Raw genomic sequence first — 257936 nt, forward strand, 5'->3', positions numbered from 1 at the left:
GCATGAAGTTAAACTTAAAATAACTGTTAATATTTTCCATTTCTTATTATGTATGGGGCAGGGTTAGGCAATCTTCCCCACCCACCTTTCACTTCCTTTTGTGGTTAGATAACCTCTTTCCTCTTATCCAGTTCCTTCCACTGCCAGCCATGGTGCAGTAACAGGAACTAGACTTACCCTCTCGCCTTAAATAACTAAAGACCAGACAAAATATATAAAACAATGGTTTTCAGACATTGGACAAGTCAGTGAGGGACACTAATACCTAAAAAGATGAAAACAAGGTAACTGCCCAGCTTACTGCCTGGAGAGAGTTTCTAGGCGACACAGTACAGGTAGGAGAAAACCCAGAGTCTGACTCTCCTTGAGTTGAAGAGACAGAGTTGAAAATTCAGGGAGGCCAAGGTGGCTAGAATTCAGAGGGCAGAGTAACAGAGAGGAAAGAACTGAATAAAGAGCAAGAGAACTCAAGATTTATAGAGGGCTACTATCAAGTCTTCAGCTAACTACTAATGAGCACGTGCGTGTGATTAAACTACCCTAAAGAGGGGAAAGGGGGGGCTCTGTGGCCAAGTGGTTAATTTCACACACTCCACTTTGGCAGCCCAGGGTTCACCGGTTCAGATCCTGGGTGCAGACCTACGCACCACTCATCAAGCCATGCTGTGGCACGCATCCTGCCCAGAGGAACCAGAATGACCTACAAGTAGGATATACAACTATGTACTAGGAAGACTGGCAACAGATGTTAGCTCAGGGCCAATCTTCCTGACCAAGAAGCATAAAAAAAAAAAGGGGGGGGGGGGGAAAGAGTTTTCTTTAAAAAAAAAAAAGAGGGGAAGAACTGCTGTAAAGGAGTAGGTAGAACAATTCTCAAAGCCAACACAAGTGTGTTTGTGTTCCCACTAGCCAGCTGAAAGGCTTCATAACACAGAGGAAGTAAAATAGAGTACTCTGAAGGGTAGTGCCTCAGTAATGGGAAAGAACAGCCCCCAGGCCAAACACTACTTTGGTTCTGCCTTAAAAAAGCTCAAAAGCAAGTATTACAGGGTCAACTATTCTCAAGGAACTTAACTGTGTCCCAGAACAATGATGAAGGACACTTAAAGGAATGAAAAAACCCAGCACCTGACAAGGTAAAAATCACAATGTCTGGGGGCCAGCCTCATGCCCTAGTGGTTAGGTTCAGTACACTCCCCTTGGGTGGCCAGGGTTTAGTTCTACATCACTCATCAGCAGCCATGCTGTGGCAGCAACCTACATACAAAATAGAGGAAGACTGGCACAGAGGTTGTTAGCTCAAGGCGAATCTTCCTCAGCAGGAAAAAAAAAAAATCACAATGTCTGGCATCCAATCAAAAATTACAAGACATAAAAAGAAGGAAAATCTAACCCACAGTGAAAAGGAAAAAAGAGATCCAGAAATGACACAGATGGTACAACAAAGAATACACATATTAAGGAGAGAAACGGAAGAGAGAAAAGAAAACCTGAATCAAGCTTCTAGATATTAAAAAAAAAAAAAATGTCTGAGGTGAAAAATAAGGATGAGACTAACATCAAATTAGACAATGCAAAAGAATAACGAACCTGAAGACACAGAAAAGAAATTACTCAAATTTAAACAAAAAGAGAAGACTGGGAAAATTAAATAGAGATTACCAGCTGACCAGAAGAGTTAAAATCTGACCAAAACTACAAACCTACAAACTGAAGCAACACAATAAACTCAAAGCACATGAACAAATTATACCATGGCACATCAACAACAAGTTGCTTAAAACCAAAATAAAAAGAACATCTTAAAAGCAGCCAAGAAATGGGGCTGGCCCCGTGGTCGAGTGGTTAAGTTCGCGCACTCCACTGCAGGCAGCCCAGTGTTTCGTTGGTTCGAATCCTGGGCGCAGGCATGGCACTGCTAGTCAGACCACACTGAGGCAGCGTCCCACATGCCACAACTAGAGGGACCCACAACGAAGAATATACAACTATGTACCGGGGGGCTTTGGGGAGAAAAAGGAAAAAGAATAAAATCTTTAAAAAAGAAAAAAAAAAAAAGCAGCCAAGAAAGACCATAATGTATACTGAAAGTAATGCATGCCAGAAGACAGAGCAGCAACATCTTCACAGCACTGAAGGAAGACTGTTAATCTAGATTTCATATCTAGGAAAACATCTTTGAAAACTAAAGGCAAAATAAAGACTTCTTTAGACATATAAAAGCTGAAAGAATGTATCATCAGCATACCTGTGCTTTAAAACATGTATGTGTGCTTCAGTCACATACAATTACAGACACAGAGACATATATGGCCTTTTTTGGGTCAATAACACTTACCAGATACCCTCCTATGTCAACTTTTTCACAGATACACCTATGTCATGAGGCACCTATTGCATAAATTATCCAATCAATCCTTCTATCAATGGACATTCACCTTGTCTCCATATTCTGCCATTAAAAACATCCTTGTAAATATAATCTTACATGGGCCAGTTTATAAAAAACAGATTTTGCAAGTCTACTTTCCAGAAATGTTCTAACAATTTACACTAATAATATAAGGAATACCATTTTCTGCACAGCAACACCATTTTCTCTACTTCCAATAGGTATTATTGTTTACTTTTGTCACCCAGTGGGCATATTGCTATTTCACCAGCACTCTACTTTGAATTACTTTGACAGCTAGTGAGTTTGAGAGTCTTTTCAAGAATTTTATGGTCTCCTAGATTTGCTCTTTTATTTACTACTACTTTAACTATTTTGTGTTTGCTTTTTTTTCCCCGGTGAAGAAGACTGTCCCTGAACTAACATCTGTGCCAATTTTCCTCTATTTTGTATGTGGGTCACCACCATAGCATGGCCACTGATGAGTGGTGTAGGTCCATGCCCAGGATCCAAACCTGCAAACTCAGGCTGCCAAAGCAGAGAATGTCGAACTAAACTACCATGCCTCCGGGCTGGCCCCTATTCTGCCCTTCTTAATATTAGTCGATAGTATTTCTTTTAAAATTAATCCTGTCTTCTATACTGCAAATATTTTTTCAAACTTACTGTTTATTAAGTTTTTAATTCTTAATTTTGGTAATATACACATAACAAATTTATCATCTTAACCACTTTTAAGTGTACAGTTCAGAAGCATTAAGTACATTCACACTGTTACACAATCAATTTCCAGGATTCTTTTAATCTTGTAAAACAGAAACCCTGCAGTCATTAAACAGCAACTCTCCATTCTTTCCTCCCACCAGACCCCGGCAACTTTCTGTCTACGAATTTGACTAGTCTGGGCGCCTCATAAGTGGAATTATACGGTATATTTTTTTGTGACTGGCTTATTTTACTCAGCATAATGTTCTTGAGTTTCACCCATTTTGTAGTATGTGTCAGAATTTGCTTCCTTTTCCAGGCTGAGTAAACATTCAATGGTATGTATATACCACATTTTGTTTATCCATTCATCCATCACTGGACACTTACGTTGCTTCCATCCTTTGGCTACTGTGAATAATGCTGCTATGAACACAGCTGTACAAATATCTTTTCAAGTCCTCACTTTCTTTGTGTGTGTGTGTGTGTGTGTACGTGTGTGTGAGGAAGATGGTCCTGAGCTAACATCTGTTGCCAATCTTCCTCTTTTTGCTTGAGGAAGATGGTTGCTGAGCTAACATCTGTGACAATCTGCCTCTATTTTGTATGTGGGATGCTGCCACAGCATGCCTTGATGAGCGGTGTGTAGGTCCATGGCCGGGATCCAAACCTGCGAACCCTGGGCCACCAAAGCAGAGCACACAAACTTAACCACTGTGCCACCAGGCCAGCCCCAAGTCCTCACTTTCAATTCTTTTGGGTATATACCCAGAAGTGACACTGACAGACCATATGGTAATTCTATTTTTAATCTGAGGAATCGTCGTACTATACATATACATATATTCTGTCAGCCATAGCAGCTGCACCATTTTACATTTCCAATTCAGTGCACAAGGGTTCTAATTTCTCCACATCTTCACCAATACTTATTTCTCTCTTATTCTCTGGTTTTCTGATAGGAGCCATCCTATGGGGTGTAAGGTGGTATCTCATTACATTGCCCTAATGATTGGTAATGTTGAACATCTTTTCATGTGCTTGTTAGTCATTTATTTATATACTTTCTTTTGAGAAGTATCTATTCAAGTCCTTTCCCTATTTTATAATCAGGTTGTTTGCTTTTTTGCAGTTGAGTTGAAGGAGTTCTTTACATATTGCTATATATATTTAACTCCTTCTCGGATACATGATTTGCAAATATTTTCTCCCAGTCTGTAGGGTGTCTTTTCGCCCTGTGATTGTACCCTTTGATGCACAGAAGTTTTTCATTTGATGTAGTCCAATTTATCTATACACTTTTGTTGCCTGTGCTTTTGGAGTCACATCCAAGAAATCACTGCCAAATCCAATGCCACAAAATTTTCCCCCTGTTTTATTCTAAGAGTTTCAGTTCTTATGTTTAGGCCTCTGATCCATTTGAGTCAATTTTTCTATGTGGTGTAAGGTAAGAGTCTAACTACCTATTTTTGTGTGTGGATTTAGAGTTTGCCCCATACCCTTTGTTGAAAAGACTCTTTTTTCTCCCCACTGAATGGTCTTAGCACTCTTGTCAAAAAACATTTAAACATACATGTGAAGGTTATTTCTGGGCTCTCTATGCTATTCCATTAGCCTATATGTCTGTCTTACCGCCAAAACTGTTACTAACTTTCTTATGGTATCCTTAATCATTAAAAGTTTCAATTTTTATAAAACCAAACACAGGCCTTATTTTATAACAGCTTCTGAGTTTCTAATCTTAAGGTTTCCTTCACCCTAGTTTATATAGCTAAAGTTGTAGAATAACCATAAATATTTTTTCACAAGGCTTTAATCCATCGAGAGTTTATCTTAAGATAGGAACCCAATTTTATTTTCTCCCAGATGGGCACACAGTTGTACCAGCACCACTTATTACACAATCTACCCATTTCCCACTGAACTGTAATAACCTCTTTACTCTTTATTAAACTCGCACATAATATATTTCTGGATTCTCTATTTTGTTCCACCAATCTCTCTAGGCCAATACCACATTAATCTGATTACAGAGGCTACACAGTTATGTGCCGCATAACAATGTTTCAGTCAATGATGGACTGCATATATGACAGTGGTCCCATAAGATGAGTACCATGTAGCCTAGGTGTGTAGCAGGCTATACCGTCTAGGTTTGTGTAAGTACACTCTATGATGTTCACACAATGACAAAATTGCCTAATGACACATTTCTCAGAACACATCCTCATTGTTAAGCAATGCATGAGTGTATAGAATACTTTGATAATTGTAAGATATCCCTCCTTCACTATTCCTTTTCAGTTTCCTTAGCCATTCTCTGAATGTACTGGGAAATTTAATGGTTTTACCTCTTACTTTCCAATATTAATACCAATTATTTAATTTTACTGTTTAAATCTTAAATACAAAAGTGATCGTGAGCATCCTTGTCGGGGTCCTTATTTTAATGGTCTTACCACTTAGAATATTTGCTATAATTCCCATCTATTCTTCTTTTTTTTTTAAGGATTGGCACCTGGGCTAAGAACTGTTGCCAATCTTTTTTTTTTTTTTTTGCTTTATTTCCCAAACCCCCCCGGTACATAGTTGTATATCTTAGTTGCAGGTCCTTCTAGTTGTGGGATGTGGGACGCCACCTCAACGTGGCCTGACGAGCAGTACCACGTCCACGCCCAGGATCCGAACTCTGGGCCGCTGCAGCAGAGAGCGTGAACTTAACCACTCAGCCACGGAGCCGGCCCCTCCATCTATTCTTAAACTTGCTTAGTTTCTTTTTTATTACAAATGTTTTTTTTTTTTGTTTTTTGGGGGTTTTTTGGCTAAGGAAGATTCGCCCTGAGCTAACATCTGTGCCAATTTTCCTCTATTTTGTATGTGGGTTGCCGCCACAGCATGGCTGACAAGTGGTGTAGGTCCACGCCTGAGATCTGAACCTGTGACCCAAGGCCGCCGAAGTGGGGTGCGCCAAACCCAACCACTACACCACGGGGCCGGTCCCTAGAAATGGTCTTGACGAACTTTATCAAGTGCCTTTTCAGCAGTTACTGATGGCTTACTACATTTCTTGCTTCATGTGTTGATATAATCTATTATATCAACTGATTTGATACTAATGATCCTTGCACTGACATACTCTATTGGGTCAAAATTTACTATTAGTCTGTTTCATATCTAGATTCTATTGTCTAATATTGTATTCAGAAATTTTGCATTTCTAGACATAAGTGAGACTGACCTTTTCTAGTGGAAGTATGTATGCTTCACAGAATGCATTTTGCATCTTCTATACCACAGAACAGGTTTTTTGGGGTTTTTTTATTATATGATCTTTACAAGTTAAATGAAACTCAGCTGTGAAACCATCTGCTATGCTGCCTCTTTCAAGGACAGATCTTCAATCATTTTTTTTTCTTTTTTTTTTTAAGGAAGATTAGCCCTGAGCTATCATCCATGCCCATCTTCCTCTACTTTATATGTGGGACACCTACCACAGCATGCCTTGCCAAGTGGTGCCATGTCCGCACCTGGGATCCGAACTGGAGAACCCCGGGCCACCAAAGCGGAACATGCACACTTAACTGCTGTGCCACTGGGCAAGCCCCTTCAATCATCTTTTCAATCTTTCAGTGGAAATTGATCAATTCAAATTTTTCACTTCTTGGGTCAATTTGACTAACTTATATTTTGCTATAAAATCATCCATTAATCTCTCCTATACCTAGGTGTCTATGTTGTTTCTTTTCTCAGTCTTAATCTTGCATATTTTTAATCCAATTTTTTTCCCTTTTACAAGAGGTTTATCTAGTTCATTGGTCTTTGCAAAAAAAACCAGCTTTGGGTTTTATCCTTTCTACTATTTTTGTTTTGTTGTTTCCAATTCCATTAATTACAGTTTTATCTTTAATCTCCAGGTCCTACTTCATTTTGATTTTATTTTTTTATCCATAAATGTGAGTACTGAATTCTCTCATTTTGATTTACTTAATAACAAAAGCATTTAAACTATACATTCTCCTCTAAATACCAATGTTTGCCAATGAAATGGAAACGTTCTCCTTTCCCCTGCTTTCTAGATAGTCTGTAATCTCACTTTTGATTTTGAAATGTTTTAAGTCCATCATTAGAAGAATGGATATAAAAATGGTGTATTCATGACTGAAAACCACACAACAGTTTAACTGCATGAACTGAATGGATAATTTATCAACATGGATAATCTAAAGACATAATGTTAAATGGAACAAAGGAAGATGCAAAATGACACACACTGTATACTACTCCTGAAGTAAAAATTTTGAACATGCATAACAGTACATTGTATCTGGAGGTCCACAGCCACTGTAAAAGCATAAAAATAAAGTCTTGAAGGTTATATACTCTGAATGGTGTCTCAGAGCAAAAAAGAAATGGATGCTAGGGAGAAAGATTATTAAGTTCTCTCTGTTCTGCTATTAATTTTCAAGCATCTAAACAATTTAATCAGAATTAGTTCATGTAAACAAAAGCTAACAATTTGTACCAAGGCTATTCAGTATCCCCTATAATTAAATACAACACTATCAAAATAGAAAGACCTTAATATTCTAGTTACATAGTTTTACTCAGTTATTTCACTTTGACAACAAAATTATTCTTTTATTCCTTTATTTGATACAGATTGATTAAGAGTAGGAGATTCAGATTTAGAGGGTAAGACAATAGGGGTTCCTAGCTACTTCAATTTCTTCTCCAAGTGTATACCACAAGAAAGAAGGTATGCACACTTTCATGCTAATTTGATAGCTTGTTCAGGGGAGATAGTTACTAGACTTTAGAAAAGCCAGACAACACGAAGGCAGTGAAAGTAATAGTTGTAAATAAAAACGCAATTTGTTCAGTCTACGGATGTATACCCCACAAAACTCTGAGACTCCTCAAGAAGCTTCTGGCTAACAGTTTGGGAATCACTAGGAAGCACAAGAATATTCAAGTTTTGCATGGAAATTAAGGCTTTCCAGAGTTTGACCTCAATTCGTCCTTACCTTTGAAATCTTTTCTCTGGCAACTTTTTCCTCTATCTACCTTAACTGGACTATTTGAAATTTTCTCAGCCATAATGATGGTAACAAGATCAAATAAAAAATTTTCCAGATTGAAATGATTGCGTTCATGCTCAATGACAGACAGCTTTGGGGGCTCATCTGCCCATCTGTAGATTCAAAACTGCTACCGAAGATATTACTTTTACAGAGGAGAATCCAAGCAGTACAATCTCCAAGTTTCAGGCCTGCAATTCTGACCCTGCCATCCTAATAACAGAAGAACAGATATCCAGATTTTAACATTGGAAAAGCAAAGGGACCTGTTATTAATATTTATCACACATTAGGACATAGCTGGCAACCTAATGAGAACCTTTTAAGATTGAGAAACTGCCTGCGTTCCATTGCCTGGTCTATTCCAAAAAGTAACAATTTATAGAGTCAGATTCAAGAGACTGCAAGAAAAAAATTTATGTCACAGGGCAGGCCCGTGGCCGAGTGGTTAAGTTCGCGCGGCTCCACTTCGGCAGCCCAGGGTTTCACTGGTTCGGATCCTGGGCACGGACATGGCATCGATCGCCAGGCCATGCTGATGTGGCATCCCATGTACCCTAACTAGAAGGACTCACAACTAAAATATACAACTATGTACTGGGGGGACTTGGGGAGAAAAAGTAGGGGAAAAAAAAGAAGACTGGCAAAAGTTGCTAGTTCAGGTGCCAATCTTTAAAAAAAAAAAAAAGTATGTCAGGAGAATTGGTAGCTAATTTAATAGTTATGTAGAAGATTAAAATGAATCCAGAAGGAGGTCTGTACTAGCAAGTGGCAGACCTGTTCAATACTTTTAACAAAAATCTGGATAAAGACACAGAAGGGGGGCCAGCCCCATGGCCAAGTGGTTAAGTTGTACGCACTCTGCTCCAGTAGCCCAGGGTTTCGCAGTTCGGATCCTGGGCGCCGACCTGACACCGCTCCTCAGGCCATGCTGAGGCAGCATCCCACATAGCACAACCAGAGGCACTCACAACTAGAATATACAACTAGAATATAGAATGTACTGAGGGGCTTTGGAGAAAATAAGGAAAAATAAAATCTTATTAAAAAAAGACAGAAGGTAGACTAATGAAATCTAATTATAAAATGATACAAATAAATTTTTAAAGAAAAAGTAAACTATTCAGAAAAATGAACTTAAATTAACAAGGACGGATGTAATATTCTATATTGGGGTTCAAAGAATCTACTGTCTAAAGTGAAGCTAAAGAAAGGGTTTCAAGTATTTAGATTCTAGATGCTAGAAGATGCATGAAACAACAGTGCAATTCTTACTCAATTTATCAATAGAACAATAGGTTTCAGAATAAAAAGAGGAGCCAGTCTTATTGTGCTGATAACCTAAATAGATTATTATCTGGAATATTTTAGTATGAAGAATACTGAAAGCTACAGAATAAGAATGCCTTCCACAGACAGCCTGAAAATAAATAATTTGAAAACTGTATCTTATGAAAAAGACGACACTGGCTAAGAGTAAAATTTCTGCAGCAATGCTACCTAGGTACAAATTCAAGCTCCACTTTGTCCGGGTTTGTGACCAGGGTTACTTCTCTGAGCCTCAGTGCCCTCATGTATAAAACTGAGAAAATTACAAATATGTACCTCATGGAGTTTTGGGGGAATTATATACACATATAATTTATATATATATATATATGTTAACATACATAAAGTGCTCAGAACACAGTGACATAAGCACTCAATAAATAAACGTTAACTATTATGAGGAACAACTGAAAGTACGTACGTTTAGACAACAGAAGGCAGAAGTTGGAGGACCTGACACCTGTGTTCCAATTACTTGGACATAATGACCAAAGTAAGAGGGTACCTTTGTTTTTCATGTAACTTGAGAAAATTAGAAACAGCACATTCAATCACTGGTGAAGATTATCAACAGAGCTACAGAAAAACGGAAGGTCAAATCTTGGGAAGTAGGATGTTCCCCATCATGGATACACACAGAGGCTGGATGACCATCTGTTGGAGGTGTTTCAAAGGACAGCATTTTGCACTAAAAAGTCAATTCTAAGATTTGCAGATCATGGAAAAATTCATTTGTCTGTCAGTAGTTTCAATCTAGACTATTATTGTTCCACCATATAGCTAATGTGACTAGTCCAAGTGTACTATTTTAAATATTAGGCTTTAGAATTATTTTAATTGCAAAAATGCAATTATATAATAAGCTTATGGCTAATTTTTCCATATTTATCATAGAATAAAATTGCTACCCAATAAATGCAAGCCAAAAAACCTGATAAATGGAAATATCAGTGAGAAGAGCACAATAACAAGGAGAAAGTTTCCTTCATCCTAAATCAACCCATAGTAAGTGTTCATGTGGACTTTTAACCCATGAATTCTGCTGATGAGCACTTTAAAGAACTGTTTCCGGGCCAGCCCAGTGATGCAGCGGTTAAGTTCCCACGTTCCGCTTCAGTGGCCAGGGGTCAGCCGGTTTGGATCCCAGGTGCGGACCTATGCACTGCTTTTCAAGCCATGCTGTGGCAGGCGTCCCACATATAAAGTAGAGGAAGACGGGCACAGATATTAGCTCAGGGCCAGTCTTCCTCAGCAAAAGGAGGAGGATTGGCAGCAGATGTTAGCTCAGGGCTAATCGTCCTCAAAAAGAAAATAAAAGGAAAAAAAAGAACCGTTTCATATCCTTTCGACAAATATTCTGGCAAACACAAACTCCTTCAAATCTTCACACAGATCTCACAGTCCTATAAATCCCCCCCAATCATTCTTAATTTCCATTCAAACCATAACAAAGAAATTTAGTACTAATCTTCTAATTTCCCTCTTCCTAGAAACTCTGTCTAACTCTTAACAGACAAATTAATGAGAGGCTTATTAAGTCTATTAAGAAAATTACGTAATCTCCTGATTTCTTTACCTGCAATCTATCTGTTCTAGAATCCATTAACACTGCCACAATAAATCATCCAAACGCATAGCTCCAATCTGGCAACCCTCACTCTAAATAAAATTCTTTAATTGGTGGCCAAGTGGTTAAGTTCGCGTGCTCCGCTTCAGCGGCCCAGGGTTTCGCTGGTTTGGATCCTGGGCGCAGACATAGCACCACTCATCAGACCACGCTGAGGTGGTGTCCCACATGACATAACTAGAAGGATCCACAACTAAAATATACAACTATGTACTGGGGGCAATTGGGGAGAAAATGCAGAAAAAAAAGATTGACAACAGTTGTTAGCTCAGGTGCCAATCTTTTAAAAAAAAATCTTTTAATTGAGATTTGTAAACATTAATTAGCATTTCCTATAAAGAAAAAAATCTGTCCAACAGCAGAGTAAAGTCAATTGTGGCCTTATCTAGTTGAAATAATTATGACAAACACCTAAGGGGAGAGATGAGAGGGAAGAAAGGAGGGTAGGGAGGGAGAACAAGAATGAACGACTATGACTGAGTTCTGACCCAGCCTCAAACCAGCTGATGGTAATTTAAGTCATTTCTGAGCAAGATGGAGGGGTATTAAATAACAATACATCAGCCTTATGAGACGGTCATTAAAAATACTTATGTAGACCATGCAGAAACACGGAAAAACACATGCAACAACATTCAAATGAGAACCACTCTAAGAAATGTTGTCAATTCTTTTTTTGTTTACCAGAATATTGGTGATTATCAAAAAGAATCAAAATTTGTTCATCTAAATAATGCCTCTACTAAAAATATTAGAAATTCCTCCTTCAGGATTTTATAAATAGTTAAAAAACTGTAGGAAAGGGTCTTATTTTATGTCACGTTCAGTCCCATATTTTCACCATATTACCATATTTCAGGATTGTGCTAGGCCCTGGGAATACAGAGGCCGACAACTAAGTATGGGCCAGACACTACACATTTAGTGGGCTGGCAGCACTGTTGAAATCTCCATGCTACTTTCCCTTTTGAATGCCTGGTCATCCACACTCTACTTTATCAGCACTCTTCAACACCCTGCAACTCCTTCATTCTCCTGAAGTCACTAATTTGAATGTCGGCAACCTTCTGTCAACCCTCCTCCCTCACACGCTATATAACTTTCAAACCCCAGTGCCATCTTAGATTCCCGCCTCACTTTCCATATTGTGTCACCTAATTCTACTTATTGCTTCCTTTTTCACCACTTCTCAATTCATATTTCTTCCAGGTCTCCACCAAAATGGAGGCTTTCATTTCACATCTGGATTATTTAATGAGAATGCCGGTTAACTGATACAGCTGATATCCGGCCCCCTTTCCCTTCAGCTCACCTCACCGTTCCGTTGCAGCTGTACGGACAGTACCCAGGCACACTGTAAGCTTCCCACCTCAACCACTTCTGTTTCTAAGGTCTCCAGCCCATCAGGAGCATGCCCAGCCCTAGCCCAGGCAACCGGAAGTGCGCCAGGCATTTCAAAGATGATCGCGATCAGTAAGGACTGGTAGTAGGTGGAAAAACCCACCAGTCCCCCTTCATCTGGTAGGACAATTCTAAGGCCATTCTACTAAAATCTCCACAGGATAAGCCCCTCATTAAGGCTATCCATTGGCTTTTCTCCCTTCTCTGACTTTTTACCACTCCCTCACTTGTGCTTCCTGGCATCTCACCTACACCCATGTTCTTATCTCAAGGTCTGCTTTCAAGGTAGCCCTTCAGAGAAACTATAAGGGCCACAAAAGTGATGCCACCAAGGTCTTGCTTACCCTAAAGCTGCCCAAGTGTATTCTCCTGGTCTCAGTCTTCTCCCAATTACAGCATTTCTGTGGATCACAAACCTCTTCGGATCAAACATCTTCAATGAAGTCTTTATAATGTCCCTTTTTCATCTCCTATTACTAACTTATACAAACCATAACTTCTTATCAGCCAAACTGTTCTACTGATCCTTTCTCAAATATAACTTGTACCTTTCAGGAACCCAATAATCTGTTCATTTCAGAAACGTCCTCCAATATTCGCCCGCTGAAAATCTTTCAAAGTTCACTCATCTCAAATGCCATCTCTAGCAAGATCTGATCAAAAGTAAAGTCCCCCCTCACCTACCTTCCTGATTAAAATACTCGTAAGGCACTTTCTGTACTTGTGTGAAAAACTGCCCTACTTGAGTACAAGCTTGACTGTAAGTTCTTTGAGGGCAGAAATCACATTTTATTCTTTCCAATTTCCAAAGGGTTTTCCCTGGTAGACTTACAGATACTGACCAACTTAGCCTTCTAAAGTAACTTTTCAAAGGGACAATTATTTTGATTACACATTGTCTCTTAAATATCAGTTCTCTTAGGGGGCCGGCCCCGTGGCCGAGTGGTTAAGTTTGTGCGCTCCACTTCTGTGGCCCAGGGTTTCGCTGGTTCGGATCCTGGGTGCAGACATGGCACTGCTCGTCAAGCCATGCTGAGGCGGCGCCCCACATACCACAACTAGAAGGACACACAAATAAAAATGCACAACTATGTACCAGGAGGCTTTGGGGACAAAAAGGAAAAAAAAATAAAATCTTAAAAAAAAAAAAAATTTAGTTCTCTTAATATAAATACTATATTGTACGAACTTCATGCTCCTTTATATAGACAATTAAACCAACTATACTCATCTCGAACTCTTTGGAGCTATCCTATTTATCGTAATGCTCCTGTAATCATAGTAGATTAAAATAAAAAGGGTTAAAAACTAAAGAGCTTTACTTGTTTTTTTCAGAAACAACTACATTTCACATTTCTCACCATAAATCTTTCACCATTTATGTACTTCATTTTCTTGCAAAGAGTCCACAGTGTGTCACGTGTGATAGTTCACAGTGCTCCAATATCTGTCTGAATTCCAACTGATGTCAAAGGTTACTTCAGCGAGATTACTTCAGGCTTTAAGGAAATTCTGATCCCTACACAATCTTGAAATGCTTGTCACGGGAAAGGACTTCTTGGCATTACTAACTCAGAACTGGTAGGAGGATCAAGTAAGATTGTATATGTGAAAGGTCACTGAAAATTCTAACAGCAATATAGGTACATAAATGTGAGAATTATCTCAACTGTGAATTTCAAATACTTAAAACAACCTATTTACTACAGTCTAATGCCATAAATCTGCAATGTTATGTTATTTCTTATTGGTAGGTTACAAAAAGATCACAAAAGACAAAAAAGTGAAAGTTGGCAATAAACCAGATCAAAAATAAGAAGCAATCTTAGGTAGACTATCTCTCTTGCATTCAGCAGAACGTCAAATATCTTGTTCCTGGAATATTTTTTGTACTGTCCTTCTTTTTCCAATCCTGCCAAAGTAAATGAAGTAACATAAAGTTGCTGGCATAGGGGAACTATTAATTTTTGTAAATTAGCCCTGTTTTTCAATAAGATTCCTACTTTTCCCCTTATTTATATTAACAGAATGAAACTACTAACAAAATTTAGCCTATCGTCTGATTTGGTCAGAATTTTCCAGATGACAGAATTGTCTCAACTAGAAATGGAACTAGGACGGCCTCGTTATTTTTTGAAACAGGTTCTTCTTAAAAGAAAAATAACCTAACTAAACTAAAAAACTCTATTATTCTATACATCTATTAAGCAAGAAGTCTAGAGATCCGTGTGGTAAAATTCTTCCCCAGTTTAGAGCCTGTGCTCCTGCCAGGATTTCCCCTTCCGGCCCAATTCTCCAGGCCTAATATTGATTCTATGAGAATGTAAACCCTAAAAATACTTAAGTGCAAAGCACCTAGAAGAATCTCATCCAACAGCTCAACTTGCACCCTGTAAATATTCAAACGAAGAGCGTTTTGTAGTCGGTAAATATCTGAGAGTGAAGGTCTGGGAAACAACACACCATGGAAATTTGACCCAAACAAAAGCTGCAGACGGACAGACCGTAAGGGTAACCTCTGAAACAGTCTGGATCAAACACGGGTCGAAGAAAAATTCCAGGGACGATGACACCTAGGTTTTCTCCTCCCTAACAATGAATAACGGGGCCCTGGGGCTGCACGAATGGGTCCGATCACCCCAAATACGCCGCAAAGCGAAACCAGAACCCGGAGCCGTCTGAGCCCCCCGTGAGGGGCTGGCACGCCGGAACCGGGAGACCGAGCAAAGGACGGAGCCCCTCTCGGGGACCAGCCTCCAGGGAGCGCCCCCTGGGGACCCCTCCTCAAATCAACAGCGTCGCGTCCTCCGCCGACCCCCGCCCGGGCGGCCACCAGATGACCCCTGCAACGCAGAGCACTGCTAGGGGCCCAGGCCCGCTTCCCGCCCGCGCGCCCCCGCTGCCCCCGCCCCCGCCCCAGCCAAAGAGGCCGCGGCAGCGTCCGCAGCCCCGGCGCGCGAGCGGAGCTCGGGGACCGGCGCCCGCGGCCGGCGAGGCGCCCCTCGGCTCCGCGCCCCTCCGCAGCGCCGCGCTCACCTCCACGGCCTTCCCCGCGGGCCCCGCCAGCGCGGCCGACGACGGACGGCGGCCTGCGGCCAGCTCCTCTCCGCCTCCCCGGGCCTGGAGAGGGGCGGCGGCGCGACAGGAGCGCCGGAAAGCGGCTCCGCGGCGCTGCCCGCGGGGTCCCCGCCTCCCGCACCCGCCACTTCCCGCAGCAGCCGCGGCTCCTTCCGGTGTCTCCGCCGCCGCCGCAGGCGTCTCGGGCGTCGCGGGAGTGTGGGGAGGGCGGGGCGGCGAGGAGGGACCGCCCCGGCCTTGGGCGTGGCCGCGGCGGCCGCCCAGGTGTGGAACCCCAGACCTGCCCTCCCCGCGGGGACTTCCAAGGTAGCTAGCGGGGCAGGGACCTTGCACTTGCAGAGCAGTTTTAGGCTTTGGGCACTTTTCATTTTTACACGTGTTCTCCCGTCTTCTAGGACCGGGAGCAGGTCTTGTCTCGATGCATTACAGAATCTGCAGGAAAGCCACCCGGGGAAGGGCCTCAAGTTTCTGACCTTGTACAAAGAAATATTAGACAACTCAATTCAATTCTTTGTTTTCCTCCTCCCTTTCTTCTCCCAACATCTTAGGACCTAGATTCTCTGAAAGTAATTATGTTTCCTTTTCCACATTTGAAAAGTAGAAATCCATCTCCCTCGTTTTCCTCTAGGCCAAAATCAGGAACAAATCAAGTATTTATTGAAACCTTAGTATTGGCTTAATGCCTAGAGGAAGAGATCTGCCTTCCAATTTGTGTAACTGCTAAAATTCGTTCAAGTGATTGATACGCAAACAATAAAAAGCAGTTAAATTAATACAATTTATCGTTAAATTTGCCAGTTTCAATGTGTCTGACTGCCTCTTAACTTTTTGGTCTCCAAACAGGAGCACGTACCCAAGTGTTATGCAAGATGCTCAGTCTCCATCAGAAACAAGTAGAGAATATGAGAGCTTCTACTTCTGTTTTTATGGTAAATATGGAAGAAATGAACCTTTGCCAGCATTCTTTGTAGGGATTGACACCAAGGCCTCAGTTTGTCCGACAAATGGTCACTTATCCTGCGTTCACTGAATGAGAATGGAAGTTTCACAATTTGGAGGGTGCTGGTGGTGCTACCATGCCTTCGTTTACAGCATATTTCAAAATCTTGCAGTTTACATGCTACATGATGTCAGCAATATGGTTAATTTTTATTTTAAAAAATCAAATATCAAGGCCAACCTGTGGTTAAGTTCAGCACACTCTACGTCAGCCGCCTGGGTTCAGTTCCCAGGTGCAGACCTACACCACTCACCAGCAGCCATGCTGTAGTGGAGACCCACAAACAAAACAGAGGAAGATTGGCACAGATATTAGCTCAGGGCAAATCTTCCTCAGCAAAAAATAAAATAATAAATAATAAATAAAAAGTCAAATATCTAAGTGTTTTAAATATTTATACTCTTCTGTAAAAAGAGAAGAGAATGGTCATGAAAATCATTTGTCCCCTGATGTCTTGTAGGAAAGTACTGTCTGACTTAAAAAAGAGTGGTATAGGTGAATTTGAAAAAAGACAAGTGTTTTAAATTTTCTGACCTTTGCTGTGATAACAAGTGGCTATCAGCAATATGCTAACTACAAAATTTTTTTTTAGTGTATACATTTCACCTAAGGCCTCAAAGTAAAAGTGAGATTTTAAAAATGAGTGAGAAAGTAACTGCTTTTTAAAAGAAACTTGTGCAACAAAGAAAGCATTTTGAAAAAGTTTGACACTGTTTCCATTGTTAAGTAATTTTGCCGCCAAAAACTATGTCACCTATAAAAACTAATCTCTGCATCAAAAGTCAACATTAAGAGATGAAAAGGCAAGCTAGCAAATAGAGGACATTTGAAATATATATAACGGATAAAGAGTTCATATATACATATACACAGATATATATGTATTTCCATGAATCAATAAGCCAGGCAACCAAATAGACAAAAAGGCAAAAGTCATTGCTCCAGAAATTCCTTCTTTGAAAATGTTATCAGGCATTTTCTGTTATTGCAGGGTTCCAGTAAATTTATTTCCACCCCAAAGTCCTCCCCTAGCAACCTGTTTGGTAACCAAGGCCCTCTTGGCTTAACTGCCCTTCAGGGGGTTCTAGGGCACAGGGAAGACAAATATGTGACTGTTTAAGGCAGGTGTGGCAGCAGGCTAGGGCCTTTCATGTGGGCAACAGGTGAAGTCCTTGCTGTGGACCAGTCACAAAGCAAATGCACTCTGACAATGCAATATCTCTCCCACTTTTACCTTCAATGGATTCCCACCCTCCTTCCTCACCCTTGGATATTTACATTTATCCTTTTATTCCTTAATCCAGGATCCTTAATCCTTACTTTTCTTCAAACAATGTATATATAGTCTATAAAGAAGGATGCTATCATTAGGAAATCAATCTATCGACCACCATCTCAGAGAGGAGAGATTACACATTCTATAGTGTAGATGCCCTGCTGAATCACACTCCTTCTGGAATAGAACTCTAGAGGTGCCATTGGTGTCATATGATGTGAATTGTAGATGCTGGAGTCGTGCATCAGGCCAGGTACTAAAGGCTTTCGTAATACGGGGGGATGGGGGAGAGAAGAAATGAAGATCAGGAAGAAAGGAAGGAGGAGAAAAGAAGTAGGGGTAGGTAGAGGGAAGAAGGAAGACAAATGAATGGTCATATCAAAACAAAAGTACCTTCTCATTTTTGCAACTGAACGGCAAGTAAAAATAGCAACACACAAAACATACATTTTGATGCTCATGTACCTGACACTAAATAAGCCTTTACAAGTGCTGTGCTCTCAGCCAGATACACTTTTACCAGATACATATTCCCAACTTCTTTCCCTCGTTCGTCTGGCTAACTCCTGCCTAGATATTCCTTGTTTAAAGTAGGCTTCTTCGCCCAGTATTCCCGACTTCGGTATCCTGTTTGTTTTCTTCAGAGAATTTATAATAAATTTGTTATTTTAAGATTTTTGTGTGCACTTAATTTTTGCCTGGCTCCTCTGAACTGAAAGCTCTGTGAGAGCAGTATTTCTGTCTTATTCACAATATTTTCAGGGCCTAGCATTGAAGGACTCAAATATTTGTTGGTTTTCAACTGGGGGTGGTTTTGCCCCATGGTGGATATTTGGCAATATCCCTGAGGAGGACTGGAGGAAGGAGTCAGAGTCCTTCCCATTCGTGGAATAGGAGAGTCCAAGGCGTCATTAGTGCCACTGTTGAGATGCTCTGATTTAGACTGGGGTTTTGTAATATGTTTTTGATTATAAGTGACAGAAACCCTTAAACTGTTGTTCCTAATTTGATGAACAAGCTGGATTTGGAAGTGGGCAAGCTGAAACCAATTTTATACTTTCTCATTATAGTCTCTGAGAATTTCTGAGGATTCCTCTCTCCTGCCAGGATAAAACCTTAGGCAGAGCCTTTAGCTTTTCCAGTCACTCTCAGGTAATTAAAAAGTCTTCCAGTCATTTTTTAGTAATAAACAAGTGTTCTTTTTTCCCCGGTATTAAAAAATCCTATCCAGTGCAGTGTCAAAAATCTCAGACTCATCCAGTTCAAAAATTCTCTGTCATGCCTCACCCCCAACCTCCAGACTTGTTCTACCTTTTCCCTGGCTAGTTTTTCATTTGGGGCCCCTCCGGGGTTGAAGAAGAGGCAGAAACGATCTTTCTTGACTGAAACAGTTATAGCCTGGTGTCAGTGCCTTCCGGGTGTAGCTGAGGTTTGAAGCTGACCCTTTCTTTCATGGAATGCCTCTGTAGGTGCTTCACCCACCTGCAGTCTCTTGACCCAGCAAAGTATGTTCTGGTGTTATCTTATGACGTACACCTCAGTCCTCTGATTTCTAGGGATCCATCCCTAGATTGGGATCATCTCGCCCATGCAGGCAATCCTGTTAGACAGCCTCTCAGGATGATTCAGTTGACCCCTCTTACATGGAGTTTTCATTTGGTCCACAAAAAACACATGTATGTCTTGCACAGAAGTGTGAGCTGTTCCCAATCAGCCTTGTTGTGTGCATCTTCTGCTTGGAGGCAGCCTTAGCCTCTTGACTTACGACTTTTTAAACATGAATTAGTTACCAAGTCTCGTCTAAGATGCCAAAGGACATATGTCATCTTTGCCAAACAGTCCTTTTGAAGCCCCTCAGACATGGCTTGAAATGAGAGCGAAGCACCTACCTTCCCATCCCCATGGTGGTACCTTGGTTTGGATGTGGAGGTATTTGGCGCCAGCTTTTGGGGCCCCTGCCGAGGATCTCAGTTATCTTCTGTTCACTCTTGGAGTAAGGGTTCAAGTTACCCTAGCTCAGAGTTTCTGAAAAATGACACTATTGACATCTTGGACTGAATAATTCTTCATTATGGAGTCTGGTTCAGTGCATCATAGGATGTTTAGCAGCATTTGTAGCCTTTATCTACTTGATGCCGGTAGCATCTTCTCCCAGTGGTGACAAACAAAAATGTCTCTATGCATTAATAAATGACCCTCCGGGGGAGGGGCAAAACTGTCCCCAGTAGAGAATCACTGCTGTACCTTACGCTGGTATTTCTCAAACCTTATTCAGATTATCAGATCAGATCATTCAGAAAATGAAATCAATAGACAAGAATGCTTGCAATTAGAGGTTTCCAGCAGAGATCACTCTCTGGGTGTATCTGTAAACCATATCACATCGCATCAGTGAGCTGAGGCATACCAAATTAGAGGCTCTTAGGCAAAAATGGGGATTTATTGGCTCATGGAATCCAATGAAAGAGAGCTAGAACCAGGGACTTAAGCATTACTAGGATTCCCTCACCATCTCTTCCTCACTCAATTCTTGAATTTACCATCTTACAGTTTTCTCCAAGAGCAGAGTTTCTAGTTTAAAAAGTTCCAAATAATGGGTTTATTGTCTTCATCTGGGTTAAGTGTCTTCCAAGGAGCATTCCGCCAGAAGATGGAGGTCACGGAAGAACAGAGCAGTTCCCATGACAATTATGTGGATGAATGGAATGGAAATTTCCAAGAGAGAAAATAGGGGGCCAGGTCAACCCAATATTACTTAAAAACTGATACTGGCTTAAAGGCTGAGTAAAAAGATTTCTGATGGGCCAGGGCAGGAAGGATTTTTTGCAGGCAGAGTGAAAAGCATAGGCAGGAACATCAGCACGAGACAATATGCCACATTTGGGAACTGACAAGGGATCTGTATTTCTAGATGAGAGATTGAAGGCAAGGTGTCAGGGGACAGTCTAGACAGACAAAGCAGATTATGAGTGATCTTGTCTGCTAAGTAAAGTTTTCCCTCTAGAGAACCATGAAGAACTTTGAGAAAGGAAGCAACATGATGAGATTTACATATTGGATTACTTGGGTAACAGTGCCTGGCATAGATTGAAGGCAGACTATTGCACAATCCAGACAAGAGGAAGGTAAGGACCTAGCAGTGGAGAAAGCTATAAGAGTTACTTAGGAAATAAAATCAATAGACATTTAACTGACTACATGAGGGATGGAACCTGGGAAGTTCCCTCTGTACAGATCTTCATTCTTACCTGGATTATTCTGATAGTTCCCTAACATGTTTTTCTGACTCAAGTCTCAGTATCCTCTAATCCAATGCCACACTTCTGAACATAACTCTTTCTTTCCTTTTTTTTTCCTCCCCAAAGCCCCAATACATAGCTGTATATCCTAGTTGTAAGTCATTCTAGTTCTTCTATGTGGGACGCCTCCAGAGAATGGCTTGATGAGCAGTACGTAGGTCCACACCCAAGATCTGAACCAGCGAACCCTAGGGTGCTGAAGTGGAGCGTCCAAATTTAACCACCTAGCCACAGGGCCAGCCCCTGAACACAACTCTTTCTAAAACACAAATCCAGTCATGTAACTCTTCAACGGGCTCCTCGTTGCCCCAGAGTTTTTTTCTCAACAAAGGCCTAGGATGAGACAAGCAAATAGCCTTGGTGGCGATATCTAAGGAACTTGCACTTGCCTGAACCAGAGAGCACCTCTTCAAATTGTGTGCCCTAGGACCTGCTTGCCTCATCCTAGTCTCTCATGGCCTTAATTTGACTCAAATTTACTTCTCCTAATATATCTTTTGTTACACCCAATCAAACACCCTCTCCTGGTGCTATTCTAATCTACATTCCATTCTCCTGAAAGACATTTGCTTGTGCCTCTCCTGTTTAGCCCTGCCTTCCCTAACCCTAAGTATAGAATGCCCTTTTGCCCTTTGCCCTCTCTCTTAAAAGTGAACTCCACTCATTCCTCAAAGGTCACCTCCAAAGTGAAGCCTTCATCAACTTCTCCAGGCCATTAGGGCACTTCCTTGTATTTTATGGCATATCCTCTAGTGATATTCTAGGGCTGAGAATAACTTAGACATTGTAATGTTATTATACATAGCAATAATTTGCTCACTTTTCCATCTCCTGAACCAAACTATGGGCAGGGATTTTTCTTACTCATCCTAGTATTTCCAGCATTCAGTACAGTACATGATACAACATAGGAGATGGACAAATCAATAAATCTGCTTTTAAAAAAGATGAATGAATGTGAAAATATTAAAGAAATATAAGATATATTTTCCAGCTTTGTGAGATAGCAATTTTTTTACTCTTTTCAAAATGTTCATCATTTAAATAGATAGACAGCAGATGCAGCTCTTTCATTTTATTAATTTTAGAAATAGCATATGGTTTTCTAGACTTCCGAGATGTTATAAGATTTCTTTTCTTTTTTCTTTTTTAGAGATTTTATTTTTTTCTCCCCAAAGCCCCCTGGTACATAGTTGTATATTCTTCATTGTGGGTCCTTCTAGTTGTGGTATGTGGGACGCTGCCTCAGCGTGGTTTGATGAGCAGTGCCGTGTCCGCGCCCAGGATTTGAACCAACAAAACACTGGGCCGCCTGCAGCAGAGCCCGTGAACTTAACCACTCGGCCATGGGGCCAGCCCTGTAAGATTTCTAAGTGTGCAAAATAGGAACTTTTGTTTCCATGTGGTTTAATTTTAATTTTATTGTTCTTTATGTTAAAGTAACTTTAGAATAAACTTATTTACCTCAGCTCTCACTAGGAAAATATCTGTGTTGTCTACAATTTATTTCACATTTTGATGTAAATACCTCCCAATAGAGTGCATGCCTCTCACTGGAGCAGCACAGCATTTGACAACTACTGAGGCACTGCAGGGACAGCATGCTCTAGATCATTCTCTGGCCTCAGATCTCTATCTTTTACCATTCTCATAATCTCTTTAAGCTTTGATTTTCTTTTTTTTTTTTTTGTGCTGGGAAAGATTCGCCCTGAGCTAACATCTGTTGCCAATCTTCTTCTCTCTCTTTTTTTTTGTTTCCTCCCCAAAACCCCAGCACATAGTCGTATATTCTAGTTGTAAGTCCTTCTAGTTCTTCCATGTGAGCTGCTGCCACAGCATGGCTACTGACAGACAAGTGGTGTGGTTCCGAGCCCAGGGAACTGAACCCAGCTGCTGAAGCAGAGCGTGATGAACTAGGCCATCAGGAAGCCTTGATTTTTTTGATCTAAGAAATGGCAAGAATAATCTTAGGGGGGCTGGCCCCATAACTGAGTGGTTAAGTTCACGAGCTCCACTTCAGCGGCCCAGGATTTCACAGGTTTGGATCCTGGGCACGGACATGGCACCACTCATCAGGCCATACTGAGGCGGCGTCCCACATAGCACAACCAGAAGGACCTACAACTAGACTATACAACTGTGTGCTGGGGGGCTTTGGGGAGAAGAGGAATGAAAAAAAAGAAGATGTTAGCTCAGGTGCCAATCTTTAAAGAAAAAATCATAATAATTTTAGGGGAGTAACAGTTTTATTGAGATATAATTCACATACTATACAATTCACACAAGGTATTTTTAGTATATTCACAGATTTTTATGACCAGCCTCACAATCTAGGTTTAAAACATTTCACTACCCCCAAAAGAAGTCCCATATGCTTTAGCAGGTCACTTCCATTGTCCCTCAACCTTGCTAGCCCTAGGCAACCACTAACCCATTTTCTGTCTCTTTAGATTTGACTATTCTGGACAGTTCATATAAATGGAATCATAAAATATATAATCTTTTACAACTGGCTTCTTAGCATGTTCTTAAGGTTCACCCATTTTGTAGCATGTATCAGTACTTCATTTCTTTTTATAGCCAAATAATATTGCATTACATGGATATACCACATTTTACTTCTCTATTTATCAGTTGATGGACATTTAGGTTGTTTTTACTTTTCAGTATTATGAACAACGCTGCTATACACATTTATGTCCATATTTTTAGGTGGATGAATGTTCTCATTTCTCTTGGGTATCATCTAGGAGTAGAATTGCTGGGTCATATGTTAACTCTATATTTAATATTTTGAGGAAGTGAATCTGCAATATTTGGATGTGTATGGGATAGATGTTCTGAGTTAGCATCTAGACCCATACTCTGAATTCTAGATGCCTTGGTTGGCTTAGTTCTGACTTGTAGAGGAGTCCCATCAATCACTTGTGGGTAGGTGATGAGAACAAAGATACAAAAGCCAGTATTTACCCTACAGCACTGTGTAGGTTTAAAAAGAGGCCCTGAGTTCTTTCTGGGGACTCTGCCAGGTTTTAGCAGTTAATGGAAAAGGTAATTGGATATATGAATTACCTAAAAGAATTCATCTACTTAGGTGACGTAATTGTTTTTAATTCCTCAAAGTGCTAGACTTTGGTCAGGCTTAAGTTGTCACTTGATAAGTGCTGTTTCCACCAATAATTCATGAAACACATTGGCCATATATTGTCTCAGCTAGAGTGATCCTAAATAGCCTAAATAAAATATCAGATATACCCAATCTGCAATTAAGTCTGACTATGGTGCCTTCTGCATGTGGCCTACTCCTAAACGCTGGCTCTTTTCTTACAAGGTCCTTTTGTGGGTTCCTCAGTGGCTGCCCCCCTTGCTGGGGATCTCTCACTGTTTCACTTCCTAACCCTGGAAAAAACATGTGTGACTGACCATTTAGATGGTCCACTTAGCTCCTGGTTTGAAGATACAGCCTTTTAAGATAATTCAAGCCTCGTTACCTTCTGTGGCGTTCCTGTGGCCCACTGGAAAACTTTACTTGCAAAATTGCAAGTACAGGCCACCTGTGCTGCAGCCGTCTCTCTCTGCTCTGCCATCAAAGTCCTCTTTGAATAGTCTATTCCCTTTACATTTTTCCAGATGACATAAACTACAGGGCACAGAGGTCAAGTTGTCTGAGTTTCTTAAAGGTCCTTCACTTGGCCTGAGATGGGGGCGGGATGGGAAAAGCACTCTCCTCTCTTCACTCTTAGGGGAAGGGAAGGAAAATGCGCAGCACTCCAGAAAACCATCTCCTAGGCATCTTCATTCTCCAGTCTTCTTGGATCCATTCTGCTATATCATTCCCTGGAGGTACGTGAAGACTGAGGATTGCTAAACGGGCTCCGCATTCTCCTAGCATCCCCTGTGTTCATGATCTAGCATTCTTTTTTAGAATGCTCAGGGTACTTGGGCTCTATTTTCTCAGCTTTGGGGCTTCTGCCAAAAGGCATGGAAAAGTTCCACTTAATATGCCATAAATCTTAGAAATGTGTGCCAGGATTGTTCTAAGTTCTTAACCATTTTTTGGTGTCATGGACCCCTTTGAAATTTTGGTAAAGCCCATGGACCCCGCCTTCTCAAAGTGATGTTTTTATGTACATAAAACAAAATATAGAGGATTACAAAGGAAACTAATCATATGGAAATAGAATTTTGTCCTTGGATCCCATGGAGGTAAAGTAACCCAAGTTAAAAACTTACATAAGGATCTTAGTGCTTTACAAGTATTATCTTTTATCTTCCCAACACCCCAGTGAGGAAACTGAGGTATAATGAGGGTAAGTACCTTGCCTAAGACCATACATCTAGGAAATGGCAGAGAAAGGATTCAAACTCTGACAGTCTCACTCCACAGCATTGTTTTGATACTATGCACATAGGATCCCCCAAATTCATTAATGGTTGATGTAGCAGGTACCTCACTATCTGGACAGTAGAAACAACTAATATTACTCCATGGACTCCACTCCCTGGTTTGGTGAGCATTACACAGTGGTTTTGGTTATCTGGGGGAGGGGCAGAGCTTTAGAATTAATCCAAGCCCCATTTTTTTTCTCCTGTTCCAGGATAGCAGAAGACATGAAGTCCAAATATGAGACTGTGTCCACCGGCTGCTGCATCCACGTGAAATACCCTGTCCTATGGTTTAAGCCACTATTTGTTCAGCTTTCTTTTGTTTGTAGCTAACAGCATCCCAACTGATATACCCAATAATGACTAAGACTGAATATTCTGGCAACCCAGGTGAAAGGAGGCTTGGAGCAAATTACACTGATTTAGAATAATAAGTAAAACAGGGCATTTCTTATTCTCCTGTTAAAGAGTAAAATCCACATCTAGTGTGCAATAGCATCTCTCTCATAATGTCTCTTGTGGAAGTAAAGGAGATAATGTTCTTACGAAAGTTGCTTTACGTGGTAATCATTATTGCTGTTCCTGCCGTTAGGCTAAAGCCTTGGAAGTTGTAGGAAACAGGGAGGAGGCAGCAGAGAGGAGATGGAGGAATAAACAAAAACGGAGGCTTACCCATTCCAGGTTCTTGAAGTGTCAAGAGCTTATTTACTTTCTAAGTGCAAAATACTTTCACATACAATTCAGTCTGTGCATTTTTAGTTACTTTTCATCTAGTAACATCACACATTGGTATTGTCATTCTCCCTATTTTTTATTTGACTGAATGGGAATTTTGAAAACTAACAGAAAGGATTGTTCATTCTTGTTCCTTGGGAATACTAACATTCGCTCTCATGTTTTAGCTAACCTTACAAAATTATTTTGGTTTTTCACCACAAATATGCTCAGCAATTGGAATTTTTAAAATCTGCAGTTCTGACAGAATGTTTTGGCTCAGGACTGTACATAGAAATACCATTTTGTTTTGCTGTTCTTCCTCCCACCCCGTTAGTTTACTGTGTATTAGACAGAACCTCAGAGCAGTAAATATTCTGCCCAACTCCTCATAGTTGGCCATATTCATATATATATATATATATATATATATACACATTTTTTTTTTTTTTTTTTTGAGAAAGATTAGCCCTGAGCTAACTACTGCCAATCCTCCTCTTTCTGCTGAGGAAGACTGGCCCTGACCTAACATCCATGCCCATTGTCCTCTACTTTATATGTGGGACACCTACCACAGCATGGATTTTTGCCCAATGGTGCCATGTCCTCACCTGGGGATCCCAACCAGCAAACCCTGGGCCACCGACAAGCGGAATGTGTGAACTTCACCGCTGTGCCACCTGGCCGGCCCCCATATTCATATGTTTTTGGTAGCCTAATTCACTAGGAAACCTGGAGACAAGTTAAAGAGGAATCAAAATCAATAATAACTTAATCATCAATACAGGGTTGGAATGCCTCTTAACATTCATTCATTTAGGGGCTGAGGGTCTGGGGTAGAAGTTCTTAATGTGGGACCCATGGGTTGGTTTCAGGCATCTTAACTTGCATATATATTTTTTTCTTTTAATAAGGTACGAGCGTGTCTATGTTCATTTTTTTAGAGGAAAGGCCCCAGAGTTTTCCTCAGATTCGCAGAATGGTCCTAGATCCTTCAAAAGGTTACGAACCCCAATACCACTCCTTGACAGCCCTGTAAAAAGATGCAATTCCTCTAATTCTTAGTGGGTCCAGCCTGGCGGGAGCCTCTGCCCTGAACAAAAATGGCGGCAGCGGCTTCACACGCAGCCCCTCCCGCAGAAAGGCCCGAAGTCCGCCGCCACTTTCACCCCATCTTCCCCGTGACCCCGGAAGGACTCCGCCCCCGCGGCCAGGCAGCGGCTCCGCGCCGGGCTGCGGTGGGGAAGCGGCCGGGAGCTGCCAGCTGCTGGCCTGGGGCGCCAGGTACGCGGGGTGGGCGGCGGCCTCGGCCCTCTGGACCTGGAGTGCGGGCGGCGAGATGGAGAGAGCCCCGGGAGGGGAATGCTGAATCAGGGGGCTCGCGGCCGCTCGGAGCCAGAGTGAGGGGCGGCCGGCCGAGGGGGGGGCCCCTTTTCTGGTCCTCGTGTAAAAGAACAAGGAAGAGCGGAGAGGAAAGTGCGGGGCGCGGGGAGATCCTGCTGGAGGAGGTGGTCCTGCTGGGGGGGGGGGCCTGCGGCAGGGGGGGGTCCTGTGGGGGGGGGTGCTGCTGGTGGTGAGGGGGTCCTGCCGGAGGGGCCCAGCGGTGTGACCCAAGTTCCGCTTGCACGCCGGTGGTGTAGCGGGGAGTGGTGCCTGGGTGAGGACGAGTCTGCCTAGTTTGAAGGTGCTGTCAGAGAATCATTTAGCCTCGGGAGGATTGTGGCGTCGGAGATCCTCTGTAAATAAAGTTGTTCAGCATTTATTTCTTGGTGGGAGGATTCCAAAACATCTGGCTCTTGCACAGATCTGTATTATTGTTCCTATTTTATCCTTATTGCAGCTAAACGTTTTTGCTGTGTTGAAAGTACCTTCTCAGAGTTCGGTTGTGTAGATTTATGCTTCACGTCAAATTTTGGGAGGTATTTCAGGCTTTGATTCTTTCTTGGATTATAAAGTCCAAGTTGTAGAATAGAGTTTTAGGGTGTTTAAGAATCAAACTCTACTTATGACACTTATTTTTAACTCTCCAATAGTCAGAATGGAGAGAAGCGAGTAATATTACGTAGTACAATATTTTTGGTAATGTTTTAGACTTTCTCTACAAATTGGAATAATTATGCAACTGCCTTCATGTTTATCTTAATTCTTATGAAAGCAACTGAAATGATTAGTTTTTAAAAGTTGTTCAATTATTAATGATTAAGTGTGGAGTCACTTCCTCAGTGATTTGAAATGAAAGACTGAGGTAATTAGAATGCAAAGATAGAGATTTGTCAGAATTCTTTTAAGAAAACCCCTGCAGCACATTGAAGTGTTTGTTTTATTTTCTTTCTCTTCTGCTTAGAAATTTAGAACCCACTATTATGGAGAAAGTCACTTTGGGTGAATTACACTCAGTATTTTTTTTTAATGCAGTATGCAGTATAGATGGCTTAATGATCCAGAATTTATTTAATTACTAAAAATATTTCTCAAGTGGTCAATTCTAGGGGGAGAATAAATGTTTTTGGTTTTTTCCTTTTTAGTGTAGCATTTTTTAGAAGTAATACATGTAAGACCCTAAAAAAAAAATCGAGTATTGTAGAAGGACGTGTAATGAAATGCAGTGGTTCACTGTCCAACCTCCTGACAGTCCTAGTCTCATTCCCCAGAGGACCATTTTTCACTTGTTTAACTGTTTCTTCATGGTTTCCTTTTTATTTCTCAATAACATGTCTTTATCACAATTTGTTCTTTGGAATAAATATGTTTCAGTGAGAACTAATCATGCTGAGCCTAGAAATTGTAATTAGAATATGGAGGAGGGGGAATTAAGTTTACACTTTGTGAGTGGCACTAATAGGGAATAGGGGGTCAGTAGCAGTAACCCACCCTGAGAAGTATTACTGTGTTTGATTTGAAAGGAAACCAGTACTTAATCAGTGGTTTTGTTACTTGTCTGGAAAAAGGGGGGCTGTTAATAGAAGGGGGCAGACTACTGCTGTTTAGAAAAAGGGAGCAGAGAGCTACATGCAGAAATAAAGGACTTAAAGTATAGCAAATAAACTTTAGTAGAGGGATTGTTGGTAATTTTTATTTTCTCTTTGGTAATGTTTACACAGCACTATCCCAGGACAAGAATATTAAATTTGATAGGCATAAAGGCTTTGGTTACTCGAAAAGCCTACTCTCTTGTGCATCAGACAGTTCTCAGGCTTTTTCTTGGCCTGGATGAAATATTCCTCAGGACCCATTAATTTTATTCTCACCTGGCAGCCTTTTTTACTTATCAATTCAGCTCTTTTCAATCTTTTATTTCAGAGGGAGTATGTTTTGATAACATTTATAAGTATTCTTTCACTATATAGTGTATTTTTTTTTTTTAAGATTTTATTTTTTTCCTTTTTCTCCCCAAAGCCCCCTGGTACATAGTTGTATATTCTTCGTTGTGGGTCCTTCTAGTTGTGGCATGTGGGACGCTGCCTCAGCGTGGTTTGATGAGCAGTGCCATGTCTGCGCCCAGGATTCGAACCAACGAAACACTGGGCAGCCTGCAGCGGAGCGCACGAACCTAACCACGTAGCCACGGGGCTAGCCCCATAGTGTATTTTTTTTAATGAATAAATTTGTAGACTAATTTATACATCGGTGCTATGTGAATTTGTTTAGTGTGTGTGCATCTGGGTACACTGATAAAATTGAGTTTCTGGCTCTACAAAGCTTTGACCGAGACCCTGAACCATTATGTTTCTATCAAAGTTCTGCTACCTTTAAACGGCCTCTCTGAGTGATGGCTGCCTCCTCTGTGGATGTCTGACTTTTCTTTCTTTGGTTTCAATAGAAATAGGCCTTAGGGCCAGCCCGATGGTGCCAGGGTTAAGTTCGCATGTTCCACTTCTCAGTAGCCTGGGGTTCGCTGGTTCAGATCCCAGGTGTGGACATGGCACCGCTTGCCAAAAGCCATGCTGTGGTAGGTGTCCCATGTATAAAGTAAAGGAAGATGGGCACGGATGATAGCTCAGGGCCAGTCTTCCTCAGCAAAAAGAGGAGGATTGGCAGCAGATGTTAGCTCAGGGCTAATCTTCCTCAAAATAAATAAATAAATAAATAAATATCTAAAACCTGAAATGTTTATTTAACCAGAGAAGAGAGAATCTAGAACCTGCAGTTTTCTGAGGAAAATTTACTACCTGGACTCAAACTTTAAATCTAGCTCATTTTCTCTTTTGCTGCTGTCGTGATTAATAAATAAACTTTTAGTTCAAGTAAACTTGGCTCAGGTAAGTGTTTTCTTCAGGTAAGTGTAATATCATGAATAATTAGCTGCAAAAAAAGAAAAAACCAGCTGATAGAGTTAAATTTTCAGTTTGTGTCTTTCATTTGGTAGAGTAACCAGAAATCCTTGAAGCTAATATGTTTTTCTGTTTCCTTTAATGAAGATTTCTAGAAGAGGAGTCATGTCAGAAGAAACAGTAAACAAATCACAGTTTTCCTTGAAGACAGCAGCACTAAGAGTGTTTGATCTTCCTCTGTCTTGGTATTATTCTCTCTCCCAGGTAAAAAAAAATGAAACAAACATGATGTTGAATAGTAAGTTTATTGCTCAAAGCATGTTTTGTTTACAGTATGTAAATTTCAATTGAAGCTTTAAATGGTTCAGTCAAGGTGTTTATTATAGTAGTTTAAAAATTGGTTAATATTTATTTCATTTTTTTTGTGTGTATTATTATATGCATAACTCTTGGAAGGGGACCGTATTGCTTTAAAAAAATCTTCCTACTGGGGCTGGCCCCGTGGCCGAGTGGTTAAGTTCGCACGCTCCGCTGCAGGCGGCCCAGTGTTTCGTCGGTTCGAATCCTGGGAGCGGACATGGCACTGCTCGTCAGACCACGCTGAGGCAGCGTCCCACATGCCACAACTAGAGGAACCCACAACGAAGAATACACAACTATGTACCGGGGGGCTTTGGGGAGAAAAAGGAAAAAATTTAAAAAATCTTGAAAAAAAAAAATCTTCCTACCATAAGTGAATTTACACAGTCTATTTCAGTTATTTTCAGTGAATCATGTTATTCAAATAGATCTGTTCTCACTATTATAATTCTTTAATTTTATTTTGTTGTGGTAAAATATCCATAACATAAAATTTACCATTTTAACCATTTTTAAATGTGTAGTTCAGTAGCATTAGGTACATTCACATTGTTGCATGACCAATTTCTAGAACTGTTTTCATCTGGCAAAACTGAAACTCTACAGCCATTAAACAGCAACTCTCCATTCTTCCTCCTACCCGCACCTGTCAGCCCCATTCTACTGTCTGTCTCTATGAATTTGACTAGTCTGGATACCACATAAGTGAAATTACACAGTATGTCTTTTTGTGACTGACTTATTTTACTCCGCATAATGTCCTTGAGTTTCATCTGTTTTGTAGCATGTGTCAGAATTTCCTTCTTTTTCCAGGTTGAATAACATTCGATTGTGTGTATATATCGTGTTTTGTTTATCCATTCATCCATCACTGGGCACTTGGGTTACTTCTACCTTGTGGCTATTGTGAATAATGCTGCCATGAACATGGCTGTACAAATATCGATTCAAGTCCCTGCTTTCAGTTCTTTTGGGTATATACCTAGAAGTGAAATTGCTGGATTATATGGTAATTCTATTTTTAATTTTTTCAGGAACTGCCATACTATTTTCCATAGCGGCTGCAACATTTTTTATTTCTACTAGCAGTGCACAAGTGTTCCAATTTCTCCACATCTTTGCCAACACTTATTTTCTATTTTTTTGATAGCAGCCACCCTAATGGTGTGAGTTGGTATCTCATTGTGGTTTTCATTTGCATTTCCCTAATCATTAGTGATTTTGAGCATCTTTTCATGTGCCTATTATTTATTTCTGTATCTTCTATGGGAACAATCTTTTTAATTTTAATGCTTGCTTCTAATGCATTTCCACTCCATTGTACTAAATAAAAAGTTATGTATGAAAGTAACATTTAGTTCACTAAACTTGCACTGGATTTCATCAAATCCAAGATAATCATTTTTCACATTTCAACATTTCTAAAACCTGCTTGTGTCATAAAATGAATAGTATCTTATATTGATGAAATATAGTGTGATTTTATAGTGTGAAATATAGTGTGATTATAGTGATGGCTGTAGAGTTTCAGTTTTGCAAGATGAAAACAGTTCTAGAAATTGGTCATGCAACAATGTGAATGTACCTAATGCTACTGAACTGCACATTTAAAAATGGTTAAAATGGTAATGAAATATAGTGATGAAATATAGTGTGATTTTATCCAGGAAGGAATGTTGCACAGATAAGATGTATGAGAATAATAGTAATTATTACTTAGTGTTTACTATGTTTAAAACATTATTTAGGTCCTTCATACATATAGTGTCTCTAATTCTCAAAATAACCCTAGGATTTGATATCATCTCCATTTTACAGCTCTGGAGGCTTCACGAGCTTAATTAACTTCTCTAAAATTGCATATATAATAGGGGATTTGAGCTTGCACATCTTTTCCTGAAACCCGTTTTCTCTCTTTTTCTTTCTTTTCCTTTTTCAGGATTACATGCTTAAAAGAAAATTTGAAAAATATGGAAAAGAATTAAAGAGAAAATAAAAATTTTCAACAGTCCCTCTGTAAAAGCTTATTTGCTACACTTTAGGTCTTTTATTTCAGCATATCTGTCTGCCCCCAATCCCCACTCTACCCCCACTGCCCTGTCTCCCCCAATTTGACATGATGAAGTTGTATATTTTGAGCATTTTCTCTGTCATGAAAAATGCTTTATGAATATAGATGTGCTATAGTTTATTGAATATTTCTCTGTTTTTGTGTTTTGGGATTGTTTCAACAGTTCCTTATTTATGTATAAATCTTTCTCCAATTTTTAGATTTTTATTAAGGTAGATTCCTAGAGATGAAAATATGGAGACTCAGTGTTTGGTATTTATTCTTTTATTTGTTTATGTTATCATACCATTTGGATGACATTTAAAAAGACCGGCAACAGGACATAGCAGCACCCACTGTGTGTAAAGCACTGTCCTAGACATTTTATATCAGGTACATTGACAAACTCGTATAATCCTTATAATGATTGGCAAACTCATATAATCCTTATAATGATCCTAAAGTAACATTATTCTTTAAAATTTATTATTCGAATAGCTAATGCATTTACAAGGTCAAAAATCAAAACCTCACACACACACACACACACGTGTGCATACATTACATACATGGAAATGTTTTACTCTATCTCAGTCCCCATCCACTCCCTACAGGTAACCATTTGGATTGCTTGACTATCTTTCAGGGTTTCTTTATTCAGATATCATCAAAAGCAATTATATATTCTTATTTTCTCCTCTTACAGAAGGTAGCGTGCTACCTGTGTTCTTGCTTTTTTGTACTTGAAATATTTCCTGGAGATCTTTCCATATTAATACATGTAGATCTTTTTCTTTTTTTATTCCTGCAGCTACATAATATTTCTATACATGGACATTTAGGTTATTTCTGATCTTACTCCATTAAAAACAATGCTATAGTGAATAAGTTTGATATATCAAGCTTTGAATTTTGATAGATATTGTTAAATTGATCTCTGTAGGAATTGTATTGTTTTATAATCCCCAATTTGGGGGATTTTTGCCAATCTGATAGGTGAGAATGGTATTCCAACATAGTTTTAATTTTTATTTCTCTCTTATATGTTAGGTTGAGTATCTTTTTAGATTTAAGAGCAATTTACATTAAGTATGAACATTTTGAAGTTATTTTTTTTAAACATTTCTAAATTGCTTTTAAGATTGGCCATACCAACCCACAATCTCACCAGTAAGTAATACTTGACAATGCCTATTTTTTTACAGTCTGAACATCAGAGTATTATTTTTTAAAAACTTTACTAACATTGTATATTTCTTCTTTTATGAATTATTTTTGTATCCTTTGTCCATACTGATTGTAGTATACGACCTGTTTTTCTTTTTCTCTTTTTTTTAAAGATTTTATTTTTGCTTTTTCTCCCAAAGCCCCCCAGTACCTCGTTGTGTATTTTTAGTTGTGGGTCCTTCTGGTTGTGGCATGTGGGGTGCCGCCTCAGCATGGCTTGGTGAGTGATGCCATGTCCACGCCCAGGATTCGAACTGGCGAAACCCTGAACTGCCGAAGCAGAGTGTGCGGACTTAACCACTTGGCCACGGGGCTGGCCCCTACAACCTGTTTTTCAATCCTAGGAATAGTTTCCTGAGGCCAGAACTGTTGTTCAACTTGTTCCATAGACTATTTTAAAAATAATATAAAGAGTCATTGCAGGTAAACTTAAGGATATATCCTCTACTCTCAGTCACAGTACTTAGTATCCAAAACTCATTCCATGCTATGGAGTGGACTAAGATGGGTCAGCAAACTGCAGCCTGTGTGCCAAATCAAGGCTACCACCGGTTCTTAGTAAGTAAAGTTTTATTGGAACACAGTCAAGCTCGTTTGTTCAGGTACTATCTGCGACTGCTTTTGCATGCAACAGCAGAGTTATGTGGTTGTAGTAGAGACCATGTTTCCTCAAACCCCAAATATTATCTACCTGGCCTTTACCAAAAATGTTTGTTGACCCCTGTACTAAGAGAGCAGGCTATAGTTTGAATAGCATCAAAAGACCCAAAGAGGACTAGGGAGGGGCTGGCACTGTGGCCTAGTGGATAAGTTTGGTGCACTCTGCTTTGGTGGCCCAGGTTTGGTTCCTGGGTGTGGATCTACGCCACTTGGTGGCAGCTGTGCTGAGGTGGTGACCCACATAGAAAATAGAGGAAGATTGGCACAGGACGAATGTTGGCTCAGGGCAAATCTTCCTCAGCAAAAAAGAAAAAAAGGGACTAGGGAAAAGCTCAGAGTTCTTGTTTGGACAGTTCTGTAGCTTTAGAATTGGATTGATTTTTTTATGAAAAAAGACATATATTAGGTTTTTTGTACATTAGTTCAGCCTCCAAAAATTGGCAATCTGTGTTAGATGCAATTCACTTATGTAATTAATTGCATAGTGAGATATGTCATCAGTATGGCTAAAGTAATTTCAATACGTGGTGCATGCATGGATTTAAACACGTCTTCTATGATGCATTTTGATTCATGTTTCACCAGTGTGGAATTGTGTGATCTTTGACAAGTTACTTAACCTCTTTAAAACCAATTTCTATCATCTATAAAAGGGATGAAAAGCATAGTGTCTGGCACACAGCAAAGATTAGTGAGTACTCCAATAAATATTAGCTCCTATTTCCCAGTGTTATTTATTTAAGGAGTAGTATATTTTCCAAGTATTTTTTCTTGCATTTAATGTGTACATACTCTAAACAAAATGCTCAAGTCTCTTCTTTTGTTTCTGTGGTTTTCTTAAGGATTACTTTGGTATAGTACTATGTATCATGTTAATACAAGCGGACTCTTGTTTTTCAGTTGGAAACCACAACATGAAGTGGTAGGTGATTTAGTTGATTCTCCAAATTCAGAATGTTACAACAAAAAAGACTAAGAATTAACTAAGCACTTAAAAATCTGTCTAAGTGCAGTGTGGTATCCTGAACTGGTCCTGGATAGACAAAGAACAGTAGTGGGAAAATTGGTGAAATCCGAATAAAGTCTAGTTTGGTTAGTAATATGGTACTAATGTTAATTTCTTAGTTATGACAAGAGTACTATGGTTATATAAGATGTTAGTATCAGAGAAAACCTGAGTGATGTGGGAACTTTCTCTATCTTTGCAACTTTCTAAAAATATAAAATTATTCTAAAATAAGATATTTGGTAGAAAAATTTAAATTGAAATAATAACTCACATATTTTGAAGGCCTACTCTGTGTTGATATTACTTTATGTATGTTATCTCCTTTCACAACAACCCTATGAGGAAGAGGTTATTATCCCCATTTGTCCAGGTTTGCAGTTAGCGTGTGACCTGTGTGTGGTGTGTTCCAGTTATTAGAGACATTCATTCAAAATGTGTATATTGAAGAATGCCTGCTACTTTCTGTTAACTCTGCTAATCCAATAAAAAGATTTCCTTCTACAGGCTTAAGAAATCGCCACAGAAGAAAAAACTATATATATAAATATATATATGTATATTAAGTATCTATTGTGTTTCAGTCAAGATATAAAGTGGTGAGCAAGATCTAGACAGATGTAGCTTAGAACCTCAACAAGCCTCTTAGAACGCCCTCTCCACCTCCCAAAAAAAGGTGTGGTAAGTACTGTGTTAGAGGACTATATCAACTTAGTTCTAGTAAGAAGTTTATGGTGAGTAAAGGGAAATAAGGTTATTGGAGCAGGAGACTGTGTGAGACTAAATAACTATCCTGTCTCCAGAGACATTGGATGAGGGGGAAACTTGACAAGAACATTATACAATGGCATCCGGTTACGGAGTGGGGAGGCTTGTGAAATCTGAGCACGAGGAACAGTGTCTTATTCCTTTTTTTGTATTCTCAGTGCCTGGCCCATAATTTAATGCTTATTTCATGTGGAATGAACAGGACACGTGTCTAGTTTTCATTTTGCCTGGGAGTAAGGAAATGGACTATATCACCTCAAAAAGCCCCTCTGAGCTTTGGGATTCTGAGATGCTGTGTTTTCAGTGTTCCAGGCAATGCTATAGGAAGTAATTGACTTTCCTCTGGGGAAAAAGGTAACAAAACGAGAAGTGATAGGCAGGAATAGTATTAGAGATTTTAAAACCTTGTGTTGTCTAGCTTACTTACGATAACCATCTTTCCCTGGCAAATTTGTCTTATTTCTGTCATGGAAAAGTTTTCTTTTTTCATGAGATTAGGATTGCAAACTTCAATGGGTCTTTTATGTAAAGATAATAATGTATAAACAGACCTTGGATCTTTCTTTTTTTTAAGGTGAGTTTTTTTTTCCGCAAAGATTGGCACCTGAGCTAACATCTGTTGCCGATCTTTTCTTTTTTTTCTTCTTCTTCTTTTCCCCAAAGCCCCCCAGTACATAGTTGTATATTCTAGTTATAGGTCCTTCTGGTTCTGCTATGTGGGATGCCACCTCAGCATGGCTTGATGAGTGGTGCTAGGTCTGTGCCCAGGATCCAAACTGGTGAAACTCTGGGCCACCCAAGTGGAGCACACGAACTTAACCACTCGGCCATGGGGCCGACCCCCAGAACTTGGACCTTAATAAAAATGAACTGATTAATATTATATTTGAATTCGGGTTAGTAAAGTACATTATATGTCTGAGGGAGTAGTTTTAATTTTGTATTTATGTCTCCTAATAGTTTTCTTACTTCAGTGCCCTTGGGTATAGTAGAACTGACAGTTTGAGAACATATGATCACTTAGCTGTGATTGGACCTGTGGTAATAGATTCTTTTCTTTTCTTTTCTTTTAAAGATTGGCACCTGAGCTAACAACTGTTGCCAATCTTCTTCTTTTTTTTCTTCCCAAAGCCCCCTAGTACATAGTTGTATATTCCAGTTGTGAGTGCCTCTAGTTGTGCTATGTGGGATGCCACCTCAGCATAGTCTGATGAATGGTGCCATGTCCATGCCCGGGATCCGAACCAGCGAAATCCCGGGCCGCTGAAGCGGAGGTCACGAACTTAACCACTTGGCCGTGGGGCCAGCCCCTATTTTCTTTAACGGAGGTCTTAATTTTATCATCTTGTATTTACTCATGCAGTAAATACTAATCTTTACATTTAATCTATGAAGAATATTTTTTTTGATAATAGGGTCATGGCATTTTATAAAATTTAAAGAAAAGTAAGGTGTTTTCTTCTTTTGGGAAAGATTAGCCCTGGGCTAACATCTACCAATCCTCCTCTTTTTGCTGAGGAAGACTGGCCCTGAGCTAACATCCGTGCCCATCTTCCTCTACTTTATATGTGGGATGCCTGCCGCAGCATGGCTTGCCAAGCGGTGCCATGTCCACACCTGGGATCTGAACCGGGGAACCCCGGGCTGCTGAAGCAGGACGTGCGCACTTAACTGCTGCGCCAACAGGCTGGCCCCAAGGTTTTCTTAATAGTAGTGCTATGTTTAGAATTTATTTTATTATTGGATCTTTAGCATCCAAATTCAAGGAAGTGTTGTGTTTTTTTCCCCCCAAATCTCATTTGGTTGCTATGGACACTGGAGAGAGAAAAACGTAGAAATGGAAAGAAATAAAAATTTGATAATGCCTATAATAGAGACATAAGAGAGTAATTCTTATAGTTTGTAAAGGGAAAAAATCTGAGGGAGTACTGGAATGTTCCAATTTTTCATGATACTTTGAGGGAATTTAAATGTACTTGGAAGAAATGTAGAGTAAGAATAGTTTTAAATTTTTTGTTAGAGCCCAGTCAGTAAGGCCAAATGCTAATGGCAAGTAGAAGTAAATCATTTCTGGTATACCAGAAAGTGAGCAATGCTTTTGGATTCATGTGTAGAACCAAGATGCTGTTTTTAAAAACAGCTCTATAGAGGTATAATTGACACACATTAAACTGTACATAATTGAAGTATATAATTTGAGTTTTGACATATGTGTGTATATACTCGTGAAATCCTTGCCACAATCAGGGTAGTGAACATTCGTGATCTCCTGAAGTTCCTCATTCTCCTTCCCTTTGCACCTCCTTGTCTGACTCCCCTTCTCCACTTTTCCTCGGGCAACCACTGATCTGCTGTTTGTCACTATAGATTAGTTAGAATTTTCTATAAATAGAATCATACAATATGTACTTTATTTTGTCTGGCTTTTTTCACTCAGCTTAATTATTTTGAAATATATATGTGTTGAAATTAAATATATCAATAGTTAATTCTTTTTCGTTACTGAGTAGTATTCCATTGTTTGGATTTATGTCAGCTTGTTCACCTGTTCACCTGTTGATGGACATTTGGGTTTCTTGTTTTTTTTTTTTGTTTTTGTAAAGCTGCTAAGAACATTTCTGTGCAAGTCTTTGTATGGACATGTGCTTTAATTTCTCTTGACTAGATACTTAGGAATGGAATGGTTAGGTATATGGTTAATTTTTTAAGAAAATGCCAGACTTCTTCCAAAGTGGTTGTACCATTGATATGGCCAGTCTTTATAATTTTAGGCATTCTAATATAGGTGTGTAGTGGAATTTCATTGTGGTTTTATTAAGTTAAATTAATTAATTAACCTCCTCTTTTTGCTGAGGATGATTGGCCCTGAGCTAACATCTGTGCCCATCTTCTATTTTATATGTGGGATGCCTGCCACAGGATGACTTGATAAGTGGTGTGTAGGTCTGTGCCCTGGTTGCCAAAGTGGAGTGCACGAACTTTGCTGTGCTACTGAGCTCGCCCCCATTGTGGTTTTAATTTGCATTTCCCTTATGATTAGTAATGTTGAACATGCTTTCATGTGCTTATTTGCCATCTGTATATCTTCTTAGTTGATACGTCTGTTCAAAGGTTTTGCCCATTTTTTAATTGGGCTTTTTGTTTTCTTAAGTTTTGAAAGTTCTTTATATGCCCTGGATACAATTCTTTTATCAGATATATGATTTTCAACTAGTTTCTCTTGTCTGTGGATAGTCTTTTCATTCTCTTAACAGTGACTTTTAAAGAGCAAAAGTTTTAAATTCTGAAGTCTAACTCGTCAATTTTTTTTTTTAATGGATCAGGCTTTTGGTGTCATCTCAAAGAAATATTTGCCTAGCAAAGATGACAAAGATTTTCTCCTATGCTTTTTTCTAGAACTTTTATAGTTTTAGATTTTATGTTTAGATCTATGATCCATGAGTTAATTATCGTGTATGTTGTGAAGCATAGATTGAAGTTCCATTTTATTGCATATGGATGACCACTTTTTCCGGCACCAGTTGTTGGAAAGACTATCCTTTTCTACTCGATTGCCTTTGTAACTTTGCCAAAAATCAATCATCTGTATATGTACGGGTCTATTTCTGTACACTCTCCTGTTCCATTGATCTATTTGTCTCTCTTTATGCCAATACGACACTGTCATGTTTATTGTAGCTTTAAAATAGGTCTTGAAATAAGGTAGTGTTAGTCTTCCAACTTTGTTTTTCTTTTTCAAAATTGTTTTGATTATTCTAGATCCTTTTCATTTCCACATGAATTTTAGAATCAGCTATCCGTTTCTACGCCCCTCCCCCCCCCCCCAAAAAAAAGCTTCCTAGAATTGTCACTTGGATTGCATTGAATCTGTGATCAGTTTGGGGATGACTGACATCTTTATTGAGTCTTTCAACCCATAAATGTATTTCGTCTCTCTATATATTTAGGTTTTCTCTCTTTTCCCTCAACAGTGTTTGCTAGTTTTCAGAGTACGTGTCTTTCACATCTTTTGTCAGATTTATCTTTAAGTATTTCATATTTTATGATGCTATTGTAAATGGTGTTTTAAAAATTTCAATTTCCAAGTATTTCTTACTATTATATGAAAATGCAGATTTGTTTTTTAGCTTGAGGAAGATTAGTCCTGAGCTAATATCCATGCCAGTCTTCCTCCAGTTATATGTGGGTCACTGCCACAGCATGGCTGATAAGTGGTGTAGGTCTGCATCTGGGATTTGAACCCGTGAACCCCCAGCCATCAAAGCAGAGTATGCCAAACTTAACCACTATGCCATGGGCCTGGCCCCCAGGGAACTCTTTAATATAAAATGATAATGTAAAGACAACAAGCTGTGCACCATGGGTCAGTTCAGCTTAAATTGAAGAGTTGTGTGAAGGAAAACAATCCAATCATAAAATTCTTCCAAAAGTTTGTTAGTTTGAATTAATCTAGCTTAGCAGCTGTGCTGATACAGCTTTATTTTCTAAAAACTTTATTTTTAAGTAACTATAGATTAATAGGAAGTTGCAAAAATTGTACAGAGAAGCCTAGTAATTTATTGTAGTATTCTATAGTATATATGGATGTACCACAGTTTGTTAACCATTCACTTATTGAGGGGCATTTTGGTCGTTTCTGATTTTGGGTTATTATAAATAAAGCTGCTGTGAACATTTGTATACAGTTTTTTGTGTAGACATGAGTTTTCATTTTTCTGGGATGAATGCTCAGGAATGTGATTGTTGGGTCATAAGGTAAGTAGATGTTTAATTTTTAAAGAAATTGCCAAATAATTTTTCAGAGTGGCTATCCCATTTTAAATTCCTACCAGCAATGTATGAGAAATCGTCTCCATATCCTCACCAGCATTTGATAGTGTCACTTAAAATTTTCTTTTAGCTCTTCTCATGGTGTAGTGGTGTGTTGCTGCAGACTTAATTTACATTTCTTTATTGGCCGATGATGTTGAACATCTTTTTGCATGTGTGTGTTTGTGTTTGTCATCTGTATATCATTTTCTATGAAATGAAATGTCTCTTCATGTCCTCTGCTTTTTTTTTGTTAAAGATTTTATTTTTCCTTTTTCTCCCCAAAGCTCCCCGGTACATAATTGTATATTTTTAGTTGTGGATCCTTCTAGTTGTGGCATGTGGGATGCTGCCTCAGCATGGCTTGATGAGCAGTGCTATGTCCGCGCCCAGGATTCGAACAGGCGAAACCCTGGGCCACTGAAGCAGAGCGTGTGAACTTAACCACTCAGCCACGGGGCCGGCCCCATCCTCTGCCTTTTTTATAACTGGATTTGGTGTTTTTACTGTTGAATTTGGGGAGTTCTTTACGTATTCTGGATATGAGTTCTTTGTCAGATAGGTGGTTTGCAGATATTTTCTCCCAGTCTGTAGCAGCTTAACAGAGTGAATCAGAGCTTTATCTAAATTTTTTATTTTGAAAAGATTTTATCAAGAGTTGTAAAAATTCTACATAGAATTTCCATATGCCCTTCACGCAGTTTTCCTTAATATATGCATCCATCATAAATCTAGCACAATCTCTAAAACTAAGAAATTAACATTGGCATAATATTCTTAACTACGCTATTGACTTTAATTATTTAGATTTCATTGGTTTTTTCCCCTCATGTCTCTTAGGATCCAGTCTAGGATCCCACATTGCATTTGTCAGGTCTTCTTAGTCTTCTTTGGTCTGTGACAGTTCCTTCAGTCTTTTCTTGGCTTTCATGACTTGACACTTTTCTGAAGAGTACAGGTTAGGTATTTTCTAGAATGTCTCTCAGTTGAATTTGATCTTTTCTCCGGATTAGATTGAGGTTATACATTTTTGACAAGACACCACACTGCATCATATCGGGGGATACATGATGATATCTATGTGTCTTGTTACTAGTGATGTTAACCTTTATTATTTGGTTAAAGTTTTTACTCTTTGTAAATAAATTCAGAGGTAGATACTTTGAGACTATGTAAATACCTTATTTCTCCTTAAACTTTTGTCCACTAATTTTAGCACTTAGCAAATCTTGCCTTCAGCAGTTGTTACTGTAGTGTTTATTGGTGATTTTCTATTTCCCTCATTCCTTCTACACTTATTATTTAGAATTGTTCTGTAAGGAAGAGTTTCTCTTCTTCCCCTTTTATTTATTACTTTCACTATTTGTTTTATATCATTTTTGACATTTATTTTATTCTTTGGGTTATAATCCAATACTATTGTTATTTATTTTGTTACTCAAATTATTCCATTTTTGGCTATTGGAAGCTCTTTCAAGTTGGCTTCTGTGTCCTTTTCACATGCCTTTCATGCCGTCTTTTCCCCCAGTCCTGGCATCACCCATTTCTCCAGGGAGCCTTGGCTCTCTTTAGTCTCCATATTTAGTTTTCTTTAGTCTCTGGCATTTAGAAACTGGGTGCGAGGTGTGTGTGTTGCTACTGAAGTGTCGCTGTTTCTAGGCCCTCTTAGGAGACAGAGCTAGGAAATATGTGAATGCATACTAATCCAAGTGTTCACACACAACTACATTTCTAAATTTGTCTATCTGTATATATATTAAAAAGAAAAAACAAAAGAGTTCATATCAATGCTTCTGACTTCAGTCAGGTTTCGTTCTATCATTCCTACTGTGCTCATGTGTAACTTCTTTCTCCAGCAGCAAGACACCTGGCTCTCATTATCTATAATATGCTAGCTACAGTGTACTTACTTACTACAGTATCTAGTATACACATAAAGTAGTTTCAGAATTGCTACCCTAAGACCCCTTTGAGAAACATGTTTACCAGCTAGATTACAGTGTTTGTGTATCACTCTTGTTGTCAGCCCTGCAGTCTCTAGTCCAAGCACTGTTACGTAGGTCAGCCCTTGTCTTTACCATCCTCTTCAAGGTGCTTATATCCTTCATTTGTAGCATTCTGATTTATTTTTCACAGTCTGCAGTCCATTTTAGATTTCCCCCACATACTCACTGATTTTTAAAAATTTAGGTATAATCTGTACTTTGTCGTGCACAGTTCTGTGGGTTTTGACAAGCATACAGTGTCATGAATCCATCACCACCGCAGTACCAAACAGAATAGTTCCATCACCCCCAAAATTCTCTTGTGCTGCCCCTTTGTAGTCATCTCCTTGTCTCCCAGCAACTGGCTACAATTGATCTGTTTTCTGTCCCTGTAATTTTTCCTTTACCAGAAAGTCATATAAATGGAATTATACAGTATATAATCTTTTGGAATTGGCTTCTTTCACTTAGCATAATACATTTGAGATTCACTCACATCACTGTGCGTCTGAATAGTTTGTCCCTTTTGATTGCTGAGTAGTATTCCGTTGTATGGATGTACCACAGTTTGTTTATCCATTCATCTGTTAAAGGACAGCCAAATTGTTCCTGTTTTTTGGTGATTGTAAGGTTATGTAGATTTTCTCCTATGTTATGTTCTAGAAATTTCTCCTTGAATTTCCTTTTTACCTTTGACAAAAATAGGTTGACTATATTTGTGCAGGTTTATTTCTGAACTGTCTCTTCTGTTGCATTAATCTATATGTCTATTCTGTCATCAAGCCTACACTGTCTTAATTATTGTAGCTTTATAGTTACGTCTTGAAATTGGCTAGTGTGAGTTCTCCAGCTTTGTTCTTTTTCAAAGTTATTTTGGCTACTCTAAGTTCCTTTGCCATTCCTTAAATTTTTTTAGAATAAGCTGTCAATATCTACAAAAAATTTTCTGAGATTTTGATTAGGATTATGTCATTTCCATAGATCAAATTGGAGACAGATGACATTTTGCAATCCACAAACATGATGTATAATTTCTTTTATCTTTGTTGATTTCCTTCATCACTGTTTTGTTGTTAACTAGCACAGATTTTGTTAGGTTTATCTGTAGGTAATTATTTTCTTTTTCTTTATGCTGTTATAGTGTTGCTTTTTAAATTTTGAATTCCAGTTGCTTATTGCTGTCATTGACTTTATAACCTATTTACCTACTAGATCTAGGAGGTTTTTTGGTAGATTCTTTGGGATTTCCTCTGTAGACAATCATGTCAGTTGCAAATAGAGGCAGTTTTACTTTTTCCTTTCTAATATGTATTCCTTTTATTCTTTTTTCTTGCCCTTTTGCCCTGGCTAGTGCTTCCAATATGATGTTGGTGAAAAGATAGTTTTGCCTTATTCCTGATTGTATAGGGAAAGGTATATTTTTTATTCTTCATTAGGTAGGATATTAGCTCTATGTTTTTTATCAATGCCAGAGGAATTTACCATTTGTCTTAGTTTCCTAGAGTTGCCATAACAAATTGCCACAAACTTGGTGGCTTAAAACAGCAGAAATTTACTCTTTTACAGTTACGGAGGCTGAAATTAAGGTGCAGCAGAGCCACATTCCTCTGAAGCTTCTTGAGGACAGTCTTTCCTTGCCTCTTCCGGCTTCTGGTGGCTCCCACCTTCTTGGCTGTGGCAACATAACTTTAATCTCTGTCTCCCTCTTTATGTGGCCTTCTCCTTTGGGTCTCTGTGTGTCCTTTTCTGTCCCTTATAAGAACTCTCTCATTGGATTTAGGGCCCACCCTAATGCAGTATGATCTCATCTTGATTCTTACTTTAATTACATTGGCAAAGACCTTATTTCCAAATAAGGTCACATTCTGATGTTCGAGGTAGGCGTGAATTTTGGGGAGGACGCTGTTTAACCCACTACAGTTCTATTCCTAATTTGCTGAGAGTTTTTTTTTTTTTTATCATAAGTGGATGTTGAATATTTACAAATGTTCTTTTTGAGTCTATTGAGATTATATTATGGCTTTTCTTGTTTAGTTTGTTGTTAGGGTAAATTACATTGATATTTGCATGTTGAACCTGGAGTTACATTCCTAGGATACCCACCACTTGGTCATATATGTTATTCTTTTTATATATTGCTGAGAATTCTATTTGCTAACATTTTGTGAGGATTTCTGTATCTATCAATGAAAGATATTAATCTGTAGTGATTTTTTTGTAATGTCTTTGGTCTTGGTATTAATAGTAATGCTAGCTTTATAAAATGATTGGGAAGTGTTCCCTCTTTGTATGGAATTGATGTTTCTTCCTTAAATATTTGGTAGAATTTGACCTGTAGTTTTCTCTGTTAGGTTTTAACTACATATTCAGTTCCTTTGTTATTCTCTGTTAGGTTTTAACTACATATTCAGTTCCTTTGTTAGATATGTAACTATTCATGCCAGCTATTTCTTCCTGAGTGAATTTTGATAGTTTCTGTCTTTCAAGGAATTGGTCCATTTCATCTAAGTTCTTGAATTTATGGGCATAGAGTTGTTCGTAGTTAATTCTTTTTTATCCTTTTCCTGTCTGTGAGGTCTGTAGTGCTGACCCCTCTTTCATTTCTTATTTTGGTAATATGTATCTTTTCTCTCTCTCTTTTTTAATTAGATTGGCTAGAGGTTTGTCAGTTTTATTGATTTTTTTTTTTAAACCAGCTCTTGATTTTATGGATCCAGTTTTCCATTTGATTGAGTTCTCTTTAGTCTTTATTCTGCTTGCTTTGGATTGGTTTTGCCCTTTTTTCTCTAGTTTCTTAAGATAAAAGCTAAGATTATGGATTTGATACCTTTCTTCTTTTCTTACTCTAATCATTTAATATATAGATCTCTCTCTGAATTTAAAGCTGCATCCCACAGTCTAAGGCGTTTGTTCCTTTGTGGGAATCCAAGAGGAACGTACTGATGCAGTTCATGCCCCTCCAGGCACTGCTGTATCCCTGCCCCTGTTGAGCACCGTTAGAGAGACTTTCTTAGGACTCTCGCTGTCTTTTCTGTGAATGCCTGGTGGAATTTGTGAAGACAAAACCTGCAAAAAGTGTGGACTACCCCTATATTAGCAGCACACCTGCCCCCCCAGGGGGTGCTTCACCCTCTCTCACCATACACAGTCTTTACCAGTTTACCAGCCACACCAGCTGAGTTCTTCTTACCAGTGTGCTGCTGTGTCTTGTCCCTGTGTGCCAGTATTCATGTCTCGTCTCTCCCTGCAAATACCTCAACTTGCTTAGTTTCGGAGCCAGTTGATGACCCTTCTACCTTAGCATTCTGATGGGTTCAGGACAAATTGAGAGCCTGCCATTTGTCAGCTTTTTGTTGTTGTGAGATTCGAAATGATACTCTTTCCAGCTCTCTACATCCCCAAGCCTGTAGCTTTGTTTTAGAGCTCTTCTGCATTTTAGGTGATGAATAGTGTCTGTCCCCCAAGACAAACTGATTACCTCTTGCTCTGATGGTAGTACTTAGTACATGCTTATGTTACTGAATTTATTACACTCTACTGTCATTATTTGTGAATCTGTCTCTGCTATTAGCATGCTACTTGAAGGAAGCAAGAGCTGCATCTTCTCTATACCCGGTGCTCCCTGATCAGTGGAGGGCATTCCATATATGCTTATGGAATAGAATTACAGAAGATTTTTTATGTATTTTATTTTTTGTTTTTTTATTGTGGTGACTTTGGTTTATAACATTATATAAATTTCAGGTGTACATTGTTATATTTTGATTTCTGTGTAGCTTACATCATGTTCACCACCCAAAGACTAATTGCAGTCCGTCACCACACACATGTGCCTAATCACCCCTTTTGCCCTCCTTCCCGCTTCCCTTCTGGTGACCACCAATCTAATCTCTGTTTCTGTGTGTTTGTTTATCATTGTTTTTATCTTCTACATATGAGTGAGATCCAAATTACAATAAGATTTTAATTTTAATGTTCATAGCATAGTCCTGGTACATTTTAAGATGCTGAATAAATATTTGTTAGTTATTTCACAAATAAAAGGGCTTATTCAGAAGTTACTTAGAAATTGAGTTAGTTTACGTTTGCCCAAATTTCCACAGTTAAAAAAATTCGTTCATTTTAAAAGTCTGATTTAGTCATTCCTGTCATTAAAAATCTTGCTACCCTTTAGACAGAAGATTTAGTTGCATGAATTAATTAGTTGTTCAACAAATATTAATGGGGTTGAATTATTTTGTGCTCCCATTGGCTTTTTGGATAATATTGTTTACCTGAGAACTTCAGAGCAGTGGGTAGTAAATTACTACTTTTTTTGTTTTTAAAATTCAAATAGGACTAGCCATAATTGAAAGAGTGAAATAATATTATCTTGGTAGTGTTTATGACTAGGTCAGCTTAAGAATAATTTTAGTTCTATGTCTTGAAGTGAACGAAGAAAAGACATTTTTTTCAATTTAACTGCATCTTTTCCAGATCAAATTTTCGCCGGTAGTTAAAAAGTTGTTTGTGGTAACTGCGGTGAGTGCTGTATCTGTAATTTTTCTGGCCCATCACTTTAAAAGAAGACGTGGAAAGAAGAAAGGAAAAACATTACCATGGGAACCAGAGCACCTCATACTTGAATACACTAAAAGAGCAGCATCAGACAAAGGTATGTAGAAATGGCTGAATTACGTCTGCAAAGGAGATTTCATATGCAAATCATAACTGAACTGCAGTGATTTCATGTGTTTTAGTTTCCAAAATTTCCTTCCTTAATATTTAACTCACTCGTAATACCAATTAATTTTAGAGAGATTAGAAAATACACATCAGCAAAGAGAAAAAAATCGCTTGAAATTCTGCCACCCAGAAATAACTACTAACACTATTTATATTTGCATTTAAAGATCACATTGAGGGATAAAATTTTATATTATATACAAATAAATTTATATATATTAATTAAAATTCTGATTATACCTTTTGTAACCTGCTTTTAAAATATTTAGCAATATGTAAGAATGTCTCTCCAGGTCAGTAAATATGCCTTGATGCTGTCATTTTTAATATGTACTTAGTGTTAAACTTAGTGTACACGTGTACCCTAGTTTATTTAACCACTTCCCTATTGTTCCCTTTAGGATGTTTTTCCTGCTTTGCTTATACTTGTCTGATTATTTTCTTGGTATATAAAGTTCCTGAAGTAGAATTCTTGGCCTTTAAAGGATCTATAGTTTTTGTTAGGGATATGGTACATTTTGCCAAATTGTATCAATAAAAATAATTTCTTGAGTATGCTGGATTTCTTAGTTTTTAAATTTTTAATTATTTTTTAATGTTTAGTCTATCATAAGCTTTTGTGATTCATTTGTCCAGCAAATAATTAATGAATGACAATTTTGTGCCAAGTACAGTGAACATTACAGTAGTGATGATGGCTTTGACTTACTGAGATTTTCTTAGCTGTCAGGTGCAGTACTACATGCTGTGCATTCACTGTGTCGTTTAACCTTTATAGCAATTCTATGAATTAGGACTATAATCTTATGTTGTTGTTCCCATTTTATATATAAGAAAATTGAGATATGGGAAAGTTAAGTGACTTGCTCCAGTTTGTATAACTAATAAGTGCCAGGATTTGGATTGGGGAGTGTCTTAACTGCTGCATGAAGATAAACTAAGACAGCATGTCTACCCGAGATGAGTGGATAGATGGTTAGGGGAGACAGACGTATAGAAAACTAATTGCAGTGTAACGCGATATGGGTAAGTTTAGATGTGACTCAGGAAAAGAAGTGCTTATGTTTTGTTAAATTTAGAATTTGAAGGATCATAGTTGCAAGTATTTTTATACTAATTACAATAGACCATTCGAATACTGCCCTGATTAATTAGATGAATATTTTATTCTTCGTTTCAGAAGCAGATTTTAGCAGTGTTAACAACATTATATAGAGATGTAGATTTTAATAATGTATCTACCTTTAATAATTTACACAATTGAGTGAAATGTGTTTTAAAATCAGCTTCCTGAGTGAATATGACAGAAACTGAAATTTTACCGGAAATTCATCATTGCAGTTATTGATACTTTTAATGTTAATATGTTTGATAGGTTCAAGTTGTTCCAGTAGTAGACAGAATTTGACATTATCTTTAAGTTCTGCCAAAGACAAAGGCCCTCAGTCTTGTAACTATGCTAATGGAGGACTTTTCAGTAAACACTCAGGTTCTGCACAGAGTTTGGCCTCTGTAAGTAAAGAAAAAATTTTGTTATTTTTCTTACGTTTGTTTATATATCCATTGTTATCTATTGTTTTAAATGTCATACAGTTATAGATCCTCTTAGTATGGAAAGAACCTTCCATTCTTTCAGGCATCTGGTTGTGCCTGTTTTCTTCAGGCAGATGAAAATGTGGGCTTAGGTTTCTCAAAAGAGGAAGAACCGGAGTTAGAGACTTGGGAGGCGTTGCATAGAGATGAATGAAATAATTGGCTCGGTGGATCTTGTTAGAGAAGGGAAAATGCTAAAGCCTTTTCAATTTTAGTTATCATTTAGCAGAGCCTCAGTACTGTAATAAATTTTAAAAGGAAAATAAGTTAGTTATCTCAAATCAAAGTAGGTGTGGGTAAAATGTAAAAGTAAATACTTAATAACAACAGTATAAAAATAACCGCTTTATTTTATAGTGGAAATAACTGATTTATGTTCAAAATCTTATTCTACTTTTGTATTTTTGAGCAAACAAAGCCTCAGAATATTTAAGGTCTTTTGACTCCTAAGTTTGTTTGAATATAATCAGATTTTTTTGTTCAGGTAGAGATTACATGGTTTGTTTTACCAGGAATAGGATTTATATAAATAATTTGTAAATATGAAAGATCACAAAAGAGATTTAAAAGTAACTTCTGTCAATCTTATTTTAGGTCCAGAGTGTCAATTCTTGTCATAGCTGTGCTTGTGGCAATTCTAATTCCTGGGACAAAGCAGATGAAGATGATGTTAAACTTGTTAATATTCCTGTGACCACTCCTGAGAATTTATACTTGATGGGTAGGAATAACACAATAAAGTTTTAAGATATTGTGCTCATATTTAATGTGAAAAATAAAGGATGATGATTTGTTTTAAGGGAAGTAACTGTAGTTTAAAAACGTTCTTATATGGGGCCGCCCCAGTGGCACAGCGGTTAAGTGCGCACGTTCCGCTTTGGTGGCCCTGGGTTTGCCGGTTCGGCTCCCGGGTGCAGACATGGCACTGCTTGGCAAGCCATGCTGTGGTAGGTGTCCCACATATAAAGTAGAGGAGGGTGGGCACGGATGTTAGCTCAGGGCCAGTCTTCCTCAGCAAAAGTGGAGGATTGGCAGCAGTTAGCTCAGGGCTAATCTTCCTCAAAAACAACAACAAAAAAGTTCTTATATTTTTTGAATCTAGTCTACATAACGTAACCTATTGTATTAGTTTCCTGAGGTGCCATACCAAATCACCACAAACTTGGTGGCTTTAAACAACAGAAATTTATTCTCTCAGCGTTCTAGCGGCCAGAAGTCTGAAATCATCATCACCGGGCTGAAATCAAGGTGTCCTTAGCGCCATGCCCCCTCTGGAGGCTTAGAGGAGAATCCATTCCTGGCCTCTTCCAGCTTCTGGTGGCTTCTGGATAACTCCAGTCTCTGCCTTCCTCTTCGTATCACCTTTTCTGTGTGTCTCAAATCTCTCTCTGCCTCTCTCTTATAAGGAAGCTTGTGTCTGTATAAGGATTTAGGGCCTGTCAGATAATCTAGGATAATCTCCCCATGTTAAGATCCTTAATTTAATCACATCTGCAAATCTAAGGTGAGGCAAGTTCTGGAGACTAGGGTCTGATATCTTTGGCCATTATTCTGTTACATTCACGTAACCTAATCTGTTGACTGTTGTCTAATGAATCTTATCAGAATCTACCTAATCTGTTTTATTTAGCTGTCACTTGTGTTCTTATATCTGGAAAAGATTTTAAATAGAAGGAAGGCCTGTGTTTTACATCTCAGCCTTCCTCTTGGCTTGACCACGACCTGTCTAGAAAGTCTCACTGGAGCCCAGGAAGACAAGCAAAGAACTTAACATCAAATCAGATTCAAATACTTTTTCAAATGCTTTTTCCTGTTCTTCTCTACTCTATTTATGGCTGTATTCCTTTTATTGGAAATGCATACTAATTAAAAAACAAAACCAAAAAACCTTGATATAGTCCTGGCCAATGAGCAGTGAAGGGGATGATGGCTTGGCAGAAGGACTGTGTGTCTCTGAATGCATTCCCACACTCTAGAATGTTAAAGACCGTGTCATCTCCAGTGGTGTCACCATAGCTACTCCTGCCTGTGGGCAAAGACGTGAGAGTCATTTTGCCACCTTTTCCAAAGGTATCCGGAGAGTTAAGGTCATTATGCTTCTAGATTATTCTAACTGAGGCTACTAAATCTACACTCACGGCTTCTGTTGGAATATTGAGAGTTAGAATTAAAGAGAAAGAGAGCGATAGAACTAGTATAGAATTCAGAAAGAACTAGAGAGGCTGCTGGGAGTCTCAGCGTCGTAGAGTTAGGATTGGTAGGACCCTGTGGATCACCTGATCACCCTCCAGGTGTTTCAGTTCCCTTTACAAGATTGGTGACATAAAAAAAAAGATTGGTGACATATGTTTGAATTCCTGTTACAGAACTGAAGACATGTGATAGTTCGGGCCGTGTTCTGCAGTGAGGTGAGAGACAGTACTTCCTGAGAGGCAACTTTTATCTTTGGACAACTCTGCTGTTAGATAATTCTTCCTTATGTTTAGCCAAGATAATCAGATGGACAGAAAATAGGTGGCATGAGAAAAGGATGAAGGAATTAGAATTGTAGAGCTTAGAGAAAAGAGAGTAGACAGTGATGTAATTGTCTTTTAAGTGCATACATTTTTTAGAAGTTAGATCCTGGCAGCAATTCTGTGAAACAAGAAATGAAACAAGAAAATGAAACAAGGAGGAAAGTCCTAAATTGCATTTAAAGAAGGTTTTATTTGTCTAGAGTTGTAGGTTCTCCAGGTAATTGAAGCAATGATTTTAGAGGAGAGAGATTCTTTACTATATCTTAAAAACATCTTGAGAATAACTTGTCTAGATCCTTAAGCATCTTTTAAAGATCTTTTCCTAAAAGGAAAAGAATGTTTGTATAGAAAAATTGAAGTTTTGAAATACTTTGGTTTTGTTTGAAGTACATAGTTATTTTGGTTAAGTCTTTTTTTTATTTGGAGAAGAAGAGAGACATACTCACCTATTTTCCCACAAAAGCTTTCTATCAGCAGGGATATGAAATTCCTAATTAGATGGTAGCCCTTTATGGATTCTTCCAGTAGTCTTGTAGATTTTTAACTCTGTCTTAGCAATTTATCTGTTCATATCAGAAGTTGGTATCATGGTGGTTTTAGATACCTTTTGGTGGGAAAAAAGATAGAAAAGACTTTATTCTAGACTTGTATGCTATTGTCTTTCCTTTCAGCTTTACTCTCTCCTTCTGAGAGTCTCTTATGAACCTCATAGCTTCTTATCAACTAGTTTCTTCTATTTATTAGTTTTCTTTTTAATTTGGCGAGATATTTTGAAAGATAGTTGTGTGACTGAAAATTAGCCATGATTGTTGGACTTTCGATGAGTTCACGATATTGTTCTAGAAAAATTGCAAGCACTATATACATTTGAGTTACATTTTTTAAAAAATGAAAATATATTGGTCATTTCTCTCTGATTTTTGGTTGACTAGAACTGTGGGCCTGGAATATATTGGGAAATTAAGATTCTACTCTGAAATGATGTGAGCATAAAATTATACTTTAGTGCCAAAATTACAGTCAGACTGTGCTTTTGATGATAACTGGATGAAAAACTCCTCAGACTCAAAATGATTTTATTTGGCGTTGGTTTTGCTTATTTACAATTGTGCTGTTCTTAATTTTTAGGTATGGAGTTGTTTGAAGAGGCCTTGCGTCGATGGGAACAAGCGCTCACCTTTCGAAATAGACAGGCTGAAGATGAAGCCTGTGGTTCCATTAAATTGGGTGCAGGAGATGCTATTGCTGAAGAAAGTGTAGATGTAAGGGTGGTTTATTTGAGAGGGGTCTTCATAATGTTGGAAAAATTAATCAGTGTACTTGCTTTCTGTGGCATTTAATAGAATTGGTTTTTCTTTCTCCCTCAAGATTATATGGGGGTGTTTCTTATTGGGCTTTTTCTGTTCAGTTAGTTGTTAAATCCCAAATTTGCAACTCATCATCAAGTTTCCTGATTTTCCAAGAATGTATAGAATTAAGCAGATGTGTGAGTTCTAAAGGAATTTTTAAAAGTCTGTTTCGTGCTTTGGATTTAATTAAGTACCGTTATATTCATAAAAATCACACAGAATTAGCATTGGACTGGTACTTCTTGGTCGTCTAGCCTGATAATTCTCAAACTTGAGCATGCATCAGAATCTCTGAAAGGCTCGTTAAGACAGTTTTGGGGGCCCCACCCCCAGAATTTCTAATTCAGGGGGGCTGGGGTAGGTCCTGAGAATTTGCGTTTCTAACAAGTTCCCAGATGGTATTGATGCGGTCCAGGGACCTTACTTTGAGAACCCCTGATCTAGTCCAACTCCTTACTGATAAAGAAACGGAATCCCTGAGAACTGATGATTTTGCCGAAGGCACAGCTGGAACCCAGGCCTCCTGACTTCTATCGCAGTACTTGCACCACCCAACAGTAGTTTTTTGTATCCCTCACTTTCTCTGCCTTTCATTTAAAAGTGGAAAATGTTTAGACTTTTAACATTAGAATCTAACATTTCTGTGTGTACTTTTTCTCTCCCTGTAGGATATTATTAGTACTGAATTTATCCATAAGCTTGAGGCTCTGCTGCAAAGAGCATATCGTCTGCAAGAGGAGTTTGAAGCTACCCTTGGGGCATCTGATCCTAATTCTCTTGGTAATGATATTGGTAAGATGGATATTTTATATGGTTTTTATGAAATGTGTGATTTTCTTCTTTTGTACTTTTGGAATCATTTGCTCAAGTGTATTTATATGGTTCCATATCTTTTAGAAAATAACCAGGAGAAAAAAAGTTCTATCATATTTAGTGGGTTTTTTTCTTAGTTTTATTTTTCAAGTGAACTTAATGCCCTTAAGATAAAAATTCAATTACTTACATAAGTAGGATTGTGACGTTGTTTTAAAATTATCTTCTAAGTGAAAAAAATCCCAAAGTGTTGGAGGGAGGTAAAAAAAACAAAAAACAGCAATATGAAAATGAGACAAAGACACACCACATCAGAAATGTGCATGTAGCTCATGGCATGCATTTAAAATACTGAAGTCATTTTATTTCCTGGACTCCATTTAATTGCAGGCTAGATTTTGATGTAAGTAGTCAATACATATATTATTATATACCTTTGTTTCCTGTTTTAAAGAGGAAAGAACTTTGAACAGACTTCTTAAGTGAAGTCTTCCAAGGAAAAATTGATTAAAATTGCTTCCTCGACTTCTGTAAATGCTACAAAGAATGAAATAAGACAAAATTATATTACGTCTCTTTGTTAAAAATAATTTGTCTTTTTATTTGGGGAGCATTGTTGTTTTCCAATAAAGAAAAAAATGTTTAAGAAGTGTTAAGTTTTTCCACATTTATTTCTGAACATAAAGTACTGAAAGTGGCTTACATTTTGAGATGTTTGCATATCTATGTATTTTGAATTTAGACAAAGGATTTCATTTCTATTAGAATTATGAATTACTGTCCATATGTCATGGTGAGGGCTATATGAATCCTCTTTGTAGGATTCAAATATTATTCATTAGACTTGAGTATTTTTTAATAGTTTCTCAGCTCTTAGACTAGGTATAATGTTTTGACATGGAGATTACAGGCCAGGAAAAAAGTAGACAATATTCATGTCAACAAATAGAATTTTTCAAAGCCTTCTTTTTATATTTGTTTCTTTCTACATAGTTTCTTTTGTAACTTGTTAGAATGGCAATTATGATAGTAAGTAGGAGAAAGAACAGAGAGAAGGAATTTTAAAAGAATTCAAATGTAAAAATGGCAATGGAACAACTAGAAAAGATAGGAAAGTGGTTAAGTGGAAAGGAAAGCCACAGAGAAGAAGTAGGAAAAAATGATAAATATAAGGAGAGCCAAGGAAAAGGGCCCAAGATTTTTAATGTATTGTTCACAGAGTGGAGGCTGTGCCCTCCCTGTTCTAGACTGGGACCCATAATCAATCCATGTATTGGGTTAGTGTAGGTTTGGAATAAATTCCTGACCCCACCCGTGTCTTAACCTTGGCTGTCATGGGCTAGTAGGCTGGCTGTTTTTCCCTGCAGCCTAGCAGTGCTGTGGCCTGTTATTGCCCTGGAGATTGCAGTTGCCATGAAGCTGTTATAGTTTGTTCCTTCTTGGGAATTGTTTGGATATTGTTCTGTTATTCCAAGTTCCATTTTTGAACTTCTGGATTGAAAGAGCTGAATCTAGGGCCAAGACTCTAGTAGGGGAATAGCTTTGTTATATCTATTAGTTGATATTAATCAAACTTGGTTAGAAGTCAGTTAACTCTCCTCATTCTCTAAATCAAAATTCATTTTACACATTTAATTTATATTACTGAGAGGCAATTTATAATTAATAGTCATAAATAAAGAAAGGCTAACAAATGCCTTCAGGGGCTCCTGTTGATCTGACTTCAGTGAATACTTTATTGTTTTGGAATTTGCTGTGTCTTATTCCATAAAATAAATTTTTTTTCTCCTAAGAATTTGAAAGGTTTTCAAAGTTGGAAGATTTCTTAGCAGTCATCTAATTTGTCTCCTTTTCCCCCGTTCTTAATATCTAACACCACCACTGTTCGCATGTTACCGTGTACCAGGCCCTTTGCTAAGGCCCTTTGTTTTTTCTTTGCTGGGTCAGGCACTATTTTGAGTGAAAATTATCTCACTTAATACTCACAGCAGCTTTTATGAGATATATATATAAATAAATATAGTTATCCTCCTCATTTTTCAAATGGGGAAAGAGAGGTACAGAGGTATTAAGTAACTTCCCCGGAGTTACAGAGCTATTGAGTGACAGAACCCAGGTTTGGACCCAGGCAGGCCAGCTTGAGTCCATATTCTTAGCTGCTGAGCTATATTGCCTCACCACTTATAAGAAAGACATCTTCTTTGAATGGAAGGGGTGGCTGAACTCTCTGTGACAAAGTTCCCTGTAGAAATTGTCGTCTTGGAGCAGGCAGCCTGGAATCCCCACAGCTGCCCATGTAAGGAAACTTATTTCTAGTGGTGGTATAATTTATTTAGTCTGGCTCTTCCTTTTCTTTAAAAATTTGTCCTTCCTCCGTAGCCATGTGGGAATCTGCAGTTAGCTCGTGTGTCTTTCCTCCGCTCTGAGGCCCTTTAGGCATCCTGGACAGATTTCACTCACTTTGTAGAAGGGAGTTATCAAGGTTTAATCCAAGAACAAAAAAAATGAACTGTTCTGTTTACCCGAGGGGACTAGAGGAGAGGGCCCAGCATGCCCCCTGAGTTTCGTGGATAGCGCGTTAGTGACTTACCCTGATAGATTATGCTTTGGCCTGTATCTGCATGATAACTAAAGTACAGACTCAAGATTCAGACTTCAAACCCTGGCTTCACCATTTATTAGGTGTGTGATTATATAACTTGTCTAAGCCTCAGCTTCCTCATCCAAAAAATGGGCGTATGTAGCTATTTTATAAAGTAATTATAAAGATTAAATGAAATAATACATATAAAGTGTAGGAACAGAGTAATAAAGTTTATTGGCTTGGCATTTGGAGCTTGTCTGGGACACTCTCGGGAAGAGCATCATTTAACCTCTAGGATATTAGGCTATGGGCTTCTTTTTGTTCTTATTCTCCCTGCCTCAGCCTATATTTGCTCATTTCAAGGTAGTCTAAAATTTCTGGTTCACTGCTTTTCATGTTTTCCAGTGATGTTATAATTTTCTTCATTAAAATTTTTTTCTGTCATTTTTAATGGGCCTGTGGGAAGAAGTAGATGCCTGTGCTCTGTCTACTGTCTTGAAATAGAAATTCTGGACATTATGATAGCGGAGTCTAAGGACCATGTTAACTTTCGTAATGTTGCTAATACTGAGCTGATGGTTAACTAAAACTTCTAAACTCTTCTTTGTTATTGTAGATTTGTTATTGTTAAGCCACATCTTCCCTCATTTGTTCTTTGCAGATGTGTTGTGGACCCAAGGTTTAGATGTTATATTTATTATTCTTACTAAATTGTCATTTCTGAATGACGATTTTAAATTGTTAAAATAGTTTTAGACTTTGATTTGACATTCCTCTAAGCTTTCTTGCACTTTCTAGTTTGGTCATTTGGTCTAGTTGGTCATCAGTGCTCTCACTGAAACCATTAACAAAAAGTGTTTAAAGGAAAATTTGTTTTCCTCTACTCAGCTCTTCTGACACCAAATGTTTGGGTTTTGCACACCAAGCAACTCTCTAGTTCTCTGTGAACACCAACTGGGTGTCCTACAATTTAATCAGTTCTGACTACAGCTACCCAGAGTTAGCACAGAGCCCACAGGTTAAGGGCTCAGTCCCACAAGACTGCCCCCCACTCCCGTACCAATCACAAATGCAGGCCTCCTGTACTGCTGACAAACTGTCTATGAGTTGAGGATTCCTACAGCTCACTCCTCGGGCTCAAAGCTTGGTAATTTGCTAGAAGTGCTCACAGAACTCAGGGAAGCACTTTACTTACTATTACTGGTTATTATAAAATATATAACTCAGCAATAGTCACATGGAAGAGATGCACAGGCCAAGGTATGGTGAATGGGCATAGCTTTCATGCCTCTCCAGATGTACTGCCCTCCCAGCACCTCCATGTGTTCACCACACTGAGAGCTCTCTGAACCGTGTAGGTTAGCATTCTTATGGAGGCTCCATTATGTGGACACAATTGATTGTCATTGACCATTGGTGATTAACTTAATCCCCAGCCCCTCTCTCCTCAGGGGTGAGGGTTGGAGGTGAGAGTTCCCACCTTCTAATCACATGATTGGTTCCCTTGGCAACCACCCCCAACCTCCAGCGTTACCTCATTAGCATAAACTCCACTATGGTTGAAAAGGGGGTCATTATGTGAATAAAAGATGCACCTCTCACCCCCATCACTCAGGAAATTCCAAGCGTTTTAGTAGCTCTGTGCCAGGAACTGTGATAAATATATATTACGTATTACATCACAGTATCTCATCTTAAAGTGGACAGGGCCAGAGTCAGAGATCTGAGTTGTCACTTTCCAGTTGCCTTAGGTCACTAAGAATTGTTAAGACACCTTGATGTCCAACTGGCTATAAACTCAACTGATTCTACTTTCGCACTTCTTTTTTATCTTGATGATAAAAAGATCACAGGATACTTTATTATATAGCATATTAAAACATATTTGTAATTTATCTACTTTAATAATTTAGGAAAATGTAAAAATTGTTTTGGAAAAGAGGCTAATATCAGTTCACATTATTTGGAAATATTGCTCATGCTGCGCTTTTTTGCAGGTAGGTATTTGCCTTTGAATATTCATAGCTGGTTTTACACTCAGTTGCAAATCATCTTAGTTTTGGAAGGCACATGTGTCAGGTTTTATTGGCAATAGTAGAGCCTCAGCAAAACTTATTTCACTAATTTGGAATTCAAAATATACACAGTACTTAATTTTACACTTGTACCGTCTATAGTAGAGTAGTTTGCTGAGTTAACATTTTGGACAAGATCATAGGAAGTCAGTTTAAATCTTCCTCAGCACAGTTCTTTTACTATGGTTAAAATAGTCTTAGCAATTTTTTTTATATAACAGTGTGTTTATTAAAAGTAAATTATATCCTCTTTTTAAAAAACAGCAGATCCTTTAAAAAACTTTTGAGTTGTCAATATTACAGGTTATTTGGTTACTTTAGGTAGGTGAAGTTAATAAAAGTTTAACAAACGTATAGTATGATTCTAACACTGGATTATGGTGATGGTTGTACAACTTTATACATTTACTAAAACTTACTAAATTGTACAGTTAAAAATGGAGAATTTTACAGTATGTAAATTATACATCAGTAAAGCTGTTAAAAATACAGTATGGTTGTGTTAAACTAATTTTAAGTAAGTAAATTTTCATGAATTTGAAATAGAGCAAAATAGCACCTTATACTAAAAGTTTTAAATAATACAAATCCCAAAAATTTTTATAAAATTCATCAAAAATCACTAGTTTCAAAGCTAGTGGGCCTGGTGAATTATAAACTGCGTTTACTCTAGGTGGTGCCACTTCAGCTGGTAACCAGAAATCCTGAGTGTCCTTTGTCAGGATCCTGTGAACCATGCTGTTGTTTACATGCAGGGGAACTTCTGCAAGTGATTATTGTGTTGTTATTTTTACTTTTATTGTTAAATTTAGAATCTTTTTTATATTCTGTAATGTTGTTACCCAAGTGGACATTAAATTAAATGAGATAAATACTGAAAAGAAGATCAAATAACTGCTGATGCCCCTGCTATTATTTTAGTACAGAGCATGTTGGAAATATTGGAACTAATGCTGAGAAAATCAAACAGCAGAATTAATGCAGGGGCATTTCTATTTTAAAAATGAGAAACTTCTGGCAATCTGGCTCTAAAATCACAACCACTCTAATGTACAACTAAGCCAGGCTATCATGTGTGTTAAAAGAGGAAGTATTTTTGGATAGTTGGGAAGGAAGTGATAGTGATACGAAAAAACTTTACTACAAATACTTTATGTTTTTAAAGCATTCTTAAAAATAGATTTTATTATAGATATTTGTTATGCTTTGAAACTATGCTTGAACGGGCCGGCCCCATGGCAAGTGGTGAAGTTCGGCGTGCTGTGCTTTGGCGGCCCAGGGTTTTGAGGGTTCAGATCCTGGGCGCGGACGTGGCACTGCTGGTCAAGCCGTGCTGAGGTGGTGTCCCACATGCCACAACTAGAAGGACCCACAACTAAAAATATGCAACTATGTACCGGGAGGCTTGGGGGAGAAAAAAGGAAAATAATATCTTAAAAAAAAAAAAAATGAAACTATGCTTGGAAAAGAAATACAGCCCAATAGTTGTAATTTACTCCAACCTCTCTTTACACTTACTCCTGTAGGAAAATGGGTTTGAGTTATGTTTTATGGCACGAATTCCTGACATAAAATGTAATCACCATGTATTCTCCATTTCCTCTTGCCGTTCTGTACTGGTATTTCTTTAACCATTCTGAATGAGTGCATCGTTATTGGATATTATGTTTGCTCTTACACGCCACAAGTTTACTCCTGGCTTAAACAATAGTTATATGTCTGTTCCTCTTATTATAAAGTTATAAAATGAAATGAAGATTCGAATTAGTTCTCTAAGAATAAAATGAGTTTTCTTTCTTCACTTATGAGACTCGTTAGTGTTACATGCGAGGTGTTGACATCACTAGAGGGCAGCACGTTTTATGTGCGCTTCGAATGTCTGTGACTCATCACTGCTGTGCTGCGCTGCTCATAGCACTGGCAGTTACATTTAGGTCACATTCTTTTTCTGGTGTGTTTTGTATACACCTGCTGCTGTAACTCAGGGCAAGACGGAGTGTGGACGTTATGCACAGAAACTTGAAATAACGTTAACGTAAATTTCCGTTAGTGCACAAGTGCTTCTAGCTAACAGCATCTAAAAGTGTTATGTTTATTTGTAGTTTCTGTTTTTCAGAGAATTAAGTTACAATTTTTAAATTATAATTGTGAAGCTTAAATGAGATAATGTGCACATGGTAAACACTTATCTATTCGTATAGTAGTTATATTCCAGCATTTTTATGAGGCCTGTTTTAAGATTATTTAAAAAATGCGTGGTTACAAGTAGATGGATTTCACATGTTCATGACTTGTTTTACAATGATATTGTTCAGTCATATTCTCCAGACAACATTCTCTTTTTCTGAGAATTAATTTGATTTTTCTCATATTGTAGTACCATAAATTTGCATTTTTCTGGAACAAGATATTTAAGCCTTATTTAAAGTTATTTATTTGAGAAAATAAAAAAAATGCTTTTTATAAATCTACTTCTCTGTGTTAGAAAAGAAACTGTCATATGAAGGACAATACTTTGCAAAAGTATTTCTTCTCGATGTAGCTAAGATCATTGGCTTTCCTTGATCCCTGGTCTTGCCATATGCATCGGAGGAAAACAAAAAATGGTAATGGATATATACTCCTTGCCAGCACATCCAATATTTAGCAAATTCTGTCGATTCTGCCTCGTAATACAGTCCTCATTCATTCTCTTTTCTCTGTCCCCTCACTATATTTTGCTTGGATTTAATAATCTCCTACTTGGGTTCCTGCCTCCAGGCTCTCTCCCTACTGGTACATCTGTATCTTGTTTCTGGAATTCTCTTCTTGGTGCAGAACTCTCACCTTGTCACTCCCAGGTTTTCAGACCACTTTTCTGACCTATTTGTTTTACTGTTTCTCGTATACTCCAGCCAAACTGAACAAAGTCTCTTCCAGAACTGAACTGCAATTCATGTCTAAGATTTTAGTTGTATAATCAACTCCAGATTTTTAGTAAATTTTCCATGTTTTTCTTTTTTCCATTCTTTTGCTGATGCTGTTCTTTGCATAATTTAACGTGCTCTGAATCACTTTTTTCTGCCTATGGAACATGACTCTGCTCAAAGCTACTTCCTCTGTGCATTCTTCTCTGCTTTTCAAGCCATAGGAAATCTCTCATGCCTTTCTCTGTTCCGTAATGATGGCATTTCTTAATCTTAGGCTTACCATTTAAAGACTCATCTGTCTCTCTGGGTTCTGAATAAATTGAGAACACAAAAAGAGCCGGATATCGGTTATAAAATAGTATTAACTTTATTTTGAACTTTTTTTGCTAGTGGCTGTATTGGACAATTTGGTACGGCTTCCTACGCTTTCCTCTTTTCCCCTCGAAAAGTTCTCTGGAGAAGATCTGGGAATGCAGAGCAAATTCCTAGCACGCTTACCCAGCCAGCTGTGTAAGGATTCCCTGCCTGCCTTGCAATCCCTACCATCACTCTGTCCAGCTCAGAAGAGTGAGATCCAGCACTAAAGTGATGGGTTTGCAGACCTAGACCTTTCTCTAGAAGACTTGAGAGAGAAAGAGAGCAAACACCGGTGCACACCGGGAGCCATGCAGTGAACGATGACTCATCTCATTTTCTTCTGTCCGTAAATGGTACTCAGGTTCTCTGCATTAGCTAAGTTACACTTCTCATAAGGAGGACCAAATGAAGAGGTGAAGGGAGCAACATAAATTGTTGTATCAGTATAGCTTCTTCCTGGAGGATGGAGTGGAAGTCTCATTTAAAATATGAATTTGTGGGAGGTTTAATGGTTTCCTCAATGGCATTGGTTACTTTCGACAGGACATTATAATTATTTATGTATATACCCAGTCTCTTATATTAGACCTTACGCTCCTTGTGGGCGGATGGAGTGTTTAATTCTGTTCCTTTCACTGCCTGATATTGTGGCTTTTCTGTAGTTAGACTCTCAGTAGGTCTGTGGGACTTAACAAGATCTTTATCAGACTCACCTTTGTAGCTTTTCAGCAACGTGGATTCCTAGGCTTTGCTCCAGATCTGCTGAGTTTGAAATGGAAACTTGGGGGGTGGGCCTGTGAAATACATATGTATTTCTTAGTTCAAGAGGTGATTCTCAGTGCATTTCTGTTTAAGAGGCCTTTCAAGTAATATATAGATACATGGATGGTTAGGTGGAGAGAGACAATGGATGACATTAAGATTTTCTGCAATAATTTTAAGTAAATTGGTATTATAATTTCAGTTTATTGTTAAATATAGAACTTGAGTTTATTTTCAGTTAAGTGGAAATTTAACCAAAACTAATTTCTTTAAAGGATGTGAGGGAAATACAATGTATGGTTCATGGCTGTTTTCATTTAAACCTTCAATATATGGTTACAGTGCTGCTACCAGTAAGTTTATTTCTCTATATAAAAGTTGCAAAAACTATTGGTGCTTTTATTCCTTTTTCCTTTCCTTTCTGTGGAGGATTCTCAGGTCTCTATGGCTGTAAGGTTCGTCGTTGTTGTTTTTAAGTTCCCGTGCCTTTTTCTTCTCTACAAAGTGAAAGCCCAAGCATAAAGAAATGTATAGAGAATATTAAAAGTTTTATCAAATACTAACATTTTGCCACATATGCTTCAGATTTTAAACTAATGAACTATATTATTGCAGGTATAGTTACAGTAACCTATGAATCTTTTCCTGATTCTATTTCTCTCTTGTTTATCATAAACCTGTACTTACAGTTAATATACATCATGTTCCAATGAACGTGATCACCTGTGATTCTTTGTGCATATTTATAGGTGTTTCTGTAGGACAGTTTTTTAAACTGGAGGTTATAACCTATTAGTGGTCATGAAATCAGTTTAGTGGATTGCAGCCAGCATTAGAAATATATCTCAGTGAGTGCATTATATATATATCTGTATATGCATACATACATATACATACAACATGTATGTACAGTACACACACACATATATACACACATACATATATATTAGTTTTATGAAACTTCTGTTTCCTTTATGTATTCATGTAAATTTGTCTACTGGGTTTCAGAATGTATTTCTTACTTTGGATCATGGATAAACAAGAATGACAGCCACTATTATGGATGTGGAATTGAGAGGTTATCAATTATGCGGGTCTTCAGCTTTAGTAGATAGCACCAAATCACTTTCTAGAGTCTTTGTCCCCATTGAAACTTCCACTGGCAGTACATATGAGAGTTCCTCCTCATAACCTCATTTTGTTTAAGGTCTCTCTGGTTGTACCGAGATTTTTAATTTTAGTGTTACCACATTTATCAATCTTTCCTTTATGAATTTATGGTTTCTGTGTATTGTTTAGAAGATGTAAAGAGAAATCTTTTGTATTTTATTTGGAAAGTTTTAAAGTTTTGCTTTTCATGTTCAGGTTTTTAATCTGCCAAGAGCTGACTTTTTAAATGTAATGTGTGTCCTTACTATTTTTTTATCAATATTTGGTTAAGTAGTTGCCTCAGCACCATTCACTGGAAAATGTGTTCTCTTCTCACTGATTTAAGTGCCTCTCTGATCTGTCGAGTTGTCTTATATGTGTGTCTTTTCTGGAGGCTCCATTTTGCTCTGTTTACAGTCTGTCCCTTCAGGTTTCAAAGTGTTGCTGTAGCTTTGTATGGTTTTACAGTGAGTCTTGACACCTGGCAGACTGAGTCCATTCACTGTGTTCCTCTCTAAGAATTGCTGTGGCTGTTCTTAGCTTTGCTTTTCCATGTGAAGTTTGGACAGCGTGTCAAGTTGGATGAAAACCCCGCTGAGGATTTTGATTATTACATTGTGTTTATAGGTCAGCTTGTGGGAGAATTTGCATTTTGATAATATTAATGTTTCCATCCACAAACACGGTATGGTTCTTCATTTAAGTTGTTTATGTCTTTCATAATTTTTTATAATTTTCTCCATAGAGGTCTTTATATCTTTATTCCTAGGTCCCTTATAGTTTTGCTATCATTGTACATGGCATCTTTTTAAAATTTTTGTTTTCTAATTTTTTCTTGCTGGTATCTAAAATGTTGATATTTGCATTTGAATATTATCAGCAATCCTTGTGAACTCTTATTAGTTCTACCACCAGTAATTTGTCTGTAGGTTCTTTTGGAACTTTTATCTAGACCACATATCTGTGGGAGATGACATGTTTATTTTTATTTCTTTGTTTCCAATTGTTATGCTTTCTCCCCTCCCCTCCCCCCACCCTTTACTGCTCTGGGTAGATTCTTAGAGTCTTTTTGCCTCTGAAGAGAGCTCTGTAGAAAGGAGGACCATGACTTAGCTGGCCCACCACACACAATCGAAGACTGTGCCCCTGGGGCTGGCCCCGTGGGTGAGTGGTTAAGTTCGCACCCTCTGCTTCGGGCTGCCCAGGATTTTGCCGGTTTGGATCCTGGGCACGGACATGGTTGCCACTCATCAGGCCACATTGAGGCGGCGTCCCACATGCCACAACTAGAAGGACCTACAACTAAAAATATACAACTATGTACTGGGGGCATTTGGGAGAGAAAAAGCAGAAAAAAGAAAAAGAAGATTGGCAACAGCTGTTAGCTCAGGGGGCCAATCTTTAAAAAAAAAAAAAAGACTGTGCCCCTGTTGCTATAGCCTCCTAGTAAGATACAGGAGAGTTGATGGCGGGGACTTGTGAAGACTACTAAGACAAATGATAGCTTAAAAAATCAACTGTGACTGTTTATTTAACTGTTTACTGTGTGCCTTATATGTGATAAAATTCGGATGAAATAAGGGCTAAACTCCCTGTCTTCAGGTTGCTTCTGGTCTGATTGGCTTACTCATATGAAGCCGCTAGAAAGTGATGTAGGTGATTATATACCTCAATACTGAGCTATTTCGTGAGACTCAGCCTAAGCTCCCTCCACAAAGTAGAAGATTCTTCTTTTAACTTGTCCTTCCCACCTCCATTCTTTCCCATACTTCCCAACTGAAGGGCCCTCAGCCTGTTTAAGAGCCTAAGATAAGAACTTGAAAGTAAACAGGTCTGGTTGGGGACATGCGGTGTCTTTGGTTATCTGCTGCTGCTTTTGCTGAAATATCTGATCGTCTGTGAAATTCATTTGGAGACCCATATATCCTGAGTATCAGGTAAGAAGAAGATGTGTACGGTCCTGTTTGCTGCATGATTATATTATTTTTCCTTAATAAGTAAATAATTCTTTGAAAAGTGGCTGTAAATGGGTAGTAGATTCATAAATGTTTTAGTATTTTGATTCAAAATACACATTTATGCTGTATATATTTAATTTTTGTACATACCAAATATTATACAATAAAAGTATTTTATCTTTCATATTAAATAGAAATTTGTATTATTATCTGAATTATTTTGGTAAAAATTAGACTTTAGTTGATCACAAGAACTAGTAAGAGATTGATGGGATTAAAACCTAATACCGTGGGGCCAGCCTGGTGGCGTAGTGGTCAAAAGGTTAAGCGTGCTCTGCTTCAGTGGCCCAGGGTTCATGGGTTTGGATCCCAGGCATGGACCTACACACCACTCATCAGCCATGCTGTGGCAGTGTCCCACATACAAAATAGAGGAAGATTGGCACAGATGTTAGCTCAGGGACAATCTTCCTCAAGCAAAAAAGAGGAAGATCGCAACAGATGTTAGCTCAGGGACGGTCTTCCTCACCAAAACCTAAAAAAACCCCTAATACCAAGGGAATGATTTATACTTTAGGAAACTTCTGTTATCATCATATCATGCAGGGTATGCATCATTACATGGTTTGGTAGTTTATTTCAGTGATGATACATTCAGGAATCAACATTATTCTTTACTCACTTTGGTTAGGCTGTTAGGGCAGGGCCAAAATGCTGAATTTAATACCAGTGTAAAAATAAACCTGATTAACAACAAATGAAGCTTGCTCAGAGTCTCTTGGGGACATTATTTTGTTGATACTGGTTTACACAAATAAAGTTCAAGCTTATTAATCTACACTTTATATTTCCTCTAAAATTAATTGGGCTTCATAGTTTGTATGCTTACATTTTCTATAAAGGGTAGTGTGTATTTGCAACAGCAGTGTTAGCAGGCAACCCTGAAGCCATAAGTTTGATAAATGTTGTTTTTTTGGCTGAAGCAAAAGGACTTTGAGATTCTTTTATACTGATGTGCAGGAACAAATTTAGCACTTAAAAACAAGCCAGGAATTTTCGTAGCTTAACAGTATTGCTTTGCATATTTCAGATATGTATTTAGGCTGCTTTATAACAGAATGAACTCATAGAATCTTAGGTCTGGAATATTTATTTAGCAAACGTTTGATTGCCTCATATATGTCAAACATGGTATAAAGCAGTGGAGAGACAAGGATGAAGATTTTATCCTTGCTTTTAGGCAACACAGTCTAGTTTTGGCGATAGGCATTAAAAAATTATAGAGAACAGTGCAGTAAGTGCTGTAATAATGTGTTTAGAAAGTGGTATGAAAACACCAAAGAAAAGGATGTGATTATTCACGGGGGAGCTCAAGGAAGGCTTCACGGGAGAGACTTGGAGAAGGATGGTCTGCCAGGAAGACTCTTGAGAAAAGGCATTCCAAGCGGAGGGAACAGCATGGCTCAAGGCATAGAGTGGAGCCTGTTTAGGGAGCTGTGAGTCGTTTGGTATGTCTTGGGAACACAATATACGTAGGGGAGTGGTGGGAAGTGAAGCTGGAAAGGTGGGTAGGAGACAAATCATGAAGGTCCTTGTGTTGTACCTTTAGGTGAAAGGGAGCCACTGAGAATTATGAGAAGTCATAATCAAGCTTATATGTTTGCAGGAGATTATGGCAGGGTTGACTGGTACAGTTTAAATATTTTATCTATCTTTCTTTCTGCTCTCATGCAGAGGATTTCATTGAGACAGTGAGACATCCTCTGAGGGAAAATTAGAGATTTTTCCAGCCTAGTACTGACTGCACAAATTCTCTGGCAGAGAATAGGAAAAGCTGTAAAGTGGGACCTCCTGACCGCTAGAGAGACTTTCTTCTTTTTTTGGTAAGCAGCCAGATAGAACATTTAGCAGTGTGTTAAAGCTTGGGATCAAGAAGAAATACCTCAACCTATCATCTTGAGTCAAATGTCAGACTGCCAGAGTTGACGCTCTAAGACCTTGCCCTTTTCCTTTCCTGCAGAATCACTGTGGTTGGAAGATAAACTCCCTGAGCGTTTATTTCTGGGGAGAGACAGGAATTACAGGCTTAATTTTTAAACTCAGACCTCTAAATATACAGAGTGCAAGTTGCAGAATATATGAGAAATTTGGCCAAGTAATTTCCTCCCATGCATTAAGGCTCCTAATCTTAATTTCAAAGTGTTTAATAATACTACAAAATGAAGCCTAAGTCAAAACAGGTTCAGAAATGGAAGCAATATAAAGAAAACTGCTGGGGCGCCAGAAGCAAGGGACGTTCCTGCTGCTTGCCGTTATCTCTTGTATTCAAGTTACCTCTTACTGGCTTGGATTCTAAGTCCAGGACCTTCACTAGCCCAGACAGGGCCTGTATGCGATGTGGAAAAAGGTCTGTAACTCGTCGGGAAGGGCACCTTTGTGAGAAGAAAAAGGTTCACCTTCCTCCAGGAAGATGCAGGCCCAGGATATGGACTGGATTTCTGCCCCCACTTCTCTCTTTGGCCAGAGCCCTTTGTGGAGTGTACAGAGTGACCACCTGTTCCTAGTGGCCCTGCTAAAGTCTCCGTAACTGCAGACCTAATCTTAATCTCTTTTTGCTCCACTTTAGGTTATCTAGTCACTTGTTTCTTTTCCTAAAAAGAGGTAGAGATGCAGGTGTATTGGCAGCTGTGTTTCCCAGTTGGGAATCACAGTTGTTGCATTGGCCAATCAAGGCCAAGTTTTCGATAAACCGGAAGCCAGAGCCAGCTGTTACAGAAAGCTCCTCGCGGGCAGTGCCGCAGGAGCGGGCGCGTTTGTATGCACGTTCCTTCACGTTGGCAAAGCCGTCTAAGTCATGACACGTCAAGAGCTGATCCATTCTCCTTTCTTTTGTTTCAGCGGATTTCTTTGTCACTCTTTTCAATATTAAGGTACATTGAGAGAAAAATCGAAAAAATACCCTATCTTAGCTTTCTTAGTTCTTGCACTTTCTGAAATTACATTGGTTTTGATTTTTGTACTCAACTTTTTTTTCTCTCAAGCTGTGCTATAGCATTTTAAAACAATTCAGAATAAAAACTTGCCCACAGTATGGATGGAGCAGATAGTCATACAATATACACAAAGAGCAGCAATGGTCTTCCAGACTTCTTAATTATTTTAACAGATTATAGCAGACTCTTTGGAAAATAGCTTGTCTTGTCGGCAGCAGGAACTTTTCCATTTTTAATAAAACCGTAGAAGGACAAGGTTCCAAATCACATTTAAACTGCTAAAAATCATCTGGAGAATAGCTGCTGACATAGAAGTCAGATGACATTGAGACATTTGGCAGGCTTCCTCTTCTTGCTGGTGTCATAAAATCCACAGTGGACAGCCTGGATTTTAAAAGAAGAGTGGCATCTTTGGAATCTCCACTAGGCTATGCTGAGGTTAAAATAGACCTGATGCCTTCTGAGCAACAGAAAATAGAATGTGCCTAGGGATGGCTAAAGTGAGACACGCAGAAAACCCACTTGGACTGGTTTAAAGGGATCGATCCAGGCCTGAAGTTCCAAGTTCCAGGGCTGAAGTGTCTTCTAGTTTTTTCCTTTTCTTTTTTTAACTTTCAAGCAAATTCTGCTTTGGAAAAAAACTGAAGTAATATGTGAATTATGAGATTGTGAAAGAAGGAAGAAGGCTTGAATCCAGTCAGATTTTTGGCCTAAAATATTTGACTGCTTAGTTAAAAGTAAACATTGTACTTACAGGGTTCTTCCAAAGAACAACAGAGTTTATGTCTCTGCATGAATGTTTTAAAAGTTCTGGGTGATTGAGACAGGTAAAAAAAAGTATTAACAAATTTTAGATTTACTGTTTTAAAAGGATAGGGAAAAAAAGAGCTACTCCACCGAGAGCCGGTGAGGTAACTTGTGGCACATTTTTTATAATCACCCAGTTATGTGGAAAGCTTTCTTTTAGGCACTCCTAAGGTTAATGATGAGTCATTAAAGGGCTGAAGCTGCATATTTCAGGTTTACAAAATAGTATCATAAGTTTAATTAATTTAAGGCTGGGTTTTAAGAGTTTTAACAGGGCTCTGAAAACAAGTTAAAGCTGTATGACAGGCAAAATGATCTGGAGAAACACTAGAGGCTTTTTAAAATTGGGATTTTCATGTCTTGGGGATGGTCAATTTGTAATAAGTTTCAATGAGTTTATATGAACAAATATCTGTGTTCAGTGCTCTATTGAGAACTGTAGGAACCATCAGAAAAAACATGAAAGAAAAAGAAAAGGGAAGAGAGAAAAGACAAGAAAGTCTATCCGTTCAAGATGTTCCAGTCCAGCTGGACAGACAGGCTATATATTCAGGCAATAGTTAAATAAAAATTCACATAGCAGATTAAATGGTACATATTTATCTTTTGCACAACAATATGAGTAGTTAACATTTATTGAGTGCTTCCTTTACATGTATTAACTCATTTAATCCTCTCTCAGCTCGGTGACGTAGATTTCATTCCCATTTTACAAATGAGAACATAGAGGAAAGGAGAGGATAAGAGCCTTACCCAAGGTTACACAGCTAATAAGTAGCAGAGTCAGAATTTGAATCCAAGCTGCCTGCCTCCAGAACCCATGGTTTTAATACTTTTGCTGTACTGCCTTACATAGAAGCAAAAAATTAGGAACTTTCGGAGGTTACTTGCAGGGGATAGTACTTAAGCTGCATTATAAAACAATGTATGTTCCTGGGTAGCAGGGGCAAGGGAGCAGAAGGAGAGAAATTTATATGTTGGAGGAGATGCAGGAGGAACCAAAGGCTTAAGTAAAGCATGCATATGGCAATTATAATAACAGGGAAAAATTATTTAGCACTTACTGTGTACCAAGTATTATGCCTCCGTAAAATCTCTCACTGAGTCTTTGTGGCAACTCTGAAATCAATATTGTTATCCCCAGTTTACCTAGATAGTAAGTGGCATGGCTGGGATTGGGACCGGAGCCACATGCTAACTGGCTGACTCCAAAGCGCAAGCTGTTGCCCACTGCGCTTCTCCGTGGCAAGTGATGGTAGAGTGAATATACTCAGCCAAAGCTGAGGGGTCTTTTAGTAATTAATAGAAAACAAGATTAGAGAGGTAGGGTGAACAGACATTAAGGAAAGCTTTGAAAACCAGACGAGGAGCCATTGAAGATTTTGATAGGAAAATGGCTTTTTTTGTTCTAGTTACAATAAAGCATTCTTGTACATAATTAGGCTGTTCTTATCTAACAGTTGCATATATTAAATGAAATAAATAGTCTATGAAAGCACTTAGCAGAATGCCTTGGGCTCGTAGTAGTCACTCAAAAAATGTGAGTTGAATCTGAATCCTGTAAAGAACTGGTTAAGCTCTTTGCACTGTAGATAAGGTATGAGACAGGAATCCGTAACAGCTCTGTACAGTAGAAGTATAGTGTGAACCACAAATGAAACTTAATTTCCTAGTAGCCACATGAAAAAGTAAAACGAAAGAGGTGAAATTAATTTTAATAATATATTTTCTTAAGCCCACTTAATAAGATATTTTATGTATTTTAGTACAAAGTTTTCAAAATGCATTGTGTATTTTACACTTACAGCACACCTCAATTCTGACTAGCCACATTTCATGTGCTCAGTAGACTCGTGTGGCTAGCGGCTGCCCAATTGGACACCTGAGCTCCATAGTTTGATAGCATGGAATCTGGTGTCAGATGACCTGGGTTTGAATCCTGCCATTCCATTTCTTAACTGTGTGAGTATGGGCCGGTTACTTAACCTTTCTGTACCCTAGCTTCTTGAAACATAAAATGAAAAAAGTAATAGTACCTAACTCAAAGAATTATGAGATAATATATGTAAAGCATATAACTTGGTTTCTGGCAAGTCATAAGTGCAAAATAAATGTTTATTAATTTCATCACACTTTTATTTTTGTCATGAAATAGCAAGCATCTCTAAGTTTCTCTCTTCTTACCGCCAATAATTGATTATCCTCACCTAAACATTCTACTTTAGATTCTAAACCAATAGCTAAATAGCAAAGGACAATTGATGAACCAGAAGAAAAAAGGTTGTGAGTGTTATATATGTGGCATTCGTCTCTGCTGCTACTACTACTGGTGTTTCCCTGTAGGATGCAGATAAATTATTTTCAGCTTGCTATTATACTTAGCGGACTCATCAGATCTTTTGACTTTTTAAACCTAGAGTCATTATTGATGCTGCTTTTACCAGGGAATAAAATTCATGTCTAATGATAAATTACAACTTCACCGCCAACGTTGAAATGTTTCATTGTCTTTTCTACTCTCAGCCATTTAGGGCCAAGATATATAGATACATTGCTTTCTTTCCTTCTATTTAGACCTTTAGAGGAAAGTGCACAAAACTGAAAAGTACAGCGATTTATCACACCCTCTTGTGTAACTATCATGTAGATCAAAAAATAAAACATTGTTGGACTGGCCCGTTGGCTGAGTGGTTAAGTTTCACATGCTGTGCTTCAATGGCCTGGGTTTGCGGGTTTGGATCCCAGGTGTGGACCTACCCCACTTGTCAACCATGCTGTGTCGGTGGCCCATATATAAAGTGGAGGAAGACTGGCACAGATGTTAGCTCAGGGCTAATCTTCCTCAGTAAAATATAAAATAAAATAAAATAAAACATTGTCAGTTCTCTGGAAGGTCCCCTTGTATCCCTAGCATTCAGTACCCCTCCCACCTACCTCCAAAACTAATCACTGTCTTGATGCTCGTGCTAATTACTTCCTGCCTTTTCTTTATAATTTTACCAACTAAGTATGTAGTCCTGATCATTGTAGTTTAGTTTTGCCTGTTTTTGAATTTTATGTGAATGAAATTATACATAGAATTCTTCACTCAACATATTGTGAGTTTCACCCACATTCTTGCATGTAGCAGGAATTCATTCACTTTGATTGTTGTATAGTATTTCATTGTAGGAATGTACCAGTTTGTTTGTGCATTCTATGATAGATAGATGGTTGGTTTTTTCCAGTTTGGAGCTATTATAAACAGTGCTGTTATGAACATTCTTATGCATATAAGCATGTATTTCTGTAAAACACAGTCCAGGATAGAATTGCTAGGTCATAGAGAATGCAGTCTTGAGCTTTTATAGATAATGCCACACTTTCCAAAGTGGTTCTACCAATTGTCATTTCCACCAGTGGTGTGTGAGAGTTTCCATTGTTGTACATCCTTAACAAAGAAAATTGTCATTTTTTCCAATTTAATCATTCTGGTAGGTATTTAATGATATTTCATTGTGTTTTTAGCATTTTTTTCTGCTAAGAAAAATTCAGTTAGAAGTTTCTGAAAATATTGACTAAGATGAAGCTCTTGGTTTTCCATTTTCCATGCTGTCCCTGTCTTTCAATACCACAATCAAGAGTTGATACTTGTTGGAAAGAGCATTTTAAGTTTTAATTGGATGCATGAAAGCAGTTAGTTTGAGATATTGCCCAATATTCTTTCTTTATACTTTTTACTGGCTTATCTAAAAAACAGATGTATTATTTCTCTTCATAATTATTAAGCTGCCATTCCAGGAATCATAACAATTACTGAAATGAGACGTATGGTCTGTGGTTTATGAAGTTGGATGGAATGAGTAAATCTTTCCAGTTCCTCTGAGCCATTTTTCTGTGTTAGATTTTTTTTTTTAATAAATCACAGCCATGGTCACTGATCTGGATGACATTGAATGGCTGGTTCCTGCTGAGTGAAGTAAAACAGACGTGTAACAGCTCACGGGTAATGTCTGAGAGGCAAAGTGGCATACGATAAATGTCTGTGTTTTGCTCTGAAAATAGCAAAAGGCTTATGGAACTAAGATTTAACTTAATTGACTTGTAATTTAATCCTGCTTTAAAAGTGCTTTGGCATAATGAAAATTGCACTGTGATTTCTTTTTGCACAATTAATAGTAACAATGGAAAATAATTAAGAAGATAAAGGTTTGAAAATTGTACATGCCTATTCAATTTTATAAATAATCTCAAAGTTTGTGCAATTTTTTAAATCATATATGCACTGAAAAGAGAATAATGGGATTTTTTTCTGGATAATTGAATGTCCAGAAATATCAGTTTTATAGCTATTTATAAGTGTAAAGCAGTTATGTTGTTTTGTTCTCAAGTTTGATGAAAAAATTTAAATTTCTAAAAAAACATGTGTTTTTGAAAATAGAATAATTTAACTTCAAATTTTGTTCCATTAATAGCCTTTTAGTAGCAAAAGAATTTTAAGATGACAAGTTAGATACTTTAAAAGGATTGATGTAGGGGCCAGCCCCATGGCTGAGTGGTTAAGTTTGTGTGCTCTGCTTCGGTGGCCCAGGATTTCACTGGTTCAAATCCTGGGGCATGGACATGGCACCACTCATCAAGCCATGCTGAGGTGGCGTCCCACATGCCACAACTGGAAGGACCCACAACTAAGAAAATACACAACTGTGTACCAGGGGGCTTTGGGGAGAAAAAGGAAAAATAAAATCTTTAAAAAAAATAAATAAAAGGATTGATGTAAACTTCATCTGAAAACAATTATAGTTTAAACTTGGAAGATGAATGGTTAAAATGTCAAATATGGTCCCACCAAATATAACCTAGGAAAAAAATATGCTCCATGTATGGTTATTTTTGATACTTAATAGGAGTGAAGCTTGTACCAATTACAGCTTATTAGCTCTCTGCTTGGCTTAGAGATTGGAATATAAATTGGTTGCAAAACTTTTGAATTTAAACTAAATTAACGGTTTGGATTAAAAATTCTACACTTCCTGTATAGAGTCACAAAATGTCTGTGTTTTCTGGTGGTTTGGGGGTTTTAAATAGGACTTGGAAAATTTCTGGTAAAGGCAATGAACTTTATTTTGGGGAAAATGATGGACTAGAAATTTGAATGAATGAAAGCCAAAGAGATTTCTGGTTTCTTTTTAAAGAAGATAAAGTATCTGACAAATTTAGCAGATTGAGGATCAAAATAAGAAAAATCTGTATATATTTTGTTCTTTGCTTTTCACACTTGTGATGAATTTTGAAGCATATCTGTCCGTTGTTTGCTACGATGCAGTCACATCTGTAAGCAAGTAAACGTTTATTTGAAACTTGAAGGTTAATAGATTCCTGATGACAGTGTGTGAACATGCTGCCCCCCGCGTTCAGAGAGCTGTGTGTTAGTAGGTAGGCTGTCTTGGTTTGGCCAGATTAACCATTTTCACATGTATTTAAACTTTTTTCAGCCCTTTAAAGTCATTGGGGCAAGTATATATGACCCTCAAGTAAGCAAAGTAAACGTCGGGGACCAGATCTGATCATTTTTGGCCTTTCAGTGTTTTAAAGTAGGCCTTTAAAGACTGAAGAACTCGGATGTATCTTCTTGAATTGTTTTAATTGATCCACTCATACAAGTCTACTGGCTAGACAAGATTTTATGTTAGTAGTTCATTTAACTTGAATGGAACCTACCAGTTCACCCAATTTGGGCAACGCCACTTGCAACTAAATTGCTTTGTTTCAAACTATCTGTGGTATATGCTGATTTTACCATGTATGGTAGATAATCCAACTCAGTTGTTATATACCAATTTAAGTTATTATCTACTCAAAAGCTTTTTAAATCTGAAATTAAGTTTAATCCCTTTTACAGTAAAAATGTAAGCACTTTCTCCTCTGTATGGCGGTGTTTCAGAATCAGCTAAACAGTGAATACAGATTTGAGAGTCTTGTCAGATTATATGCCGTTGATTTGTGTTGTTTTCCTTTTAGATTCCAGTAGTCTAAAGAAAGACTGAAGCAAAACAAAAACAAAATCAAAACCAGCTAAAGAGTATGAAATATGGCGGTGATAAAGCATATCAATTTCTCAAATTTTCATCTTTTATTTTTCAGATAAAGATACAGATATCACCATGAAGGGGAATGTAGATGACTTTTGCCTGCGAGACACTTTGAGCATCGCATCAACCGACTCCTTTGCTTCAGCAGCAGAGGTAGGACATGTATGCCCTACCTAATGGCGATTTCTCATTCTTTTTCAGCTGGAGAAGTACAGTTGTGACATTGTGCTGTAATTCAGTTCAGTAGCCATTTATTTAGCATCTACTATGTGGCAGATACCAGGATACAAATATGAGTATAACACAAATATATGTTCCCACGGGAGCTTGTAGTCTCTTTAGAAAGATAGACGTGTAAACATGTACTTTAGGTGGGCGTTTTCATATCCTGTGCATTATGAGTGAAGCAAGTAAGTATCTTAATGGAAAGCATTTCACCTTATATCAAGAGTCTTAAAAACGTTCAGATTCTCTAGTTTAGAAATTGTACTTCTAGATATTTTTTTCCAAGGAGGTGCTCAAATTCAAAGATTTATATATAAAAATATTCACTGTGGCGTTTTAATGTTAAAGAAAAACTGGAGGGGGCTGGCCCCGTGACCGAGTGGTTAAGTTCGTGCGCTCTGCTGCAGGCGGCCCAGTGTTTCGTTGGTTCGAATCCTGGGCGCGGACGTGGCACTGCTCATCAAACCACGCTGAGGCAGCGTCCCACATGCCACAACTAGAAGAATCCACAACGAAGAATGTACAACTATGTACCGGGGGGCTTTGGGAAGAAAAAGGAAAAAAATAAAATCTTTAAAAAAAAAAAGAAAAGAAAAACTGGAAACAGTCTAATGCCAAATTATGGTACATCCATAATTTGAAATATTGTAATGCCATAAACATGTTTCCAGTCATTTTTAATGACATGGGAATATGTATTAAGTGCAAAGAGGGGTATGTAAAGCTTTATAGAGGGCATGATTGTAATTTTGTAGTAAGAAAAGAAACGTGTGTGGTATATAAGTAGGCAGAGAAGGCTAACTATAAATACTCTAATGTGTAAACAGTGGTTTTATAATTACTGAATTATAAATTTATGTGTAATTTGCTTACAACTGAGATTTAAATTTTATATTAAAAGAATACTTGCAAAGTGGTCATCTTTTTATAATTCTTCCTACTTAAAACAGTTTTAAAAATCACATATGGCCAATTTTATCTTAGCATAATTTCATTTTTATGGTCGATTTTGGAGATTAGTGCTATCTTTTTTTCATGGAAATGGTATCACACATCTGTAATTGATGTGGGAATTCATGCTTTGTGTGGAAAACTTTAGATATTCCAATACCCTGTACCTAAGCCTTGAGTCTGCTTTTTTTTTTTTTATGGCTGAGGAAGGTTTGCCCTGAGCTAATATCTGTTGCCAGTCTTCCTCTTCTTTTGGCTTGAGGAAGATTAGCTATAAACTAACATCTCTGCCAGTCTTCCTCCACTTTATATGTGGGTCGCTGCCACAGCATGGCTGACGAGTGGTGTAGCTCCCCATCCAGGATCCAAACCCATGAACCCAGGCCACCAAAGTGGAACATGCTGAACTTTACCTGTATGCCATGGGGCCAGCCCCTTGATTCTGCTTTTTTTAAAGCTGTGCTGACCATAATCTTTCATTCTCTCAAGATTTTTCTAAATATGTATATTTTGGCTGTTGCTTACAGTATCATCTCCTAAACTGTTTGTTTTTCCTTATATTTTTATACTTGTAAGTTTGCAATACACAGAATATATTTATGTTTTTTATGGAACAGCTATTTCCTCTTACTTTTACTATTTGATATAGACAGGCTTATCTTTCTGTCCCTTTTTCTTGATGTTTTATTTTTTCCAGCTTTATTGAGATGTAATTGACATATAACATTGTGTAAGTTAAAGGTGTACGATGTAATGATTTTTGATACACATATATACTGAAATAATTACCACAATGTTAGTTAACACCTCCATCTCTCCCATAATTGCCATTCTTTCTTGTGTGTGTGGTGAGAACTTTAAGATTTACTCTCTTAGCAACTTTGAAGTATATACTACAGTATTGTTAAGTATAGTTGTCCTGCTGTACATTAGATCCCCAGAACTCATTCGTCTTCTAATGGAAGTTTGTACCCTTTGACTGACATCTCCCCCATTTCCCCCAACCCCCAGCCCCTGTCAGCCACCATGCTACTCTCAGTTTCTATGGGTTTGGCTTTTTCAGATTCCACATGTAAGTGAAATCACACAGTATTTGTCCTTCTCCGTCTGACTTATCTCACTTAGCATAATGCTTTCCCTTCAGGGTTCGTCCATATTGTCACAAATGGCAAGATTTCTTCTTATGGGTGAATTATATTCCATTGTATATATATATAAATATGTGTGTGTGTATATATATATATGGTCTCTCTCTCTCTCTCTCTCTCTCTCTCTCTATATATATATATATATACACACACACACACACACATCACGTCTTCTTTATCCATTCACCTGTCAATGGATACTTGGGTTGTTTCCATATCTTGGCTATTGTGAATAATGCTGCAGTGAACGTGGGAGTGCTGGTATCTCAAGATAGTTATTTCATTTCCTTTGGATATATACCCAGAAGTGGAATTGCAGGATCATATGGTAGTTCTGTTTTTAATTTTTTGAGGAACCTCCATGTTGTTTTCCATAGTTGCAGTACCAAATTACATTCCCAACAACAATGCACCAGGGTTCCCTTTTCTCCACATCCTCACCAGCACTTATCTCTTGTATTTTTGATAATAGCCATTCTAACAGATGTGAGGTGATACCTCGTTGTGGTTTTGATTTGCATTTCCTTCGTGGTGGGTGCTGTTGAATACTTTTTCATATACCTGTTGGCCATTTGCGTTTTCTTCTTTTTTTTTTTTTGGTGAGGAAGATTGGCCCTGAGCTAACATCTATTGCCAATCTTCTTCTTCTTGCTTGAGGATGATCGTTCCTGAGCTAACATTGGTGTCCATCTTCCTCTATTTTGTATGTGGGATACCGACACAGTATGGCTCGAAGAGTGGTGCATTGGTCCGCACCCAGGATCTGAACCTGCAAACCCTGGGCCACCAAAGTGGAGCACATGAACCTAACCACTACGCCACAAGGCTGGCGCCTAGGGAAAACTATTTTAATGAAGAAAGTTATTGAGAAAATAAGATCAGAACTAGTTGGGGAAGTTAAACAGTTTGTGATCATTTGAAAGCTTTTTTCAGAATTACCAGAAAGATTTCTTGCTTATTTAGATTAAAACAAGCCCTGGCGTAGGCTTTCCTCTAAGCTCGGCCAGTCATTTGTACAAGTGATTCACAAGACTTTCCTGTGTAAGCTTTGCCAAACATTGATTTGGAACCACAGCCTTTTTTCTATGAAAAGCCTTTTTTAAATAATAGTTTTATTGAGATATAACTCACATCCTATAAAATTCACTTTTTTAAAGTGTACAATTTAGTTGTTTTTAGTATATTCAAGGAGTTGTACAACAGGAAATTTTTATCACCCCAAAAAGAAACTGCCGCCTAGTAGTGATCACTCCCTTCTCTCCTCCCCCAGCCCTCGGCAACTGCTCGTCTGCCGTCTGCCTCCATGGACGTGCCTATTCGGGACATTTCCTACAAGTGGAGTTATACAGTGTATGATCTTTCCCGTTTGACAGTCTTTCACTTAGCATAACGTTTTCAGGTTCTGAAGTCTTTTTCACATTAGGATACCACTGCACTGAGCGCTCCCGAACTCTGCCATCTGTTAAAGAGATTGTCATTTAATAGGTGGAAACTAATATTGCAGAGAGCAATCTTAAGCTGTAGATTCCGATTTCTTAGATATACCACTATGCTATGTGTGTTTGTGTGTTTAATATATAAATTGTAAAGTGCTCTTTAAAGGGAAAATTTTATTTCTTATAATTCAGATACCTCTACTCATTCTCTAAATGGGAGCTTGGAAAGCTTTTGCTATCCCCACCTCTCTGGCTTGATAGCATTCGTTTACAGCAATCCACAGTCATACACTAATAATAATATACAAAGTGACAAGGATAAACATTGAGAATAATCGTAATCTGAAAAGGGAGGGCTATCTCTACCATTTGCAATTTCTCTTCTGTTTCTTGAATTGTCTTACTTTCTGTGTTCTCTGGGGCTTTCGTTCCTGTGCTGACGGTTTCCTCTCAATGTGGAGGCTTCGTTGGTGACTAGGTTGATTTTCGTAGGTGGAGAGTACGGGTTTGCAGAGTTGTTTTCTGTTTGTCTCTCCCATGAGTGCGTGACCAGGAGGGCTAACTGGGTCAGTTTACTTCTTTGAGGTTGATGATTGGCAGGCTTTTCCTTAGGATCAGTGGTCTGGAGACAGAGTAGGCAGGGTGCCCCTGGATACAGAGTGAAGAGGGCCTCGCTCTGGGAGGCCCATCACTCACCCTGAAAGACTTACTCTCCCAAGGTAGTTCAAATAATTTTTAAAGAGGAATGTTCTCTGCTTGAAAATTTGCAAGCCGTCGCCCTGTTCAGAGATGGAGAGAAAGGAGCAGGGAGTAGAATGAGGTGTGGGGCGACTGCAGTTGTTTGGACTCAGAATTTCATTGAATCTCCTGTTTTTAACCCCTCTTCTTCACTCCTGCCCTCGAACCTGCCGACTCGAGGCCTGGAGCTCTTTGAGGCGCTCCTTAGCAGTGTCTCCCCTTGACCGTATCCCCTCTTGATCTTATTCTGGACTGTTGCTTCCTCTTCTTTCTCATCTGTCCACACACTCCCATTTGCTTTCTAGTTTTTAGAAATTTGTCTGTCTTTATTTTGCTGTTAGTGTTGTTTCCACGATTATATTAGTTATCTTGTAATAAATTACCTAAAACTTAGTGTCTTAAAACACGTAAAAACTCAGATGTGGGCTCAGGGCCAAGGCTCTGGGGCCTGCCCTGGGCTTCAGGGGCACATTCTGGAAAGTGGTACCCCGTGCCCCAGTTTGGGGGTTAATTCCAGGGGTCCTCAATTTCCTATGGATTAAGTCAGGCAGGGAGCATATGTTTGTGTGTTAATCTAGGTTGAGCCTTTTAAATCCTGGGGTTTCCGTACTTGGGGCTTAATGGAGGCTTAGGTGTTTTAGAAGTTATCTTCTTAAAATTCGAGGTTTATGGGGTGGTTTTCTGGAGGTCTTGGGCCTTAGGGCTAGTCCTGTGAGAACTGAGCCCTAAAGGCTAATCCAGGGAGCCTGTTGTGGTATGTAATTCCAAAGCCACATGTTTTAGGTAAGGAGTGACTCCTGGACTGAGCATGCCTGCCAAAGCAGCCAACCATCTTTCAAAATAGGAGGAGGGTCCTGCTGGGAGAAACTGGCAAGAAGCTCCTGCAGTACTACAGGAACAGCGGTCTGGGCTTCGCGACACCTAAAGAGGCCAGTGAGGGCACCTACATTGACAAGAAGTGGCCTGTACTGGTAATGTCTCCATCCGAGGGCAGATCCTGTCTGGCACGGTGACCAAGGTGAAGATGCAGAGAACCATTGTCATCTTCAGGGACTACCTTTACTACATCCAAAAGTCCAGCTGCTTCGAGAAATGCCGTAAGAACATGTCCATGCACCTGTCCCTCTGTTTCAGGGACATCTAGATCAGTGACATTGTGGGTGAGTGCCAGCCCCTGAGCAAGACCATGTGCTACGATGTGCTCAAGGTCACCAAGGCTGCTAGCACCATGAAGCAATTCCAGAAGTTCTGAGACTGGACACCTGCCCTTTCTCCCAAACAAAACCAAGTTATTTTCTCGTTCAAAAACAGCAACAGTAAACGTTTATTATCTCATTATTTCTGAGGGTCAAGAATTCAAAAGTGGCTCATCTGGGTGGGTCTGGCTTGAGGTCTTCTGTGAAGCTGTAGTTGAGTACGTTGGCTAGGGCTGCGGTCATCTGAAGGCTTGACTGGAGCTGGAGAATGTGTGCTCAATACAGCTCACTTACATGAGTGGGGTGTTGGTGCTACCTGTTGACAGAAAACTGAAGCTGCTTACCATATGGACTTTTCTATAGGACTGCTTGAGTATCTTCACAGCACCTGGCTTCCCCCAGAGGAAGTGATCCAAGAGAAAGGAAGATGGAAGCAGTGACTATTATGTTCTAGCCTCAGAAATCACACTCTATCATTCCTACAATATGCTGTTGGTTACATAGGTTAGCCCTGTTCAGTGAATCATTGAGGGCCATTTTGAAGGGTGTTGTGTGTTTATTTCCTTTTTTATTTCTTTTCTGTTAGTGAGATAGGGGATAATATCAGCCTGCTTTCTTTAACTTTAAGTCCTATTTGTAATTTTCAGTGATTGATTGAAAGGAAAATGTAAATGTAAAAAATAGTCCATAGTAAAATGGATCTTAGCCTGTTTCATGAACCAACTTACAATAGTTTTGGGATGGTAGACATTTCTCTCATGGTTGTTCAGAGCCTTTAGAAAATATTAAGACTTTGGGCCAGCCCCAGTGGCCTAGTGGTTAAGTTCGGTGTGCTCCACTTTGGCAGCTTGGGTTTGGTTCCCGGGTGCAGACCTACACCACTCATCAGTAGTCATGTTGTGGCAGTGGCTCACATACAAAAAGAGGAAGATTGGCAACAGATGTTAGCTCAGGGTGAATCTTCCTCAGCAAAAAGAGGAAGATTGGCAACTGCTGTTAGCTCAGGGCGAATCTTCCTCACCAAAAAAGTAATAATAATAAATAAAAAATATTGAGACTTTAAAAAGTAGTACTTCACATTCAGCAGTAATTGCTTGCTGAGGAAGATAAGGCCCAGTCTCTCTTGCACCTCATGGAGGGCAAGGAAAGAGTAATTAAGAATGTTTGAGGGGCTGGCCCCATGGCCGAGTGGTTCACTTTGCATGCTCGGCTTTGGCAGCACAGGGTTTCGCTGGTTTGGATCCTGTGTGTGGACATAGCACCACTCATCAGGCCATGCTGCACATGCGTCCCACATAGCACAACAAGAGGCGCTCGCAACTAGAATCTACAACTATGTACTGGGGGGCTTTGGGGAGAAGGAGAAACAGCAGAAGGAAAAAAAAAAAGATTGGCAACAGATGAAAAAAAAAGTTTGAAATCTTCAGCTAATCCTAAAACATTGCTTTCACTGGTTGCTTCATTGATGGGTTTTATCTGTTTGGTCTATTTTTGGTGTTGCTGTTGTCATTGTTGACTGACTTCATGTCTGACCTGGCCATTGTGGTGCTTGTGAGCTACGGGAGGTAACTGATAAGGCGAGGTGGTGCTTTGGTGTAAACCAGTGTAGTATTACTTTTCTTTTTGAAAATATTAAAATGAGTTTTTGAAATGTGCCCTTTTGAGGGAAGAATAATTTAGAAATAAAAGACATTTCAAGTTTCAGCTAGAAAAAAAAAAGTGCTTTTTCATGGTAAATTGCACGTTTCCATATACTGGGATTAAACTGTGTTACTGACCTCTGCTTCTGAACTAACATCTTGGCTCCAAGAAAGTGTTAATCTTTTTCTGAAACCTTTTAAAGATTTTATTTTTCCTTTTTTATCCCCAAAGCCCCCAAGTACGTAGTTGTATATATATATTTTTTAGTTGTGGGTCCTTCCAGTTGTGGCATGTGGGATGCTGCCTCAGCGTGGCTTGATGAGCGGCGCCATGTCCACGCCCAGGATCGGAACTGGTGAAACCCTGGGCCGCAGAAGCGTAGCGCACGAACCCAACCACTCAGCCATGGGACTAGCCCCTGAAACCTTTTAAAAAGTTTTTGGGAATTTTGTCAAAAAATTCTTCCTATTGGATATATTCTAAAATGAGAATTTAAGCCATCATTTTAGTGATTTCATTTTTGCTTAAAAAATTTTAAGGTTCATGATTTAAATAAATGTTTCTGAGTTGCCATTGTCTCGAGGAGTTGATGATGATGTTAGCTAGTATCAAATCTTCAATATGATGTATTTTCACACCTGCAAGCCTATTTTAAGAGACTTATTTAAACGATCACTTTGGCTAAACCAACAAAGAAGCAAGGTAGACCAATAAATCAAGACTTGAGTCTGGAATCTCTCATTGTTGATTTGTTCATTCTTATTAGTGTAAATTATTTTACGTAGAGAGTTTAATTGGAGCCCCAGTTTCCTCCTTCGATTTTTCTCTACTGGTAGGTGTGTATAGGTCCTATTTGTCTTGACAGTAGTACAGAACTTTAAACTATTTAATATCTAAAGAATTTTGAAGTTATTTTTAAACCTGTTAGGTTTTTTATTTTACCTCAAAACCACTTTGCCTTTAAAATACTATATTTTCCTTAAAATATGAGGAGAAATATTACTTAACAGAGAATTTATAGTGTCAGATATTGTCATTTCTGTTTACTTTTTTCTTCTTTTTTTTTTTTTTTGCCTCTTCCAACAGACATATTTATACTATCCTAAGTATTGCTGATGCTTAAACTGCTTCCCCTTGGCTTTTGGAGAAGGCTGACAGGGATGTATATAGTTTGATATTTAAGAGTATAAGCTCTGGAATAAATGCCTGGGTTTAAATTCTACCATTTAGTTGTGCTACTTGGTGCAAGTTCCTGCTGATCTAAATCTCTGTTTCTTTATCTATAAAATGTGGATTATAATAGTACTGACTATATGAGTTGCTGTAAAGATTAAATGAGATAATCAAGTGAAAGTATTTAGCGCAGCTCTGGGTGCATGTGAAGTGCATGGAGAAATACTTCCAGAAGAGTAGATTAAGAATCTCCTCCACAAAAGCAATGAAAACATTGTTAAAAAAATTGTCAAAATCAAAAATTTCAGAACTCTGAAAATTAATGAAAGACTCACAAAAATTCAGGGAGCATTTACTCAAGAAAATGGCTGACTCTCCGTAAGAACAGTGAACTTTGTGGATTTTTAACTTGCTCTATTCCCATCCTTGTCTCCACAGTAGGCTTGAAAACCTACAACTTCACAACTGTGATAACTGTGAAAACCAGGGGCGCAACAGCCACCGGAAGAAATTCAGTGGCTTTAGAGCTTCTCCCAAAGCCCCGTCCCTAGAGACTCCTCCCCCTTTGACCCGTGTGGCAGCTCCCGGCAGAGCTCCATTCTCAGGCCTTGTCTGCACTTGACTGGACTTAGAGCTTCCTCTGTGCGAGAAGTTTTACCCCTTGGGCCTGTATTGACAACCCTCAGTGACAGTTGTTTATCGTCACAGCTGCCTGAGCTGGTGATACCAGTTAGGGCTAATAAGAGGCTGACCAAAAAACTTAAAAGGAAAAATAGGGCAGTGAGATGTTAACAGGGGGCTTTGAAAAGCTCCAGCATGTTCCTGGGAATCGAGAAGGCCACGAGCACGTGCGGGGCTGTGCATCCGTCCAGGAAACTCTTTGGAAGGCCCTAACCCCTCATCTCTGGCCGACCTTGATGTTCTGCACAAGCAAGAGGTAAATGTTAAGGCAGACAAAAGAAAAAAATGATTAATTGGAATTTACCAAAAGTAAAAGCTTTTGCGCTTCAAAGAATACCAGCAAGAAAGTGAAAAGACAGTAGAATGGGAGAAAATATTTATAAATCATATATCTGATGAAGGGCTTATATCCAGAATATGTAAAGGACTTTTACAACTCAATGATAAATGGAAAAATAACCCAATTTAAAAATAGGCAAACCCAATTTTGAATAGATGTTTCTCCAAAGAAGACAAACAAGGGCCAGTAGGACATGAAAGATGCTCGACATCATGAGTCATTAGGGAAATTAAACCACTTTACACCCACTAGGGTGGCTATAATAAAAAAAGATGGACAACAGCAGTTGTTGGCAAGGATGTGGAAAAATTTGAATCATCATACGTCACTAGTGGGAATGAAATATGGTGGGGCCACTTTACAAAACAGTTTGGCAGTTCCTCAGAAAGTTAAACATTAGAGTTACCATCTGACCGTTTCATTCTTAGGTATATACTCAAGAGAAGTGAAACCGTAAGAAATGTGTACACAAATGTTCAGACCAGCCTTATTCGTGATAGCCAAAAAGTAGAAACAACCCAAATGTCTGTCAGTTGAGGAATGGATAAACAAAATGTGCTCTATCCATACAAGTCAGCCATAAAAAAGAAGGAAGTACTGATACTTGCTACATCATAGAAGAACCTTAAAAACATCACGCTAAGTAAAAGGAGCCCAACACAGAAGGCCACATATTGTTTGATTCCATTTATACGAAGTTTCCGGAGTAGGAAACTCCAGAGAGATGAAAGTAGATGAGTGGTTTCCAGGGGCTGGAGAGAAGGGGGATGAGAAGCGACTGCTGATGGGCAGGGGTTTCTTGTTAGGTGGTAAAAATATTCTGGAATTAGAAGGTGGTGCTAATTGCACAACCCAGTCAATATACTAAAAACCGCTGAATTCTATACTTAAAAGGGTGAAGTTTATGTTATGTGAATTACATCTCAATAAAGCTATTACTAAAAAACAAAAACCCCTACAGCATGCCATGTAAATGGATCACCTGGTATTGGGAAGTAAAATTAAAGGTTTCTTGCTTAGCTTAGTGTTTGCAGTTGTTTTTTAATGAACTGTCAGAAGACTGGAATTTCATTTGTAGAGTTAAGTTATGCTAGCCGGAGGGGCATGACTATTTTTCAGTTACACAAAGGTTAAACAAAGCCACATATAAGAAAAATTTCCTTAGAATTAGCCAAATTGAGATTATTTCAGTGTTTTTGTAGAAAGTTTTACTTCATTTTCAATGTTGAATCATAATACTTTAACCATTCTTTGGATATTGATAAAATCCTTCTTTCTCTTTCAATGCTTCGTATTCAGTTATTCTTGGTGGTGAACTGTAAGATACCGCTTTTCTGTGCACTCTGTGGATTTAAGTAGTTGGCTTAGAAATGATCTAAACTGGTAGAAAGTTTTACTCTATTTTACAACTGAGTTTTGATCTTACTAGCTGAATTCAGATCTCAGGAGCTGTAAAATCTTATTGCATGATTTTTATGGTTTAATCAAATTGAGTGTATTTTGATGTTAGCAAGATCCTATTTTCTATGTATCGTAGCTTTCCTTCTCCTATCGGTGTAGTCTGCTTTAACACACTGTATCCTTAGCTTGCAGAACACAGAGAAGTGCGGCATACCTACAGTCTGGAGTCTCTCTGCCACTGCCCTTTTTATGAAGAAGCCATGCATTTAGTCGAAGAAGGAAAAATTTACTCAAGAGTGCTTAGGTACCATTTCAGTTTTGCTTATGTTTATGAAAAATATTAAGGTGCAGTTGCTATGCTTGTGTGATATTTATTAAAAATGTTTATGAGAATAGAGGAAAATATATTTTTAGGCTCAAAAATAATTTTTTTTACATGTTTTGTCAGTATTTAAAAGACATGTGTTTTGTATTAAGGTCCTGAGGTTAAGCCCTGTTTGAGTCCAGATTTGTAGTCAGCTTGACCTTGAATGCAGTTTAACAGTTGTCTCCCTGTTTATTACGTAGAACTGAAATGTTGGAGTGCCTAGGAGACAGTGATTTTCTTGCCAAACTTCACTGTATTCGACAGGCTTTTCAGGTATTTTTTTTAACATTAAGTGACTTCACCCAGCCACTCACCCCCCCCTCATGCTGTAGAGTCCAGCTGCATAAAAACAGGACAGCTCTTTGCTCTTTATTATCCTTCTTCCTAATGGCAAATATCAAGTCTGCTAAGTTTATTCTGCCTGCCTGCTGTTTCCCCTCATTTTTCTTCATTTATCATTGTCCTCTCCCACAGCTTCCCAGTCCCACCATACTTTGTCAAAACAGGACATTTTGATGATGCAGATGTGTACAAATGGCTGCTTAAAAGAAAAATCCTCTTTCTTATTATCAATTAGTGTGTATTCTAGATTGTTTTTTATTTGAATCACTTGTAAAATCATTGATTTCCTAAAATGAAATAAGGTCATTTAACAACAAAATTATCTTTATTTTCCTGTATATTAGGGCTATGCAGTGTTTATTTTGGACTTTCTAATATTGAACAGAATTTAAATTCAGATTTATCTCCCTTTAATCTTTTTTGATTATAAGTTTTAAGAGCTCTTTTTATTTAAGTAAATTAGGACTTTCTCTGTGGTCTGCCTGCTGAAATAGTGCGCATACAGTGCCTTGACTATATTAGGGTTATTTATGTGCAGATGGACTGTAAAGTTAAATGTCCATTCAAATTAATTATCAGTCTCTTTTTTCTTTGTTTGGGGATGGGTATTTTTTCAGGTAATTCTTTCAGTAACAGCCAACAGGATATTTCTTGCTGAGAGTGGAAGGAAAATTTTATCAGCGTTAATTGTGAAAGCTCGAAAGGTAAACTTGTTTTGTTGGCAAGTTCTTTATTATTGTTGTTTTAGTTGAACTGAAGATTAAAATCCATTAAATTTTTCACAGAACAAAAAGTTTTGTTTTCTTTTTTGAGGAAGATTAGCCCTGAGCTAATATCCACCGCCAATCCTCCTCTTTTTGCTCAGGAAGATTGTCCCTGAGCTAACATCCATGCCCATCTTCTTCTATTTAATAGGTGGGACGCCTGCCACAGCGTGGCTTAATAAGCAGTGTGTAGGTCCGCTCCCAGGATCCAAACCAGTGAACCCTGGGCTGCTGAAGTGGAACGCATGAACATAACTGCTATGCTACTGGGCTGGCCCCAAGAAAAAGTTTTTTTAGATAGTTCCAAAGGTTCACATATTAAAACAGATAACCCAAAGAGCGTTGATTTAACTTGTGTTGATTTATTTTCTATGTATAAAGTCCACACTATTTTTATCAAGTTGTTTCTCATAAATTGCTCCCAATTTGCCATGAAGTCTGAACGTCATGGTGAGAATCATCATTAGATCTGCTGCCACAACCAGCGCTATTGTTCTCTCTAATTCCTCTTCTCTTGCCTCCCTCAATCCTTTTCAGTAAGAAGGTTTCAGGAAATAGTGTAGACCTCAGGAATCTTGAAACACAAATTGAGCTGCCTCTTACCCACCTTCATGGGACTGAAGGAGGCGGAAGCAATGACAAGAAGTTAACGAAGACTGTAAGGATCCACTTTCCTTTATGCCAAGTGTGTCCAGAGGATGAGAAAAAAAAAAATAAAACGGGCCTTCCTTGAGCCATTAGAACACCGGGTTTTCAGACCCAGTCCCTTTGAACCTCAATTCCCTCATTTGTGTGACAGAATTACAGTCATGTGCTGCCTAACAATGTTTTGGTCAATGATGGGTCACATATATGATGGAGGTCTCATAAGATTAATACCATGTAGCCCAGATGTGTAGGAGGCTGTACCCTCTAGGTATGTGTAAGCGCACTCTGTGATGTTCACACAATTATGAAATCACCTACTGATGCATTTCTCAGAATGTATCCCTATTAAGCAAAACATAACTGTACATTTATGGTACCCTATTTCAGAGGGTTCTTAGGATAAATAAAATGATAAAAAAGCTAATTCTTTTAAAAGTGTGAGATAAATGTAAGGTGATATTAACTACTTGCAATTCCCACTGTAAATCTTATGTTGCTGTCTTGGCCTTCCTGTGGCAGATAAATGCAGTGATTTGGACTAGAGTTCCTCCCAAAGGGGAGGCACTGCGTCAGAAGCATCACATGGTGTCTGCTCTAACCAGGTTTTCATCCTAAGGACTGACCTAAACAGGCATACACATCTGAGTAGTAGGCAGTTTGCTTATGACATTTTACTAATGTTCTTAGTCTTGACTTCTGCAGAATGTTGGAACAGCAAAATATTAAACCAGATGAATGTGGCATACCTTGAAAATGTATTTGAACCCAGTTGTCTAACAGAATGAAGATCTAACAAACGTATTTGAAGAGTAACTCATTTACTTTGTAGGCTTGAGCCTTGTTATAGAGTTGAGTTTAGAATTAAAGTGTGTTTTCTTTTGCAGAATCCAAAGAAGTTTGAAGATGTTTTTGATGAAATGATCTATTTTTTAGAGCAGACTGATCACTGGGATAGTACTGAAATGGAACTTGCTGCTAGAGGAGTAAGTTCAGATTTTTATGTTTATTCACCTTCGTTATTTACGCATAATATTTACATAATTTGAGGCCACTGTTTCCTTGTCCTTGTTAAGTAACAGTGAAACCAGTTGTGTGGTGGTAGTTATGACAGATTCTTAAACAATGGCAACCACAGTCTTTATACATTAGAGCAACAGTTGAAAAGAATTTTTTTTAAAAAGCCTTTCTGTCCTTCCTTCTTTTCTTTCTCCCTTCTTCCCTCCCTCCTTCCCTCTCTCTCCCTCTCTCCCATCCTTCCTTCCTTCCAGGAACAAGGCCCTAGCAGGTGGCTTGGGTAGGAATGGTAGCCTGGGCAAGGACAGTTTTGGATGGGACAATGGGCAGCTCAGTGGGGCCAAGGGATCCTCACAGGATCAAAAGGATAATTAAATAGATTGAGAATTATCAGAGCTAGATTTCTCTCTGTTAGGGAAAGGAGGTATAAAAAACTAGGCTTGGATAAAAAAGGACAAAGTTGTCCCATTCACAACAACATGGATAGACCTTGAGAGTATTATATTGAGTGAAATAAGCCAGACAGAGAAAGACGAACTCGGTATGACTCCACTCATAGGTGGTAGTTAACGTATGGACAAAGAGAACTGATCGGTGGTTGCCAGGGGAAAAGGGGGTGGGGGGAGGGCACTAGGGGTGAAGCGGTGTACCTACAACATGACTAATAATGATGTACAACTGTAATTTCACAAAGATGTTAACTTTTATAACCTTAATAAAACAAACAAACAAACAAAAAACTAGGCTTAGAATTGGAGCTGACAGTGTGAATTCAGTTTACAATATATATAGACATAGAAATAAATATAAAGGTTTGCATATACATAAACATGCATATACTTCCTAGCTCTGTTCACTGAGGGCGTCTGGGAGCAGCAAGACCTCAAAAGAAATTCCTCCTGACACACAGATCTTGGCTTCTAAGTACCACCCTCCGGTAAAAGAAACTAGGACTTCTTGAAAATGACGGACTTCAGCACTGGGATAGGGAAAGTACATGCTGAGCCTGGAACATTTTGTTGGAACAGAAGGTTAAAGAAGGAGTTTGCAAGGGGCTGAAAGGCTTTCTAGGCAGAGAAAACAGAAGGTCCAGAGACATCGAGGCATTCATTAACTTTGCTTCTCTGGGTTCCCTCGCTCGGTGAAGGAACCGGCATCCCTTCCGTTGTGCAGACCAGAAACATGGACTCGTCCTTTACACTCCCTGGTCCTGGCCTCCTTTGTCATGGTCATCTCTAAGTTTTGTCAATTTTAACTCCTAAATATCTTCCAGTTTCTTCAGCTTTCCTCTCTTCCTGCCAGCCCCTCATAGTCTGAGTAGCTGCTGTCTTTCCCTGGACTACTTCAGAGTCCTCGCATTCCCTGGTTCCTTGCCTCCTCTTCCCCTCCCACAGTCACTTTCTCCTCTCCACACTGCTGCCAAAATGGCCTTTAAGAAATACAGATCTGATCATCCATCTCCCCTACACCTGTGCCCCCTACAAAATACCATGAGGATAAATCCAAAGTCGTTCACACGAGCCGTAAACTGCAGGAGCTGGCCCTTCCTCCTCGTCTCTAGCCGCATGCCCGTGTCTCTGCCATGGAGAGCTACAGCACCCTCTCAGCGATTTGCCTCGACTCATCATGACTGTTCCTTCTTACCTTAAAGTGTTGACAGGTATTTCCTGTATGTGAGCTACCTCACTCCCTGCAGAGAGCCCTCTCTACACCCTGTCTAGATTAGGATCTCCATCATAAGCTGTCAGAATACCGTGTGCTTTTTCATTTACTGGGCTTATCACAGTTTGTACTTGTGTATTTGTGGGATTATTTGTTTCTGTCTGTTTTCCCCACTGAACTCGAAGCATCTAGTTTACTTACTGCAGAAGTCTGAGCACCTGGTGCAGGATGTAATACAACACAGTCTGCATGAATGGATGAGAGAGCAAGAGGGTCAAGATGTGGGGAAGACAGGCAGACGTACCAGTAACTAATGACACAGCAGAGCGAGCGCTGTGGGTACCATGATGAAAGCCTGAGCCAGGAGTCCTGGGATAGAGTGGAGGGAGAGGAGTTTCACCTGAGGGGTCTAGGAGGGAGCGGCTGTCACGGGACTGGGAACTTTGGGGGTGGGCTGTTTTTATCTTTGTCTCTTCTCTTCCTCTTTCTTTGTCAGAGATAGAATCTGATTCAGCTGAAGACACCCTGCTGTTATAAAGGAGGACACCCTGGCTCAGACTTTATTTCAGCTCTGTGGAAGAATAATTTCTGTTTTATCTCATAATTTAATGCAGGTGAAAAATCTCAATTTTTATGATGTTGTTCTGGATTTTATATTAATGGATTCCTTTGAAGATTTGGAAAACCCACCCACATCCATACAGAATGTAGTGAATAATCGCTGGCTAAACTCCTCCTTCAAAGAAACTGTAAGTGGCAATTTACTTGGCTCAACCATGTAGATTTGAGGAAAGTGGTCAGACCAGGGAAGATTAATGAGATGTACGTACATAGCTGCCTGTAGAATGACTAGTGTGGAAATTGAGCTCAGTCTTGGTGTTGGGACGAGATGTCTGTGTGTGATGATCTGCAGCAAATTCAGATGAAATTCCCCTTTTGGCTCTTCCATCAGTCCAGCCTTGCCCTGGAGGACCCAGTATTTCTTCAGATCTCAGAAAAACCTCAGGCTTCAGACTGGTGTAGGCCTCACAAAAAATTGTCAGTAACTGCAATGGCTCTATGACTGAACTGAAATAAAGCAGTTGCAGTAAAAGGCAACATATGTCTTTTTAGAGGAAAATATGGAGATTTATGTTTCCAAATAGTATCCAAAGTTAGGGGAGGAAAAATAGGCATGTGCAAAAATGAAACATGTTTAAACTATATTCTGTACTTGGAGTGTTTCCACTTTGTTGTTTTTTGTGCTCAAATCTCTATTTGACAGTGTTTTTTTGTTGGGCTGTTGGGCTTTAAGTGTGTACCTGGAAGCAAATGGGATAGATATTCATGGTGAAGTTTGAATGCCTTTAAAAAAATATTCCAAGTGGCGAGTTCACAATTATTTTGGAAATTCCTGACATTAAATTTTGAGGCATTTTTAATAAATCCGCTTTCCCTCAAAGTATGTTTTAACCATAAGAGGTGCATGTTCTCCATTTCTGTAACTGCTTTGGTTAAGTGATCTTGATCAAAATTGGGTCATGCCAGAGTCAGGTCAGATTCCTTTATGGTCCACCCTGTCATTATGGTTGTATTTCTTAGTTCTTTATTTGAATAAAACTGTTAGCTCTACCCATAACTATTTCTAGCACTACTGTTCTAGAATAAAAAAATGTTACTTTGTCTTCATTATTACACATAAAATGTTTATTGTATATGTGCATCTATATGCACATATTTTCATTCTTTTCCTGTAGGAATAGAATTTAAGAATTCTGAGAACTGAATTATAATTACCGAGTTCCTTGGTACCCGAGGTCACCCTTTTTCCTTTAGTGGCTTTATTTTTAATTTTAAAATTTATAAAAACAAAACACTTTTTCATTAATGTTTACAAACAAGAGAAGGAACCTGGAGTAGTTCTTATTAGTAGTTAATGTTTTGAGCATTTTAGACCCATAAACTTTGAATTTCTAATAAAAATCACTTTTTTCTAAATGGAAAGTTTATAGTTATAAACTTAAATCTTGCCTTTTCTCCTCTGCATATGTCTAGGCTGTGGCTTCAAGTTGTTGGTCGGTGCTGAAACAGAAAAGGCAGCAGATGAAGGTAAAGTTCGTTGCGCCTTGGGCTTCTTTGTTAAGTAATTTGAGGCTCCTGTCAGTTCTCAGTTGGGGGTGGCAGCTCATAAGGACTGTCCCTCAAGCTAGATGAGTGACTTACTGGTACTGTGTTGGCTTCCTTTTTGAATTCCTTCTCCCCCTTCCTTAAGATCCTGTATAGTTCACTATGGCAAGTATTGAGGCATGCATGGGATTTCTACTAAGTGGGAGAGGGTGTAGGGTTGGAAACAGCTCTGATAGAATTTTGTTTTTTCAATTAATGATATTTTAAGATTTTTAAAAAATTGTTTAATATAGTAGATTCCACTTCATGTAATCCAATTGAGAAGTAATGATTTGATTCTAATTGCTGCTTTATTCAACTGAAAGCCCCTGCCAAAGAAACTCTCAAAGTTTATATCCTGCCTCCGTGCTGTACACCCTCCAGCCCAACTCACCTGCTATACGTGCTCTCACCATACCCTCCTGTGGTGGAGGGCGTGGACTCAGGAGAGAGACTGCCTGCTTTCAAGTGCCACTCACTAGCCGTGACCTTGGGCAAGTTGCTTAACCTGTCTGTGCCTTACTTTCCTCATCTCTAAAAAACCACCTTGGGGCAGACCCGGTGGCACAGTGGTTAAGTACACATGTTCCACTTCGGCAGCCCGGGGTTCACCGGTTCAGATCCCGGGTGCAGACATGGCACCGCTTGGCACACCATGCTGTGGTAGGCGTCCCACATATAAAGTAGAGGAAGATGGGCATAGATGTTAGCTCACGGCCAGTCTTCCTCAGCAAAAAGAGGAGGATTGGCAGCAGTTAGCTCAGGGCTAATCTTCCTAAAAAAAAAAAAAAGGCACCTCGCAGGGGCAAGTCAGGTGGTGTAAAGGTTAAGTTCTCACACTCTGTTTTGGCGGCCCAGGGTTGACGGGTTTGGATTCTGGGCACAGACCTACACACCGTTCATCAAGCCATACTGTGGTGACATCCCACATACAAAATAGAGGAAGATTGGCATAGTTGTTAGCTCAGGGACAGTCTTCCTCAAGCAAAAAGAGGAAGATTGGTGACCAATCTTCCTCACCAAAAAAAAAACCCCAAAAAACAAAAAAAAGACACCTTATATCTACCTTCTGGGGTTTTTTGAGGATTAGATGTAAAGTGCTTAGAACAGTGCATTATGCAAGTGTTGGTTATTATTGTATTATTATTTGCCTATCAACCTATAGCATTTTATCATGTCCATATTTCTCAGTCTGATCTTTGTAACTTTGAGATAGTATTGCCAAGTGCATGTTTCCAAAACGTAACCCTCATAGCTCTTCAGAAGGTGCTTGTTAAAAATAATTCCGAACCCACAGCCAACATCATACTCAATGGTGAAAAACTGAAAATTCCTCTGAGAACAGGAACAAGACAGGAACAAGGTGCCCACTCTCACCACTCTTATTCAACATAGTACTGGAGGTTTTGGCCAGAGCAATTAGGCAAGAGAAAGAAATCAAAGGAATCCAAATAGGCAACGAAGAAGTGAAACTCTCACTGTTTGCAGGTGACATGATTCTACATATAGAAAACGCTAAAGAATCCATCAGAAAACTATTAGAAATAATCAACAACTACAGCAAAGTTGCAGGGTACAAAATCAACTTACAAAAATCAGTTGCATTTCTATACTCTAATAATGAACTAACAGAAAGAGAACTCAAGAACACAATCCCATTTACATTCATAACAAAAAGAATAAAATATCTAGGAATAAGTTTAACCAAGGAGGTGAAAGACCTATACAATGAAAACTATAAGGTATTATTGAAAGAAATTGATGATGATGTAAAGAAATGGAAAGAGATTCCATGCACATGGAATGGAAGAATAAACATAGTTAAAATGTCTGTAGTACCTAAAGCAATCTACAGATTCAACGCGTTCCCAATCAGAATCCCAATGACGTCTTCACAGAAATAGAACAAAGAATCCTAAAATTCATACGAGGCAACAAAAGACCCCAAATAGCTAAAGCAATCCTAAGAAGAAAGAACAAAGCCGGAGGCATCACAATCACTGACTTCAAAATATATTACAAAGCTATAGTAATCAAAAGACCATGTTGGTGGTACAAAAACAGACACACAGATCCATGGAACAGAATTGAAAGGCCAGAAATAAAACCACACATCTGTGGACAGCTGATCTTCGACAGAGGAACCAAGAGCATGCAATGGATAAAGGAAAGTCTCTTCAATAAATGGTGTTGGGAAAGTTGGATAGCCACGTACAAAAGAATAAAAGTAGACTATCATCTAACGCCATACACAAAAATTGATTCAAAATGGATTAAAGACTTGAATATAAGACCTGAAATCATAAACTTCCTAGAAGAAAAGATAGTACATTCTTTCACATTGGTCTTAGCAGCATCTTTTCAAATACCGTGTCTACTCAGGCAAGGGGAACAAAAGAAAAAATAAACACATCGGACTACACCAGACTAAAAAGCATCTGCAGGGCAAACGAAACCATGAACAAAACAAAAAGAAAACACACCAACTGGGAGAAAATATTTGCAAATCATATATCTGATCAAAAGATGGGCAGAGGATACGAACAGACATTTTTCTCTTTTTTTTTTTTAAGATTTTATTTTTTTCCTTTTTCTCCCCAAAGCCCCCCAGTACATAGTTGTACATTCTTAGTTGTGGGTCCTTCTAGTTGTGGCATGTGGGACGCCGCCTCAGCATGGCTTGATGAGCAGTGCCATGTCCGCACCCAGGATTCGAACTGACAAAACACTGGGCTGCCTGCAGTGGAGTGCACGGACTTAACCACTCGGCCACAGGGCCGGCCCCCGAACAGACATTTTTCTAAAGAAGATATACAGATGGCCAACAGGCACATGAAAAGATGTTCAACATCACTAATTATTAGGGAAATGCAAATCAAAACTACAATGAGATATCACCTTACACCTGTCAGAATGGCTGTAATTACCAAGACAAAAAATAGCAAATGTTGGAGAGGATATGGAGAAAAGGGAACCCTCATACACTGCTGATGGGAAGGCAAACTGGTGCAGCCACTATGGAAAACAGTATGGAGATTTCTCAAAAAATTAAAAATAGAAATGCCATATGACCCAGCTATCCCTCTACTGTATATTTATCCAAAGAACTTGAAATCAACAATTCAAAGAGACTTATGCACCCCTATGTCCATTGTGGCGTTATTCACAATAGCCAAGACTTGAAAGCAGCCCAATTGCCCATCGATGGATGATTGGATAAAGATGATGTGGTATGTATATACAATGGAATACTACTTAGCAATAAAAAAGACAAAATTGTCCCATTTGCAACAACATGGATGGATCTTGAGGGTATTATGTTAAGTGAAATAAGCCAGACAGAGAAAGACAAACACGACATGATTTCACTCATATGTGGAAGATAAACAAACATATGGACAAAGAGAACAGATTAGTGGTTACCAGAGGGGAAAGGGGGTTACGTGGTGGGCATAAGGGGTAAAGGGGCACATATATATTTGATGACTGACAAATAATAATGTACGGCTGAAATTTCACAGTTATAAACTATTATGACTTCAATAAAATAATAAAAATTTTAAAAGCCACCCCCCAAAAAAAATAATTCTAGAAAACCATATATTTGAATAATTCTTGTTTAAAATGATTCCAGAGTCCCTGTGCTTTAAAGATGCTTTTTTTTAAAAAAAGATTTTATTTTCCATTTTTCTCCCCAAAGCCCCCTGGTACATAGTTGTATAATTTTTAGTTGTGGGTCCTTCTAGTTGTGGCATGTGGGATGCTGCCTCAGCATGGCCTGATGAGCAGTGCCATGTCCACACCCAGGATCTGAACCGGCAAAACCCTGGGCCACCGAAGCGGAGCCTTGAACCTACCCACTTGACACTTGGCCGGCCCCAGAGCCCCTGTGCTTTAAACAAGCTCCCCAGATGATGACTATGGCTCTAATGTTCGAAACCACTGGTTTAGGGCTTGCACACACTTGTAGACGTCGGTGTGATTCTCACACTAGCTAGGATGATCACGGGCAAGTTACTGACTGTCAGCTGACTTTGCAGTTTTGCTGTTTGCAGAATGGAGTTGACATCTTCCTCATAAGGCTGCTGTAAGAAATGAGACAATATCAACAAGCTTAATTTAAATACAAAATTAAGATTAAATATAGGAAAGCTTAATAAGTGGTAGTTTCCGTAATAATAATGTTAACATTATTATCATTATATCAGCTTTATTTCTTACTTCTTAACATAAATCTTGTGCCTTAGACTACTAGTCTGCTTTCAGTAGCCACAGATACTTATGTATTTCACCTCTTGGTGAACTGCTCCCTGAGCCTGGAATGCCACGCTCCATCCTCTGTACTTTAAGTCTGACCTACTGGTGAGTGCAGCTCTCAAGATTCCTTGGTGAAGCTTGTGTCTTCTACTTCAGCCCATGCTGACTTCCTGCCTCTCCGAACTCCCAATACAGTTACCGTCTGTGTGGGACTGAGGATTGCAGTCTATGCAGAACATCTCTTAGACTACAGTGATAACTGCAGTGCGGCCCTGAGGACTTTGTGGCCTTAGCTAACTAACTGTGCGTGATTGAGGACAGGTGGTTTCCCCCTCTGAAGTACTACTTTTTACATGTTAAAATGATGTTAACACGACCAACTTTTTCAGGAATGTTTTATCACATTAGTAGAACCTAGCACATTATCTGGAATATAATAGATACTCATTAATGGTAGCTGATGCTAGAATATATTTTTTAAATTAAGGTTTAGAAGATGTCTTGGAGCCTATAAAACAGATAATAACCCCTCCAAGAGCCAGAATCTGAAGGCATAGTTATCCCCAGTTGATGCTATATGAAATCCCACAGGATGTTATTTAACAAGGGAAATTCAGAAAGTTATTAATAAACTGGGAGAGTTTCCTAAATCACAACTATATGTATTACTGTTTCAGAAAAAGAGGCAATTACGAAATTAAATGTTTCAGTAATATCTGGCTCCTTAACTGAAAGTTAGGATTCTAGTAAGCGTATTTTCGTGCTTAATCATTTTAAATCATTTTAATCTTTTCCAGATAATCTAATTAAGTGATTGACTAGAACTTTTTAATCGCTGAAACCCTGGTAGTCCCATTAATCCTAAAAATTATGCTGCTAAGAAACACCGTAGCATTCTTACTGTTGCTTGGTTACAACACTGCTTTGATTGCGTTTTTATGAAGTATTTTTATGAGATGAAAATGCCTTTAAGAAATAATGTTTTCAGCACATTTGAAACTATTGGCTAGGATATAAAATCTACATAAAACATTTTGTGACTCTAAAAGTTACTTGTAAGTTTATTAACTTTCTTACTAGTCTGGCTCATCATTGACCCTTGGTTTACCCTCAGAAAGAGCTGGTCATATGGTGGACGTCAGTTTCAGTTTCTCTACTAGAGAAAGAAAATGCAAGAAGGTAAAAAATGACACGATTCTTCTTTACTTCCAACAGATCCCAGATGGATTTTTTGCCCATTTTTATGCCATTTGTGAGCATATCAGCCCTGTCCTAGCCTGGGGCTTTTTGGGTCCTAGAAATTCTCTCTATGATTTATGTTGCTTCTTTAAGGTATGTTCAGTCATTGAATCATTTCTTTTTTCTAAATCAAAGCAAATAAGGTTGTATTCTGTTTCGTTTTTGCTTTTGTAGAAGAAAGAATGTTATTTAAAGATAAAGTTATGAAAATCACCTAAATGCAGTGTTTAAGTGCCAGTGGAACAGCATTATGTGGGTTTGGTGCTTTATCCTGGGTAGATTCAACCAGTACTTTCACTTTATCAACTCCTCCTGTGATGGGTACATGTTCTTGTGTGTTGTCACAGTGTCCCAATCAAATTGCTGTAGACAGTTTGTTCTTTATGCCTGGACACTTTTGAAATTTATAAAACAAGTAATATTTGTCCTTATTGCGCATGTGGCAATTCAGAAATAAATTCTGCTTCAAGGTAATCTGAATGGTAAAATCCCAGCTGTGGGAGTTTAAAGTTGTATCCTAATGGCAGCCATTTAAATTTGCCCAAACAGGAATTACTGCTTGTCACCAGGTTCTCTGCCTTGGCACAGTGCCAAGCAAAATCTCACTTTTTAATAGCTTGCATTTTGGCTGAATTTCAAGAAGGAAATAAAAGGAAACATAATCAAGTATGAATCTGAAAGTTTTTGATGTTTGAAAGTTTGGATGTTTCACTATATCCTTCATTAAAACATTACTACGTTTATGTGCTGATAATGTAGCATTCATGTAATTGGTTTAGGAAATGTTTATTTTACTGTCATTCAAAACTCATTAATTTTTGACTAGTTTACTTGACCTCCCAATGTAAGTTGTGTTTAGTGGGAAAAATTTGGAGTGGGAATTAAGTCTGTTATTAATGAGCAGTCTGACTAGGCAAATCGTGCTCTGTCCTTCTTTTCTTCATCTGTGAAATGAGGGCACTCGACAAGTTATCTGCTAACAACCCTTCCAGATATAAAATCTAGTGAACCGGTGAAGTGTGCCATCTTAGTACTTCTTAACGTTTGATTTCTGTAGGATCGAAATTAAATATGCCTATCTTTTGCTCTTTGGCATGGCTTTTCTTTGCCATCATAGCATAACAGCCTGCAGCTTAATACTTAGTGGTATACAACTCGCTTAATAAGCCTCAACTAACTGAAATAAAATACCCTTCATGATCTCCCACTGGTTTGAGCCTTGAAATTATTTTAAGTTTAGTGGAAATAGTTTATTCTCTGTCTTAAAATAGTACCAGTGCTCAGATGTAACAGAAAGCTTCAATTATTGAGAAAGGGCTAATAAATAATAGCCCTTATACAGTGCTTTAGGGTTTACAGGCATTTCCCAGAGATCATTTTTTTATCATCACATGAGCCCTAAAGAGGAAAAAGAACAAGTGGTATTATCCCTTATTTTAAAAAGAAAATGAGACCCAAAAAAGGTTTAATCCCTTGTTCACGGTCCTATTTCCAGTGAGATATGAAGTAGCGCTGGAACTCAGGCCCCCTGACTCCTAATTCAGTATTTGCTACAATGTTATTAACTACTTGGATTTATATAATTTTGATCTAATAAATGCCAATTTGTTGTGTGTTCATTTTCCAGAATCAAGTTCTTTTCTTTCTCAAAGATATTTTTGACTTCGAGAAGGTGCGCTATTCCAGTATAGAGACTCTGACTGAGGACCTCATGCAGTTGCTCATTCGCCGCACTGAACTCCTGCTGGCCTATCTTGGCGCGGATGCCCTGAGGCACACGAGTGGCTGTATAAGTAGTCATGGCCATGTTGTGTCCAGTAGCCTGTTGGAAGCCAAAGTACAATAAGTACCATGAGAATCATACACTTTGAGTGTGCTATGAAATATTTTAAGGTAACTATTGATTTTGTAACATAGATTACACAGAATTGGTGGATATGGACTCAGGGAGGAAGCAAATCTAGTAAAGAGTGAGTACTTTACTTACATGGGCCGTGCTGTACTTACACGGAAGTTCTGTCATTGACTCCCTGTGTAGCGTATCCAAAGCGGCTATTTAGAATCTTTAGGTAATAATTTAAGTCGTGAAATGTATATTTTACAGAAATATTGCTTGAATTGAAGCCAGTGCTTGGGAGTTCGTCTTGAAGCTGTCTGAAATGTCCAGTATCATTCTCCAAAAAGCTCTGTTTTAATGCTTTGCACCTTGAAAATGTCCACTTTAGCCAAGACCTTTGTGGCCACACGTGCAAGAGTGTATTACTCCTAGTGTCAACGAACTTAGCTGTGCTTGAAATTGTATTTTTGACTGTAAAGTCATTCATTTGTTTAGTCAAGTTTAGGCAGTAGTGATGTTTACTACGTACTGCTTACATTATGGCTTGTGCATCTGCTTGTGTAATTAAATCAAATTGTAATGGCTAGGTATCGTCATAAAACATTTAAATGAATTGACACTGAGAAGATTACAAGCTACAAATTCATATTAGATTCACTGCAGTTTCCAAATATATTACAGTTGGTCCTGTAAGTTACAATAGAGAGACTGAAGAAATTTCTTGTATCTTTCTATGGATTAGAGCATTTTTCCTTTGAATGAATATTGATTTAAAAGATAATGTTTCTAACTGTGACAGCCAATTAAAATTTTTCCTATGTAGTTTTGAGTCTGTCTCCCATCATGCGAAGATATTAATCTTGGTACCGTAAAATAATTTCTTCTTTCTCCTACAAAACTGGCTTCTAGTTATTCCCACAGAGAACTTAACATATTGGCAATTTGTCATATTATCCCCGTAGCTTTAAAATATTCATACTTTAACTGTTAGTGAGGTTTTAAAGAAGGTTTTTTTCCTCTCTGAATATAGAAAAAAATATTTTTTAATAGTATGGAAGTATATTTCATGTCCTTTATGATAAATGTATGAACAAATGGGTTGTTCATATGAGTAAGGTTCTTCAGAGTATATTAGCTATTTTCAGAGTTGTATTAGTTTTGTGTCTAAATTATATACCACTTATTTGGAGTGGCTGACTCACTGTATCAATGGATTGGATTTGTTGATTTTGCTCCTAAAATGGGCTTTATTCATTTTAGGAATGAGTTACCCAGAAGGATCTAAAATATATTTTTTAAAAATGCATTTTTAAAGTGCCTAGTTTCTGATTAATGAATAGAAAATGAAAAGTGGGAAAAAATCATAATCTTTTAAGGTTTTAAATTTATGTATATGCCACATTTATGTACTGTTGGCTATAAAATATGAGATTCAGAATCTTTATGCTGTTTGTGCATGTACTGTGTTCCATAATGTGTTTATTACAGCATTAAACAATATGAAATATGCTCTAATATTTTTTGAGTATATAGCTCCTTGACTTTTCTTACATATATTCTTAACTTAGGAATTGGCTATTCATAATTCTTATTATTGATGGAAGGGTATCATTGGATATCACAGCTAAAAATTCCATTATGCAATGTTTCACTTTTTATTATCTTGTATTTTTAGCTTCTTTTTGAGGCACCACTGGCCTTGAATGATTCACACACATACACACATATACATTCCCATTATCTCATAGGCAAGACAGTTAGTGCCTATATTAATTTTTCCCTTGGGGGTCTAAATGTTATAAGCTATGGTTTTATAAACTAAGCTGTAAGTAAACTTAATTTTTTATTTGAGGAAGATGTTGTTGGAAATCTATTTTGAAGAATTGCACTATTTAATAATGCTGCTACTACACTGGATAACTCTGGGGAATTTATTTTATCAGATCAGATGAATGGCTTCCCAGAAGGTGTTTTTTTTCTCTTTTACATTTTACCTTTAAAAAACTTGCCCATATTCAAGAGGTTGGTTTGTCAAATTTAGTGCTTGAGTTTGATTAGTTTCTGGTGAGTTCAGTAGCTACTACTTGAGTAAGATGCTTTCTTTGTGGCCTTTGACAAGAGACATGAGTGACCAAATGGAATTTCAGGGTAGTAAGAATAGAAAAAACCTCTCTATTGTAAGGGAAGAAACTTGACCTTTTTAAAAGAAACAGCTCTTAAAATTGTTTCTGACCACAGAAGAGTACTAAGACATATGTTCCAATTTCAGTTTGTCTTGAAATTGGGTTAAACAGCTAAAGCAATATTTTAAAAAACAAAAAATGATTAAACTAGTCTAGAGCCTTTTAGGATAAAACCTTATTTAACACCTTCTCTTGATAGTAGTATCAGAAAATTGCCCTTGTCACCATGAGTCCTGCCAGCCACTTCCCTATATCAATTAGAAGAGGACCTGGAATTAGTCCTGAGAAAATGGATTTTTGTCCTCCTGTTTTCTGGAGGAAAAGAGAGAAGTGTTCAGGTGATTTATATTTGGTAATTTTTTTTCTATTTTAGTTTCTCTACATTTTTGTTCAACTAAAAGGCTAGTTATTTCTTCTTGAAGGCTTACAGTATGTTTATTAAGAGTCAAAATGAGATGGTCTTTTTTAAAAGAAGACAAGTTTTTCCTACTGTTATAGTCAGCTCCAAAGAGCTTCATCTCTCAGAAAGCAGTCTTTCTTTGCACTTTTACTATTAATTTGTTGAATTAATGACTTTGTAAAAAATATTTGCAAATGTTTTCTTGCCTTAAGATGTAACGTTTTCTCCTTAAATGATTAAGGAGTGATTATTTGCATTACAAAAGAATTCTTTAGTTTATCATTCCTTTAAACTCATGAAATAGGAATGCCAAAGTAACATTTACTATACTTCTCTGTGACCGTTCAGAATCAGAAATTTTAAATTATGTTGATAACATAATTTGCTTTTATTATAATGTAAACACATATTAGGACATTATTTGGAATATACATTTCAAAGGGGTTATGAGAGTTAGGCTGAATTCAAATCTTTCGTTTTCTTGCCTGGATTCATCAAATTTAGAATCTCTGTATGTGAGACTTAAGAATTTGTATAATCTGTGATTAATGGAAATAAGGACATCCTTTCTTTGTTCCTAACAATTATATTATGTTATTGTTTTGCTTCGTTGGAGAACAACCACGTATTAGCTTTACTTGGCTGCTAACAGTAAATGTGTCTATTTCCTAAATGTAAGGACTGCGCTTATTAATTTATGGAAAAGTGAGACAATACAGTAGCAGAAAAAATAGCACCGGCTCTTTAGCCAAACTCAGCACTGTAACAGGGGTATATTTCTACTACTGCCAAATAAAACATTGATGGTACAGCCTGCTGATGTATTGAGTATTTTCTGCGATGCTTGTATGTATCTGCAAGGTCATACTTGTCTCCTCCGCCCCTACCCTCTGGGAGCTTCCAGCCTCCACGGGGCCACGTGCAGGCACGGAGAGCACACAACTGCAGCAGCATTGAAATCAAGTGTAAAAGTGTATGTTTTCATCATGTCCTAAGTGGGAGGAAAGACAGTTTTGTGATGAATAACGTCAGAGTACTTGCATTTTAATTAATAATTTAAAGTGTTTTGGTTAATAATGCTACTGAACACAATATAAGTGTATCATATTGCTGTCCGTGCCTCCGGCCCTGTGCAGACGCCCCTTCCCCACCACTTCTTGGCCAGGTTTCAGATACAGTCAGTCAAGGGGAGGGTGCTGCCTGGACGCCGCTGGAGATACCACATGGCAAGAAGGGTCTACCTGGGTATAAAAGCAGTATTTTTGATTTGGGACTTGTAATAAAGAGGTTTATGTCAGAATGATTAAATATGTACAGTATAGATAAATATATATACTTTTTAAACTATTAAGCATAAACTGAAGTACATTACTTAACAAGCAAACCATACAAATAGGAGTCGAATCTTTTCCAGCTTGCGTCTAGGCCTGGCGCTGCAGCGGGAAACGGGGTCAGCAGCTCAGTCTCATCCTCCGTGTTCTTTGTCGTCTGCCAGCCTCCTGGATCCCACTGCCTGAACTGAATGTTTGGCACTTTAAACCTCTCTCTGCATTTTTCTGTATGTTTGAAATTCCTTTCTACAAGCCTCTCAGTGTCCTCTTACACCCTTTGGAGGCTTTGCTGGAAATCTCGATCACCTCGCTTGGTTAATCCATGGTCTTCTGTTCTTATGCCGCTTTTGACTTCTGTTTTTCATGTGGTGTTTCTTCCTATGCCCTGTATTCTGCCATCTTTTACCTGCCACTTCTCTTCCTTTAATCTCTCTCTCCTTGTGCTACTGACATCTTTGATCAGGCTGAGCTTCTTTTTTTGTTTTTTTCCTGCCTCTGAACAGTGAAAAGTAACCATCGTTTGGGTAGGGAAGGACTGAATTCCAGTAGAGGAAAAAAAGGAAAGCTTCCTTCTATGACACTTTTTATTCTTTACTTAGAAGCCACAGCAAAGCAACTGGTACATCAAATACCACCTCAAGTTTGCTTTTAACTGGTTCTTATGTGTCACAAAAGCCTTTCACAAAGTACATTTATATATAGGAAATTCCAGAACTTTTATAATTTGCTGTGTTTGAAATAATACCACAATATTGAATATAGAGAAGCACTTTGACATTTGAAAGCCCTGGAAATATAGGACTTTCAGAACTTTGCTAATTCTTGTATTTAATAACGCTCCGTGAGAGAATAGGCCCTGGGACTTCAAAAAGGACTGGCTGCTTCATGTGGTAGAAGATGGATAATAAAAAAAGTAGGTTAAAGCAGGTGTATTTGTTATCTTTTGTTGTGTAACAAGTCATCCCAAAATTTAGCAACTTGAAACAACAAACACTATTGGACACTGTTTCTGAGGGTTGAGAACCCAGGAATGGCTGGTTCTAGGGGTTCTGGCTTCGGGTCTGTCCCAAGATCGCAGTCATCTGAAGGCTGGGCTAAGGGAGCAAGATTTACCCAAGATTTGCGCACTCACGTGGCTGTCAGGGGGCTTTCGGTCTTTGCCACGTGGGCCTCTTAACAGAGCTGCCTGAGTATCTTTAAAACATGGCAACTGGCTTCTCCCAGAGTGAGTAATCCAAGAGAAATCAAGGCAAAAGACACAGTATCTTTTATAACCTAGACTTGGAAGTGACATACCATCCCTGTGCCACATTCTGTTGGTCACACAGACCAACCCTGACACAACATGGGAGGAGGTTACGCGAGGGTGTGAATACCAGGAGGAAGGATCATTTGGGGTCATCTTGGTGGATGGACACCACAGCAGAGAATAGTAATAAATTATATGTAGATCAGGTAGACGTTTTAATTTTAAATGAATAAGTGCACGTTCTTTGGCCAATCTTTTGGTGTAATCAAGGCCTTTTCTTGGAGTATGGATCCACTTGGTATTCCAAATATCTTTGTTGCATAAATTACACCTCTAAATCATCATCTGGGATTTCCAGCTTCCTTTACTTAAAGAAAAAAAGTTTACATGAAAAGCAGTGTGTGCTGACTCCCTTTAGATTTTTATAATTTTGAGCCCAATCTTTTACAGTTGTCTTCCCCACACCTAGCTTGATGGTAATTTTGTAGCCTTTATCGAGTCTTCAAAGCATTCAATTTGACTTTTATAAAAACTATAACTTTCTTTTTGCCTTTATATTTCTTCCTTTTTGTAATGTTTATGTAATTTCAGTAACATGCAACTGATATACTCAAGTTTGAGAACAAACCCAACTGATTCATGATACTTATACAAGGGTTGTTTATGCAAATTGGCAAACCTTGGGTTTCTAATACTCTTCCTGAACGTAGCATGTCCAACGCTGATCTGACCACACCAGCCCGACCCTCCTCCTGGTCCTTCTCATCCCAGTAAAGGACAACTCCCTTCTTCCAGTTCCTCAGGCCAAAAACTTCTCCTCACACCTCACATTCAATCTGTTACCAAAATCCTACCAGTTGTACTTAGAAAATGTACCAAGAAAACAAAATGTGCCAAGCGTTTCCTACCACCTTCTCAGCTCTCGCCTCGGTCCAGGCTCACACGACCTGCCCTCCTGGTTATTTTGGACGCCTCCTGATTGATCTCACTCTTCAGTTAGTTTATTTGCAGCACATCAGCCAGAATGAACATGTTCACAGTATGTCAGATCATGTCACTACTTTGTTCAAAGTCCACCCATGCCTGCCCTTCTAACTCAGAGTAAACGCCACAGCCCTCGCAGTGCTGGGCAGGCCTCCGCTGTGTCCCCTGCCCCATCCACTTCCTGTTATTCCAGCTTTGCCCACTCAGCTTCACCCACACAAGCCTCCTTGCTCTTCTAGAACATGGCAGACAGGATCCTTTTTGGGGCCTTTGGACCCCTCCCTGGACCACACTTCCCCCAGATGTCTCCAGGTGTTTACACGGCTTGTATTTACAGGCATCTCCAGGCATTTACTAGCTCACTGCCTCACTATCCTCAAGACTTACTCACATGAGCCTTTCCCTAGCCATTGCATCTAAAAGTACAATATCCACCCACCCCAGGCCCAGCAGTCCTGCTTCCCTGCTCTGCCTTATCCGTACTGCCTGTCACTAAGTACTACACAGTTTATTTGCTTACTGTCTGCCCTCTTCCACTAGAATCTATGTTCCCTGATGGCAGAGCTTTTTATTTCTTTTGTCACTCTGTATCCTCAGTATCTAGAACTGAATATTTATTGAATGAATGATGAATGAATGTTGAATGGGTGGGAGAAGAAGTAGGCCTTTCATGCTGTGGGTAGCTATCAGAGTTTTATAGGAAGAATGGAGAACTTTGTTCAATCTGGTGAATCCGTTGAGTGGATATCAGCTAAGAGAGCTTGTACGCACTTCTTTAAATTGTAAAAATAAATGTATAATTATAATTGATAAGTGTAGGGAGGAAAAGGGTGGAATGAGAATTTATAATAGGGGGGACTGACATAGACTGGGGTGAAAGGAAAGCTTCTCTGAGAAAGCAACATTTTTTTTTTTTTGAGGAAGATTAGCCCTGAGCTAACATCTGCCAATCCTCCTCTTTTTTTTTGCTGAGGAAGATTGGCCCTGAGCTAACATCTGTGCCCATTTTCCCCTATTTTTATATGTGGGAAGCCTGCCACAGCATGGCTTGGTAAGTGGTGTGTAGGTCTGTGCCTGGGATCCAAAGTGGAGTGTGTGAACTTAACCCCTACGCCACAGGGCTGGCCCTAAGAAAGCAACATTTAAGCAGACAGCAAAGGCATACGTGGAAGTTAGGTTGGTGAAGAGTGGGGGAAAGGATTTCATGCAGCGTGAACAGCTTGTGCAAAGGCCCTGCAGCCAGAATGACCATGGGAATTTCCATGAACTGAAGAAGGTCAAGGTGATAGTATTGAAGGAAGCAGGGGCAAGCTAGATCATCCAGGCCACCTATCACTATCTTGTATTAGAATAAGTTTAAATAGCTGTTTCAATGACCAATCTAGAACTTTTCTCTAATTGAAAAATGAATGGCTTACACTTATTTATTTATTTTTTTGCTGGGAAAGATTCGCCCTGAGCTAACATCTGTTGCCAATCTTCCTCTTATTTTTTTTTTCTCTCCCTAAAGCCCCAGCACATAGTCGTATATTCTAGTTGTGAGTCCTTCTAGTTCTTCTATGTGCCCTACCACCACAGCATGGCTACTGACAGACAGGTGGCAGTTGCGAGCCCAGGTGTGGAGCCTGGCCAGGGCACTGAACTTTAACCACTAGGCCATCAGGGCTGGCTTGGCTTACACGTCTTAGAAGAATTTCCATCCTGAGTAAACGGTGTATGGCGATGGGGTGGAGAAGAAAAGTTATAGTTAAGAGCAGAAGGCCTTTTCAACATCCCTGAAAATATGATCTGAGTACCACTGTCCAGGGCTGCAAGCGGGAAGTGGTTGACACTGGTGTATCTGTGTGGATGCTAGTTCAACTTTTAATTAATTTCATTTTCTGCACGCAGTGAAGAATCGAAGATCTCCCCCACTGGAAAAATGCCCCCTCTGGGTGAGCGTTTCAGGTTTTAACGTGGATTGTCTGATGGGTTCAGTTGACAGGCTGGTGGGCCAGGTGGAAAAGGTCGTGGCGGCTAATCTCCGGAGATATTTTATGTAGTTTTAGGAAGACCAGAGATGATTTGCCTTCAATTAAGGAAAGGTGGAAGATTATATAAATATCATTTTCTTTTATTCCTCCTCCTTCCTGTCCTTCTTCCACTTTTCTCTATCAACCACTCTTTTTTTTTTTAATCTTTTTTTTTATTGAGTTATTGATAGGTTACAATCTTGTGAAATTTCAGTTGTACATTAATGTTTGTCAGTCGTGTTGTAGGTGCACCACTTCACCCTTTGTGCCCACCCCCCACCCCACCTTTCCCCTGGTATCCACTAAACTGTTCTTGGTCCATAGTTTTAAATTCCTCATATGAGTGGAGTCATACACAGATTATCTTTCTCTCGCTGGCTTATTTCACTTAACATAATTCTCTCAAGGTCCATCCATGTTATTGCAAATGGAATGATTTTGTTCTGTTTTGCAGCTGAGTAGTATTCCATTGTATATATGCACCACATCTTCTTTATCCATTCGTCTGTTGATGGGCACTTAGGTTGCTTCCACGTCTTGGCTATTGTAAATAATGCTGCAATAAACATTGGGGTGCACAGGACTTTTGGGATTGCTGACTTCAGGCTCTTTGGATAAATACCCAGTAGTGGGATGGCTGGATCGTATGGTAGTTCTATTTTTAGTTTTTTGAGGAATCTCCATACTGTTTTCCATAGTGGCTGCACCAGTTTGCATTCCCACCAGCAGTGTATGAGGGTTCCTTTTTCTCCGCAACCTCTCCAACATTTGTTGCTATTAGTTTTAGATATTTTTGTCATTCTAACGGGTGTAAGGTGATATCTTAGTGTAGTTTTGATTTGCATTTCCCTGATGATCAGCGATGATGAGCATCTTTTCATGTGCCTATTGACCATCAGTATATCTTCTTTGGAGAAATGTCTGTTCATGTCTCCAGCCCATTTTTTGATTGGGTTGTTTGATGTTTTGTGGTTGAGTTGCAAGAGTTCTTTATATATTAAGGATATTAAGCCTTTGTCAGATATATGACTTGCAAATATTTTTTCCCAGTTAGTGGGTTGTTTTTTTGTTTCAATCCTGTTTTCATTTGCCTTGAAGAAGCTCTTTAATCTGATGAAGTCCCATTTGTTTATTCTTTCTATTGTTTCCCTTCTCTGAGAAGGCACGGTGTCCGAAAAGATCCTTTTAATACTGATGTCAAAGAGTGTACTGCCTACGTTTTCTTCCAGAAGCCTTATCGTTTCAGGTCTCACCTTTAGGTCTTTAACCCATTTTGAGTTTATTTTGGCGAATGGTGAAAAAGAATGGTCAATTTTCATTCTTTTACATGTCTATCAACCACTCTTTGGAGTTAAAAGCAGAGCCAAGAAAAGGAGAGCAACAGAGAGATGAAGTGGTACCCTGACTGCTGCCCTCGCTCTCAGCAAGAAAAGAGAAGTAGGCCCAAGTAGGCCCAAGGGGAAAATAAGGTAGTGGCTTGGCCTCTTGGTTAGAAACCAGAACTGGTAGAGTAGCCGAGAAATGAGCCCCAGGGCAAACCGAAATGGGCCCCAGGGCAAACCAGCCGTAGGTCGCGGGGAGCCAGCTCAAGCCTGTTTATGAATCCCATTTCTGTATCACTCCTTCCCCGTCCCTGGCCCCTGCCGGGAGGTGGAGGCAGACTTAGGGGAGGGGGTCAGCGACCCAGAGCCGGGCAACAGGCGGGTCCCGGCGGAAAGTTGGCAGCCACCGCCCCCTCGGCCGCCCTGCTCCTCGACTCTCCACCCTCCCCGGGCGATACGGCGGAGGTGGGGGTTGGGGAACTGGCCTTGTGTTTTGGAACAGCTGCAGCCGGCGCTGGGCCCGCCTGGAATGCGGGAACAGGCTGCGCACCAGGACTTTTATGGAAACTTGCTGTCGGAGACGGCGGCGGCGGCGGCGGCAGCCAGAGAGCTCCCGGCGGCGGCGGCCGGAGCGCGCAGACCCCTGCCCACCGCCAGGCGCAGCACGCGCGCAGCCTCTCCGCGCAACCAGGACGCTCGCGGGTCGCGGGCCGCTGGCGGGTGAGAGGAGTCGGGGGAACGCGGGGCGGGGGCGGCGGAGACGGAGGTGTCGGGTCCCCGCGGGCGGGGCGGGGCTGCAGGGCGACGCTCCCGATCGCCGGCTGCGGGCCGGGCTCTGCCGCAGCCCCGGAGCGCGCCAGGCTCCGTCCCGCTGGGGCCCCGCGCTGCTCCCGCGCCCGAGCGAACCGGCCCTCGGAGCCCGTCCTGCGGGCTCGGCGGGGTGCGGACCGGGTCTGCCTCGCTGTCTCTGCATTCACCGGCCTCCGGCTTCGGGGTGGCTTCCCTGCCCCGGTCCCCTTTCTGCTCCGCTTGCGCCCTGTCTGTTGAGTTTCGGGTGCTTCCTCGACTCCTGCAGGGGAAGAGCCCTCCGTGAGCGGAGCGGGTGCCGGGCCCTTTGCTCTACCCTTGGGGTCTGGGTAAAGTTCAAGGTGGTCCCACCACGTGCCCCGGCGCCGTCGCCGTCTCCGCCGGGCTGCCTGTGATTTTCAATCATTCTTGATCTGTCCCTGTGGAGGCTGGGGAGTGAAATGTGACAACAGCCTATCATCTACCCTCTCCCTCCAAACGGTTTTTTCGCGATTCTGTCTGAGGTGGGATGTTGGGGGTTGTGCAACTTCAGCTGGAAGTTGGAGTGAATAATGTAGTCACCTCTTGAGACCTCCCTTGTGTATATTTTTGAAAACGCCAAGCCATTCCAACTGTGTTTGTAGACGGTGAAACGGTCTGCAAATGCTAAACACCTATTATTGGCATTTGTAAAGAAAATAACCAGTTGGAGAGGTTAGCTGATTATTGCAATAGCTTCGAGGTCTTCATTTTATATTTATTTAAGGTCCGTAACATGAACAAAGAGAGTTGGAAGGGGGCGGGGAGGGGGGAGGGAGGGGGGACAGGCCAACAAGGTAAAAATAGCATAAGGATATGTCCTAACAAAATGTCTGTCCTTGGGAAAGAAGCAGGTGCAGAAAAGAAGCAGCCATAATAAGAAAGAAATTAGTTCCATGAGCGAAGCAATGGGAGCATCATTCATCAGCTAAATTTTGTTAATGAATTCATGTAACGGGCCCATTGGCCGGCGAGTCACAACATAACTATGTGTTGGGTAGTATGATTAAATAAACTTAAGTATTTATACCATCTTAGTCACACGTCACTGAGTGAACCACGTTATTTGCCCCCCAATCCTTTTACAGGTTAAATCGCTGCCATAAGAAAACTCCGAATACACGTAAGTCTGTGACATTCTTTTGAGTTTTGAGCAATGGTAAGGTGGAAAAATGCATAATTAATCAAACTGAGGGACAGGGTTTTGGGGAGGCCTATTTAGTATAAATGGACTTTGATATTTAATGTACTTAGTTAAGATTCCTCTTGACAGCCAGTAGCCCCTTATTTTTGAAGATATTTTGTATTTTGACTGGAATAATTTTTTTTAATGTAAGCAATTCTGTATTTTATAGGCAACAACTCCTGTAAAGAGCTCTAAGGGAAAACCACAACAAAATTCTTTTAAATCCAGTTTCCCTCAATACGGTATTGATGTAATTCAGTTTTAATAGAAGATTCACACTTTTAAATCCATTTTAAGCTGAAATGTAGTGAATAGCAGTTTTTCCTGCCCACCTTACATTGGTATCTGTGCTATTTTTGAAAATTTGATATGTAAGACTGATCATTGTCAAAATGTATGTCATCTTGAGATGCCTATATTTAGCATCAACCAAGGAAGGCATTATCTAGGTTTTTGAACAGTATTTTTCCCCTGAAATTACACTTGAAGTATTTAGGTTAGGGTTTCATTTGTGAAGAGAATGAAAACTGAATACGCATATTTGGAAGAGATTAATTGGGGATTTAGATTGCTTAGAACTCGACTGGCCTGAAATGACATACTTCATTTAGGAAAATAAATAAAACCTACTATCTTTGAAACACCCTAAAGGCAAATTAAAGCATTGTTTAAATAAAGACTCATGCCTAAAAGGCAACAAACAATGCAGTAAACGTAGAAAAGTATATCGCAGATGGCAGATGTCTCCAAGCTTTTACAGAAGAGAGGCCTTAGTATGTTTTACAGTGTGTAGGCCACGCACACACAGAAAACGTCTTGGTAGTCTGCTTTATAATTTAGAGGGGAAATGACCTACAACATTCTTAACTTTCTGTTCTTATTTGATTACTCTGTGGTCATTTCTTTCTTTCATGTTCTCTTTCTTCTGGTTTTATAATTGCAAAATTAGGTATTATTTACAAACCTGGAATTGGGATTGTTATATTTTCTTTTTCTATTTAAATATTCAGAGCATAGTTTGGCTTGAATTATGGTAGTATACTTTCTACACTCTGGAGGGGTGGATTTATACCCAGAAATCCAACTTATTTAACTCTTAGTCAAATTTGTTTTTTATTATAAAGTTAATACCACCATATTATATATATGGTTAAAAATTACAGAGAATGGGGGACAGGCCCAGTCGCTCAGCAGTTAAGTGCACAGGTTATGCTTTGGTGGCCCTGAGTTTGCCGGTTCGGATCCCAGGTGCGGACATGGCACTGCTCATCAAACCATGCTGTGGTAGGCATCCTGCATATAAAGTAGAGGAAGATGGGCACGGATGTTAGCTCATGGCCAGTCTTCCTCAGCAAAAAGAGGAGGATTGGCGGCAGATGTTAGCTCAGGGCTAATCTTCCTCAAAAGAAAGAAAAGTTATAGAGAATGGAAAAGGGGCTCTCAAAATCCGACACATCTGTTAATATTCTGATAGATTTCCTTCTTTTCCTGATGCATAGGATTTTTTTTTTGAGTTGCCAGATCTCAGCGAGGCTACCTGTGTGAAAGCATCTGATACATCTGCCATCCATTAAGTGTTCAATAGCTGGTTCTTTTTCTGCCCTCTCCTCCTTTTTTTCCGTCTTGTCATCTCTTCCTTTTTGATCTCCGATTAGAAGACAGGGAGGTTGGGGCTCCCTCGGCTGGGTTTTGAAGTTAGTGAAATTTGACTTCCACCTTCTTTCTGTGCCTCTTTCCCGTCCTTTCCTCCCCTTTGACTCTGCCTCCCTCTTTCTGGCCAAAATAGGCCTCCCCTTTGTCTTTTTCCATTTTCTCAGTGCTGTGTGTTCATTTAGATCAAGGGCCACAAATTGGCAGCCAAAAAGCCACTTTCAGCCGCAGACATACGTAAAAACTTGTACATTTTATATTAAAATATGGATTTCTAGCCTTTCTTGAAAAATTGAAAGATCTTGATAAAACTGGATCCACATTTCTGCATAGCAACAATACCCTGGATCTAAGTAGTGGCTCCCCCCTCAGACGGGGCACACACTCTCATTTTGACACAGTCTCCAACGTTCCCTATTGTTTTACAACTAGTCATCACTCATTTCCCTTACCTGTCAATTCTGCTATGTAACATTAACTTACATTACATTTGCAGTACCTGAGCCCGCACACTTGAGTATGCACTTGAGTCCCTGATCTAAGTGTTACGGCAAATCTGAAGTCGGGATATGATGGGAAGTCCGCTGGACTTGGCATCAGGAACCTGGACTTCCAGTGTCTTACATACCTCTTGGTTAGCAATCCTTCTCTTAAATGATGTGATCATGGGAATGGGAAGAGGAGGTTAACATTCCTGGACACTAATTGCTAGTGTCAATTTGAGCTGGAAGGGACCATGTATTTCTAACTAAGACAAATAAAATATTTTAACTGTTGAGATTTTAAAAAGCACAGGGGAGATAGTTCTGGGAAAAAAATCTTTCCTAGGAACCCTTAAATAATCCTCCTCCCTTGCCGTCTTAGAAGCATTCAGGAGAGTTTTTGCGACACCTAGAGATTGGTCCTAAAGAAGAGCTAACCGCTGACCTTCCTCTGCCTCCTCACCCCACCCGCTTGTTTGGAGCCAGAGGCCTGGGGCTTCCCAGTCCCAGCTGTGTCCTTCATCGCAAAGCTGTCTTCCACTTGCAGAGGGTGAGGAGACCAGCTCCTCCATGGACGACCACGTCCATTAGCTTGGGAAGCCAACTTCCTAAAGCCCGGAATGTCTGGTTTTTCGTGATATCTAGTTTAATGTAAACCTGCTCCATTTTATTTTATTTTCTATTATTCATTCATTCATGCATCCTCATCATCAGCCCTTGTTTTGGAGATTTCAATCATAAGCTTTACTTGGGCTGATTTTGGATTAGTTTTCTTGTTGCCTCTTTGTCATTCATCCACTCTATCAAATATGAATTGAGCTTGTACTGTGTCCTAGTTGTTGTGTGAGACAGTAAAGATAAAGAATGGAGTAGAACACAGTGCTTACCTTTCAGAGGCTCATGGTATGGTGAATCCTCTTTGAAAAATAGTCACATGAATGCAAAATATTATAGATTATTAATACAGAAGAATGTCAAGGAAGCTTGAAAATAACGTTCTTGGTTATCAGGGAAGAATTGTGTATTGGCAGGAGAAAACAAATCTTACTATTTCTGATGGGTAAAATTGGATGTAATTTCATGTTTTTGAATTGTGATCAGATTTTGTAATATAAATTTTAAAGTATAAGGTTAAAACCCTCATTAATTAAATGTAATAGTTACATTATATTTAAATTTACATTTCTTGTACAAGTGAAAAATGATAAAAATTTAGGCTATTTTATGAAGTTCAAAACAATGTTGTTTGTTCCAACGACTGTAAGGAGGTAGGTTTTAACACTTACTTGTAGTATACGGTTAAGTGTTCTGTCTAAAACCTTCTTAAAATTTGAGACAAAGAATTTACTTGAGTTTAATGAAATGCAGATTTAAAGCTGTCACTGTCTTGAGAATTCTGTTCTCCTTGAAAAAGGAGATAATACATTAACACAATAAGACAGTTCATTATAAAGGATAGAAAGGTAGGATTTAAAATTCTTTTCTTGTTCCTGAGTTATTTGCTGTCTTGAAATATTTGAATTGCAAATCTAAAAAAGTCAAGGAAAATTAATTAAATTTAGAAAATTTAGAGGTCAAACAGGTTCAATGAAATTCTAGAACAGAAACATTAGCATGCATATTTTAAGATAGATCTGTTGTACTTAATATTATATTCTACTGTGAGACTTACATCTTGTCTCACAGCCTGAGCTTCATACCTTAATATTCACCCTGGAAATTATTTTATAACAGCCCAAAAGTATATCCTGTTCTTGAAACATATTTTATCAGGCCATTAAGTCATTTTCAAAAACTTCTGGAAGTCTGTCTCACTAATTGCTATGCCAGTTGTTACCAATGCTAGTATTACCATTGGGCATATTTTATATATATACATATATATATATATATATATGTATATATATAAAATGTTTCGTATTCTTAAATTAGGTAAAAAATGGAGAATGCTAGAGGGAAATGAGTAGTTAATTAAAAGTCAAGAAACCTGGAGTCTACTTCCTTCTTCTGCTACTGAACAACTTGCAGCCTCGGATAAGTCAGCGAATCTCTCTGTGCTTCTCATTTTTTCATGTGATGAATGAAGCTGGTTGGACTAAGTGATCTTTTAGTCCTTAGATGATGAGTCCTAAAAATCCATGATTCTTCATCATGTATGACCAGACCCCACATGTAACTCTGACAGGTAGTAAAACCTGTTCAAAACTGAACTCATTTTCTGACCCCTCAAACATGCTTTTAAATTTAATCTCAATAAATGGTAACCCTGTCCACCCATTTGCTCAAACTAGAAACCTGGAGTTAATTTTTTTTTTAAATATTGGCACCTAAGCTAACAACTATTGCCGATCTTCTTTTCTTTTTTTTCTGCTTTTTCTCCCCAAATCCCCCGGTACATAGTTGTATATTTCAGTTGTGGGTCCTTCTGGTTGTGGCATGTGGGATGCCATCTCAGCGTGGCCTGACGAGGGTGCCATGTCTGCGCCCAGGATCTGATCCAGCGAAACCCCAGGCCGTCGAAGTGGAGCAGGTGAATTCAACCACTTGGCCACTGGGCCGGCCCCTGGAGTTAATTCTTGACAGTATTCCTTTCTTCACCTCTCCCCTCCAAATCTAACTGGCCAAAGTTCTTACGATATTGCCTCCACTACAATGTCAGTTCCCTAGAGGCCGAGACTTTGTCTTTTTGTTCATGGTGATCTCTCCACAGCCTAGGATAGGGCCTGGCATAGAGTAGGAGCTTAATAAATACTTGTTAAATAAATGGATGAATGGGTCACCATTCCTGTCAATTCCACTTCTAAGGTGTCTCCTCCAACTTTTCATTCCTAATGCCACTCTTACTTCAGGCACTCATCTTCCCTCTGTATTTGTCCTCCTCCTTGTAGTCTTTCCCCATTTCACTCCAATTTTCTGCACTGCTATCGGAGTCTCTTTTTTCTTTCTAGAATGCATACCAGATTAAGTCACATTCCTGCTTAAAAATCCTTTGCTGGCTCCCCCTTGCCTATAGGATCAAGTCTAAACTTTTTCTTAATGTGGCGTTTAGGAATCTTCCCAGTCTGTGCCCAGCCTGTCTTTCTAGTTTTACCGTCGATTCGCTGGACAACTTACAGCTCCCCAAATTTGCAGTGGATCGTCAGACATTGGTGTTTTTGCTCATGTTGCTTTGTTTCCCTGGATGCCCTTACCCGCTTTTCTACTTTATGAAATCCTGCTTATCCTTCAAGGTCTAAATCAAATGTCACCATCTCTGTGTAACCTTCCTTAACCCCAGCTTCCTGCTTAACTCTTCCATAGTCTTTTCCATGACTTTTCCATGTTTCTTTAACCGTGTGTATATGCTGCTATTATAGCACCTACTACTTTGTATTATAATTACTTGTGGTCCCATCTGTTTCTCCCTAGAAAGCAACTTGATTTCAAAGGCTATCTCATACATTGTATATCCCATCACCAGTCATAATGTCTGGCATACGGTAGGTTCTCCTTCTCACAAAAATGCTATATTATAAATACAGACCTAATCTGTCAAATGTGAAAAAAAATACAAGCTTTTTGATAAATCATGGGCAGCCTATAGCAATATTGCAATATTCCCTCTGAAACCTGTGATAGATACTTAGTTGTCTTCATTTAACATGGATCTGAATGTGCTAGAATGGCCTTGTTTCATCTCTTCATTGTCCCAGCTTTCTATATTATGACCAAACTCTTGTTGATCAGCCACATGTTCAAGCTGACCCTTTGGTCAGTGTTTTCTCTCTACTAGTCTTGATGATAATTCAGCTGGCTTGCCTGAGATCTCAGACACTTAGAAAAGTGCAGTGGGGCTGAATTGTTGTGTTGCTGCTGCCCCTTTAGGGTGGCCAAGGACATTGCATCTGTCTGCTCGGACAGAAGAAAAGTCACTTAATACTAGATTAAGAAAAGTCTATGAGATTCCGGATATAAAATCCTTTAAAATTCAGGTTACTAAGTATAGGAATTGAGTCGTTAAACTAATCTTCATTTAGCGTTCTAAAATGCAGTGAGGGACTGCTCACCCTTTTTACAATGGGACCTGACATGACTTGATAGACTGTTCTTTCCTATAATTCAGTAAGTCTCAGAATGTGGTCTTAGAGTCCCTGGGAGTCCCCATGACCTTTTATGGGCCCATGAAGTCCTTCGTTTTCCAATCACATATCTGTGTGAAGCCATATTTTCTTTATAAACTTCAGTCAAAACAACGTGTCACAACAGTTTGAATGAGATATGAGAGTACCTGTCTTTTATTAAGCTAGATAGTAAAGAGATGTGCAAAAATGTAAAACAGCGCCGCTCTTCTTACTAATTATTTTTATTTTGGAAAATATAGTTATTTTTCATAAAATGTGTTTATATTGACATATAATGGGTTTGTTATTATTAGTTTAAATAACTTAATAAGTATATATTTGAAAATCCTGTTTTAATTTTCAATACATTAAATATCTATAGATATAATCTATATAAACAAAAACTCTCTAGGGTCCTCAGTAATAGGCCCTGAGCCCAAAAAGTTTTGAGACCCACTCTTCTAATTCACAGCCTTTCTTCCAGTGGGGGCATTTTCTTTAACATCACTGAGCTTATTTTTATTACCCACTTTCAGATGTTACTTAAATAAGTTAGTTTCTAACTAAAAATTTAAGCCTTATTATATTTTCTTGGTAATTATCTTTTATCCCATCTAGACTATAGCTCCATGAAAAGAGATATTTTATGCTCTTCATCTTTCCATATATAGGGCCTTATGCTCTGTCTAGAGCATTGTAGAAAGATCTTCAATAAATGCTTCTTGAATGAATAAACATTTATTCATTTTAGCTCATTCATCTTTTCCAGTTTATTCTTAGTTCTTCATACTCATCACCACTAAATTTATGAAGTAACGTGGAAACCACGTAGTGTGTGGCACGTAAGAGAGATTCAGTTGTTAGTTTCCACCCTTCTCCTTTATTCAGTATAGAGACTGCAGGTCTTTCCTCTAATATATTGTAGCTTGAAAAAAATCCTTACATTTCATTTATATATGTAACTTAATTTTATTAATGACTTCATTAAATGAGGACTTACCCATTTTCTTTTAGTGGTTACTTTAAAGTCTTCCCGAGAGAGAATAAAAGGCAAGAGTGAGGAGGTTTGCTTCGAGGCATATTACTGAGGGGGTAGGAGGACGTACTGCATAGTGCTTAGGATTTAAAGCATCTATAAAATATTTGTGTCTTATCCTGCAGTAGATGTTGCACAAAATAAATGAAACAGACTTTGTAATTATTGAAAACAATGGAAAAAGTGGATAATTGTTGAAGCTTTGTGATGAGTATATGGGGGTTCATTATATTAGTCTCTCTAATTTTGTATATGTCTGAAATTTTCCATAATGAAAATTAAATAGAGATAGATAAGACTGATATGTCTACGATGTTTAACAATATAAAAATTTTTTAAGTTTATGCCGGATACACCTAGAAACCTAAACACATTTAGAGGTGTCAGGGACTGAAGGGGAAAAACATCCATGCTCAGGGTGAAGTGGAGAAAATCGCCATTTCTATTATAATTAGTTTTGGAAAATACTTCATTGGTAAGGAAGCGGCTAAAAAATCATCTTGGAGGTGGAAACAGGCTATTGAATACATTTGTCCAGATGGGTGGTTGAAGGAATGGGAGGAGACAAGGGAAACCAGAAGGACCGAGGGAACCTGCAGAAGGCCTGACAAGGCAGATGAGAGTTCTGATGCGCTGCAGTTGACATCCTCTGAGCTGGAGGCATAGACGAGAGAGAGAGGGAGAGAGAAGGCAGTGGTTGAGCAGACAGCCTGCTAGGCCTGGATGAAGGCACAAAGAATGGCGAGCTGTGACTGTTAGAAATCAAAAGAATCATGGCTAGAAGTTACTCTGGAACTTTATAAACCTCATTTTACTAATTATGTATACTTAAAATCATGAAGAGCTCTGAAGAAATGGTTAATTTAGCTTCCCAGTAGCAACTGAGGTAACTTTGTGTCCCTGCCACATTTGGATTCTGGTGCCTACTGAAAAGATTTGATAATTTGAAAGTGTTAGTCAGGATTCTGAAGGAGAGAAAACTTTTAAAGTGAGTATTTTGAATTTTATAGTTTCTCATTTTTTAAGTCTGTTAATCAAAATGATAGTGATACATATGAATACTGAATATATACATAGTATTTCTGGTAAGCATAAGTCAATAGTATTTGTATGATACTAAATATATAATAGTATTTCTGGTAAGCATAACTGTATAAAATAGAAGGAAGGCCTGGGGCCTCTGTGCTAAATAAAGCAGCGAATTCCACATGAGTTTATAGCCTAGTAAGTGAAACGTTGACTAATAATACGTGTAAAAAGCATGAAAGTGGGAGGAGATGATAAAATGAGTCAAAGGTTGAATGGATATTTGGAATTTAAGAATATGTTTCCAAGAGAGTAATTTAAAAGTCCTCTGTAAGTGTGGGGGCCGGCCCGGTGGCACAGCAGTTAAGTTCGCATGTTCTGCTTCGGTGGCCTGGGGTTCGCCAGTTTGGTTCTCAGGTGTGGACCTACACACCGCTTCTCAAGCCATGCTGTGGCAGGCGTCCCACATAAAACAGAGGAAGATGGGCACGGATGTTAGCTCAGGGCCAGTATTCCTCAGGAAAAAGAGGAGGATTGGTGGCAGATGTTAGCTCAGGGCTAATCTTCCTCAAAAAAAAAAAAAATCCTCTGTAAATGTCCAACAGCAGATTTAAAAATACAGTACAGACAGTTTATTAAGGGAGTAAACATTGAGTCAAAGGAATGAGATCTTTTAGACTTCTTAGTTTTTATGATTAATACATGGATATTGAAAATCCTTCCATGATGACTTTTGGGGTTTATTTTAAACTATAATTTATCATTTAACAGGCCTGAGCTGGGCACCTCAGAGGAACTAATCCTCTGTAATCTGCGAAAGGAGCATAAAGTCTAGCAGATGTACAGATGAAAGTGTGGGTGGAAGTAAGAGAAGTACAAAATGAGGACTGAGAGTGGAAGTTGTTGATCTTAGGCGTCTAACTGGAAGGTTGGGGTATGGTGTATGCTGCCTCTCAATTCCGTACCAACTGTCGATGTTAGAACCCTACCTGTGTCTGCAGATGGCAAAGCAGACTGGACCACTAAAATCCTGTTCCAAGGCTTCTGTTGAGAGTTTTGGCCCAGATTCTGTTAACAACATGAGAATAGGGGGAGTGTCTGTCTCTTCAGTGCTGTATTTCTCAATGTCTAGCAGAGTGCATGGCACACAGTAGATACTTAATAAATATTTGTGTAATGAATGGTGTATTCTATTTGTATCGTATTCTTGCATAATGATAATCATACATTACATCCAGACAATCCTTAACTATTTATAAAATGCTTCACCTTGAAGTTGGCAGGATTTACTTAGTCGGTAAACAGTTATTATATATGTCTTCTATAAGCCAGGCACACGCTAAGTGCTATGGATACAATGGTGTGTAAAATACAGTCTCTACTCTCAAAAGAGTTCACATTCTGACAGAGGAGGTGGTGAAGAAAGTGGATCAGTGCCGTACATTCTGGTAAATGCTACAATCGGGGTAAACATGGGGATGCTAGGGCCACACACAGGAGGAGCACTTAACCCAGTCTTTTGGGGTCAAGGAAGGTTTCCTGGAGAAAAGAGACAATTAACCTAAAAACTAAAGGATGAGTAGGAGGTAGCTAAGAGAATAAGGGAATGGTAGAACGTTAAGCTGAGGGAGCCAGCTGTGCAAAGGCTTGAGATGTGCCAGTGTGTCAGTATGGGTGACAGAGCGGGAGAGTGGTGTGGAGAGAGATGAGGCTACAGAAGTAATTTAAACTCCCAAAGTGTATTCAATCGCTGAAGAAAAGGTGTAATGTGAGAAGAAAAGGGCAAAGATGGAAATGTGGGGGCAAACAACATCCAAGAAGTGGAGAGAGGCAAAGCAGGAACGGTCAGAGACGTGAAAGAACAGGGAGAGAATGGCGTCCTGGAGCTGAGTGAGGAGGAGTTCAAGAAGGAAGGAGTGACGGAGTGTCAGATGTAGCAGTGACGTTCAGAAGAAGGGAACTGTCCGTTTTATTTGGTAATATAATGAGAAAAGCATTATTATGCCTATTTTACATATAAAACTGAAGATCACAAAAGTTAACTGGTTTGTCCGAGACCATACCTCTAAGAAATGACCTAAACAGAAACTCTAATGCAAGTTTTCTGGCTCTAACTCCAGTGCTTTTTCCACTGTCACTGTTTTCTTAATGTGTTTGAAAAATCAACAATTAACTGAGAAATTATCATTAGGATATACTTATAATTCTGAATTTTTTTTTTTTTTTTAAAGATTTTATTTTTTTCCTTTTTCTCCCCAACGCCCCCCGGTACATAGTTGTGTATTCTTCGTTGTGGGTCCTTCTAGCTGTGGCATGTGGGACGCTGCCTCAGCGTGGTCTGACGAGCAGTGCCATGTCCGCGCCCAGGATTCGAACCAACAAAACACTGGGCCGCCTGCAGCGGAGCGTATGAACCCAACCACTCGGCCACGGGGCCAGCCCCTATAATTCTGAATATTTTGCTACAAAGGTCCTTAAGCAACAAAAGTTATGGTAGAATATTTTGGAAGATTTCAATTTACATATTTGTATTAATCTTTTATCAAATGTAAAAATACATGGGTTTGTAAATTTTTGTATGACAGAGGGCTTATGAAAAGTTATGACAAGATTGAACTTGTATATGCCATTTGTTCTGAATTTGTAAATTTCATAATACACGTTGCACCACATAAAATTATGGTCATTTAGATATTGAGGAGTTATTCTTTAGTCCAAGGCATGGTCCCTAGTGGCTGATATAAGAGAGGAAGGCAGTTTTGGCAGAGTTGAAGGTGATTGTGCCCTTCTGGGAGAGAGGGCATGAGTATTTAGGACATTGTGGAGGGAGGATGGAGAGAGGGTAGTAGGAGAGAGAAAGGAGAGGATTTAAGGAAACTGGAAAATTTCAGCTGCAGTTTAGAGAGCATTATGGCTCCCTTCCTTGGCTGAAGGTCACTGTCTGTGACTCCCTTCCAAAGGAACTTCCTTGATGAGTTTAGTGTTGAGATTGAGTAAGATGTGTGACATTCAACAAATTTTTGAACATTTCACAGAACCCATGTCATGACTTTGTTGGAATCAGTTAATACTTTAAAAAGCCTCTTCATAAAACCAAAATTCTCGCTGTCATTGTACAACTAAAAGTGAATTTGGCTACTTTAGGAGTCCATTGTTCAGTAATGTTCTGTTAGATAAGAAATTCAGAAACCTTCTGTACTCTTGGCAATTTAGCAAAATGATGAGATGGATCAGTATGTTTGTTAATCAAGAGAATGACATACATGTGAATATTGTTACTTGATTCTTCACAATCACTAATTCCAACAATAGGTGTGCTACTTGCATGTCGCTGACTTGGGCACTTCAAAAATCACAGACTAAAACAGTCCCTGATTTATCACACATGAATGAGTTCACTAAATAAATTCTAAACCACAACCAGCTGAGATAGAGCTGCGTTTCATTCAGTACCTGAGAATCATTTAATAACCTAACTCTGTGTTCTGCTTAACTCCAAGTAATTCCAAGAGTAACTGCTAGCATGTCATCAATTTAAAAGGAAATATACTTCCTTAAATAAAACTCTGTGCTGCTCACATGGGCAAAATACGTGTTTCTCACCAGCACCATGTTCTACTGCCAGTTGCCAGCTAAAGATTACAAATTCACTAAATGTAGAGAGTACTATCAATCATGCCTTTTTGGCCTCCAACATACTTCTGTTGCTCAGAATTGTGGTTCTGAAATAATTGGATTAAAGTTTCTGTTGATTACACCAGGAGGTAAAACCTTATGAGCTGATTGGTATTCCCCTTTCCCACACACACAGTTGTACTGTTTTCTTGGTATCAGCATAATACAATGGGTAAGAATGCAGACTCTGGAGTCAGACAGCCTGTTTTCATCCTATGTCCACCACTCGTTAGTTGTGTGGTCTTGGGCAAGTAATACTTGCCTTAGTTCTAAGTCTCAGTTTTCCCATCTGTAACAATTTACAGAAGACTTCAAATCCTATTAGATAAACTCTGAGACATTATTCTCATGTTAATATTTTAAGAATTTTAAATTACTGGGTTTGGAAATTTTTTTGAGAGAGTGTTAATAGTATTTACCTTAAAGGATTATTGTGGGGAGTAAATGAAATAATGCTTGTTAACCACTTGGCACATTACCTGGCACACAGTAAAGGCTCAATAAGTGTTAGCTTGGATTATTATCATCATAATTTTATTCATATTGTGATCAAAGGATGTATTACAGAGACAGTGGGTTTAGATCAGACAATACAAACAATGACTCTGGAACAGAGTTCTTTCCTGTGAAGTTAATAAACCAAACGTTGACATTGGTTTAGCACAGAAAGACAACTGCGTTAGCAACTGAAATACACTTTTGTTCTACCAGACAGAGTCACACTTTTTTTTTTTAAAGATTGGCACCTGAGCTAACATCTGCTGCCAACCCTTTTTTTTCTTCTTCTTCTTCTCCCCAAAGCCCCCCAGTATATAGTTGCACATTCCAGCTGTGAGTTCCTCTGGCCGTGCTATGTGGGACGCCGCCTCAGCATGGCCAGATGAGCGGTGCCATGTCTGTGCCCAGGATCCAAACCGGCAAAACAAACCAGCAAAACAAACCGGCAAAACAAACCGGCCACCAAAGCAGAGCGCGCAAACTTAACCACTTGGCCACCGGGCTGGCCCCAGAGTCACACTTATTTAAATTATCTGTAAAGGAATCCTATAAATATTTATCTGCTTGATTTTGAATTTTTTTTCTCTAACATAAAACTATTTAAGAGATATGAGTCCTATTGGTTTTTAATCTACACCTTAAAAAACAATTCCCTAAAACAAAAAGCTAATAAACTTATTTTGCTACAGCTTTTTTATCCTCAAAATGCAGAACAGAGAAAACTATCAGCAAGGGATCACTTGCTTATATTTTAACCAAAAAAGTTAAGGTTAGTACTGTTTGAATTTTCACAAACTTTCAAATTGAGAGCTCAGAATACTGAAACAACATTTAAAAAACTATTTTAAGTATTTTTTTCTCATACTAAATTTAAAAAGTCAATATTATTTTATTCTGAAAATATAAATAAGTCAAGATATAACCTGAGGATTTTAAAAAAATTAGACAAAGAGGGCTGCCTAATTCATTTATTCTCCAGGACTACTCTTGACAGGCTAATTCTTCACTGTCACCAAGCCACTCAATTTGCTTTCATTTCACCAGGAAAAAAAGGCATCTTGAAGTTCTCTCTGGCCAATTAATTCAGCTAAAATTTATCAATCCTTATAATCTCATGTGAGATTGCTCAAATTTTCCTCATACCCTTTGGCATCACTCTTTCAAATTACACAAACACTATGCTAATATATGCTCACTAGCAGAGAAGTATAGTTTTTTACTGAAGATGGTAAATTGTAGTGATGAAGACCATGAGTGATGAAATTATCTAACTAATGTTAGGTGTTATTCTAGAGTTTTTCACATAGGTTTTCTCATCTAATCCTAACTAGGAAGCAGTAGGGTTGGAATTTGGATTTAGGGCTGATTATCAAATTCTGGCAATCAAAGCATGAGGTGATGAAGGCCTGTATTAGTATGGGGGCAGTGGAAATAGTGAAGTAATATATAAGAACAAGTCTGAAAAAAACATTCACAAATCTTGACAAATTTAGGAGATATAGAAGAATGAACCAGAAATAACGCTAAGGTTTGAGAAGCTATGAGAACACAGGGTAGGTTTTGTTGGTTATACAAGAAATATCTATTGGTAACTCTAGATTTGATACAATAGCTCAGGGAAAAGAACAGGACTGGAGCTCTTTGTTATTTTCATCTCAGGCACATAGAATTAGATGACTCATAAACCTAGTTAATGATGCTCTCATCCATGCATGGCCTGTTTTATTAGGTAATTATTGTTAATGAAGTAATAAACACCCACAGACCCACTAAACAACAAAAGTTAGGACCTTGTTAATAATTACGTGGAATAATGTCCCACCCACCTCATCATATTGTCTCCTCCCACAAAGAAAACTTTAGCTCCAGATGGTTCCACTGGGAACTTCTTACAAACATTTAAGGAAAAAATAATACCTGTTCTCCGTGAACTCTTACAGAAAATTAACGAAGGGGAAATACTTCCCAACTCATTCTGTGAGAGAAGTATTACTCTGTTAGCAAAAGCAGACATTACAGGAAAATAAAACTGTATAAATAAATAAAAATAAATAAAAAACTGTATAAATAAAACTGTATAAAAATAAAAAGGACATTGAGATCAATGTCCCTCATACACATGGATGCAATATTTCTTAGCAAAATTTTATCAAATTGAATTTATTTGTATGTTAAAAGGATAATGCAACATGATCAAATGAAGCTTATCCTAGGAATGTAAAGTTGATTTAACATTTGAAAATAAATTAATGTAATTCACCATAGTAAAAATAGAAGCCATATGATTATCTCAATAGACACAGAAAGAAATTAGATTAAATCCAACATCCATTCCTGACATCGCTCCAGCACCGTAAAAGTAGACAGCAACGTAATCGGATATAGGGCATCTAAGAAAAATCTGTAGCTAAAATTATACTTAATGGTGAAAGACTGAACATTTCCCCCCTAAGATCAGGAAGAAGGCAAAGATGTCTGCTCTCTCTAATTCTATTTAACATTGTACTGAAGGTTCTAGCTAGTACAATCAGGCCAGAAAAAGAAACAAAACACATCCAGATTGGAAAGGAAAAAGTAGAATTGTGTTCACAGATGATATAATTGTCTATGTAGAAAATCTGATGGAATCTCCAAAAAACCCGATGGAACTAAGAAGTTACTTTAGCAGGGTAGCAGGATATAAGGTCAGAATACAAAAATATATATCTATATGCTAGCAACAAACAATCATCAATTGAAATCTAAAAAACACCACCAATTATAGTAGCATCAAAAATTTGAAATTAGTTAGGGATAAATCTCACAAAAGATGTGAAAGATCTGCACACTGAAAATGATGAAACATTTCTGAGAAAAAATATAGGAGAAGTAAATAAATGGAGAGGTATACTGTGTTCATAGATCAGAAGACTCAATATTATTAAGATGTCAGTTCTCCCCAAATCCATCTACAGATCCAATGCAATCCCAGTCAAAATCTCAGCAGGCATTTTCACAGAAAATGACAATCTGATTCTAAAATTTCTGTGTGAATACAAAGGACCTAGAATAGCCAAAACAACTGTGAAAAAGAACACAGTCAGAGTTACGCTACCTTTCTCAAGCCCCATTATTAAGTATACTAGTCCAGACTGTGGCATGGTGACTATAGTTAAAAAAAAAAAAAGAAAAACAATGTGGTATTGGCATCAAGGGAGACAAATCGATTGATGGAACAGGATGGGGGGTCCAGAAGTAGACCCACACATGTATGGTCAATTGATTTTTGACAAAGGTACAAAAGCATTTTACTGGAGAAAGGATACATTTTTTCAATAAATGATCCTAGAAAAATTGTTATCCATATGCAAAAAAATGAATTTGCACCATATACAAAAATTAACTCAAAATGGATCAAAGACCTAAATGCAAAACCTAAAACTATAAAACTTCTAGAAGAAAATGTAGGATAAGTTCTTCTTGATTGTGACTTAGGCCAGTACAACACCGAGAGCACAAACCATAAAAGAAAAAATTGATAAAATGGACTTTGTCAAAATAAAGAACTTCTGCTCTTCAAAAGATACTGCTAAGAAAATGAAAAGACAAGTGAAAGACTGGGAGAAAATCTTTGCAAATTATACATCTGATATAGGCCTTCTATCCAGAATATATAAAGTACTCTCAAAATTTAATAATGGGCAAATAAACAACCCAGTAATAAAATGGGCAAAAGATATGAATAGATACTTACACCAAAGAATATTTACAGGTAGAAAAGAAACATGAGAAGATGTTTAATATCATCAGTTATTATGGAAATGTAAATTAAAACCATAATGTGATGTCACTATATACCTTTAGAATGTCTAAAATTAAGAAGACTATACCAAGTGTTGGTGAGGATATAGAAAAAGTGTCACTCTCATGCACTATTGGTGGGAAGATAAAATGGTACAACCACTTCGAAAACAGTTTGGTAGTTTCTTACCAAGTTAAACATAAATCTACCATAAGGCCTAGTCATTATACTTTATTTATCCCAGAGAAATAAAAAAAATATGTCCACACAAAGACTTGTACATGAGTATTCATAGCAGCTTTATTTATAATAGTAACTGGAAACAACCCAAATGTCCATCAATAGATGAATGGTTAACAAATTGTGGTATGTTCATACAATGGAATAATATTCAGTAATAAAAAGGGATGAACTGTTGATATTTGCAATAACCTGGATGAATCTCAGAATAGTCATGCTGGGTGAAAGAGACCAGACATTAGAGTGCATACTATATGATTCCATATGCAGAAAATTTAAACTAATCTACAGTGACAGAAAGCATATCTGCCAGGGGTTGGGGGTGGGAGAGGCAAGAAGAAGAGGAAGGTAAAGAGTCTGAGAAAACTTTTGGGGGTAATGTATATATTCATTATCTTGATTGTGGTGATGGTGTCATGGGTACAATACATATGTCAGAACTTATCAAATTGTACAGTTTTAAAAAGTGTAGTTTAGGGGCCAGCCTAGATCCTGGGCACGAACCTACACACCACTCATCAAGCCATGCTGTGGCAGGTGTCCCACATATAAAATAGAGGAAGATGGGCATGGATGTTAGCTCAGGGCCAGTCTTCCTCAGCAAAAAGAGGAGGACTGGCAGCAGATGTTAGCTCAGGGTTAATCTTCCTCAAAAAAAGAAAAAAAAAATGTAGTTTATTGTACATCAATTATACCTTAGTAAAGCTGGTAGAATTTTTTTTAAAGTCATAAATAAAATTCTAAAAAGTATTCAATTAATCTAGAAATAGAAAGGAAAAGAATAATAGAGGAACAAAAGAAGAGAGGGCAAACAAGAAACAATCAGTAAAATGTTAGGCTTAAGTCCATGCCTATAAATAATTACATTAAATAATTACATTAATTTGGTAACCACTGCAACTAAAAGACAGATATTATCAGAACTGATTTTTAATTTTATTTTAATTTATTTTTTTGAGGAAGATTAGCCCTGAGCTAACTACTGCCAATCCTCCTCTTTTTGCTGAGGAAGACTGGCCCTGAGCTAACATCCATGCCCATCTTCCTCTACTTTATACGTGGGATGCCTACCACAGCATGGCTTCCCAAGCAGTGCCATGTCCGCACCCGGGATCCGAACCAGCGAACCCCAGGCCGCCGAGAAGCCGAACGTGTGAACTTAACCACTGCACCACCAGGCCCGCCCCAGAACTGATTTTTTAAAAAGCAAGCACCAATTATATGCTGTGTCCAAGAGATATACTTTACATATAAAGATATAGATAGGTTGAAAGTAAATGGGTAGAAAATTATATACCATGCAAAGTAAACTTAAGAAAGTTATGTCTATTTTAATATCAGAAGAATTTAAAACAGTGAAGTAAGAGGAGGGAAATTTCATACTGATGGAAGGGTCAATTCAAAAAGAACATATTACAGTCATAATGTAAATGCACTTAAAAGAGCTTGAAATTACGTGAAACAAAAATCACAGAATTAAAAGAAGAAATAGTTCCATTTAGTTGAAAACTGATAGAAGAACTAGGCGCCCCCCCAAAATATTTAGTAATGACATAAAACATCCAAATAACAGGATCAACCACCTCGACCTAGTTGATATTTATAGAATAATACACCCAATAACTGCAGAATACACTTTCTTTGCAAGTGCACTTGATATGTTCACCAAGCTATTCTGGCCCATAATCTTACAAGGATCTTGTAACACCATGAGCCTCGTACCTTCAATACCCTGTATCTTGGAAAAAGGAGCTAAGGGTTATCACAATTTGTTACTTGCCTAGATTATATCAGTATGTTTCGAGGAGCAATTAACATGCTATTTCTGTTCACAATAATACATAGCATATTAAAAAACTGTCATTAAAAATTCTTATTCAAGACTAATACATTTTTTCAGGTGCAAAGATATACAAAGCTTCATAATCACCCCAAGACCACACCCAAGAGCAAACATGAATGATATTTCCCAAAAAGCTGAGGTAAGTCTCAAAAGTTAAAAAAAAAAATGGAGGAAATGTGAGATTGACTGCAGAATTGGTGAAAAGGCAGTTGTTTGGTGGAAAGGTCATATTCAGAAGTTCATGATAACAGTGTGAAGATGTAAAACATAAGAAAAGATAAAATTCACAGGCTGGTCTTGAATGCGGTATTTTCATTTCATTTCACTGGATTCTAATCTAGGAAGCATGATTATTTGTGAATGATAGTGAAATGGCTACCATCTTTAGAATTTAATATCTTGATAAGTCTTAGGAGTTTTTTTTTTTAGTATTAAAAAACCAGATTTGATGCATACTCTTAGGAGAAAGTGATAATTCACTCTCAGGCCAGGATCCTTCTTCCGGCAGCTGCAATTCTCTTGGCCTTTTTCTGGTTCTTGACTGTAGTTACTGAGAGTTGTAGTAAGGGGACCTCAGTTTCTGACACCCCAAAATTATAAACTTTAAAAAACCTTAAATGAACAATGACACCATAAGTAGAAAATAAGATAGAGGCTGGGTATGCCACAAATTAATTTAAAAATTTGTCTTTATCACTAGGGGAGAATGTTTGGTGTTCTGAGGCACTGAAGTTTTACTTATTGAAACTTCTTTTAGAGATCAGCTTAATTTTCAAAAGATGAAAATAATATGCTTTCCTGGTTTTAGACTAGAGGAAAATCTTTTCTCCAGTCTTTTACCAGAGCCTTCCTTCTTTGGGAAGCTCTATTGCCATTTGGGAATTTTCCTCGTAGAGCTCATCCTACTTGGAATGATACAGCCATCTTACGCATTCAAAATGTTGGTTTAAAGAAGCTCTAGATGGGCAGGATAGAAGGAGCAACAGCATAAATCGCTGCTTGTGCACGAAGACCCTGGCGCACTTCAGCCACAAATGAGACGTAAAGGTCTGGCCTCCACTTTGGCTCATGTTAGATGTGGAAGCAAGCAAGAATGTTAATGTGTGAATTAGCCTTTAAATTTTAAAGCCTAAACTTTTGCTTTGTTTTCTACTTCATCAAATTTATTGAAATTAGTCTCCGTGTCCTTTAAGCAAGTGATGTAAACTCTGAATCTTTAATAGTGGAGTAGGTCACTAAAATACAGGTTGTTTTAAATTAGAATCCAGTATTCAATTTTTATATTTTACTAGTCTTAAGCTTCAGTAAAACACATCTACAAAATGGGACTTCTTTACTATTTATTAATAAAATTTTTACTCTCATGTTTTCCGTAATTTCATTTTTCATACTTGGATTTAGAATGTATCTAATCAGATTCTGATGGTACAAATAAAGGTTTCGAATTCATTTCTATTTTCTGTTTCAATAAGTATTTCTTATATTGCTTATTCTGCTCTGTCTTTACCTAATTTCCTCTTATCTTATTTTTTTTAACTTTCTTTTCTTTATTTTCTTCTAACGAAGATTCTGCTTTCTTCATCTAAACCTATCCAAAAATCCTATGTGCCAAAACTTGGCAAGGGTGATATAAAGGATAAGTTTGAAGCCATGCAGAGAGCCAGGGAAGAAAGAAATCAAAGGAGATCTAGAGACGAAAAGCAAAGAAGAAAAGAACAATATATTAGAGAGAGAGAATGGAACAGGAGAAAGCAGGAGGTTATTTTATTTTACTTTATTGTTATGCAAATACTCATTTTCATCTTTTTAATTTACATTTTATTATTCACATTAATCACATTTCATATTAACTATAAAATAATTTTCTGTAGTTATAAACTAATTTCAAACTCTGCATATAATATGACTTAGTCTAAACTTTGGACATGTTCATATTAATTTATGTAACCATCTAGATTAAAGAAATGCTTGCTTCTGATGATGAAGAGGTATCTTCTAAAGTAGAAAAGGCCTATGTCCCAAAGCTAACAGGTAAGAAACCTGAGGGGTAAGTTGTAAATTAAATTGCAAAAAAGGAAACATAGCAAAATATCAGACATGTTTCATACATTCTTAGGAACCGTGAAAGGTAAATTTGCTGAAATGGAGAAGCAAAGACAAGAGGAACAAAGGAAGAGAACGGAGGAGGAGCGAAAACGCAGAATTGAACAGGATATGTTAGAAAAGAGGAAGATACAACGTGAATTAGCAAAAAGGGCTGAGCAGGTACACACTAAATGTTAAATTGTTATTTGCTTCAGAAACTAATTTTACAGAGTAAAACTAATCAGTATGTTGCCTAATGAAAATATTTTAATATAACATAGACCTATTAAATAGCTGCTATCTCGAAAACAAGATCTTAAGCACAAATATTTAATGTCAAATGCCTAGAAGGATAAGGGCAGAATGTGCCTATTTTAAGGTTGAATACTGAGATGACTTTTCTTCTTTACCATCTTACCATTCTGTCCACGTTCCTTACAGTGTCCACACTCCTTATTTTTCCTGACATGTTAGAGGATTTTACAAAGAAGTAGGGCAATTTCATACATAAACTATCCACAAGCATCTAACAAGATGCTGGTCTTTTAATAGCAATCAGTAAATACTTTTTGGTTATTATAAAGCACCAAGGTGTAATTAGGATATCTTCCTAATCAAGAATTTGAAACAAATTAAATCATTTTATTTAATAATGGTATTATTAGCTAGCTTGTTAACTTTTTTTAAAGTTGGGGACAGGAGTAGGAGAGGGGAGAAATGTGTGACAGTCATTTCCTTCATATAGCTATAACTTGTCCATAGCCACAGAGGACAAATTAGAAGAGAGAAAAGTAGTAGTATGATTTTACATAGTATCTTAATGAACTGAGAATTCCCATATATTTTTAGATCAGAGCATGAGTACTAAGAGGCTGGTAAGTATTTTTAAAATACTCAAGAATCTGATCTAATTTCCAGAAAACATTAATCTCTCAAAATTATTAGTCATTATAATGACGTAGAAACTTGAAGTTCTAATAGTCATAATTGCATTTTATTGAGAACTGATCAATTCACAAAATTTCTTTAATATATTGATACTTATGTTATAAATTATCTGTAGTATACAGTTGAAAACATGACAGAAGACAGTTATCCTGTTTATGTACTTCAATCTGGTATACACTGTAAGATCAAAAAGATGATCAATGTATTGAGCTTAATGAGATGATAATGGTATTTATCTCCCGGAATTATTAATAAGATTATATGAGTTAATAAATGCAAAGCACTTAGAAAAGTGCCTGGTACAAAGTAAGCGGGCTATAAATACTTAATGTTTTACCTAGATAATATTATATATAGATAAAATGTCATGAAACCATTTTAGTTTCTCCTTCTCTCATCAATATTTTAACAAATATCCTAACATAGTCTTCACAGTATGTTGTCTCTTTAAAAAACATTTTAATTGTGAATTGTACTTGACTTTTTTTGCCTCCTCTTTAAGTGCCTTAAATCTATTTGCTATGCTCCTTTCAGTTTCCACTACGTTTATAAAAAGAAAAGTGACAAAGAAGGCAAAGCATATGCTATACTTGCATGTCAAAGAAATTTATTTACCCCAGACTTTGCAAATAACCACTTCCAAGACATGAATAGCCACTTGTATGCTGGCAAATAATGACATGCCAGATGAATTATAGAAAAGAATTGGAATTTCCTATATTGTATTACTTTGTACCTCTTTATCTGAGGAAAGGATGGTATATATTTTACCTCTGCCACCTCCAGTCATCAAAGATTAGTATTCATTTTGCAATGAAATTTCACAAGGGAATACAATTATAATAAATAAGTATTATAAATTATATATTATAAATATAAAATATATCACTATGTAACTATATAAATTATGCAATAAGGTAATACAATATAATAAAATATGTAATTAAAATATATGGTGTTTGGCAGCAAATAATGGGTATGCACACGGGGTTAATCTCCTTCTTTTAAATCTTGTGTCCTTTTTCAAAAAGCACTGATTGCTCAGTAGACTTTAAGACCCATTACAACCCGGGGGACTGAATATGTACGTAGTGGTTTCTCAAAGAAAAACTATGTGTGTGTTGAAGAGGTGAGTTTGAATATGATGAAGACGTAGGATACTCAGAGAGAGATGGAAACAAAATATAACCATGAAAAAGAACCACTTGGTTACTAACTCTTGATACTACATGGCAGGATGCCATATAATCCTGGTTAATGAAACTTTTGGCCTATTAAATTGTTTGAGAATGTGTAGGTACAGCAAAATAAACTTTTAATAGTAATTTCATCTTGCAACTATAGAAAGTTTAATTTTAAAATTAATTTGCTTTAATCCAATTAAGTATGTTTTCTGCTCAAATCTGATAAAATTTAATGTATCTTTGAATATAATAGGTAAAGTATGACATAGGTAGTCAAGAAAATTCTTAATGTTTGAAAAATCCACTTGTACAAGTGCATATTCAAGAATGCTATAGAAGGGATTCCTGAGTCAGGAAAGTAGCTGAGTGACCTTCAAGGTAATTACCAGTTCTGAGATTCTAGGATCACATGATGAATTAAAAATGGGGGTACTTTGTATACTAGATGTTAGAACCAAAGACCAATAAAATTTGGGGGAGAATCTTAATTTAGTATAATCTGGTTATCTTTGAGGATACTCTGATGGGCAAGGTTAACATCTATCAATTTAGAAAAGAGAACATATTGGTGGGGGATTGGGGTGTTGAAAAAAAGGGAGGAAAAGGAAGTTGATTTGGGAAGGAGTTTTCTTTCCATAAATCACAAGATATAGTTGAGAAGCAGCTCTTCAGTGGTAGCTTCTGAAAGCCAACGCTATGCCTAAACTGAATATCTCAGTTCTCTGTGGATATACTGACACCATAGTCACTTAAATGAACTCATCTTTTTCCTTGTTTGTTGAAACCCAATGAAAAAAATTCTATCTTTTGTTGTTTTGGTAATAATTTAAAATAAGCAAAGAAGAAAGCAAAAAAAAAAAAAACAAAAAAAAACCTCTCCAGGTACAGGGTACTGTCTTACCATAAGCTAATCAAAATCTGAGAAAGCTGTAGCAGCAAGAAAAAGAAATTTGAGATTAAGAAATTTAGAATTTCTCTTCCCTATACTCTCAATGTCTGGCTTCTCATCATATAACCTAGAACCTTTTATTGAGAGATTAATGTGATTTGTAGAGGAATTGTTAGCATGCTTTTGAAAGGACATAATTTTGTAATTATTTTATTATAGATCCATTAAAGTTTTTCTTAGTATAATGCATCATTCAATAAAACCTTCACCATTTACACAGCAAATCAGTGTAATAAATAATTCTGTAACAAAGCAAATTATTCTGAACAAAACTACTAAAAACAAACTATTAAAATATTAAGTAGAGGCCAGCCCTGGTGGCCTAGTGGTTGAGTTGGTGTGCTCCGCTTCAGTGGCCCGGGGTTTCTTTCCCAGGCACGGACCTACAGCACTTGTCTGTCAGTGCCCATGCTGTGGCAGTGGCTCACATACAAAAAATAGAGGAAGATTGGCAACAGATGTTAGCTCAGGGCCAATCTTCCTCAACAACAACAATTAAGTAGATTATTTTTAATGAATGATTTGTTCAGAATAATTTATTTTTCAAGAAATTTGGTATCTTAATAAAATGTATTATTTCTTCCTTGACAGAGAATATAGAAAAGTGGGGTGATGAAAGAATAGGAACTGACCCAGTCCAGTTCCTAGTATAAGCCAAGGTGCAACACAATTTCCTTAGACAGTGTGAGGAACAAACTACTCCCAGACTCTTTCGTTGGTGTTAAAAATCAAATTAAAACAATAAACAATCTGAATTTTTACTTCCTAACTTTTCCCATTTTCCTATTGCTTATGTTCCCTCTTTCTGAACTCTCAAACATTGCATTATTTAAATCACTTATCTTCTCTCATTTCTCAGTTTGTTACGTACATTAATTAGCCTGCCCCTCAAATTAATCTAATGATATTTCTTATGAGAAATGGCCAAAAGCTCCCTCCTTTTGAATGAGGCCCTTTCCTACCTAGATCTAGTCAAAATATAGGGTACACAATTTTGAATGTCAGAATTATTTTCCCTTCTAAACGAGCCATGTGAAAGCCTACTCCTTTGACCACACTTTATTATTGTCAGTTATATTTTTGCCATGTATTTATATTGTAAAATATAGTCATGATGATGATTTGATTACTAATGACAGGTTTTCCTTTTGTTAGGCAGAGACAGAGAATGGAGAAATGTTTCTGTATCTCAGTTTATATTACTAATTTAATTAACAATTGCTGCTTTCGTAAGCTTACAGCCAGGTCATAAGAGTTTGGTCCATTATTCAAATTCCAGAATTACAAAGGTAGGCTTTATTTTAATTTTTTCTTAATATGTTGTTCCCTAGATATTGATGTTGATATCAAAATGCAAAAACTAATATAAGGTTTAATCTCCATTTAAAAGGACATAATTGGCTAATTTGGAGGAATATTAAAATATTTCAAAAATTATAAATTTGAAAATTTACCATAAGCACAACTAAACTACTTTTCAGTTGTATGTTTAAAAACAAAAAGCAGAAATCCAATGTAATGTAATGATATGAAATTCTCATTCAATAGATTGAGGACATAAACAATACGGGAACTGAATCAGCATCAGAGGTAAATGGACATTTCCTTTAATGAAACGTTCACCTAAAACTATCTGATTCACAAATAATCTATTAAAAAATTAAAAGTTTTTATTCTTTTTATTATAAATATAGCAACAACAAAAAGGATGAAAATATTTTGCAAAAGCAAGATCATACTTTTGCTCTTTCAAACACTATAGCTTAGTGTTTTTAAAGAAAAGTATGTTTTTGCTTTCATGGTTAAATTAGAGACGCAAATCTGAGTTTGAGATTCTCTGCCAAGACTATATAGTTCTTGAACTTTTACTAATAGTTGAGATTGTTGAAAGCTAACATTTTAAAAGGGCAGTTTTCTTTTCATCATTTGTCTTCTTTCCTCAGAGTTCCTGGTGGTTTGTTTCGGTTATTACATACTGTTAGAGAGTGCAGTATCTGTTACCGTGAAGGAATGTTCAACAACCACAAAAATTTTAGTTTTCCCTTTTTAACTAACAGAGAAAGTTATAAATCAATCAATTTGATGGTGTGCCTAAAATTTCAGCCACATAAATTGGAAGCAATTTTATTTTAGGAGCATGTGTTACAAATTATAGCTTCTCTTTATTTTTGAAAAAAGTTCAGAGGCAACAATGGATTATGTAATGGAACTAATTAAAATGCACTTTAAAAACAACAAATTTAAGACTATTTTAATAGGCTCAAATGCCAAATCATTTTATAATATAAATGTTTTATAAGTCACTTGAAAATACTGTTTTTTCCCCTCTCACTAAATACTAATTTTATTAAGTATTTAAAAACTCGCATGGAGAGAAAAATCATATGGAGACACTGTTTTGTGTGTTTAAACTGAATCCAGTCACCATCAAATTGGTTTAGAGTACACTCACATGCACATTACCTTTTGTGGGATTAGTGCACGGATAGCTAAATTCAGATAATATCATGCAGTTTTATCCAAACAGCTGTATTAACGTCATCTTCTAGGAACGAAGAGGCTCCTTGAACCTTGTCAGCAATGGATTTCAATAAGATTAACTCATAATGTAGAGGGAACTCAGAGAAAGAGCTATTTAATAGAAATCTGTAAAAAAATATAAATTTTTCTTCTTCATAACACTGATGGCAATGTAATGAAATTCACCAATGATGGAGGTAAAGTCTTGTGAAACCTGAATTTTAATTAGGGGGAAATATGCTAATTATCTATTTTGTAAATTAGGAAGGAGATGAGTCACTGCTTGTAACAGTGGTACCTAGCAAATCACACAAAGCATCTGGAAAAATAAAAAAGAATTTCGAGGATCTAGAAAAAGAACGAGAAGAAAAAGAAAGGGTCAGATATGAAGAGGATAAAAGAATAAGATATGAAGAACAACGACGATCTCTCAAGGAAGCAAAGTGTCTTTCGTTGGTCATGGTAATTTTTTTTTTTGTCAGGGAGCAAATCAAAGCAGTTAAGTTGGTTAGCAGCATTTCCCTTTATGATTAACAGATGGGTTTTCATAATGTTTTCTTAGGATGATGAACTGGAAAGTGAGGCTAAAAAAGAATCACTTTCTCCTGGAAAATTGAAACTAACTTTTGAAGAATTGGAAAGACAAAGACAAGAAAACCGGAGGAAGCAAGCTGAAGAGGAAGCAAGACAACGTTTAGAAGAAGAGAAGCGTGCTTTTGAAGAAGCAAGGCGGCAAATGGTAAAACAATCATGTATATATAATGTTTATCTATATAATGACATAATTTATAATTTAATAAATGATATATATATATATACTTTATATAATAGTATATAAATGTCATATATAAAACATTTAATATTAGGGAAGGTAGCTGGCTTTAGATAAGGTTCAATCCTATAAATTCAAGGAGATTTTCTATATAAAAGGGTCTGATTTTGAAACTGTATACATATTGAACATATAAGATTCATTTATATTATTTTCTAGTTTCCATCTGGGGACATTTATCTAATATGCTTTAAATTTTTATAAATTGTTGTAAATATGCAAAATAATTACTCAATGAACTTGGTTTCTCTTCCTCTGTTAGTTCAGACTGCAGTGTATTTAAACACAGGGTGCAGCACATTGTCAAGTCTAATCATAAGTGTACACTCAGTTTCAGTCCAGTTTTGCAAATGTTTGAACATATCAAAGTTAGTTTGCTATGGAATATGCAGTTTGCCATACAAAGTATGTATGTATGTGTGTGTCTGTATATATTATATGTGTATATATGTATATAGCGTAGTGTATATAGTGTAGTGGTTAAGAGTATGGATTTTGGAACCACACTGCCTGGATTCAGATATCTACCACTTGGTAAGTGTGTCACCATGAACAAATTATTTAACCTATATCTTAGTTTCTTCATTTGTAAAATGGTGAAAATAATTGTGCCTACTTCTTAAATTGTTAAATGAGTTAATACAGAAAGCAGTTGAAGTAGTGTCTGGCATATAATAAGTGCTTTAAAGTTTTTACTATTATTATTAATAAATTTATCAATAAAAATAAAATTTAAATAACAGATTCCAAATCTCATTATAAGAAGTTAAAAATGGAACATCTATAATTTTTTAAAGCTCTCAGAATTTCTTGACCAACTTTTATTAATGATGTTCTAAAAACTATATCTTCAAAATTTCAACTTTCTAGATATTTGTTTGAAAATGTTATTAGTTTTGGGTAATTACAGTTGCATAATACCTACACATTTTAGATATCACTGGTGGTTAATTTAATGAAAAGATAAAGAAAAATCATTAGTTAATCTAATCATTTCAATGAATAATATTAAATTAGAATTTTAACTATAAAACCATAAAATTTGAATTTTATATAAAAGACTTCCAGATAATCTTTTATCTGATTAGTATAAGGAAAAGTACCATAGTTCATAGTAAAAAATCCATGAAAATTACAAAAGGAGAACTTTATTTTATTACCAAAGAGATTCTGTTTAGGTATACTTGAACCTCAATTTAAGTATACACACACACACACGTGTTTTATGTTTGTTCTGGGAGAGTTAATATTTAATAGAACTCTTAAATGATGCCTTAAAAAATTTTAAACACTCTATCTTATCTATTTAAAAATTTGACTTGCTTGAAAAATTTTATTTAACTTGAGTACATCTTTATTTGGAATTTCTCCAAATTTGAGTATTTTATCATATAAGACATTATAAAGGAAGGTGATTTTGGTCAAGTATATTAAGGGCAAAGAAACATTCCTGTATGAGGTGGCTGATTGGTGCTTTTTGATTGATAATTCATTCCTGTCTTTGATGAATCTCAATTCTTAGTAATGAGTTGTTTCTTGGTTAGGTAAATGAGGAGGGGGAAAACCAAGAGACAGAAAAAATTTTTAAAGGGTACCGCCCTGGTAAACTCAAACTCAGTTTTGAAGAAATAGAAAGACAAAGGAGAGAAGATGAAAAAAGGAAAGCAGAAGAAGAAGCCAGAAGAAGAATAGAGGAAGAAAAGAAGGCATTTGCTGAAGCAAGGAGAAGCATGGTAAGACAGAACGTACCTGAAAAATGCCATTAGGATTCAACATTTTAGAATATGTTAAGAGAAATCATTAAACTTTGGGGAATACTCTATTATTTCTGGAATTTGAGCCAAGAGTAGGGATGGCAGGTAAGTTTTAAAGCCTCCTATGGTATGCGCCCAGTCAGTTAAAGGTGTTCACTTCAGTGTAGTGTTGAGAAGGTTCTGATTAAATTGCTGTGCCTGGCATAGGGGATTGAATATTCTCTTCCTTCTCTGGGAAGGCATGTTTCCCAGAACTAAGTACCTAAGCAGGGAGTTTCCTACGCCCACCTTTCCTTCCCTCCTCTCCCTTCACACATTTCCTCCTGCCTTCCCTCATTCCTTCCTTTCCTTCCTTCTTTCTTTCTTTTCAATTTCCATCCCATCTGGTATATATTAAATGGCCAAAGCCATTTAATCACAATTATTTAACTCTCCAAAATGGTCACCCATCACTTCTGGATATTATTACCCAACTTCTCTCTGCCACAAATTTTTATTTCTTATACTATTTTAATGTTTGTAAAATGTACCGCTATCTGACAAACTTTATTTTCAAGCAAGTTGACATATGAATGCTGCATCCCCTTCTTGACACATTCTAATTGGCTTCAGTGATGTGACCTGGCTTTCTTCCTAAGTCTGGGTGAGTTTCAGACACATTTATCCACGTGTTTATTTGGCTTCATCACTCACCCAGATGCTTAAATCACAAACTTGGGAGCCTTCAACACTTCCACCTTCTCATTCATGCCTCACATCAAATCATTCACTAAGTCTGATTTGTTCTACCTCCTAAATCACTCTAAAAATCTGTCAGTTTTTCCCCATTTCCCACTGCCACTATTAATCAAGGTCACTGTTATCCCTTGTCTCAGGCCAACTCCTAATTAACTTGCTTTCTTGTCTATAATCCATTCTTCTCTGTAAAGCCAGGAGTGATCTTTCTTTCTTTCTTTTTAAAGTAAATCTGATTACTTTACTATTTTGCTTAAAAATTTTCTACTTCCCTTAAGCAAAAAATCCAAAAACATGTTTTTTGTTTTGGTGAGGAATATTTGCCCTGAGCATCTATGCCAATCTTCCTCTATTTTCTATGTGGGTCACAGCCACAGCATGGCCACTGATGAGTGGTGTAGGCCCATGCCTGAGAACTGAACCTGGGCCACTGAAGCAGAGTGTGCTGAACTTAACCACTAGGCACCAGGGATGGCCCCAAAAATTACAAAAACTTTTTTTTTGGTGAGGAAGATTGGCCCTGAGCTAACTTATGTTTATTGTCAATCTTCCTCTTTTTGCTTGAGGAAAGCCAACCCTGAGCTAACATCTGTGCCAGTCTTCCTCCATTTTGTATGTGGGATAGCTCAACAGCATGACTAGTGAGTGGGGTAGGTCCACGCCCGGGATCCAAACCTGCGAACCCAAGCCACTGAAGCAGAGCTTGAAGAACTTTAACTACGTGGCTGTACTAGAAATGCATTCTAGTATAACAAACTTCCTATAAATGTGTGTTGAATAAGTAATATTAAAACTATCCTATGTGTAATATGAGGTAATCCTTGATTACAAATGGCTTCTAGAAACCCTACAAACATTGTGAAAACACTTAATTTTTGGAGAATAAACAAGGTTCAGAAGTGGTAGACAAGAAGTAGCTGTGAAGATCAGGAGGTCTAATTCTGGGGGCCGATTTTTAGACCCAAACTGCCTTTTTACCATGATTCACTAATGGAAAAAGTGCAGGGCAGGAAAACTGCATTAAACCACAACGCTAGTTTCCTAGAGACATTTCTGTATCAGGAAAGAGAAACTTCTTTTTTCATTTATGTTGTTTTCTTGTCCAGGGCCAAGTATTGTAACTTCATATTATAGCTCAGTAACTCATATATTAATAAAAAGAATTTTTTTGGTACTTTTTGGATTGTAAGACCATATAAACATTGTTTCTGAGTTGAACTGGTTCTGTGGTAGAGCTTTCATATATAAAACTTGGAGTGAATAAATGATAACCCTGTGCCTCTCTCTTTCTCCTATGTCTATTTCAGCCACAGGGTCACAATTCAGGCCAGAAGTTTATGTATATACTTTCAGGGGATAGAAAAACAGAATTAGGTAATTGATTTTTGTGGTAAAATATATTCCAAGTCAACGGTTTAAAAGCAAAGTTTCTATTTGTAATCTAGAGATTGCCTGTATGTATAGAGGGAATGATAATGTAATAATAAAACTGCCATCTGGTAGCATACTGTAGTGTCAGGCACACTACTAAGTACTCCCAAACTTTATTTAATTCTCATGACAACTCTATGAAAGTTGTCGCAGACAAAGAAACTCAGACTTGGAGAAGCTAGCTAACTTGTCCACAGTCACAACTAATTGGCAGCTAGACATGTAATTCATGAAATTACAAAAAGTAGGCTAAATCATTATCTATAATTTTATTAGACTTTTCAAGTTTTGACTCCCCCCTTTGCCATTAGCATTTGTGTTGACTTTGGACAAGTTACTTTTCAGTGCTTCATTTCCCTCATCTATAAAATGGGGATATTAATAATAGTATTACAGGATTAAATAAGTTAATACATATAAAGTGCTTAGAATGGTACCTGGAAGCTCTAAGTAAGTATTAACTATTATTATTTATTTTTAATTAGCCTGACAATAAATAAATCAGTATAATAAAATCATAGCATCAAGAGTGATATTTTTTGCCTGATTATGAAGGGATCATGATGGGTTATCTAATTCATTCAGACAAAACCATGATTTAACAGAAATGGTTGATTTTAATTGCCAGAATGGGGATTCATTTTAATCTAAAAAGTGTTCTCGATATTAGGAAATCTTACTGTCTAATTCAAATTACTGATAGTATAAAGTCAGTATTTCTTTGTGTTCATTGGAATGGAGAAAAGATGGTCAGCATTTCTCTGTAACTAGAAAATACCTTAATCTTATATATATATATATTTTTTTTTTCCTGAGGAAGATTAGCCCTGAGCTAACATCTGTGCCAATCTTCCTCTATTTTTTATGTGGGTCACCACCACAACATGGCTGACGAGTGGTCTAGGTCCATGCCTGGGATCTGAACCTGTGAACCTAGGCTACCAAAGTGGAGTGTGCCAAACTTAATCTTATATTTTCTAATAATTCTTACCTTGTTTATTGTTTTATACTTTAGAAGAGAATTTAGGTCTCCTGGTTTTAGTTCAATGCAAAACTTTTCTATCTAAGTAATCACAGTTTCTACAAGTGATATCCCTTTTTAGTATGGATAATTCTGGCAAGAGTGGTAAAAGAATTATTTTAAATAGGTAGTAGATGATGACTCCCCAGAGATGTATAAAACAATCTCTCAAGAATCTCTTACACCTGGAAAACTGGAAATTAACTTTGAAGAATTATTAAAACAAAAAATGGAAGAAGAAAAACGACGAACAGAGGAGGTACGGAAGCATAAGCTAGAGATGGAAAAACAGGAGTTTGAACAACTGAGACAAGAAATGGGACAGGTAAAATCTTAATATCCATTTATATTCCACAAGTATTTATTAATCTAAGTATTTTACATGTATTACCTTACAATCACTTTCTAAGTATTTTTATTCACATAAAGTATACTCAATGAGGCACTTGGTACAAGTTTCAGCATAGTTAGTTGTACTTTCTAGGCTGTGTAACTCTACTCCTTCCTTGCTAGTTTAAAAAATATGTAAGATTGCAAGTGACTGAGATATTACTATAATACCTTAAGTAGGTATTTCTTCTATATACCTCACATTTGTGTTTACACTATGTTTACGTTATGATTGAGAACTGTTGTTCTAAAGTACTCAATATACTCATTTATACTTATTTTCCTTGAAACAAACAGAATTAAATTGATAAATTTAACCAAAATAAGATAAAACTATAGTACTATGGATACTAATAGGAACATCAGTTTGGCAAGTCTTTGAATCAATTTATTTTACTAAATTATTCTGAGATACAACTTTGATGCTGTTAAATATTTTAGTATGATTTCTCTAGTACTGAAATGAATTACACACACACACATACACCACACACAAATATAGACTGTCTGTACAGGGCCAGCTTCAGGAACATCAACTTGTGCCCTCACAGGATCCTATGTTCAGAAAGGCTGCACTTAGGGTTTAATGCTCTGAGGCTGCCATTTTGAAATTTTTAATAATTTTATCTTTGAATTTGTGTGTTGTAAGTGAAAGCTGACTGGACAATGGAGCATACACTAGAGTCTTGGAGCCTTGGCTCACCTTCTGCTATGTCCTTGCTTCCCCACGGTGGGTTCTCAGCAACCCTCTTCCACCTTCTGATGTGCCAAGGCCTGTCTAACCTTCTCTTTCCCGCCCCTGGACGCTGCTGCCCTCTATCTGGATGGCCAACTAGTTGTGTAGGTGGGAGAGGGAGTGGGCCAGCGTCAGCATCCTACCCTAACCCTCAGCCTCTGGCGCAGGGGCCTGGCAGGGTCGGGCATCAGTGCACAGCCCTGTGACTTGGGGCCAAGTGAGCAGTGGCTGTCCCAGCCTTGGACTGGCAGTGACATGGCATTTTTGGCAGGCGACTTGGTGGGGCTCCCTTGCCAACTCCTTATCTAGGAACTGAGTGGGTTTCTATGCAGAGGTTACAGTCTCTTAGAAGTTGTCTCTTTTTCAAGAGTTGGGGCAGTGGGCCTGTGGGGATATTTACTTCCTTGCCCTAGGCGACCAAGAGACTATAAATGCTGTATAAGTATATAGGTAATAATAAAATATCATGAATATGCTGTAGGAAAATAATTCAAAGACTAGCCTCAAAATTTAAAAAAATGTAATAGAGTTTATTTTATAAAGGAAGCTGAAAATGAATTATCTGTCTAGAAAAACTAACTTCTAAATTAGAATATATTTTAGTATGCTACTGAGATGTAATCTAACTAATATACCGCAGTGTGTAACTGTCAGACATTCTGGTGCTATTGAGTGACTTACCTCACTATGTCTGGGCGTTTTCAAGCAAGTAGCAAGCCAATCCCAAGATCACCTAGACTGTAGTCAATTAGTTCGATCATTGATTTTCATCACAGTGATTTGGGAACCACTGTAACACAATGTATATCATAAATTTGTTACTTTCTGGTATTTTAGGAATTGCCACATAGACCAAAAATTGGAGGTAGTATAAAGGAATGTTTTCTTTTCTTCCCCTTCGTGGAACCAAGAAATTAAGCCTCATGTCACATCATCCACTGTGATTCCCCCTTACCCCAATTTTTTCTCCCTCTGCCTAGAACTCTAGGTCTTCTCCAGTATACCAGGAATAATTGCAATATTTTACACTCCATATAGTGCGATTAGGGTTTGGTGTAAGAAGTATACAAAGAACTAGTAATGACAGATTGTGAAAAGGCAAGGGAAAAGGAACCTGAATAAAAAGTATTCAAGAAAAAATAGTATAAAGAATGGGAGCCCAGTTTTGGTTGACTCCTTTCCTATCTTTCTTGGCAGAATATAAAATTGACATTACAAGTGATATGTAGCGAAATGACTGTATCTGTAGAAATGCTTAATTCAGTTAATTTGAGTAGTAAGAGTTGTATTTAACTTTATTAGACTATCATCAAAGACAGGAGGAATTTTAGAAATACTCTGGCTATATATAGAGATGAAAAAATTACATCCAGCATTAAGTGACCAGGCAAAAGGCCACACATTGTCAGTCAAAACTAGAACTTGTATCTGCCTCCTAGCCCAGTGTTCTTTCAATTACATTTCTTCACCTTCCCCTAAACAAAGATCTTCCTACAACTCCTAGTAAAAGCTAATCTTGACATTGATATTTTAGTTTGAGCAGGTTATAATGGAACGTTCAGTGAGGTTTTGAGCCACATTCTCTATGAAATGATATTTTAAATGAAATGTTATCTAAGTCTTAAATTTGTAGCACTACTTTTAATTAGTAAATTAAGGTATTGTGTTTAGGGAGATTTTTTTAACCTTAATTTTTGGCTTCAAATAAGAAATGGTGAACACTTTTTGGATGGGTTACTGTGCAAACTGATTCTTGGTATTTAATATATAAAAATCTTAAATTTTTTGAAGGAAGAGGAAGAAAATGAAACCTTTGAGCTGAGCAGGGAATATGAAGAATTAATCAAATTGAAAAGAAGTGGCTCTATTCAAGCTAAAAATCTAAAAAGCAAGTTTGAAAAAATTGGACAATTGTCTGAAAAAGAAATACAGAAAAAGATAGAAGAAGAACGAGCAAGAAGAAGAGCGATTGACCTTGAAATTAAAGAGCGGGAAGCAGAAAACTTTCATGAGGTATACTATATTTAACTTAGTTGTGGTGTACAGTAATGATAATGAACTCAGAAATAACATTGACTTATTTTAAAGTTTTGGTACTTACAGTTAACCCTAGGTATATATTATAATCTGGAAACTAAATAGCAAAAGCACATTAAAATCTTAAGTGACTTTAAAAGATTTCCCCACTCTAGCATTATTTCAAAATGACTTTTATCAGAATTAAAGCCTATAGTGAACATCAAATGGTTCACTCTAGAAAAATAGTTCAAAAGTATTTATTGGCATTAGTTTCAGTTTGAATCAGTAGAACCAGTGTATATTCGAGGTAAACTCGAGATTATTCTTTGTATAATTCAGATTATTATACTTTCTTATTTAAAGATGAGGCCAACAAAGCCTATATGATCTGCTCAAAGTCATGCCAATAATTCAATGGCAGAGCCAAAATCAGAATTCAGATGACATGACTTTGAAGTACCTCCATATGTAAAATAAGGAGGCAATTACTAGATGACTTGTAATGTCCCTTCCAGCTTAAAGACTACTTCTGTGATTATGAATACTGGTTTAAATAGGATCTGGAAAATTTTTTTTTCTGCCAGAATTACCATTTAATAATATTTAACAGCATTTAACCTATATTCTTCTAAAAATGCATTTTCATCAAATATTCAACTAGTAAAAACAGGTGAGGGAAGTTGGGAGGGCCTTCAGAGGATACTGTGAATAAAAAGATAAAATGAAGAAATTATGTGCAAATTCTCTGGACTATAAGCAATTCACTATTATTGAGGAAAGCAGAGTGCAAGATCAGCAAAAGATAATGATGAAGATGCAAACACACGTGAGATGACCATGGGTCTTAAATGCCATGCATAGAAGGAATTTTTAAAACGTGGGCTGATATTAACAAATAGTCTTCTTTATAGCTAGACCATGCTGAAGCTAAAGATGGTTTTAGATTCATGCATTAAAAAATTATTTGAATGCCTACTAAGTTCTAGGGATTGTTCTGAACACTGGGAGTACATTGGTGAATAAACCTGCAGCCCTTGCTCATGTAGTGTTTAGAATCTAACTTGGGGGGTGTGTGGAAAACAATTATTGGGTAGTAAATAAAAGCTATGGGGATTAACAAAGCAGGGCAAGGGAAATAGAGAGTATGTGGTACTATTTTGTACAGGGTGGTCAGAGGGGGCCTGATTGATTAGGATTTGAACCAGGGCTGGAATGGAGAGGACAGATAAATATGTAGGATACAAAACTGGCAAGACTTGGGGATGGTGGTGGAGAGGAAGAGAAGGAGAGGAATTGATCAAAGTACCTGGTACACATGAACATAAGGCAATATGGGAATAAAGGAGTTAGGAAGGAAAAGAGGTCACAAGCTATTTTAGACAAATAGACATGCTGTGGAACATCCAGATATCCATCAATCAAATTGATATGCATCTGAACTTTGTGCAACACTAAAACATAAGGACCTAGTGCCTGGGCTAGTTGTAGATACACCACTTTGTCATTGCTAAAAGCAAACACCATGGCTGTTTTTCACATCTTCTATGTTGTGGCCTGTATTAAGTTTTGGGTACATAAAAGTGCATATAATAGGCCATCAGCCTAATGAAATGAAAATAATTATAATTGTTATAAGTGCTAAAATAGGAGTTATATATTTAGTGTTTACTGGATCAAATAGGGCAGAGTCAATATTCCTAGGAGAGGTTTAACAGGGCTGAGAAAATGAAATTTAAGCTATGAAGGTTGAATAGAAGTTGCAGTTAAAGAGGGGAAGCATTCCAGATTGGAGGGATAATGTGAGTCAACACAAAGGTAAACATTTATCTGGGGAGTGGCAAATAGGTTCAAAGGCAAGGTTCATAGAATAATGGGTGATAGAATAAAAAGCTGGGAAAGTAGGTTGTGGCTAGCTGATGAGGGCATTTTTAACTTTGCAGGGCCCATGATCGGGGAAGAAGGTTTGTTTTAGAACAGAGTGATAAAACGTTTGTTTATAAAAGAATTCTGGGATCCTGGAGGATGAACTGGAAGACAGGCACAAGGGCATGAAGTTGGAATCAAGGGAGAAAAATGAACCCAAATTTAACAAAACTCAGTAACAGGTTGTTTATGGAGAGGTGGTTGCTGAGCCTAACATTATTTCAAGATTACCAGGGAAACTAGATGATGCCACAGAGAATTCAGGTCTGGAGAGGTGGGGTGAATCAATTGTTTTGGCCATGTGAAGTTTGAGCTATATGTGGATAAGGGAAAGGCAGTCTCAAACATAAGTGCAGAGCTCAGGTGAGAGGCAGGAGCTAGATTGTAACTTTTTTAGATACTATTTCAAAGTATAGAAGCAAAGCCATTCTTAAAGAGTTTAATAGTTCAAAGGTGAATGATACAACCCCAGAGAACACCAACATTTAATGTATAGATGGCCATAGATCAGTTGATTCTTTAGAGATAAATGGATCACAGAAGGCAAAGAAAGGTTCAATCAGTATGCACTTGCTTCTTTTTTTTGTTAAAGGTAGAGAAATCTCAGAGCAGTCATACCTAGCTCTACAAAATATGTAGGTAAGATGATAAAAGAAATGAGGTAGGTCAACACTTGTTGTATTGCTATTACTGGCTCTCTATTGTATAAAAGGATATGAGATTAGGACATGGCTTATCTCCTGTAACCCCTGAGAATGTCCTGAATGGAGTTTCCTGTGAAGAATGTTGACATCCCTCCTATCATATCCCTCTAGAGGGTCATTGAGATTTCCTTTAAAAACTTGTGTTGGCACAATTTTTGGTATTGAGTGCAATCAACTTCCAGAGTAGGACCCCGCCCCCCCATTCCCATTTGCCCATGTCTGGTTCCCTCCTTTAGAAAATGTCAATGTTGAAGAGGTCTTCTGTTTATATTCCAGACATCTTTCAAGGCCTAACTCATTCATGCAACCTTTCCTAATCAAAGAATTCCACCCCAGCTCCTTAGCCCTTAACCTGTATCACTCATTTGGTACTTCTTAAATCACTTGTCTTATAGTGTTTGACTTTCTAAAGTTAGATTTTCCAGTAAGGTGTACGCCAAAACCATTCCTTATGCTCCCTTTTATCTCAAATTCACTACCTAATTGTGCTGCTTTTATTATTCATGTGCTGGGGAAATCAATTCCCTATCTAAGAATGCACCTAGAGAACAAAAATCATTCCCTTTAACACGACTCTTAGTAGATTCATTTCCCAGAAACATTTTTAACCTTGTTTTTCAGAGATTCAAGAAAAGGCAAAATTATAGTTAACAACTGACTGTTCATAAACTTTCTCCCAGTTAGCTTATGAGGAATTTTACTTACCGAATTTATTTTCTAAAGGCAGGTTTAAGATAGCTAAATAACAGTTATGAATTTGCACAAGCGTTTACCCTAAAATCCACAAGGCAACTTATTAACTGGGAGGGATTCAGTCAGAATAGCAGTTATTAAACCTGCTGAAATATCCTATCTTGAAGATTCATTTGGTTAAGCAAAGAATAAAATTGACTGTATAGTGTGAACAAAGAGGTCCTTTTCTCATGTAAGCCTCAGATAAACCTGAGATAAAACTGCAGTAAGCAAACTATTGTTTAACATTTACTTTTTAGTCTTTTAAGTATAATAAAGCAATCATATTGCTGATTAGCAATAACTGTAGTCAGGCATTATGTTTATCAACTGAAGGTAAATAATGGCACAAATAGAATTCACCCATTAGGTATCTGGTTGTGTCTCATGTTCTAGGATTTTCCAACATCAAATGAAAAATCTGATTCAGGAGAACCAGAAAAACTACCCAACTTACTCTAACTCCTCGTTCTACATCCATGAACCAAGATTTTCTTATATAGGCAATTGTTTTACAGCTTGTTTCAAAATTTTCTTTATTCAGTTGGATGTGGTACCCTGAAGCAATTTCCTCATAGTACTATGAAATATAAATGGTAACATTTCCAGATAGACGCACAAAAACCTAAGCAGCTTAGAAACCAAGAGTCAACTACAACTAGAGTACTTGAGAAACCATGAATTAACTGTACCGTCCTCTACAAAAACTGTTCTCTAAGGCCAGAGTGACCTCATCAGCACCAAATTGGTTTTATAGACTCAACACTTTGACAGTTGAAACTGCTCTTAAATTACTCATTTATTTCCAATGGCTTCCAACTTTCATCCCTAAATAGATGACTTGCAATCATACTTTACCTCAATGACTTCCCCAAGTTCCAGCCATTGCCTCTTTCGACACTTGTCTTTCCATTTTTTCCACCTACACACTCTTCTCTGCCATTTGACCATCAATAAATTGTTGGATGGAATTCATCTCAAAGACAGTTGTCAACTAAGAAGGGTGAGGAAGAAAATCATGAAGTGGGAAATAAAACAAACTGCAATTTCTGTATGATGTAGTAGGGTGAAGATATGGGGACTCTTGCGAGAAGGAGTATGTTAACAATTGTCACAATGTATAGTATCCCTACCCTTTTCTGTTATTCAGCACTATCAACCAGGCACTGAGAGCTGGTTGGGCAAATAAATACACTGGGACTCGTGATATTGTGTGATCTTTACACTGGGAAAAAGGGATTCCAATTGTTAAGAGAATGTCTTTTCTCTTTAGCTTTCCCAAATTGAGGGATAGCGGAAATCTCCATGTCTGCAGTGTAGCACAAAATACGCTCACTAAACATGTTAATTATTTTGTGCCTGTAAATGACACCTTTAGTTCTGGTTGGTTTTTAGAAAACAAGCAATTCTTATCCTTGGCCCACTTCTTAAAGGAAGAAGATGTTGATATCAAGCCTGCAAAAAAAAGTGAGGCTCCGTTTACTCATAAAGTAAATATGAAAGCTAGATTTGAACGAATGGCTAAGGCAAGAGAAGAAGAAGAACAAAGAAGAATTGAAGAACAAAAGTTGCTACGCATGCAATTTGAGCAAAAGGAGATTGATGCAGCACTACAAAAGGTATGGGGCTTATATATCCTTTATTTTCCAAAGATGCTCTCTTAAAAATCATGCAGTTTTATATGAGGAGGGATAAAAAACAAAAACAAAAAACATCTTAATAGCTTTCAAGTCACTGGAATGTTTTGTAAAGTACATTTTGTAGTAAGCATACTTACATATTCTTTACTTTAGAAAAAATCAAAACACATTTGCTTTCAAAATTCTATGACTAACTCACTGTCCTGAAAATGCTATAGTATAAGTACCAACTTGAATGCATTTATTTTAATTTAGAAAAGAGAAGAGGAGGAAGAAGAAGAGAGTAGCATCATGAATGGCACCACTATTGAAGATGAAGAGCAAACCAGATCAGGAGCTCCGTGGTTCAAAAAGCCTCTAAAAAACACATCGGTTGTAGACAGTGAGCCAGTTAGATTTACTGTTAAAGTAACAGGAGAACCCAAACCAGAAATTACCTGGTGGTTTGAAGGAGAAATACTGCAGGATGGAGAAGACTATCAATATATTGAAAGAGGAGAAACTTACTGCCTTTATTTACCAGAAACTTTCCCAGAAGATGAAGGAGAGTATATGTGTAAAGCGGTCAACAATAAAGGGTCTGCCGCTAGTACCTGTATTCTTACCATTGAAAGTAAGAATTAATCACTTTTTAGTGTAGAACTTTTATTCTATTTAAAATTTTTTTCCTCTAAAAAAAAATCACTTTTCTTCTTCTCTTTTTTTAGCTGACGACTACTAGCTCCCCTTCCCTCTCCCTGGAACTTTCTCTCTCTCTCTCTCTCCGACTTTCTTACTACATCCATCTTTCTGTGGCGGGGCCAAAAAAGGAAACCAGAAGTGCCACTGTGTTGACTTCTTATTCCTTTTCATAAGTCTTCAAACACAAGCTCATCTAAAGAATGATACCTTCTTCCTTTCCAAATGAGCACCAGATTCATCACCATATTATGCAGTAGAAGCGAATGTGTATTTAATGGGGGAAAGTGGGAAATTTATTCAATTATTCTATCAGAACCTATTACAAAGGCTGTGTATTTCCCGTAAATTCAAAGTAATTATATTAAAAAATCATAAATAGAACACATTATTTTGCATGAAAGATTAACATTTATGAGCTATTTACACCTAAAAATAGTATGAAATAGCTGAGACAATGAATTTGGAACCAATATTGATTTGAGTGGGCTTTTTTCCTTAGTAGTACGTCATTTTGGTGTTGTAGTTTCAGTCTTTCTGAACCAGACATACAAGGGGGGAGGGGTGTCATTCCTTTTATAGGAAAGGGGGAACATGGAGAAAAACAAAAAACAATTAAATAAGACTTTTAAGGAACTGCCAGAGAAAATTTGATGGAAACCACTACCTACAGAATCCTGAGTGTTGAGAATATTAAACATGTACTTTTCAAATGAGTGTAATACACATTCAAACTTATAAAGAAAATTTATGTGGTGACCTTGCCTGAAAAATTATATTTTAATGAGAAAACGTTGTATTAATAATTCATGCAGAAGAAAACAGTTTCAACATAATCAAGAATTTCAAGATCTAAGAGGATTTAGGAAATCTAAGAGATTTAGGGAAAAAACAGCACAATCTTCAATTTTAAATTCTGGTCTTTAAAATGAGTTTGTAAATAATTAGCTACCATGTTCTATTATCAAGTTGTTTTATATTTTAATTTTCTGGAAGACAACTTTATTTTACAATGTAAATCCGTAATAAAGTAACTTCTGTATTAAAAAAAAGTCTGTCAGTGTTTTTTAAAAAAGACAAAACACTCCCTTAATAATATGCATCAACGTACATTTATTTTTTTATTGAGGAAACCATAATCAATACAAAATTACAGCAATCATGTGCCCTTTTACATACAATGTCATTAAAGCAAACTCTAAACCACAGTTTGTAAAGTATTCAATTTACCTCAAGTCCAAGCTGCATCTCCCTAAGACACTGTTCCCATCACAGTAGCCATTTTAAGCCAATCTTCTTTTTACACACGGGTAGTTTCTGTAGAGAACACTTTTCTCAGGACGAAAATGCATCGAGCATGCATAAGAAAAAATATATATATATATGCGCAAATACATTTAAGAGTTTCTATAGGGGTATCACTGAAGAAAATAAAACCCTGGGATTTATTTGCTTCGTAAAAGCACCAATTTAAAAAATCCCTCAGAAGTTTATACTGTGGCAAGAAAACTCAAGTGACTAAACAAAAAATAAGGTTATTTTCAGAGTCAAAATTATCTTTAAGTATTGTTAAAATACATTTTAAAATGAGGCAGAATTTTCAGAAAATAAAAATAAGACATCCTCATTGATTAGTAATTTCAACATCCTTATTCTAGACAAAAGATAACTTTGCAGGTGGAACTGGTTCTCCTGGCAGAGCATTCAAACAAATGAAATGTTATCACTTCTGAATATATTCCTATTTCCCTCTTAAGGTACTCTGCTACTCCTACCCAAACCGACCCTTATGAATTAACTACCAAGGTATTTGTCTAAGGATATATTTTACAATGTTTATAAACAACTAGTATTAAATCATTAGTTTTAGTATTAAAACCATTTTCATTAATTAAAAATAAAAGTATACTTCTCATTTCTAAAAGAAACATCAAACCATAAGAATTCCAAGTATCACCACACTAAGATATCTTAAAAAACAAAACAAAAACAAAACACATTGTCAAGTTTTTTAAGTGCTAAATAAAATAAATCTGTTCAATTTCAATCTAAACATTGTTTCTACCACTCCTAACATCCACTGCATTCAAATCAACTGGCTCACCTTTTCTGCTTTCCATTTATTTCAAGGTTAAGATTAGCGCCATATAAAAAATGCTTGCAGTATCAGTGAAGGCTTATGGTAATGAACAAAAAGATTTTCATGAGATAGAAACAATGCCCCAATATCTATTAGCATTCATTTATATTTTCTTTTATAAAAATGCAAACTACAACTAACCAAAACTTGACAAGCTCTTAAAGTTCAAAGAGCTCTTTTTATATTATCAATCATAACATACCTATCATTGACTATTAAAACACGCATATGCACACACATAAATGTGGTGCAGTAACTACATAACTTATGAAATTTAACAGTTCATTGAACATTTAAGATCAAGTGAATAGCACTTTAAAATGAAAAGTGATAAAAAGCAGGTACATTACACCCTATACCATATTATGTATGGGAATACATTTCATATTTCTCAATTATGATTTGCCAATTTTACCTTCTACATTGAGCCCTTCTACGGTCCATGCTCATCGGCTCACCAATGGCATACACTCAAAGGATTCCTCTTTATGGGTAACTATCTCAGGACCTGATTTTATGAGCTATGATTTGGTGCTTGCAGCATCTTCAGCACTGTGTGTGAAAATGAAGGCAGTATTTTTGAATATTTTTCTTTGTTGTAGAGATAAGCAGGAGTTTTAAAAGGATCAGCACATTTTAGAAATCGAATAAACAAAACTGATACGATGCTGCTCTAATACATTCATCTTAACTCAAAATATGTACCAGTTAAAATCATCTATAAGAACACACAAACATTTTAAACTGGCAAAAAATAAAGTAAGTGCAGCGTCAGTTATTAAAGTATTATAAATCAGAAAAATATTGGTTGCTATACAGATTATGAAAGGTTATTTGCTATACAGTTAACATTTCACTAATGCACATGCCTTTTATGAAAACATACTGCCAGTATTCCTTACATTTTTTCCTTTTTCAGTGTATATAAGTTATGAAAACTGAATTGGCTAAAAAAAAAAAAAAAAAAAAAGTAATAAAACTCTAACCCATAACGTCCCTACTGAATTACTATAGTTCAAGAATAAGAAAAAATAAAGACTCCATAGCTTTGGAGGACAAAGAAAATATCCTGTCAATCATAAACAGATTGTGAAGGCTGTTGAAGTTTCTGACCAAGTGATTTCCTAAATCTTGAAAACTATGTAACTGTCCTTTAATTTTTAACAATTCTTCTATATTTGGGAAAAGATTACAAAAAGTTTGGATGTAGTTCAATTACAGCAGCAATCTACTCATCATTTCTTTTTTCTTGTTTTAATAAAAAAAAATTAAAGTAAAAAACATTACCCAGAAATGTAAACAGTTGTTTGAACAACTTACAGACTTTCCACTGAAATGGTAGCATAAATAACAGAATACATTTTGGGGAAGCAGTAGCAGATTGCTTTTGAATACACAACCACAAAAACCTCACAGGGACAACATTAATGTACTGAAATATTTATTTATATATGTCCTTAGGTTGTGCTTACCTGTTGCTTTTTGCAGCAGAACCTAAGGTGGAAGGTCTGGGAAGGCACTGTGAAGTATAAATAATTGCACTGTTTGCAATTAATAAAGATTTTAAACCTTAAATGAATCAAAATCAACAGCCTCCAATTTGTGAGTTATGATACTGACTCCAACTGAACTATTTCTTCAGTTTAATTAATAAATGCACCACTTTCCTAAAAGGTCATCTATAAAACAGTATCATGCAAAATACTGAAATTGTTCACGTCAATACCCTACTCTTAAAGATAACAGATAACTCCTTAACTATTAAACTTCAAACTAGAACTACATATCCATATCTAAAAAAGGGTAAGGGAAGTCACTCTAGGTTCTATAAAACAATCAAAACATTTCAAAATATCTACAATGAACTGTACTGCTACCCTATAGGTTATCTCAACATTTATGTCCTTGTACATCTTCCTTTATATTATATTCAGAACACAAAATGGTGCTCCCCACCAATGAAAGAATACATATTTATGAAATGGTGTTAAAACTGCTACATTGCTTAATATTTGCAAACTGAAAATCACTTCTGTCTGATACATTTCAAGTCTTTCATGTTAATATATAAGATATGCATATTTTACACTGAAAAACAATATATTTTAGGAGCACCAATGAGTAATACTATTCAACTTTGTTAAAGATCAGTTTTCTTTAGCTATAGCTAAAGCATATCAAAAATACTTACCCATTAAGCTCACTTAAAAAAAAATACAGACCTATGTATTATATTCTATGTTAAATTAAGAAGCAGTTATGGTTTTCCAAGATATGAGCACTGTATTCCAACATAATATTCACACAAAGTATGGCATTTACATTATGTGGAACATTGACAAAAAGATACTGTTGCAGTTCATCAATTTGTCATTCTGATGTACTTACAGTGCAATGCTCCTTGAAGGAACACAATCAAGGATGATACACAGCACAGTCCTCCTCACCCCTACAGAGCTAGTTCTATACTGGCTGGATCAAACCTGCACTTCAACAGACAATGGCAAGACAGACTGTATTTGCATGTAGTCTAATATATTAATATGCAAAGAGCCAACAAATATGCAAAGAGTAAAACAAAGGATTTCAACAAAATATCAAAACTTCAGCATGAGTGTTATAGAGAATAAAATGATTTCAAGTACATAAAAAATTTAAGTTGATTCAATGATTGGACTTGTGCATTTACAAAACAAAGCTTATCTATACTGCAAAAAGAGAAAAAAAAGCTTGAACATTTTCATACCCCAATAATGTTTCAATGGCAGATGCACTGTAACTATACTTTTGCATACTATTCACTTTTCTACCCTAAATTTAGAAAGAAACACACTAATATTGTATACATTGAAAGAGTTGCTTTAACATGAGAAAACTTATTAGACTACTCATATTCACTATCCGAAAACTGTTTAAAATTAGTTATGCTGAAACAGTCTTGGAAATCAAGTAATTATCAAATTAAGAACAGAAAGGTTAACTGTTATAGCAGCAGTACAGGTCTGAAACAGTGGTCATGTATAAAAGGAAATTTCACTGTTAATGCAATGGAAGTATGCCAAAAGATCATTGTACACACATGCAGTTTTTAATCAAACAGAAGGAAAAAAAATGAAGATATCAGGATTACTTGTGCTGAAACAGCCAAATACAATAAATGGAAAAGATCCTCCAATCTACTACTATACTGCAAGGGGGAAAAAACATGCCAGTGTTTAAAAACTCAATTAATATTTCACGGGGAAAGCTTATATATTTGTGTATATGTATCTTAATTTATCATTGCTAAGAAATTATGAATCCTTTAAATACCCACATATCCAACTTACCGACACAGGAGGTTTCATATCATTTATTGTAAAGCACAAAACAGGCATTTTAAAAGTGAAAGTATACATTGAAAAAGTACATTTATATCACAAAGCATTGACCACATAATAATTGCAAATACATTTGCTGGAATGTGTACATCTACACTAAATACTAAAAACAAACCAATTTTCATTTCTACACAGAAATATTAACCTCCTATCAGTAGTGATAGATATTTTGTACATATTCAAAAAAAAAAAACACTATTTTAAACCAAAAACAAAATTAAGATCTTCATCAAGTCGTCTGCATCCATATATTTAACAAAGGTTTTTTTCCCCCACACAATGAAGCAAATACTGTATTGTCCACTTCTTATTATTGGCCCTGTGCAGAAGAGATACATAAGAAATACACAAAAAGTTAAAGAAAATCCTTTAAATGGAGCTAACTCAGGAGTGAATCCTTTAAGAAAGAAAACTGGTTAATATAAATGGTGGTGGCTTCTTGCATGATTTGCAAATCCCTGGGGGAAAAAAATTTATTTTTAAAATCAAAGGCATTGTAGAAATATTCAGCACTCAGATGCCAGAAAAGCATTATAAAAAAACAAACAAAAAAACCCAAACAATACACCACAGTACTTCATTTAGTTATACTTTGCCAGATAAAATTAAAAAGGCAAACATAATCCCAAACACACAAAACGGTAAACATGCAGAAAACATGACTGGAGTGGAAATCAACACATTAGTAAATTTATTATACCTGAGGTGCTGGAGGATGCTGTGGCATTCCCTGGGGACTTGTCTGGGCATAGTAGGCTGCTTGCTGTCTATAGTACTCAGCCCAGGCTGCACTATAATCTGGCTGACCACCTGGTGGAGCACCAGTAGGAGCAGGGACTGCTTGACCTTTGAGAAAACAGAATAACTTTGTTGCTGTAACCACAATTAAAAGCCCCAAAGAATCTCATTTCTAATAAAAACAATACCTTGCTTCTTGTAATATTCCTCCCAAGCCTTTGAATAATCTTGTGTCTGCCCTTGTTGACCTAAAAAAAACCCCCTAAATTTTAATACAAAATTATATCCACTGTAAGTACAGGTTATAAAGACAAAAGCACAGAGGATCAGAATTGCTCCTGTTTTATTTTAAATATTCATTAGTGTCAGAAAACTACTCTGTAATTAAGAAAAAGAAAATCAGATGCTTTTTATTTTCTTTTTGCCTTCTACTTACAACTTTTAGTCCTAGAGCATCATTATTAATAAAAAACAAACCCCCAACTATCCATAGTTTTAACTAAGAAAGGTAAAGAGTTAGGTATAATCTTGATTCAGTAACAGAATTTATAAACTACTAATGTTCTAAATTGAGTTTGGAAAGAGCTCCAAGTAAGTAGTCTATGGTTCCTTGGTGGTGATGTTGAGGGTGGGGTGGGTGAGTGGGAGACAGGACCCGTCGGTGACTATTTTTTTTGTCTCTTATCATTTGGATCTGGTACACTACAGGTTTTAAATAAAATACAAATCTTCAATGGAGAAAAAGAAAAATAACATTTTTGCAAAACAACAAAAACGCACTTAAAAGCTATTACAATAAGACATCATTTAATAATTTAAGGTCTGGCCAAGACTTTCCTTTCCTGATTAGTGATCTATAAACTGTGTGTACAAAGACTAATCTTCAAGATACTCTTTAATAAGATTCTTGAAGTTTTAATACAACGTGTACAAATTACAACACAGTTTTATTAAAAATGACCTGATGAAGGACAAAGAGCAATTACTAAAGAGGTTAAGCAAGAATATCAATGAAACACAAAACTCAAGCTTTCATAAGTGTTTTTCTAGGCAGGGTAACTTTTTATGAATTACGAGACTAAAGAGACATAATAACCAGGTGCAATGCATGAACCCTGGACAGGCTCTGGCTTAAAACAAACATAAAAACAAAACCCACACACAGACACAGCTACAAAAAATATTGTTCTGACAACCAAGGAAATTTAAATATGGTCTGTATATTGATATCATTGAATAATTCATTTAGAGCAAACAGTCTGTAACATACTTTGAAATGGCTTTGGCACAAAAAATGTACACGTACGCACACATGCACAAAGTACATAAGGCAAACTAAAAAAATGGTGAATCTGGGTAGAAAACATAAATACGGGTGTTTGCTGAACTATGTTTTCAATTTTCTGAAGGTATAAAAATTTTTGAAATAAGTTGGAGACAAGGAGAATGTGTTTTCCTATTTAGGTCCTTTATTTAAGCAAATTTTATTTAGTTTGTAATTCACTTGGCTTTATCAAAGTATTATAGCTAGAGAAAAAATACTGTAACAGACACACACAGAAAACTGTTTCTATGTTGGCTACTGCCAACAAGGCAACTTTAGTTTCAGAAAGTAGTCTATCATGGTCACAAAACTGATCAAAGAATAAAAGAAACTGAGTGAATAAAAGTTTAAGATTTATGAATAACTTTAAAAATGCAAGAGAAAGTCCCCTTCTATGGGCAACAGCACAGAGAAATTCCATATTCTATAAACAAAGTGCTCATGCTTTTGTTTTTCCATAACTCTTTTCAAAGACGAAGTGAGTTTAACATTTTGATCTTAAGAGAAGACACAATTAAATCTGAAACAGGTTTCAATATTTAGACAACTGCCAAATATCCCAGTACCAATAGTAATAAAATCACACAATGTCTCTTACAAATTGCACACTTAAAACCCTGCTGACTTGAGGCCAAACCTGGTTAAGGCAGCAGCAATTTTCACTTCAGGTTTACAGAAGGAACTAAACATCATTGTTAGGAGATACTCATTTTAGAGGCAAACTAACACCACAAAATAGTAGAAAGAGGGAGATGAAGCAAAGAAAATTCATCAACCTCAAATGTTCCCTCAAAAAGCAACACCCCCAAACTCAAATATCCCCATGGAAAGCTAAAAGTAAACCTGTTAGTCTCTAAGAAAAACAAACACTTGGGAAGTCATGAACATCTGACATTCCAAACTTGAAGGTGTCCAAAGAAAAACTCATCTGACTCCTCCGATCTGAAGGGTAAATGTGATTCACTTTGCCCAGCTCAAAGTAGGTAAACAGCTTTTCCTATCTCATCTACTTATGACGTGGCTCTCAGAGAGACTCCTTGTTCCTTTTAGGTATGCTCCCTTTATAACTCTCAATTCAAAAACTGTTTTGACGGCAGATACAGTTCAGTCTATACTTTAGCAGAACATTAGTTAATATTCACATATAGCTTTACAACATATAAAGTTTTACTTTATTTCATTCAAGAGATAAGACTTGCCCTAGAGTTCACTTGTTAACATTCTATTACAGCCCAAGAGAGCCAGCCTTGCCTGAAGAGATTTTCACTCTCAGTTCTCTCTCTATACACCTGCATCTTTCTTACAACCACTCTCTCCCCATCCTTGTAGGTTTAGGGTACCATATGCTAAGGGTTTAGAGTCCACCATATCAGTGCTTAACATTATAATGGCCTTCCTCAAGTCAAACTTTTCCCAAAATGCTTTCATTAATCCTCTTTCAAACAGGAATTGTCCCTCTCTACCTTGAAACCCTGTTTGTTTTCTTTAGGGTGTTTACTTATTACAAAAATTCCCTTCATTCTACCTTCAACACCCATCTCCAGATTGCTGCCATTCCTGATATCACTTAAATTTCCTTTCTTTAACCCTCTAGAATCTCATCTTTAAGAATTTCTCTCCTAAATTTTCTTAATGTTAATCCTAGGAAATACACAAATGTTTCAGAAACAAACCTAATTAAAAAAACTTAACTCATATCTCTTTAATAGAGATTTATTTACTAATAAGCAAACTGACAAATTTACAGTGTTAGTGGAGATTTTCTGTTCTTAACAGAAGTTGAAATTAGGCTTCAAGAGCTGGGAGAGGCAGGCTGGTTTGATGAAGAGGGCATTGGATTGGGAATCAGGACATACAGACTCCTAGGAAATCCTAGCTCTGCCACTGGAAGAGTAAAACTCAGCCTCTCCAAATAAGAGAGCTGGATTTGAAGATAAAGATCTTTATCTCCCTGATATTTTATTACACCTTTCTTTAAAAATCTTGAAGAGTGAACTATATTAGTTTTATGCTTTAAGGTCTCTTATTTGTGGTTATCCTAAAAAGATCTTAAAGACAACTAATGCATCTAGAAGAAATTAGTTAAGCAACCATTTATAATAAGAACATTTATAGGCAAAAATAAACTGACCTTGTAGCTATCATTAAAGACCCGACAAACCTAACATTATTTCCTTTAAGATTTACATATAAGAGGAAATCACTCAATCGTCCACTTTGCTCATAAAATTGACAGCTTGATCACTGTGATGCTACAGAAAAACACAACTGAAAAAAAAGTGGGGGTTAAGGAGGATCTTCAGTCAAACATAGTGTTACTTATTTCCATACCACCTTTTCTTCACAAAGGATTCAAGACAGGCCAGCATACTATCTCTAAAATTAGAATTCAATAGAGTAGTCAGCAGGGAAAAGGTAGAATATGAAAAATTAAAAGAGTAAGGGGAAGTGTCTACCTTTAACAATAAAAATTTGAATGGTATTAAGATCCTGCAGATTACATTCAACATACCCACTCATTTTGGGAAAGTAAAATGTAAAACAGCTAAGTAGTAAATCTATTAATGGCCATGTTGCAAAGCAACAAGATAAAATCAAACAGAACTCACACTCATTCCTCAGTAATTATCGAAGTCCACCAACAGGCCTTTGTTTTGTTTTGTTTTAAAGATTGGCATCTGAGCTAACAACTATTGCCAATCTTCCTTTTTTCTGCTTTTTCTCCCCAAACCACTCCCCCAACCCCCCGGTACATAGTTGTATATATTTTAATTGTGGGACGCTGCCTCAACATGGCCTGACGAGCGGTGCCATGTCCACGCCCAGGATCCAAACCTGTGAAATCCTGGGCCATGGAAGTGGAGCGAGCAAACTTAACTACTGGGCCCCGGGGCCGGCCCGTTTTTACCCACTTTTAATAATAACGTAGGGAACATCTCTGACGTATTTCTCTTTGTGAAAATACAAGTTGGACCTGATTTTATTTTTAACCTCAACATGATCAATTCTTTAAAATGGTGATGTTATTTCACTAATGTTAAGGTGACCCTAGGCCCTGACTACCTGTTGTCACGGAATGATTAACAGCAGCATACTCAGTTATTCTCACAAGTATCCCAGTTTGGACAAGAAATTATGTGACCATCCAAAATTAGACTATACTGCTTTGAGGTTACAGGTTTTTTTTCAAAGTTTCTTTTTGCAGAATTTTAGCTATTGTAGATCTGGCTAAGATAAGCTGGGTCACAAAAACAAATTAGTAATCTGTGAAAGCCTCAGGAACAATAATGCAGCGTGACTTCCCTGGAAAGTCATTCTAATAGGAAAAATTATTTTTCTTTATATAAACAGAAATCAGCTGTGTGTAAACATCCTATCACCAGATGCATAAACTTTTACACAAAGAAAATTAATACAGTCACCCTCTGGAAACTTTTCTTTCTGTGAAAAATGACATTCTTTGTCAAAGAAAATACTAAAATTTACATTGAGAACCACAAGGAGACTCTGTCTTATGGCAAAATTCTACCATCTATAAGAGACACTTTTTTTATCCCAGTGAAGAATGGGCAAGTTTATCTGTTTATTTTTCATTTGTGACAAGTGATTGTGGGATAAGTGTGTTGATTTTAAATAACTAAGAGCATAAGCATCTGAAAAAAACTATTTGTCCGGAAGTGTAACATCAAGTTCCAAATGGTCCCTGAAAAAAGCAAATTTGGGAGACAGGCGTGGGACGTAGACCCTCTTCACAGTGCAAATTCTGGTTCCACTTAGTAGTTGTGTAACCTTTGTTTCCCAGTCTGTACACGTGAAGTGTCAGTGAAGACACAATTCGTTTCATTCACAGCAGTTTGTAGTAAGTATTTGCAAAGCACTTCATTCACAACTGTACAATAACCAGAAGAGCAGGGCACCTAGCTATATTATGCCCACAATCACATTCTCAGCATCTATCAACTATGCTTGGCATGTAGAATATGCTCTATACTTACTGAATGAAAATGGCCTTTCTAGGTGACTGTTTTTCTTTTTCAATATATGCAAATATTATTTAATTAATTAACTTTCTCTGTTACTGTAGGTTACTTCTTAGCTGCTTATTTGCAGCAAAAATACTACTACACACAACCAATTCTTGCTTGGTGCTCTAGAAATTTAACCTATGCCATTTAGGCTACTAACAAGTACAACTGTCTCTGACAGAAGTGTAGGCAATATTCAATGTCATATCTACCAGTGGGGAAACGTTTAGTTTCAATCAGAAAGTGGTCGACAAATGCATTTAGAAATAAAAAGATTTCCTTGTTATATAACCACAAATTTAAGAATTATTATTTGTAATAACCTTGATATATCTGAAAGTTCATGGACTTTGGAATGCATTCTTACTCAATTACTCTGCCCATCAAGACTTTAAAAGTTAATGGATGAAAGATGTCCAAGGTAATAAAAACATGGTATAAACATGCTTTTATCAAAATCTTCAGCCTTCTAGGATGATATTTACTAAACATTTCCATTTAATTAAATGTATAAAAAAAGAAATGTAGAACATACCCATTTTCTTGTAGTACTCTTCCCAAGCCTTGGTATAATCAACCTGTCCAGCTGGAGCTGGATTCTGCTGATCTCCTTGTTCAAGAAAAAATAACATAAAAAAATAACATTAAGATTTTTAAAAGGCAATTTTGGCCCTTTCCTTCTGTTCCTTGAGTGGAGGAGTTGCATGTGGCCTGTGAGTGAAGGTAGGAAGGAGGTGCTGTGTGGCAGGGCATCCCTCATGGTGCCAAATACTGTGTGGGGGTACAGAGGTGGTGGACAGAGAAGGTGATCTATGTATGTGGAAGAGGAGTTTCACTGAGCATCTAAGTAAATTCACTGGTCAAATAAAGAAACACACCAAGGATACCTGGGTTTCACCATTTATAAGCATGGAAAGGGAAAAAGCTAGAAAGAACCCTGAAGTGTTGAAATGGAACTGCAGATGATATGAATGTATAATTTTAAAAATACACACATATATGGATATTTATGTGTATGTAAGCTTATTTCCTAGCTCTGTACACTGAAAGGAGCTGGAAGCAATGAACACACTGAGTTTGATTTCTAAATACTATCATCTACTACCAAGAATCAGGACTCCTTGGAAAAACGGCTTATTCTAGCGCTGGAGCCCAGAAAGCACAAGACAAGTATCTTATTGTACAAAAAAGTAAGGAAATGCTTAAAGAATAACAGGCACCTCAAAAGGATACAGGAGCCATCTTGAAGGTACTCCTGACTGGCCAAATCTAGGACAATATAATAATCAAAATAATAGTTTAAAATACTACCTATTGAATAAAACAGGAATCCATAATGATATAAATAAATAAGAAGAAAAAGAAAGCTCTTCTCTACGGCAAAATACCAACTCTTAAATGTAGAATGAATGATGGAAACAGAAATTACCATCACAGTTGCTAGTTCAATCAGGCAGGTGCTATCAATGAAGGCTAAGGATGATGGGTAGAAGTTCACTGAGGAACAGAATAGTGGTATAATCTCAGTATAACTCTCCAGAAAACAATTAATTTCAAAGATAAAAATGGTGATCTTATGATATAGAAACCTGGCAGACACCAAAATGACCAAGTGACCACGGTTACCATCTCCAGAGATCAAACAGGTCAATATTATATGACCCCTGATGTAATGCACCAAGAAGAGCACAGCATTATTTCTCAGGAATTCTTGCCATATAAATAGGATCTTATGATCATGACCTCATTCACCTTCATGAGAAAAGCTGAAGGGACCTAAGTTGACTGACAGTCATCCCACAAAACAAAGCTCTGTACTCTTTACAACATGAAAAAGGCTAAGGAATTACTCCTGATTGGTGAGACTGAATAGACCTGATTGGTGAGACTGAATAGATCTGACAACTAAATACAACATGTTACCAGATGGGATCCTGGATCACAACAGAGAAACTGTTGGAATAACTGGTGCAATCTGAATAAGGGCTGTGTACTGGGACAGTAATGATGCATCACTAGTGACTAACTGATTTGGAGGGCTAAATGATGGTTATGTAGTTTTGAAGTAATACCGAAAGGAGTATTTAAAGGTAATGGGGGCATCACCTCTAACAGCTTGGTTTTAAACGGTTCTGAAAAAGACTAATGATAATGGATATGGACACATGATAGACAGGGTAATGGAGCAAATGCGGGTTGGGGGATAATAACATTAACAGCTGGGTTATCTGGGTGTTCTTGGTAACGTATCTTACAACTTTTATAAAAGTTTCCAATTATTTCAAGTAACTTATTTTTAAAAAGGAAAGTCGGCTTACTGAAGCCGTAACTGAACAATATCAGAAATTTTTAGGTATTATACATTGATGCATTTCATACACAATTCCAAACACAAGTTTTCACTTTCACCTACCAAACACATTCTTTAGTTACCATAGTTACCTTGTCCATTGGTTTGGGTTGTAGTTGGTGCACCAGCAGGAGCTGCAGGTGGTGGCTGTGCTTGCTGTTGGTAATAGTGAGCATAGTAAGCAGCCCAAGCTGCTGAATTTGGATCCGTTCCTGCTTTAGCTACAATAAACACAAGTTTAATGTTTGCATTTAAAGTCATAATCTCTCTCACTCTCATATCTCCCGGCCCAGCAAATACACAGACCCCAAAATTAACTGGACATCAAAAATAAATAGTAAACAGAAACTTTCAAATTCTCGTATTATTTTCATTGTCATCACTAGCTTTTACTATAGAAAACTGTGGCTCAGAGATTAAGTGACTTTCCTAGTTTCTAGAAAAGCAGCCAATGCTTTGTCTCAAACCATCCTGTGCCCTTTTTTTTCCTCAACTGGTTTTGTCTCAAGCACAACAGTCCTATGTGTCAGATGACTAAAGGAAAAGATTCTTAGGAACTAACCTGTACAAGAAACAAACAATTATTTTAGAACTATGAACTCTGTCCTTCTTGTTGTCAAGGAAGAAACAACTTAAAAGTCTCGGAAAAAGAAACAAGAGATCAGCCCTATTTTCTATCATATTTCACAGTGATTATCTTAAAACATCAACTCTATGTCACTACCCTGCTTGAAATTCTTTGTGTATTCCCAAGGGTCTTCAGGATTGTCAAAGCTTCTAAGTATAGCATATCATTTAATATCTTTAACGATCTGGATTCCCTGACTTAACCTTGTTCCATTCCAGCCTCATTTCCCCTCTTTGTCAATATTTTTCCAACACTTAAGTTCTGGCCACAGTAAATTGCTTATATTTTTCAGAAGTCATTATTCCCGTATGCAGGCCTTTAACCACGTTATGCTTCCTTTGCACTTGGCTCACCCTCACTCATCCTTCACAAAAATCAACTGATGAATTACCAGTTTGAGACTTCTCAGCCAGGAACAGAAATCCTCTTCTTCTGTTCTTTATACTAGGAGTATCATATGGTAATATAAGTATACCTTTAATAGTTTATATCAAGGAGAATATGATTTCCTTAGCGTGAATCAGTATCTACATGTATTCTGTTTAGCTCTCATCCCAGACAGGCAGCCATTCTCAGCTGCTTAATAAAGGTTAGTGAAGTTTGAGAAAAAAGGAGTAAGGATTTCTAGAGTGATACAGTTTCCAAGGTGATACAATTACAAGACATTATACCACCCTCCAAACCATTCTCAAGTAATAAATGTAGTGCCTTTTCTATGTTGGATATTTATGTCTCACTAGTGTCATTACCTGTAAACTGATAAAAATATTTCTGTTGACACTATGTCTGGACAGAGAAACTGAGAAAAAAGAGACTTCAGGAAGTGTTACCTGTATTTCTGAATGTGTAGACCATATAACAAAACCAGTTACATGTAACTAATATGTACTGAAAACTTAATATTTATTCAACCTGATTTCATTCATTTATTATCACTTTATAGAAAAGAAAACAGATTTAGAGGGGTTCAGCAACTTTCTTTCTATCCCACAATTAGTAAGTTGTAAGACTGCAACTTACCCAGGTGTGTTTCACTCTGAGGTCTAAGTTCTTGGCTACTACAAAAATCCTCAACAGCCCATTAATTTTTTATAGAAACAGATTTTAGTTCAGAGAATATTGACTCTCTTGTCAAAATAAGGGCACATTTAAATACCAGAATGTTTAATCAAATTCAGCAAAACAATTTCATTTACATTATTTTGATTTTTACATATGCTAAGTCTAATAATATAAGCAATCTCTAAACCCTGATACTTTTAGCTAAATGAGTTACCTCTTTCCCAACGGCAATGCTGGAAGCCACATTCATAACTAATTCTTATAGTGGTGACTTCACTGCTACACTCCACTTGGGAAAATGAGATTGTGATAGAGACCACTTCCTATTCTCATCATTTTTCTCAATCACGCTAGCTACTCAAACACAGGGCTCACAGATGCTCCCACATATCCAAATTACCCAATACAAATCCACCCCTTAACTTGCTCAAACTCTTGAATCTCTTAAATGGTGTGGTTCCTCTGCTTAATTACACCATCCCAATTAGCCTACAGGAGGGAAAGAAAAGTCCTTCATTCCTAAAAGACTAATTTTTAGACTATATTACAGTAAATCATATCTGCCCCTCCTTTCTGTAAGTCCTTCTGTCACAGTGATGCTAACAGTTGGAGTGCACTCTTTTACTACGGAATGTAAACTCATCTTTGCATACCCAGATCCTAGCACACTCAAGTTGCTTCTTGAATGAGTGGAAGTTATGGTTATTTGGTGACTGTCATGCTGTGTCATCATACTCCACAAAACACAATCCCTACGAAATTGAAGTATGTTATCTAATAGAGGGCCACATAAATACCAGAATGTTTCATCAAATTCGCTAAAACAATTTCATTTAAAACAATTATTTTAGTTCAGTTTTTAAAAAAATATACTAGTGCGGAAAGGAATCCATAATTCAGTACCTGCCTTGAAACTACTCCAGTGAAAGAGGCCTAAAAGGTATAGTAGGTGAGAAAAAAGGATCATAAATGTCACTTGGTCTTGATGAATGCCCCTGTGACCATGACGGAAAGAAAACTACAGGGTGGGAGAAGATGCAAGAATAGAACAGAATGTAATATATATAAAATCTGGATCTGAACAGAGGAAATATTTAACTAAACATATTTTAGAGTTCTAACCCACAGGTATTAAATACAGGCCTGATTTTTACTAATATATGAAGTTACCATATCAGGAATACTCAGATACAACTTATGTATCATATTTGAGATACCTGGGAGTTTAATGAGGAAGGATTAAAAACACCATTAGACTCATGTAATTTTTTTTTTTTAAAGATTTTACTTTTCCTTTTTCTCCCCAAAGCCCCCCAGTACATAGTTGTGTATTTTTAGTTGTGGGTTCTTCCACTTGTGGCATGTGGGATGCTGCCTCAGCATGGCCCGATGAGTGACACCACGTCAGCACCTAGGATCCGAACGCATGAAACCCTGGGCCACTGAAGCGGAACGCACGAAGTTAACCACTCGGCTATGGGGCCGGCCCCTAGACTCTCATAATTTTATAAATAAATGTACACTAACTATTCTTTCAAGGATAATGTCGCAATTAACACTATACATTTGACGGCAGTGGTATCTAAAACCTAAGACATGGTACTTCTTCCAATAGCTTTTGGCTCTGTTTATCACTTCAAAAGCAGGGAAAGTCATTTGCAGGTAGAAAAAAGTCACATGAACACAAACCATAATCACACCAGTCTTATACACTGTGGCAGAACCAGAACCTAACACTCTTCTTGAAAGAGTAAAACAAGTGCAGAAAATGCACACAATATAAAATCAACACTAGAAAATTTAAGAATGTAACAGGTTTGGCAAACAAACAATACAGATTACAGACAAATAATAAGCATCTTTACCTGGATCAGGAGGGGCCTGTTGCTGCCAATGTGGATATGCATTTCCCCACCCCTGGGGAGCATAGGGGGCTGGAGGACCACTGAAAAGGATAGAAATCAATATAAAAATATGATTTACCAAAAGCTACAATCTTTAGGGGAAAAGCCCAGAATCAAACCCAATACTTACTGAGGAGCAGGGCCAGGTGGTCCTGGATTATAAGGTGCAGGGTTGTATGGTCCCATTGGAGTTCCAGGCCCTGGAGGCCCAGGAGGCCCATGGGGGCCTGGGACACCATGGGGCCCATGGGGTACAGGTGGCCCTAAAGGATTCACTGGGCCCTGCAAAAAAGGAGAAAGACATACAAAAATAAGAAAAACAGTAATGGTCGAACATTTCAAGGGCCAAATAACCTTTGATTTCTACTCTTTTATACAGCCACAGCAATAAACATTAAATTTTCCTTCATTTCCTCAATCATGTTACAACTATCTCAACTATATCATATTAATGAGACGTAAAATTCATTAAAATCAATAACATTAGCAAAGAATTGAAACATTTCCTTTACCTTCTGTTCTTTTCAGACTATTATCCCCTTTCCACTACTCCCCTTTCCTTTTATAAGTCTTACTTTTACATTTCCATCTTAATCATGGAAGTTTATCAAATATCTGGTCCTTACCTCTAAGCTCTTCTCTCTTTGCAACTACTGAGTCTACTCTCCTAACATTAATCAGACACCCACCTTGCAAACATATCCCCCAAACTGCTTAGGCCTTATCTTGCGAACTGTCTACTGAATACCTGGCCAATAATGTAACTCCTAGTTCTCACTGGACAACTAAAGTCCTCCTCACCACCTTTCTGTCACCGAACCATATTTAGGTCGATAATTTAAATTTATTTCCTCTTTTGCCCTTTACCATAATTTTCTAAATACCATGAAAGTTTTCCTTGTAATTGATTTAACAAATCAGAATATTTCATATCCATATTATGCGACATCATAATTAATAATGACTCACTCAATTCTTTTTATAATCCAACTTGTAAAGACCACTAGATTTAACTGAACACATACCTAAAACACACCTTTCATGCAGTTAATACTGACCATGTGATATTTTGGACAAAAATGCTTAAACTACATTTAGTTTTAATTCTTCTTAATACAAAATAATAAAGCTAAACTTCATAACTTCCAAAGTTCCCTTTACTAACTTGTCTAAGTCTCTAATTGCTATTGTTATCCCTCACTTCTATTATCCATAATCTATCCTTTCTAAATAGTAAAAAAGGATTACTGAAAAAAGTAGCAACATTTTTATAGGGCTATGTACCAGGCACTCTTTTACATAATACACACATGCATACTTCAATCACTTAATCCCTACAATCCTGTAAGGTAGGTACTATATCCTCATTTTCAGAGGAAGAAACTTCAGCACAGAATAAATAACTTACCCCAATGTCACAGCCAGTAAACGATTCAGAGTATTTTGAACCCAAATAGCTTAACTCTAGAGTCCAGGTTCTTAACCACTATACTACACTGCTTCTCTAGAACAACCTATCTTGTTTGCCCATCAATCCAGAAGAAATCCTGATCCATGCAGGCTAAGGATAGTAAAATCCAAAACCAAGATGTGCAATTCATTTTTCTGGCATCAATCTCTGTCATTACTGATTCCACAGTTATTTTCTTCATTTTTTTTGAACAATTACATTCATTATCCATACCACAAAACTTAAATGTTGGTGTATATTTTCATGATATTCTTCAAGTGTCTTTTGTACATCTATTTTTTTGTCTTCCCAAGCAGACAGAAACAGTGTCAACCTTATTTTGCACCCCATTTACAACACGGTAAACATCAAGAATTTTCCTAACAAATTCTAATTATTATTAATAATTTAAGATGCTCTCTCACATCGTATGTTAATTCTTCACGGTAAAAGAATACAGGAAAGCACTTTTTGCCACATTTACAAGAAAGCAGTCAAGATTCTTCATGCTTTTTTGTACTACCACCAGCAAACTTATCTAGAGAAAAAAGTTCCAAATTTGGCTGTGTATCAGAATCACCTGGAACATCTTTGTAAAATTAGATTGCTGGGTCCTACTCCAGACATTATGAATCAGAACTGTGTGTTAATGTGTAAAGGTGAAAAGTACCCAAGTAGTCTACATTTTAAAACTCACCAGATGATTGCCAGTTAAATACTCAGGATTTGTAAATTTCTACTTTAAAGTAAGGGACGCATTCGATTCATCTTTGCCTCAAGAGGGTTGGGTATAGTAAGCCCTCGATAAATATTGAATTCTCGTTAACTATCTCCTTCAAGTATGTTTCACAACCCTCTATCAACTGTAACGTCCTATCTGCAAGTAATGCTATTTTCTCTTATTTACCCACACCCAAATATAAGGTTGTAAACATCTGTAACTATGTATCTAATTGAGTTACCCTTGTTCCTGGAACATCTTTTCTATGTTGTATGTATCTATTATGTGTTCAGACCTAAAATCTTACACCAGAAATGGACATTTTTCTGTGCAGCACATCGAGGAGCATCTGAATTAATGTCTTATTTAACTAACAGGGTTTATGCTATAAATTGGAAGTTTAAAACATACTCACACCAATCTTTTCTTCTATGAGTTGCCGAGCATAGTCTATTTGCTGTGGAGTGCCACGAATTGTAAATAACTTCATATTAGGATCTGCATTAGGTGGAGGATTTCTCTGAAGTTCTATTCTTGCACCAGATTGTTGGCTTATGCTTTTTATGGTTTCACCTCCTAAAATCAAAACACAGTAATTTCTCTAAAGATTCAAAGGATACAAGTGGAAGAACTCAACAGAAAATGTCACAATTAAATGGGCCATTACGAAAAAAGTTTTGACCTGTATTCCATCTGCCAATATTCTATTAGGATTTTCCATGTATTCAACACTTTAAATTATATAAAGAACTTTAAGCTTCTTTTAAAATTCATTTAAGTTTCAAACACAACTTAGTATATCTGTACCCAACATTATGACAAATTATAACTTACCAAAATATTTGGTTCAAATAAATTGCTTTTACAAGCAATGTAAATATAAACTAACACACATTAAAAAATTCAAAATTTTAAAAACATGAGAGTCAAGAAAAAGCAAAATAAACAAAAACACTCAAACCACTTTTTAACTCAAAAGAAAAGTTTCTTACACTAATAATTAAACTGTTGGTCTCCTTCTCTAGAGACCAAGGTGATTCAAATCCTACTCTCATTTAAGTATATTTAAGATCCTTTACGTATGTTTTAGTTGTTACTTATCAACACACGAACACTTTTCTACTAAAATATAGCAAGGAAAATCACTGCTACTTGTTTATAATAGTAACAGAAATGGTGTCCAGAAAAATTAGGTAAGGTGTTTAAAATTTTAACCACACATTAAAACATTAAGAGTTTAAAATACATTACCTTTTCCTATTATTAATCCAGTTTTCCCAGTTGGTACAATGAAATTAAATTCCTGTAGTCCACCAGGTGGTCCCATGTTCCAGTTGCCTTGACCTCTACCTCTTCCTCGACCACCAGGTCCAGGTCCACCAGGATTACCAGCCTAAAAAGGAGAAAGACAAGGAGGAAAGAAACGAAGTCAGCAGAAAAACAAACTCTTCTTTCCACAATAAAATTATTACATGTCGAATGGAATACTACTCAGCTGTAAAACAGAACAAAATCATTCCATTTGCAATAACATGGATGGACCTTGAGGGAATTATGTTAAGTGAAATAAGCCAGCGAGAGAAGGATAATCTGTGTATGACTCCACTCATATGAGGAATTTAAAATTATGGACTAAGAACAGTTTAGTGGATACCAGGGGAAAGGTGGGGTGGGGGGGTGAGCACAAAGGGTGAAGTGGTGCACCTACAACATGACTGACCAACATTAATGTACAACTGAAATTTCACAAGATTGTAACCTATCATTAACTCAATAAAAAAAAAGAAAAAAAAATTATTACATGTCGATTTTCCTCAACTTTCATTTTCCTAAACCAGAAATTTAGAGAAGCTGGGAAATGACTTGGGCCAGATAATCAGCAAGTGATAATCACCATTTATTCTTTTTATACTGGGGTGAAAAAGGTAGTGCACATATGTAGCTGCCTTCCTGCTTCCAAGATGTTTACCTCAAAGCAATTTAAACTTTCTAGCTATTAATAAAGTACCATCAAACAGATCCCGATATAAACATAAAGGGGAGGGACACTTTCAGATTTGATGAAGGAAAATGTTTTCTAACTGAAAACAAAACAATGAAATTATTAATATTCTATCAAACCTGAACACTTCGAAGAAGGTCTGTAATAATTTCTGCAGCATGTTGACATCGGTCTGGAGGTCCTGTTATTTGTGCTATTCTATCAGGTGTTGTTCCATCATCTTCAGAACAAATAAAGAATCAAATTGGATTAATTTAGCATTAAATGTGAGTGTCAAAAGTAACTGCTACCAACACTTAGAAAATTAAATCTATGTACTCACCTGGTTTAAATTGAATTCGAACACCAGCATCATTTTGTATTTTTTTAATCATCTCTCCATTTCTTCCTATTACAATGCCAACAGCAAATCTTGGAATGGGGACCTTATGCAAAGAAGACCAAGTATTAAGACAGCCATTTCCTGAGAATTAATCTGCCTTAAATCATAAAAGCATACGCAGCACTACGTTTCTATCAAATAGGGTAACGATACAAAATATACATTCTGTGTTCTAACGTAGAAAGTGGGGGGAAAAAAGAGGATACAATATTAGAGAAAGCTATGTAATACAAAACAGGAAAAACATTATACTTATGAATTAGCACACAACAGTTTCTGAATGGGTATTTGACTTACATCTATCCCTTCATTTCCTCCTATTCTTGACCCATACTCATTTCGAACTTCTCTGAAACCACCTTGATCACGAATTAACTCTAACACCATTTCCTTGGCTTGCTGAAATAGAAAAAATTACCCAATTTAGAAAGTATGCCTCGAAACACTGTAATTATTCAAGCATATTTTGCCCATTTTGTCATCCACCCCAAATCCTTCTTTGTAAAATATAAACGTAAGTTTACTTGAACTTTGTATGGGTCTCCCGTAATCCTAAGAGGTTTGTCAGCACCAGTGTTCTGAGGTCCATCTTGAATCATAACCATTTTAACTCCAGCCCGCTCCTATCAATCACAGACATCAAGTGTATTAACAAAAGGGGAGCAGAAGGAAACTGGCTTCAAAACAGACGAAAAACAATCATTTCACAAACATGTAATACCTGAAGTTGTTTAATAGTCTCTCCCCCCTTTCCAATTACTAATCCTGCCTTGCTAGCTGGAATCATGATTTCTTGAACTGCATTTCCTGGTCCATCACCATGATGGAAGCCAGGGGCTGGTCTTCCTTTTTCAACAATCTGGTCCAGTAACCGTTTCGCTGATCTGTTAACAAATTTAATAGTTAAATAATAAGTTGCCACATACCCAAAAGCTTATCCAAATAGAGAAATACAAAATAAAACAATCAGGTACTCTTCTCATCCCAATTCAGGTTTAGGTGGCTCAAACCTATATTTTAATAATTTTAGTTAAAAGAAAATGACATGGGGTCAAAGTTGGAAACTATACAATATAATTTTCTAGGTATAAAATTTTCAATATTTTTAAGAATAGTCCAAAATTTCAAAGTAGTAGCATTCTACTTCTAAAGTGATCTCATAAGTAAGCTGATTCCTCCAAGAGCTAAATAACGTATTTACATTTTTAAACTACCACTTTCCACTGACACGTTAGAATTTATTCATTCAACAAATACTTAAGAAACGTCAACTATATGCCAGGTACTATTCTAGGTAATGGGGTTACAGCACTGAACAAAAACAGACAGGGTTCTTGTTGGCATGGCTTAACTTCATTAAATAATTTAAGTAAAATTAGTAGGTTAATTAATCAACATGGCATTTGGTAAAGAGGTACAAAGAAAAAGGAGAAGGAGGACAGAATGTGTGTGTATGATGGAATCCTATTTTATGCGAAACAGCTATGGGACACCTTACTGATGACGAGCATTTGAGCCAAGAGTTGAAGAAAGTGGGAAAGTGACTGAAAATATACGGGAGAAAAATGTTCCAAAGAAACAAGAAGTGCAAAGGACTCAAATGAGAAGCATGCTTGGTGTGCTAAAACAAGAAAGAAGCTAAATGGAGTGAGAGCAGAGTGAGTTGGGAGAAGAACGGTAAAAACCAACGCGAGAAAGGTAGCTGGTAAGCCAGTCCATGATAAAGACACTGACTTTCATTCTAAATGGGGATGCATTAGAGGATTTTGAGCAAAGTAGTGATGTGACTTGATCCACATTTTAAAAGGGTCACTATGCCTATACTGTTACAAGAATAGCCTATTGCTGGACAAGGCTAAAATGAACGGAGTCACGCTGCAATTACATAGGCAAATGGCATCACAGATAAGGTGATAGTTAGAAGGTGGCAAGAGGCTGGGTTCCAAAAAAATTATGAAGAAAACATGACCCAGAGTTGCTTAGGGATTAATGAAGCATAAGAGAAAGATAAAGTACTAAAACAGAGTTGCCATACACTGAGATGAGATGAATAAGATGAGCAAAAGAAAATGCAGGCTGGGAATGGGGTAGAAAGACAATTTTGTTTGAGATGTCTAATAGACGTTTAAGTGGAAATACTAAGTAAGCAGCTGGATATGAGTCTGGAATTTAGGGAGAGAGATCAAGGTTGAAAATAAAAACTTAGGAGTAAATAAAATTTATGATATATAAAGCTATATATTAAATGAGAGTAAATAAAATCATTTAAGGAAGATGTGTAGCTATAGGAGGACTGAATTTTGTGGCACTTTCATGTTGAGAGGCCAGGAAGATAACGTAGGACAACCAAAAAAGACTGAGAATAGCAGTAAGAGAGGTGAGTATCTTTAGGTGAGTGGTCCACTGTGTCGAAAAATGCTAATCGGCTAAATAATGTGGAGGCCACTTGTGATCTTGAAAGCAGCAATTTCAACGGAACAGTGGCAATAAAAGCCTGACTGGTATGAGTTCAAAACGAAAACATAGGCAGATGATACAGGAAGCAGAGGTACCTCTTTTAAGGAGTTTTGTTGTAAAGGGAGCAGAGAAATAGAAATGTGGGGTTCAGGGATGGTTTTTGTTAAGATGGAGGAATTTTCAAACATGTTTGCATGCTATCTAGAAATTATCTAGAAAAAATTAATACTGCAAGAGAAAGTCGGTTCAAGTGCAGGAGCAACGTTCTTCAAAAGGAAGGAGGAACTGGCCTTAGGCACATGATTTTCATACTTACTGGACAGATTCAGGTGTTCCAGTTAACATACACGACCTTTCTGGAAGGCCACCACTATCTACAATAAAAAAAAAAAAAACAAGAAAAAAGGAGTAAAATTTTAGGTCAATAAAAGATGAACAGCTGGCAACATTTTCACTAGCAACTTAAAAAATGTCTTTGTTTTCTACGTCATTTTGAAAATAACGAAAAGAATGTTACCAGGAGCTATCTGTATTTTGCATCCAGATTCCTGCTGTATGCGTGAGATCTGTTCACCTCCTCTGCCAATTACTAGTAAGAAAAAAGAAAATTATTTGCTGAAAAATTACAAAGTATGTTTTGACTATGTTTTCAAAGCTTTAAAAATTATGCTACTTACTAAATCCAACCATTCCATCTGGAACTTTGTATTCTTCTGTCATTACAGACCTGCTAAGAAATAAAAGAAACTAACATTTTCCTCCAAAAAAAGATAATCTGTTTACATATAAAAGGTAATCTACTAATAAAAATGCAAGTCTAATAGCTTAAACTAAGTTTCCAGGCACATATTCACAGTCAAAATATGTCTTGAGCAGTTAATGTCAGAATCTTAATTAAGGTGATACACATAAAGTGAGGAGGGTATGGTGGATGGAATGGTCTAAAGGCATGAACTGCAAAGGAGCCGGGGTGGAGTTCTGGGAATGTTTTCTTTTTCCTTGTTTTTTTTTTTGAGGAAGATTAGCCCTGAGCTAACTAATGCCAGTCCTCCTCTTCTTTTTGCTGAGGAAGCCTGGCCGGCCCTGAGCTAACATCGTGCCCATCTTCCTCTACTTTATATGTGGGACGCCTACCACAGCATGGAGTGCCAAGCAGTGCCATGTCTGCACCCGGGATCTGAACCCGCGAACCCCAGGCCACTGAGAAGCAGAACGCGTGAACTTAACCGCTGCGCCACCGGGCCGGCCCCGGGAATGTTTTCTTAACTGTTATTTTAATTCACCTTAGTTCTTCTAAAATGTGGCTAATCCCACCCATCCTTCCAAATTACAAATGTATCTCACGCGAAAAGAAAAACGATCATGCTATATCACTTTCTTAAGTCATGGGAAACGAATTATACCAAAAAAAAATGCAGACACATATTCACTATACACTAACTTGATTATATGTTTTTACGTACAGTTCAACTAAAACTTGCAAAGTACTCTTTGAAAAGCATTTGACTATACCTTTGCTGCTGATGCATCGGTGGTAACTGTGTTCCAAAAGCTACCAAAAAATTAAATAAAAAATTTAAACTTAAGTTCACATATATTTTATAATCATATCAAGCAATTCTAAAATCTTTCCCTGATGCACAGCCAACACTTTGAAGAGAGTAAAATTTTCTGCAGAATACTTAAATCAACTATGACAGTAGACAAGGAAGTCAGTGAAAGGGCAGACATTAGCAATGGCATAGAACAAACTGTCCCTTTACAAGTGGTGCAAGCAGAGATCAAAAAATGAAGTTATAAACTAAACACGTAAAATGCTTTACCAACCAAATCTTAATATACACCTGGCTAATACTTAAGTGGGAGATTATAAAGACAGGAGGTACATATTTACAAAGAAATTCATTCTAAAAGAATATTCACGGCCCTCAACTAACTTGAAAGATACCCATCAAAAGAGAGGAACAAAACCCTAATATTAAAATCCAGTTACATTAGCTTTTAACCCAATTTAAAACAAATACTTACAGTCATTCTGTGGAGCAACTTTCTTAGCATCTGGTTGATCTGCAAAATTAAGAGTCTTTTAATTTTTTGCCAATAAGTACAAATAGTAGACTTAGCTCCCACATGCCCAAGCCAAAATATCAATATAAACATTTATTGAAATAGCTAAGGGTATGGTTTGTCATTTGAACCAAAAAGCACCAAAACTCAGCCCAAAATCTTAGTAATCGAAAGAAGAAAAATTACATTTATTTCATTCTCTTCATATTTAGAAAAGATGCACAGACATTTTAAAGAAATTGTTTTTGATTCTATCAAATCACTGACCTTAATGTATGTTACGCACTTTAGAATGATACAAGACAAAGTATTTAGGCCCATTACTAGCAAAATATCACATGCTAAATAAAGGCTAATGATGCTTCCCACTGTAGGAACTCAAGATTGGAAGGAAAAAAAACCACTATCAAAATGTGAAAATTTGACATATCAAAAGTTGAATGTATCTACAGTGACCACAGAGCTATGCAAAATAAATAAATAAATAAATAAATGAAAAATCACATTACAAGGCAATCTCAGTCTAAACTGTTCTACTGTTCCCAACCAAACATTTCACGGCATAAACTTCAGCAGAAAAACTCAAAACAACTACATGACTACCTTCATCTACATCCTTTACACAGATGAGTACAATGCATACCTTAATAGACAACCTAGAGCTGAAAGGACTACATTCTTCTCCCCCCTTCAAACTCAAATGATTATCAGAATGTTGTGCAGCAAAAATTCAGACACATAATCCAAGAAATATTTGTGTCCATTTAAGAATCCACTGGTTTTTCACGTTTACATACTAAACACAGGTAATAAATAAAAATTCCTGCCTTTAAAAGGAGAGGGCATTCCCTCCCAGTGTGTTGTACTGCTCGGACTTGTCCAAGAGCCATCTACACATAAAATAAAAAGAATACATTACATACAACATCTGAAGCATCATTAGCTCATTTTTCTGTATATTAAAACCTCACTATAAATGTGAAAGACACTTACATAAAAGGAAACCAAGCACTCCTGGTTAAAAGCTACAAATACATTCTACAGGCTCATTCAGAATCCTCTTTTGTTAAAAAATAAAAGGGCAAAAAGAAAGTGTATCAAAATTCATACATCAAATCTAAAACAAAAAATGTGCACACTTCTAAGTTCAGAAGCTTCAACAATTATGTTTTTAAAAAATACAAGGCACTGTATATCTACTATTTTAAGCCACATTTTGAGTTAAACCTGAAACACAAAACAAGGTACTAAAACGAAACAGTAACATAAAAAAATGGTATAACCTGCAACACACTAGAGTAGCAAATGATAACAACTTCAACCTTTAAAGTGAAAACTGAAAATAACGAAAATATAGCATATAAAGATTAATTCATGTATGATGAGGGAAAAAACCAGTGAAATGTCTTCTACATTTTAGATTTTTGTTTGTTCCAGTTTATTAACAAGTGGTCTGTGCAAACTGTCACTCTGTCACATTTTCCACTATCTTAAAAGAGGGAAAATGTTTTCTAGTAAGACAAAACTGGTTGGTTGACTCAAATTTTACTTACCTGTCTTGGTCTCTTTTTCCCCTTTCCTTTTGAAGCCAATATAAACCTTACAATTTTAGGAACCTTATGATAAAAGTAATGTTTCAATAAAAGAACATTTGAAAAATACTGAAAATCACGTCATCTAAACTCTACATAAAACAATTAAAATACTTATTGGCTATAACTTACCTCCATCTTCCAAAGGTCTTTTTTGTCCCCCATAACCATAGTCATTTGAATTCAGTGATGTACCAGCATCACCTCCAATTTTTGCTGCAATCTTAAAAAACAAAAACATATCATCATTAAGGATAGGATCATAACTACTGTATACTAGTCAGTATTAAATTTCCTCATATATTTCCTAATATGCATATATGCTAAATATCTATGACATAAGAAAATTAACTTGATACAAAGATAAATTACAATTACAGTTCAATTTATTACTACCATTAATAATTTCATAGAATTAACAAATAATCACCTGGGATTAAGCTTCTGATACATCTCTATAAGAACAAACAGGGAAGAAATCAAGTAGGAATCTTTTAGAAGACTGACTAAATATCATTGAAGAAAATTTGGATCCTAATTCTATGTTCTCCACCGCTCTCTCCCATGACTCTTCAAAAGACATGTGTGGACACAGAGCATGTGAACACCTTGTGGGATGGACTCTAAGGCTGGCTGTCTAATAAGGTAGATGCTAATTACACGTGGTTACTGAGTACTTGAAATGTGGCTAGTACAAGTTCAGATTTTAAGTGTACTTTACGTGTAAAATACACACTGCAAACGGAAAACCTGGAACAAATATAAAGAATGAAAACATCTCAGAAAGTTTTATATTGAACATATACTGAAATGACAATAATTTGGATATGAGGGGTTAAATAAAATATGTGACTTGCATCATAGTTCTATTGGACAATCTTGTTCTAAGGAAACATGGCATGGGGGTGAAGCCTGGGAAACTGTACCTCTAAGAAAGCCTCAGCTATAGAACCAAAATCATTTCATTCTTAAAAGACCTTTAACTTTTAGAGCTGGGCACATAATTGCTTGCACTTGAGTAAACAAACATCATATAATAAATGCAGTCTCAAGTCCCAAGTAGGGCACAATCAACGGTTATTTATCTATGAAAGGGAAAATAGAATATTACCAAGTGCCAGCTATAGGCCAAAGCCCACACTATAATAAGTGTTTTAAATTCCTTTTGTCACTATGAATCATCACAACGACCCTATGAGGTAGAGAGAACTTAGTGAGATGGAGATCCATTTTACAGTCAAAAAAAATGTCAAGAGGTAACTTAACTAAGGTTATATGGTAAGTCAATGGTGGAGATGTCTCAATTTCTACACAGCTCCATGCTAATTGCCACAAGGGGTAATCACTGAAGATGGGTGATAGGGTCATTAGAGTTCATTATATTCTTCTTTCAATTTTGAGTACGTGTGAAAATTTCCATGATAAAGAATTAAAGAGAAAATCAAACTTTTGGTGACTGGAATTCCCCCAAAGAGATCCTGATAAAGAATGAAACCAACTGCTTCAAGCTTCATTATAATTAGGAAACTGGAGAGGGTAAGAGGATATTCAATGACTTGGTTCTTAAATCCACTATGTATCACCTTAGTCTAATATATATACACACCAGCTCTCATAAGGCAACTGTACCTCCAAGGCTTCTTAGATTTCCCTTTCCCCCATCTGTAAATGCAAACATCTACCACAAAGCATACCAGGATTAACTACAAAAATGCCTGATACAAAAAGGTCTAAATTTTGGGGCTGACCCGGTGGCATAATGGTTAACATCGAGTGCTCTGCTTCAGCAGCCTGGGATTTGCGGATTTGGATCCTGGGCATGGACCTACATACCACTCATCAAGCCATGCTGTGGCAGCATCCCACATACAAAATAAAGGAAGAAAGGCACAGATGTTAGCTCAGGGCCAATCTTCCTCACCAAAAAAAAAAAAAAAAAAAAGAGAGAGAGCTTAAATTTTATTTTCCTGACTCCCTACAGATTTGATCAATCTAACCTCCCTTAATCATCTTTCACTTTCTCAAAAGCCTGTTTCTGTCTTTGAGTATCTAATGAAAATCTTATTTCTTTTATGAAAGTTTTCCTCATCACACCTGGAAACAACTGCTTTTCCATCCTTAAGTTTTAAAGCACTTAGCATTTGAATTGTTCCTTAGAAACTTAAATACACTGCCAGGCATTGATGGGCACTGATGTTAGAAGGAAAGTATTTCAGGTCAGAGAAAATAGTACTACTAATGATAGGAAAATGGTTTAGGCTGTGAATACCTTCTGCAGTTATAAATGCTCTGAGTTTGCAGAGCAGCACTCCTTGAACTCCAAGGAACTTCTGCATAGAGAAAGGTTACTCATTTTTATCCCCTTATTCATTAAATAATTCTAGTACTTGTCAAATTAAAATGAAAGTTGATACTTAGTTCACTCAAAAGAATCAGTTAACACCATCTCAAAAATTCAGAACCAACACAAAGATACTAGACAAGAGATTTAGTAAGAACACTAACACAGATTTAGTCAATTCTTAAGATCAACAGAAAATATGTATTTCCTAGGTCACTACAAGAAGGATTAATTTGGGGCCGGTCCAGTGGCACAGCAGTTAAGTGTACACGCTCCACTTCGGCGGCCCGGGGTTCACCAATTCCGTTCAGATCCCGGATGTGGACATGGCACCGCTTGGCAAGCCATGCTGTGGCAGGCATCCCAGATATCAAGTAGAGGAAGATGGGCACGTATGTTAGCTCAGGGCCAGTCTTCCTGAGCAAAAAGAGGAGGACTGGCAGCAGATGTTATCTCAGGGACAATCTTCCCTCAAAAAAAGAAGGATTAATTTAAGAGAAATAATAATTCATGAAATCTAAACTCCACCTATATGAAATTTTTATTAGACTAGCAGAATTTCGTGTAGGCAATTTCTTTGATTTTAACTTACAATAATAATTCAAGCTTTCCATTTGGACCTTGGTCTACTTCTCAAATGAGTATTTTTCATGCTTTCATTGTTTTAGCATTTTTCACCTTTCTTCATTGACTATTCCTCAAACCCAAGAATTTTGGAGTTGAAAGGCAATTTAAGAGATTATTTAGTCATACACCTGATTTTAGAGATTAAAAAAAGGTGGGGGAGGTGCAAAAGCTGATTCTAAGAACTACCTAAAGGCCAAAATGACTTATCTCCTAATTTTCAGTCCACTATAGGCTTCCCTAGGCTTTGGGGTCCGACTGCAATTTGCAGTAGGTTGTGATTCTGGTTCTACTGCTTTGTGTCCTTGCCAGATTTTCTTAAGCATTCTGTGCCTCATTCACTTTATCTGTACAAAGGAGATAATAGTTTCTACACTTACCTTGGAGGATGGTTATGAAACTGCAATGAACTAATACAAGATATGTTTAGCACAGAGCCTAATACGCAGTATATAAATTGCCAGTTATTATGAACAAATCAGCATACTATAATTCAACTACAAAGCATGGTCCACAAGACTTCAAATATTTGATTTAAAAAATTTAACAGATTTTTGTCCTGGCCAAAGATAAAATTACGTTCTATTTGTGAAAACTGTGCCTATGGAAGAATAAAGTATACAATCTCTCTTTGTATCCCTAAGATCTGACATAGCCATATTGTCCGGATTCAAAAGACGAATTTTGAAACAATGTAATTATTTTCAAAACAAAATTTCATTACAACTTTAATTCATTACAGATATTTGTTGATTCAATTCAATAAATACTGAGTACCTACTATGGGCAAGGTCCTGATGGATTCAGTTCCCACGCACCAGAAGTGTGAAGATGCATGAAGGACACTAGAAATATTACTAGGCCATCATTTTATTAACACTGTCCCATCTCTACAACACAGGAATCTTTGCTTAATATTATAATCAAGCTTTGCTATCCTGTCACAAAATGTTAAAAAAAAACACACACTCAAATGCTAGTTTTCAATGAAAAGATTAACAGTAATTAAAAAGTCAACAATTCTATTTTATAAAATTTTCATTGCACTCAAACAACATAATGTAGCCTGAATCACTTTCTACAATTACTAAGGAAGAGATTTTAAGAATAATTGAGTAGATAAAATTACTAATAGTCATGTAGAAGGGAAGGAATGATGAGGGTTGATATTTTCTGCTTAACTTGTGATCTACCACTCTACTCATCCAGTCTAAGTCTCTGATTCACTTCTATCTTCATATAACCTTAAGGAGAACAAAAAAGTAGGTACATTTTAATCTTCCAATGTGTCAGAGAGAGAACTTGTTATTCAGTGTGATCACGAAACATCTAATCAAAGAATCCAAACTTCATCCTCTGGAGTTACAGCTTGAAATACACAAATATAAATTTCTAAGGTGTATACACTGGCAATCCTAAACTTGAGAAGCAACCTGGTGCCCCTGTGCTGAATTTAGCTTAGAGTACTGTAAAAATCTAAAAATTTCACATTAAAAAATAAGCTATCGAGATTCTCTAGAAAAAAGATTGGGAACTTGGCCTAGGTTACCAGATGGCAACAATCAACTAGAGTAAATGCTACCAGGTAGGGACCAGGGATCCTAATCACTTGTCCTCCTTCCCTGCATAACAAAGAACTCTCCAGCTAAAAATGCCAATAGCATCCCCACTGGTACACGGCTCTTTGAGGGCAAGAAGCTGTTCTTATACCTCTTCCTTCCGAAGAACACAGCATAATATTTTAGACAAAGAAAAGAAACTTATGGTTAGATGGGGATTTGGGAAATATAATTCAGTATCCTTTTATACAGATAAGGAAAAAGTGGTTCAGATATCAACCTATCTTGTTCCTTCAGTCCAAGTACTCTTCCTTATATTCCACTTCTACAAAATCAGACAAGCAGCTACACCGATAGAGACATCCTCAAATGTAATCAGAACGGGTAACTCAACTCGAAAGCCAAATTTTGGAATCTCAGATTTAAGATCAATTCTGTAAAAAAAAAACCCCAGTGAGTTATAGCAAAGACATCTGTAAAGAATCATTATCATTACAGCAAGGGCATTGGGGCAGCTGACCTACTGGCATATAAAGAGACTGCAAGAAATTCCATAGTTTGAGGACAACTTCTATGTTCAAAAAGCAGTCTACCTTAATCAGGAGATTATAGCTTAGCCAAATAAGGAAGTCCAATTTTTAATTAAAGCACGGCAAGCCGAAGTCTTTCTGAAATGGTATCCATCTATCTTTTCTCACATCATTTTCCACCCTCCTCACCCCACTCAACACTATCCTCCAGTGACTTCACTCTTGGGTTCTTGTCATTCCCAAACCCCCCATACCTTTGCACATGCTGCTTCTTTTCTCTCACTCATTCTTCAATGCCTTGCTTAAAATATCAGTCCTTTACTTTGGCAGTTAGGCACCCCACTCCCTGGCGTTGTGTACATTGCCTGACTTATAGTAGGAGCTCTATGTTTACAGACCAAGTGTATGAATTAACATTGTCCATATTTGGTCTACTCATCTCTGAAAACATTAATCAGATACTACTATTCATTTGCATTTGGTTCCTTGACTATATCATAGCTTTATAGAAGGCAAAAATCCAATTCAGACATTAGAAAAATCTGCAGTATCTAACTACAGGGTGGTACAAATCAATTCAATATGCTAGTTGAACAAAATTCACATGAGTCTTTCAATCTAATCTAATAAAACCCCACTAACAGAGCGCCTGTCGCTATATAAATGTTTCAGTCACTATCTAAGCATGCTCAGAAGTAATTAAAAAAACTAGATGAAAAAAATCGCAGGATTAGTATTAATGATGACTTTTTGTTGACCCCCCCCCCAAATATTTTTGGTTATAAGCACGTACAGGTACATTCTTATTTATAACATGTTGCTATTACAAAAATAAGAGCGATTTCTTACATCACTACAGATTTTGACTCAAATGATCCTTTCATCGAACTGGAGGATAAAACAGAAGTTAACGAAGTGAACTCCTAATGCAATCAAACATACTACAAAATTAGTTTCGGATTACCATTCGGTTAACACTGTAGACTGAAAACGTCCAGCACCTAATATGCAGAGTGTCAAAAGGAGAAAAAGATTCTTACTTTTGCTTACATATAAGTTCATACCAACATCGCACATTTTTAAGCTGCAATTATATTAAGGGATTACCTAGTAAAGGTAAAGTTCAAATTAAGAAATCATTCACTTTCCTGGAGTACACGTACTTTTTTTTTTTTTTTTTTTTTTTACAGCTCTCGCTGGAGAAAGAAGTGCCTTCAGGGCAAATGTACGCAGCTACGTAATACAAAGAGGTCTGGACAGTTTACGACTCTGAACAGAGAGGCAGATTCAAATTGAAACTTCGGGTATAATGGGCCCGAAGCCATTTTGAGAAATAAGGAGGAAGGACTGGTAGAACACACTGACACGTAAATCCCGCCCTGAGGAAGGATTCCAACCCGGGACACTAGTGCTCTCCGTAGTCTCTTCCTCGTGGGTGTGAAAGTGAAGGAGCCCGAAAGATTAACTGCGAGAGAGAGCTCGAACGAGCTGGAGGCTGTGAAGACTGCTTCAGTGACACATCCTTTCCCTTACTATGGCTCCTGTGGGCAGCCCCTGGTCCTTTCACAAACTCATTACCAGAACCTTCCATACTATTGTGTAAAACTACGCGCGCTTTACTCCAACGGAGAAGGACGTTCACTCCGAGGGAAAGGAAATGCTAAGCCAACTCCTTGGAGAAAGAAGCGCGAGCGCCGCAGAAGCGGGAGAAAGACCTAAAGCCAGCTATGCGTAGCACGCGCTGAGGTTTTAAGTGGCTTAGGCACCAAGAACACAAAACCGAGTTCCGGCCTCTAACCGATATTACCAACGTTGGGAAACGCGAGTCTCGTCACATTTCAGAGCCCAGAAGGGCACTTCTTTCCTCTTCCTGACGCGCGAAGAAGTAGCGGCCTACTCAGCCAACGGCCAATTACCGTGAGCTGTGGGGATCCCGCCGCGCGGTCCAGACTTACCTGCCGGGCTCTCTGAAGCGCATCTTTGAAAGCATCGTTAACTCCTCCACCGCCGCCGCCGCCGCCTCCACCACCAGCTGAGCCAGAGGAGGGTGGAGGCACTGTTGAATAGTCTGCCATGTCTACACTACAGTGGCCGCTACCGCTTCTTCGCAGAGACCTTCCCTCAGCCAACTGCTAAGAAAGAAAGAAAATGGCGGCCGTCGAGCCAGTATCACATTCTTGTGCGACCATCGTGCCGTAAAGGGGCGGGGACTGGAAGAAGAAAATCTCGCGATGTTTTGAAGCAACGGGCTGCTGTGGAGGTGGGGCTGAAAAAGGAGAGGAAGAGAGATATCGCGAGAATTGTGTTTGCGATTTCGCGAGAATGGGGTGTATTTGGCGCCTCCTCTCCGCGCGGCCCTAAGTTGAGGCACTGTGGTTGTTCTTCTGGGGTAGTGTGTGAGACTGCCGCGGCTGCCGCGGTTGGCTCGAGTTTCTGAAAGCCTGAAAAAAGGAGGAATTGTTTCTTATCGGTCGCCGCCTCAGGGAGGAAGTGAGGGTGGATTTTCTGCTGAGGGTCACGCTGTGCATCCACGGGGAAGAGGTGACGTCGATAGACGTTACAACGACGCAACAGTGTCTCGAAAGCGCCGCAGCCGGGAGGGCGCCTGGGAGAAGCGCGCCTCGGCGTCGCGGGTGATGCTCCTGGCGACTTCCGCCAGGCCCAGCGGAAACTCGGCCTGATTTTCACGGTAGTAAAGTATCCCTGTGTTTTACGTCTAGATTGTCAGGTTGTTAGTTTTCTCTCAAGTGGGGATGAATTCAGGCTGGAGGCCTCTGAGCTCCCAAGCCGCTATGGAAGTTTTTGTAATGTGGATGAGGCTGTGGTAATGTGACTGCCCTTTTCTTTACCTTTCAAAACCGTGATTGTTCCTTGAATTCAGTTTTAACCAAACTTAGTAACCTAGTATTGTATGTGCCCGTATCCAGTTTTATTGAGGTCTTTATAATTTAAGAACAGCATCCATTTCTTGACCAAAATTGACTTTATGCCTTCCTAGAAATAGTGTCCTCCGGCCCCTACCTGTGAGAACTCCGATGTAAGGTAATGTTCTGAATTGTCATCCCGGGAGTAGATAAAAAATTTTTTTGTGTGTTTTATGTTGTCTTCTTCAGTTACCAAGTAATTTCAGACTTCAGACTTCCTGAGCATATTGTGGCACGTGATTTACTGCACTAGTAGTGATTTCAGACTCCTTAGGATGCTTTAGGGATTAGGAGGCGATCACAGTGATTTTTTCTAAAATTCTTTCCTTTTACATAACAAAGAACGAGGTGGAATGAACTTTACCAACTTTGGCATTTTGTGCTTTGTGAATTAGGTCTAAAAGTGTACTTTTCCCATTGCTAGTCTTAGTGTAATTGAGGGAAATGTGTGCTGCAGTCTTCCTGATAGCTAAAACGAGTGGGCCCGCTGGCAAAAGGCCCAAAGTAGACAGATAACTACACACTTATGTGCACATAGATACAAGTGGGCCGTCATTTTTCACTACTGAGCTTTTCCTGCCATTTTACCCGTTTATAGGTCTGATTATGTTTTTCAGTGTTTATAGCCATCCCTTTAGATTATTGGGGAATTTATATTTGGAAAAGCAATGAAAATATTGAACTATAGATTTAAGCATAACTGATAAGAAAAATTGTAAAAGCAGTGTTGGGCATTATTGCTAAGTAGAATTTTTTCAGTTATATTTTGAGAAAGTTTGTTCAACAAATGGCATTTATTAATCAGTAACTGATTTTTTCGTATTTGATTAATTAGACTTATATACCAGTCTTTCTGAGCAGCATAGTGTTAACCACAGAGTGGTATAATTTACCTCCAAACAAATAAACTATATTTCATGTCTAACACAATTTTAGTTGTCTCTAAATGTTGAAAATAAGTAAGGACCTTATTTTTTACCTTTTTTTGTTGATTATCCTGGAAGTGTGGGTATTCTAGAATGGGAACCAGTTGGAGTGAGTCTGTATCAGGATTTCTCAGCCTCAGCACAATTGACACTTTTTGGCCAGATAATTCTTTGTTTTGCAGCACTGCTGTGCGTTGTAATATGTTTACAGCATCCTTGGCCTCTACCCATAGATGCCAGTAGCATATTGCCACCTCCCACCCCCACTACCAATTGTGACAACCAAAAATGTCTCCAGGGGCCGGCCTGGTGGTGGAGCGGTTAAGTGAGCATGTTCCCCTTCGGCGGCCCGGGGTTCGCCGGTTCGGATCCCAGGTATGGACATGGCACCACTTGGCAAGCCATGCTGTGGCAGGCATCCCACATATAAAGCAGAGGAAGATGGGCATGGACATTAGCTCAGGGCCAGTCTTCCTCAGCAAAAAGAGGAGGATTGGCAGCAGTAGCTCAGGGCTAATCTTCCTTAAAAAAAAGAAAAAAAAATGTCTCCAGACATTGCAGATGTCCCCTGGGAGGCAAAGTCACCCCCTCATTGAGAACCACTGGTCAGCCTTGATTCCTGCCCCTGCCCCTCCATCCATGAGGAGGTCCTATTTACCGTACTTCCAAGGTATATTCCAAATTCCATTACTTTTTACCTCCACTACTCGCAAGTTACCATCACTTCAGCCCTGGACTGTTACACTAGCATTCTAGTTGGTTTTTCTGCTTGCACCCTTACTTATCTACAATTTCCTTTTCAGAATAATGAGATTTTGTGCAAGAAAGTATATAATATACATGTAAGGTGTCCAAAGTGATAAGTACCCATGTATCGACTCTCTAGGAATGATCTTCAAGGAACAGACCATTACCAGTACCTGTAAAGCTCAAGAGTGGCTACCTGATTGTATTATAATTGTTTTTCATATAATAACTTGAAGGATTTCTTTGAAGCTTAAATTCAGATCATCTCACCTATGTCTTTTCTATTGCACTTTAAATCTTTTCTCTTTGAGTGGCCTGATGGCTCCATATTATCAGGCCACCGTCTCTAAACAGTCCTTCTCATTCTACTTCAGCCACTTTGCTGTCCATGATCTTTCTTGCCTCTGGGACTTTTTATACTTGCTTTTTCCTGTGCCTGATTCATATGCTCTTAAGACTTTTCACGTGTGTGGTTTGTCCTCATCATTCAGGCCTCAGTTCAGATGTCACCGCCTTAGACCATCTCTGACCTCTGGTTGTGCCATTCTGCAGTCACTCTCTATCCCATTACCATGTTCTCTTTGTAGCATTTATCTGAGATTATCTTGTGTTCTGTGTCTTTACTTGTTTATTGTCTCTTGTCTGTTAGAATGTAAACTCCTGGAGAGCAAGGACCTTGTCTGTCTCTACCATTGACCAGTCTCTAACACATAGTCTTAGCATTCTAGGTATTTGTTGAATGAATATTGAAAAATATCTGCCTCTACGTTTTAGTTGGTTTTGTGACCTTGGGCAAGTGACTTAGTCTCTGTGTCAGATTTCTCATCTACATAGTGATCATAACCTGCCTTGCTATCCTTGAATGAGGTATCTGTGAGCTCATCTACATAGTGATCATAACCTGCCTTGCTATCCTTGAATGAGGTATCTGTGAGCTCATCTACATAATGATCATAACCTGCCTTGCTATCCTTGAATGAGGTATCTGTGAGCTCTTCAGAAAGAGGAAAGTGCTATACAAATGGAAATTGGTATTATTAAACGTCTAGTTCAGCTTCTGGTATTTCATAATCAGAAAGGGACAGTCCATGGTACTCCATTTCTGTAAATTTTTTGCATTAAACAGCTATGTTCAGATCTTAGTTTTGGTGAAACCCAGGATTCTGCAACAGCAACTGAATTGTGGGAAAACTGTAACCAGTGACTTTGGATTAGACTATATGTGGTTGATTCTGAGTGCACTCCATCTTCTCAAAGCCATTTGTACTTTGCTAGTTGCTCTAGGTGTTTTCATTATAACTGATGAAATCAGATTTTTCTTGACTGTGTTTATTCCCCTTTGCAGTATAAATCCTCTTAAAAGTGGATGTATTGTAACTAATCTAAAATCGGTTTATTGTGCTTTGAGAGATTGGTTAAATATTCAGCCGAATTATATTTTACAGTCACACTCTTATCACAGAAATTGATATCCATATTTCATCCTCAGGATGAAACAGAAGTCAGTATTTTTAAGGTTATAGAAGCCTGGCAGGGGCATTTAGATTTATCAAATAACAGAATGAAAAGATTAGTAAAGATAGTAAAAGTTGGGCTACTACATGTACTGGCATGGTTCTTCATTTTACCTTCTGCTTTTTTGGTTACCAAATGACTGAGTGAATCTTTTTTAGCATGACTTTTCACTATTGGATTTTTTTTTTAAATCTGTAAAATATTAACAGATTCTTATTTATAGCTACTGGAGAAAAATAATCCATTAGCACTCTTTGAACAGGCATTTTAAAGATTTTATTTTTCCTTTGTCTCCCCAAAGCCCCCCTGGTACATAGTTGTATATTTTTAGTTGTGGGTCCTTCTATCTGTGGCATGTGGGATGCTGCCTCAGCATGGCCTGGTGAGCGGTGCCATGTCCACGCCCAGGATCCAAACCAGCGTAACCCTGGGCCGCTGAAGCGGAGTGCGAGAACTTAACCACTTGGCCAGGGGGCCGGCCCCTGAACAGGCATTTTAGAGTGGCAAAATTGTATAGGCTTCCTGCGTCACCTTTATACCCATCACCTACCTCCTAACAACTCTTAGCCAGAGGGATCTGATAACTTCATGCTGCATGCTGTGTGTCATTCAGACCAGTCCTGTATTTTCCCAGTGCACAGTCACAACAGAGTCTGGTTAGATATAAGGAGGAAAGTGGCCACTTCAAATTAAAGTAAATGGTCTATGATGTTGTTAGGGTATTTGATCAGTCGGTTGGTCATTGGTCTTAATGACTTTTATATCTCTTATTGAGTTTCTAGGATTCTGTTTCAGACTGGTGTGATTGGAAGCAGGAAATACTTGCATGTTAAAGGACAAAGTTGTTAACACAAATGTAACTTTGGAACATTGTGGAGAACAACAGTTTGACCAATGTCTGAAACTGAAGACAGTCCTATATAGTGAAAAGGACTCTGAACTTGGTCCCAGAGGATCTAGATTCAAGTCTGACCCATGTGCCCTTTGGTAAGTCATGCAACTTTTTCCTTTTACCAGCATACCAAAAAGAGAGAGCAGGGGCCAGCCTGGTGGCACAGTGGTTAAGTTCATGTGCTCTGCTTTGGCGGCCCGGGGTTCGCCAGTTCAAATCCCGGGCACAGACCTATGCACCACTTATCAAGCCGTGCTGTGGCTGGTGTCCCACATATAAAGTAGAAGAAGATGGGGGTAGATGTTAGCTCAAGGCCTATCTTCCTCAGCAAAAAGAGGAGGATTCGCAGTGGATGTTAGCTCAGGGCTAATCTTCCTCAAAAAAAAAAAAAAAAAATTTAATCTATTTCTGAAAAGTAGCGAACAATGAAGGATAATAAAAAGTCTTATGTTTTTACACAGTGATTTCTGTCTGTTTTCTGTCTCAGACATTACCATAGTATCATCTCACCCTCAGTTATTACACATTTCTTCTCTGATTTGGATGCTAAATTTGGTCATATATCCTGATTGAAGGGCTGTTAAAAGATTGAAGAACACTAGGATATTCCTCATGACCATCGATTTGCCCTAAATCCAGCCTTTTACCATCCTTGTCATTCCCACCTATTCATAACTGTAGAGCCCTTGGGCCATGGTGCATATCTTTCTCTTTGTCTGGAACACTTCTCACCTCTTTGATTTTACTGTTGCCCAGTGATTTCCATTTTTCCAGAAAGCCTGTCCAGAACTCTCAAATTTGGGGATTCCTATTTGTTCTCATGTACCATATCATGGTGATAATACTGTAATAGTATTTATCATTTATTTGGAATTCCTACTAGATTGTAAGGTCCATGACAGTAGGGTCTAAGTCTTTTTCTCTGTCTTTACTGCATAGCATGCTCTAAAACATAGTAATAGCTAATAATAGCTAGTGGTATATACTGGGCGCTGTTCTAAGTGCTTTACATATATTAAATTCATTTATTCTCACAATGGCTGTAGGAGATAGGTGCTATTAAAATCTTCATTTTGCTGGAGTACAGATAAGTTAACTAATTTGCCCAGGGTCACATGTTAGTAAGTGTTAGAGCTATGATTTGAACTCAGGCAGCCTGATGTGAAAGAATGGGAAGAATCTATAAAAAGTCAAGCAATGAAATGTATCTCTTTGTAATTTCTAAAGTGGGATTCACAACTTAGTATTTCTTCCCTGGATTTTAAAAATATTTGCATTAGTTTTTATCAAGACTTGGGCCAAAATTCGCCATGGGAAGGAAGCTCTTAATGTAAGGTAGTAAAAATAAACTACTTACAAAATTTGAAGAACCCATGTGTTGTATTACATGATAAAATTTTGTTTTTCTTTATTGTTAATTGCATTGGATGGATTAGTAATGTGCCTTACTGAAGTATATAGTGCTTTATGGTGTGTGTGTACATATATATACACACACATGTATACATAACTGTCTGAAGATGACTAGTGTTATTTTTCAAATACATTGTTCAGGGGATTTATGTCTTTGTAGTCCACATCACTAACTAGATTGTAAGCCTCTTCAAGACAAAGATAGAGTTGATTAATTTTAATTTCTCCCCCGTGTTACACACAGCACCTATGATAGTGTTTGTACTGTCTACATATTTGATTCCTCCACAAAATAGCCAATCTGCCAAAAGAAGCTTATCAAGAGTTTTTAGATTAGACTCTTCTGAGAATTCTGAATAAAGTTCTTCACAGTTTAATGTTTTAGAATAATTAATACTTGAGGCAAATTTCTTTGTGAAGGTAAAATAAATTTTATCTGCCTTTTAGGAACTCTTCAGTGAAGGTGGAAGGTTTATGGGAGAAGTGGCGGGGTTTGCTACAATGTCATTCTCTACTTTAGAGGGTGCTTCAAATATAGTGAGAGAAGGAACATCCTTAGTATATCATACAAAGAGCCTCTTTGAATATATACAGAGTGTTTGGCTAGTTGCACACATCTGTTGGCGTCCTGTCTGTAAGCAGGATCTGTCCTTTGACCAGGATCATAGGAGATAAAATGCAGTGCCATAGAATGTATAGGAAATTGCATATCAGTTTAGTGAGAAAAGTTTAGAGCTGCCTGCCCTTGCTAGTAAGCCATGATGCTCCCAGCTTCCCATTACTTTAGGGATAATGCTGGGTTGAAATTTTGGGACTCCTGAAAGCATCTGTCTCAAAAAATTGGTCTTTACCACCCAGTTCTTTTTTTTTTTTAAATTTATTTTTCATTTTTCCTTCTTATCCCCAAAGACCTCCAGTACATAGTTGTATATTTTAGTTGTCGGTCCTTCTAGTTGTGGCATGTGGGATGCCACCTCAGCATGACCTGACCAGTGGCACTAGGTCTGCGCCCAGGATCCAAACCGGTGAAACCCGGGGCCGCCAAAGTAGAGCGTGGAAACTTAACCACTCGGCTACGGGGCCGGCCCCTGCTACCCAGTTCTTGAGTGGTTTTAGCTAATTCTATAGCATGCATTTCAATAACTTATAATAAAGCTGATATATAATGCTGCAGAATATAATATATAATGAAACTGCAGAATAGATATATATGGTTTCATAATTTACTTTAAATTGATCCTATACTTATTCCCGAAATGTGTTTCCAAACCCGTGTCTGCAGCTACCTCAAAGACTCATTTTGCATGTTGCGTCTAAACCAAAATGTCGGGCCGGCCCTGAGGCTGAGCGGTTAAGTTCACGTGCTCTCCTTTGGTGGCCCAGGGTTTCGCTGGTTTGGATCCTGGGCATGGACATGACACGGCTCGTCAAGCCATGCTGAGGCAGCATCCCACATGCCACAACTAGAAGGACCCACAACTAAAAATATACAACTATGTGCTGGGGGCCTTTGGGGAGAAAGAGGAAAAATAAAATCTTTTAAAAAAAACACAAAAAACCAAAATGTCTAAAATAAATTTACTGTTCCATTCTCTTTATTTTATGGTCAAAAACATGGTTTTTTTTTTTTTTCCCCTTCCCTACTTGGATCGTATGTTTATGCATCATTGGCTTTCACTTCTGTTACATTTGCCTTTTGCACTAAATTTTTAGCCCAAAAAGAGTCCGATAAAAAATTATCTTTTTTCATGAAACTTAACCTGACTAACCAATTCCAGTGATCCCCAACCTCCACTCCCAGAGACTCTGATTTAATTGACCTATCTGTATATGTAAAAACTTCCTAGATTGATCCTTAATGTGCAACCTACACTTGAGAACCACTGAAATATAGCAAATCTCTGTGCTCTGTCAGACTTTTGCTTATTTTTAATGCCTTGCAGTTTGTTCTCTAGTTTTTATGGTCATATAGTCTTTAGAACTCAAGGTCTAGAAACATTTTCTGTTTTTGAACCCTGTCACCTTTTTGTTGATCTAGGCTAGGGCAATGTTTCTTAAGAGTCACCAGCGTCATCTGGAGTGCTTTGTAAAAATGTGGATACCAGGGCCCCACCTGAACCTAGTGAATCATGTTTTGGGAAGTCTACATTAAAAAAAAAAGCATCATATTTGATTCTTAGGCTCATCAAAGTTTGAAAACTGCCCTTTTATGCAAAAAGAATATTTAATAAGTACAGATTAAGCTGAATTAAATTTTGTTTCCCCAGCTAGACTGTAGTAAATGTTCTAAATACAGAGATCTTGTCCTCTCTCCTTTTTCCTCTGTATAGGAAAGAGGGCTAGTGAGGAACTGGATCTTACTTTTTGCTTTCCCCAGTAGAGCTTAGTGCTTTTATGTTGGTAAATCTTAATAAATATCAAGTTGAATTCTGTATTATTATACTTACCATTTTCCTGCAAAGCTAGAGCTCAACAAATTATTGAATATGTGGTTATGACTGTTGAGGGCCTTTGAGGCTAGATTGCACTGAAGAGTAGCTTCACTCAAGCTTTCCTTAGAATATCAGACTCGGAAAGACCTTAAAGATCATCTAGTCTGTTTCTTTCATTTTATGGTGGAGACACTTGTGACCCAGATTGCTTGAGTGCCGTGTCCAAAGTGACAAGGTTAATTGCAGAGCCAAGACCAGATTCCTAATGTTGTCCTGTTTATTTCATGAAATAAATTCTATATGAAGCAGTGAGTGGGTTAAAGTTTCAGATGGAAGTTTTCTGCTTCTTAGGTACCAAGGGAAGAAGAATCTGTGCAGAACCGAAAACATCTTGATTTTTGTAATCAGACATCTACTTTTACTCATAAGATTTACTTTTTGAAATATTACTGGAAGATGGAGGATCTTTGCCAATGGAATACTTAACTGAAGAGGGATGGGTATGAGATATAAAACTCACTTGGCATATAGTTTTGTTGTTGTTTTTTAGTGGGACTTTGCTTCTCTCTTCTGACATTTTCATGTCTCTATTTATAGCAGTGATCGCTCTGGAATTTGCCTTCTGATTCTGTTTCTTCTTTTATGTTGCTTCATATTAACTGATATTCTCACTTCATTTTTTAAAAAGTGTATTTGAAAGGACTTGAGAAGGAAAAGAATTAAAATTTTTAGAAAGAGTAATCTGAAATTACTATTTCCCTATGACTTATCATAATCATTGTTTATAACAGGTCATCTAATTGTAGTACCTAATGATACAAATAGTAATTTTTCAGCATAGAATGGTATTTTATTTTTTAAATTTAAAAGCATATAAAGCCTACAATAAATTCCTTTTATTCAGGAGAGAGATTACTTTTAGATTCTTAGCAACCTTGCTCCTTAACTATGTGCTTTGATACAAGTGAAGATGAAGAGATTTTAGTTAGACCCTTTAAATGGTAAGCTCCTTAGGGGCCAGAGCTGTCTTGTTTATCTTTGCGATTAACATAATACCTGGCATCCAGTAGGTCCTTATTAATCTTCTCATTTATTCAGTTCAGTAAAAATCCTGGGCATTGTTCTAGAGATAGAATAGTGAACAAAATATACAACTCTCATCCTCATGGGGCTTATTCTACTTAGTGGATGTTGAATGAAACCATGAATCATTTTGCAAAGACTCCATATTTGTTTTCAGATAGTCATTTGCTTAAGTCTAAAAAAGAGTAGTCTGTAGTTTATTAAGCAGTGAGTTGAAGAGTTGGAATGGGAAAACTTAATGATCATTCATTAAACATTTATTTCCTAGTTTGAGTATGTAAAATTATTTGAAATAATCACATAATTGCTAGTCATTGTCATCCTGATTGTCATCGAATTCATGTTCTTTTTGTAACCCTGAGTAAAGGCCTCAGTTGCTAGCCAGACCACATCCAGGGAACTTCATCTCAAATCAGATACCACTGAGTGCCTCTGACTGTGTTGGCCCAAAACTCCGTTCACACCAAAGTTCTAGTTGCTTACTTGTTTATTGTCTCTTCTTTACAGCAGAGTGAGAGTGCCACAGGCCATCTTGTCTGTTTTAGTCACCACTGTATTCAAGTGCATAAAATAGGGTGCCACATAGTAGATGTTAATAAATATTAACTAAATCAATCCTTGACCACTCAGAATGCAGTTCCCTCCCTACTCATGGCTACAGCCCGCATCTAGTTTTCATCCAGATTACTCAAACAATAAAAATCTTCGACTCCAATATTCTTCTCTCAAGAAGAGTTCTCCTTACTTTAGCTTGTTCACTAATGTACTACATCTGTTCTTCTAGTCTTTTGACACTGCCCCTTTCTTTCAGTCTCTTACTTCCTAGCCTCACTTTAAAAGTTGTCAACTTCCATCCCTTTGTCTTTCAGTTGTGTCCACTCTTTAAATCCACAACTTTTAATCACTTAAAATAGATTTTTGCATTTAGATGAGCTTCAATTCACCATATGCTATGTAAGTGCCAAGTTATTGAGCCTTGCAAGTTTAACCTTTTTAGGATCTCAGTTTGTTCTTTGGTACCCTAAGCATTGTTATGAAAATTAAATGAGATTATCATAATCAGGTACTATTGCCCATAAGTTATGAAAACTCTTATTGAATAATAACCAAAAAATCCAGGTGCAGAGTGGCTCTACAGCTAGTTGATTTAGCAGCTCAACAATATATGGGGTATCCCATGTTTTTTTCATCTTTACCCCCTGCCATCCTCTGCATGTGGCTTAATGCTCCTAATGATTGCATAATGGTTGCCACAGTTCCTGGTGTTAATGCAGTCATGATTGTAAAGTAGAAGAAAGCTTCTTCTCTTTAAAAAGCAAGAAAACCTTTCTACTGCCCCCTTCCCCTGGATACAAATTGGACTAGCCTTGTGCTGAGCAGAACTGAGTCACAGACTTACTCTAACAGGTATCATACTTGGTTTTGAATAATTAAGATTCATCTCCTGGGGCTAAGGAAGAGGCCTCACCTTCCTAGTAGTAGTTATTATTACTACTACATTTGTGAATCTTAGGACTTTGTCCTTGGACCTTTTGTATTTCCTGTCTACATTCACTCTAGTATAATCTTTAGTCTCCTGGTTTTGAAGATCACTTCTATTCACAGTTTTTTATCTTCCCTCTTGACTGCTTCTATGAATACCGGATTTATATGTTCAACTGCCTGTTAGAGATTACCATATGTAAGCTTAATAGGCATCTTAAACTTAATATGTTTCATATTGAACTCCCTAATTTCCCCCTCCGGCTCTTCTGTCTTCCTATGTTAGTAAATAGCAGTTCTTTTCTTTCAGTTTACTGAAGCTGAAAAACCTTGGAGTCATTATTGGTTTCTCTCAAATCCCACATCTAATTCATCAGGAAATCCTATCGACTCTACCTTTAAAATAAATAAAATAGTGCCTCCACTGCTACATCGTGGTCCAAACCACCTGAACTATTGCAGTTCATTCTTATTGATCTTCTCTTTTTTTCTTAAAGGTATGCCTTTTTGTTGTTTTTTTAATTTGGTGAGGAAGATTGGCCCTGGGCTAACATCTGTTTCCAATCTTCCTCTTTTTTTCCCCTTCTCCAAAGCCCCAGTATATCCTAGTTGTAGGTCCTTCTAGTTCTTCTATGTGGGATGCCGCCTCAGCATGGCTTGATGAGAGGTGTATAGGTTCATACCCAGGATACAAACTAGCAAACCCCAGGCTGCCTAAGTGGAGCGTATGAACTCAACCACTAGGCCCCCAGACTGGCCCCCTTATTGATCTTCTGTCCTTGCCCACCATCATTCCCCAGTCTTTCTTAACATAGAAGCCAAAATGATCCCGTCATTCTTCTGCATAAAACTCTCCAGTGGCTTCTCATCTTCCCTCAATCCAAGTCAAAGTCTTAGTGTTCTAGAAGACTCTACACTGTCTAGCCACCTATTATTCCTCTGACCATCTCCCAACACCTTTACCACCCCACATCATCATTCTGACTTGGCTGCGCCTCACAGATGCCTGTCGTTCCCTCACCTCCAGGCTTTTGTACTGGATATTTTCCTCTACCTGGTATGTTATACCCCCACATATATACGTGTGGCTTTCCCCCTTTCCTTTTTGGGGTCATAGTACAAATGTCATTGTCTCTGTGAAGGCATTTCTGGCCACCCCATCTAAAATTTTAATTCTCTTATTTCCCTTTCCTACTTTATTTTCCTTAGTTCCTACCACCATCTAACATCTCATATAGCATTTTTTTAAATGTTTTTAATCATTAAAATATTTTAAAATTATATCTCTCCTATTGGAATGTGAAGTATATGAGGTAGGGATTTTTGTTCATACTGTATCCCCAGTACCTGGAAAGGTGCTGTGGCATGTGGAAGGTCCTTAATAAAATGTTCATGAATGATGTGAGTATCCATTTGTCATGGTTTCTGGTTTTGCCTAGATCCTCAGGAAGATTTAGTAATCCTTTACTTGTTCTGATCAGTTTCCTTCCTGTTTCCTATAATTGCTGTACCAAACCATCGCCATTCTTATCAAATGCCCTACTTGTATACTCAGCTCTTTAGTAGTGGCTCTCCTTTTTAACAAAATTTTTAAGAGCATTGATAGCATCTATGAACTTTTTGGCTTTCCTAGTCCTCTTGCCTTCAAATTTATAAATTTGTCCTTATTTATTTTATTTTAATCTAGAGCCCACTTCTAATTTTGTTCAAATTTCGTCGGTACCCTTGCTACCAAGCCCTCCTATCTTCTCTGTGACCCTACTTAAGCAATCGTTTCTTTTGTTATGTATTTTATTTATTTTTATATGTCTTATTTTCCGCTATATTGTTTTCTTCCTTTCTTGACCGTCTTAAAACTTCCTTTATCCGTCCCTTATTACAATTCTCTCTCCTTTCCTTCAGATGACTTTCTTGATATGTCTAAATTTACTATTCCATTTTCATATCCCTCTTATTATTCAATTTACTAGATTCTGGCTTTTGCCCACAATTCCATCTACCTCATAGGATTGTTGTGAGAGACTAAATAAGGTTATATGTATTAAGTTTTTAGAGTAATGCTTGCACATAGTTAATGTTTTCTTTAGTGCTTACCATGATTAGCTGTAACTGCTGCATCCAAAATCATTCTCACTCTTGTGGGTACATTCTTGACTTTCCTATATCGTTCATGAAACACTATCCTCCTTTTGCTTTTGGGACACCAGTGGTATCAGGATGCTTTCAACTCCAAGTAACAGAATCTCTTTAACAATAAGTTCAATGATAGGTGGTTCCAAGATTGATTCAGAGATGCAACAACACTAGCAAGGACCCAGGCTCTTGTTCTCTTTGTACTCTACTATTCTCACTGTGTCACAGATGTGTACTCTCAGGGTTGTAAGAAAGCAAGCATCATATTTTCATCATCCAAAAGCAGAGGCAGTGCTGGGGTTTCTCCTGGGTAGGTATCTCTTTATAGGGAGGACAGTCCCCCAAGTTCCCAGAGCATTTCCCTTACATCTCATTGGCCACCCCTACACCCGTCACTGGCAAAAGGAAAAGTGATTACTGTGATTGACTTATACTAACCATGGGACTGGGAGAAGCTCCGTCTTTCCTTGAGTTATTACTCTATTCTGGAAGAAGTTAGCTATCCGTTAGCCAGAAAGAAGATAGGAATGGCTGTTTGGTTTGTAATCAGTAGTGTTTGCCATACCTCTCACCTGGCTGATCTCTGATTGTTTCTTCTCGGTGTTTTTCATTTGTCTCCTCTTGATTGATGCGCCCCTTAAAGGCTGGTCATCCCAGAGTTTTGTCTTTGATTCTTTCAAAAATTATTCCTCTCTTACACTTTAAAATACCACCTGTGTTTTGATCTATTCTAAATCTTTATTTCCAGCTAAGGCTTCTTTCCTAAGCCCCAGTTCAGAATATCCAACTCTCTCCTGGATGTTTTCATTCACATTCAGTGCAATTGAATATTGTACTAGGTTTTCAGGAGTCACAAAGTAAATAAACCTTGCCCTGTATGATCTTACATTATAGTTGGGAAGTTGACCAGAGAAACAAGTTACTACAACACGGGTAATAATTAGGAATACAGTCTTATCAAGCAATAAAGTTTACCAAGCATAGAAATAGCATAGGTGAAGGGATGATTAATAGGGTTATAGGCTTGTTCTTAACAGAATTCATCTTTCCCTTCAAATGTACTCTTCCTGTATTCTGTTCTTTTGTTAGTAGCCCAGCTGTGTGCACACCTTCGTTCAATCGAGAAACCAGGGCAATCTAAAATCCTTGCAAATTGCCACATATAGTTGGTTGGCAAATTGTACATATTCTGCCTATTTATTACTTAAATTTACCCATTTGTCTTTTTATATGATAGTCATTATACTTTAGGTCCTTGTAATTTCTCATTTCATTGAATTATTCACTCAGTACAAGTTAACTGAACTGCAATGTGTTATAAGTAAGGCCTTCTACTAGACAAAAAGTTCTGGGGGAAAAAAACCCAGGATCGTTCAGGGAGGTTACAATCCAGTGGGTAAGTCATAAGCAAACAAATGGTTATATAGTTGTGATAAGTGATAGAGTAGAGATACTGGGAAAAATGTGGCAACTTAAGGTCAGGGGAACCTAACCCAAGCTGGGGCTCAGACTTGCCCAACTAGAGGCTGAGTCTCAAAGCAGCAGTATGCTGTGTGGAATGAGGAAGAGGGGAATACCCACACATCACTTGTTTTATAGATACTAAGGAAATGTGGCTCCAAAGACGTTACTTTGGATGACTGTGTACTTATTAATGTTGCTCTTGCTCAAAAATAATTTTTAACTCATAATTTAGAGATGATCAGTAGTAATGCATCATTGTACATTGATCCTTCGTTATTCACCAATTCTGTGCTTCAAGTTTGCCCATTTAGTGAAATTTATTTATAATTCCGAAATCAGTACTCAGGGTGCTTTCCCAGTCATTTGCAGACATGTGCTTGGGGAGAGCAGCAAAAAATTTGCTATGTTCCCAGCTGAGATCCAACAAGGGAGTGTTTAGCTTTCTTGTTTCAACTCTTATAAACAAGTCTTTGTCGTCTATCTAGTGCATTTTTGTAATTTTTGCATTTTTGTTGGTGATTTCACTGTTTAAAGAAATGTTTCAGTGAAGTGCTGAAATGCTGCCTGGTGTTCCTAAGCTCAAGAAGGCCATGATGTGTCTTATGGAGAAAATACGTGTGTTAGATAAACTTCTTTCAGGCATGAGTTATAGTGCTATTGGCCATGAGTTCAATGTTATATTAAATAAGGTGTCTTTAAGCGGAAACACATAAAACAAGATTATATATTGATGAGTTGACTTAACCTTCTGTTTCCCTAAGGGACAATGATTCAGCATTCACGACTCTAGCATCCCTGGCAACTTTATAGAACATAAGTGTGGCAAATAATGAGAATTTTCTACTTTCAGGGTAAATTTGATTTTGAGAAGTAGCCAAAGTCATTTACGGCCAGGAGTGATGAGTTAGATGAGGATGGTCAAGCTGGACAACATGGAAATATGATTATTAAAGTCTTTGTCAACCTTTTAAAATACATGAGCCCATTTTGATAAACATCTTAACTCACCACCATAAATATTCTAATATATTTCTCTTAGCAGACATGCCTAGGTGAGAATTAGTGTACAAGTTTTATTTTACCATCAGCCAGACTGATGTTTTATAGTGAAAGCTGAGTGTTTATAGTGAAGACTATAGTTTTTTAAAAGTTTGCTAGATATAGTAAAATTTTATGGTGTTTAGTGGTTTTTTTACACTGTCCTCTCCCTTCAGTCAAGAATAATTTGTATAGAGTAGTGGTTGACAAACATTTTCTGTTAAGGGCCAGACAGTAAATTTTTAGGCTTTGTGGGTCATACAGTCTCTGCTGCAGTACTCAGCTCTGCCACTGGATGGCGAAAGCAGCAATAGACCATAGGTATTATTTTATATCTTATAAACTTCTGGGGGCAGGGATATCTTAATACCGTTTTATCCTTCATGATGCACATAACACAAGAAGGTCTCAATAACTTTTCCTTGACATACTGATTTAGCCTAGATAATTAAAAGGCTATATATATATATATATATATATATGTATGTATGTTTTTATACATATATTTTTATATATGTTTTTTATACATATATTTACATATATATATATATATATTTTTTTTTTGGTGAGGAAGATTGGCCCTGGGCTAACATGGGTTGCTAGTCTTCCTCTTTTTGCTTGAGGAAGATTGTCACTGAGTTAACATCTGTACCAGTCTTCCTCTATTTTGTATGTGAGATGCTGCCACACCATGGCTTGATGAGTGGTGTGTAGGTCTGTGCCCAGGATTTGAAATGGCAAACTCCGGGCTGCCAAAGCAGAGCACATGAACTTAACCACTGTGCCACCAGGTGCCCCCCTCCCCCAAAAGGCTATATTTCAAAACATTAAAAACTCAAACATTATAACCCATCCATTTAAAGTCAAATTATTCTTGAAATCTTATTTTTTCTCCTATGTATAAATGTTCTTCTTTAAGCAATTATAGCTCAATGTATTTGAAATTAGGCAGTCAATGGCCTAATTTTATAGTGATTAGTGAATACTTTAGAACATGTTGGCTTATTTTTATACCTGTCCTAATACTTGATATTTGGAAGGTTGCAATAAAGTCTTGAATCATAGTTAAGTCTCCACAGTAGCAGTAGTTTAATTTATTATGCATTCATGGATGCAATGTATTATAAAGATATTTCATAGTTAAGATTAGGTACTGATTTAAATTAAATCATTTTAGAGTTGTAAACAGTTGGAGAGCTAAATAGACTTGCTAGATAATTAGTTTATTGCAGTGTTGACCAAAAGCCTAAGAGTTTGGAGAAAGAGCAGCCTTTCCTATCCTTTCCTGCCTTATCTCTGTGCTACAGATGTTTTTGCTGTACTACTTGTCTTACTCTGAGGAGCTGTTTGTTTCACATTGGCCACAAACCACTCCCCTCTCTCTGGCCAACCGGTTAAGTTTTCCAAGTGGTTCTGATGCCTTATGGCTGCTTGTGAGAGGAGAAATTTAAGAAAAGAATAAAGTGAAAAATCACATAAATTCCTCATTTCCTAGTGTTGCTTTTACTTTCAACATTGTGAAATTGTATACTGAGTGAGCATATGTAAATAGAGACAATCCCAATACTCTACTCTGAATGTAAAGTATTATTTTGAAAAGATCCTCATAGGTATCTTTTGTTGTAGATGAAAAATTGAATACCATTTTATTTTTAAACTTTAATGAAGTATAATTGACAAATAAAATTGTAAGATATTTGAAATATATGTTGTGATAATTTGATAGATGTATACATTGTGAAAGGATCCATCCCTTCTAGTTAATGAACATATCCATTAGCTCACTTATTTATCTTTTTAGAAATATGGAATGCTTTGCACATTTTCATGTCCTTCTTGCACAGGGGCCGTGCTAATCTTCTGTGTATTATTCCAGGTATAGTATATGTGCTGCTAAAACAACCACTGGAGTACTAAAAGTGAAAATGTAAAAAGAGTAAAAGTAAAAAGAGTACTTAAAGTGAAAATGAACTTTTCTTTAGAGTTCATCTCTGAAGATTTTGTTTCCCCTAAATGTGCTTCTGAGAGATGTGTGTGTGTGGCAGACTTAAGTTCATAGGTTGAGGTTTCTTAAAAATTGGGTTGTAGCACTGGTGATTAGGAGAAACCTCCACATCTACACTGCCTGATACAGTAGCTGCTAAGCCACATGAAGCTAAGGACCTGAAATGTGGCTGTCTGACTGGGATGCTGTGTAAGTGTAAAATTCACACTGGATTCTGAATACTTACTACAAAAAAAATGTAAAATATCTTATTGATAATTTTTATATTGATTACATGTGCAGTGATAAGATCTTGGATTTATTGGGTTAAATAAAATACATTATTAAAACTAATTTCATGTTTCTTTTTACTTTTATTAAAATATGGATTCTAGAAATGTTTAAATTGCATATGTGGCTTGCATTTGTAGCTCGCTTTATATTTCTGTTGGATAGCACTGCTCTAGATTATGTGATCTTTCGACATAATATGTTATAATCAAATGTGAATTTACAAGATCTTTAAGATGACGTAGGAATTCTGTTGTTTCTTTTGGCTCTCTGATCAGTATTGAAAAGTACTGTAGAGAACACTTTAAGTGATCCCAAAATGCTACGAAAGGATGAGATTAACTCACTGTAAGTTCACTAATCCTCTAGTAAGCTTTTCAATGACTTGTAAAAGAGGGTAAGAAAGAAAGACTGTTTTATTAGGATACATTTTAATATCAGAATAAAATTAGTTCTACACTGTGGGGGAAAAAGGAAATGATTTGTTAAAAAGCGTAAAATATTTCTGATCCCTGTGTGTCTCCAGATGACTCTAGTAATTTCTATAAACTTCTTAAAGCAGTTTTACTTATTTTTTAAAGGCATGTACTGTAAAATTTTTTTGAATTTTATTTTAAATTTTTTTTTGGTAAAAACCATTAAATCAATAAAATTGTGTATGTCATACTATACTGCTTTGTGAAGGATAAGTATTATAAAATCAAGCAATGACACAGTGTCACGCTTGAAGACTTTGGGAATTACTCATATAACTATAAATGATAAAGTACTGTGACATTTGGGTGGTATAGACAATAGTCCAAGGAGAATTATGATTGATAAAGCTCTTCTTACCATCTTTTTAGGTTAGTTTTTTACTAGTGCCCTTGGAAACCTAGAAATATTAATGAAACTTTGTTCAGAACACTTCACCTTACTATGAGAACCAAAAAAGTAATTTTACCAGCTTCAAAGTAAATTGACACTCAACAAAATGAAGCAACTTTTAAAATAAAGTTTGTTTCAAAGTCTTAACAAAAGCACTTTTTGAAAAACATGAAAGAGCAGTGATTAAGTAAAAAACGACATTCAAAACTTTCAACAATCTGACCATAACTTTTTTCTCTCTGCTTCCTAAAACGAGCCTTCCTAAGTCCTGTGCTTTAATATGACTAGTCTTTTTGCTGTATCAAATTCATTTTATGCTCTTTTGCCTCTGGGTTTTGTGTTCTTGGTCCAAAACACAAACCCTCCTCCTTCTTTCCTTTCTTTCTAAATTCTATTAACCTTTCAAGACCCTGCTCACATTTTTCTTTTCTGAAACCTTTCCCATCCCCACCACTCCAGCCCAAGATGAGTATATAATTAACATTTGGCAGTACTTTATTTTTTGTAAACCCCTTTCACATATTTTCTCATTCTTTATGTCAATTTAATGAAACAGATGGTGTTATCTGTTTTATAGAATAAAAGAATTGAGGCTCAGAGAAATACATGATTTTTCCAGAACTCTATATAGATATTAAGTAGCGAAGCTAAGAATACTAGAACCAAATCCTCTCATTCCAAGTTTTATTATCTTTCTTCTTGCCTTGATGGTCCCTTCACTTCTATTATAGTTACATAACACTCATTTGGTCATTAATTGTTTACTATCTTTGTATCAAACTACTTAATTTGATTTTTAGCTGTAGATATGAAGGGATATGTAGAGATTTGTACATGGGGAAAGGCAATAAATGGGAAAGATGAAGAGAACTGAAAACATTTATTCTTGATAATAGAATCAAAGAGGTCGTTAAGACCTCCTTATCAGCCCATTTGCTTTTCTGAAAGCATTATACCTTTTAAAAAGTATGATACCCAGACTTGCTCCTTTTCCTCTAGCCAAAATAACTATCCACCTTAGTGCCGAATTTTTAGTATAATTTTTATTTTTATTTATTATTACTTTTTTGCTGAGGAAGATTAGCCCTGAGCTAACATCTGTGCCAATCTTCCTCTTTTTTTTGCTTCAGGAAGATTAGCTCTGAGCTAACATCTATGCCAGTCCTCTCCACTTTATATGTGGGTCATTGCCACAGCATGGCTCATGAGTGGTGTAGGTCCGCACCTGGGATCTAAACCCGTGAACCTGGGCCGCTGAAATGGAGCATGCTGAGCTTAAACACTACACCATGGAGCCGGCCCCTCAGTAGAATTTTTAAGAGCTAAACAGGCCTTCCCTGACCACCCTGGCTAAGGTAGCCCCTCTCCGTCAGTCTCTGTCTTAGTAACACTTTAGAGTTCTCTTTAAAACACTTCAAATTATCTGAAATTATTTCATTTATTAACTTGTTTATTGGTTGTCTTCTTCTACTAGAATATGCGTTGAATGAGAGCAAGGATGTTATCTAATTTATACACACAGTAAGCACTCAGTAAATATTTGCTGAATAGTTGAGATACTTTTCATGGAGAATGTTGACTATGAAAACATCCGTCTTTTATTTATTTATTTATTTATTTATTTATTTTATTTTATTTTTTTAAAGATTTTATTTTTTTCCTTTTCCTCCCCAAAGCCCCCTGGGAGATAGTTGTATATTCTTCATTGTGGGTCCTTCTAGTTGTGGCATGTGGGACGCTGCCCCAGTGTGGTTTGATGAGCAGTGCCATGTCCGCGCCCAGGATTCGAACCAACGAAACACTGGGCCGCCTGCAGCGGAGCGCGTGAACTTAACCACTCAGCCACGGGGCCAGCCCCGAAAACATCCGTCTTTTAAAACAAGTTTTGTAGTAACCATCAAATACTGTAAAATGGGCACTCAAATACTATCGACTGCTTAATTCCAAATACAAGTCCAAATTGCTGTAATTACCTAAAGAAGGATATTTATAGTTAAGAAAAAACTAGGATTTCTAGAACAATTTAATTTTAAATAGATGGAGTTTAATGTCTTAAAGACACTTGCCTTAAGTTTACTTCTGCTGTCTTGTAACCTAGCAGGAGTAAGAAATGAATCTCTTCAAAATTTTTCCATTTTTTTTCCCTAAAGATAAAGTTGCATTTGTAACCATGACAAAATGTTTAGGTGTTGTAACTTAACTCAAAGTCTGAAGCCTTTCCACAGGAGTGAGAATTTAGTCTGAGTTCCGAACTTACAATCAAGCAGTTTGCTATAAGAAGTCTATGATAATGATGCCTCAGTGCTTGAAGGTGTTTTAAGAAAGTATAACAGGTGGAGGTAAGATATAGTTTATTAGTAGATGGCCAGTAGTTTGATTGTATGTAGTTATTTAGATATTATCTAACAAGCAGGCCAGATAATAGACACTGCCTACTAACCCTTAAGTTTATGTTAATATTAGAACAATATGTATCTAAATATTGTTAAGAATATCATAGCTCACTATTAGATTACTGGCTATAAAAAAGCTCTTTGAAATCTTCTCACTATATATATGCACATGTGTGTGCATGTGTAGAGATTACATATGAGAAAGCATATGGAAGTGTTTGAAAACTGTATTGTATAACAGTTATTATTATGGGGAAAACATAGAACAGTTAATTTTTTGACACCAAGAGTAAAGTTTAGAGAGAAAGGTCTGAAAAAGGAACATGGCAAGGAGCATGATCTTGGGGGATGCCTGAGTCCTTTGGGGGTGATTCTAGAAGTTACTTTAATGCTTTATTCCTGAGTAAAGGGAGATGATTTGTCAGTAGACCTCCAAGTGGTAGCAAAATAGTTTGTATAGCTTAAAATAATGAAAACAGTTTATATGTATATGTCATTGTATAGTGCTTTCATGCATATTATCTCTTCTGAGTCTCACGATAACCTTTGTTGAGTTAGGAATTCAGAGAAATTAAATAGTTTGCCTAAATTACTCATCTATTAAATGGCAGAGCTGAGATTAGAAACCAAGCATTCAAGTTCTTAGGTCTTTATTCTTTAGACTTTTGTGGCCCTTTATGCTAGTCCGCTAACAGGAACTGAAGATTCAATGATAAATAATAGTTTCTCCTAGGCAACTTTCAAGTAATTTAATATGATTAAAGTATATGATGCAGTAAGAGAAATTAAGGCTGGAAACATCTTCTGACTCTAAAATCAAAGAATACTTTTTTTGGTCAGGAAGATTGGCCCTGAGCTGACATCTGTTGCCAATCTTCCTCTTTTTGCTTGAGGAGGAGTGGCCCTGAGCTAATATCTGTGCCACCAATCTTCCTCTGTTTTGTATGTGGGATGCTGTCACCGCCTGGCTTGATGAGTGGTGTGTAGGTCTGTGCCTGGGATCTGAACCTGCAAACCCCAGGCCACTGAAGCGGAGCATGCAAACTTAACCACTATGTCATGGGGCCGGCCCCAAAGAATATATTTTAAGAATATAAACGTTGCACTTTTTTCCCACTTATTTTTATTTCTAATTCTTTATTTTTTTAATTTAACTTTTTTTTAAGATTTTATTTTTCCTTTTTCTCTCCAAAGCCCCTAGTACATAGTTGCATATTTTTAGTTGTGGGTCCTTCTAGTTGTGGCTTTTGGGATGCCACCTCAGCATGGCTTGATGAGGGGTGCCATTTTCACACCCAGGACTCGAACCAGTGAAACCCCGGGATGCCAGAATGGAGTGCGCGAACTTAACCACTTGGCCATGAGGCCAGCCCCTAATTCTTTATTTTTAAAGATTGGCACCTGAGCTAACATCTGTTGCCAGTATTTTTTTTTTTCCTTTCTCCTCTTCTCCCCAAAGTCCCCGTTGCATAGTTATATATTCTAGTTGTGAGTGCCTCTGGTTGTGCCATGTGGGACGTTGCCTCAGCATGGCCTGACAAGCAGTGCCATGTCTGTGCCCGGGATCCAAACTGGTGAAACTCTGGGCTGGCAAAGCGGAGTGCATGAACATAACCATTCCGGCCTGGGGCTGGCCCCTCTGTTTATTTTTAAAATTTTAAATGCTTTATTTTTTAGAAGAGTTTTAGGTTCATAGCAAAATTGAGTGGAATGTACAGAGATTTCCAATATATCTCCTTCCACAAATGCATAGCCCCCCCATCATCAACATCTCCCACCAGATGGAACATTTGTTTACAATTGATCAACTTATATTGATACCTCATTATCACCCAGAGTCCATAATTTACATTAGGGTTCACTCTTGGTGGTGTATATCCCATAGGTTTGGACAAATGTATATGCATACCACTTCAGTATCATACAGAGCAGTTTCACTGCCCTAAAAATCCTCTGTACTCTACTTATTTGTCCTTCTCTTTCCACTAACCCCTGGCAACCACTGATCTTTTTACTATCTTTGTAGTTTTGTCTTTTCCAAAATGTTATATAGTATGTAGCCTTTTCAGGCTGGCTTCCTTCATTTAGTAATATGCATTTAAGTTTCCTCCCTGTCTTTTTATGGCTTGATAGCTCTTTTTTTTTTAGTGCTGAATATATTCTATTGTCTGAATACACTAGAGTTTATCCATTCACCTACTGAAGGACATCTTGGTTGCTTCTAAGTTTTGGCAGTTACAGATAAAGCTGCTTTCAACATCCATGTGCAGGTTTTTTTATGGAAATAGGTTTTCAATTCCTTAGGGTAAATGCCAAGGAGCATGATTGCTGGATCGTATGATAAATGTGTCTGTAGTTTTGTAAGAAACCACCAAACTGTCTTCCAGAGTGGCTGTGCCATTTTTCATTCCCACCAACAATGAATGAGAATTCCTATTGCTTCACATTCTTGCTAGCGTTTGGTGTTGCCAGTAATCTAGATTTTGGCCATTTTAATAGGTATGTTGTGGTATCTCATTGTTTTAATTTGCGTTTCCCTGATGACAGGTGAGCAGTGTTCTCCTGGATGTGAAGTGGGGAGGGGTCTCCGCACCATCGCTTGGGGTGGGGGCATTTGGGGCATGTGCAGATCTTCCCTTCTTGTGCACAGCACCTTTTGCGTACATTTCCTTTTGTGCATGGTACCCCATCGCCATCTTGGCTGTTTCTGGTTCCAGTTCTGCAGTTTGGCCATGGCAGTGTTCTGCCTTGGATCCTATAAGCAAGCCCAACTGAAAAACAGCATTAGACATGGAAAATGTTTTAGGGACTTCTCTGGGTCACACAATCCCTCCTCTGACTGTCCTGCTCCTCATTCTTGAGGGGCAATGGATGAAGGTTCGTCTTCGTAATTACTTCCAGCTGACCGGGGCAGGGTGCGGGGAGTCACAGGGGTCCGTAGAGGAGCAGAACTTACCCCTAGCCACTTTTAGATATGTTTGGTTGTCACTGGGTTGGACTCCCAACGTCTCATATCCCTGGGTTAATAGCATTTGGAATTTAATAGATTCTAGTCTTTTGCTGACAAAGGAAATGAGACGGTTTAGAATGCAAGGTACAAAGAGTAGAAGAAGGAGAATAACCAGCGAGGCCACTAAAGTGGTAAAAACTAGGTCAGGCTGGGAAGAGCCTGTTTAACCGCACTCCAGATCTGTTTTGTTAGTTCTGGTTGGCTTTTTCCTTTTAACCAATAAGCCTTTTCTTGTAGTCTAGTGGCACTGTCTTCAATGATGCCAGTGCTATTTATATGACCTTAAGGAGTAGGTGCATCTTGGAAAGGCTGTGAGCAGTTTAGGCAAAAGCAACTGGATATGGGCACTCCAAGGGGAGCACAGGTTAGGGTGAGGATAAATATAGTTATGAGAGATGACAGAAGAAGGAGTTTTAGATCTCCATGGGGTTGGGATACCAGCCCACCAAGGACTGTCTTTGTGTCTTCAGAATAAGAGCTTCAGGTCTGAGAGGGGCTCATAGGAGAAGTCAGAATGGCTTGGAATTTCTGAGTTTTCTGGTTTAGGACCTCTCTTGACTCGGGTATGGTACACCTGAGGAGTGACTCCCTGTACTTTTAGGGCAGAGTAAGTGGTTAGAATCACCAAATAAGGCCTGTTCTGCTTAGGAGTGAGTTGGTCCTGTGGGCTCCCAGTTTTCCATGTTTCTAGGTGTACCCAGCCAGGCTGGAAGGGATGGAGGGCCAGGTCCATGGGGCCGGCAGGACCTGGTTGCCATACACTGTGAGTGCCTTCACCATTTCCCCTACCTGAAGGGCATACTCTAATTGTTATCCTGTACTTCTGATATTCCCCAGTTGGCTTTTTGACCAGGAGGATTACAGTGTTGCATGCTGAATGGCATGGTCTAATGAGGCCTTGTTCAGTTGAGTTTTTTTTATGACAGGGGCCATGCCGTTTAGGGCATCCTATCTGAGAGGATATTGTTTAACATTTGGGCACTTGTGTCCCAGTTTCAGTTTGACAGTCATGGGGCTTGCTTGAACTGCATACCTCACTCTCAGGGATTTACCTCTGGTAATTCCAGTAAGTTTCCCTTAAATCTTTTGACTCAGTCCATTTTGTCAGGTGCATAATCAGCTGGTAACCAAAGGCTGAGGGGACATTTACCTTCAAATAGTGCCCTTTCTTTCTTTCTTTTTTTTTTAAAGATTTTGTTTTTCTCCCCAAAGCCCCCTGGTACATAGTTGTGTATTTTTAGTTGTGGGTCCCTCTAGTTGAAGCACATGGGATGCCGCCTCAGTATGGCCTGATGAGCGGTGCCATGTTCGTGCCCAGGATCCGAACCGGCGAAACCCCGGGCTGCCGAAGCAGAGCGCGTGAACTTAACCACTCGGCCACAAGGCTGGCCCTGGTCCCCTTTCTTATAAAGGGAGGCTCCTAATTTATGCACTAAGTCCCTACCCAGGAAAGGAATAGGGCATTTTGGCATGTGTAGAAAGGAACCGGTTAACTGTTTTTCATCTAATTTGTGGCTTAAAGGTTTAATAAACTGCTTGTTCTCTGGACTCCACGATCTCCCAACTATATTACATCTCTGGCTAGTAAGTTTGGGCATTTGTAGCCAGATATTTGAGGAAACGAGAAGAATTCAGGATCCAGTTCAGTTTTTATTCTGCTCATTTTTACCAAAGATAGCCAAATTAAGACTAATTGGTTTATAAAATAAGTCTAGTTTCAATAAAGTTGGCCCATTTATTTACATAAGTACAGCAAGAATAGCAGTTCATCATACAGGCTCTTTTAAATCTGCTTTGCTGGAACTTTTTATTAGGAATCTCAGACTGGACTTTAAAGCCTTCTCATAAGAAAGCAAAGCAAAGGACTTGTCATCAGACTGCCTGCAATACCTATAGACTTGGGTAAATTCCTGTCTTCTCACAGTTTCCAAAATATCCTGAGGTTCCTTGCACCTACCAGGGAAGTGGCCTTCTTTACTCACCTGGTAAGGTTGCTGGGAGACTGTAAGCAAGGTATCTGGCCAATATTTCCAAGTGGCTTTATTCCACAAAGTCAATCTTTGTCTGTTAGCTGTCTTGTCATATCTGAGTCTATATGTTTCTCTCAAATATGACATTCCAATCAAAGCTCTAGGAATATAACCAATGTTTCCAATTTTGTCCTGTTATGAGGAGATCAGATTCTTATTGAACTTCTGCAAATAACTGTATTGCCATGAAAATAAGAGTCATCAGGTAGGGAGAAAAACCAATGTTTCAATTCTTACAAAGATATAATTTATCAAATAGCTATAAGTTATAATTAGCTTAAGAGAAAAGAAAAGGTTTCCTTAAATCTGGAAAAACAGAACATTTAAAAAATCAGCAGTATTTCAAAGAAAAAGTCATCAAAATTATAATCATCTTCATCAATCGTTTAGTCCTCCTATGTAGTCAATTGTTGATCTGTTAGCAGGTTTAGGATGCCATCAGTTTCTCTGTTAGAATTCTGTAATTTTTTCCTAGTTCAGTTTTATAATCTGAAAGTTCATCAGAAACCTGCATTCTATAGCAAGTGTCAGAGTTCTTTCCATGAATCTCTCGGAAGATGAAATGCATCTGCAGAAACATCAGAGTAAAACAACTATTTGCAAATGACAGAAGACTCAAGAAGGGCAATTGACAAAGAAACTTGGCTATTTCTGTGACATACAACACTTCAAGATAATAACTAAAATTATAGCTGAAAACCAGGACAGATCAGAATTTAGGAATGTTACATGATTTGTTACAAACACTTATGTTAATAACATTTACCCATATGGTATCATAGGTCCCTATGAAACAATGCTAGTTATCCATTTAACCATAGTGAGAAAGATTTTCAGGCGAATGCAGAAAATTAAATAGCTGTAAGAAAAACTTTAGCACCTGCACTTAAAGACCTAATAAAAACAATATAGGAAATTTATTTTGATAAAACCTAAAATCCCCACCTTTCTCATAGACTACTCAGAAAACCTTTCATAGCCTCTTTATTAAGAGCAGACTAAAAGTTTAAGAAAAGTATCCCTTTTAAGAGAGAGAAAACCAAATTTTAATTTTTGTACCAGCTTTTTCTATTAAAATTTATTTACTTAAATTCATTTTGTTCTTAGCCAACTCATCCATGCACAAAACTCTTTCATCAGGATTCCTTTTCCACAAACTTTCTGTAATTTTCATTTTACATTGAGAATTTGTCCCCTGCCTTCTTTTTTCCCTAGTCTTTAGAACAAATTTATCTTTCTCAACAAAATAAAAATTTCTGTTCTTTATACCTTCCTTGCTGAAAACATATATCTTACTTTCCTTGAATACAAGGATGTTTTCCTTATTAATTTTAGTAGCTTTAATCACATACATTAATTAGATTTTTTAATTCTTACAGACCCCTTAATTTTTAGTGAAAACTAAGAAGTAAGCAATTATGAACTATCTTTTATGACAGTATTCTGTGGCTTGGCAAATTTATAGATACTTTTATAATTTCTGGAAACATGCTACCTCACAGTATAATTGTTAAATAAAGTACAAGACATATTTACTAGTGGACCTAAATGTCTTTTTAGTTTCTCTGTAGTAAGAAGCGAAAAATAGATAAACCTATATCTATTAATTAATGTCTAACATTTTATCTTATATAGAAATGGTCTGGATATTCAATGAATTTTCCATCATTTAATTTAACCTAGCAAAACTTCAAAGTTTCAAGTTACCAAGAGATTTTGGAAGTTATTTTATATACATGTTAGGGCTGGCCTGGTAACACAGCAGTTAAGTTCACAAGTTCTGCTTCAGCGCCCTGGGGTTTACCAGTCCGGATCCCAGGTGTGGACATGGCACCGCTTGGCCCGCCATGCTGTGGTAGGCTTCTTACATATAAAGTAGAGGGTGATGGGCACAGATGTTAGCTCAGGGCCAGTCTTCCTCAGCAAAAAGAGGAGGATTGGCAACAGCAGTTAGCTCAGGGCTAATCTTCCTCAAAAAAAAACCCCACCAAAAACGTGTTACTATAATTTATTGTTAAAAACGTTTACCCAAAAACTTTTATCGTACTTACATCTACTTAGTTTCCAATAATTATGCTTACATTTCCTACAAGAGCATTATGAGACATTTGGCAACATCAGCTATCATTCTAAGCTATTATTTTTGTTGACAAAGATAACATGAAGTTATTTTACTAGTAAATGCAGGCTGCATGTGTGCATCATATCCAGTATTGGTACCTCTGAGGACATGCCTATTTCAACCAAACCAACAAACTGAAATAAGCTTTTTTTTTACCAAAGATTAATTTATATCATGTTAGCTTGAAAAATATTTGGGTTAGTTTCTGGTACTTCTATTAATGTTATTTAGAAATAATTTATGTAAGCACTTACTTTAAGCTAGTTGAATAGAGCTCTTAATTTTGGCTATACCATCCAGAGGTTGAAAATATCATATATATAACATATATATAGACACATATAAACAACAGACAGATGCAACAAAGATTTTATAACCTCTGTTTAAAAAATTTTCCTTAGATTTTTGGGCAAGAGTGTTTTCATAGGGGCCGGCCCGATGGCGCAGCGGTTAAGTTCGCACGTTCCGCTTCTCGGCGGCCCGGGGTTCGCTGGTTCGGATCCCGGGTGCGGACATGGCACTGCTTGGCAGCCATGCTGTGGTAGGCGTCCCACGTATAAACTAGAGGAAGATGGGCACGGATGTTAGCTCAGGGCCAGGCTTCCTCAGCAAAAAGAGGAGGGCTGGCAGTAGTTAGCTGAGGGCTAATCTTCCTCCAAAAAAAAAAAAAAAAAAAAGAGTGTTTTCATAGTAGTCTGCATCTCCAAAAACAACTTTTCCTATTACTTTTTTTTCAGTCTTAGGAATCTGGTATGGTCTATAGTAGCTCCTAGAGAGGTCACAAGTTTTTGAGATTAACTAGGGAGGTTAGTTACTTATCAAAGGACTGGCACACCCAGCTGGTTACATTATCCTTAATTTACTTCTTTCCTTCTAGGTACATAGTTTTATCTTAATTTAGGGAAGAATGCCAAAAAAATCCCATCAGGTTTTAAATATCAGCTTCTAATTTAGCCACATTTCTGATCATAAGTTACTAAATCTTGTCAAGTTTCAGCTAGGACAAATAGTAACTATTCCTGACAGCATTAAACAACTCCATTAATTTTTCTTTTTTAATTTTAGTTTCCGCTTGACTGTTTTAAGAGTAGCAGTTTCCCAGAAAATCTCTCAGAGTCTTGTTAACCCTGGGAGGGCCTCATATTGGGTCCTTCTTGAAACGTAGATTACAGGGGTGTCTGTAAAGCCATGGCTTAATAAGCGACTTCTTAAATGATTTTACCTAAATGGAACATTCCTTCTAATAGCCAATGTAAAGTTTTGGAGGCTCAAAGGAGCCCCAAAAGTGGCCACTGTAATTTTAAATTATCCGGGTTATCTTGATCCAAAGATTCTTTCCTTTTTGCAGTAAAGATCATTTTTATAGCTGTTTTTGAAGTCAATTTGACCATTTTAAAGTGAGATCTCCTTTACCATGGTTAATTAAAATTGCCTGAAAGGTGAATTTATATGCCCTCACAGTATCAGGCAAAGGAAACGTTTCTCAGTGAGATACAATATTTATCCCCACAATATAATTTGAAATACAATCAGACAGGGGCCAGCCCTGTGGTCTAGTGGTTAAGTTTGGTGTGCTCTGTTTTGGTGGCCTGAGTTTGGTTCCTGGGTGCGGCCTTACACCATTCAGTAGTGGCCATGCTGTGGTGGCAACCCACATACAAAATAGAGGAAGATTGGCACACATGTTAGCTCAGGGCAAATCATCCTCAGCAAAAAACGAACAAAAAAACAAACATTAGAGATGTAATCACTTTTATACAAAGCCCATCATTCCTGGCTGGTCTTCTTGGAAGAAGATTAGCGCAATGATAAAAGCAAAAACCCTCAACAGCTGTTTCACCTGCTTCTGTCACCACCTCCAAACCTCCCACTGAGGCATCTTGGCCTCAAAAGTCGGGTGACCCCACTTGTGACCTGGAGTGATCAGGCATCCCTGATGTTTCTCCCAGTCCACCCCTCACAGACTGGTACTGGTCTTGGGGAAAGGGGCTACCTGAAGGGACGGGCGAAACCATTCTAGGGAGAGAGGCCTCCTTGGCTGTTTCCTGGGAAGAGGGGCTCCCTCAGTCCAGTCCTGGGGAGGAGCCCCTCTTCTCCCTCAGTCGTGCCTGCGTGCATACACTGTGTTCTGATGCCAAACCAAAGGTAAACTTTATGGTGGCTCATGGGAAATCCCCCTTGATCCGAAGGAAGTGGCAGAAAACAAACGTCTAGGTGTGGCTGCAGATGCCAGTTCAGTAAGAGTCATTGAGGAGAGTCTGGCAGTCAAACACTGGGCAGGACAGTCCTGGTTTCCCTCCTGTTCACAAAGCCTCCTGCAACATAGGTGAGTCAGCTGGGGACATGCTGCTGCAGGCCATTGCTCCACCTGTTGGGAGCTGAGAGGCCAGAATCAGGGAGAGGAGACAGCAACTATTCCAGTCGCGGCAGAGTCGCCAGATTTTGCTACCAAGCCCTATGGAACTGTGACCAGCAAGTGGGTCCTCTTGCCTGGAGCTGCTCCCACCATTAGGCAGAGACTGAGTTTGAAATAGCAGGCAGAAACTATTTGTTGTTCAAGAAGTATGGAGAAGGAGAGCTTGCGTTCTAAAACAGCTTCTCCTCGTGAAGTGGGGAGGGGTCTCCACGTCACCACTTGGGGTGGGGACATTTGGGGCATGCTCAGATCTTCCCTTCTTGCGTGCGGCACCGTTTGCACACTTTTCATTTTGCCCAGGGCATTGCATTGCCGTCTTGGACGTTTCTGGTTCGGACTGATTGCAGTTTGACTGTCTAGCAGTGTTCTGCCTTGGTTCCTCAACTTAAAAACAAAGCGTTAGACATGAAAATTGTTTTAGAGACTTCTCTTGGTAACACTACTCTTTCCTTCACATACTCTATTTTTGTCATGATAATTATTTGCAGGGATGACAGTTACTCGCGCTGCCCCACAATAAAAAAATCCCACATTCATCTCATACAAACTTGGATGAAGAAAATTTAATGTGAAGTGATGGTGTAATGGACTTTGAACCCCTCAGTGGTAGAGGAGACAGCTCAGTCTGAAAAAGTGAATATAAGAGTAAAATGTCTAGGGACCAGCCGGGTGGCACAGCGGATAAGTGCACACGTTATGCTTCGGCGGCCTGGGGTTCCCCGGTTCAGATCCCGGGTGCGGACATGGCACTGCTTGGCAAAAGCCATGCTGTGGTAGGCATCCCACGTATAAAGTAGAGGAACATGGGCACGAATGTTAGCTCAGGGCCAGTCTTCCTCAGCAAAAAGAGGAGGATTGTAGCAGTTAGCTCAGAGCTAATCTTCCTAAAAAAAAAAAAAAAAAAAGAGTAAAATGTCTAAAGTATTATGTAGTTTACTAATCATCATATTGATCCATTACCCTATTGCATCTAACTGCAATGAGTATATTTGTATATATAATTTTTTCTTTGAATTATTTTGTAAGGACAAATTTCCTGGTGTGGTATTCACAGGACTTTTAAAATTGTTTTTTAATAAATGTTCCCATATGTTTGAAAATTATTTATGCTGCTCACTTTACCAAAATCTAGCTAGATTATTTTATTATTTAAAGTATTAAAATTATAATTTCTTCCTTCTTAACTTGAAATTTCTAAGTTGAGGTGAATTCTTTTCAACTTTACCGCTATGATTCTTTTTTGTGTGTATGATATTTAAAGAAATATGACCTTTATCACCCTTCTGTATGTGTGGAGAGCTGGATTTCTTTCCATTTGTTAATGTGTAATGCATGTCTCAGAGATATGTAAGTTTTACTCTTTGGGTTCTAAAATCATTTAATATGTCAAGTCCTGAGAATATTTCTAACTCTCTGAAAATGATCGAATCTGATAAGAATCTATTTTTTTTCCTCCCAGCATTACCCACCAGAACAATTCAGACTTTTTATAGATAGTAATGTCAGTGTTCCTTTGGTAATGAATATTTAAAGGAACTCTCTTGGAAATTAATTCTAGAAGAGGTGATTTTTATTATATTTTTACTCTAGATACTGATCCTTGCACTGGATTCCAACTTGCAATATACTTTTTTAAAAAATAGGAGTCTTCAGGTCACTTTAGGAAAAATTAGCATTTTTCTCTACTTTTTTTGGATTTAAAAAATTATCTTTTGATGTTGATTATTCCTTGATGGGACTGAAAAAACTTGCGGAATAGCTGACAAACCTCTGTAACCTGTAAGTAGGTAGATACATTTCTAATACTAAGCTGTTTTTAAAGTAGAGAGTTCTGAGAAATAAGAAGTCCTTGCTGTCAAAATGCACAAAGATAGACATTCTGAAAGAATTGCTGAATCATTAACGTAAAGCTGCTTGGCATATGGAGTAGGTGTTCCCATAGCTTTAAAGGTTAACACGTGATCACCTTTTCATTATACTCAAGACATATATGTGCATTTACTTTTCTTCATAAATGTTCCTTTTTCTTTTAACTTTACAGATTTAAGATATTTAAGTAAAGGGCTCTGTGCATTTCTTTTGACATTTTCTTTTTAATCCATCTTTCCAATATTAGAAAGGGAACATTTTTTAAAAGATGAGTTATATACATTGAAAATATTTCTCATAAATATCCAAAATATTTATAAAAAATCATCAAAAGGCTATGCAAATGATATATCAACTTTGTTAATAAAAAGACAAATACAAAACTACAACAAATAACCATAAATATTCATAGAAAAAAGATTAGAAGGAAATGCACTAATATTTAGCAGGGATTACTGGAAGTGGTATGATATCGGGAGGTTTTTATTTTATTCTTTTTTGTTTCTGTGTTTTTCAAGATCTTCGATGATGAGTATTTATAATTAGGAAAAATGTGTTTTTAAAAGAAAAAATATTTTTCATATTACTGCCCCATAAATAGCATATCCAGATTTTAAGATGAACCAGTTAAGGTCTTAGGAGAAACATGAGTATTTACTTTCTGTAACCTGACACTTGTCTCCTCTTTCCTGCTGCACAAAAATTCTTTAAATAGTGACCCTAGGAATGGGGTGGGTCTCATTCTGTTTTACTTGAAGTAGCTAAAATCAGACATGAAGCTTTCACAAATTTGAGTTTGCCAGAACTTAAGGACTCTTGTATGCTACAGAAACTAGTTAAAATCATTAGCTAAAATCATATTTAGGTCCTTTACTTATTTTAAAATATTGCTTTTGATGTTTATGATATATAACCTTTTACAATGTGAAATTGGTATATTGACTTCCTAGCATTTCTGATTGATAGACCTCAGGAATTTTGAAAATGACACAAATTATTTGAGATTTTTAATTTAAACAAACTAGTATTGTATATTTTATATTTGAATATCTTGAAACTGAAATACCTAAAATAAGTTCAAGGGTACTTTTATTTGTATAATAACTTTAACTTATTTTAACATAGGATACTTAATGGTTATAATTATTTTTGTTGCTTTTTCACCTAGAATAGAAGAAATAAATGTGTAGGTATGACTTTCTATGCTGAAATACTGGTTTCTTAAGCCACTTGGCCTCTTAAAAAGGAAATAAAAATGGTAGAGCCACAAGGAAAATGAATAGTTAATCGTGGAGGAGGAGAAAACCTAGCTCAGTACTTTGACTAGAGGCAGCAGGGGAAATGACGTCCTGTAGCATTTGCTGTTCTAGAAAGTACAGAGACACGTAGTGAAAATGGGAGGATCTAGAAGGAGGCCGTCTCCTGTGTAGTGTATATTTATCTGTAAGTGAGCTGTTGGGGAAGGAATTAAATACAGAGACGCTGTCGGCTTGCTGTCTTCAGACAGCGAAGCTGAATTGCTGATTTGCTTTAACTTTTGAAATACCCAGCTTGGTTTATTTTTCTTAGAATCGTATTGCTAAGACTGGGAACGCTGTTTTCTTTCACAAAGGGAAATCTAAGTTCATTTCAAGGCATTCGAAATGGGGAAAGACTATTATGGCATTTTGGGAATTGAAAAAGGAGCTTCAGATGAAGATATTAAAAAGGCTTACCGAAAACAAGCCCTCAAATTTCATCCAGACAAGAACAAATCTCCTCAGGCAGAGGAAAAATTTAAAGAGGTCGCAGAAGCTTATGAAGTATTGAGTGATCCTAAAAAGAGAGAAATATATGATCAATTTGGGGAGGAAGGTAAGTATTCTGTGTATATCTTTCTCTCTCTCCAGCTCTGTGTCGTTCTCTCTTTCTCTTTTTCTTCCCTTTCTCTCTTAGCCTTCTGGTTATCATTCAGTTAAATTCTCAGGCATATCAAAAGTAGAAAGACAAATAATGGATAAAAATGAGATTTCAGCCCTGATCATATGAATGAATGTTACATAGCTGTGAATGAAATGTACTTGTTTGCCTTTTTTTGGATTTGGACATTTTGTAATACAAATATTCTACCATTAGATTTATAATGTTAGCACTGTATATTTGAAAAGAAACCTTAAATTCCCATACCCATTAATGAATTGTGTCAAAAGTCTTATGCAACCTGTTTTGTTTTCTAGTGAATTTTCTGCCGGAACCAATAAAGATCCTTCAGTCATTTAAAATTTTAAGATTGGCAGTTCAGATTCTGGGTAGTGTATATTTTATTCACGAAAACAAAAGAAGTTTTTTGCCTTTCTTTTAGCAAAGCTAGCTTAGACTGAACAAGACAGATCGTCTCTCTGAGAAGCAGAAGGCCCAGGCATTTAGCTCTAGTTGTTTTTGGCATTCTGCCTGGAGAGGAAAGAATTTTCCTGATGTCATAAAATACCAGAACAAGTTTTTAGCTTAATTGTAAACAGTAATTGTGTGCCAAGAAAATGAGATCTCAGAAATACAATTTTTGACCTAAAATGGCCACCTAGTTAGAACAATTATTGATTTAGTTTTAGGTAATTATTTCTTTTGAAATTTTACTATCTAGGTATAAAGGAAAGGTGACAACTTCCCTTTCCTCTCCCTGCCATACTTTTGCCTCTTGCATTATGAGATCGAAAACTAGTTCAATACAGTGAATAAGGGTAATTTCAAATTATCCTTTTATCATTCTGGATTCTAGACTAAGTTTGTCCATCATTTCCATATAAATAGCTATAAAGTAAGACTATTTTAAATTGCTAATTAACAACAACAACAAAAACTAATTCCTACGAGTTCTGTGATTTTCAACTTTTAAAATCAGGACTAAGTTATTTTATTATTATTTTTTCTCCCAAAATGTTCTCTTTTAAATCATTGTAGTTATGAAAACATTTCTTTTCTTCCTTTATCGCATTTAATGTTGAAGTTTCGTAATTAGAAATATATCCTAAAATCCAGTGAAGCAGTGACTGCTTATTTTGAGTTAAAATGTTAAATGTAGATAAGCAGGGTGATTGTGTTAAAGGGGTTTTGTTTTGTTTTTCTTTTTGATCTGAGTGGCCAAAAATTGCAGTTTCTGCCGCTGATTTTGGTGTGATGAGGACCTGCAGTGTCAGATTCTTACAGAGTAAATATTGAAAAAGGCAAATAGTGGGCAGTTCAGTCCTGCTTGTTCCTTATGACCATACTATTCAAAATACTATGATTTGGTTCATCTCAAAAGCTAAGCAGAATTCTGAAATATTACTAATGTACTATTCTTTCTGAAGAAGTTATTTTGTAATTTTGTGAAGAGATCCACAAAGGTGGAGTAACGCTATAAATTCCCATGAAGCAGCAGATATCTTCTGCTTTAATCCACATCTCACTGATAGCTCAAGTCTGTCTATTGACTAAGCCATAGGATTCGGTGTTTACTGAGGATATTAGTCTTCAGAATTTTCAAGTCACCAAATGATATATTTTTCTTGGTTTAACATTACCTCTTATTTTTCTTCAGATGTTTCTCCAGTTTGACTTTTACTGATCATCAGTGAGTGAATTTTTTAAAAAACTAAAGCAGGATCATCTATGTACCCTGATTCCTTTTTTGTTCTTGACTCAGATAATTGATATAAGCAATAGAGATAATAGTGAGGGGAGAATAAGTTTTTTAAAGCATTGAAATATTCAGAAATATCATGCTCTAGTTAAAAGTTACTTGAAAATCTAGTTAAGTGAAAGTTATTTGATTATTTTTTAGGAATTATTCTTCTTTTACAGAAAAGCATTATATTTATTTGCCTTTTATTCAGAATATCTCATTAATTCTTAAAAAAAAAATCCCCTTCAGGTATACTGTGAAAATGTAGGAAAACATTTTTTCTCTTTGCCTTTCATTGATCTGTTTGTGCCTGCAGACCTTGTTTCTCCAGTAATAACAAAACACTGAATTTTGAGACTGTGGAGCCATTACTAACATACCTGATACACTTTTTTTAACCCATTATTATACCCTCTTTCAAGGCTTGGGACAGTGGGAATAGAGAACCATGAACTGAGAAGTGTATTAGTTGAACAGTTTATATTTAGGAACTAAAACAACCAGTGATCCAGTTTATTCATGTTTTAAAAATCTATAATATCCACAATTTTAAATGAGGGGTTTTTAAAAAGTGAGATCAACATAGAAATGTTTTAAATTTACCATATGACCCAGCAATTCCACTTCTAGAAATCTATAAAAGAGAAATGAAAATCTAGGTCCACGCAAAGACATGGACGTGAATGTTCATAGCAAAATTATTTTTAATGGCGCCAAACTGGAAACAATCCAAAAGTACCATCATTCAGTGAATGGATAAACAAAATGTGGTGTATATATCTGTGTGTGTACACATACATACACCCGTATATACACACAAAGGAATACTACTTAGCAATTAAAAGGACCAGTTTAATGAAACATGGTACAACATGAATGAACCTCAAAAACTATGCTCAATAAAAGAAGTCAGATGTAAAAGACTACATATTCCATGATTCCATTTATGTGAAATGCATGGAAAAGGCAAATTTATAGAGAAAGAGAGCAGATCAGTGGCTAGAGGTTAGAGATGGGACCAGGGATTAGTTACAAACAGAAACTAGAGAACTCTTTGGGTTAATGGAAATGTTCTATGACTAGATTGTGGTGATGGTTGCACGGCTCTACAACTTTACTAAAATGATTGAATTGTATATTTACAATGGGTTGGTTTTATAGTATCTAATAAATAAAGCTATTTTTAAAGACAGAGAAATTTTCTCCATAGTTCAATCATTTGAAAACAAAAAATACAGAACTACGGATATTTAAAATTGGATTTTGAACTAGCCTCTCCCAAAAAATTTTAGTTTGTTTCTTAATTGTTCAGTGGATGTCAAGAGAAGTTTGTATTAAAACACTAAAAAAAAATATTTCAATAACACATCCTTACAGTATCCTAGTTCTCTAACATTTCTTTTTCTTTATGCTATTTATTGTTTATGGTTTACTCAATAACTTATTTTAAATCCTAAAAGGTCGTATTTATATGATCAAACTTGTGTTTAGTATGTTAATCTTTATACTAGCTTGCGTCTTCTTTTCTTTAATTTATATATTTAATCAGCTGGATCTCTTTTTGTTTACTATGTATTTCTAAAAATAAGTAAATTGGATTTTTGTGAATCGTAGCTGTTTAAAGGATCTCATTATGCTAGCATCCCTGTAAGTTTTGGCTGTAAATCTGGAGTTTTACATAGTAGATCTCCTTAAAGTAAGAGTTATTGAAGTCTTATAATTTTTTCTTTGAAATCCTAATTCTTCTCTAATGCTGCTGGTTTGGATAAACTTTTAGTCAACTAATTAGTGGAAATATCGTTATGGAGAGTATCCCAAACACGTTTGTTTTTGAATTGCGAATTGGTTGATTGCTTGGTTGTTTTTTAAATAATAGCAGCCTTGTTATAGCATAGGCAAATGTTGATTCTAGAGTACATTCCTTAATTACATAAAGTGATGATGGTGTCTAGAAAACATTTTGGATAGCAGAGGGAATCTAGTTGAATATTAAAATGTTCCATGAGTAGTATGTATGTGAAAATGTATGTAATAAAGAGTTGACTTTATAGTTTATGAAATGCCTGTTACAATTCAAGTGTAGGCAACGCAAGTAATACTTGCATTGTAATTCATAATAGTTCATGTTATATTGGTATGAATTTTGGTAGGATTTTCTGTCACTATAGTATGCTGCCCTTTATCTGAGCTGTGTAGTTGACCGTTTAGTCTCAAGGAAGACCTCAGAGATCCTTTGGAGGCTTTTTGTCAGCTTTGATAAATGTCACTTGAGACAGTGTGTGAATCTTCTCAGGGGCTCTGTAATCCTGACTGAGTTACCATTTTTGGCAGAGGAGGGAAGGGGTTTAGGGAAAAGCCAAACCCATGATGTAATAACTTAAAATGCAAGTCTTTCTTTTCATGAATCTATTGTGAGTCCAAAACATTTGGGTTTTGTCTTATAGAGGGCTATACTCAATTTACTTTATTAACTCCCTATTAAATTATTGTACTCTATTATATATGTGGGGTGAAAGATGAAATGATTGAAATAATTTAAACATTGATTTAGTCGCAGTAGTCATGACCTTGAGTTATATACATACCCTATCATTTAAAAAAATCTATCACTAGTTTTTTTTTTTAACATTTGGAGGTATGACTATACCACTAAAATTTATAAAAAGATATTTTGGATGAGTTCTTGTCCTGCTTGTATTTTTCGTTCTGTTTCTACAAGGAATATCCCTAACTGCTATTTGGATATATCTCTCAATTACCTTTTGACAATTTTCAGATTATTAAATTTCTCTTGATCTCTCTAGATTTTTATTCATGGATGAAGGTAAAAATTTAAACATTAGCTGAGAATGTTGGATGAAATAGAGTACACGTATACTTTTTAATGAAAGAAGCCAAATAGAATAAGACATGCAAAACTAAGCCTGTTTGAAAGCATGCTGAGTGATTCCAGTAGAATTTTTTATTGTTAAATCTCTCATATATATGTGGGATTATACTTTATATTGCTTTTGCTTCTTCCTCTTCTCAGTCCTGATACTCAAGACACCTTTTAAAGTTTCTATTGAAGGGACTTTAAGAATTAGTTCATTCCGTCTATTCAATAAACATGAATGCCTATCGTTTTTAGCCCTGTATGCATGAGCAATGCAAAAATGAATAAAATGTATTTCCTGCTCTCAAGTTACTCATTGTTTGAACATATTGAAATTTCTTAGTTTAATCTCTGGAATTTTTCACAATTTTAAAATTTTTAGACTCTGTTCCTGCTTGTTTCCTTGGTCAAGGAATGCCCATAAGGCTCATTCAGAAACTTTGCTGATACTGTAATGATATAAATCCTTGTCAGTATTGATCTCTTAAAAGATCACTATACTAGTGTTTTGTGGGTTTTAGTAGAATCTTTCTTTGGTATATAGTGGAAAATGCTGCTTCAAATATGTAATTTCTTTTGAGCTACATGTTACTTAGTTGAGCCTTAGAGAACATGGTCCAAGAGTCACTGTCTTGGTGTGGTCCAAGAGTCACTGTCTTGGTGTTTGAAGCAAGTTGTCTGCAATAGACAGAAATAACCAGTCCAAAGGCCTTACATGTCAAGAGGATTTGCAGCACTTGATTTCAGTCTTCTTTTTACTTCTGTTGAAATTAATGCTATCACATAGTATGCCTAGATAAACAGTTTTGTTATCTAAGATAGGGATAACAACTTTAGTGTCTAAGAAAACATTTTTCATAGTGTCCTATTATTAGGATATTTTCCTCTTGTCACAGAAAGAATTCTATTTTAATTCTTAAACAGTAAAAGATCTGAAATAAAGCTAGTTAGTATAAATATGATATTTTATGTTATAGATTATGCTCATTGATTATAATGATACTTAAAGATTTAGGTTATGCATTTTGCATTGAAGACCTTTTAATTGACGTCTTTTAAAAACTTAGATTTATATACTTCAGATTGTCAAACCAGTAGCTTTTGAGATAAGAGGTTCCCAATTTTTATTTTCTTATTTACCTGTGGAACAAAGATTCAGAAGTAAATTATCCCTTAAAGATGGGGATTTGGAGGAAGATTTTGAAAGCTAAAAGTTTAATTTAGGATGGAATGATCAGAAGTTATGTAGCTATTCTGTATTTAGTTATAGTGGCATTTCTGGCCAAAGTTAGTAAATTGCAACCTAAGTTGGCCAAAGTTTATTAGTAATACAATTTTTGAAAGTTTAACTTTCAAGAGTTGCAAGGTTTTTTCTAATCATGCTTATCTCTTCATTTAGGGTTGAAAGGAGGAGCAGGCGGTACTGATGGACAAGGAGGTACCTTCCGGTACACCTTTCATGGTGATCCTCATGCCACGTTTGCAGCATTTTTCGGAGGTTCCAACCCCTTTGAAATTTTCTTTGGAAGACGGATGGCTGGTGGTAGAGATCCTGAAGAAATGGAAATAGATGGAGATCCGTTTGGTGCCTTTGGATTCAGCATGAATGGATATCCAAGAGACAGGAATTCTGTAGGGCCATCCCGCCTCAAACAAGATCCTCCAGTTATTCACGAACTTAGAGTATCGCTTGAAGAAATATATAATGGTTGTACCAAACGGATGAAGATTTCTCGAAAAAGGTTAAACCCTGATGGAAGGAGTTATAGATCTGAGGACAAAATTCTCACCATTGAGATTAAAAAAGGGTGGAAAGAAGGCACCAAAATTACTTTCCCAAGGGAAGGAGATGAAACACCAACTAGTATTCCAGCAGACATTGTTTTTATCATTAAAGATAAAGATCACCCAAAATTTAAAAGAGATGGATCAAATATAGTTTATACTGCTAAAATTAGTTTACGAGAGGTAAGTTAGTAGGACCTAGGATTCTGAAACCAAACAGAATTATACATCTGATTTTAGGGAATTTAAATAATAGCTAACATTTATTTAATGCTTACTACACATTATTTTATTTATTTATTTATTTTAAAGATTTTATTTTTCCTTTTTCTCTCCAAATTCCCCCGGGACATAGTTGTATATTTTTAGTTGTGGGTCCTTCTAGTTGTGGCATATTGGATGCCACCCTCAACATGGCTTGATGAGCAGTGCCAGGTCTGCGCCCAGGATCCGAACTGGCAAAACCCTGGGCAGCCGAAGCAGAGCAGGCAAACTTAACCACTCCGCCATGGGGCCAACCCGTACACATTATTCTTTAAATTCTCTTAAGAACCCTCTGAGGTAGTACTACCTGTTAGACCTCTTTTATGGATGAGATTGTATTTTCTAAGTTTAGTTACCTATACTAACAATTTAAATGGCAATTTCAAGTGCTAATTGGATTATGTACTATGAGGCCTAGTACTGGGTTAACTCTACTCTGTTTTTATAAGTCTGGTTTATGAGATTTTGCATTGTAATCTCATCACCTTAGTCCACGTATGAGACTTTTTCCAAAATTGTTAATTTGGAATAATTAACAAAAAAAGTATTAAAAAAGAAAATAACTTATAAGGGTACTGCTTTAATACATGAGTTCTTATTTGTTGTGTTTTTAGGCACCATTTCTCAAATTGGATTATAATCCTGCAAATATGGCCATGTCGGTTCCCAGCTTAAAATTCTTTTTTTTTTTTTAAGGATTGGCACCTGGGCTTGTTTGTTACCAATCTTCTTTTCTTTTTTTTCCTGCTTTATCTCCACAAACCCCACCCCGTACTCAGTTGTATATCTTAGTTGCATGTCCTTCTAGTTGTGGGATGTGGGATGCCGCCTCAACATGGCCTGATGAGCGGTGCCATGTCCGCGCCCAGGATCCGAACCCTGGGCCACCGCAGCGGAGCACGTGAACTTAACCACTCGGCCACGGAGCCGGCCCCTAAAATTCTTAAATAACTCCACATAGTATCTACCATAAAGTCTAAATTCTTTAGCTTAAAATAAAAGGTCATGTTTAGTTTGATTTCTAACCATAAATGTATGTGCATTTCCCTAAGTTTGCTGTGTCATTATCTGAGCTCTACTTGCTGCAACACTTGTTTCTCTCTCTGCCTCAATACCCGCCACTGGTCCAGTGCTTACTCAAGCATTCTGTACTCCTGGAAGCTAAGGGAGTAAGTGGGCGCCCTTTCTCTCACAGAAGACTTCTGCACATACCTCTATGCCAACAGTGTGCTGTATTATAATTACTAGTTTGCTTCTGAGTTCCTTGTGCATTCCTTGAGGTGAGGTCTGTGTTCATGGTCCCTGTATGCCCAGTATCTAGCAGGAATGTGTGGCATATAGTAGATACTCAGTAAACATTTGTTGACTAAAACAATAAATGTTCTTCTAGGGGCCGGCCTGGTGGTGCAGCGGTTAAGTTCGCATGTTCCGATTCTTGGCGGCCCGGGGTTCGCCAGTTTGGAACCCAGGTGTGGACATGGCACCACTTGGCAAAAGCCATGCTGTGGTAGGCGTCCCACGTATAAAGTGGAGGAAGATGGGCATGGGTGTTAGCTCAGGGCCAGTCTTCCTCAGCAAAAAGGGGAGGATTGGCAGTAGTTCGCTCAGGGCTAATCTTCCTCAAAAATAAAAAAAGTTGTGACATTATCCCTCCAGGGAAGTAGGTAGTTGCTCCTATCCTGTTCTTTCCAGTCCTGAATTTCTCCCTCTTCTTCTCTCCCCCCCAACCCTGCATCTTGAATGTTGTAATAGCAGCCTCAGACTATCCATTTCATTCCAGGGCAACATGAAAGACATCCTTACTTCTCTTTCCCTTTTCCTTTCCTTCCCCTTCTCCTTTCTTTTGTATGTCCTGAAGGGATTTTCTAATGAGGAAAAAGTCTTATAATTATTGATATTCTTTTGGAGGTTAAAAATTTACCTTAGTGGTAGCATCTTTTATACCTGGTGGTATTTTTGTTTAGACTTTTAAGTTTTGGAGTTTATTAATTTTATTTCGTTCATTCTAGGCATTGTGTGGCTGCTCAATTAATGTGCCAACAATGGATGGAAGAACCATACCTATGTCAATAAATGATATTGTGAAACCTGGAATGAGGAGAAGAATTATTGGATATGGGCTGCCGTTTCCAAAAAATCCTGACCAACGTGGTGACCTTTTAATAGAATTTGACGTTTCCTTCCCAGATGCTATATCCTCATCATCCAAAGAAGTACTTAGGAAACATCTTCCTGCCTCCTAGAATGAAAAACTTTGTTACCCATATTTTGATAAGGCACTGAAAATATAAAAGGACTGGCTATTTACTGTTGTAGATGTGAATTCTGTATAAAGACATGTAAATTATTTTGAGGGTTCATTAAATTGCATGAATAGAGACGGGTCAAATAAATAGGCAAAAGGGATTTTTACAGTTGGAGATGAAGAGAAAACCATTCACTGTATTTTATTTCATTTCTCCCAAATCAAAAATTTTTAGTATTTTGCTTACATGTAAAATTTGTTTTTGTGGAGTTAGTAAATATATTTCTAATAAAGTACTAGACTTATATCTTTACGTTATCAGTATGATAGGTTCTCATTTATAATGGAAATTTAAATTCTCAACTGAACTACACATGTGATATGTATTTCTGGAAAATAAAACCCCAAGTCATTTGGAAATGTGGTTAACTAGATTTAAATCACCATCTGAAATGCTGTTATAGGGCTGGTATCCATAAAAGAATATCCTAATGCATATGTTTTACCATTTTGATTTTTAAAGTATTCTGTAGCATTTCTTAAAAACATAGCTGTAAAGTTCTTAAGGCAGACCTTTTCTTCATAAAAAGGAAATTAATGGCAATTTATCTCCTGTGGAAATCCCAGTTGCCTGAATTACTGATATTTTAGAAGTAGGCTGTTTTTAAAATGCCATATGTAATTTTATGCAAGTTGACTATATATCTTGGACTTATAAATTATAGGCACATTTTATTGTCCACTAGTTTAAAATAATTTGTTTAAAATTGTGTTTTTAGAGGAAATATTGTTATGTGGAATTAATTTTCCAATTAAATAGTCTTCTATAACTTACTCATAATAATCTATATGTACCTTATGCAATTTCCCTAAAAATAATAAACTACCACTATGGTGTTAAACCAAAATACGGGGAAGATAAACACTAACTGCTGCTTATGAATGATGTTGCTACTACTTGTTATGCATATAAATATTTTACTTTTTCATATGTATAGATTGCATTTCTTAGGTGTTTTAATTTTTTAAATATATTTACGTTTAAAAAATTGTTTTGTTTTGTTTTATTACTGTAGCGAGAATGATGTTTCAAAACAAAGTCTTTAGTTCAAAAGTAACTTTCAGGATGATTGTTATATATACACAAGGTATACTGGGTCCTATCGCCTTTTAGCAGGATATGAAGTCTTATTCTTTTAGAAATTCAATAAATAGGTTTTACTCACCATATACTTTATAGCTTTATTGAGATATAGTTCACATGCCATAGAGTTTACCCTTTTAAAGTGTGTAATTCAGTGATTTTAGTATGTTTACAGAGTTGTGTGACGACTTTCTAATTTCAGAACATTTTTATCACCCTAAAAAGAAACTCTATATCCTTTAGCATGCGCTCCCAATTCCTCCATCTCCTGGCAAACACTAATCTACTTTCTGTCTCTGTGGATGTATCTCTTCTGGACATTTCATATAAATAGGATCAAACAATATGTGGCTTTTTTGTTTGGCTTCTTTCACTTGCATAATGTTTTCAAGGCACACCTATGTTGCATTGTGCGTCAGTACTTCATTCCTTTTTTATGGCTGAATAATATTCCATTATGTGGATATACCACATTTTGTTTATCCATTCATTAGTTGATGGGCATTTAGGTTATTTCCACTTCTTGGTTATTATGAATAATGCTGTATGAACCTTTTTATACAAGTTTTTGTGTACATAATTTTTCAATTCTCTTGGATATATACCTAAGAAAAGAATTGCTGGGAATAACAATATACTCTAGTTGCAAATTGAAGATGCTTGAAAATGCCAGAGAATTCAGTTAATCATACTTATTTTTCCATCTAATTCATAAATGATTCCTTTATAACTTTGTTTCTCTGAATGGCAGTTAAAACTTCCCCTAGGGGGAAGTGTGGACATTGTGGAAATTTTCTCACAGATCTAAAGAGATCAGAAGAGCTGAAAAGCAACAGTCAGAGACGCCACTGTAGTTTCTATTTTAAACTCACTGTCATTTATTGCAATTTTCTTAAGCATTTTTTCCCAAGCTAAATAAAGGATTATAGATTAGATAGATGGATAATCTTTGGATTAAAAAGTATTTTTTAAAAATACAGAATTATTCTTCTAGTAGTAAAAAAAAATTTGTATTGCCATATAAAAACAGTATACCAATACCTTTCTTGTCTTAAGGATACTGATAATGCCTTAGCATGTAGTAAGTGTCCAATATTTATATGTTGAATTAATATAAAAGAGTTTTAAAGTTTTCTTATTTATTTAAATTATGAAAGTACTTTTTATTTTATTTATTTTATTTTTTTTGAGGAAGATTAGCCCTGAGCTAACTGCTGCCAATCCCCCTTTTTGCTGAGGAAGACTGGCCCTGAGCTAACATCAGTGCCCACCTTCCTCTCCTTTTATACATGGGACGCCTATCACAGCATGGCTTGCCAAGCAGTGCCATGTCCTCACCTGGGATCAAACCAGTGAACCCTGGGCCACCAAAGCAGAACATGTGCACTTGACCACTAGGCCACCGGGCCGGCCCCTACTTTTGATTTTAAAATGTTCTTCTCTTTAAGTTCAACTGGGTTCTTGGATACCTGGAATTGTTTTCGTTTGTTTTTTGTTTGTTTTTTTGGGTGAGGAAGATTGGCCCTGAGCTAACATCTGTTGCCAATCTTCCTCTTTTTGCTTGAGGAAGATTGTTTCTGAGCTAATATCTGTACCCTTCTTCCTCTACTTTGTATGTGGGACGCTGCCACAACATGGCTTGATGAGTGGTGTGTAGGTCTGCACCTGGGATCCAAACCCGTGAACCCTGGGCTGTGGAAGCAGAGTGCACGAACTTAAACACTACTCCACTGGGAGGCCCCTGGAACAGTTTTAAACTACTGTAGATCCCAGTAAGCGAATTGATAATGATGTTTATTTTTCTTACAAGAAAAACCACAAGTTGCTTATGCTTTTTAATTAGGATGTTTTTAGGCAAGGTGTGTACTCTTCTCTTGTCACCGACCCACCACTCTGTTGTGTTACGTAAAACTACTTCACATGTTTAGTTCATTTGCCTTGCCAGCTCTGAAAGCATCTGAGTTTGTGACCCTACCTTATTTTTTGGCTCATCACTCCTGCCTATTATCAGCCTTTCTTGGGGCAAGGAGTCGAAAATGCTCTTGTTTGTTTTTAAGAAACTATTATTTAACTAGTTATGATGGATAAAATGAAATTAATATATGTGATTGGACTCAGTAAATGGCTTAGAAGTGACTACTCTGTCCTCATATTTCAAGAACTGTTTTACTTAACCTCACAGAGTTAAACATCACCCTTAATTTAATAACACAATGTTTATCCAATAACGTAGTGTATTGCCTATATATCTGGCTTTCATATGCATATATATTTTCCTCTGTTTATGGAGAAGTGTAGAGAAAAAATGTGATTTGTTACTTTAAAATAATTATTTATTTGAAGAGATGAGTTTTACAGATTAAATCTTTCAACCTTTTTAACATATCCTTTTTTCTGTGATACTTAGTTCATAAAATTCATACATGTTTTGGAGCTGGCAAGAATTTTAGAGATCACATTTCCCAGATGAGGAAGTCAACCCGAGAGGCCAGATGACTTCACTGTGGTTAAAGAGCAAGCTTGCAAGGGAATTCTGAGGAGTCTTGTCTCTTATTCTCAGTGCCATTTTCCCCCAGTCCCCAATGATAGTTTGTGTTGCTAAATTTCCAAGACGAGGTCAAATTCTGTTAAAGTATATGTGCCTATTTCTTTGTGTAGTCTGGGCAATTAAACATATTTGAAATATTTTGAGTCATTTATGAATATGTAACTATAAACATAATTTGATGGTGTTAACTAGAAAACTTCAAACATTAATGACAAAAACTGCCTTTTTAAAAAAAAATTATTTTTATTGAGGTCACATTGGCTTATAACACTGTAAATTTCAGGTGTATATTATTATATTTCACTGTCTGTGTGGACTGCATTGTGTTCACCACCAATAGTCTAGGTTTTATCTGTCACCACACGTGTGCCCCTTTATCCCCCATCCCCGTCCCCTCTGATAACCACCAATCTGTTCTCCTTACCTATGTGTTTATCTTCTACATATGAATGAAATCATATGGTATTTGTCTTTCTCTGTCTGACTTATTAAGCTTAGCACAATACCCTCCAGGTCCATCCATGTCACAAATGGCACATTTTTTCTTTTTTTTAAATGCTATTTTTTTTTAAAGATTGTCACCTAAGCTAACATCTGTTGCTGATGTTTTCTTTTCTTCTTCTTCTTCTCCCCAAAGCCCCCCAGTACGTAGTTGTACATTCTAGTTGTGAGCACCTCTGGTTGTGCTATGTGGGATGCCGCCTCAGCTTGGGCTAATGAGTGGTGCCATTTCCACATCCGGGATCTGAACTGGCAAAACCCCAGGCTGCCAAAGCGGAGCGCACGAACTTAACCACTGGGCCATGAGGCCGGCCCCCTCCAAAAAAAAACCCACTATTTTTTTAAAAAGGGAATTAATGTGTACCCATCAGAATTAAAATGTACTCGTCATTAATTTAATAAAATGTATTCCAGCCTTACTCTCCAAAACTGTAATGCCACATCTGAACTTTTAGATAAACGTTATAAATTTAAGATTTTTCCAAGTAAAAAAATTACTGCCCAAAATATGTGAAATTATATCATTGTAAAAGGAAAAGAAAAGGAGAGAGAGAGAGATGAAAGAAGGGGGAAGGAAGAAGAAAGGAAGAAAAACCCCTGTAGATTTATTGAGGAGGAAAATTTGTAATAACATACAGAAGCTTTGCAATCATTTACAAATATAGTAATCCCTCCAAAACTAAAAATTGATTGGTACATCTTCTCTGTAGCTTTTAGAATTTTGGTTTGTCTGAATGTAGTTCTTGAGCCATTTTTATAGAGAGAATTTTAAAAAGAGGAAACTGGAGGATGAAAAAAGAATGGGAAAGTAAAGCAAATGGCAGAGGCAAGTGAGAAGTTTTGGATGCAGGCTTAACCATGAGAAATAAAACCACAGGCAGAGAACTCTACTCCTGTTTCTGTTAAAGGGATGACCTTGAGATGAAGTAAAAACTCTGGACAGGAAGTACTATTGTGACATTGTTATAATAGGAGGTTCTGTATTAGAGAAGAGCTTGAGAAATATTTAGTTATGTTTATCTAATAGGTTAAATGTTGTACAGTATTTTTAATCTCAAACGTATTTTGCATTTATTGAGCTTTGAGGATATGTAGATTAATGTTTTTCAATAAATTTGGGAAGTTTTCAGCCATTATTTCTTCAAATTATTTTTCTGCTCCTTGGTTTCTCTTCTCCCCTTCTGGTACTCTCCTCTTCTAGAACTCCAGTTTTGCATATATTGATGCGCTTAATGGTGTTCCACATTTCTCTGCGGCTCTGTTCATTTTCTTCATTCTTTTTTCTTTCTATTTTTTGGATTGCATAATCTTTATCAATCTATCTTCAAGTTTGCTAATTCTTTTTTCTCCAGGTTCAAATTTGTTGTTGAGCCCCTCTAGTGAATTGATGGTTTCAGTTATTGTCCTTTAAGCTCTAGAGTTTCCATTTGTTTCTTTATTGGTATTCTCTATTTCATAAGACATTGTCATATCCTCCCTTACTTAGTTAAGCATGGTTTCCTTTTGTTCTTTGAACATATTTATGATGGCTACTTTGAAGTTTTTGTCTGTGAAATCCAACATCTGTTTGCTTCACAGGCAGTTTCTTTTGCCTCTTGTTTTCTGGTGTATAGGTCGTACTTTCTCTTCCTTTGTATGTCTTGTAATTTTTTTTTAATATTAAGCATTTTAGATAATATAGCAACTGAAGGTACTGGTCCCCACCCCCTTGTAGGACTTGTTATTGTTATTTACTTGTGTAATGACTGGCTGAATTATTTTAGTGAAGTCTATTTTTCCCCTGTAATGTGAAGCCTCTGATGTTGCCCTTCAGAGGATGCAAGCTTCAGTCAGCTCAGTCACCCTGGGATGACAGTGGTTTTGGCAAGGCTGCCTTTGACTGTCTCTTTCCCTGACCACACCCAGCTGTTAAGCTACACTAATTGTTGACTGATATTCTATTATTTCAACAATGCCCTTGGGCCATAAATTGCTCCACAAACTGATCACATCAAATTAGACATCCTTGGAAGGGATAGTTCTAAAATTTTGAGCTTTGTTCTGACCACAGGAGGGTTCCTCCCAAGTCTCTTTCCTCTTATCTCTCTGGCAACCTAGTGCTGGGGGGTAGGGATAATGTTGCTCTTCTTTTTGAGTGACACCCCTGCTTTAGCACCTGAATGCTGGGGGCGGGGGGGCGATTTGGGAGTAGCCCCAGGTCTCCTCAGCTTCTCTCTCCCAGCATGGAAACCCTGCCCCGTGAACCAGTAGAAGGGCACTGAGGGCTCCAATATTCTCAGCAGTGCTAAGCACAAGGTAGATCCTCCATCCCAAGTCGGGGTGGGGGGAATGGAAGAAGAGATCCCCCAACTCTCCCTCACACTCACCCAGATCTTAGCCTCAGCAACAGGTAGTGGGGCAGGATGACAAAGGCTGACATTTTGCCTTCCCAGGAAGATAAGCCTCTGACTGGGTTATAATTCCTCTGATTCTGGTCGGAGGAACAGGGGCATTCTTGGCTGTGGCAGTCTGGAGTTTCTGTCTCACTGAGCTGGAATGGGAAGGGATAGAATGGGTCTTGGTTCAGATACCACAGACTCTCACTATTCTTACCAAGTTTTAGTAGATTTTCTTGCATAAATGTTTCTTCCTTTGCTGTATGCTTTTAGAACCATTTCTAGGAACTTTAATAGTTCTAAAAAATAATTTTCACTGGGGACTGGGTCTCCAGAGCTTCTCGTGCTGTCTCATACCTGAGCTTCATAACGTCTCAACCCTAACAGATTAAAAAAAGCTTCTTGAAAGGGTGATAGGTAAGTTGCTTGTAATATTTTTTTAGTTGTTCATATTTGTGTAATTATTAAAATGCCTAAACTAATATTAATGTGTTTTAACAAATGTCTTTGGAGAAATAAAATGGATATATCTTTATTCTTTTTTATGAGTAATGTTTTTACTCACTTCTGAATTATAAGCTGAAATAAAGCACATAGTACTATAGTACTAGAGGGTGGTCGATTTAAAATATGACCCACGTAAGAATGAAAGCAAAATGTTGGTAGAAAGAATACTATTAGGCATCTGGTTTTACCAGTAACTAACATTTGTGACCTTGGGCACATGGTTTAACCTCTCTGTCTTTAGCTTTTTTGCATTGGTTAAATGGGTTGCAAATAGGTCCTTCAAGTTTATGGCTTGTCTTTTATTTTTTTCACGGCACTTTTGGATGAATAGAAAGTCTTAATTTTTAATGTAATCTAGATTCTCAATCTTTTCTTTTATGGTTTGGACTTTTCGTGCATTCAGAAATTTTTACATTCCTTGAAGTCCAAAAGATACTCTTTTTTATTTTCTAAAAGTTTTCAAGGTTTTAAAAAATTTCACTTAAAAGTTTTTAATCCATCTAGAAAAGCTTTTTCTGTATAGTATGAGTCAGGGCTCCAGTTTCATTGTTTCCACCTGGATAACCAATTGTCTCAGCACCATTTATTCAACAGACCGTCCTTGCCTTGGTTGATCAGCAATGCCACCTCATATAGTTCATCTCCTGGAAATCCAGGAGTCTGGAAGAGAACATTGCGTCGGTGGTTCCGTGAGATTTCAGCTCCAGGTTCAGACAACAGGGAACCTGGAGAGATGGAAGGACAGAGGGCAGGGCAGGGCTGCAGGAGCAGCAGGTAGGAGGGCATCAGTGAGGGCATCCAGTGGGCATCCATGCCTGGAGTCCCAGCCCAGCCTGATCTGGAGCCCATGATGATTTTTTTTAAATCGCAAATTGCAACTCGTGGTATCTGATAAAGGATTTTATTTTTTATTTAGGAGTCAAAATAAAATAAAATTAGATTGTCAAATCACCTTTATTTAGTTATTAAAAAGTATTTACTGAGCATACTCAGTGTATGTCACTATTGTTGGTGCTAGGATATACAGTTCTACCACTGAAGACCTTATGTTCTAATCGTGGGAGATAAACAATAAATATGTTGAAAAAATAACTTGTTTTTTGGATGATAAACATTAAGACAAACAATAATGAGATAGAGACTGGTGGGAAAACAAGAGTGCTACTCTTTAGAGCAAAGAATGTCTCTTTGGGAAGAGTGACATTTGCACTCAGACCTCAAAGATGCAAAGGGGGCAGCTGTCCAAGACCTGGCAGAAGAGCATTTAAGAAAAAAGGAACAGCAATTACAAAAGTCCTTGGATGGGAACCTTTATTGAAAAGAAGAAAAATACATTTAATTAAGATTTTCTTCCAAGTTTTCAAGTCTTGTTGATATTATGTTTCCTAATACACACCAAAGAGGCAGAAGATAGTGTCAGAGAAAGCAAATGGGACCAGAAGATGTGAAGCGTTCACCTCTGAGCCTGGCTTTCACGGGCTATAGAACCTCAGTAAAGTTTCTTTTCAGGCTTGTTTTCCCTATTCATAAATGGAGAATACTTATCACATGTACTTCTTAATAGAATATGGTACTGTATGAAGACTGCTGGGTATGGACAAGGTGATATTAACAGAAAAGTTTACTTCGGCATTTTAAATTAAGTTAAAAATTCATCTTTAGCCAAAGTTTTTCAAATGAAGATTTTAAAGGACATTGGTTGTATAGCTCTCAGGCTGCTGATTTATATACAGATAACTTTCCTGCATATTCTTGAAATTTGAAATGCTTACCTCTTGAAAATGAAAATAAAATTACAGAAAAGATTTACAATCAATAAGGAATATGAGTATATTAAAGCAAAAATAATATATTTCATAGTCATGGTTTCAACCTTTCTACCCCAAGTAGGCCTTTTATTATATTATTTCCCCCATAAAATCTTTTCAAAGAATTTTTTTCTGCTGAACAGATTGTATTTATTAATAATAATAATTTTTTTATATATCAAACAATACAACTGCTAGTCAGCTACCAGTAAACAGGAAGTAAACAGCTGGAAACAAAGAACTTGATGTTTAAAAATTAACCTCAATAACCTGTTTGACAATGTATGATTCCATTAAGCAATTTGGAACACTGAAGGTAACTTGATGACTTACTTCCATTAGTTTCCTTGGACTCTGGAGACCTCAGATTAAGAGCCTCTCACCTTTGTCTTTGATCATAATTTTGGTGACTGCTGTTAGATGATAATGACACTAGATGAAGTCTATTCTCCTGTAGGTTAAATTGTATTTAGTAATTGTACTGTAAATTTAATTCATTAGAATGTATTATTTTTTTTCAATCATGGGCCAGAAGTTTGTTTGTACTATTAACAACTTTGGAAGGTCCTGCAAGTTTCCTAAAAAGAACAAAGTTCTTTTTGTTAGTTCTTGATGTTAGGGTAGAAAAGAATAATGTATGCCTTTTATAATTATAACAAATCACAGTAAATGATCCATGGAATTTAATTAGGTAGTGCTATTGTTTCATAATGCTTTGAAATTTAAACTATTTAATAGGAATGATATGGCTTTGGAAAATTGGTACAGGGGACAAAATTAGAAAATTAGTTTGCCTACCTCTCTTGATTATTCTTCACTTAACCCCCCCATTTTTTTCTCAGAGTGTTACTAGAGACAAGAAAAATATAGAAATTTAGAAACTTTAAAATATCTGTACATTAATAAGCTTGTTAGAGTTCATTTTCAAATATCAACCCACTTTACAATGTAGTATAAAAAGTTAATGAACTACAAACATTTCATAAATAAGTAAAACTGTTACCCAACCCAACTGGTCCACTTCTTCATGAGGTGAAATCAGAACCTTCACCAGAAGTAGTTGTCACACAAAGTAAAGTTTATTTGCAGCAAATAAGGAGCCCATGGGGAATTATTTCTACTACTTTTTTGATCTATAAAAAGCAATATGAAATTATCTGATTTTTTAACCTATAAAAATAATCTCATATACATATACATATACATATGAAATGAAAATTTCATAAAATATAACCTACCTTTCTTAGATGGAATGACACAGATATTTTCCATCTTACTCTGGTTAATTATATAATTTGAAAAACACTCCTAGGTATTCTTGGAAAAATATAAATGTAGCGATTGCCAAAATTTAAAACCTGTCCGTTTGTTTAAATCCACTTTTAAACTATTGATTGGAAGGTTTTAACTCATAATTTGATTGTTGGAACAGCAATAGATATAGCTCTTTCTTGGTCATGAGACAAATCCTAATAAAAGACCATTATTTCAATTAATTTATAGGTGGACTTCATTCCACTCCCTCCCCCAGAACTTAAGATAGTTGTAGATAAGAACATAAATTTGTATTAAATTTAACATATTAAAGACCCATATCAGTTGTGACAATAACAGATTTCTGTCAAGTTCTGCTTACATATTGTTTTAGCAAATCAATTAGTTGGTAACCTTTTTTAAAAATTCATTTATTTTACTTTTTGAGGAAGATTAGCCCTGAGGTAACATCTGCTGCCAATCCTCCCCTTTTTGCTGAGGAAGACTGGCCCTGAGCTAACATCCATGCCCATCTTCCTCTACTTTATATTTGGGATGCCTGCCACAGCATGGCTTGACAAGCAGTGCATAGGTCCACACCCGGGATCCAAACAGGGAACCTCAGGCTGCTGAAGCGGAACATATGAACTTAACGGCTGCACCACTGGGCCAGCCCCAGTTGGTAACATTTTTAAAAATTAAACTTTCAAACCAAAGACCTTATGAAGATCTCACATTAAAAGATGTATGTTTTAGAAAGAAACATAGAAATGTCTTGAATTTCTCATTAGATTTATTTTGAATATTAATTCAGAACAGACTTGAATTAGTTTAATACTGATGTGTTGCTTTACCCTGATTGCAGGGAAGATAACTTTTATTTTATTTTTTTAAATTGTTTTTCGAAGATTTTTTATTTTTCCTTTTTTCTCCCAAAGCCCCCCGGTACATAGTTGTGTATTTTTAGTTGTGGGTCCTTCTAGTTGTGGCATGTGGGATGCTGCCTCAGCATGGCTTGATGAGCAGTGCCATGTCCCTGCCCAGGATTCAAACTGGTGAAACCCTGGGCCACTGCAGCAGAGCACATGAACTTAACCACTCGGCCACAGGGTCAGCCCAGGAAGATAACTTTTAAATGGAGCACACTTTTACTTAAAATTTTTAAAAATTTACTTTGAGTTTTAAAGTAAATTTAAAATTTATTTTAAAAAAATTCCATTCTGTTTGCCAGCATCACAACTATTCCTTTCAGGATTACATATGAGGAAAGAAATACCATTAAAAGAATCAGATTGGGGGCCAGGCCAGTGGCATAGTGGTTAAGTTTGTGTGCTCCACTTGGGTGGTCCAGGCTCGCTGGTCCAGATCTGGGTGTGGACATATGCACTGCTTATCAAGCCATGCTGTAGCAGGCATTCCACATACGAAATAGAAGAAGATGGGCACAGATGTTAGTTCAAGGCTGGTCTTCCTCAGCAAAAGGAGGAAGATTGGCAGCAGATGTTAGCTCAGGGCTAATCTTGATAAAAATAAAAAAGTATCTGATTGAATTATATTTTCACATTATTTCTTATTTTTATGGTCATCATTATAGACCACAAAAATAGTGTAGGGAAAATATGTTTCCGAAGTTGTCATATTCAGTGGGTTTTTTTCTTCTTCTTCTCCCCAAAGCCCTCCAGAACATAGTTGTATATTCCAGTTGTAGGTCCTTCTTGTTGTGCTATGTGGGACGCCGCCTCAGCATGGCTTGATGATCCGTGCCATATCCCCTCCCAGGATCCGACCCAGTGAAACTCTGGGCTGCTAAAGCAGAGCATGCGAACTTAACCACTCGGCCACGAGGCTGGCCCCTCAATGATTTCTGTTTGTAAGCATTAAGTAATCTTGACGTTTTAGGAGATTGTACATACATAGTATTTATGTGTAGCCTGTTGGGATTCATAGACCTTCAGAAAAGTGTCCTCTTTATTACTGTTATTTCAGACCAAGTTGTGCTTCTGAGATATAAATAAATGGGCCACATACATATATCTCTTAGGCAGAAGCCAAGAAATTGTCTCATAACTCTTCTTATAAAAAATTAGAAATTATTCAAAAATTAATTTGCATTGAGGTGTGTATGTGTGTTTGTATATATAATTTCCAAAGTCATAAAAGTATATTTTCAGAAAAACTAAAGTTGCTTCTCTTTTCTAGAAAAAAATCAGAGTACTAGTTGACTAAACATAGTTGGAAGATATTAGCGCTATTAGGTAAATCATTATACATAGTGTATTAGGATTCTCCAGAGAAACTGAACCAATAAGATATATACAGATATATGTAAGAGATTTATTAAAGGAATTGGCTCATACAATTAGGGAGATCAAAAAGTCCCACAACGTGCTGTAAGCAAGATGGAGAACCAGGAAAGCAGTGGTATAATTTAGTCCAAGTCTGATGGTCTGAGAACCAGGGGGCCCCTGTTATAAGTCCCAGAGTCTGAGGCCCAGAACCAGGAGCTCCAAGGTCCCAGAGCAGGAAAAGATGGACGTCCCAGCTCAAGAAGAGAGACAGCTCTGGATACGCCCTTCTTTCCCCTCAAGGGGTTGGATGATGCCCGCCAACCTTGGTGACAGCAGATCTCTACTCAGTCTACTGAATCACACGCTAATCTCTTCCAGAAAGTCCCTCACAGACACACCCAGAAATTTATGGTTTTACCAGCTATCTAGGTATCCCTCAGCCCGACCAAGTTAACACAAAATTAAACATCACACATAGCACTTAAATTATATGTTATTATTGTAAAGAAGTATGCTTCTTTTTGTTATTTCTCACTCAGAACACAAAAGGAAATCATGGTTGTTTCATTTATTACAGGTAATGCCTCACTTCAAGGAATAAGCACCCATAATGGTGTCTGACTCAAGAGTAAATATTAGCTATCATTAGTCATAGCATCTTTTCAGTTGAAAGTGAACTTAGAATCTGAGTTTCAGGCCTCAGTGCCAGGATTTATTCGTTCAATACCTCCTAAATGTTTAAGAGTAAACTGTACGCCCCCGCATTAGATTCATGAGAATTTGAGGGTTTCTAGTTCCTGGCCAGGATGGGAAAGCAGCAGGAACTGTAAGCTCCCTCTCTGATAATCAACCCCAGAGAAACTCTGGAGCTGGATGGAAACAGGAGCAGCCATGTGGAGATTTCGGCTGTCAGGGTCTACGGGTAGCAGGCTGGTGAGGCAGCAGTGAGAGGATTAGCTGGAGGAGAGCTTCAGTCTGCTCTTGCCTTTCTCCTGCTTCACCTTGTAACAGACATTGCCCGCAGCTTCACTTCTGAAACTGGAGGCGAGAGCCCATGTCGCAGATGCTGAGAACTGCAGTTCCCCAGGCAATGCAAAGCCTCAGCATCAGGTGCTGAGGAAGACAAACGTAGACTGACTGGTAGTCCTTGGATATTCATTCCTTCTCCTCCTTCCCTTTGAGGCCCTGGACTGGTGAATTACTTCTCCCAATGTGCTTCTCACTAGGGATTTAAAGGTAAAACTCAGATGAAGGAGTTGCCTAATGGACAAGCAGCCGACCAGAATGACCCATACATAGTGTTTAGGCAGTGCCTGCCGTCTGTGCCCTTGGGGTCCTCTCAAGACCTTCAACTCACTGATTCCCTTTGTCAATTTTCATTATCAGCAAGAGTAGCTAGGGGGATGTGGCCAAAGTAAAAAGATACCAGACCATTTTTTCTCTCCGTGTAAAGTGGATAATCAAATGAACGGCCCAAAGTTCTGCACACCGGGAAGACAGCCCCTCACTCTGTGTTTCGGGGTCACCCCAAGTGGGATGCAGAGCAGTAGCTTTCCATTTGGGGCTGGTGCCAGCATACTGTGCAGATCCAGGCCTGTGTTTCTTCCTCATTCATAACTAGTCTTTACTTAGCCCCAGTCTTGCCATATCGTTTCTACTAGTGGAATGCATTATTCCATTAATTCCAATAATGTGATGTGTATGTCATCTCTGTGCTTTGGTTGACCATGCAACATTCAATTCACGAGAAGCAGCTTTCAGGCTTCCATGTTGGGAAAGTGCTTTCTAGGAGCATCCTGAGCAAAAGGTAGTGGTATTAGGGAACTACCAGTGCTTTAACAGGGCTACAGTGTGGGGTTTGATTTGGGAGAGAGGCAGGGGAATTGGAGGGGATCTGGTGCTGGATGTATGCTGTCCTAAGATATTTGTGTTTTATCCTATAAGCCAGCGGTTCCCAAATTTAGGGTGCATCAGAGTCACCTGGAGAGCTTGTTAAAACGTGGATTGTGGTTTTGGAGTGGGACCTGAGAATCTGCATTTATAAAAAGTTCCTGGGTGATGCCGATGGTGCTGGTCTGGGAACCACACTTTCAGAACTACTGCTATAAGCAACAGAAAACAAATGAGCAGTTTTAAATAAGGAAGTAATGCAATCAGACTTAAGTTTACTAAGCATTTGAGATCCTGGTGGAGAAGAAAGCACTATAATGGTAGAGAATGAGATAAACTTTCTTTGGGGGAATACATTTTCTTTAATTCCCAGAAAGAAGATGTCTGTTACAGACATAGAACCAGATTATCAGCAAAACTACATCCTCTTTTAACAACCACAAGGATGATAAAATTTTAAATTTTCTATTTTCTCTTTCTTTTTTTTTTGAGGAAGATTAGCCCTAAGCTAACATCTGTTGCCAATCCCCCTCTTTTTGCTGAATATATTTTACTTAATGCCCAGAAAGAAAATATCTGTTACAGACTTAGAACTGGATTATCAGCAAGACTAAATCTGCTTGTATTTTAACAACCACAAGGATGATAAAATTTTAAATTTTCTATTTTCTCTCTCTTTTTCTTTCTTTCTTTTTTTTTTTTTTTGAGGAAGATTAGCCCTGAGCTAACATCTGCCGCCAATCCCCCTCTTTTTGCTTAGGAAGACTGGCCCTGAGCTAACATCCGTGCCCATCTTCCTCTACTTTATATGTGGGATGCCTGCCGCAGCATGGCTTAACAAGCAGTGTGCAGGTGTGCACCTGGGATCCAAAGCAGCGAACCCCAGGCTGCCGAAGCAGAACGTGCAAACTTAACTGTTGCGCCACTGGGTTGGCCCCCTCTTTTTTGTGTGTGTGTGATGAGGAAGATTGGCCCTGAGCTAACATCTATTGCCAATCTTCCTCATTTTTTCTCCCCAAAGCCCCAGTACATAGTTGTACGTCCTCCTAGTTTTTCTATGTGGGATGCCAGCTGAGCATGGCTTGATGAGTGGTGGTGCTAGGTCTGCACTCAGGATCCGAACCGGTGAACCCTGGGCCACCAAAGCGGAGTGCATGAACTATGCCACCAGGCCAGCCCCCAAATTTTCTATTTAAGTAGGAATAATCCATTTTCACCTTCTAAATGATACAGATTGATAAAAAGTTAAAGTAGTCCCATAGTTTTATATTGAATCATAGACTTATATTACTTTTGTATTTAAAGGAATTTTAGGTAATTCAGTCCAACTCCCAGTTTTATTTTTTAAAAACAAGTAAGGAAACTAGTGCCCAGAGCTGTCAAATGACTTGCTCAGAAGCTAATTGGTAGTAAATTTTAGACTAGTTTTCCTTATTCCTAGTCTCGTGTTCTACATTAACCACATTATCAGTTATAATCAATTGCTTACAAAATAAGATTCAAACTTCTTCCTAGTATTCAAGATTATTTATAATCTGGTATCAACCTGATTTTCCAGTTTTATATATTGAAACTCCAACCCTAGGCACATATGTAAGATAAACTATTCATATCTTCTTATGTTTGGCCTCTGCAGAAAGAAAGTCCCCCAATTTTTCTCTACATGTGGTCCTTATAGCATTTTTTAAAAAGATGTATTTATTTATTTATTTATTTTTCCTACTCCTCAAAGCCCCCCAGTACATAGTTGTCTATTTTAGTTGTGGGTCCCTCTAGTTGTGGCATGTGGGACGCTGCCTCAGCGTGGCCTGATGAGCAGTGCTAGGTCCTCGCCCAGGATCCGAACCAAAGTGGGGTGCGTGAACCTAACCACTTGGCCTGGGGCCGGCCCCAATCCTTATAGCATTTTAATCCTAACTTCTGTCAAAATCAAGGTCTACCTTAGACTGAAGACATTCCTGATCTCTTTGATCAGAATCAGTCTTTTCCTCATTCTGCTTATTTCCTTGTAGAGCTTATTATAATTTGCTTTGTATAATTAACAATTATGCTAATCTTCCTCACTAGATTGGGTCTTCTTGAAAAGAGACTTTGCCAGCATTTAGGTCAAGCCTTATGCAAAACAATTGCTTAATAAATGTTGCATTGGGGACCGGTCCTATGGTATAATGGTTAAGTTCAGCATGTTCCACAGCCTGGGTTTGCAGGTTTCGATCCCAGGCAGGGACCTACACCATTGTCAGTCATGCTGTGGCGGCCACCCGCATATAAAATAGAGGAAGATTGGCAGAAATGTTAGCTCAGGGCTAATCTTACTCAAGCAAAACATGAAGAAGATTGGCAAGAGATCTTAGCTCAGGGCACATCTTCCTCAGCAAAAAAAAGTAAATAAATAAAAGTTGGATTGAATTTATGCTGAATAATTTAAACAGTAGACATTTTGTGGAATTTATTTGCTAATATTTTTATTTAAGACAGATGTCTAAAGAGGCAGGGAACAATTTGGAAAGAGTAGACTATTCTGAATTGAAGAAATATTAAATACAATGTGTCATGAAGATAGATTGTTTGATTACTTTCTGGCTTAGTTTACAACTTGAAATATTCATTTACTAAATAAACATACTTCAGGATTGAATGTACTGAGCAGATAAAAATGTGATGATCAGCATAATCAAATTGTTGACATTTCCTATTATACTTGAAAATGATTGGATTGCAAGTGTTTTTAACATTTCTCTTATAACTTATATTCACTATTTAAACCAACTTTTCTTAATCCAAAATGTTTGGAATAAAATGTTCTGATTCATTATTTTGACTAATTAAATATATGCCATGTTCGGAAAGTCTATTTTCAAAGTTTATGAGTAGAATGGAATATACATATGAAAACTATTACCAAACACAGGACACGTACTTGATTCAAAGATACTATAGGGTCTGACAGTATGTCATTCATTTTCATTATGAATACCTATTGTGCAATAATAATTAATATTCATTAATCATTTACTATATGCTAGGTACTATGCTACCTGGCCTACAAATATTATTTTGCATAACCCTCATATTAACCATAAGAAGTAAATATCTTTGTGGGGTTTTAAAAATTTTTTTAATTTTATTGAGGTCATTATAGTTTACAACATTGTGAAATTTCAGTTGTACATTATTATTTGTCAGTCACCATATAAATGTGCCATTTTACCCCTTATGCCTACCTCCAACCCACTTCTCCTCTGGTAACCACTAAATTGTTCTCTTTGTCCATGTGTTAGTTTATCTTCCACATATGAGTGAAATCAGATGGTGCTTGTCTTTCTCTGACTGGCTATTTTGCTTAACATTATACCCTCAAGGTCCATTCATGTTGTGAATGGGAAGATTTTGTCTTTTTTATGGCTGAGTAGTATTCCATTGTATTTGTGTGTGTGTGTGTGTGTGTGTGTGTGTGTATATCACATAGAAGTAAATATCTTTGAGTATGAAAAATTAGCCAAGAGAGATGAAAAGATCTGCCCCAAATTATAGTCAACCTCTATTATATAATAATGTGATGACTTGAATCAAGTCTTTTAATGGAAAACCCATGCACTTAATTGATAACCTGAACAGCTTCCGAGATTTGTTAACAGTTGTGGAAAGTATAGGAAATGATACCATCTCTATATAATATTCCCTTAGGGCTCACTTTTTCCTTTTAACCTCACCATGTCTATTTGTTTACCTGACTTTTGAAAGGAAAGTGGAAAGCAGGATGCCCACTTAAAAATTCCAATTGGATTTTTCTGTTATATCGACGTCATGTAAATAATACTCTGCATTCTGCTTGGCAGGCATGAGCTTCACCCTGTCTCTGCTAACATCACAACAAAACCTGAATTACATTATATCAAATTATTGAGGTTATTATAATGATGTGTTTTCAGGTCAAATTCCTTTTTTTTAGAGATTGGCACCTAAGCTAACAACTGTTGCCAATCTTCTTATTTTTTTTTCTTTCCGCTTTTTCTCCCCAAATCCCCCCAGTACATAGTTGTATATTCTATTTGTCCTTCTATTTGTGGCACGTGGGACGCCACCTCAACATGGCCTGACGAGTGGTGCCATGTCCGTGCCCAGGATCTGAACCTGTGAAACCCTGGGCTGCTGCAATGGAGCACGCGAACTTAACCACTCAGCCATGGGGCCGGCCCCTCCGGTCAAATTCTTAATTTTAAAAACTTTCTGGGTAAGTAAAGTGTTCTAATTTTTTTTTTTTTTTTTTTTTTTTGCTGAGGAAGATTCACCCTGAGCTAACATCTTTTGCCAGTCTTCCGCTATTTTGTGTATGGGTTGCTGGGACAGCATGGCCAGTGACAGGCAAGTGGTGTAGGTCTGGGACATCGAAGAGGAGTGTGCCAAACTTAACCACTAGGCCACTGGGACTGGCCTTCAGTGTTCTAATTTTAATTACCAAATGCGGCAAAATATTTTTGGATAACATTTACTAGTATGATTTTTCCAGTAAAATTAAGGAACAAAACAAAAAATATTTGGCCATGTTTGAGAACCTATTATTTGCATGTATTTCAAGTTTAAAATGGAACACTTGGAGACAATCGTCATCACTAGCTAATGACTCTCAGGTGCTGACAATCTCTCACTGTTTCCCCCAGCAAATGGATAGGACAGTGACCCCATATTTCAGATTTTTGATACTTAATGTAATTAGTCCAGAATTTCTACTCTTATGTGAGATGTTTTTCTTTAGAGAAATTATATATTTTTTTATCTGTGCTTTATCTTGACCTTAAAATCACTATAGTGATTATTTTAAAAAGGTTGTTTAGGTTACTGTTTTCATAGAAAACATTTGTTTTACTCTATAATTTTGGGTTCTGTTTAAAGGAAATTATTTGCCCAACTCTGAAAGTGTCGTCAAAGGCTTATATATCAACTATTCACTATTGCTATTTTCAGTTTTGTATACAGTTCCTGAATGATTAAAATATGTGGCTTCTGAACATGGCTGCTTTCTGAATCCCACGCGGCAATTCCATATTTAAGTTATTGTATAAGAACTGACGTTACATTAGCTTACTCTTCACATCTGTCCCTGCCTCTTTGTTTTAGTTCCCATAACCTCAGAGATGGAGAGTAATTTGGTCCCCATGCCAGAGGGTTTCCTCCAAGTATCCACGGATGAGATAATGCATGTAAAATACTGAGCACAAAGCCAGACACACAGTCGGTGCTCAGTGAACACCTACTGATTATTATTGATTGTCAACTTTCTTCTTCCCACTATATCACTCCACCTCCTTTTTCTCTTCTTATTTTCCAGTTCTCTATTTCCAATTATTCCTAGAAAAATTTATTTGAATTTTAGCTAAATAAAGGTTATCTCCTTGCCCACTTGTCATCTTCAGTTGTTCATCGTTGCCATGCAACCACAAAACACGCTATCTTTAGTTCCAGGGAAAACTGCATATGGTTTAACAAATCCTGTGTTTATTTTCTCCACAGTATTTGCTTACTGGATATATACATAACTGAGGTCGGAGAGGGGAAGGGTGTTGGGGGGTGCGAGTGTGTGTTTCTTCCTAATTCTTAATGTTACTTGCTGTAATTAGGGGCTATATTTGCTGGGAAAAACCAGTCAGTATCTTATGATTCATTTGATGACTACATGTTTCCTGATAAACAAGTTAATACTATTGCTTTGGCAGACATATAAGGTTATATTCATTTAATCCTAGAATTTTTTTATGGCTCACTCATATTTAATTTTATAGTTGATACTTTTAGGCTGGTAGGAATATCAAATGCTACTGAGTGGAAATACTGTGGATCAATAACCTGGGCTGAACGGTAAGCCTAGATGTAAAGTGAAGACGAATACTTTGGATTAATTGTAGTTAATTCATTTATCTTAGGTAGTAACAAAGGTCAATTTATTTTACCCAATCGTATTTACTGATATCTATTACATACATAACACCATGTAAGAATCTGGAGAGGATACCAAAGAGGAGTATGAAGCATGGTTTCTGCCATCAAGGAACTGTGTGGTCAGGTAGACAATTTACCAAAGGTGAAAAAAGTCAGCATGTACACAAATACAAAACCCTGTTGCAAAGAACTATTTCTAGAACAATAGATGTGCATTAGGAACTCGGAAATGAGGTAGGTGGGTGTTGTGCCAGCTAACTTCCATTTCTCTCTCCAGATCCAATCTTCACCTTTCCCAGTCTTTCCTGGAGGCATCTGCAGCCTGGGCCATATCAACAGAGCCTCTTCCCTCTGGCATGCGATTTAGTTCAATGTTGAGTCTGGGGAGATGATCTGAGGAAGGGAGGAGAATAAGGTCAGAGTAGGTACGTTTGTGGCACCTGGGGCAAGGGTACAAATGGAGGCCCAGCTATTGAAAACTAATTGCTTAGAGGCCGGCCTGGTGGTGCGGTGGTTAAGTGTGCATGTTCTGCTTCTTGGCGGCCGGGGTTTCGCTGGTTTGGATCCCGGGTGCGGACATGGCACCACATGGCAAAAGCCATGCTGTAGTAGGCGTCCCACATATAAAGTAGAGGAAGATGGGGATGGATGTTAGCTCAGGGCCAGTCTTCCTCTGCAAAAAGAGGAGGATTGGCAGCAGTTAGCTCAGGGCCAATCTTCCTCAAAAAAAAGAAAAAGAAAAGAAAAAGAAAACTAATTGCTTAAAAATAGTCAAATAACATATATTCTATCCTCCGAATGTATCTTCAAAGAGCTCTGAAAAGCCAAGTTCAAATTAAGAGTTCCCCAGTTCATCAGATGTCCACACTGGGATGTAGGGGCACGGGGAGAAACAGGCCTCTGCCTGCAGCTTACCTCATTCTTTTTCTACCCACCTCTATTCTGCGACCCCAACCCCACTTACCGTGGCAAAGAGCTTCTCCTTGGCTTCCCAAGGCATTGGGGAAGTGCACATCAGCAGTGCTGGCTGCCTGGACTCTGGAAATTGCAATTTCTGGAAGCAAGCTTGGGGCCACATGGGCAAGGAAATCCAGGATCTTGGGTATCCAGAGCATAGTCCAGAAGGGAGGGCATGGGTTCTCAGTGGCCATGCCCAGTTGACCTTGTCGACGCCGTACCTTGTAGGGTTTTGTGCAGCTGAAGGAGAGCTGGAGCAGGCGCTCCTTTTGCTCACGTCTAAGGGTAATAATGGGTCAGGCTGTTTATTTCCGTTTCCCCAGCTGCTTTCTCTCTAGATTGCCTCTGGGTGGATGTTTCCTTCAAGCAAATGTGACAGCTCCTCTTAAGGTGTTTCTCTCTTCAAAATTTTCTAATTCCTCTTCTCTTTAGATTTTGGGGTAGAAACAGCTAACGGATACTCTACTACATGTTTTTTTTTTAACTTTAACTTTTCTATTTCAGTAACATTGGTTTATAACATTATATAAATTTCAGGTGTACGTCATTATATTTTGGTATCTGTGTAGACTACGTCATGTTCACCCAAAGACTAATTATCATCTGTCACCATACACATGTACCCTTTTACTCCTTTTGCCCTCCCCCACTCCTCCCTTCATCTCTGGTAACCACCAATCTAATATCTATATCTATGTGTTTGTTTGTTGTTGTTGTTGTTTTTATATTCCATTTATGAGTGAAATCATATGGTATTTGACTTTCTCCCTCTGACTTATTTCATTAGCATAATATCCTTAAGTTCCATCCATGTTGTTGGCAGTGGCAAGTTTTCATCTTTTTTTAATGGCTGAGTAGTGTATATAAATATAGTAGTGTATATATTCCATTGTGTGTATATACCACATCTTCTTTATCCATTCATCCATTGATGGGCACTTAGGTTGTTTCGAAGTCTTGGCTATTGTGAATAATGCAGCAATGAACATAGGGATGCAAATATCTTTTCGACTTAGTGTTTTCAGGTTCTTTGGATAAATATCCAGATGTGGAACAGATGGATCATATGGTAGTTCTTTTCTTAATTTTTTGAAGAATCTCCATACTGTTTTCCAGCGTGGCTACATCAGTTTACATTCCCAGCAGCAGTGTATGAGAGTTCTCTTTTCTCCACATCCTCTCCAGCATTTGTTATTTCTTGTTAATTATAGCCATTCTGATGGGCGTTAGGTGATACCTCATTGTAGTTTTGATTTGCATTTCACTAATAATTGGTGACGTTGAACATCTTTTCATGTGTCTGTTGGCCATCTGTATATCTTCCTTGGAAAAATGTCTGTTCAGATCTTTTGCTCATTTTTTAACTGGGTTGTTTGCTTTTTTGTTGTTGAGATGTATGAGTTCCTTATATATTTTGGATATTGACCCCTTATCAGATATATGTTTTGCAAACATCTTCTCCCAATTATTATCTTTTCGTTGTGTTGATGGTTTTCTTTGCTGTGCAGAAGACTTTTAGTCTGATGTAGTCCCATTTGTTTATTTTTCCTTTTGTTTCCCTTGCCTGGTGAGACGTGTATTTGAAAAGATGCTGCTACCACCAATGGCAAAGGGTATACTGGTTATGTTTTCTTCTAAGGGTTTTATGTTTTCAGGTCTTACATTCAAATCTTTAATGCATTTTGAGTTAATTTTTGTGTATGGTGAAAGATAATGGTCTACTTTCATTCTTTTGCATGTGGCTGTTCAATTTTCCCAACACATTTATTAAAGAGACTTTCCTTTCTCCATTGTATGTTTTATTTATTTATTTGTGAGGAAGATTGTCCCTGAGCTAACATCTGTGCCAATCTTCCTGTGTTTTTTGTGTGTGGGACGCTGCCAGAGCATGGCCTGATGAGTGGTGTGTAGGTCCGCACCCAGGATCCTAACCTGAGAACCCCAGGCCAGCAAAAAAACCCCCACAAAAACTTAACCACTATGCCACCGGGCTGGTCCCTCCATTGTATATTTTTGGCTCACTTGTTGAAGTTTAGCTGTCCCTAGATATGTGGGTTATACTATATGTTATGAGTATACGCTAACCACCACCTGTTCAGTCCCTTTGTTAAACCCTTGCCAAATACTCTTAATCTGATTGTACCATCTGTTTCCTGCTATAACTATGGCTGATACAGCTGGTTCCTTAAGGGAAATTTTACAGCAAAGATGACCTTGATGTAGGTCTTGAGGGAAACTTTAACTTTATAGGCCAAAAAAAAAAAAGATTCAGAAATTAAAGGGGCTTGAAAGGTTATAGAATCCAACCTTCCCACCCTATGCCAATAGTTTTGCCCTGTTTATTTCATATTTTATTTGACACAGCTCAAAGGCATTCTTCTCTTTGAAGTTTTTCTTCATTTTATATCATCTTGTGTTCCCTCATACTGTTTAGATATTGCTAATATACCTGCCATGAACCTATGATGACCCACTTCTCTTTCTACTTTTCTTTGTTTTTTTTTAAAGACATTGTTTTTATTTTATTTTATTTTTGAGGAAGATTAGCCCTGAGCTAACATTGGCTGCCAATCCTCCTCTTTTTGCTGAGGAAGACTGGCCCTGAGCTAACATCCATACTCATCTTCCTCTACTTTATATGTGGGACGCCTACCACAGCATGGCTTCCCAAGCAGTGCCATGTCCGCACCCAGGATCTGAACCGGCGAACCCCAGGCTGCCAAAGTGGAACGTGTGCACTTAACCGCTGTGCCACCAGGCCATCCCCTTCCTACTTTTCTTAAATAAAACTTCAGGGAGCTTTTTATTCAAACAATGCATTGTAAAGTCATATGACTTTCACTTCATGGGACTGCACCATTTACTTATTAGGTTTTCTCTACTCTTTGCTCATTAACCAAGATAACTAAAGTAATACCATTTGGTGCTATAGCAATCATAGACACAAAGGCAAATTCGAGTCCTGAGATCCTGTAGCAGCATTCCATTTTCAGGGAGTCATTCATATGAACCAGAATATGTTTATATTAAATTTTAAGTCATAGAAACTGACAAATAAAAATGGCAAGTAATAGGATATACTGGAGAATATGAGGAAGCCATTTGGTACAAACCTAATTCGGCCTGACCTTGTCTTTTCAAAAGGGCCTGACGGTGGCTGTTGAGCATGCATTGTATATCTGCTTTAGATATTCCCCGTGGCAAGAACAAAGGCCCTTGAGATAAAGGTGCAACTTCCCTCCCCCTCCCAACGTTGGCATTTCCTTAAGGATTAAGCATCTTTCCTTAGGCTAGGAACTGATTGCTGTGCTCACCTGTGACCACCCAGCTCGAGACAATAGACTTGCCTCCTGCTACGCCCTCCGAGATAGCAGACCCACTACCAGCTGTGTCCATCAAGCACCGTGCCGACAGGGCAATCTTGTGACTACTGTGCAAGGGACATTTCAATCACATGTGAAACGTCCTGTTTGCGGGTATATAACCGCTCTGTATACCTCACTTCCTTGGTGTCCTTTCTTTCTTCGGGAAGAAAGGCCCCGGGCCATGGTCCTCAGATTTCAGCTCAGAATAAACTCACCCAAATTTTCATTTACAGATTGGTTACGGATTATTTTCGTCCACAAAACATAAAACACAAAACTTTTAAAGTTATCCTAGAGAACTAACAGACTCCCTTCCCCTCCCCCAGTACCAACCTTAATTTGAGAAACATGGATTTTCAGTACTGAGTTGATGTCAAAGGTGAGGGAAAAGGGAAAAGCTCAGAGATGTCTGGTCTGGGCCACTGAGTACATGATCCTATTCACTGACATCAGGAGTTAAAAAAAAGGGGGAAAAAAGGTGCTTTCAGGAGAAATGATGAGTTCAGTTTTGTACAAGCTTAGTTTGAATTTCCTGCAGTACGTTCACTTTCTGGTAGACTGAGCTGCAGATATAAATTTGGAGGTCAACAACATCTATTGGACCCAAGAGAATAGATGTGGTCCTTCAGGGAGAGCATGCAAGAGTAAGTCGAGAAGATGGTCAAGGGACAATAGCCTTGGAGAACACAGTTCCCAGAACACAGTTCCCGGAGAGCAGCAGTTAGCAAAAAGGGAGAGAGGTAAGGAAGTAAAAAAAGAGGCGTGATTTAACAATGAAATGGTCAACGCAGATACTCTTAAAGGTGAAGTAAGATAAAGACTGAAAAGTTAATCATATCCGGTGATTATGAAGTG

At 37.4% G+C, this 257936-nt stretch overlaps 5 protein-coding genes and 1 non-coding gene across 32 annotated transcripts in view; 3 read left to right on the top strand and 3 right to left on the bottom strand.

Moving 5' to 3' along the window:
* Positions 1-15769, bottom strand: part of USP33 (ubiquitin specific peptidase 33) — a 53360-nt gene extending 37591 nt beyond the window's left edge. For 2 of the 3 annotated variants that reach the window (XM_046645482.1, XM_046645481.1), the window contains exon 1: positions 15569-15769. The gene's annotated coding sequence lies outside the window, so the exon portion shown is untranslated. The remainder of the gene's footprint in view (positions 1-15568) is intronic. The other variant, XM_046645480.1, reaches the window with a different exon arrangement.
* An 11713-nt stretch (positions 15770-27482) lies between these two features.
* On the top strand, positions 27483-104581 carry MIGA1 (mitoguardin 1). The gene is made up of 16 exons (XM_046645557.1): positions 27483-27569; positions 30704-30820; positions 47898-48075; positions 49522-49658; positions 50334-50460; positions 53384-53517; positions 54273-54396; positions 76135-76235; positions 87198-87316; positions 87580-87652; positions 88339-88425; positions 90018-90116; positions 92424-92558; positions 93844-93897; positions 99427-99543; positions 101078-104581. The coding sequence occupies exons 2-16, from the start codon at positions 30722-30724 to the stop codon at positions 101294-101296; spliced, it is 1803 nt and encodes a 600-aa protein (XP_046501513.1). The 5' UTR covers positions 27483-27569; positions 30704-30721; the 3' UTR covers positions 101297-104581.
* A 6691-nt stretch (positions 104582-111272) lies between these two features.
* On the top strand, positions 111273-154443 carry NEXN (nexilin F-actin binding protein). Of its 5 annotated transcripts, XM_046645216.1 has the most exons (15): positions 111273-111488; positions 112682-112716; positions 131168-131249; positions 132677-132868; positions 133066-133141; positions 133227-133375; positions 137825-137866; positions 139061-139258; positions 139359-139535; positions 141173-141361; positions 144697-144894; positions 147487-147708; positions 152507-152692; positions 152969-153326; positions 153421-154443. In XM_046645216.1, the coding sequence occupies exons 3-15, from the start codon at positions 131223-131225 to the stop codon at positions 153432-153434; spliced, it is 2028 nt and encodes a 675-aa protein (XP_046501172.1). In that variant the 5' UTR covers positions 111273-111488; positions 112682-112716; positions 131168-131222; the 3' UTR covers positions 153435-154443. The 5 variants fall into 5 exon arrangements, with proteins under 5 accessions (XP_046501172.1, XP_046501173.1, XP_046501174.1 ...); XM_046645217.1 differs by having other exon boundaries at positions 152969-154443; XM_046645218.1 differs by lacking the exon at positions 137825-137866 and having other exon boundaries at positions 111274-111488.
* A 41-nt stretch (positions 154444-154484) lies between these two features.
* FUBP1 (far upstream element binding protein 1) lies at positions 154485-188877 on the bottom strand. Of its 18 annotated transcripts, XR_006885995.1 has the most exons (24): positions 188623-188877; positions 181746-181836; positions 180849-180911; positions 179983-180021; positions 179467-179506; positions 178632-178684; positions 178472-178543; positions 178271-178328; positions 176219-176381; positions 176022-176120; positions 175795-175896; positions 175438-175540; positions 175235-175335; positions 174365-174506; positions 173529-173689; positions 171073-171224; positions 170904-170983; positions 167441-167569; positions 165534-165608; positions 159838-159897; positions 159612-159757; positions 157920-158019; positions 157004-157050; positions 154485-156083 (listed from the first exon to the last, which is right to left on the bottom strand). XR_006885995.1 is itself a non-coding variant. In XM_046645201.1 (23 exons), exons 1-23 carry the CDS (start codon positions 188740-188742, stop codon positions 156053-156055), a joined length of 2124 nt encoding a protein of 707 aa, XP_046501157.1. In that variant the 5' UTR covers positions 188743-188877; the 3' UTR covers positions 154485-156052. The 18 variants fall into 18 exon arrangements, 14 of the variants coding, with proteins under 14 accessions (XP_046501157.1, XP_046501156.1, XP_046501163.1 ...); XR_006885996.1 differs by having other exon boundaries at positions 154485-157050; positions 157920-158014; XR_006885993.1 differs by having other exon boundaries at positions 154485-157050.
* A 195-nt stretch (positions 188878-189072) lies between these two features.
* Positions 189073-233995, top strand: DNAJB4 (DnaJ heat shock protein family (Hsp40) member B4). 4 transcript variants are annotated; one of them, XM_046645222.1, is made up of 6 exons: positions 189073-189356; positions 189666-189709; positions 193562-193766; positions 223311-223552; positions 229613-230181; positions 232272-233995. In XM_046645222.1, the coding sequence occupies exons 4-6, from the start codon at positions 223342-223344 to the stop codon at positions 232503-232505; spliced, it is 1014 nt and encodes a 337-aa protein (XP_046501178.1). In that variant the 5' UTR covers positions 189073-189356; positions 189666-189709; positions 193562-193766; positions 223311-223341; the 3' UTR covers positions 232506-233995. The 4 variants fall into 4 exon arrangements, with proteins under 4 accessions (XP_046501178.1, XP_046501180.1, XP_046501177.1 ...); XM_046645224.1 differs by lacking the exon at positions 189666-189709 and having other exon boundaries at positions 193555-193766; XM_046645221.1 differs by lacking the exon at positions 189666-189709.
* On the bottom strand, positions 206516-206622 carry LOC124230145 (U6 spliceosomal RNA). Its single transcript, XR_006886085.1, has one exon. It is a non-coding gene; the product is annotated as a U6 spliceosomal RNA (small nuclear RNA).
* Positions 233996-257936: the final 23941 nt, after the last annotated feature.

This window comes from Equus quagga, chromosome 18 (assembly GCF_021613505.1).
Source record: "Equus quagga isolate Etosha38 chromosome 18, UCLA_HA_Equagga_1.0, whole genome shotgun sequence".
In the NCBI taxonomy this organism is placed as follows: Eukaryota; Metazoa; Chordata; class Mammalia; order Perissodactyla; family Equidae; genus Equus; species Equus quagga.

Excerpts from the sequence above, each read along its gene's own strand:
- DNAJB4 (XM_046645222.1), top strand. The coding sequence starts at position 223,342 with ATGGGGAAAGACTATTATGGCATTTTGGGAATTGAAAAAGGAGCTTCA. Across the intron at positions 223,553-229,612 it reads TGATCAATTTGGGGAGGAAG|GGTTGAAAGGAGGAGCAGGC; the intron begins GTAAGTATTCTG and ends CTCTTCATTTAG. Across the intron at positions 230,182-232,271 it reads CTAAAATTAGTTTACGAGAG|GCATTGTGTGGCTGCTCAAT; the intron begins GTAAGTTAGTAG and ends CGTTCATTCTAG.
- MIGA1 (XM_046645557.1), top strand. The coding sequence starts at position 30,722 with ATGTCAGAAGAAACAGTAAACAAATCACAGTTTTCCTTGAAGACAGCA. Across the intron at positions 53,518-54,272 it reads TTGCTGAAGAAAGTGTAGAT|GATATTATTAGTACTGAATT; the intron begins GTAAGGGTGGTT and ends CTCTCCCTGTAG. Across the intron at positions 54,397-76,134 it reads TTCTCTTGGTAATGATATTG|ATAAAGATACAGATATCACC; the intron begins GTAAGATGGATA and ends TTTATTTTTCAG.
- FUBP1 (XM_046645200.1), bottom strand. The coding sequence starts at position 188,742 with ATGGCAGACTATTCAACAGTGCCTCCACCCTCCTCTGGCTCAGCTGGT. Across the intron at positions 180,022-180,848 it reads AATGCCCTCTCCTTTTAAAG|ATCAACCAGATGCTAAGAAA; the intron begins GCAGGAATTTTT and ends TTAATTTTGCAG. Across the intron at positions 159,758-159,837 it reads GGAATATTACAAGAAGCAAG|GTCAAGCAGTCCCTGCTCCT; the intron begins GTATTGTTTTTA and ends GTTTTCTCAAAG.
- NEXN (XM_046645216.1), top strand. The coding sequence starts at position 131,223 with ATGAATGATATTTCCCAAAAAGCTGAG. Across the intron at positions 133,376-137,824 it reads TAGCAAAAAGGGCTGAGCAG|ATTGAGGACATAAACAATAC; the intron begins GTACACACTAAA and ends CTCATTCAATAG. Across the intron at positions 147,709-152,506 it reads AAGCAGAAAACTTTCATGAG|GAAGAAGATGTTGATATCAA; the intron begins GTATACTATATT and ends CACTTCTTAAAG.